Genomic DNA, 287511 nt, shown 5'->3' with positions numbered 1-287511 from the left:
TGCTTTGTTTTTGCTCCACCTCAAGGCGTTCCTTGCCTTCTGTGTTTCTAGAAAAATAAAAATTAAAAGTGACAGCCACATCTGTTCCATGAGTTTCCCGGAGAGCTATCAGATCGGCGGCTGCATTGGACCAGGCAGCATTCAGAGGAAAGCATCTCTTTTCTATGCAGGTGGTCTTGAAGCAAATCAAAATGCTGGTGGTTCCCAGCTCATAATCTTGAAAGAGCTTTATAAATACCAATTAGCTTGGCTGCAACGCACGCCTTGCATGTGTTTAGGGGGGAAACGACTGTTAATGTGTAATGTAAATAATGCCTATAAGAAATTTAGTAAAAGAACCTCTGGCTGTTTGCACAGCTTTATCTGAGGCTCTTGTGAGTTAGCCAGGTGCACTGAGGGTTTCTGATTTCAGGAGGAGCATTCCCAAGGCTTCTATTACCTTATTGTAGGTGCACAGGGTATGGAAATAACAGTCAAAATGGCAGCCATGGCAGTGCAGGTAAAGCTCAACCTGGTGACACCTGTGCATCTCTGTGTTATCCCATTGTTGGAAGTAAAATCTGGTTCTGTTCCAAGCCAGGAGAAGGACACTGTAGAAATGAACTGGAGGCAGGCTGCATTTTGTTTGGAAAGAAGGTCTCTGTTTATTTGGTAGCCAGAAACTATAGCAACAGCAGCCTGTTTGTGAGGTGGCTGACAAAATGGGTTGAGAGTAGGTGGGCTTTTATACATTCTTTGGGGCTTAGTGATTGAGATGCCTGTTCCTGTGCAAGAATATGTCCTTTAATATTTTAATGGCTGTTGACAGATTCCTATGGGGTCATGTAGGGGTCCCGACTGGCTCTACAGGCAAAAGGGGAAATGCAAATCATAGGTGTTTTGTTTGTCTGAGCTAATTTTATCAATTTCGGCTCCTTGCCTATTGTGTTGCTTATTCAGAGTTTCTGGCTGCTTATGAATGGAGCGGCCCAGCTTTCTGAATGTATACAAAATATCCATTCCTAAAAACTAGCCTCCTCAGGCTTCTGCTTGAGGCTATTTTCCTATGGCAGGAAGACGGAGGCTGCTTTCTGCCTTTAAGAAGATATTTCTCCTCTTCCCCTGTAGGGGAAATAATCATATTCTGCCTCTTTTTAATATTAAGAATAAAGAGTATTTTATTCGGGGGGGGGGAGCTTTCCTACACCGTTATCTATTCTTTCGCTGCAGTTTAATCACATTGTTTGAAAAATGGAAAAAGGTATAGAAAGTGTTGCATGTTACTATATTTATTTTTCTTTCACCTTTTCCTTCTCCCTCTTTTTATGGATTTCACAGCAATTAGTTGCAATACCAGTAGTCAATATAAGATAAAAGAACAGTTGAGAGATTTTTGTCAGCTCCTGACATTCTTCAATACAGGTAGAGGGACAAGATGACATTTTAGTGTTTGAAACATATAATGTTCTCCTGAGAAGAAAACAAGAGGATACAACTTTGTCAATCTTGCTAAAAAAACAACATGGGTGCATATTGACTCAAAGAAGATTGTTTTTCCTGAAATGCATCCCATTTCTATTCCAGAGACATCATCTCCAAGTCAGTGATTTTTTAAGACTTGGAGAGGGCTTAGAACAGAGTAATTTCTACGCACATTCTTTCACTTTCTTTGTAGTATTTCTTATGTGATTGTAATTTTTCTCCATTGTCCATTGTAGTCAGTGGCTAGTAAAAATAGGGGTTAAGTTGGGTTTGATTTGATTGGCTCTGTTGGAGAAAAAAATATTATCCATCTGATGATTCTAAATAATCAAGCCTACAGTACTCAGTAAGCCTGTTCCCCCATTGTTACCATTAATAGATCTCAGTGCTGCTTCCCTGAAAAAGGCCTTGAGAAAGCATATTATGGCCTTAAAGTCATAATCACACTTGCAAGCCTGAGTCACATATGACACTGAGTCTTGCAAGAAGACTTTCTTGGAAATCTGCATAATATTATATTTCTGCATGTCTGCATTCATTCAAACACGTAACCTACTTATTGAAAAAATATTGATAACTTATTATATTATTATTTATTATTAATATAATGGTCTAGTGCTTAAGGCACTAGGCTAGACACCAGATTGTGAATTCTAGTTCTGCTTTAGACATGAAAGTTGGCTGGGTAACTTTGGGTTAATAACTCTCCCAACTCACCTCACGTTGTTGTTGTTGTGGGAGAAATAAGCAGAGGAAAGAGTAGTAGGTATGTTCGCTACCTGAGTTATCTATAAGAATAATAAAAATCTGATAAAAATGTAAAACAAGTAACTTTATTTAATTAGCATTATATTGAATCATAAAGAAAGCCTATGCCCGTGGTGGCGAACCTATGGCACGCGTGCCACAGGTGGCATGCAGAGCCCTCTCTGTGGGCACGCATGTCATCGCCCCAGTCCTAGGCCTTCAGATGGGTTTTATAAAACCTTTTCGCTCTAGGCCTCCGCCACCGTGTGCAAAAAAAAAAAAAATTAATCAATTTCAACTTCTTGCGGGGAAAAAAAAGATCTCGCAAAGTTGGAATTGATTGATTGAACTTTTTAGTCCCACCCAGTCTGCTGTTACCACCACAGCCACGCCCACCCAATGGGCCACGCCAACCCGGCACCCGAAGATACATAAGTGGGTTTTGGGTTGCAGTTTGGGCACTTGGTCTCTAAAAGGTTTGCCATCACTGGCCTATGCTATTCCATGGAAAACTAACCAAACATTGCATATTGTATGAATGTAGTCTCTGAGTCTATAAATGACTCTGGTCATTGTGTTAGGTGAAGGCAATCATGGTTATATTTCTTTTGATCTCATTGTAAGCAGGAGCTGGAATTTGCTCTTAAACACAGAATAAATACTTGACTAGGTAACCAACTAGAATTTAGGTGACTTAGTGCTCAAAAGACTTACAGCACTGTGTTTAGATGTCTCCTTTCTTTAAAAATGTCTGCAAACAGGGGATTGATCTGATATTTGAACATGAAATATAAAATTGGATCTTGAGCAAGTACGTAAAATGTTGTTGCGGTAGCTTAAAATATGATGGTGTCATCAACATCACCAAATGTGTGAAGTGACCCAATTATTATCTTGAATAATAATTTCAGACAATTGTTGCAGTCCAAATCTGGACCATTAGCAACAGCCAAATTATTCTGTGCCATCAACAGAGATTAAGAGCTAGCATCATAGTAAATGGCAATGGCAGAACATCTATTTATTATGTTTGTCAAGCATCAAAGTGGATAAAAAATTGCAGATGCCTACATACTAATCCTAAATTATGTTACAGTATTTCAGTATCAAATTAAATGAATCACACAAAATTATACAATGGAAGCAGATCTCTTGCTGCAATTATCATATTTCAACTAAGAAATTTGTCCTCTATTCTTCCATCACCTAGTAATTGGATAGACAAGACATATGCATTCTCCAACCAGATCATGTTTCTTACTGCCTGAGTATTGCACATTTCAAATCCCAAAGAGGGGCAAATGTCAGAATTGGAATGTATATGTGAAAAACTATCGGGAGAAACTTTCACTGTCTCAGTAGATTATTGTCACTCACGTACTGACTCATTTTCACAGCAATGTTAGAACACTTATCTTGATTCTCAGTTCTCTCAAAGCAAGTTTACAGCAGTTTCAAGAGTTCTGCTTTCTTGGGAGATCTAGTTGAGGCAGGTCCTTACAGGAGGTGCATCATCTTTCATATAGAGTAGAATTCCAGTTCCTGCTACTATAGTTTTTCCTAACATGGCCAGTGGAGCCAGATGAAGGACACTACTGTTTACACAATGGTTCCCCCTGATTTGTAGGATTAGGACTAAACATTGCAGTAGAATTCCCAAATCTATAACAGTAACAACAACAACATATCTCTCTTAACCTAAAAGGAAATTTAGAAGGAAGAACTGGAACATCTACTTTAATCAGAATAATGTAAGATTGAATTGTGCAAGTAAAGTTTCATCCTCCTGAATAAATATAAAAACAATCTTGCTGTAAAAACTCTAGTTGGAAGTTGTTTTTATTTCTCTGTAACCACAGGTTTACTTCAATAGGTGAATACAAATGGGATATTTATATAGATGGGATGAGATGTTTTCAAAGAATTATTATTGAACCTGTTGCCCAAGTTTAAAGGTTGAGATAATGCATCTTAAATAACCCAGTGGTTATTGCTCTACTCTTAACTGGAGGCAGGGCTGCAGCCTGGTTGCAAATTTAAGAGATGCTGAGACTTGAGTCCTCAAAGATCTTTTTATCAAGCAGCAGAATGAGAATTACCATATGGAAACAAAGAATGAAAAGATATAGTTGAAGAAATCCTGGAAGGTTACAATTAAGCTACTTACATTTTATAACCTTCTTAAAATATTAAGATCATTTTCTGCCTGGGGACTTGAGTCATATACTTGGCATCTTGCACCAGCCTAAGCAAATTATAAAGCAAAATATTGCATTTTAGAATTGATTCTTTTTAACACTGGATAATATTTAATTTTCATGGGAGCCAGTGTAGGTGATTCATACATTTTACTAAGTCCAATAAGTTGGTTAATTGATCCATTTAGCTAATTCTAACTAAGTATGTTGTGTGAATCCAGCCATAATATAGTAGTTTACAACCATAGCGGATGATTAACTAGCTTATGTGGATCAATTGTGATTTATGCAGTAAAGCATGGTTAAACAAATCATGATTTGGTAGATTCATTTGTTCTATTAAATGACAGTCAAATTAAGTTGCATTAGATTTCAATCTTAATATAAAAATGAACGCTAAAAAATGTGTCCCAAAAGTTGCTAAAAAGGAGGTCATAAATTCTGTGAGAATGTTGAAAAATGATAATGCTACAGTATGACACGTGATCCTCAAAATTACAAAAAGATTAATTTGTTAAGTGAGGATTATTATATGGATGTGGTGGAAGCAAGCATGGTTTGCAAGCATAGAAACATTTTGAAAGATTTGCAAAGATAATGCGTTTTCCACTATTTTCCTAGTCCTGGTCAAAAAAATGCAACCCTGTATCCACAATCAACTCTGGTTGATTCATCATCTCCATTGACTGGGGAGTAACATGCACCTATCACTAGCCCATGGATTCCTGTGTGGAATCATAAGTATAATAGTTACATAAAGCGATCCTATTTTGGATGCATTCCTGGATCCAGGAAAGGTGGAAACCCCATTCATAGAGAGTAGTGAATAGGAAGCAAGGGTGAGAAGGAAGAACATTTTATATTACCATTGATGGATTTTAGCAGTTGAGCTCCAATATATTGGGCAGTATTTGGGAAGTCTGTCCTAAAAATAAAACAATAAAAATTACTGTAATTCTCACTTTAAGCCAGTGAATAACTTAAAAATATCTATATATTCCCTTTTAAAAATAGTTTTTTAAACATCAAAAAGTTTTCTAGACCTAAGATGAGGAAAACTATATTACTTGTTTTTTGTGCCTTTTCTAGAAAGATTTCCTTACCTTTGCAAAAGTTTCCTTTGCAAAATTTATTGTCACTGTCCTCTTTTTTTAATTTCAGGGGTAAGTTTGAAGTGTTTTTTCACACTAGATTTGGTCAGAAATCTTCATTGTCTATGGACAACGAGTAACTTCTACACATTTTTGAAACTGCCTATTAGAAATCAGACTCCAAAAAAACTGCAGATCTAAACTGCATCCCTTAAATTGCACGTTTTCACTGCTAAAACAAGACAAAACAAACAACATTGTTGACAAGAATTCTGATCTAAAAGGTCTTGCAGATTAAAAGCCAGGGATATGAGGACAGGAAGATGCGAATAAAAAAAATGTGACAAAGGTTAAAATTTGCTTTTCACCTCAAGAAGTGTGTGAGTTTAAGCAAAGTACAGATGCTTTTAAAGAGATTAAAGTATATAACAACTGGAGAAACTTTATAAACTCTGAGCATCCCATTCTTAACACAGCAAACAGTAACTTAGAAACATATGTGGTGAGCAATAACAGTCATAAATCTTATGAGATTATATGTTCCTAATGTAAGATTTCAGACTGATCCATTCAGCTCACAGTGCCAAACTTCAGCAGGGTTCAATCAAGTTTGGTTTAATCTGAATTTATTTACTCTGGGTGAAGATGATGATTCATTGGATATGTCTGTAGTCCAGACTGTTGAACTAATTTATCAGGCATTTTGATGGACTGGTGATTTGTTTTCTCTGAATATTTCTTTGTTTATTTATATCATCATCATTGGATAAGAGCTGAGTTGCGCAGGGCAAGAGCTGTGTGTTCTGCTATGAATTAAACATTCCAAGCAGCCATTCCATCTGTTAGCAACAGTAAACACCTTGCATTCAGGCATTCAGCTGTGGCTGAACTGGAAACAAATAAACTCACAGAATACGCATTGCTTTCTGAAGATGGGAGACACCATTTTAATTTCTCTCTCTCCCTCTCCCTCTCTCTCTCTCTCCTCCCTCCCTTCCTTCCTCTCTTCCACAACCACTACCAACACCAACACCACTTGTTTTAATCTCCAAGTTAAAGAAAACTAGATCTCTTTCCAAACAAAATGCGGAACAAGCAATTTAGTGTTGTATTTCACCCGCTGTCATCCTGAATGAAGACTAGCAACGATAAGAGAGTTATTCATTTATTTAAAACATTTCTATAGCCACTCATCTTGGAAACAACTTTGAATGGCTTACATCAAACAAAACAGTGTAAAACCAACAACAATAAAAGTAGAAATAGAAAAACAAGAGATGTAGTTAAAACTTCAGACAGACACCAAGTTGCCTTTTAAGAAAATACTGGGGACCATAATCAGGTTTGGAATTTAAAAATAGGCCGAAAACTGGAAATCGTGTTTGTTGTATCCCAGGCTTCCCATTTTTTAATGTTAAAATATTTATATTTATATATTGAATGCTAAAAACGTATCTAGATTTGCACAAAAAAAAAAAAGTCAGGTGGATCATAACATCTGGCATAACATCTGGCATGAGAATATCTGCAGCCAACCAGGGATCCAAGCCATAAATATTTTGAAGGAAATGAAAAAGTGAAGAATTGTAATGCTAACCATGATTATATTTAGCAGCATCTAATTTCATCATGGCTGTTTTATTTTAAGCAAGAGCATAGATTCTACTCTCCCTGAATCCTTGGGGAAGAACATAAAAAAAAGCATTTATCATCTAAACTTAATCCCCCACAAAGGAAGAAAAGAACCCAGCTCTTATAACTAAATTTCCATGGAACATCCTGGCCGGTTTACATATACAATGTATACCATTCACATGTATTCATTTATTGCCCTTAAAATATGCTTCTCTGTCACTAAAGAAGCCTATGTATTTTGTTTATGTATTTTGTTTATGTATTTTGAAGGAAATAAAAATGGCTCTACAGGCACTAAAACTCAGTGCTTTGGAAATATGTCTATTTGCCAAGAAAATAAGTCAAAGTAAAAGGATATTCTAGGAATTAGAGGCCATGAAGATACTTAATATCCCCAAACCTGAAATCCTTTCCATCCAATATGCAAAGACAAATTTGGGAAAACCACAGGATGTCTCACATTGTCCACTGAAAGGAACCCTATGGAAGTCATACCTAATGTAAAGTAAACAACAGCTTAACTTGGTTGGCAAGCAGTTATCATGACCACTATTTGCAAATTATACCTGCCTGACAGGTAAAGTATGGGAAATGGCAATAGGTGGCTTGTTATTCAATAACTGCAATTCAAAAAATACTTTCTCTATGGTTGTGATTGGTCATTTTTTCTATTTGAGTGGAATCTGAAAATATATCAATGCATCCTTGGCAGCTGGCCCTCCTATCTGGGCATTATATGAGGTGTGGAATATCAAGAACTTGAAATCCAGACAATGTTCTGCACTACAGGACTTGCCAAACATCTATTGTTTTATTGTTTCACCCCACTTTATTGTTTCACCCCACATACACTCTGTTACACAGTGGTAATGGAACATGTTCATAAGCAAAGTTTCCTTAATTATTATTAGAAATTTTTGCATCTGAATGTTGTCATCTGGGTAACAACAGTTAACAAACTGAACTCATGCTGTGGATTTGGAGTTTGGTAGCTTATTCTCTCAGGGCACTGATGGCTACTGTCCATGACCAATGAGATTGGAGTGAAATATTCTCCTGTTAAGGGACCAAAGCAACCAGCAATGATCTTTACAAGAAGACTCAGTTCCAATTTTTCCCCATTTTTCCTCTTCCTTTCAACAGGCAATCAACATTCTCTCTGTTATGATGTCTATGGATTGAGCCATGGGCAATTGGGGGGGGGGATCTCTTTATTGTTTTGGAGTAGTGAATTGAAGGAGCCACAGTGAATTCAAGAGTGAATCTCTTGAAATTAAAACACTGTTTCCACACTTAAATCCTTCCCACCCAGTGTCAAAATTGTGCCAGCAAAACTCAACTGAAATTTGGGCAAACTTTATACAGTAGTTACAATTTCAAGTAGCACATAGAAACAAGGAGGGGGGTTGCTGTGATTAAGGGTGCAAATAATGTGTGTCTCAATCTTATTTTTAACAAGAAACCCTGAAAAATCTTTCCCCTGATAATTAGCCATTTTACCACTAGATTTTAACACTGTGAATTCTGGGCTGCAAATGGAGTTATGGATCCTCACCCAGCTACTCTTGCAATAAACTAATCATTGGAGAGTTTTAAGAAGAGGCTAGACAGTCACTTGTCTGAGATGGTATAGGTTCTCCTGCTTAAGCGGGGTGCTGGACTAGAAGACCTCCAAGGTCCCTTCCAGCTTCTATTCTATTCTATTCTATTCTATTCTATTCTATTCTATTCTATTCTATTCTATTCTATTCTAATTCCCAGCCTAGGAGAGAAAGGATGTAGGTAGGCTATTCCCTTCATATCCACCTTTGGCTTCCTGCATAGAGATGTTGACCATATTTGTTGATTCTTGTACATGTCTGAAACTATATAAGAACTCAACAGCAGGACTTTCAATATACATGCATTACGTCAGACATCATTCTCTTGGCAGTCATTCCCTACCAGTTTTTCAGGGCTCACAGAGCAAAAGGGAAGAATATAACCCTTGGGATCTCTCTGCTGCTGCTCTATTGCCAAATAAACCATCCATGATCTCATTTATTCCTCATCAATACTCTGACATTAATCAATTCATTTGGTTTATTTGCCCAATATCTTCCCTCTGTGATCTTTCATACATTCTCGTGGCTCATCACATTGGGACTGGGGCTTTCTGAATAGCTGCATTCTAAAATCTCTCCTTTCCAAAGAGCATTTAAAAACACCCCTGTTTCCAGGATCATTTGCATTTTGTCATTTTCAAACCAGAGTCTTGCCAGCTGTTAGATATTGATTGTCCACCCTGTGTGAGTTTCTTTCAATTCTCCTTTTTTTCTCGGGATCTGGCAGCAGTTTGCAACACCTCCAATTTGTTATAATTTACTACAATGAATATAAACTAAGTTAACATGCTGTTTATTCCTTCCTTCCAGATCATTAATATAGATGCTAAATAAAACCAGATCTAACGCAGGGCCCTTTAGTATCACACTGGATACTTCCTGATGAACTCTGCGCCTGGCTGTTTATCATTTAGTACTCTTTGTTTATAGGACTCAATCTGTTTCTAATCTATATGACGGTACTTGTATTTCAGCCAATTTACATTAAAAAAAAAATTTAAAGTGAATATTGCTGACCCAGAAGCTCCATTTTTGTCTTCCTATGTTGTATTTACTTAGCTGCTATTACCCACCATTTCTGTTAATTCAGTGGGTCCTAGCAATAGGCCTGCTTCAACACATGGCATCCATGGACATTACACCTTCCCCTTCCTACACTACCACTCAGCTGGGCCTTTGTTTGGCTTCTCAAAGCCACCATTTTACATCAAGCAGATTGAAGGCAATTAAAATGCCAGCTCCAAGGCACCTGGCCTCGATCACAGCCATATTGCTGCTACTTCTTGCTGCTGCCTAAATTTAGGCAAGGCTGTCAAGCTATGTTTGCAAAGTCTTAAGAATTAATCAGTAATTATATAGAGCTAGATCCTATATTAAACAATCCAATTTCCAATCCTTCTATTTGTAGAGTGGGTGTTTCCTCCATAAAGTTATAATGTATATTGAGCAGAAGAAAAATGTGGTGTTGGAATATTTTTTTTATTTGTTTAAAGTAACATAAGAATTGATGAATAGCAAGGAGATTGTAATGAGCAACAGTGAGGCCATTTTGCAGGCAGAACGTGGTCTGTCATTAAGGGTAAGTGAGGCATCACCCTAGATGTGCATGGGGAGGAAATGCTCCATATGGTTCTCCTGAATGAAAAGCAAGATAAAATGTAGCAAACAAAATATATAAATAAAGAAATATGTAGACCTGGGAGGCTATACAGCAGCTACATCTAAATGAGTACTTAGGTGCAGAAAATTTGACTTTGATTGGATTAAGAAATGAACTAATTTATAGAATATTAAATGTTCTATCTTTTCATTTAGTGTGAAAAGTATGAAAAGTGCAATTCTATTAGCAGACTTTTTCCAGTTGCAGAGCAGATATGGCCCAAAACTGTACAGGTAGTCCTCGATTTATAACCAAAGTAGAGCCCAAAATTTCCATTGCTAAGTGAGGCAGTTGTTAAATGAGTTGCACTTATTTTATGACCTTTTTGCCACAGTTGTTAAGCAAATCATTGCAACTGTTAAGTGAATCATGCAGTCATTAAACAAATCTGGCTTTCCCCATTAATATTGCACATGGAAGCAGGTTGAGAAGGTTACAAATGGTAATCACATGATCTTGGGATAGTGCAACTGTCATAAATACATGCCAGTTGCCAAGTGCTTGAATTTTTTTTATAATATTTTATTGATTTTCTCATTTTACAATCGGATGTTTAAAAAGCAACGTGAGACTGGGTTAAGCAATAGTTCAATAGTGTACATAAATCTTTACTATAAATCTCATGTTACAACGTCAAATATTTCCTCTCTTTTTCCATTAATATCTATTATCTCATATTGGGCTAGTACAATTCTTATTTTTATCAACTAAATAAAAACATCTTTGTTACAGTTATCAATAATTTTTAGCTTATAAATATCTTAATTGTGTTTGCACTTAATCCTTGTATACAATCAATGTCCTGTTATTGCTCCCCCCCAAGCTTTAATTTCCCATCAATATTCAAAGTAATACTATTATTTATGATTTTCAAGTATTTTATGTTTAGTTGACCAAAAGTTTCCCTTATCTCAACTTCTCTCTTTTTCTCTTTTCATACCAAAGTCTAATATTCTGGTTACACATCTTATCTATTTGATTATAATATTGCTCTGTTTTCTAAAAGTTATCTATTTTCCACCATGTTCAACCATCTAACTGATAATACATTATTCCCTCTAATAAATCAAAACCATATAGGTGTTGTCTGGGTTAACCAATAATTCAGTAACATACATAAATTTTTAGTTTAAGTCTAATATTAGAACATCAAATACTTCCTCTCTCTTTCCAATAATATCTGTTATCTCATATTGGGCAAACACAATTCTTATTTTCAACTAAGTAGAAACATCTTTGTTTATCGATAATTTTTAGCCTATACATATCTGAATTGTGTTTGCACTTAATATCCTTGTATGAACAATGTCCTGTTATTGCTCCCCCCGCCCAAACTTTAATTTCCCATCAATATTCAAGAAAACATTATTATTTATAATTTCCAAATACTTTATGTTTAGGTGACCAAAAGCTTCCCTTATCTCAACTTCTCCCTTTTTCCCTTTTCATACCAAAGTCTAATGTTCTAGTTACACATCTTATCTATTTAATTATAATGTTACTCTATTTTCTAAAAGTTATCTATTTTCCACCATATTCAACCATCTAATTGGTAATATAATATCCCCTCAAATAAGTCAAAGCCATTATTTTCTTCAGCCTTACTCTGGCTATCCCCATTAATTTTGCACATGGAAGCAGGTTGAGAAGGTTACAAATGGTAATCACATGACCTTGGGATAGTGCAGGGGTAGGCAACCTTGGCTCTTTTATGACTCGTGGACTTCAACTCCCAGAATTCCTGAGCCAACAGCTGGCTCAGGAATTCTGGGAGTTGAAGTCCACGAGTCATAAAAGAGCCAAGGTTGCCTACCCCTGGGATAGTGCAACTGTCATAAATACATGCCAGTTGCCAAGCGCCTGAATTTTGATCATATGACCACGGGAAGCTACAATGGTCATAAGTGTGAAAACTGGTCATAAGTCACTTTTTTCAGTGTCATTGTAACTTCAAACTGTCACTAAACAAATGGCTGTAAGCTGAGGATAACCTATACATCCTTTCTGCCTATTTGGGAGAATTTGAGGGAATAAAAGTCAAAATGGATGCCTTAAGCTTTGCGGGGATTTAAAGAACTTTTTTCAGCTTGTTACAAAAAACCCAAACGCTCCTCTCTTCCACATCAAATCTTTGTCCTTCTCTCTTTTGGTCCTGACAGAACTTGCCTTCTCTTTGCTTTACTCCATTAACCTGTTAAAACTTGTAAGGGGTTAGGTGCCAGTTTGATTTAGGAGAGAGGGATCCATAACTGGAATTAGCAATAACAATAGCACTTAGATATATACTATTCCATACTGCTTTACAGTGGTTTACTTTGAGTGGTTTACAAATATCAGCATATTGCCCCCAACAATCTGGATCCTCATTTTATCGATTTCGAAAGAATGGAAGGTTGATGGGATCAGGCAGAGTTAGCCTGCAATACTGCATTCTAATTACCCAAACAAGTAACACTAAGCAATCCTCAGAGGTCACACAGGCTGGAAGGTGAAGTAATTGACAATAATAGAACAAACTAAAATATGTAGACCAAGATTAGAATCCAGATGTGCACAAGATGAAGAAAGGAGAAGAGAAAAAAGTGCAATGGGAAGGGAATGGTGTTCAGAAACAATCCCTGTCTAGATAAGACAACTCTCAGGGAGCATCAAAAGACAACCACAGCCAAGTGTGATTTTTCCACTGAATCCACTGTATTTCTATGGCTTGGTGAGCAGACGACAGGGATGGACCCTACTAGTATTACCATACTAATTTTGACTCAGAAACTTTCTTTCTATCACCAAATCAAAAGTGTTCACTGTCAGCTGCTCCTGCTTCCAGCAGGGCAGATTTGACCCACAGCTGCTTCTAGGACCAGGAAACGTAAGGTGACCCTCAGAGGAACAGCTCTTGGGTGGCTTGCAGATCTAAATCCCAACAGAGCATACAGTATTGTGTTTTATCCTGCTGTGACAGACTTGCTTCTGCCAGATTTTAACTTGGAAAACAGTGCTGAAAAAAAAGAAAAGTAAGAAAAGGTTATTACTCCCATTCCATTCTCCTTCTGTTTTTGGCTGTATTTATGCTACCTTGTTATTCCAAGATTTCAGCTGGATCTCTGTGGGGAATAGTTTCGACATATCAGGTTTAAGGCCATTTCTCCTGTAGCTACGTGGCAGAAGGCAAACAAGAATATAACTAGCTGACAGTTTTTCTTTCAAGCTGCTGTTTGACTTGAGAAAATGTCAACTGAGGAATGTTAAACCTTTAAGGAAGCCAGTCTAGACCAACAGAATAGTTCCAAGTCAAAGAACTAATCAATATAGTGTAGTTTGTATATTTTAAATTTTATAGCATTTTTTTTCATTTTTAATAATGACTTTTATACTTTTTATAATGCTGTTTTATTGATTGTTCTATGTCATCCACTGTCAATTTTTGTGAGATGAGTGGCCATATAAATTTATATGGTATTATAAATTATATTATACACGTTTCAGTAGAAAGAGGTTCCGTGTGCTCCAGCATGAGTCCAAAAGTTCAGAAGGTTAAATTTCTGGTTCCTGTGACTGACCCAGACTGGATCCTATAAAATTATATGCCTCTCATTGTCATGGGTTATTTATGGATTCAGAATCTGCTTCTTCTCCCAAAACATGTCAGGTTGACATTGAAAATGAGGCACAAAATAACTGTAGAAACCATTTATGCTTTCCCTCTTTCTATTTGTAAGCAGGGTACAAATATTTATTTATTGAAGTTGTATAATGCTGGCTTTAACCAATACAGTCAAGTATATCAGTTGTAAAACAACCATAAAATTAGGCTTATAATCAAAAAGGTATGACCCATAAACAAACGGGCAGGAGATTTGTAGAAGGACATAGCAAAAAGCAGACTCCACCCCTTAAGTGAATATTCCATAAATGTGGTGGTACCATAAGAAAAAGAAAAAAAGAAATTCATACTTTGAAGTCTCCTTGTCTATGCGGCCCAAACTGTCCCACAGAAGACAGCTTTGAAAATTCAAGGAAACAGAAGTGTGACTAAACATTTGCAGTAAAGTTAAAGTTTCCTCCAGGCAATATGGGTTTGCAAGTAAGCCCATGGACACTTACCTGGGCATCTGCCAGATTTTCTGTTTTACCTGAATTGTTTGTTGTTGTTGTTTTAAAAAAACTGACTTAAAAATAGGAAGTTGTCAGTCTTTCTGTGTGTGTAGCTTTCAGTCAGTGTTGATTCCTGGTGACTGCTTGGAGTAGTCTCTGCAGGTTTTTTTAAACAAAATTTTAGAAGTGGTTTACCATTGATCCTTCCCAGGGCTGAGAAAGAGCGACTGGCCCAAGGTCCCTCAGCTGGCTTTGGGCCTAAAATGCTACTAGAATTCAGTCTCCCAGTTTCTAGCCTGCTGCTATATCAAGCTGGCTCTCTTGCAACACCTTAATTTTTATGAATGCCTCCCAGTTTCCAAATGGGTACCAGAAGCCAGAAGGCAAAAAAGGTTACAGACAATTGGAAAGGAGGACAAAAAAGAAAGACATATTGTTTAAGTTTCTCAGTCTTTCAATTACAATGGTAAACTGCAAAAACAAGAAAAAAAAATACTTAGGCCCATATGTATGTTAAATTAATTTTTTTCCAGCATCAGAAAGACTGGTTTTCAATCCCATTTTTTCCAACAAATCTGTATTTTCAAGAACATATGCTACCAATAATGTAAAATCAATGACAATGCACTTTTTAAATTTCATCATAGAAACTTATGAGGAGTCCAGTGATCTACAAAGCACACAGACAGATTTGAATGTAATTGCTGGAATCAGGAAATAAATTAAATAATGTAAATCTAGGTCCTTGAGTGTGTCAATAGACGAGGAAAAGAAACAGACAATTTACATTGTCACAATACACAAAGTCTGAATGACTGCTGATGTGAAAACAATGCAAAATTTAAACAAACAAAAACAAAAAAAAAGACACTCAAAAAGTTGATTTGAAGACTATGTCTGCCAGATGAAAGACATTAGAACATGTTCTCCTTTTACTGAACTCAATAACCTGGAGAGCAAAGAAAATAAAAAGCATTTAACTGCATGGATTTTTCACAGGTAGTCCTCAATTTACAATAGTTCATTTAGTGACTGCTTGAAGTTACAGTGGCGCTGAAAAAAGTGTCTTAAGATTGTTTTTCACACTTATGACCATTGCAGCATCCCCATGGTCATATGATCAAAATTCAGACCCTTCGCACTTGACTTATATTTATGACGGTTGCAGTGTCCCAGGGTCATGTGATCACCTTTTGAGACCTTCTGACAAGCAAAGTCAATGGGGAAGCCAGATTCACTTAACAACCAGGTTACTAACTTAATAATTGCAGTGATTCATTTAACAACTATGCCAAGAAAGGTTGTAAAACGGGGCAAAATTCACATAACAACTGTCTCACTTAGCAACAGAGATTTTGGGCTTAATTGTGGTCATAAATTGAGGACTATCTGTACTTTGGATAAGCTTTGCCTGAGGATGTTTCAGAACTTGCATTGAGAAAAGGACTGGAATATGCCATTTCTCAGTAACCCAAGTCTTAAAATCTATGATACTATCAGTTGGTAAGTATTCTTCCATTTCACATGTCAAAGGTATCACATTAGACAAGTAGCCTAGAGCTGGGAATTGTGCACCCTGGATTTCACAATATAGTGTCAGATACAAGAGCCAGTATGGTGTACTGTAGTGATTAAGGTATCCAGTTAGAAATTGGTAGACTGGGAATTCTAGTGCCACCTTAGATACAAAGTCAGCTGGGTGACCTTGGGCCAGTCATTTTCTCTCAGCCCTAGGAAGAAGGCAATGGCAAATCATTTCTGAAAAACCTTGCCAAGAAAACTACAAGGATTTGTCCAGGCAGGTCTCCAATTGGACACGACAGAATGGAAGAAAAGAAAAAGGAAGAGCTATCTTTTCAAAAGGGAAGTTCAACAAATAAGAGGGCCCAAGGATTTGCTATAGAAAATGGATTCCATTTCCCTTCCACCCAGCCTCAAGCTCTCTTCCCCCTCCCTCTCTAATGAGAGCCTGTTTTTGACACAAGGGCTCAGTCAGCCTGGGCAAGGAATTAAGGGGCTGTAACCAGATCATTGACAGACCCAATGGGAAATTAGCTACAGCGGACTTACCAACCCCTTGGGCTTAGAAATAAGACTAGGCTTACCCAGCCAGATTTATGAAGTATCCAAGAGCCAGCTCACAAAAGATCAAATTGTTGTCATTTTCATCTTAAAAAGTGTAAAATTATCCAACTGTTAAGAACTGTTGACCAAATCTGGACTGCAAATGCTATTATGAAGCTCATGTTCAGGCCAGTCTCGGTGATTTTATCCTCTTAGAGAGTTGGAGCATCAGCTTCTGCCTTTAAAAATGCACAGTATTCCTCATAAAAACTTCTAGTTGTGATGTAAGCACAACTGCAGGCCTTTCATCCAAACTGTTTGCTTTTTTTTCTTCTTCCCCTCACTTGTAAAGACAAGCTTTAGAATAACTTTGCACTTACACTTACTGACAGGCCTTGCATAGAACAGCATTTGGTTGAGGCAAACTGGGGCAGAAGTTTTGATTTCTTTCTGCAACAGTTTAAAATGATTGTGTAGATAAAAAAGAGGCTTATATTAAAGATTTCTGAATGAGGGTGGATGAGCAGGAATATCAACAACTTGGCACAGTATCTAGAAAATAAGGCTATGGCAAATGTCAGATGACAAAGATTCGATTTGACCTGTAATTCTGGAAAAAATCTGCACGAAACTCTTCCATATGGTCTCATTAATGCGTTTTCCTTCAGTCTCTGAGGATACACAAAAGTACGTTAGCTTGCACTGTTGTCATTACAACCAGTGCTGTCACCATAGATTTCAGGTAGAACAACACAAGAGAAGTGATTGGTGGATTCAAAACCTTAGAAGAGAATAGAATGACAGAGTTGGAAGAGATCTTGGAGGTCATCTAGTCCAACCCCTGCTCAGATAGGAATACCATTTCAGAAAAGTGGTTGTCTAATCTCTTCTTAAAAACTTCCAGGGTTGGAGCATTCACAGCTTCTGGAGGCAAGGTGTTCCACCAATTAATTGTTCTAAATGTCAGGAAATTTCTCCTTAGTTCTAGGTTGCTTCTCTCCTTGCTTAGTTTCCCTCCGTTGCTTCTTCTTCTGCCTTCAGGCACTTGACTCCCTCTTGTTTGTGGCAGCCCCTGAGATATTGGAACACTGCTATCATATCACCCCTCGTCCTTCTCTTCATTAAACTAGACATGCCCAATTCCAGCAATCATTCTCTATATGTTTTAGCTTCCAGTCCCCTGATCATCTTTGTTGCTCTTCTCTGCACTCTGCACTAGAGTCTCAATATCTTTTTTACATCACAGTGACCAAAACTGGATACCGTTGCCTAAGTCTCTCTCTCTCTCTCTCTCTCTCTCTCTCTCTCTCTCAATAAAGTAGGCGATGTTCTCTGCTTTACAATTAATAATCTATCAACCACACAGATGTTGCCAGACAGTGGCAGAGATTTTCAATGAACTTCCAGAGTATGTTAGATACGTATAAAAACATCTTCCTTTCTCTTGGATATCTCCAGGCCCCTCTAATATTCTGTAAGATTGAAGGTCTGGAAGCTAAAGTGTATCTCGTCCCTCAGATTTTCTCCCCCCCCCCCGCACACACATACACACGTAACTGATGGGTCTGCTTTCAAGGGTGCAAGAGTGGCTGGAGCTGCGTTGAAGGCTTCTCAAGTTTTAATCTTTTTTTATAAGTTTTGCTCTATGTTTTCAGATTGTTTGGAGAAGATAAAGGTCCAAAAGGTGATTTCAGAAGCATTTTTAGGCAGGACTATCAGATGTTGGCTGCAGAAATCTAGATGGCCACTAGAAGCAAAGTTTTCTGTATTACTTTTTTTGCCATCTGATGAGCCTCTGGAGCATTGGTAGTGTAGTCCTCCTACGGTATATATGTGAATTCTTATATTTCCTTATAAAAATAAAAATTTTAAGATATCATACTTTTTTGGAACTCAAAGGAATGCCTTTACTCTTAAAGCAGGAGCATATTTTTTTAGGCTTGCATGGAAATTCAACAAAGTTGGGCTGAATTAACGAATAGCAGAGAGCTGCTGGTTTATCCTGCCATAATGCTAATACTTGCCATTGACTACAAGATTCACATGCTTGTGTAATTATATAATATAGGTTTGGATTCAGAGTTAATATCATTTAAAGTAAGCCCATTGAAATGAAAGCAGTTTAATTAAACCCAGGATTTTAAAAGTGACTGAATATGGATCCATTATCCTTCTGCATTCCTGAAGATGAGAGTGCTTTTTCACTTCTGCCCATGAATTTAGCATCCACATCTCACATTGCATTTATTTATAAAATGTTTTATTCACGGCCATTATGTGAAGTATTCGTATTGTTATGGTTCCAGAAAAATCAAACCCTTTCCAGAATAAACAGAACACTTAGGCATCTTGCCCTATGGGGGTGGGGTGGGGTGGGGTTGAATTCTCCAGATGATGTGACAAAATAGAAAAGAGGCAGATCTTAACTGAGTTTCCAGATATCTCCTCCACTCGCACATCTTAGCACAAACCCCTCAAAAATGTACTTCAAACAACCACTTCCATAGTTACTAATGAATACATTTGTTGTGTACTATAAAATGTTGTAAGAGTCTAAAATCTAGTTGATGCAATAATCTTTCTCATTGTGAGCAATTTATTTTAATATGTCTTGTAAACTAGGATTAAGCTGTGAACCTATGCCAACAAGTATTTCTGTTTCTCCTTCCAGACTAATAGCCCTTTTTATTTTGACTGAGTCATAGCTTCAGTGACACTATGAAAAAACCCACAAACTACTGATTTCATCTCTGAAAACAAAAAACTACTTTTAAAAAACTCTGGCAACAACCTATTATTTAGGGTACTGACATATTATAACTTTGTCAATTAGAATGCTTAGTTATTCTCTTGCCCTACAATTCCATACATTTCCCCAATGGTTTTTCCCTGGTCCTAGTCTGTACGTGTTCAGCATTTTTGGTGCAGTTGACCTATGACTCATCCCAGCTGATTCCTGCTGCTTTATGTTTTTTTTCTAAATATTTTTGGAGGTTTACAAGATTTCCCATTATCCCTGCAAAATATTACCAGGCACTGAGATGATGGCATAATGCTGGCAGTGTAAAACACACACAGGTTCTTTTTTTGGGTGGTGTTGATCTAAGGACCCTGACTGAATGAGGCACTGTCAGTACCTCTTCTTTTCTTGACTATCTGCAACAGGGAACATAAGTATTAACCTGCCCAGAGAAGAAAAGTTTAGCCTAAGTTCTATTGTTATGGAAAAGTAATTTGTCTTGCATAGTTCTCTACGTAGCTTATGGAGTATGCTAACAGTCAACAAGTGTGAATGGCCCACCTAAAACCTGAAGCTGCAGCTTCTTTGGCCAAAGATAATAATTAATGATAATTAGTAGGAACTGTTTATTTTTTTCCTGATGTCTCCTCATCCAATGTTATTACTGTGTTTTTAAAATTAGAAATAAAATAAATCAAATGTTAGAATGCAAAGCAAAGTGTCAGCTACTTGCATCATCTTCATTGATAGGAATGCCTTTGCCCCTCACATGACTTTAAGTATTCTTATGATATAAATATGGTGGGTGGCTGCAGGCTAATACTTGTATAGAACTGTGGGTATCTGCTTAAAAAGAAAAACTACAGAAAGTGAGGAGTAGTGAGTCTCCTGGAAGGTTAGACAATAAACTTATCAGTTTGCCTTTTAGAAAAAGGTGTGGTGGTGGATGATCACTGTATCAATATGGCAGCCATTTTGTGACAATGCAGATCAAGCTGTCAAAATTTTAAATATGCTTCCCAGCCCCCAAGCTCTCTGGGCCTGCTGTAAATAAAATAACTGCTTAAATACATTCAGCTCCTAATATCCAACACTCAAAGAGAAGTAGCTAATTCATAGGGAGTTGCCTGACAGCATTTGCTGTTCTTTGATTGTTGTATACAGTACTTATTTTTGCATAACGTGCATAAACAAAAGAAATACATTTGCTGAAAACTAGAACTAAATAGTACTTTCTTTTGAAGCTGAATTAACTTCCATTGAAATAAGTACACCATCTAAGGATGACATCACTTAAGCTACAACACTTCCTTAATCTCTCTTCTCTTGGGATACTGGTCTCTTTGAGGTCTTAAACTACTTTTTATTTGTAGCAAATATTTATATCCTGCTGTTCTGAATAAGGTTCCTCCCTAAGTATCCTGTAAGCAATATGAACAACAATAAAAATGCAATTAAATCACTCTAAGGATCCATCCTCCCACAAGGCTATTGTGGATAATAGCCCTGGGGAGGGAAGAGAAAGACTCTGCTCTGAATGAACATGGCTGGCTCAAGAATTCTGGGAGTTACAGGTTGTAAAGTTCCCATAGTTGCCCACCCTGTCGTAGAATGTTTTATCCTGCTGAACAGACTTCTGAACTAGTTCACAGTGCCTGCCTTCCAGAATAATATTGACCCTGCTTAAAGACCTTGCTTTTTCTCCAAGCAATAGGTTAGGAATTATGTGCTGCTATAGGAATTATATGAATGGGATTGTTATTGTAATCCCAGTTTGTGCACACTTCCTGCTTGCATTGTTTTGGTTTGGTTTGAACTATAGGCCACCCAAGGTTGCTAAAAGAAGGGTAGCCTATGAATTTGACATATAAATAAATAAACAAACAAGCAAACAAACAAATATGTGGTTTTTTTGCCAGCTTCCTTTTCCCCCTATCATTTTGATGTCAGAGGAGGTGGACAGGTGTCTAATCACCCATTGTGGACCTGGCCAAGCAATCTTCCTATTCTGTCGCCATAAACAGCTGTAATGCCACATCAATTGGATTTTTAAAATTCTGTTGCTATTTCAATTTATACCCTGCCTTTTTACACAGAGGGAATTGAAAGCCATAATAGAAAACAGAAAGTCAAAAAATAAACCAATTAAATCTGAGTAAAAGTAATAAAGCCTAACAAAAACAAAAATTAAAATCACAAATGAAGGTGAATGTATGTGTCTCAGGATAATGTTGAAGGTTCCAATCTGGGTTGGTCATCAGGACCAGAGATTTTGGACTTGTGCTGGAGCCCATCCTCAGGGAACTTCTCTCTAGCAGAGTATGTGCTTTTTATATATGTGGTATTTATATGGTGCCTGGTTGTGTGTGGCTTTTTAATTGTTTACTAGGGTGTGGATGGCAAGCTATTATGTCATTGGCTGTTGTTTCCTTGTGCAGCCAAGCCCTCGCTTCCTAAGTACTTGATAAGCTGATAGTAAATCAACACTCCGGTTGACTGATGTGGGGACCATTTTTCAGGCTTCAATCACTTCCCTGTTCATCCAACAATCTTAGTACCATGTTTCCCTGAAAATAAGACCTATCCTGAAAATAAGCCATAGCTTGATTTTTACATGTGTGCCTAATATAAGCCCTACCCCTCCAAAATAAGCCCTAGTTAAGGCCCTGCCTACTCTGTCCCACTGTCTGGTTGCACAAGGTGGGGCGAGGTGCACATGTAAAAATCAAGATAGGGTGAGGGTGGGGGCGTGGAGCTGGCCCACGTGCCCCGCACCTGCTTACCTCAAGACTGCTGCAGCCAGGCCTCCCTTGCCCCGACACTTGCCTCACCTCATGGTGGCAGCACCAACAGCCCCATCCAGAAGGGGCCCATGTGGCAGCTGCCGGCCCACTTCTTTTGTGGCTGCTCGCTGCAGGAAAAGGCCTTTGCCAGCAAAATGGAAGATGGGGGCGACACACGTGAGTGGCGACGAGAAGCCACAGAAGAAGTGAGCCAACAGTGGCCACGCAGGCTCCTTCTGATGGGGCTGTTGATGCCGCTGCCGTAAGGCGACACAGTAGAAAAATAAGGTGACCAACTTTTTTACAATGAGAAGGAGGACACAAATAAATTGAAGAAAAAAATATCATAAATAAAACATTTTATTCATTGCAACAATACAGAATACACTATAATATGATAAATGCATAATAAAAAATATTTGTAACAATAACATTTTATATTGTAATTATGCTTACATGCCTATTAATTATAATTTAAATGAGTACAAAAGAAGGACTGTCCTCCCTAAGGAGGACAATTGGTCACCTTAAGAAAAGACATCCCCCCAAAAATAAGACCTAATGGCTCTTTTTGGAGGCAAAAAAATATATAAGACCAGGTCTTATTTTTGGGGAAACACGGTAGCTGCAAAATTGAATGTATGTTCTTGTTCACTGCATACATTGCTCAAAGCACACATTCTGGTGAGAGAGAAGTTCCCTGAGGATGGGCTCCAGCACGAGTCCGAAAGCTCAGAAGACTCAACCTCTGGTCCTGGTGATAGACCCAGATTGGAACATGCAACAATTAAAACCATTAATCCAAGAATTCTTATTTCAAAGACTTCTACTGCATGCAGAACTCTTTGTTTAGCTTAAACATGAAAAAAGAAAGAAACTTAGCAGTCTTCCAAAAGGTCACAAATCTTTTCTAAATTTCTGATTGTTGTGGTGCACAACAGAATCTGTTTCATCACTTCTAAGTTCAGAATGTATGAAATCCTGTTGTATGAAATCTCAGAATGCAGTGAGGATAACAGTAAATAGATATCAAGCTCTGTTGAAAGACTCAATCTCTTTGGCTATCTGGTGGACAAGTGATATTAATAAAACAAATGTGTAAACATCACAATCTATGCCATTGAGATTGGAAACACTTTCATTCAAAGGTGAAGTTCAAATAACATGCCAAGACCAAACCAAGTGTAAGAACAACCCCCTAGTTCTGTTATAATATAAAAAGTACCAGTCAAAGCAACTGGTAACTCAACCTCGTGTTGAGAGCCTGCATAACTGGAATTCATTTTTTATCTTAAAAAAAATCTCTCCTATATTATTTTTTTAATACAGAGCCAAAGTGGTGGAAAGTAGACTGTTTTGTTGTTCCAATATAATTTTTAAGAAGGTATTCAGCCACATAGTAAAGTCTGATTTGCTGGATATCAGAGATGGAGTATTTGATGGAGATGAAGGAAGGAAGGGAAGGCCTAATAACATCTAAAGTAAAGACATAACAACGGTCATAAATATGAGTCAATTGCCAAGCATCAGAATTTTGATCACATGATCATGGGGATGCTGCAAAGGTCATAATTGTGAAAAACCAGTCATAAGTGACATTTTTCAGTGCTGTTATAACTTAGAATGGTCATTAAACGAACTATTGTAAGTTGAGGACTATTTTGGCAGTCAACCCACTGATGACTCTGACTTATATTATGAAAAAAGAAGGGCAATGCCCCTATTCTCACTTTTTGCACACCAATCACAATTCCATCACCTCTGTTCGTCCTTATATTTCTTTCCTTCAAAATGCCACCTTCTTGAAAATGCTGCTTGCTTCTTTTTTCTACCCTTCTCAGCAAGGCAATCAGATCTGTGCACAATATTTGAAAAGCAGCTAAATGATTTTGATTTTTTTTAAAGCAGTTTTATTTCCACTACTGGTTTTAACCATCCCTGACATGGAGTTTGTCACAAGGCTACCCATCAAAATCTCAAATAGCTCTCCATTTTACCAATCTCGGAAGGATGGAAGGCTGAGTCAACCTTGAGCTGGTCAGGATCGAACTCCTGACAGTGGGCAGAGTCAGCCTACAATACCACATTCTAACCACTGCACCACCACGGCTCCTAGATTTAATGGAAGAACCTAGTAAAGTTGAAAGGAACAGTTGGAACTGGCTCAAAGTCACCCTTTGAGTTTCTACGGTTGATGGTGAGCTTAAACATCAGGCTTCCCAAACCACTGTTTTAACCACTACACTACACCATGTAAAAAGTGTTTATTAGCAGGAATTGTATCCTGAACTGGTGGATTCTGGATTCCAGTGCACACATCCAAGGTTAGATGTTCAGATGCTCCCCTTCCCCTGCCAAATGCAACTTCCATCCATTGCAATCTCATTAGTCCTGGTTGGTGGTAAATTTGTTATGGCTATGTTCTCTGTATTCTATTCCTATGGATGGGATAGGTAGCATAGCATCCTAGAGATCAGATCCCAACCCAGCTACATGGGAAAGAACCAGGTGTTTGAGTTTATCATCATAAAATATCAAACAACTTTCATTAAATGTTGTTTAAATATTAGTTAACTATAAAATCATTGCAGAACCAAGATGACTTATATTCTTGTATGTCCTAGCTATGGCTTGTAGCTGTTTTCCTATTATGAACATCTGTTCAAAAGATTTCCTTGTGGTTATTTTAGATAAACGACACCTTGGAATCCAGAAACATACATCTGACTGCTAGCTGGCTGAATAGTGATATTAACATCAGAAATGCATTTTTCTGATGTGCTGTTTTTCACAGATGAAAGGATTCCCCCTTCCTTTCCCCCCACTCACCCTGGGGTAAGGTGGTAAAGGAAAATCAGCTAATCTAATTGTTATGGGTTCTACTCTGTAAAGTGGAACTGAAAGCAAAAAAGAAAGTCAGACTTTTTACTGTGTGTAACTCTCTTTTACGTGAAACCTGTTGCCCTTTTGTAGATCAATGAGCCCCCGGATATCTTGTAAGAGAGGATTATTGCTTATAGCAAAGTAATATGGAACAGCCACTTTCTGGAAAGCAAGTAAGATAGTTTGCCTATTCATGCATGTTTCTCTTTAAATATTTTAAATTGATTGCACTCCTTGAGCAACTTCTCTTATACCAATTATAACGCTCAGGGCAGCCATACCTAACAGTGGGCTTCCAAGCCAAATAAGCCAATAAGTGCATACACATTTATGTTTTTCTCTGGGTAATCATGACCCTTCCATGCCATAGTATAGTTAATACCATAGCTGTCAGTGATATAATACAGACCCATGCCCCTCCAATCAAACAAAGCTGTGCAGTGAATATGCAATCATATTGGTCTTGAAATAAAGTCAACATACTCACACACACACACACACACACACACACAAACTTTAAGAAATATAACAAGAAAATGATAGCTGACCATAACCTTCAAGCAAATAGAATGGTATGCATTTCAGTATCAAATACATTACCTTTTACCACCAATGTGGTTTCCATCAATTTTGCAGGCAAGTTTTTTCCACCACCACCACCCCCCTTCCTCTAGCATGCTGGCTGGGGAATTCTGGGAGTTTAAGTCCAGGCATCTTAAAGATGCCAAGGTTGAGAAACACTGTTCTAAATATTGATGGATCCTATTTTTATCAGCTCTAGATAGCAGAGCCACAATCTGGGATAATGGGGACAGAAATAAAAAACACCCTAAGGATTATATATTCTCGGTCCCTGGCCAATGGAATGTGGCAATGTCAAGAAATATCTAAACATGTAAACATGTAAAATATTACAGCAAAAATACATACGGGGATCATTGCCACTTCTCATTTTTCGTAAGTGTACATGTCTTATACTGACAGGAGAAGAAAAAAAGAGTCCTCTTTTCCCTTTTTCAGATAAGCACCCCAAAATTTAAGTCTTTTTACAATTGCAACAAATTTTATAGGGATGTCCAGGCAGGTGGATGAGTGAAAAACAGGCTGCCAGGCATGGTGAGTTTATGCCAGAAAACAGTGCTCATCGATTTTTTATTTTTCTGGTGAAACATTGTGACATTTTAATTGCACCAAGTGACTATTGATATACCTATGGATCATGGGGGAATGGTGCTCTTGAAAGAGAATTCTTATTCAAGAGAAAGATTCTGAGTTAAAAACTCTTTTCAGTACCACAGGATTTAGGACAGCAATAATCCAAACAACCACTAGATGACCCAGAGATACAGAAAACTAACTCTTTGCCACCACCTAGTGGTTATTTAGATTTTGCAACAGTCCTTCATAATACTTTATGTCTATGAGAGAGAGAGATTTAGAAATACAGTACTTTTCCACCACCACCTCAATATTATTTTTGTTTTTTATCCTGTGGTCTGGGGATATAAATTCTCGTCTTGGACACAACAACTTTCAGAATGTCTGGCCTAGTTCAGTGCCACACTTGCTTTGCAGCTGTCTTTCGCAGTACCCTTTTCAAACTTGGAAACTGTCCTATCTGTAAACAAATCACTAGTCTACAAGGACAGATTATTTCTCTAGGGTCTGTAATCTCTGCTCTTCAGGTAGAAATTAGGTGTCCAGTTCAGCCCCTCTACTCTAGTAAGCCTCCGTGCTATCAGTCCCTTCTACCACAAAGATCCTGCAGGAGAAGGGCAGTGTGGACAACCGTGGGATCTGGCAGGGTGAGAGCTGTGAACCATAAACACAAAGCTTTCGCAGTGTCCCTGCACAACAGTTACAGTGCCCTTGCTGACTCAATAGGGACATTAAGGAGACAGGTAAAGGTATTTGTGAAGATAACTCAAATAAGCAGGGGATTGTGGTCCAAGACGAAGAACTAGATTTCAACAGGGAGAAGTGTGAATGAAGTATTACACATCAGTCATGCAAGAACAGAAAGGCATCCAAAAAGAGAAGCTACCTTCTGGTAGGTGATTCATTTATAAGGAATGTAAATTTAGGAAAGGACACAGAGGCTTCGAAAGAGGTCAGGTGTCTTCCAGGTGCTACTGCCAGTAGGGACAAGAAGCGTATTTCTAAAATAATCAAGAATGGCAGCAAGTACTGTGATATGCATGCAGAACATGAGGTGAAGCCTGACCAGCAGGACAAAATGAAACTGATGCACCCTAAAATGATTGCCCTTTTTTGCCCATTTCAGTTATTCTGAATCCTTCTTAAGGCTGGTGTGTGTGTAAGAGAGTATGGCAGAACAATGGCATTGATTAAAACAAATGATTTTAAAGTAGTCTTGCTCTATGTCCTATTGGTTTCAATGGGGCCATTCTATTTATGGCCCAATATCCATTTGTTCAGAATAAAACCAAAAGCACACTTTAGATTCAAGAATTCCTGCTACTTTTTGGGCTTTTTTAATGGATTAAAAAACTCATACGTTTGAAAGACATGTCATTCTTTTTATTGCTTGCGTGCTACAGTGATATTAAAAGTAAACCAGCCTGTTGTTGCATTGAAAGAAAATATATATAAATGAAAAGCAGACAAGTGAACAATAACTCAAAGAATCCACATCATGAAAAACTTAAAAGGACACTGTTAAGTTGATTTAGGTTAAAATTTTTAGGTTTTGTGAAATGGGAACAATGCAAAAGTCTCCATTAAACAGGTTTTTTTTTCCACTTCTAAAATTTCAAGGGAGAAAAAACAATTTCCTATATCCATGCATGCTTTCTTTTTCCAAGGATACTTTTCTTATGATTGGGTATACAGTACCACAGGATTTAATTTTGCAGTGTGCAAAATAGTGACTGTTAGTAAACCAAATAGACCAGCTTTATCTAAACTTCCCTTTCAGATAAGTTAGGTTTCAACTACTGTAATCACCCAGCATCGGAACTGGAATTCAACACATCTGTTGGACACTGGTTTGGGAAAGCCGAATTAGACCATCATTAAAGAGAGATTACTGGAGTCATCTGCAATACTTGTAATAGTAGTAAAGTTGGAAGGGACCTTGGAGGTCATCTAGTCCAACCCCCTGCTCAGGCAGGAAACCCTACACCATTTCGGACAAATGGCTGTCCAGTCTCTTCTTAAAAACTTCCATTGTTGGAGCATTTACTGCTTCTGGAGGCAGGCTGTTCCACTGATTAATTGTTCTCACTGTCAGGAAGTTTCTCCTTAGTTCTAGGTTGCTTCTCTCCTTGATTAGTTTCCACCCGTTGCTTCTTGTCCTGCCTTCAGGTGCTTTGGAAAATAGCTTGATTCCCTCTTCTTTATGGCAGCCCCTGAGATATTGGAATACTGCTATTATGTCCCCCCTTGTCCTTCTCTTCGCTAAACTAGACATACCCAATTCTAGTTCCTTATATGTTTTAGCCTCCAGTCCCCTAATCATCTTTGTTGCTCTTCTCTATACTCTTTCTAGAGTCTCAACATCTTTTTTACATCATGGTGACCAAAACTGTATGCAGTATTCCAAGTGTGGCCTTACCAAGGCATTGTAGAGTGGTATTAATACTTCACGTGATCTTGATTCTATCCCTCTGTTAACACAGCCTAGCACTGTGTTGGCCTTTTTGGCAGCTGCAGCACATTGCTGGCTCATATTTAGGTGATTGTCTACTAGGACTCCGAGGTCCCTCTCACAGTTACTACTATTGAGCATGGTGCCACCTATGCTGTAATTGTGCATTTGGTTTTTCTTGCCTAAATGTAGAACCTTGCTTTTTTCACCATTGAATTTCATTTTGTTAGTTAGTGCCCAGTGTTCAAGTCTGTCCAGATCCTTCTGTATCTGAAGCCTGTCTTCTGGAGTGTTGGCTATTCCTGCCAGCTTGGTGTCGTCTGCAAATTTGATGAGTTCCCCATCTATCCCTTCATCCCAATCGTTGATGAAGATGTTGAAGAGTACTCGGCCCAGAACAGAGCCCTGGGGCACCCCACTACACACTTCCCTCCATATAGATGCAGTTCCATTGAGGACCACTCGCTGAGTACGGCCGGTCAGCCAGCTACGGATCCATCTGGTGGTGATTCTGTCTACCCCACATTTTTCTATCTTATCAAGTAGTAGGTTGTGATCTACTTTATCAATGTAGTACAAATGCAAATTGATGATGTAAATGCAAATTGACAACATCTTATTTCTTTTATTAAAATATGAATTTATTTGTTTACTCTATCTTTCAACAAATCAATGTGGTATAGTGATTAAGATACCACGCTAGAAACTGAGGGACTCCAAATTTTAGTCCTGCTTGAGATACAAAGCCGGCTGCATGACCGTGGGCCAGTCATTCTCTCTCAGCCCTAGGAAAGAGGCAATGTTAAGCCACTTCTGAAAATCTTGACAAAAAAAATCTTTAGGAATTAGTCCAGGTAGTTAGCAGGGGTCAAGACTTATTCAATAAAGCACATGTGAACTATAACACCCCTTTGTCTTTCAGTGCAAGATTGCTAAAGGGGAGTTATAGTATTGTGTTTTTAATGTTACATACATTCTAAAACAGGGGTGTCAAACTGCCAGCCCGTAGGCTGGACATATCATCCCAAAACCGCGCCCACCCCATTGCCAGCAACGTGATGTTGCGAGTTTGACATGCCTGTTCTAAAGTATTAATGCAAAGCTATAACATTCTGCAATAAATGAAATGGGTAATTCAAAGAATAAGAGTATGATTAAAGATTAAAAATGAGAAAATATATATAGATGGTTTTTATCAATTGTTTCAAAAAGATACTTTGTAGTGTCATAAATAAAGCACTAAAAGGCAGGACTTTATTAATAGAAGTGCCATTACCAAGAAGGTCCTGTTCCTAGAAACTACCCACTTCAGAAATCACCCAGTCTATATATATATATATATATATATATATATATATATATATATATATATATATATATATATATATGTAGGTCTTTGGTTGTTCGGGTTTTCTCCCGCGTAAAATTGGAAGTGTCTTGGCGACGTTTCGACGAAGTCCCATTCATCATCTTCAGGCTGGTGTTTTCAGCTTCGTGCTTCGAGGAGCATGAAGCTGAAAACACCAGCCTGAAGATGACGAATGGGACTTCATCGAAATGTCACCAAGACACTTCCAATTTTACGCGGGAGAAAACCCGAACAACCAAAGACCTACATACAAATACCCGCGAAAACCTCAGAAAACATATATATGTACGTACGTACATATATATATATATGAATCTGTTGAATCATCATTAATATGGCCTTCCAAATATTCCAGCATTTCTGCTTGACAGCTTTTAAACTGAAGGCAAAAAACTAATCCAGGGAATATATATGTATCTTTCTGATCAATGTCATTTTCATGTAGGTTTGTTCTTGTTCATTACATCCCATTGTTCCTTTAAACAAGTATGATTAAAGTCACCATTATTCATAATATTTTAAGACATTCAGATCAGGTTAGTAAAGTTGTCAAAGAGATGGATGTGGAGCAGAGATAACTATTACAGCTATAACAAAATCTAGCATAATGGAATAAGCGTAACTAAAATGAGAGTGAAGAGAAAGTGTGAAGAGCTGAGCTTCTCCTCCTATTAAGCAGATATCTCACTGATGAAGATGGTGGAGGATATCTGCATGCTTTCTAAGCTATACACCCTAGCAGACATTTTAGACTCAAAATCAAGTTAACCATTAGCCAAGGAAAGGGAGAAAAGGTTAAATATCATTCTTCTTCATTCCCTGCGTCTCTTTTAAGGAAATCTTTCTGGATGGAGGGAGGCAAATTGACCAAAAAGGACAGGAGGAAAACAGTTGCAGCATGACTCAGTGTTTGCACTGCAAAAAAAGATTGTCTAAAGACAACTTGTGTAAATAGTAATTGAAATGGATTTTTTTAAAAAAAGAATGGCCATGGAGCAGCTGGGGCAGGACCTATTCCTATTTGTCTCTTTAAAATGCCAGTTCCCCCCCCCCCCACTCCAAACTCAATAATTTACTCAGTTGAGATCCCCAGGTGGGTGGATAACATCATATACTTTGGTCACTAGGTAGCATAGGACTTAGGGCACACTCAGAAGGAATCTCTCTCTTTTTTTTTTTGTCAGAAAGAGTCAAAAGCACAACCCTTTGAAATACAAATCCAGGTTAATAAAACACAATCCCTAAGTTCACAGTGCAGGCAATCCCTCCCCCAAAATAAACTTGGTTGGTTTGATGGCCTGGATAAGAAAACAGGATAAGAGGATAACAGGATAAGAAGAAGGTTGAACTCCCACTGCATGCTAAGCCATAAATTCCCCAACTTGGTTTTAGCACAGTACATTTTGTGCTATCCAAGACTCGCCAAGGCTTGTTTAACTCTTTTGTCCATTAAGCCTACTGTGATGGTGGGCAAATGGTGAATGTCTAGGCTAGTCCAGCTGATATTACAAAAGTGGAGAATGGTCCCAAACCATACAGAATAAGACAAAAGACAATTTAATGAGAGCTACTAGATTTTGTCATGGGAGATACAAAGGAATAAAGATCACAAACAAAACTCAAATTCATCAGATCACGGTGACAATCAGTGAAGAGTCCAATCAGCATGACATTGGCAATGGTAGGAAAATAATATGGTCATCTTCCACGCTGATAGGTTATTCCCAGTGACATGTGGTTCTGTGATCAAAGAAGCACAAGGGTGGTAACAATCTCACCCTAACTAGGCAAAGCAACTGGCAATTGTGTATATTTTGCCTTTGAACAAGATACATTATGAAATACAGATAACCGTATGGGAAAATGTAATGGGGAAAAGCCAATCTCCCAATCTCATGTTTCTTTCAGACATTCAGTCACTTCCATTTGTTCAAGACCCAGCCTCATAGATGTTAATAAAACCAGTATTCTAGGAATCTCTGTTACCTCTGCCCCAAGGCTTGTCAAAATAACTCGGATAATGAACTCCCAGCAAGCTATCCAGCTTTAGACAGGGAAACATATGTAAATATCTTAGTTTGCATAATACGCACCAGCTGAACAATTCTGGGGATTCTGTGGTTTTTCTAAAAGAAATAAATGCATAATCTCCCATCAGAATCTCACAAAATTCACTTCTCTTAACTTGTATCACTATGCCTTTTCTTAAGGCAGGGGTTCTCAACCTTGGCAACTTTAAGACTTGTGGACTTCAACTCCCAGAATTCCTCAGCCAGCAAAGCTAAAGTTAAAGTCCACAAGTCTTAAAGTTGCCAAGGTTGAGAACCCCTGTTTTAAGGCAACTGACAAGGAGCCTATATATCTTTGGAAAGGGGCCAAAGACAGTAGACTTACAGCACAACAGATTTGGAAGGGTCCTTGGAGGTCTTCTAGTCCAACCCCCCTCTTCAAGCAGGAGACCCTCTACCATTACAGCAAATGACTGTCTGATCTCTTCTATGTTCTACATTCTATGAAGGTTAAGAACCTCCAGTGATGGACCACCCACAACTTTCTACCTGTAGAAACTTTTCCTGTGATTGTCCGAAGGATTTGCACTCTTGAAATATACATGTTAGAGAAGATGTGGGGCTAGAGGATTCCAAATTCATGCACATAAACCCTTTGCAACATTTTTGCATCCTTATGCTAATAGAAAATGGCAATAAATAGGAAATGAACAGTCACATTTCTGAGATGCTGTATGTACCTTTCCTGCATTGAAATGAGCAGATAGACTAAGTCAGTGATAGCAAACTTTTTAGAGACCGAGTGCCCAAAAACTGGCCCTGCCCCCATTCTATCCCTTGCCCCTGCCCCGCCCCTGCCCCATCCCCCGCCCTGCCTGCCGCAGGGCCGCTGCAGATCATCCAGGCAGTCAAGCAGCACCATGGCGGCCACACCCTCTGCCTGCCCCCACAGCATCAACTGTGCACGATGGGGCATGAGAGCAGAGTCTTGTCTACACTGCCTGGATCAGTTAATACAGAACTGAAATGCTATAGGTATTATACAGTGCTGTAAAAAGGAGTAAGATTTGTGTATCACAGAACTGAGATGCTCTGGTTTCCAAACTGAGATTTCCAAGGTCTTATTAGCAGGAATTACTTGATCAAAATGCATATCTTTCTCATGCTAAAAAATGTTTATGTTGCAATTCACTGAATCAGGATAGAGCAGCTGATTTTTAAGAATCTGATGCACATTAAAATGTGATCCACAATATAACCTCTATCTTGAATGTAAGCCAAAATTCTTAGTCTGAATATTTCTTGTAAATCCATCACTGACTTCTCATACATATAATTCATTTGCTTAAAACTGTTCCTCCCACCCATGGAGTCCTTGATATTCTCTGAACTTGGTTGTTTGCTTGGGATGTCTTTTACTCAATGCAATAACTATATTTCTCACTATTAAAGTACTAAACTATGGGAAAAATCAAAGTTTCTTACAGAAAAAAAACAAAACTAAAACAAAACTTGTTTTCAGAACTAGTTTGGTCTAGTGCAGTGATGGCGAACCTTTTAGAGACCAAGTGCCCAAAACACAGCCCCACCCACTGCCCCTGTCCCACCCAGCCCGTCCCCGCCCACCCGTAGGGCTACTCACCACCTCCATGGCCTGCCGCAGATTGCTCAGGCTGCCCAGCAGTGCCATGGCGGCCACATCGTCCACCCATGCCCCACAGCATCAACTGTGCATGATGGGGTGCGAGGGCAGAGTCTTGTCCCCACTGCCCAGCTGCCATGTCCTTGGCTGCACTGCTCCACCTGGGCTGTGATCGGGGGCGACTCTCCTCTGGGGAGCTGGTGGTAAGGAGGGGGCCATGGGGGAAGTGGGGCTGGGGCAATGGTGTGCGTGCCCACAGAGAGGGCTCTAGTGCCGCCTCTGGCATGTGTGCCATAGGTTCGCCACCACTGGTCTAGTGGTTAAGGCACCAGGCTAAAAAGCGGGAAACCAGGAGTTCTGTTCCTGCCTTAACCATGAAAGCAAGCTGGGTGATCTTGGGCTAGTCACTCTCTTTCAAAGGTATGTTGGATATATTCACCATCTTCAGTTATTTGTAAAAAGAATAAAGATGGGATACAAATCAATAAATCACTAGTTTAATTTCAAGAGAAAATGAACATGTTAATCAGAAAGAAGGAGGCATTTTAGATTTGTTTTTAATTCAGGAGATACATCAGGCAAACCAACACAGATATAATCACTTGCTGCCTTACTGGACCTCAGTGGAAACTAGCCCGGACTTGAAAATGCAGATCCCATCCCCTCCCCCCATACACACACACTCTGGACTAAATATACATTAAAATGGCTTTTTCTTCTTGGAAATGAAAGTGGATTTTGGGCTAACTCTGACCTATACTGGAGAGAACATAAAGTTTCCTTGTAATACAAGCAGTCCTCAACATACAGTCATAATAGAACTTACCTGTTATGATCATAAATCATGTCATAAAATGGATCTATCACATAATCAGCATGCTTGTAGGATTTTTTTTGGGTGGCGGTTGTTAAGCAAAGTTTTGCCGAAAACTGGAAGTACGTTCTAGTTTTCAGCCAAACCATAATAAAACAAGGTCACGTGACCATGTGACACTACAAATGGCCATAAAGGTATCCATGTTCCGCCCAAAGTTGTCATGTGACCACAGAGAGGGGTTCAACTGTCATAACTTTGATTCTGAGTCATAAATACTCTGAAGGTAGGTCTCTTGTAATTTTGAATGGTCACTAAGCAACCAGTCATAAGTCAAGGACTACCTGTATAACATAGCTACAATTTCTGATAATTTTACTTTATGATTTCATCTTGGGAACAATCAGGACAGAACAACTTCTTTCTTGTTCTATTGTCTAGTACAGTGGTTCTCAACCTTTTTAATGCCGCGACCCCCAACCGGTCGTAAGTCAAGGACTGCTCAACCGGTCGTAAGTCAAGGACTACTCAACTGGTGCAGCACCGTTTGCAGAATGGGACTTTTGGCTGGCTCAGCAGGGCAGAGACAGCCTGGACAATTCCTATTGGCTTTTGAAAGCCAATAGAATTAGACTCTATTCAAGAGAGTCTATTCTATTGGCTTTCAAAAGCCAATAGAATAAAAGGGAATAGACCAGCTAAGGAAAAGGGGAAAAAAATGGCGGACTGCATTGTTTGGCAACCCCTGTGAAATGGTCGTTTGACCCCAAATGGGGTCCCGACCCACAGGTTGAGAACCACTGGTCTAGCACAATCAGGAACAATCCAACACAGCTTAGCACAGCTGTCACGGATGTGTCTGGCAATTGTTTTCAAAGCCAAGGATTAAGCCAAGGATGACAGAGACTGGGGGCAAAATCAAGACCCTCTTGAACTGTCTTCCACTGAGGGAAAGAATGGCTTTCCGTGGCTCCCTCCTGCTTGAGCAAGATATATGTATGGGCAATGCTGGGCTTCATTTGGTATCCATTTTGACTCCACTGGGGGGGAGATAATATAAAAACTAGAAAAGGAAAAGGGAAAAGAGAAAAAAGAAAAACTCCAATCAGCATTACCAAATAGGAGCCTTCTCCTTCGTCTTTGTAATTCTGACATATGGTGTATGTTAAAGAATAAAGCCGTGTTGGTAAACACACCCATGGCAGCCTTTCGAGGAACTGGTGCCAATCACCAGCAGAACAATAGAGCTCTGAGACTGAAATTGGCCATGAAGTGTGATATGCCATGCAAAGGCACATGCCTTTGTTTTTCCAAGTGTGTTCATGTTTCCATATGCAGTTTACTAAAACACGGAGCATCTCCGCAGAGCTGGAAGTGGCTGTCATCTGGCATGAGTCTTGTACCAAACAGAGCATCAGGCTGGGAAAAGAGGAAGCCTGAGAAAGATGGTGATGTTTCTCGACTTCCTCGCCTGGTATTATCTCTATGACAGTAATAAGTAATAGTCTGTCCCTCCATCAGAGGGTTTGCAAGGCTTCCTTTGGAGATGAGAATCCCTTCATGCCTAGGGGCCACCTGTTGTTTTGATTGTGAGAGGCTGCAGGAGCACGCAAAGCAGTCAGCCAGTTTGGTCTAGTGCAGGGGTAGGCAACCCAAAACACTCAAAGAGCCACTTGGACCAGTTTCCCACCCAAAACAAAACACCGGGAGCCGCAAAACCCTTTTGATATCTAAAATGAAGATAACACTGCATATATCCTTTTTTACCTTTATTATAGGGGTGTGTGTGTGTGTGTGTGTGTGTGTGTGTGTGTGTGTGTGTGTATGTATATGTACACATTAAAAATAAAAGTAAAAATATGACTCTTGGGAATATCCATACTATTAAAACAATGATCACCAAGAGAATGCTTTAAGAGAATAAAATTACATACACACACAGGTAAAAAAAAGATATATGCAGTGTTATCTTCATTTTAGATGTCAAAAGGGTCTCTCTCTCTGTGTGTCTCTCTCCCTCCCTCCCTCTCTATCCGCCCTTGGTCTGCCACTCCTCTTCCCCCACTCTCTTTTTTTCTCTCTCTCTTTCCTCTCTCTCTCTCTCCCCCTCCCTCTCTTTCTCTCTCTCTCTTTCTCCCCCCCTCCTATCTGCTGCTCACCTGGCAAGCTTCAAGCTGTTCTCCAACAAGCTCAGGGTAGGCAACCTCGTCTCTTTTATGACTCATGGACTTCAACTCCCAGAATTCCTGAGTCAGCCTAGCTGGGCTAGCTAGCTCTCTCCTGCCCGTCCTGCTTCCTGCTTCCTGCAGAGATGCAGCAAAGGGAGGAGCTCTGCCCAGTAAGCTTTTCAGTTCCTCGGAGAACACTGTGAGTGCACTCTCTTTTACACACCCAGACACATCCAGAGAGAGAGAAGCAGGGAAGTGCAATTGCCTCTCACTGTCTTTGTCTCTCTCTGCAAAGGCAGAGGAGGCTGGGAGCCACAGGGGAAGGCTCAAAGAGCCGCATGCGGCTCTGGAGCCGCAGGTTGCCAACCTGTGGTCTAGTGGTTAAACAAACTTGCCCATTAGGAGATGGACTAATTTACAGTGAGTTCTAGTCTCTCCTTAGGCATGAAAGCCAGCTGTGTGACTTTGGGCTAATCACCAGGAGATGGTGAGTTCTAGTCCCACATTAGGAATGAATGCTGGCTGGGTGACTTCGGGCCAATCACCAGGAGACAGTGAGTTCTAGTCCCAACTTTGACATGAAAGTCAGCTGGTTTGAGTAGTAAGCTGAAGGGGATAAAACCCCCAGTTCCCTACATGTTGTGTGTTGTTGCAAAGGGGATGAATTCAAATTGGAAAGACGAAACTCTCCAAAGTGGCATCATTGAAGGCCTAGCTCAAGCATGGATCAGCAACTTGCAGGGTGGGGGGGGCATTTCAGCAAAAGTTCAAAACAAAAAATAGATTACACATAATGTGGTTAAAATGTCATTTAATTATTGAACGCATTTCATATGATTCCTGCTTCTTTATTTTCATGTACTCTTCTGTCACATTAAAAATGGCAATTGCAGTTTTAGGATGGGTTCTGTTAAGGTGACCAACCGTCCTCCTTTAGGGAGCACAGTCCTCCTTTTCTAAGTTCTGTCCTCCCTCGAAAACTGTCCTCCTTCATGTCTTCCTTTCGATATTTGAAGACCAATCTGCAGGGCTTTTTTTTCTTCTCATAGAACGCTCAGAACGGCGTTCCGGCACCTTTTTTTGATGGTTTTTTTTTCAACTTTTGCATGAGCTGTGCTACTCCCCCTATTGGCTTTCAAAAGCCAATAGGAATTGCTGCTGAGTGCGCCAAAACACCCGGCTGGCAAACTTTGCACATGCAAGTTGTCTGTATTATTGTTGCAATGAATAAAATGTTTCTTTTATTTACGATATTTTTTTCTTCAATTTATTTGTGTCCTCCTTTTCATTGTAAAAAAGTTGGTCACCTTAGTTCTGTCAACCATAATCCTAACCCTTGTGGCCCAACCTGCACATTTTATATTTAAGTCCTGATCTGAACAAAAGCTGGATGCAGCAACAGTGTTGGATGTGTCATTAATATTGCAAGTGAAGTATGTCAGCATTGTGTTGAAAAAGCACCCCTCCCTTCATATAATGTTCAGTACTTCTAAGGAAATTTTCTAAATTAGTCCATCCCCTACTGAGCAAGTTGGTTAAATGCAAGGAAAGTATTGTTTTAATTGAAAGAGGAAAGAGAAAATGAATCCCCTTTCTTTTTTTTTAAATCTTTACAGAAAGACAGGAAAACAGCCTCATCTATCACTAGGGGAAGCTATCACTCACAGTCTGTTTTATCTGCTGCATGTACAAACAAGGATTCAGAGACAAGGTCTGGAAGGATAAATCTGTGCATGAGATGAAGATGCCACTTGTTTCTTTTAGGCGAGTGACTCGTCGCTTGAAAATTAGTGAGAGGAGCCTAGCTAGCAGCTCAGTATCTCCTTGAGGGAAGTCTACTGCGAATGAAGTCAGGCTGCAGCAGACAAAATATGTGGTCAAATACTTTCAGCCCAGGAGATGGTTTCACACATCTTACACTCATAATGGGGTTTGTCAGTGTGACATATAAACCTATCTTTTACAGCTTAATATTATATGTGAGCTAGACCAATGTGGCTTGTTCAATAAATTATGATCTCAAAATTTGGCTTAAACCCAGCCAACAGATTTATAGAAACATGTGTGAAGGTGGTCACATTTATCTGGATTTCTCCAACTGACTGACGCATGCTGGTTTGAAAAAAACTTGCTTATAAGTCATGGAGCTGAGCACCCTGATCAGTTTGCCCATAGAGAATAACCTGTCCTTATTGGAATCCAGCAGTATATATCTTACAAAGTATAAAAATAAAATAAATTAGTAGTTTGCTATTTGGCTGGCTGGGGAATTCTGGGAGTAGACGTCTATCCATCTTAAAGTGGTCAAGGTTGGGAAACACTGGCGTAGGGTATACCTTCCTCATACCTTTTCTATCCAATCAGAATGCATGTAACAGACACTTATGAAGAAAAAAAATGTCTGTCAGGAATGCTGACATTGCGTTGAGCAAAGGGTTGGACTAACTAAATGACTTCAAAATTCACATTCTTTATTTCTATGGCTTTAAGTTGTCATCTGCCTGGATATAGAAATTTAAACAAAAGAAAATGCCTTCTCCCACAGTGTGTTATTTGTCAGTGGTATGATCACAAGTACACTTAAACAATAAATTGGTTTGGAATTGAAAAGTGAAGAGAGTGATCTAGACTAAATAGTAAAGGATGCCCATACAAGTCAATGCCTAGTTCTCAAATTGATCTTGAATGCTTCTAAAAGCAGCTGGAAATAAACTGCCAAAGACAGATTCTTTCTTTTATTTTGATTGCAAGATGTGCCTTGAGGTTGGGTCTCTTTCTCAGTGGGGCCGTTACACTGTTTGCATCTTCTGGCTAAGCAAATAAAATTGAAGGCCATTGGAAAAGTTTCTTGTCGTACAATGTTGTAGCAATTGCCCTAATTGTGTGTGATTCAGGACTGATATAAATCAGCAATGCCACCTCTCTCTTTCTCTTTTAATCTATTTCCTTGGCATTTGTTCAGTCAACTGCTGAGTTTTAAACACAGTTCATTGTACCACACTTAGTGTATTTAGGGGTTGCCCCAGAAAGGACAAGAAACAAAGACAAATGTATCTGATAGATGTTCCTTATTGGAAAAAGGGGAAAAAATAATGCCATAGTGACATCCTGATGCTGAAGAAGTTATGGACCTCGGATCATAGAAGGTGCAGTCTCATCAGTCGAGCCCTGATTATAATATAAGTTCTTCTTCCTCCAGAGAAGCATTCAGGATTCAATTCTAAACAGTAATGTTTGGGAAAGGCACAATCTAAAACAGACAAATCTGTATGTGTTTAGGTTTTGCTTTCTTTCCACTTTTAAATATTAAAAATTGACTCCAGCTGTGGGGTAAAGTAACGCCCAGCCTATAAAGACTTTGACAAATAAATCACAGTGCAATTTGCTGTGCATTTTTGTGAGGTCTAAACACCAATTCTTGAAGAGAATTTTCCATTATTGAATCTTGGGAAGTGGTCTTTGCCACTACCAGCTCATCTTATTTTTTTACTCCTAAAATATATGTCCCTGAATACCAGTAAGGACAGGTTCTGCCATAACTCTCCTGGAAAATTGATCACAGCATTTAATTCCATGACTGATAAAGAAGTCTGTCTCAATGCAGCATGCTGGTTAGGGCCATTACCTCAACCCATCTTGGGGGTGACTTGAAATCTGTTCTAAAACAGGCAACCATGTGATTCCATTTTAACGAATCCAATAAATAGTGTAACACAATGTTTTTCAAACTTGGCAACTTTAAGATCTGTGGATTTCAACTCCCAGGATTCTCCAACCAGCCATATTTCTGGGAACTGAAGTCTATGTATCTTAAAGCTGCCAAGTTTGAAAAACACTGATCTAACAGTAGCTGGAAGGGAAGCACAATTGTACATAAGCCTCTGTAGATCAAAGCATATTTATTTCAAAAGGACAGTTTTTACTACTAAGTCTTCTTCTGGACAAGGCCATATTTACTACCCATGTTAATTATGATTATATTTTGGGGTTATTCAGTGAAGTTACACTGAAGGCAAGATATAGAGTTGCCCATAAATGCCCATAGCCATTGCCACATACCTATGCTGTGAAGGGGTGGATGGGTAAATGTAGGTTGCAAATGGCTCCAGATGGGCTGACACTCACAATTCCCAAATTCCAATTGTGTGTTGTGCAGAGGTGTGCACCCTGTTGCTGATTGGTTGATCTGACTTCCTGTTCTGTGCTTTGCTGTTTGAGTGCCAGAACATTACATTTGCAGAAATATAAACGGAACACCTATGCAACCATTCCTGAATCACAGACACATACATTCCCTAATATGCACTGCTGGAGAGGTCTGCTCAAACCTTGGGTCTTTCATTGCTGCTCAAAGAGATAATAGATGTGGGCTTGCTATGGTTATGTTTATTATTTGCCTAGAAACGAAAGCAAAGTTCTTGCTAGCCCTCTGCTTTCTTCTTCTCTTTCCAGGAGTTTAATCCCTTGTTTATCCTTAGGCAAGAATTTTCCAAATATTATGAAAGTATCTATCCCTGAATCAATGTTAACAGCAGTAGAAACTACTAAAAGAAATATTCGCTTAAAATATCCTAGAAATAAAACCATTGATTAGGAGAAACTGTTGAGTTTTCTTTGCTGATAACACAGAAGCTTTTAATTGAGGTGGATAACTTATTATGCAAGAAGCATGATATTATGTAGATCCCAGCCTACATAATGCCATAGTGGTATCCTGATGCTGAAGAGATTATGGATCTCAGATCATAGAAGGTGCAGTTCAAGAGACCTTTTGGCCTCATTGCTCCAACCCTGATTATAATACAAGTTGCCTTTCCTCCAGAGAAACATTCAGGAATCAGTTCTAAAGTTTGGGAAAGGCACAATCTAAAACAGACAGTATGTTAAATCTGTATGATCATTCATTGAACAATTCATTTATTACTAGACGTGGGGGGAGTAGTGAAAAAAGTTTTCATTCAGATCTTTATTAAAATATAGCTTCCCTCTTCATTACGGAAAGTAATTGCACCAATGTAGGCAAAAAGTTTGCATTGTCCATCAGTCCTGGACTGAATAGTCATTGCATTGTCTTTACATTCTGAGATTTTTCTAAAAATTCCACTGCAGCTGTAACTGTGGTTCGGTGCTTACTAAAAATTGGAAGATGTCCCATTGTCAGGTGACCATACCTCAATGTGTTGTGACCAAAAAATTCATAAGATTTTTTAAAAATTGTACATAATATTTTTCAGTGAACTTTCAATCAACAGTTTTTATATATTGGCTACAAAAGTATAGGCTAAGAAAGTATTCTTAGGCAATGTTTGAACAAGGTGTGGGTTGTTTTTTTTTTGACAACGTTAAAATGATTTTCAAGCTGCCCATGGATCTCTGCTATGTGAATGTCCTTTATGCCTCCACAAGAGATTTCTAAAGGAGAATTGAGTTAATTACAATGGAATGAAGCTGTGATTTAAATATGACTCTTTAATGAATGTCTAATGAGAAAACATCTTTCTCTGCCTATTTTGAAATCGTGACCATTAGAGTAGATTCACCAACACTGACAGGGCAAGCCTCTGTAGATAAATAGAGAGCAAACCCTGCTCTCTTCTAGTACTGATGATGTTATTGGGTTGAGTTAGGGCTTTTTTCTCATAGAACGCCCAGAACGGAGTTCCGGCACCTTTTTGGGATGGAACCTTGTAGGGTAGGCAAGGCGGGTTGTATGACATGTGTGAGTTCGGCACCTTTTTTTTTTTTTTAGAAAAAAAGCAGTGGGTTGGGTAATGAAACATTTGCAAGAAAACAATCAAGCTCTGAGAGCGCCAAGGGCCGCAAAGACCAGATTCTTCTTCTCCAATAGCTTTAACACTGATCGATAGTCTTGGTCCTATTCTCCACATTATTGCTTGCAGCACAGTTCAAATCACAAAGGGGAAGAAATCTTGAGCAGATATTTATTCTGCACAGTCAAGATTTTTTTAAAAAATGTATATTAGAGGCAAGCTCTGTTTCAATGCCTCCACATTTCTGGTTGTCCTGTCAATCTTCACTTGCTGAAGATGAAGGACTGCAAAAGCGTTGAAAGGGAATATCTTCAGATAAACCATTTATTGTATTATTTGAACAAGTTGCACTGGCAGCATCTGAAAGTCTTATGGTTTTGAAGGTACTTGATCAAATTCTCCAGGATACAATTAAATTTTATTGATAATTTATAAACTTTACTAAAATAAATACTGGTAATTCACAAGAACTTTGAAATAAAAATTAGAGACTCTCAGTTTACAAAACCGATGGTCTCATCTTTTAAGCATCATCAATATCTCTTATGATCTTAATTTGAGTTTAATTTTAAAAAATGAGTTAACAGAACCTCTCAATGGATAATGAAAAACCATCATTTGTCTGCCTGATAATGATGCAATCAACTGAAGAGACTTTAATAAACATTTGGCAGTTTTGTGTTGGTTGGATATTTCTATTATTGCAAACAATATTTGTGGAAGAAATTTAAGTTTTAAAGATATTACTGCTAAAGTATATTCCAAAATTTGAAATTAATCTACCTACGAAGAAATCAAGATTTACAGTTCATGGATTGTTGCTAAAAATATTATGTTTTCATAAAAAAAGTCTTGTATGTGAGATTTCAAAGCTTGGCTTACTAAAATATGTCAGCTTGCAGCCTTTGAATTCACTTTTTATTGGCATAAAAAACTGAACAATACCATTTCATATGGTTAAGGTTCAAATTGCTGTTTAAAAACTGGCTTGTAGTAATTTTCACTTAGCTGTAATTATTGAACTTTTAAGTTTTGTTTGTTTCCCTCTTTTATTTATCCTTACATCTTTGCTTATTTGAAAAGCATTTGTTTTTCTTCTCTTTTGTAGTTGTATAAAAATGATAATAATAAAAAGGCCCGCAAAAGAGTTGCAATGAAGCATTTCAACTGAGATTAGCTACAGACTTCACCTCAATCAGGGATGTTATTCATTCATTTATTCAGTGAATATCTTCCTTTTGTTTCATATAGTAATTAAGGGGGTTAACAAAAGAAATATCAAAGCAAACTAAACAGTTTAAAATAAAGGACAAATGGAAGACATCTTACACCAGATTAAAATTGTATATTAATGTTACCATTCTCAATGGAGATTTTAGCACTGAAAGTGTAAGAGTGCCAGGAGATGGAAAATGTAACCTCTGACATTTTTCCATGCTTTTAACCCGGGGTCTTCGAACTTGGCCCTTTTATGACTTGTGTATTTCAACTCATAGAATTCCTCATCCAGCATTGCTGGCTGAGGAATTCTGGGAGTTGAAGTCCACAAGTCATAAAAAGGCCAAGTTTGAAGACCCCTGCTTTTAACTAAGAGAGTTGGGATATGCCAATAACTATATTTTGAAAGCACCTGGTCTCCCTGAAGATTCAACAAAAGTGTTGCTGCTGAAGTAAATGAGATTGGGCTGATTTTAACAAATGTTGCTGCTGCTAATGAATACAGGGCAAAATCCTTTCCTTCAGAAACCCACAGGGAGAGAAAAGAGTAGCACAAAGAATGCTTCTTCAGCCTGCTGAGAATACTGTAGTGAGAACTGGGCTGAATTCTACAACAGGAAAACAGAAGACTTAAACAAAACCTAAAGAAGATAATGCCAATCAGCCCTAAGAAAACATTAAAACAGCAACAAATGTGCTGGCACTGTGGACATTAGAACATATTTGTGAATGAGCCAAAGGAAGCTTGATACCTATACAGATGTTTTAAAATGCTTCATCATGGCCAGATGTTGATTCTCAAGAGAAATGCCTCCAAGCAGAATTCACTGGCTTCTTTCCCCAAAAGACAATGTCCGGCCTGCTGTAGCGCTATATTCATTGCAAAGTCAATGTTTTTCTGGGCTGCTGTACTGTAGTATTACCATGCATGCTTCATTCACATGTATATTATATTTGTATTCCTGTACAGGCACATCAACTGAAGAATCTTCTGCAAAAGTGTAACATGCATATAACATAGTTAAGCACTGTGTGTCAACAAAGAAGAACTACTTTGGAATTGGGGAGCATTTGATGATATACCCATTTAAATTCAAACTTAACATATTTTAATCGGTTTTTAATATGCATAAGCAGGAATGTAAATTATAAAAAGAAAAATATTTATACAATATTGGACTATAATATTCTCTTCCAAATTCCTCTACAGAGAGTAATGGAAAAAGGTGAATTTTTGAGAAGCTAACATTTGCAAAATAAATGTAAAGAAGTTCTGGAAATGGCAAAACAAGAATTTATTTTATTTTTATTTTATTTTTAAAATTTATAAGCCGCCCCACTCCCGGAGGACTCTGGGTGGCTAACAATAAAAAACACATAAAACATAACAAAACAAACAGTACAAAAACAGTCATCCAGGGTCAGATTTTATAAACCCCAGGCCTGCCAGAAAAGCCAGGTCTTAAGCAGCTTATGGAAAACCAACAGGGTGGGAGCAGTCCTAATTTCCGGGGGGAGCTGGTTCCAAAATGTGGGCGCCATCACAGAGAAAGCCCTCCTCCGCGGCCCCGCCAAATGGCACTGCTTGGCCGACGGGACCTGAAGGAGGCCCAGCCTGTGGGATCTAAGTGGACGTAGGGAACTATGAGGTAGTAGGCGGTCTCGCAAATAGCCTGGCCCTGAGCCATATAGGGCTTTAAAGGTAATGACCAACACCTTGAATTGGACCCGGAGACCAATAGGCAACCAGTGCAGCCCATGGAGGATAGGTGTAACGTGGGTGTATCGAGGAGCACCCACTATCACTCGCGCGGCTGCATTCTGGACCAACTGTAGTCTCCGAATACTTTTCAAGGGTAGCCCCATGTAGAGCGCGTTGCAGTAGTCCAGACGTGAGGTGACAAGGGCATGAGTGACTGTAAGGAGAGCCTTCCGGTCCAGGTAGGGTTGCAACTGGTGCAACAGGCGAACTTGTGCAAAGGTCCTCCCAGCCACAGCCGTCAAATGATGTTCCAAATTCAGCTGTGGATCAAGGAGGACACCCAAGTTGCGAACCCGTTCCGAAGGGGGTATATTTTCCCCCGCAAGAGTCAACACTGGACAGTCGACATGAGTTGCCATAAATGAGAAAATTTTGAGTGCTGGTGAACATACAGTAAGGGCAAAATGAATACAAATTAGAGAGATGAGGAGAACTAATGTGTGTGCACTTATCATTAACCTTTGAAGACCAAGGGCAATGCAAAGCACATCTGTTCTAGTTTAAGCACAGACAGATCATGTGAAAGTAGAATATAAAAAAGGCAAAGACATTTCAAGTCATCTTGAAAGCATAGAGCATAAAACAATAGGATCAGAAAGGACCTTGGGGGTCTTCTAGTCCATACCCTATCTCAAGCAGGAGACTTTATACTATTCTGGACAAATAATTGCCCCGTCTCTTCTTGAAAATCTCCAGCAATGGAACACCCACAGCTCCAAGAGGCAAGTCATCTCACTGATTAATTGTTCTTATAGTCAGGAAATTCTCCTTAATTCTAGGTTGGATGTTCCATCCATTACTTCTTGTCCCATCTTTGACTGCTTTCGAGAATAAATTGACTCCCTCTTCTCTGTGACAGCAGCTCACGTACTGGAATTAATCTGACTTGGTCATTATTATATATTAAATAGAATTGCATCATATATTCTTCTGATGTTCACAGGAAGACCAAAAAGAGGCTTATTTGCTCTTAGAATGGCAGGGTTTGATAAATCCTGGGGCTGCTCAAAGTCTGTCTGACCATTCCAACCACTGACCTAAAAAGTAGCAACTGACATGTACCATGTACTTCAGTATTAAAAATGCAAGAAGGAAGATCATACCAGCTGTAGAGCCAGATTTGGATTCAGCTATCGCTGTACTCTGTCTAAAAACCTTCATTCTGTGTATTCAACATAAACTGGTCTCACAAAGCAAGTTCCAAAAAAAATATTCAAGGAAAGAAAGTTAGGAGGGAAAAATCATGAGAAACAGCTTTGGGAACCAGGTGAATATTGAGTTCATCTTGCACCTGAGCACAACACTCACAAACATGGAAGCTGAACTAAAAACAAAATGACCAGAAGTCCTTCAGATCACAAGTTTAAAAATAAAGAATAGAAAAAACTTGATTATTTTGATGCTGGATTCCAAACTAAGCAAAGTTGATAGATCATACAGTAATGATGGTGTGCAATGCAAGAAAATCTCTGATAAATTCTTGGCTACAAACTGCTTGTCTAAAATGCAACTAAATCCAAACCAAGAAGGGACAAATAGGTACAAATAATTATGATGGAAATAAACATTATAAGGAACAAATATTACAAGTAATAAAAATAGATATCATGACCTGAACTATCCTGTCAGTTGTAGAGCAGGGCAGGGTTTATTTTTTTCCCACCAGGACATTGAATTTGTAAATTCCCTTGTGAGCCCCTGCATTAAATACATATTTGTGCAGTATTACTACATTTGATCTAACCAAGAAGACATATAATCCACTTTGGAGCTAATCATTGGTGGACACTGATTATTCTCAAAGCTCTGCTTCTCTATGATATTTAAGGCTGTGTTTATTGTTCCTTTTTCTTAGGACAAAAATGGCTTCCCAAGCCAAAGTGTCAGGAAAATGTCAGTAGAAACTATAAGGGGAAATTACACACCAAGAGTGCATTGGCACAACTCCTTGGTAACAGTAGTCTTGGCTGTTTGCTTTCTCTTTGAAATGTTGTTTGAATCAATGAGGCAAATGTAAAGAAAGCAACCCAATGCTGGAACTGCTTTGGCAGAAGCTGGGCCAGTGATTAAAACAAGGAGGCAGGGGTCTCCAGGTGATGGTTGTTTTAGCTCTGGGATCCGAGAGGTAGCTGGCCCTTTATTCAAGGATAAAATGCATGCCCTCACATAAAACTGAAAGCAAAATTTTTCCTTTTAGGTTTGATGGATAAAGAGCTTAAAAGAAAATTTGGAACGTTGTTACTATATTTGTTGACAGCAGCAAGAATCTTATATGCACAAAGGTGGAAGGACACACTAATTCTCACCAGGGAAGAATGGATGGTAAAGGTGATGGAGCTGGTGAAGATGGCAAAATGGACTGTTTTAGTTCAAGTCAACCTATCTACCTATTGCTTCTGGACTTTGTATTGAAACTGCAAAACAATGAAACTTTGATTTTAGGTTTTGATGAGTAGAATGACTTTGTTATTATAGAAATGGCTTGAAATGTTTAGAAATGTAAAGCAAAAGATTGAGGCTGTAACTTTTTTCTTGTATCCTTCTGCACTGAAAAAATCAGTAGTCACTACTTTCTCTTCCTTTCCTTTTTGTTGCACCGCTCATCCTTTTTCCTTCACTTTCCTGATTTTTGTTTCTGTTTGTATTTTATTTTACAATGAACTTTAATAAAATCTTTTTAAAAGGATAAAAGGCATGCTCTATGTGGCAGGAAGAGGACACTGAGCTAAGCTGTTTAAAATTCAGTCCCTCTTTAGTAGCAAAAAAATCATCTGCTCCACACCATCTGGCTTCTGTGAAAAGAAATAATATTGCATATATAAGGGTATATAGAAGGGCTGTCAATTTACAGTTTAAATAGGGCTCTTATGCATGGTCAAAATTGGGTAATGAGAGATTTCTTTTATGTGTTCTGAATTATGTCTAACTCATACCAAGGGAGGCTAATCATATTCCTTTGCTCCCACCAGCTTTCTTGGGGGAAACGAGAAAACTATTCAGAGTTTTAAACAAATGTAGTCAAGTAGGTTGTTTGCAAAATTAGACTTAAAATTGAAAGTATATGTAAAATAAAATGTACAATGACTAGGATATTTATTTGGGCGACACTGTTGTTGTTCATCACTTCAGTGCTATCAATATGTAGGCTTCCATAGAAAATACAAACAAAAATTTTATCCCACCCTGTAGGGTAAGACAAGAAGCTCATTAAAGAGAGAAGCAACCTGGAACTAAGGAGAAATTTCCCGACAGTGAGAACAATTAATGGAACAGCCTTCCAAAGTTGTGGGTGCTCCATCACTGGAGATTTTAAAGAAAGAATTGACCAACTGTTTGTTTGGGGTGTGGGTTGGACTAGAAGACCTCCAAGGTCATTTCCAGCTCTATGATTCTATTCTATTCTATTCTATTCTATTCTATTCTATTCTATTCTATTCCATTCCATTCCATTCCATTCCATCTATCCTACCCTACCCTACCCTACTCTAAATCCTACATAGATTAGAGTTTTGACAGGGGATAGAAATAGATAGAGAAAAAAATTATGGAGATTGGCTTCAAAGTAAATAATATTAATTAATTTTTAAAACCATTAGTATGCAGGTATCCAATTAACATTAGCAAATGATTGCAAAGTATTTTTATTTTCACACACTAGCAAAATAATGCTTAAGATCATCCAATGTAGATTACAGTTCTCTGTGAAAGGAAGATGCCAGGTATTCAAGATGGATTTAGAAAAGGCCAAGAAATAAGAGGAAGGATTGCTGATGCTTGCTGGGTAATTGAGAAAGCAAAGAATACCAACAAGAAGTCAATATGTGCTTCATTAACTATAGCATGGCCCTTGATTGTGCTCATTATGACAAGCTATGGAATGTCTTAGAAAAATGGGGCTCCCAGAACATCTCAATGGCCTCATGGGAAACATACAGGACAGAAAAACACAGTCCAGATGGAAACATGCCCCATTCCAGATTAATAATAATAATAATGATAAAGTTGGAAGGGACCTTGGAGGTCATCTAGTCCAACCCCCTGCTCAGGCAGGAAACCCTATAGCATTTCGGACAAATGGCTGTCCAGATTGGCAAAGGAGTAAAATAAGACTGTACACTCTCTCTTTATTTATTCAACCTATATGCAGAATGCATATTGACAGAGGCTAGATTGGAAGAAGATGAGTTTGTTTTTAAAATTGAGGACACATAAGAGGATCAATAGTTAAATAAGTTAATTTTTTAAATTAAAAAATGATAAGACACGTTTGCTTTCAAGAGGGTGGACTGGGGGGGGGAGGTTGAATTGATGTTTTCCCTAAATAATTCTAAACCACTTGAATCACAGAGCAAAAGCCTTTATTCTGCTTGCACTTGGACTAGCACTTCAAGTTTTTAATGACATCTTTCTGTTCCTGCTGCTGCTTCTGACTTAAAACTACTCTCTCTGCTCAATAAAGAGTTTAGTTTTCCTTTGTGGTTAGCGTCATGCACAATCTCATCAAGCAGAATCTCATCAAAAGCCACTTCAAAGACTATCACCCTTCCTTTTTCTTACAGCTGTAACATCATCTCTTATGCTCTGGCAGTGCTAGGATGCCATGGAAAATATTTATGGATGGTGGGAGGGAACAATGCATTACAGAAGGAGAGGCATACAGTAACATTCAAGCCAATTATCTGTAACTGCAAAGCATTTCAAGGCCTGGGATTGGTGGACAGGACTCCAGGGGAGCAGCCAGAAGCCAGGAGCATTTATGCTCTGACTAGTAAAATTATGGCACAGGGAGCCCTGGGCTTTTATAAAGTCAAGATTACCATATTTGGCATTGGAGCAACTGTTATGAAGTGGCAGCTGTTTCTTAGTTTACATTTAAACACATACATGTACAAAGAGAGTACAGTCGCAAAAAATACATGGATTCCATTTTAGTTCAGCTAACTCTTGTTTAGGCTTTAGCATGGAATTTGCCTTCTGCTGAAATTAATGGAGCAAATAGCTTCTTTCAGTATATAACCCTTGAGTTCCCCAAGATCCCTTCTGATGTTTACCATTCTAGAAAACTTACAAAATCTTTTTTTCCCCTATAATAGGCAAGGATGAACATCCTTCAGAAAATGTTTGTTTTAATTGTTGATAGGTTCTGCCAACACAAGGGGCATAGACCCCTATTCTTTGTAGTAGCATCCACCCCCCACAGTCCTTGACTCCCCAACATGTCTTCCTTCTCCTCTGCCATCCAAAAGTTGCAATCGCCTGATTTAACAGAAGCATTTTTCTAAGCGGTTCAGAAGAGTAATTCCTGCCACATGAATCAATCCTTGTCCCTATAGGGAATAGGCTAAGTCAGTGGTGGTGAACCTTTTAGAGAACGAGTGCCCAAACTACAACCCAAAACCCACTTATGCATCACCGGGTGCTGGGTGGGCATGGCCACTGGGTGGGTGTGGCCACTGAGCTGTTGGCTCATGCTCGCTCGCTCACTGTCCGCTCCGACTTGTGCTTGCTGTCTGCAACAAATGCTGCTTCTGCCGAAAGTTGCTCCTTTTATAACCTCTGGCCTATTTGCAGACTGCGTATGCGCGGAGAGCTGCACATGCGTGGAGAGGAGGAGGGAACAGCTTGGCCCAGCAATGGCTCGCGTGCCACCAGAGATGGCTCCATGAGCTGCCTGTGGCATGCGTGCCATAGGTTCACCACCAAGGGGCTAAGTCTAAACATACCCTTCAACCAAGAGGTTTTCAAGGACTACCACTGTGGTTGCTACAGCACACTTGCTCTTCACCTCTCTGAACTACAATATTTTGCAGCAGAACAAGCCATGTAGAAAAAACTAATTGAAAACCCCCCAAATAGCTTTCATTTTGTTTCAAATTCTCCTCCGCACAAAAATATTTTAAAAACATCTGATAATTTGGATACAGCTCTGCCTATTTTGCATCACTACACAACTCAAGATGGCCCAAAGACTCTCTCCAAATGTGAAATGTGGCCTCTAGCCACCCAAAAATGGCCCACCTCTGCTTTCAGTAATGTAATCCATTTCTAGTACTGGTAATCCATTTCTAGTACTGGTGTTGGGGTAGAAGAAAGTTGCATAACAAAATAATAACTTTTCTCATGTAAAGACCCTCCCCCAGTCTTATTTAGACTACAGGTAGACACTGATTTACAACCATATTTGAGCCCAAAACTTTCATTGCTAAGCAAGACAATTGTTAAATGATTTTTTTTTTACTTTTACTTTCTTGTCACACTTATTAAGTGAATCACTGCAGCTGTTAAATTAGTAGCATGGTTGTTAAATGAATCTGGCTCCCCACAGACTTTGTCAGATGGTCACAAAAGGTGGTCATATGACTCTGGGAAACTATAATTGTCATAAATACATGCTAGTTGCCAAGCATCCGAATTTTGATCATGTGACCATGAGGATGTTGCAACAATCATGTGAAAAATGGTCATAATGCCCTTTTTTCAGTGCTATTGTAACTTCAAATGGTCATTAAATGAATGGCTGTAAGTTGAAGACCATCTGTATGGCTCTTAACCAGCATGGGAAGGCACCAAGGTGAAAAAAGACTGATAGGGTAATTCTATAATCAAATGAAATGAAAAAGGAATTTGGAGACAGATTCTAGCATGATATATCAGCAGATCTTAAACAGTAATATTCATTACTTTTGAGCTGGATTTATGGGAATTTATCATGTACAGTATTACTGCATGTAGTTCAGACATCCCAAACTATTTTCAATCAGTTGGAAAATGGCATTGCCTAACCCCCACATCATACATATGCGGTGGGATTATAGTCCCTTAGAAACAAGAATCTTGTAAGAGTAAATTACAAAGTAGAAGAAAGCCTGGGGGAGTTTAAATGGGGTGGATTCCATTTATTCCATATGTGTGAAAACTGGACATGGAACAAGATTATCCAAACCACCAAGTCAAGTCCTCTTCATGTGTTACACCCATAAGCCTCCCTGACTGAAATCCCCATAAATCTCTTCCATCATTAATCAGCTTCTTTGTCTAGTACAGCTTGATTTCAAGCTGGGGTGCTATTTTTTCTTTCCAGCACAGTTGATCCCTACAGGAAAAGAAACAGAAGACAATCTTTAAATACTGTATATAAAATAACCTTTAATACACATGGCAAAAATGTTATTTTCAAAAAGAAAGATCAGTTCCTGATGACAAGGCACTGACCTTTCAACTTTCAAATTGCTAGAGTATGTTGAAAACATAATAAATATGATAAGGAATGTCCCGTATATTCTAAACATAGAATCGAATTCACAACACAAAAAAAATTGACCTCCCCACGGAAAGCAGGCAAATTTCACATGACATTTCTGGAAAATATATTTTATATATTGATCATTTTCAAAACTGCTTCAGTAACATTTTTAACCAAAACCTTGTGTGAGATACGTGTGTGTTTGTGCTCTGCATGTGTCCTTTTGAATTAAGCAAAGTGTGTTTCTATTCAGGTAGTGTCTCCCTTTAGAAAACAGACTTTTATTTTAATGTTTCTCAATGTTGGTGACTTCCATATGTGCACACCAACTTCAAATCCCAGGATGTTCAGCAACTGCCATGTTTGATAATGTGTACAGGATTGTGTAAAAAGAGTGATGTTGTAGAGGACACCAAGCCTTTGGCCTTTCCAAAAGATTAGGGGTCCTTGGTGCTCTCTAAGCTTAACTGTTTTCTTGCAGATGTTTCATTACCCAAACTAGTGCTTGTGAGGGAGATACAAATATTCTCCTTTATTGGTTCCAAAAGATTCTTCACCAAAGGTTCTTCTGAAAGTTGAAAAGTCATAGATGAAGAGGTCACTCGCCAAGGAACAGGAAACAGAGCATAAGAAGGAGCTTCCTGAAATACCATGTTTAAAAGCAGGGAGTGGATTTTATTGTTCTGCTTTGTAAAAGAGAAGTTGAGAGGCAATTGTGACAGCAGTTTTGCAGAACTGTAAAAAGCAGAAAGCAAGGAAAACAATTTCAAAAATAAACTATTTTCTTGTTACTCTTTCTCTCTCTCTAAAGAAGAAAAATGTATTTTTTTAATTAGAAGTTCTAAAATTTTATCCCCAATATGTCTCTTCCAGCTATGTCTTTAAATTCTAGTTCAGACTCTGTGGGTATTCCATTTTGATTCCATAATTTTAATCTCTTGTTTGGCTGGAATCCATCTGCAATGTTACTCTAAAGCTGAGTATGATGGTGGGATAAGATGAGTTGTTTTCCAAACCATCTGTTGCTTTGGACCCCAAATTCTTAAACTGGCCCTGATCTCAACTAGTTAGGATTTGCACAATTAACAACATATGTACCCGCTACAATCATTGATGACAATTACACACGTACCATCCTTACATCCCAGCTTGACTATTACAACAAGCTGTTTGGAGGGACTATGGAACTGGCGAATGCAATCCTTTCTAAAATTCTTTTGTTAAATATGACTTCATTCGGTTTTCTTTTCTTCCCCTGGACTTCTAGCTTGGCAACCAAGTTGTTATTCTCTTGAATACTAACCCAGTGTCACACCTAGTTTTTCTTCCACCCAGCTTCTTGCATTTATGTAAAATCCAGTTGCAGGTTTGTGTTTCAAAGATATGGACACAACATGGCTGTTCTTTGCACTGTGCAAATTGAGATTCATTGTAGAGGACATCTGAGAATCCCCACAGCACACAGGAATTCAGTGGCAAATGTATGGGTGGTGACTTAGTAAAAGGAAAAAAATCAATGCAGGAAAGGTCCCTGAGGGAAGTTTGTTGGAAAACCACCAGGGTAGATAATATGGCTTATATTTGCATGCTTGGCATCTGGCTTTCTTCTGCAAAAACTAAGCTATTTTTAGCATCCCAGTATTCTGCATGCAGGGATTCTGTTTAGGGAGATATGCTTTGTAGACTACATGTTTGAAATAGAAGATGCAGGCCTTGTCTAGGAACCTTGGGAGATTGCAATAACAACGGCAGAGGATCACACCAAGGAGCAAATTTAATTGTTTTTAGAATCATAACAACAAAAAGCTAAAACTGTAATTAGAAATGTGTGTGGATATGACCTGACTGGTGAAGTAAAATAGGTTTTTTGAGCACTATGTCTCAATAATTTGCTGCATAGATAATCTCCAGCTGCATTATTTTCTGATTTTTCTTGATTGATCTCCCAAGGGTTTGGTCTGAAAAACCTCTTAAGTGTACAGATTCTAAATTCATTGGATTCAACTTGTTTATCTCATTCTTCAGTTTAAAAAAGGAAAAAACAGTGCAGTTGCACCCGCCAAGCTGACATTAATTTGAGGTGGAGGTAATCCTGACTATGGGGCAGGAAGCAGCAGTGGGGAATGGAAACAGCTGCCCATGCCCACTTCCAAAAATGTACCTCATAGGGAGATTCTTAGAAGATTAATGTTATTGCTTTAAATCTCACTGTCAACTTTTATGATTTTAGTCATGTACGCAAGCTTGCATCAATTGGCATTTGGGAATTAGATTTATTGAAATGTTTGGATAGGTTTCAAATGCTCCTGTTATTTACTCTAGCATCTATTATTTCATGATTTTTTAAATTCAAAATACATGCAGGAATGACTAAAAATTCCCCAGCCACCATTTTAAGGTTGCCAATGTTGAGAAACACTACTCTGGTGATTCCTGTGTTGAGTAGTAGGTTGATCTAAATGACCTTTAAGACCTCTTTCAACTCGGAGTCTTTGTCTATTATTACTACAAGTACAATTTAGTTGACCTTAATGTATTTTGATTTTTAAAAAAACAGCGAAATGATAGATAATTTAGAATACCTTGTGGAACAGATTAGGGTTGAAACATAAATTTCCCAAAAATAGCTTGTCCATCACTATCTTCTTCAAGATGCTTCTGCAGAATATATACCCTCTAAATGGCAGCACCTAGTCAAATCTTCTCTGAATTCAAATGTTAGCTCCCAGTCCTTGGATGGAAAACCACTAGGAAATACCATAATAGTATATTAGCTGGAGAAACTTTAAAATTTCCCAGAAAAAGACAACGGCAAACTATTTCTCAATTATGTCCAAGGATATTTACATGAAGCGTTATACTACAAAGTTCAGATCTAACCATGTTTTCTTTTTCAATACATCTGAATGTAATATATCTTTGATAAACTGATTAGGGCAGGAAAATGCTCTTTAGGTGTGGCTGAATGGGAGTTTTTCAATATAGTTTACATGGTGAATTACCCCAAAAGCTATTGAATATCACATGCACAGTTTATATTATTTTCAAGGATTGGCTTAAAGAGCATAAGATATACAGTATTCATACCAAGTTTCTACATGTAGTATTCAACTTAAAACCATTCATTTAGCCACTGCCTGAAATTACAACAGCTCTGAAAAGGGTGACTTATGACTAGTCTTTGCACTTACAATGTTACAGCACCCCCACAATCAAAATTCAGGTACTTGGCATGTATTTATGATGGTTGCAGCATCCTGGAATCATGTGTGCCATCTGAGATCTTCTCTGCCAGCTCCTGACAAGCAAAATCAATGGGGGAAGCCAGATTTGCTTAACGAGGGCATGATTCATTAAACAACTGCAGTGATTCACTTAACGACTGTGGCAAAAAGGTCATAATATTGGGCATGATTCACTTAACAACTGCTTTGTTTAACAACCAAAATTCTGGTCCCAGTTGTTGTTGTAAGTTAAAGACTACATGTATATCTCTGCAATGAGATATTGCTAAGCATTGCTAAATGCTTCAGCTATAATCATGACCATCATTTGCCATGATCAACAATTCTTCCCTTTATAAAAATGCCATTTACTGCATTTGTTGGTACGGAAAGTCAAGGGACAAATTATACAGTGGATTTATTTTTCTGAAAGCAAACACAGGGATTACTGCACCGAACAAGGATGTCAAATTATCTGGAGCTGAATGCCAGCCTTTCCAAACCTGGGGCCAATCTATATCATTTCAGATTACTGCTGAAACGAACTCATATGATTTGTATAAAAAACAAACATTGTACTTGTCCACAGAACTTTCATGGGAACATGCAACTAAAATGATAAAACGAATAATAAGTAACAAAGTTAAGTAGAATTTGTTATGCAAGGCTTATGTTCAACATATTTAAAAATGACTTGGATGTGGATTTAGAAAATACGATATGCAAACGTGCAGATGACAGGAACATTGGGAGATGGCAAAGACTTCAGAAGGCAGCATCAGGGTCAGGAGAATCTTGACAAGCTGAAACATTGGCAGAAATCAGGAAGATGGATTTCAACAGCAACAAATGCTAAATGCTACTTTGGATAGGAAAAAGGCAACAGATGTGGGATGGAACCTTCCTGCACATGCAAATAGGATGTGAGTGTATCACAAGTTGAACATGAGCCAAGAATTTGATGCAGCCTAGGACAGCATCCACTTTTTTTTTTTTTACAGCTGCAGTCAAGATCAATAAACATTACTATTCCTCTCTGTACTGCAAAATTTAAACTCCACCTAGAGTATTGTGTCCAATTCTGGGCACTGTATTTTAGAAAGAACATTAGCAAAGTGGACCATGTCCAGAGAAGAAGAACGAGGAGGGTAAGGGACCTGGAAGGAATGCTTTGAGACTCTGGTATATTTAGCTTGAATAAAACTGTGGGAGACATGATAGCGTGTTCAAGTAACTGAAGTGATGTCATGGAGAATTGTAGAGTTGTTCCAGAAAAGAAATAGGATTTCAATTACAAGGAGGTAGATTTTGTTTGGATATCAGGATGAACTTCTAACAATTGAGAGTTGTTCATAGAATAGCATAGACTATCAGAGCTGGAAGGGACCTTGGAAGCCTTCTAGTCCAACCCCCTGCTCAAGCAGGAGACCCTACAATTTCAGACAGGTCGCTGTCCAGACTCTTTTTAAAAGCGTCCAATGATGGAGCACCCACGACCTCTGAAGGCAAACCATTCTACTGGTTGATTGTTCTCACTATCAGGAAATTTCTCCTTCGTTCTAGTTCAATAATGGATCAGCCTGCCTCAGGAAATGGTCAATCTCCCTCACTGAAGGAATTTAAACTATGTCTTGGATGCTGTAATAGTGGGATCCCACTCTGGGCAGAAAGTTGAACTAAGTATCATCCAGATCCCTTACAATGTTTATTTTATGTGATTTACAACTTCAATTTGGGATTGAATGAATAGTCCTGGATCCCATACACACTTGACCAATAATAAGATAAAATACAAAACAGATCAGGTAGGTCTGCTCCAATGGATTTTTTTTTCCTGAATATTTCATGGTTACAAGATAGTGCCTATTTAAAATGAATCAGAATAAAGAAAATAAAATTGCACCAAATTGTATTAAATGTGTTTCAAATCTCTCTTCTGCCATGGATGCTTATTAAACAGATATCTTAACAAAATTCAGGAACCAGTGACTCCATTCATACATAATGCTATTCCACATAATGCTATTTTAATCACTTTGTTGAGCAAATCAGTATTGCCTGGTGGGTCCATAACCTTAAACCATATGAATTTGAACATAATGCTAAGTCCAGTACAAACAAATCACATTAAGGCTTCATGTTACATGTGAACAAGAGGCAAACAGAAGAAATTATGATGTTGTCCTGTGACATCATCAAGCAAATGGCATGAATTACGCAATTTGTGCCAGCTGCATCATAATGATATACATTATGTAAAGACAGAGTTTAGGATTGGCATAATTTCAGATCAGATCAAAGCCCCAGAATTTGTTTATTAATAAACATGTCTATCACATAGAGAAGTCAATGAGAAAAATCTTCCTTTAAGTCTAATCTTTTTTCTGACATCTAGTTTCAGTGTTCAGACTTGTTTAGTATATAATTTATATTCCTCTACTTGTAGTATGAGATACAGCATAGCCAAGCAAAATGACAGTGGCTTTGTAGTTACAGATCAATTAGCCCTTGATTTTTCATAGATGAAAAAGACCAAAGACAATATTCCAGCTTATATGTAATTGGTAGCTTTCTCCACATATATATACAAACAAACAAACAAGAACCCAATCTCACATCACCAGATAAGGAGATCAAAAGTTTGGGGATATGTTAATATTATCACAACTGACATTCTAAAGACATTGTTTGAATAAGAAAAGAGTTAGCCATTTAACAAAAGAGCTTGTTTGACAGTCAGCTGTCAAGGTTTAAAAGAGGTCCATTATATGATTGTTCTTTGCATTAAATTCTGGATTAAAATTACATTTAAATTTTACTTCCTTTACTCCGTCCTGTTTTTGATTATCTTTAAGAATTGTTGATGGTCTTGTGACTTAGACCTTTTAAAAACTGTAATATTTTGTGTACATGGACTGGAATTTTATATGAAATTGTGGGTTTGATCTTTGACCTCTGTTTACTATAATACTGATTTCTCTCTAATTTGATAGCATGGTGTCCCTACTAGTACAGTGGTTCATTGTAAACAAGCTGCTCACTTTACATAGCTATGTTTGGCCAGCTCTTAAGTGAAGAAGTATGCATGGTGTATACTTTGGATGCTGTAGTATACTATAGGAATAATAAAACCCACATAATAACTGTTCAGCTTCACAGGTAACATACACATTTGAAAAAAGTGATTGCATGCCTATTATGGGAAAAAAAACCCACAGTTCAGTGGGAGGTTGCCTCCATGCAATTCTACACAGAGCTGCAATTTTACCCAGGAGAATTTTATATTTTATTTTAGAGCCAGCTTGGTCTAGACCAGGGGTAGGTAACCTTGGCTCTTTTATGACTCATGGACTTCAACTCCCAGAATTCCTGAGCCAGCGAGTCATAAAAGAGCCAAGGTTGCCTACCCCTGGTCTAAAGCACCAGGCTAGAAACTGTTAGTTCTAGTCGCGCCTGAGGCCTGAAAATTGGCTGAGTGACTTTGGACCAGTCACTGTCTCTCTGTCCAATTCAATCCACAGGGTTGTTGTTGGGGGGGAAATAGGAGGAGGAAGGAATATTAGGTATCTTCACCATCTTGAGTTATTCATAAAAATAATAAATAAAAATATATAAATGTAACCCAATGAACTTGATGGGGGGAGTGTCCCCCAGATAAATATATATAGCATTACAGCTTTAATCACTTGATGTTTTATTGCTTTGCATTATTCAGAATGTGAAAAATCTACAATAGCTTCATTTTATTACCAACCCTAATCTCTGTCACAATAGCTTCATCATTCAAGACATGAAGAGAATGTGTTTCAAATATACTGGACAAATGCAGAGAACACAAACATGGAAAGAAGTAGCTGTTGTGATACTAGTGTGGATTTTTACTGTCTCTTCTCATTTATTGATTGTCAACCTTTTTGTAAGGTAATGTAAAATATATTCCATTTACAAATGAGGCTGTCTCGATTGGTTTGCAATTTGACACAGATTTGCACAGTTTAGACAGCAAATAGCTATAATATTTGTGTGCAGAGTTTTCCTACTTGTAACCTCTGCAGTGGTAATACAATATGAACCATGAAGAATCTGACCAAACAGGTATTTCAAGTTGATATATATTGACATAGTCTAAATGAGTCTCTTTTTGGTTTGCTTTGAATCATCTTTCACTTAAAAACATTTATTCAACTTTCTTTTAGAAGTTTACTCCAGTTCCCATTCTGCTCTCCAGCCATCACAATTTTTTTGCACTTATTACATGCATTCAAGTATTCATGGGAGAAAGACCTTGCTACCCCGCGCATAGCTCAACTGCTTAAATCATACCACATTGATGCATTTCCTTGCATTTGCTCTCTTTCCTCATGCTTCCCCTTCTAATTATGGTTATAAATATTTCTCAGTAGTAATACAAGTGTTTCCTGCCAAAGGAGCCATGAGTTTTTTTCTCACAGTCAATGAGCTGAGATGCATTAAAAGAGACTGTTGCTATTATGGCTGGATGGCTTGTGTTTCTGGGACTCTTGCCCAGTAATAATAACCAAGCCTGTAGGAGAGCAGAGATTGGCTGCCAATCTCATTATTCAATCAAAGAGTTTTGCCTGACAATATGGTCTCCCTGTGTCCCAATGTAAGCAAAGGGCAGCCACTTTGTAGTCATGGGAGATTGGCAATATTAAAGCATCAGGCCCTAAGAAATGGCATTCTTTTCTAAATGTTACTGGCATTCTTTTCTCAAACAAATCCTTGTTTCCTAATTATAGCTAATTTCCTAATGACAGAACTACCTCTTTCATTCTGCAGGCCCACAGCTATTTATTAAGCATCTGCTTCTATCCTCCTTGACCACAGGCCAGTGGACAACACTGTGTGAAGAAATTCCATATATAGCCATTCAGGAATCACCATCATGTGTCTGCAGTGATTCCTACTATATCAAGCCTTCTTGGATTGGATGGCACCAAGACACAATTTAATCATAGTTTCATAAATTGTGAGCTGGGTTTGAATAACTTGCCCAATCTTCCCTGTGTTCAGCATAGCATACTAAACCAAGACCAGTCAAACCACATGATGGTTTAGGTCAGATTCTCTGACACAGTCTGAGCAGAAACCCTGGAATTCAATTCAGTTCTACTCTATTCTAAATAGCTGTACCATGCACTGCAGCAAGAGGCAAGGCTGGCTGTTGCATTTCCATATCCTGAGATGTCAATGGCCATGTGTGAGGTCACCATTCACCAGCACAAGATAAACTTTATTGTCACTACTCTGTGTACACAATGGCACACATTAAAATGAAATTCTAATGCCCTCTCAAAAGAATACACACACATACACACATATTTACACACACACACACATATATATATTCCCATATATACACTCATACATATATACATGTACTCTGTGTGTGTGTGTGTGTGTGTGTGTGTGTGTGTGTGTGTGTGTGTGTGATATGTTCATTTTGAATACATAGCAGGGGGGGGGAAGTGTTGAGAATTAAATATTATCCGGTACAAAGCTATTAGTTGTTCTGCTACGGATACCACAAAGCCTCCTCCCAGAAGGTAACAAAGAAAACTGGTCATGGAGAGGATGTGTAGCATCTCTGACAATACTGCAGATCCTGGTCACATTGAACTAATTTGTATGGGAAGGTGTCCCCATTTTTCCAACCTGTGTTTGAATCATTGCTTCCCTTCTAAAGGGCTTTTGGCAGAAAGCAATATAATCCTTTAGGACTACCACACCTTCCTATGGCCATCTGTAATGAGTTCATTTTCTCAGCATCTTGCTTTCAACAGTGGCCAAACCAGGAAAGAGTTATTATTAGGGTCTTTTTGGCGTGGATATTTTTAAGACACACTTTCTGGCGTGGATAGTTTTAAGGACATTTACCGATATTTATCAGAATCAGATAGTTTCATCCTGTGCAGCTATTCAAAGATTAGTAAAGTTCAGCTGCCAAAACAAACATTTTCTGCTGCAGCAAACCGTCTTGTCTCGCTTTGCTGGCATTCTGCTTTCTTCCCGATTTACGCCCCTTCTAGTCCCCGATTCTCTTTTCGGTCAACTCCACCCCATATACAAACACTTGCTGTGAAAGCATCCGGTCCCATCGCCCAAGCGCTCCGGCCCCAGGAAGTTCACCTGGGCTTGAAAACCGGTTTCTTCGGCTCCCAGCGTCACTTGGGGCGTTGGTGCAGCTAAAGAGACCGGAAAAGCGGGGACGAAGTAGAGACTATGGGGTCGTCTCACTTACTCCAAAACACCACCTTGGGAGGGAGGGCGAGCAGGCGTGAGTTTCTTTCCCCAGGCTGGTATTTTGCAAATGAACAGGTAAGGAGAAGAGAGGCTGATACCGAGGGCTTCTTCCCGCCCCCTCAAGGGGCTAATTTAACGCAGCATTTCTCACCCTCAGCAACTTTAAGACGGATGGACTTCAACTCCCAGAATTCTTTAGGCAGCATACTGGAGAACCTGCTGGCTGAGGAATTCTGGGAGTTGAAACCCACCCGTCTTACAGTAGCTAAGGTTAGAAACATTGCTTAGCGATCTGCTCTGAAGTAAGATCCATTAAAGTCTTCCGGGGTTTCTTCAAGTAAGGTGAGAACAGCCTAACCAGAAGGCAGTGTCTAACCCAGATGGGCTCCGCTGGGAACAGGTATAGTCGCCCTGGTTCCAAAAAGTCAAGGCAAGCTGTAAAGCAGCTGGAAACTGCATGGATGCGGACATCAAGAATCTGCTCCCTTGAAGGATTCGCCGTTTCTGAGTATAAATAAGGTTCCTACTCATTGCTGCACTGGGGGTTAAAATGGGGTAACTTTATACTGTGCTCTTTAGTGATGATGGGCCCAGTTCACATTTCTTCTCTTGTGATTTAGGACCATTGCTATATGCTCAAATAAACACAGTATAGTTTATCAATCAGATCCTCTTCTTCGCCCCACTTCCCCATCCCATATTTTGAACATGTCTGGGTTCTTATTTTAAATCCAGGCACCATTATAATTAAAGGAACAGAAAAGAGTTTGCTTCTGTTGCTATGCATATCTATTGGGGATTAAGCATCACCCTTTGTAGAAAAACAACAAGCATACATTAATAAAAAAAATTAAAATGTTACATAAAATGACAATTTACCAACAGGCTTTTTAATCCCACATTTGCTGAAAATCTTAAAGGTTAACAGGGAGGAGTCCTTTTGGGAGCTCCTGAACTGGAAAATGTCCATTTTTAATCAACGTCTGGGTAAATTATCATAGGGAAAATCTATCTGTTGTTTGTTGTTTTAATATTCTAGTTTAAGCATGTTTTTAAAAATTACTTTTTAGTATGAGCTTTGGTGTTAATGAACAATTGCCATTTTGAATGAGGAATAAGACATATGTTTATAATGCTTTCCTACTATAACTGGATTTAAATTTGCCAGATGTGTTCCATAGCAAAGTATAGTCTTCCATAGAGCTGGAAAAGACCTTTTACGGAACTGAGTGTAACCTTTTGTTGTTTATTGTTTTAACATTCCAGTTTAAGCATGGTTTTAAAAAATACTTTTATTACATTCCATTGTAATTATTATCTTTAAGCGGGGAGTGGAGGGAGGTGGGTTTGTTACTGCATCTGTTGAGATGAGATTCAGTCATTTCTGATGGTCTAAAGAAGGCTGTTAAATGTCTACTGAATGTTTCTGCTGCTAAGAGAATCTAATGATTATGGTTCATATTCATTATCCGATTCATATTTCTGTTTTGCATCATGGAAATGCAACAGACACCCACATCCACCCACCCATTCACACCCACCCACCATATATTTTATAGTCTAAGAGCTCTGGATATTTTAGTACCAACCCAGAGCATGTTTAAAACTTGATGTCATTTATTAGTCCTCCCAAGCCAATTTATAGAATAATGTGATCTAAGAAAGATTTAAAAATCAAATGGTTTTATAAAAGAATATAAGTATAGGAATATATGCTGGAAATTTTGAAAATTTTATCTGACAGTACATAGATTATACTTATTTTTCAGACTTTGCTCTTTGGCATCCTATTGGCAATCACAGGAAACATTTTTATCAGTATCTCCTTGAATATGCAGGTATGAAAAACTTCATTGTATTGCAAGCTGTGGAACTATACTGTATGTAGACTGGGAGGCATTAGATAAAATTGGAATTTAATCACACTTAAAGCAGACATTTTAAAATAATAGATAAAGTTGGTGTGACACCTTAATGTAACTAATTTCACTAAGATAAAGTAGTATTGAATGAAATTGTAGTTGCTATGTGGTTACAGTATAATATATGTATTCATATATTATTTATAAATTTTTAAAACATGGCCCATATTTCTTTCTGATTTATGCATATATGCATAAGTGCAATGCAAAACATATGTGGACAATACATGGGCAAAAACATCTTAATGTAGAATTATACCATAAGAATAAGAACTGCTTATAAAAATCATTTGTAATAAAATTAAACTCATGTATTAGAATGCTGTGTTATACTGTACATATCCTTCAGAATTAATGTGTCTATTCTATAGCGTTACACCCTCTATTAATATCAGCTTTTGGATTGGGAAGTTATACTTTAATTAATTTAATAAAATAAATATATCAAAGGAACAACTCTATGTTAAAGCAAAGCTAAATTATTTGTATTCTGAGAATCAATGAAAGGTAGTCAATTCTTATAAAAGGTCTTGATGGTATTTTTCATTTCCACCATGTATGAATAATTTGGTCAACTTATCTTGCCAATTAATCCATTTAACAATTGATAGACACTTCTGTATTATGTGTATGCCACCAGTCTTGTGAAACTTGAAGGACATATTATATCACCTTTAAGATACAAATCTTAGGAATGAAATGACTTACAGGATCAAAAAAGTTGAAAACCTAGAAGTGGCTTTGGGAGAGAGAGAGAGAAAAAAAAAAGACGAACAGCTCTGTTCTTGCTAATGAAAATTTCTACTGGCTCAAGATCATTTCTCAGTTGACAGTCATAGGCATACACAACCAATATTCCCTTTAAATTTTTTGATAAACCATTTTGTTTATATTCTCCAGCTCCATGGTTATATTCTCCATGTTCCCCTTATTCAAGCGACAAACACACGATTGAAGCTTCCTTTCTGATTTCTGGAAACAAAATGCTTATCTTGGAATTGATGTGAGACTATCTTAAATATTCAAAGTTTCTAAAATATTTTTGCTTAAAAGTCCAAAATATCCAAGCATTACAAATTACCTACACAGAATACTAATTCTTGACGCCTGATGTTTTTTTTTCTATAAATTCTTATTTAGGGACCAAAGATTCATATAATAGCCCCAATGTTGTATTATTTCATAAAGGTGGAAAAAATATGTGTACTACCATATTAATGTTCACTTACCATTAATCTATTAATCCATATCTTTCATTCTCATATCTGACTTTCAGAAATATACTTTTTTAAATAACCACAGTGTTGTATTATTTCATAAAGGTGGAAAAATATTTGTAGTACCATATTAATGCTCATTTACCATTAATCTTTTAATCCATATCTTTCATTCTCATATCTGACTTTCAGAAATATTCTCATCTTCGGTTGACCCAACAAGTCATTCAGAAACCTTGTTACAGAAGCAAACTCTGGTGGTGTGGAATTATATTTATGGGAATTGGAGAAATTGGGAACTTCGCAGCCTATGGATTTGCTCCAGTTATGGTTGTTGCTCCTTTAGGAAGCGTGGCTGTCATTGGTGAGACTTTCCATCCTTCACTTTATGTGTGTTAGTTGGGATGAACCCAAATAATATTGTGGGGCCCTTGCTGCCTTCTGAGCTTGGTTGTTTTCTCGAAGACATTTCATTACCCAGCTAGGTAACATCATCAGTTCTAGAAGGGAATGGGATTTTCTAGCATCGATAACATTTCATAATTGTGTAATGAAATATTTACAAGAAAACAGCCAAGCTCAGACAGAACCAGGGACCCCTAGTTCAACCCTATAAATATTCTCTTCCATTGGTACCAAAAAGTATTATTTTAAGGTTCTTTAAAAAGCATGTGGCTATATCATAGAACTGCCCTGCTCAGACATCACAGTCTCCTCCTCTGGATGCTAATTGGTCTCATTTTATCTGGCACTGAAAATTGCTATTAATGTACTTAGACAGATAACAGTTCTCAGAACTTTTCAGACAAATGACAGTCCTAGAAAAAACAATTCCATGCAGATATCTTATTGTTGTCAACTTGTTCCTGTCAAGCTGAATAATGTCTTTGTTCTGAAACATAAAAGCAGAAGCAGTGCATGGTTGGTATATGTGACTGGTTACATGCAAGCTGAAACAACTTAGGATGCTACTGAAATAAGAATTGATGCTAGTTAAACTCCAGGTCTTAAATTTCAAAATACATTATTACAATCGAAGTGCAGAATTAAAATGAAATAAAACATTGGATGACATTGTTGAAAGAAAAATCTTCATCAGGGTCCAGTCCAAGCTGGGAATAAACAAAATGGAGACTGCTTTAGAAAGAAGGTTGTAGTTTATTGAAGGGCAGAGACAGTGTGGCTCTGGGAAAACTAACCACATGTAGCTAAGAGTGTGGGTTTTTATATCTTTTTGGGCTTTTGAGGTTGTTTCCTGTCCCTGTTTGAGGCTTTGTATTTTCTGTGTCATGTACTTTGACCTGAGTCTGAGTAAGCCCTTTTGGTATTGGTGGGTTAATCCTATTATGTCCCCAAAGATCATGTCTTTAAGAGTTTGGGTGGGGTATGTAGATTTTAGGGGTCTTTGTCTTCCTAATCTCATCAGTTTCTATCTTCCTGGCTCCAACCTTCCTGAATGGATTATTATATCTGCATTTCTAAAAGCTGGTTTCTGCTGAGTTTTCTGGCTGGGGGGAGGGAGAAGTTTCTGCCTTTTTTAAAGTTCTTCTCCATTATTCCTTTGGAGAAATATATTCTGCCTTTTTAATATTCCCGCAAATATTTCTTTCTCTGGATTCAAGATGGTCAACAAACTGAGTTTTAACTATGGGAGATCTAATTTTCACTGCCACCACACAGTATTTTGCTATGATCTAGGTTGTATTGTTTAAGTTTATTGTTTATTGATTAATTAAATGGCCATATCAAATCATAATATGTCATCAAACTAGAGTAAAATTAACATAACATATCTAATATAAAAACATATTCAGTAAAATAATCCAATAAGATCATCTCCTTGGCAGTTCACCCCAAGGATCTAGGTAAGAAGTTCTCAGTTGGATGATTTTAGTTATAAACTTGCCAGTCTTTCTGTCTCTCCAGATGTTTGTATCTTGAAGGAGGTAAGATAATTTATTGATGGATTGTCTGGTCAATTTGAATTATGGATTTAGAATTTTGTGAAAAGTTAAATCATATAAAAGTTATTTGTTCTTCCAAATGAAGAAGGGATTACATGTAAGCAGGGTGAATATCCCTATAAATGCTACAGTGAATGACACATTGATTGGTTTCATTATCCCTTAGTTCCATAGGGACAAACATATTTTCTTATATGGGAACTTAGAATACGTATGTCCTTTGTAATAATGCCAAAGGCAAAATATTATGCCTTGCCCAGAAAAAAAAAAATCTTTGCCTAGTTTGGGAAATGTGAGGAGAGATACTGTAACTGATTGCTTTGTTGTAGTAGATTCTTATTTCATCTGGAATTTGATATTCAGTCACTGCAGATGTGTGTATGTTTCATATAGTCATATCCTAAGGATCATATAAGCCCTGCTAATAACTCTTTAATTTTTATTCTATAATATTAATGTTAAACTTGAGGAGACATCTTTAGAAACATGTCGTCTTTAGAGAAGATTTGGGTCTAGTTCAGGGATGGGCAACTTTGGCTCTTTTATGACTCGTGGACTTCAGCTCCCAGAATTCCTGAGCCAGCCACGCTGGCTCAGGAATTCTGGGAGCTGAAGTCCACAAGTCATAAAAGAGCCAAGGTTGCCTACTCCCTGGTCTAGTTGATAAGATACATCAAAACTGTACCACTGTATATTGCTAAGGCATTTTCGCATTGTAAACCACTCTCCAAAAGCAGAATACAAATTCTTCCACATAGATTGCTCATGTTTCAGGAAAAAGCTCATCATAGCTTCTTCCCCACTACATAGTTTTCAATATGGAGGCAATTTGAGACTCTGCCCATTCTCCAACTCCTGCAGGCTAAGGGGGTCTATTTGAGATGCAAGTCTGCAATTGTGATGTGAAGTAGATCTTGGAGGAACAGTGATTTATATTCTGGAGTGTTTTCCCTCCACATTCACTCCTTTCCGATCATTCTGCTGTAGTTTAACGTTGCTTGGATACCAGTACTTTTTGCTTGCAAAAGCTGTCAGCCTAAATGTTTCACATGAAGTGATGGTCTAAATAGATATATATTTTAAGTGCATCTCCAAAAGGATCACATTTTTTAATCTGCATATAGAACTCGATAGCTTTTTACAGCAACTACATTTAAACTACTTAAAAGTTGGGGGAATTATATTTCCTGGGGAGGGAGAATTCCTATTAAAAACATACATTTTTGCAGGTTGCTATTTCTCTTTTTAATCCCTTGAGAGCAGGTCAGTTTTCAATTTTTATGGATCATTGGCAAAATAAAATATGCTAGATATATTTTTTCAGAAAGGAACAGTTGACGTAAGCAGATTGCCTAAATTTAAAGCCTTCTTGCTAGAAATCATGAGAAATTATCTCCCAAAGCTTGGCAAAGAGTTAATATAAAGCCTGATGAGAGTTTGTAGCAGATTGAAATAGGAATTAGGTAGTAGAATCCTAGGATGATGCAAATGATAATATTTGAGAGTTTGGCTGCTGTACAGTATACAAATAAAATACAGCAGTTCATTATAATGGTGTGGTATTATTTTTTTCTATGTGTGCTAAATATGGGGAACTGTTACATAATAAGCTTGTCTCTCCTGTGCTTATTAGAATTACATTAAGTATTTACCCAACACATATAAATACAAATGCTGTAAGTTGCCCTCATCAAGAGATATCTAATACACTCACTGGTGGTTGTCACCAACTGCAGGACGTTTAAAAGGGAGCTGAATTTCAGTAGCTGGAATAATTTGCAAGAAGTAGGGTAGAAGAGGAAGGTAAGTCACAGAGTTAGGCAGGTCATATTATTGCAACACTATAATCTGTGGCCTGGTATGAGCCCAATAGTGATATGCAACTGATGAAAAGAAAGAAGCTGCGATGGGTCCTGAACAGATTAATGTGTAAGAGAAGGAATAAGCTATGTAAATGTTGCCTTGGCAAGCACAGTCAGTTAACTTTCATCCAGCACTCTCAGCATGACTCACTTTAAATTATAGATGCGAAGATGAGCAATGCATCAAAATAGGAGCTTGATAAAGGGCGGGGGTTTTTCTGAAGAAGCCATCTGAAGGACATAATTAATTTTTTTCACGGTTTTTGAGTTGATTATTGCTTTGTACAGGCAAAACCTTTGCACTGGTTATTCATTTTTACTCTCTTTAATTTAACTGTGTCAGATTTACAAATGGACTGAATACCTAACTGTGGTTATCTTCTACCTCCTAGCTCAGCAACACAGTGTGCACAGACCCCCAAAGCTAAACTGAAGAAGAATTAAAATGCTTATTAGAAATGGCCAACATTTTACAAGATTGCCAAGATTTTGTCATTGTTTTCCCATGGGATATGGATGCCAAAATATTGTGAATTTCTAGGCATTAAGAAAAAGTTAATTAAAATTTTTATGCATTGACGGCCATACCAATATGCAAAATTGCACAGTGGTTTCCACTCCCCAGAAGGCCTTGGCTTAAATCACAAGTATTCAGTGAACTAATAGGGTAGTAGTTGGAACACTTCAGAGGCTACAGTTAAGTTTTCTTTCTTTAATTTACAATTTGTACACCACCAGCTACAATGGGGCTTTTGGCAATTTACAGCCATAAAAATTCCTAACTAAAACTACCTTCGTAACCTACCAAACAATAGCATCTGCAGGGTAGAGGTGACTTTTTTAAATAATGCATTGACACACAAGTGTACAGAATGGCAAGGTCTTGATTATGATTCCCATTGCACTGCTCCTAAACAATGGAGGAGACCTATTTCCTAAGAAACTTTATAGACATAGTCCTATTTTTTCAAACTTAAAAGTTGTGAATAGTAAGCAATTGACCATGCTAAGACAGACTAGAATGCCTGTTGCCTTAGCCAAATGCTGAAAGGATTTAGTTGATAGAGTCTTACAATTTCAAAATTTCCCCTAGGCAAGCTATACTAGGTATTTATTTTAGGTGTCCCAAATTTCTCCATTAATCTGCTTAGCTTTACCTATTACACTCTCCAAATGATTTATCAAGACTGGCTACATTTTTAAAAATATATTATCTTATGTAACATTAATATTTCTTCCCCAGGTAGTGCTGTTATAGCTGTCTTATTCTTAAAAGAGAATTTTAGATCTCAAAGTATATTGGGTAAGTACTGTAAACAATCATTGCCAAATTATTAGTTGATGTATTGTTTATTCTGAAAACATTAACTTTGCAAACGCATCGCCTTCACTGTAATTCAACACAATTTAAAAAATAATATAAATGGACATTTCCCCCACTTTTTATACTAACTTGGTCACTTACAAAAGTATTTTAATAAAATTTTGCTGGTGAATATTTGCAATAAATTGAACTTTTCTTACCATCTCAAACAATTTTATATTAATTAATGTATAATTAATTTAATAATTATTCCCTTCAAATATCTTTATTCTTTTAGATAAGTTAACAGTCCAATGTTATTTTTGGCCCTGAGATTATAGCAGTTATTTGCAAACATAACATATTAAAGATGACTTCTGGTCTCAAATTTTATTACAATAATCCTTTTTGTAGCATCTGTTTATATTTCTAAGTGGGATACTCTGATTGATTTGCCTTCTTAGGCAAATTCCAGGAGCAGATTTAGAAGCTAATTGTACAAAAAAATTATCCTGTTTTCATTTGATTGTGGTCTCCATAATGAATGGAGATTTTTCTGTCTGGTATATGTGAAATATATACAGTATGTGATTTATTCATAAGTTTTACATCTTCATTACTTTGCTGATAAGTGAACTAATTATTTTAAAAGGAATGGCTCATGTGGCTTGGGAAGTATGTATATGTGCAATATTTTTTGCACAATAAATAATACAGAGGCACAGGGCTTTTTTTGTCATAGAACACCCAGAACGGAGTTCCAGCACCTTTTTTGGATGGAACCTTGTAGGGTAGGCAAGGCAGATTATATGACGTGTGTGAGTTCCAGCACTTTTTTTTTTTTTTTTTACAAAAAAAGCACTGCAGAGGCATGTCTATGAGAATTGAGCAAAACCAAGAAATAGTTTATTTTACACCTACCATGATTACTTGATGCCTAATGAGTATGAGTCATAATGGCTGCCTGTCAAATTCTCCAGATTCACTGTAAGAAAATAACTGATATTAGGATGCTTGCAAAGAAAGCATTGATAGTACAATTCCTCTGCTGCTTCCTTTGAATGTCCCATTATGCTAGATAAAATCATCTCCCTTTTGTGTTTCCCAATTGGTAGCTGAGTCTTTTTCCTTTTCAACAAAAGTTGTTAAGAAGAACATGATGAAAATAGCACAAGGGGTATTCTGATTGATAACGCTAACCCCAAAGAACACCGTGAACATGCCCCTCAAAGCCTCTCCAAAAAGTTGGTGTCAAATAGTAACTTGTCAGACAGAAGGGGCAAACTGCTAAACATAGAGGGAGTGACATCTTCACTTATTTAGTGTTTGATAAGATAGATTTAATTTAGATTTAAATTTTGTCCAATTCTACCTACTTCCTTGTTGTACTGAGGTCCCCAGGAGAGCCTTCTGCTCCAGGTCCCCTATTTTAGACACCTTCTACAGTAACTTATTGCTTCCTAGTTCTGATTATGACCATGTTGGGAATGTCTGCTTGACTAGGGTGGAAAGCAGGATCCCTGGAGAAACTTTTCATTAAATTCAACAAGGTTGGTCATAACTAAATGTTACTAGTCCTGGCAGTAGTAGTTCTGTTTATTATGCAGGTGTAATTAAGCATTACACAGACATAGAATAAAATGACAATTAATGCAATAACATATTACAATTGATGATCGCTTCATATAGTATTATAAAATCAGGAGCATCTACATAAAAAAGTCCATGACATATATTAAAATCCGTACATTTAAAATAATAGGCAAGAATTTATATATTCATTGATTTTAAAGAAACTTGTTAGAGGAAGCTGGTTTTTGAGTCCCTATGCGAATAAGCAAGCAGATAATGCAGCCTATAGAATAGTCTCTGTAAATGTTTGCACTAATCCTGGAATATGTAGTTGATTCATGAGATGTACAGAGAATTTATTTTTCAGCTGATCAAGTTCCTCTTATGTGCTTCTCATAGTTTGAAGTAGCATTCTGTGCTGATTTATTTCTGTGAGTGTCTCTACCACAGAGGCTTGTAAAAACCTCTGCATTCCATTAACATTAGCAATATCACGACAAAGAGAATGATTATTAGGAGGATTTGCATAAGCACATAAAATACTGTTTGGAATTCTGCCACAACACTGCATGTTTCTCCCCCTTTAAGCAATCCATTAATATTCTGTGCAGTCTTTTGTACCCCAGATATTCTGCATTGATTGATTATGGAAGCAAAGGATTTTAAACTCAAAGGAAAGAAGATATGTGTGTTTCAGTTTAAAGAAACCTTATTTGATGTTTACATATTGTTTACAAATAAAATCCTGAAAAAAATAAACATTAAACATTTAAATGCACACACACACACACACACACACACACACACACACACACACACATTTTGATGGGACATTTTAACCAGAGAAATCACCAGAGATAGGCAGACATGCAGAATGATGACTCCTTAGTTTCTCCTTAGTTGTAGGTTGCCTCTCTCTTTGGATGGAAACTAATAAAAGAGAGAAGCAACTTAAAACTAAGGAGAAATTTCCTAACAATGAGAATAATTAACCAGTACAACAGCTTGCCTTCAGAAGTTGTGGGTGCTCCATCATTGGAGGCTTTTAAGAAGAGACTGGACAGCCACTTGTCTCAAATTGCATAGGGTCTCCTGTTTGAGCAGGGGATTGGATCAGAAGACCTTCAAGGTCACTTCCAACTTTGTTATTCTGCTATTCTGTTACACTCAAAATTTGCACCACTCTGCACGCCCATGAATAACCCAGGGATATTTTTCGAATATTGATTTGAGGGTTACAAATAAATGTTAACAAAAAGAGAATTTGCAAACATGCAACCTGTAAATAAGGAGGATTGTCTGTATTTATATTGAGAAGAGCAAGGAAATAGTTTGTGGTTGCCTTCTTCCAGAGTTGTTTCAGCATTCCAGTCTAGCCTACAGCCCTAGATTATACAATAAATTCCCATCCACAGCTGTTGGATCAACATGTAAGCAGAGAAAGTGGAGAGAAAAACTATTGCTCAGTGCCAGGTAATGTCTTCCTACCCATGGAGGAGGATGAGAGATATTATAGAAAGTAAAGATTGAGTTGGCGTGCTGGCTCCTATTTTCATTCCTATCCACTTTTTAAATATTCCTCCTACAAGAAGATCTCACATAAGTTGATTGAAATTATTTAAGCAGCTGAAATTCTCCTCCTCCAGTGAAATACTGAATATTTTATTTACTCAGAAATTGAAAGACTTCTGTATAAAAACAAGCTATCTTTCTGTACATGTAATAACTTTTTTTAACATTTTAGGTCCTTTCTATTAACATTTAAAAAGTTGCTACATAATAATGATTTCCCCATTTTTTTAAAATCAAGATTACTTGAAGGAAGGGTCTTCTAGTTATGTATTGCATAGAAATAAAATGTTGATCTAAGTGGATTTCCCCTTTGGCATAGATTTCTTCATAGTTTACCAGCAAATATAACAAGGTTAGATATAACTATAAAATAAAAATAAGATATAAATAAATAAAAATAAATATTAAAAAGTTGTTAATATATACGTGATATATTGAAGTTGCTTGTCTCAATATATGTTGCTTGTCTCAATATGTTTAACTTTTGGGGGGGTTGGAAATACAATTAGTAATTCAATGTTCTGTTGGACCGGTGTGTATTATCATTTTTAAAAATCTGTTCATTTTTTGTGCATTTTTTTAAATGCAGTAAAAGAAAAAAATGTTTATTTAAATGTGTTTCAAGGTGGAACAGTGATGCTTGTGGGAATGTTCCTGTTGGTGACTTTTGCACCTCACGTTATCCAAAAAGTCACAGCAAGGACGATACAGGACGATTTAGTTAGTTGGCAGTTCTTGGTTTATATGGTGAGTAGAACATTCTTAATTCAGTATATAGAAGCATGACCTGCAACCAATTTTTACACCGTACAGTAGTCTGTTCCTGTTCAGGCTTCTAGTCTGTATTGTCTTTTTTCTTGATTATTCCACCCTGTTTCCTCTCCCCTCCCATTTCTGTCTCTCCCACCTGTGGGCCTTTGATTGTGGATGGTGCCATTTTGGATGCGTAAGGATTTCTATTCTCAAATGATATATGAAGGATAATTTGAGCATTCTGGTCAAAAGTTGTTTTTCTTAATAACACATTCTATAGAATATGGATGTTGATACAGGTAGTCCTCAACTTACAACAGTTCATTTAGTGACTGTTCAAAGTTTCAACATCACTGAAAAAGGAAACTTGTGACCATTTTTCACACTTGCGATCATTGCAGCATCTCCATAGTCACATGATCAAAATTCAGATGCTTAGCAACTGACTCGTATTTATGACGGTTGCAGTATCCTGGGATCATGTGATCATCTTTTGCGACCTTCTGACAAGCAAAGTCAATGAGGAACCCAGACTCACTTAACAACTGTGTTACTAACAATTGCCATGATTTATTTAAAACTGTGGCAAGAAAGGTCATAAAAGGGGGCAAAACTCACTTAACAAATGTCTCACTTAGCAACATACATTTTGGGCTCAATTGTGGCCGTTAAGTTGAGGACTATCTGTATTTACTTACTTCAGCAGCTGTTCTATGCATATTCCTTGGGTGAGATGGAAAGAATTTTTGAGCGCTTCTCCATGAGAAACAATGCAGTATAAAAAAAAGCTACCGGTAATCTATATTCACCAAGATGGAAAAAAAGATAAAGGTTAGTGTAACAAAAATGATATTTATGTCTTTGTGTAGGTTGGGGTTTCATATACCATATTTTACAGTTTGCTAAACTAGTGTCAATTCATGTGACTAGGTATTTGAAATCCTCAAGTATTGAGAATAGTGGAAGACTCTTCAGACAATCCGATGAATTCCCAAATATAAGTTTTTTTTAATTTGCATTTTGCTGAGAAGTATAGTTTTTTTTAGAAAAAAAAAACCCAAACTTATTTTATCACTCATGCTATAACTACCATGTGTTTCCAATCTCAAAATGGGGTGCAAGCTCTCCTGCTGATTTTCGGTAAGCTCAAGTATGATAACAGGTCCACAAGAAGTGAACAAAAAAGCAAGTTTCAGGAGCTCTGTGTAAGTGCAAGTATGAAGTGGATAAAGACATTTGCAACACTTTTACAAATGCCAACTGTAGGTTCTGGTTTGATGATCTCTATGAATTACATTAATGTGAGTGAAAATGTACCATGGTGAGTAGCATGATGGTTAAATCTGGAAAGGAGAAAGAGCATTTGCACAGGAGAGAGGAAGCAAGAAAGCCCTAAGTCTAATCTTTATTAAATATGATCAAAATATTTAATGCAACACGGAGCCAAAGTGTTCAGTTCTCTTTTTTTTTCTTCAGAATTGTAAGTGAAAATTTGCCTTGCCAAAAAGTTTCACCTTTTAGTCTTTACACCAACCCAGGAAAGTTTAGACTTAGAGTTGGGAATCGCAAACTCCCAAGTGTTGAAGCTGAAATAGCCAAAGATTGTCTATACCAAATTATATTGGTCCAATTAATGCCACTTATTTATTTATACCATATATATCTAATGTATGAACCAAAATTATTTTAAGGCACTTATCGTAAGATCTGTTGTGTAAATGTTCTCAGTCCTTCTGCAGAAAAGTAAAAGAGGGAACTTTTTTAACCATTGTTACTTGCAGAAGAGAAAAGCTTTCAAAGCTGTTGAGCAAAATGAAAATTAGGAGAGAGGATTTGGGAGGCTGATAAGAGAATCTCCCTCGTCTCCTTATATTGAAACATGGGAATGAATAATTAGGGATGTAGTTTCTGCAGTGCAAGTTTCTGTCCTCTATAGTATAGAAGATGGAGAGCAATATTTATCTCTCTCTTTATCTCTCTATCCAGCCATCCGTCATTTATTGTCTGTCTGTTTGTCTATCTATCTATCTATCTATCTATCTATCTATCTATCTATCTATCTATCTATCTATCTATCTATCTATCTATCTGCAATCTTTATCTATGTGTCTATCTACCCATCCATTTATCATCAGATATCTATGATCTGTCTGTCTACCTATGTATCTATTTATCTATCAGCAATTTTTATCTTTATGTATCCATTCATCATCTATTCTCTCTCCCTCCTTCCCTCCCCCCCTTCTCTCTCATATATCATCTATCTAATTTATATGGCCATCCATGTAATAAAAAACAATTGGACCTTGTACAACAATCTTCATTGTCTATAACTTGTGATGGTGACAGCATGATTTGTTTAGAAAAAATGGTTCTGAGAAGAAATAACTGGGAGAATGGTGCCTTTCATATCTAAGAGCTGAAAGGTGAAATCAGTCTTTGTTTAAAAAAATAAAAAAAAGCTTTCCCTCCATGTCTATTATCTTGCTATGGGGGAAATTGCTTTGCAAGTATAATTTATATTTCTGTTGCCTCTGGGACAAACTGTATGAAGTTCAGCTGAAAAATTACTTGAGACCGGGGAGGTGAAAGAAAAATAGGGATTGCTTACCCACTCATTTGTCATACTACAAATGGATTTTTGTATTAAAATGGCACCAAATGTATATAAATGAATCACTCTCACATAGAGAGATTCAGTTGTAAATGAAGTAAATTTATTTAATTGGAAGGTAAGGACAAGAAGGGAGAAGCAACAGTTCTTTTATGAAAACTAGGACAGTGAATGATTATAGCTCTTGAGTTGATTCAGATTTTTCCTTTCTAAACACCAGTATTAAAATACATGTTGAAAACCCTAAAGTAAGAAGTGTTTCAGGATGCTGATAAAGCTAATCAATTTTTTTTAAAAGAAAAGAGTACATGGTTTTCTGACAGAGGAGAACTGTGGGATCCTTGGTGCTGTCTGAGTGTGGCTGTTTTCTTGCAGACATTTCATTACCAAACTAGGTAATACCATTAGTGCACTAATAACGATTTCATCACTTAGTTTGTTAATGAAATGTCTGCAAGAAAACAGCCACACTCAGAAAGCACCAAAGATCCCAAACTGCTTGAGTTGTATTTCACATGTTAATATGTAGTTCAAAAGCAAGTTATCTTTGAATTATGTACTTCTCTGATTTTCTCAATGCAGTTTTTGGCTCAAAAGACACATACAAATAAATACATACTTTAGCAGAAAATGCATATAGTTTAAATTTTAATGAATATTTTTAATCTGGAAAATGAAATGGAACAGATTTATGACAGATTTATAAGAACGCATGTGAAACTCATTTGAATAAAAAGTAAACAAGTTGTCCATTAGAAGAAGTGGCAAGTAGTTTATTAGCTATGGTTTGGAGCCACAGGTAAGGGCATGGAGAAGCTGGACATTTAATAAATACTCATATATTCTTCTTGCTTTGCACAATGCTCAAGAACAAAGAATCTTAACTTGGAGCACTGGTTTAGATACAGATATTTCCAGCTTTATTTCTAGGCATCTCCAGGTAAAAGAATCATGTGGCAAGAGACATAAAAATATGCTTCTGAGATCTTAAAAGGGTTGCTTACCCAACTGCTCAGATTTATGCTAAATGTGCAAGCCTGAATTAGCCAGTTTTCTAATCAAGGACTCCACAAGATAGTTTTATAAGTGTATAGCCTTGTTACTCCAGAATTCCAGCACTAATACTCTAAAGATCTTCTGTAGAACCATCTTCCCAAATCTGGTGCCCTCTGGATATGTACATCATCCAATACCATAAGTTTCAGCCAGGATGGCCATGCATGTGGGAGCTATAGACCAACATAGCTGGAGGATATCAAATTGGTGAAGGCTGTAATTCAGTAGCTAATTCCAGAGCAATCTATAGCCCAGATGAAAACTACTTTGAATAGGAAAGTCACACAGGTTGGGGTATTGCTGTTAGCTCTGAGACTGCAGGTCTAGGTTATATGTAATATTAAGGCAGTCCCATCTGTGAAACGTCTTTCAAAGCAGCCTCTCTTTAGCATGCGATTAAACCCTGCTGGTATATTTTTCTTTTATGCAACCTTTTGACAAGTAGTTGGCTAGGCAATGATTGAAAGCCAGCATATGGTTACAAATGCATTGCAGGTGTGTTGAACTGAACTATAAATTTATTCTATGTTTTTTTAGAGCTTAAGAAGAAGGTAGCTGAATAATATGAATGATGAATAACATAGGCCATAGTTTAAGAATCAGAATCTACAGCTTGCTTATACAGGAGTACTCTCATTGCACTTAGATTAGCTGGCCTTCTTTATTTCCTTTCCTAACCAAGATGATTGTGTACATTTATGGCTCAGTATTATTAAAGTTGGATGCCTTTGTTTGCCAGATTACTACAGCAAAACTCCCCTTCCCCCAGTTCTCCCTCCTTTGTTTAAAACTTTTGAGGCATGTGAAAGAGTAAGAAAACATAGGAAAAATGGGAATTTATGTTTGCCTTTGGAAATGTTTATGGAGATAATTACTTGATAAATGTGATGATGTTGCTCTTCTTACTCATCTTAGATTGTGTTAAAGACTTTGTTGAAAACTTTTCCTTTTTAAACAATTTAAGCTTGCTATTTTTTCTATTTTCAGATCATGGAAATAGTAGCTTTCTGCATTCTTTTGTATTTCTACAAGAGAAAGGAAGCAAAGCACATTGTGGTTTTGTTAACAATGGTAGCACTACTAGGTAAGAATGTGGTTCAGCTTGTGTTTTTTTTGTTAAGTATAAGCACACTGGTATTTTCTCCACACATTTTGGTGGCTGGTGATAAATTAGTATGGAACCAGAAATAAAGTCCTGTGCTGTTTCTCTTCCATGCTAGGAGAGAGGTTCTTATATAAGAACATTTAGAAATTCACATAGTCCTCAAATTATCACCATTTGTTTAGCAATCTTTCAAAGTTACAATGGCACTGAAAAGAGTATCTTATGGCCAGTGTTCGCACTTACAAATATCACAGCATCCCTGGGGTCACATGATCAACATTTCACCGCTTGTCAATCAGCATGTATTTATGACAGTTGCAGCACCGTGGGGTCAGGGGGTTGCCATTTATAACTTTCCCAGCCAGATACCAATAAGCAAAGTGAATGGGGGAAGCTTAATGATTACTTGATTTGCTTAGCAACTGCAGTGATTCACTTAAAAATCATGGCAAAAAGGTCATAAAATGGGGCATGATCCACTTAACAACCATCTTGCTTAGTTACAGAAATTCTGGTCCCTAACCCGAGCCCTTTAGTGGCCATAAGTCAACAAGTACCTATGCTCAGAGCTGGCATAATGTAGTGGTTAAGATTGAAACTGGGGAGAGGGTTCAAATCCTCCTTGATCATAGAAATTTGCTCGGTGTCTTTTGACCGGTCCCTCTCCTCGGAGCCCCAAGGCCAGTAGGCAAATAGTAGCATTGACCACTTGCTGTCTGAAGTGAATCTGTCTATTCTACTGGCTCAGAGAGCTATGCTCACTGCCTCGGAAATCACAATCTTCACATTTTTCTCTACAGCCGGTGAGAGATTGTATACAGAGTGAACGAGCAGTTCACTGGAGGTTTTTAAAGAAGAAATTGGACAGCCATTTGTCTGAAATGGTATAGGGTCTCTTGCTTAAACAGGGAATTGAACTAGAAGACCTCTAAGATCCTATTATACCTAGCTATCAACCATAGTGCTTATTCAAAGATAATACTGGCTGCTAAAGGCAGCTTTCTAATAAGAAGCTTTACCCTACCCTTCAGTTTTGCTATTTTCGTGAGCATTTCCTACCACACTGGTTTCACCAGTTTTCTGTATTATGAAAAGCTGGCATACAGATACAACTTAAACAGTATTTATCTATTATATCTTGCACACTTGTGGATCAGTGTTGGAGGACATTTCTGTTTACGTGGGATTCGTGAGCCTTACATTTGCTTATCTTTGATGCTGTGGAATCAGAATTTCCAGGTGTTTGTTGCAGATGTAGTATTACCTGTGTATAGCTAGGCATTGTGGATTTGCTTTGGACTAGGTTCTCAGGTTTATACCTTTTCCATTTGCTCTTAGGAAGAGTGAATGAGAGTTTTCGTAACATTTTGTTAAAGCAAAAAGAAATTCTGACCAGCACTGGCTGAAACAAACCACAAATCACAAAAAAACTTGCGTCTGTTAAGCAACTTTGAGCAAAAGCATGTAGAGGCCATATGGTTGTATGAGCACTACATAGTGTGCTGTCATATGCACGTGTATTTTCCATTCAGAGTAAAAGTAAACTTAAAATTGAAGATTGTGCAATTGTTTGTATTCTTTATGACACACCCAAGGTAAAACATTATTTTGTTGGTTATATTTCCTAGAAAATTCACTAGATCCCCGGAAGGTTCTTATGACATACCCTATCAAGTTCACTGATTTGAGCTAAAAATGATGCACTGACTGGGACTCGGGAACCTAGATGCACACACGGTGTGTCTTGAGATAAAGTTGTTTTTCACATATTGGGTCCAAGTAGATAACGGTTCTAATGGGCTGTTGCAGCTTTCCCCACCCTGGTGCCAGATGTATTGCCATTCAGCTTCCAGTATTCATGGGTCAGTATGATATTGGTACCCAGAAACTACTAAAACTGTAGTTCAATACATTAGGAAAACAGAACTTTGGAGAAAATTGCTAAAGCCCATAAGAGTACTTGTTTTGGCTCAGTATGCTATGGCCAATAATGGGCAACAATTTTACATCATTTACTTTTGCATTTTACAGTCATCTGCTTGCATTTAGTTTAATCCATGGGTTATGTTTCACACAACATTCCAATATGTTTTGTAGGAGATCACAAGTTGTTCTGCTGGTAGATTTGGATTCTTTGAATTTGGTTTTAAGATATCATACAAATGCTATATTACAAGCATTTCCAAATGTATCTGGAGACATTTAAATCTCTTACAACTGCATGTCTTGCAATAGGAAATTTTGCTGACTGAGAATAATAAGAGTTACAATCCTGTCCTGTTCTAGGAATAAAGTCAGGCACAAAACAGGTACACCTGTGAAGGTCCAATTAAACAAATATATTGCTAAACAGCCTATGCACAGGAATCTTCTCAATTAATAGCTAGCATTGTTTGGAGTTAGATAAGAATCCATGGAATTCAAGGGTGGTGGTTGTGACTACATAAGGATTCTATCTAGACCAGAGGTTCCCAACCTTTTGGGCAGCAGGGACCGGTTTTGTGGAGAGAGGTTTTTCCGCGGACTGGAGGGTGTGTGGTTTTGTGTGCTGCCTGCATCTCGTGGATGGGACTTTGCTTGTTTGTATGGACCGGTTGCTGGCAAGCCACGGACCGGTACTGGTCCACGGACCGCTGATCTAGACTGATCCCTCTTTTATCTCTATTGCCAGGTTTTGCCCCTCCTCCTACAGGTTACCACTCTGGAAAAAGCTGATACTGTTTACCTGGCCTCAAAACTGCTATGAATTCATATGTACAACTTTATTTAATTATTTTTTTAAAAAACCATTTCAGATCAGCTATTTTTCCAGCCCATCCAAAATGACATTAAACCAGCAAATGACTTTGGAAAGATAGCTTGTAACAAAACTATTTTCGGAAAGCCTATGAAAGGGTTTTCTATTTCTGTTCTCTTCCATGCTCCAAGCGTACTGATTTGCATGGGTAAGGAGAATGGGAGAAAATCAGAATGCTTTTTGGAGCTGACCCACTTGCCTTAATAAGGTCTGTAAGTCTGTACTACATAGGCATGAAAAAAAAAATATTTTTCCTAGAATGAAACTAGAAAAGAAGTTGGATCAATCTATAGATGGTTTGAGCAATGCAGTTCTGCAAAATGACTCATCGCACAGCACCTTGCTTCACGCTTAATCTGGGATTCATATGGTTAGAGTCAAGAAGCAAAATAGGGCGAATTCTGTGTTTTTTGCTTTCAAATTGATAATAATCTTTTTTTCCAACTGCTGCCATTGTAGCTAAGTAAAGTTGTTCTCAAGAGCGCACAACCCAATTCATCCTATTTTGGTTCTATATTAATTAAAAAAAATAATTGCTGCATTTAAATAATTGATGCTTTTAGGGGCTCCCTAGGCCTGATAACAGTGGAAATGTTCTCATCATCTCTGATAATACCATCATTTTTAATATCTTCACTTCTAGCAATATATCTGTCAGCAAGCAGAATGGAAGCGGCAAGTTTTATTGGGAAAAAATTACATCAGTTGACTCTCTGGTTCCACAAAGCCACATGCCAACATTTTAACTTGCTGAGGTCTACCCTCTGTTATTTTACCTTGGTTCTCATGTTGGACAAAGGAGTTGCAGAACAGTGCCAAACATCTGAAATTGCCCCTGTGAATAAAAGCGCAACCACAAATTATATACACACATAGAACGGTTGTACTGTATTATGGAAAAATACCATTTTTCAGTTAATATCTAAGTAGGCTTAACAAAGAGGCACATATTGCATATATTAGTGGTGCAATTTATGGCTGTGGGAAGGCTGGATAAGTTTGTCACCACAAGCAGAGAATTAGGAATGAACAAGATTATGTTTTCTTTTATGTGTCCTGACAAAAAATCATTTTGTTCTTCAAATGAATTCAGTGGTGTGATTAGATGAATTATATTATTTAGACGAATGAGGTGGAATTAGATGAAAAAGAAAGACTGGTGTTGATATGCTGATCATACAAAGAAAACCTATTTATTCGATAGATACAAAATCCAAAGATTTATTGATCCAGACACTGTAATCAGAGTGTATCAACCCGATGCTTTTTATAAGTTCAATTGACCCACTTCTCAAAATTGGCAATATCTATTGGAGTTCTACATATTAATTTTACTGCAACCCTATAATAAGTTTTCTTCTACCTTAGATAAAAGAGGCTGCTCATAAATAATTAACTACCATCTCCATGTTGTCAATTCTTAAAATTTTTCAGTAGAAGGCCATTGGTAGTAGTTATTATGTTTTGGAACTATATAAGCATACTTACCAATTTCTCATAATTGGTTGATAAAATTATGTTTACTAATATTTAACAGGCTTCTTTTTATTTTTCTTCAGCATCTCTGACCATCATTTCAGTGAAAGCAGTGGCAACCATGTTGACATTTTCTGTGACAGGAAACATGCAGCTAACCTACCCTATTTTCTATCTTATGCTCATTCTAATGACGTCAACGTGTATATTTCAAGTCAAGTAAGTTTTTAGAAAATTTATATTAATATACAGTACCGTTTTCTCCACTTTTCTGTTTTCTTTTAATGCTTAAATTGTAACTTAAAAGAACAGTCAAGTCCTGCCAAACCTGGACACAAAAGCATTTATGAGTTTCTCTTCTAGTTTTGTTTTCTGACTCATGCTTTATCTTGCTGTTAACTAAACAGGCAGGTTTTCTTGAACATACTTTTATGTTTCCCATGGACTTCAAGCCAGCTACATCTTATGGCTTTTTACCACTTCGTTGAATCAACAAGGTAGCTTTTAGCTCTATGGTCATTCATTAACACTCACCTTTCTGTTCACTTTAATCTCTTTCCTCCCTCTCTGCTTGGTATTTGCAAGTTTGTTCCTTACTTTCCTGTCGAGAAACAGCTCTCCGTTGTCAACAAAGTTTGTTTACTAAATGTGGATTGGGAATGTTAAATCCATTTTCTAACACACGGAGTTTTCAAACTTTTCCTAACTTACTTCACTTCAGTTGGGTAAGATTGCTGGTTGGGAATTCTGGGACTAATGATTCCAACACTTCTAGAAGACTTTAGCTAGACAAGGCTGCTCTGGATTATTCCTCATTTTTTCCTAGATTAAACTCCACCCTGATGATGGCAAGAAAGCATACTAATTCTTAAAGCTGAATTAGATGTTATATAGGACAGAAATAGATATATCTTAGCAAATAGTTATATCATTTCTATGTCTGGCTCTTTCTCCAACCTAATATTCATCCGATGTATTGGACTTCTGATCCCATGTCCTCCAGTGAAGTTGGCAATGGCATAAGGCTAGAGAAAACAGTCATATCCATTCTAATCAAGAACAATAAACCTTAAATTTATTCCCATCAGTTGTGTTCACCCAGAGCAAAGGTCGGCAACCTGCGGCTCCGGAGCCGCATGCGGCTCTTCAAGCCTTCCCCTGTGGCTCCCAGCCTCCTCTGCCATTTGCAGAGAGAGACAGAGAGAGGCAATTGCGATTCCCTGCTTCTTTCTCTGTCTGTATGTGTGTGCGCGCGCGCGTGTGTGTGTGTATGTAAAAGAAAGTGCACTCACAGTGTTCTCTGAGGACCTGAAAAGCTTATTGGGCAGAGCTCCTCCCTTTGCTGTGTCTCTGCAGGAAGCAGAAAGCAGGACGGGCAGGAGAGAGCTAGCTAGCCCATCTATGCTGACTCAGGAGTTCTGGGAGTTGAAGTCCATGAGTCATAAAAGAGCCGAGGTTGCCTACCCCTGAGCTTGTTGGAGAACAGCTTGAAGCCAGCTTGCCAGGTGAGCAGCAGATAGGGGAGAGAAAGAGGGAGGGAGAGAGAGAGAGAGAGGAAAGAGAGAGAGAGAAAGAAAGAGAATGGGGGAAGAGGACTGGCAGACCAAGGGCAGATAGAAAGAGAGGGAGGGAGAGAGAGAGAGAGAGAGAGAGAGAGAGAGACCCTTTTGACATCTAAAATGAAGATAACACTGCATATATCCTTTTTTACCTGTGTGTATGTATATTTATATACATAAACACATACACACACACACAGACACACACACACATACCTATAATAAAGGTAAAAAAGGATATATGCAGTGTTATCTTCATTTTAAATATCAAAAGGGTTTTGCGGCTCCCGGTGTTTTGTTTTCGGTGGGAAACGGGTCCAAGTGGCTCTTTGAGTGTTTTGGGTTGCCTACCCCTGACCTAGAGGTAGGAGTGTTTAAACAGAACTTGGTGATCAGAGAAGAAATAATTATTAATGTGTTTCAAGGCCCAGATCCATACTTCCCTCTGCTATGAAGCTCACTAGGTACCTGAAGATTGTCACTCCTTATTTATATAGCTAATTTCTCCATCACTTAGTCTTATTAATGGGTCTTGCTAAAGACTGAGCTTGGGTCCTTCTGTGTGCAAAGTCTGCTATCTGGAGCACCCTCTGACAGATGGATAAAATGGAGTGACATAGGTGCTTATCTTTAGATTGTGAGGAGAACCTATTTAAGTTGAGTCTTCCCTACATAAAAAGATAAATTGTGAGGCTTTCAAAGAGGTAAATGAAGGGAAGATATAAATGTAGATTATGAATTCCTATAAGTATGTAAAATTTAGATCAGGTTTTTATTCTTCATAAATACTAGAACTCAGGATCATTTGATGAAACTGCCAGGGAGGAAATTTAGGACTGAAATAAAGATGTGAATCTTTAATTGCCCTAAGATATAAAAGTGTGGGTCAATTAGCTCAGACTATTTTAGAAGGGAATTAGATATGGTCAAAGAAGTCAGCCTTCCCCAATCTGGTGCCCTTCTGTCAACTTTGAGCGGTAGTCCAGACAAGAAGTACATTCAGAAGAACTAGTTCTACTTTATTGTAAGGTTGCATTAACAGAATCTTGCAAATCTGGAAATTACAAAAAATAGCTTGCAGAAAAAACTTGATGCAAGGCTTATTTTGGTGGACCATCTGTTTTTGCTTTTTGCAACATCTTCACACATTTGTGTTGGATTTTCTCAGACTGATATTAGAACAAATATCTAAAATCAGAGGAATTTGCAATGACTTTGAAATCTTGACTATTCCATAAATATGCAGGTTTTAAAAAATATTTTGGATCCATGGAGAACTGCTCCATTATTGCTAAAAAGCCACAATAATTCCTAATGGTTAAAACAGATTAGAAACTGGACTTTAACATGATATCAAAAGGCTATTTTGGTATATCATATCAATCCATGGCACACTGTCTTCTGCAGGATGAAGACTTTTGCATTCAAATTATGATGAAATTTTCTTCAGACATACAGTGGTAGATTTCCACCAGTTTTAATGTATAGTATTTTAACAACTCAGAAGCCTAAAAATTGAAATGCCTGGTGGTCAGAAAAGAGGTGCCATTGCTTATAAAATGAAATATCCTATGTTTCATTGTCTTTAAATATCTAATAAACATTGACTCTAATAAAATTAGAATATAATGTACAGTGGCATGCAAAGGTTTAGCCAATCTTCCCATGTCAAATTGTATTTCTCAATGAAACCTTATGTGATAAGGTGACCCAACCTTTACACGTTACACAAGGTTACTGCAAATTTTAATATATAGCATAAGTGTGTAGTGGAGTATAGATTAAAAACAACAAAAACAGTGAATATGATGCAGAGAATTGAACACCTTTGAGGTCTGGACTTTGTAATACCTTTGGCAGAAATAACAGCTTTAATGTGTTTTCTGTAAGTAGGTAAGAATGCTTTTTAGTTATTCGATAGATAATAATCTATCCTATTTTTCAGATGTTTTCTCACTCTTTCTTGCAGAGTCCTTCTATCTCAGAAATATTTTTACTCTGTCAGCAAGCTCTAAATGTTCTGAAGTTTCTTTACAGATATTCAGTAATATTCAGATCTAAGGACTGTGAAGACCATTCCAAAATGTTATCCTTTCTTGTAACTAAATGCTTCATGATTGATTTCTCTTACTGCAGTGTCCAATTTCATTCCAGCTCAATTTCTTCACTGAGGATATCTTAGCTTCTAGGATATGTTAATATTTAGTTTTATCCCTTTTTCCCTCCATCTGCACAATATTGCCTGTGCCACTGATTCCAAAGCATAAATGGAACCATCCTCAAAGTTAACTGCTGTTAAGGGTTTTTTTTCCCCCTTCAATTTCATCTCCTTGTTTTTTTCCAAATTTATCTTGTATAGTTGTGGCTGAACATTTCAGTGTTTGTTTCATCAGCCCAAAGCCCTTTCTTCCAAAATATTTAATGCTTATTACACTTTTCTTTTGTGATGAGGTTGGAGGAAAAGTTTCCTTTTGCAAGTCAATACAGGTAATTTTAAAAGCAATATTGTGTGGTGAGCAGCTTTTTTAGGATCAGCAAGTCATTTGCAGTGATCTGTGAGTTGTTTTGTAGATCTGACCCATTTTCAGGCAGTGGTAGCAAATGTTTTCTTCCAGATCTTGCTTTGACATCAACTATTTCATGTAGAGTAACTTTGTTTCTCACAGTTGAAATTGCTAGCTGGAAACATTTAGAGATTTTTTTTAACAGCCTTCCCATGCTTTGTAAGAGTGAATTATCTTTATTTTCAAATATGCAAACAGCTGCTTGGAAGACCCTGTAACTTTTAAATAGATAGAAAAATAACCATAGTCAAAGAGGTTAGAAGCTTCAAAATATGTTGATCTAGGGAATTGTCTGCTCTGGGTCAGCTGTAAGTCTGTCAAGTCAATCTCTTTGGGCCTTATTAATGACTTTGTGTATAGTGGAACAGAATCAGCTGGAAAGATGTCCAACTTCTGCACTTGATCTTTTCACTGTTTTCTTATTTTAAATCTATAAATGATGGCATGTATTTATGACAGTTGCAATATCCTGGAGTCATATGATCCCCTTTTGCAACCTTCTGACAAGCAAAGCCAGATTCATTTAATAACTGTGTTACTAACTTAATAACTGCAGTGATTCACTTAACAACTATGGCAAGAAAGATTGTAAAATGAGGCAAAACTCACTGTCATCTGCCATGTTGTTATTGTTTTTAATTAAATATGTGTAGTACAGGATGAGTTTATTTCAAATATAATGTTTTTGCTAGGGAAGAAGTGTTGAAATTCCTAAAAATGTAGGAATTATATCTTGGGCTTTAAATTCGTATTTATGTTACATTGACATTCTTCTTACAGGTTCTTGAATCAAGCAATGGAGATCTACGGTTCAGCAGAAGTCATCCCACTGAACTATGTGCTCTCTACTCTTAGTTCTGTCCTTGCAGGTAGGTGCTGATCAGTTAAAAGCATCAATCTTCCCCCCCCCCTTCTCCACCAAATGTGGGACTAAGAGGGGAGACTCCTTGTGCTTGGGTTTTCTGAAATCATGGAATCCGATATAGCATCCTTTCCCACAATCTCAAGTCCTCCAGATACTTTGGGATTATATCTCCTAGATTCCTAAGCATCATATCTATTGCTTAGTGGGAATAGAAGCTATAAACCAATTAATATCAAGGGCAAAAGTTGGAGAAGCTTGTCCAAGCAGTGGAAAGCAGAGGCACAGAATTGATGAAAGCAGGCACAAATTCCAGGGTTGCCCATTAACTATGATGAAAGCAAATTAATGAATAGTAATTTTTTTAAAAAAAGTAATAAGGGAAGATGGAAAACCTCATGTTACAAAAGATGATGGGCTCTTACTTACCATAAGGTTTTGCCCAAAGTGATTGGCTGATATCTAATTAGGACACTGGGGGTACTGTTGCACTAGACATAAAAATTATCTTCATCACTATCCCTAGGCTAGCTAAGGATGGCTTGTTTCAATAGAGAACCCAGGCAGGTAAAAATAAAAGTAAGTTTTGCAAGGGGATGCTCCAGTATGTCCCCTTGTGCATTGTCACGGTGTTCATGGCTAGGGTTCCCACAAAGACCTGAGATCTCGATCTCTTTACCACCTATCTTAATGATAAACAATTTTCCTTGTGGATGTGTGCAATCAAACATAAGCATTTCTTAAATTCCACTCATCATTATCATCATCATCATTATCATCCATTAAAGACTATGCTTATCTCTGTCATTTTTGATGCCTTAAGATAGGGGACCCCAACCCCTGGTCTGTGGACCGGCACCAGGCCGCAGCATTCCAGAAACTGGGCCGCACAAACAAGCAAAGTCCCATCCACAGGATGCAGGCAGTACATGAAACCACACCCCCTCCGGTTCGCAGAAAAACCTCTCTCCATGGAACCGGTCCCTGGTGCTCAAAAGGTTGGGGAGCTCTGCCTTAAGACATATTTCTGGAACGTGTCTAATGTCTGAAGATCCATTTTGAATAAGACAATTGATTCATAGGGCACAAATTTTCTTAGCACCCATTATCTCCTTCTGTGTTGCTTTATTGGTTTATTACAAGAATTTGCATTGAGTCACAATGGATTTTTTTCTAATACACATTGCAGTCTCCCATTCCCATAACTGCTGAAGTAATTTCAGCACTAAAGCAGTTGCCAGCCAACCATGTACTGAAGCAATCCTATTCTGTTTCAACATGCTATACTTGTAAGGCCAAGGTGAAAAAAATAGAATTAATCCAAGGTCATTTTAAGTTACTTACATTTACCCTGAGTGATGTGAAGTGGATATGATTGAAAAGAGACTCTAGTTCCCAAGCACTGTGTGCTGAGGTAAGACAGAAGCGAGCAAAATGGGACCAATATACTATATTTTCAGTGAGCCAAAAAGTTATTCTTACACTAAATTTTATGATCACTTTAACACACACCGGGGTTTGTTCAGTCATTGGTTTGTTCAAAATAGTTCCATTCAGGAATTCCATTATTTTATATGGATTACATATTTGGAGCTCACAAAGTTTGAAAATACAGATTGATTCAGCAGCTGGGTTAAAATTGGTCTCTGTTATTTGATCCAGAGGAAAGATTTACCCCAAACAGCTGTAATGATGTAACCAAATGGAGAATTTGATTCTGTGTGCTTCTGGGCCAACTCCTAAATATCCTTATTCACACTGAATTTGACTTGCATAAAGTGCCATTAAAAAAATTTAAAAAGCAATTTACCTATAGTGTATGCATGCCATATTTGTTATTGGGAAACTGTTATCATTACTGTCAAGGAATGGCTGACACAAGATGTCTTCCGCAGAAGAGCTAACACTTGGAGAGTCTTCCAGTTTGCTCCATGTGTTCTTGCTAGCTACATGCAACTATTGGTCCCTTGTAAATAGCAGTAGCATGGTGGCATTGCGGGTGGGGGCACGGAGAATAAAACCCAGAGGTCCCTTGTGGCCACAAAAGCAAGGACACCCTGCTGTGACCATATTTTTTTTGACGCCCTACTTAAGGGATGCTACTGATAAACAGCCCCCCCCCAAAAAAAAACCATAAGTCACAAAAGCAGACATGTGTTCTCACTTAACCATAGTTGGCTCGGGCATTCTTCCATCTGCATTCATACTGGTCATCTGAAATTTAGCATTGGTACTGCATTACCAAATTGAGGCAGAATGTCAAATGATTTTAAATGGGGTGTCAAGTATCAAGTAATCTGTGAACAAGGCAGAGAAATTGTATGATTATACACTCATTAGGAAGTTCCTGATTTGTGTAATCAGCAGAAAATGTATCATAGCAATTAAAACTTTTTAATTTGTTGAATTTGACTTTTGATTTTAGGATAAAACTTATTCCTCTGGCTGAGAAAGTTTCTTTTAATTTTGTCTTTTTTTAAAAAAAATCAGTTTATTAAATTTATTGTCTATTTCATATTTTTAAAATCAGTTCAAAATGCTATTGTATGGGAATTTTTTTAAATATACAGCATTCTGTGTACATTCTACTTGAGTAAAGTGTGAATGATTGATTCATCAGTTGGAAGTTCTTAATGATTTGGTCCAGAGATCTAGATCTAACTCCTTTGCTGCCATCTTGTTTTGGTAGGGGAGGAAGTTAGATGATTGCCAAGTGTGGCTCTAATGAATAAGAGCCCTTGGGAGTTTCTGGCATATTTGAAACTCTTTCTTGTTATTTTGTTTTTTTAACTGTATTTAACTTATTTCAGTAGTTACAGATCTGTAAAAAATAAGTTTGTGCTTTTGACTAATATTTAAAATGATAGTTTTACCAATTGTGTGATACAGTTTACTAATTGTGATAGTACACAGTGATAGATTTTTATGACCTAATCTGTATTGTTCAATTTGTGTCCTGCATTAGCCAAAATGGAGAACTAGGGTCAGTCTAAAATATTTTTTTTCAAATTACATTTCTTGCTCAGACTCAATTTTCTTTTATGTGACTGTTGTCTTTTTTTTTTTTTTTTTTTTGGCTCTTTCGTCTATTCCTTAAACTTATTCTGAATACCCATTATAGAAGATGATGTGTATTCTTCACGTGCTGTGAAAATTTTTGAGCTGGGCATTCTTGCTACTACCTCTTCTATGGTAGAAAACACCATTCTCCAGATGATATTCCCATAATTTTTATTTCCAGCTGGATAGGAAAGTTAACACATTTGCTACATGAATAAAGAAGTATAGTAGTAATAGAAAATATCTTTGGGCACAGGTGTCAAACTCAATCGCATCACATGACATATTGTGATGTATCGGGACATTTTTTGCCTTTGCGGAGCTGGGGTGGGCGTGGCCTGCACCTGACACATCCGGCCTGCAGGCCGCCAGTTTGACACCCCTGCCTTTTGGGATCTGAAAGAGATACGGGTAGTTCTCATTTAGTGATCACAATTGGGACTGGCAACAGAGTCCTTAAGCAAAATGGTTGTTAAATAAAAATGACATGACCACAGCTTTATGTTTATGATTTTGCTTCAGCCTTTGTTTTACATCCAAAGGATACAATTCCAAACAGTTGATTAAGAAGAAAGTTTCTGGATCTCAGCTAACGGAGAAACTGAGTAAAATGGCAAATCTTATAGTCTTTATGGACTTCCCCCCCCCCCTTTGGGAATGTTCACCTAGATGCTGGGATAATTATCAAGAAGGGAATTGATGTTTGTATTTACATTAATTGGATAAGAATGGATTATAAGAGAGTAAGAAGTGACACAGTGGGGAATGCATATCAAAAGCAATGTATTCATGTGTGCCATTTGCTTAGGAACCAAAATAAACCATTTATTCTGAAACTGATTAGGGTCTAGTCAGTGTCAGGTAGCAGCACAGTCCACCACAGAGTTCTAATCAGATGACAGAGCTTAACTCGCAGTTAGCACTTTTTAGAGACCTGCAATTCTGTGGAGAGAAGTTTCCTGCCCGAGCAGGGGGTTGGACTAGATGACCTCCAAGGTCCCTTCCAACTTTACTTTACTACTACTAACTCAGGAAGAGATAGCTTGAAAGGAAATAAAAATGGGTCAGGCACAGAACAGTGGTTGCTAACCGATTGTAGAATGACAGACATGTGACAGGGGCACTGCAAAAGTTGTAAAAGTGTGCATTCTTTGCAAAGTTATTTTTTCATCACCATCATAACTGATGGTGATAGACAGATGGACAGACAGGCAGACAGATGGATAGAAGAGAGAGAGATTTGTTTTGTTGATTAAGGCTAGAAGAAATGTCATTGCTTTCAAATGTAACTGATTGCATTCAAGCAATGTTGTTTTGGATTTTGTCTTGATCCAAGGAGCCATGTTTTATCATGAATTCCAAGGTGCAGGCTTCCTGAGTGGTTTTATGTCTCTGTTTGGGTAAGTAATTTACTTCCAAAATTACACTCAAGTTCTTAACTATGGTAAGAGGAAGAACAAAGATGCAACAAATTCCACATAATGGCTCAAGTCAGTCTATAGTTACAGAGGGTAATCTGGGATTGCCTGTCTGACTACAGCTTCTCACGCTAGAGGATAGCTTTAATAAGGATCACATGTTGGTTTTATTTTATTCAGTTTTAAATCCATGTGTGAATGGGAGTTTTCATCCATCAATTAAACAAGGCAGGCTAAGCATTACAAACAATTTAGGATACATTAATAAATAACACAGGAAAGATAAATGAAAATAAAATATATTAAAACCACTAATACCGACACATAAAGCAAAAACAAATTATTGAACTATGAGGATGAATACTTTTTAAGCTTAGCATTCCTAAAGATATTGCTGTAGAACTAGGAAGGCTTCATTCCAGAAGATTTTCTCAAAAGGAACTCTGGCTACTTGCCCCTTGTAGTTACTTATTTCACTGCAAAGGGCAGGGGCTGAAAAATAATATCCAGCAAAGTATGTTTCTCAAATCCAGAACAATTCAGCAATTATAGTTTTTTTAAAAAACATAGTAAATAAAACCAAAAATCACATAAAAGCTATTAAAAACAACATTTCCACCTCTGAGCAGCTTCTTACATCATCCAGTGTTCCTCAGAGGTGAAACTCCAGTAGTTATTAGCAGCTCAACCAATTGCAGGTAGTCCTCGATTTATGACTATAATTGAGCCCAGAATTATGGTAGTAAGTCTTCATGGTTGTTAAGCAGATTGCCACGTAACTGCACCCAGTGTTGTGATCTTTTTTGTGGTGGTCAAGTGAATGCCATGGTCTTGAAGCAAACTTATTATATCTGAGGGGTGTTTTTTTGGGGGGGGAAACCAGAAGCAAATCCCAGTTCCCAGCAAAAAATGTGGTCACATGACTGCAGGACATTACAGATGCTGTAAATGCAGGCTGGTTGCCAAGCACCCAAAATGTGATCACATGTTCATGATGGGACAGTTGTCAGAACTTCAAAACATTATCACAAGTAGCTCTGAGAAGGTTTGTTGTAACTGAACAGTTGCTAAGTTATTGGTCATAAATCAAGGACTACCGTAGTTCACTTTTTAAAAGTGCATCTTTGAGATAAGAAGGTTCAAGGCTCTTTTGAGCTTACCAGCAACAGCAAGTATACTTCAGTTAAACAAAACAACCTTACCGTTTTTTGGTGGTATGAGAAGTCTAATAGGTATGACTTGAGATGTATTATAAATTAATTGCATTCAACCCATCATTATTCAAAGGCTTCCTGAGGTAATATTAGCTTTATCTACATGGTCTAGATAAACTTGGCTTCCAAATTTTTCAGCAACAGAGAGAAGCCCTCAATAAGCTCCACTGGTTTGGAGCTTCATGTCCGATCTCTCCCAGCCAGCATGGCCAATAGACTTTTTGGAGATGTAGACCAAAACATCTGGAAGACAGCCGGTGGTTGTAGCATGAAAGTCACAAGTTTGACAACTCTTCTGCAGGTGTTCTCTGACATTTATTGGCGTTTCTATAATAACCCAGAACAGAAGCAAGGAACATTTGACAACATTTTATATAGACTGTGGACACATTCCTGGTAAGTCAAGAGTCTGGAAATATTTTGTCTGTCATTTCTATTCGCACAGCTGAAAAACAACCATTAGCGGGATGGCTGAAGAGAAAAACCACATCAGATACCTCTTCAAATCATCTTTAATAAAAATTACTTTGCACTTAATTTCTTTTCCTATTGCCAATACACTTTTTTAAAACAAAATCTTGAATTATTTCCATCCCGTTGCCATAGTCTATTACAGCAAAACAAAGTGAAGCCTGTAGCGAGAAGCTTTTTAGAAGGAATATAATTAAACATGTTGGATTTGATTTATTGTATTTGCTCCAAGCATTTTTATTGTTATTTTAATCCCGTAGGGAAGAAGAAGAGCAGCACAATACAGCCACATTCAAATAGCCCATCCTATGGTTCTTTATATGAAGAAAGTATCTCTCTCAATAGTCCAACCAAAGAATAAAAAGACTTTTTTTAAAAAAAAATCTTCCATTTATGTGTTTTGCATTTACTACACTTCTTTCTCCTGCTAATTATATATCAGATCCTCACAGCTCCTGGAGTTTTTTCATAATCTTCCAGAACCCCTTGACTATCATAAATATACTGCAGTGCAAGCTAGCAATGGTGCTTGAAGACCAGCGAGAAGCCCGTTAAACTTGAGTTGGGTGTATCCCTTTAGGCCATTAATTGTGCTATTATTCCTTATTGTTTGCAATTCTTGGGCTTAGATAGATGTACCACAGGGCTTCTAGTCGGTAGAATTGTGCTAAAGGTCTTGTGGACTGCCATTTCATGAAAATAATGGGAAAAGAGTAAGTCAAAATCACGCCTGAGCTTATGTTGGCAAGAATACATGTTTGTGCTGCTCTTGTTTACTTTACAGAAGTGTTCCCTAACTTTGGCCACTTGAAGGTGTGTGGACTTCAACTCCCAGAATTCTCCAGCCAGTTGAAGTCCACATATCTTCAAGTGGCCAAGGTCGGGGAACTCTGCCTTATTTAGAATTTAGTATTTAGAAGAAAGACTTTCAGCACCCTTTTTTGCATGCTACATTATTTAACTGTATCATGCAATTTGCAAAACTATTTGCAGCTCCTCCTGGTAGTGATTTTTGTTCCAGTTATGTGCTCATCAATAGCAGTGGACAAACACTATAGCAGCAAGTAGATTCAACTCAAGCAACTGATGCTTGTTCCAGAAACTGAACTTTGTAACTTCAAAATTGGCAAGTAAATATACAGATGTTGGAAACTAAGCCCAATACACTCAGGTTTTTTCCCCCTAATGGGACTAAAAGGAATTTAGGCCTTGGCTTAATCACTGAAGCAGAGGCCATGTGCCACTTCCCACAAGTGTTAAAACTGCAGCAAGCCACATTCACCGTCAAGCCAACTATTCGTTTTTTCAGTCCTTTTCCAGTTTGCAAATATGTTATCATCTTTTAGCACCAATAGATTGTCATTTACAAAGCTGACCAATTCTGTATATACACCTGGGCCATGGACTTGTCCTGGTCCTGGTCCTGTTAGGAATTGGGCTTCATAGCTGGAGGTGAACAGCAAGCGAGCAAAACTGCACATGTGCAAGATCTAGGTTGTGCGCTCCTCCTCCCCCTGCCCTGTGGGAAAATTGTCTTCCACAAAACCAGTCCCTGGTGTCCAAAAGGTTGGGGGGACCCCTGGTGTATATAACTGCATGTATGTACACATACACATACAATAAATTGGGAATATAGCTTATATAGCTGAGTAAGTTATTCTCCAAGTCTGGATATTATCTCTAATTCTGTTTGTGTGCTTTGCTCAAAGTGGTGCCTTCAGATGTGTTGGATTTCAATAACTAGAATTTGGGCTGGGAATTGATCCAGAATTCAAGCACATCTGAAGGGCACCAGATTGGCTTCAGCTGTGCTCCTCTGTTGCAACACCAATTTAATGATACTGACTCACCTCTTTGCACTGATGTCATACAATAAATCTGTCAGATAATGAGGGAGGCCATGGCTATGTCAAATAGCTTGCTCTGCAAAAATTAGAAGTTGAACATTATTGGCTGTAATAGCCTGCAATCAAATTATTTTCACAAGGAACAGAAGAATTGACAATCACTAATTTACAGGCATAATTTCTCTGTGGCTGATTATTCTTCTTACCTTTTTGATAGTTAAACTTCTCCCAAAGGAGAAAGTTACATGGTAGATTATCCAGATATGTAAGATTCTTTCCTGTGTTAAAATAACAACAATAACAATAATAATAATAATAATAATAATAAAATAGGAAGGGTTCTTGGAGGTCTTCTAGTCCAACCCCCTGCTCAGGCAGGAAACCCTATACCAGTGATGGCGAACCTTTTAGAGACCGAGTGCCCAAACTATAACCTAAAATCCACTTATGTATTGTTGGGTGCTGGGTGGGCGTGGCCCATTGGGTGGGTGTGGCCAGTTGGGTGGGCGTGGCTGCGGTGGTAACAGGGTGGGACTAAAAAATTCAATCAATCAATTCCAACTTGGCAAGATTATTTTTCCCACGAGAAGTTGAAATTGATTGATTGATTGAACCTTTTTTTTTTGCACACGGCAGCGGAGGCCTAAAGCGAAAACGTTTTATAAAACCCAGCTGAAGGCCTAGTACTGGGGTGATGGCGCACGTGCCCACAGAGAGGGCTCTGCGTGCCACCTGTGGCATGCGTGTCATAGGTTCGCCACCACGACTCTATACCATTTTAGACAAATGGTGTCCTGTCTCTTAAAAACTTCCAGTATTGGAACATTCACAACTTCTGGAGGCAGGTTGTTCCACTGATTAATTGTATATAGCTATAAATTGTATATAGCTAACATATAGCTATAGAGTTCTGATGCCATTTACTGCTGTGTATAAGGTCTCATTTTTGATCCAAATTACCTTTGTTCAAAAACAGCTAAAGGATAACCTAGTACAGTGATGGCGAACCTTTTGGAGACCGAGTGCCCAAACTGCAACCCAAAACCTACCTATATATAGTCGGGTGCTGGGTGCCGAGTGGGCATGGCCCATTAGTGGGGTATGGCCCATTGGGGTGTGGCCAATTGGGAAGACGTGGCCCATTGGGTGGGAATGTCTGCGGTGGTAACGGCAGACTGGGTGGGACTAAAAAGTTCAATCAATCAATTCCAACTTTGCGAGAACTTTTTTTTTCCGCGAGAAGCTGAAATTGCTTGATTAATTGAACTTTTTTTTCCACACGGCGGTGGAAGCCTAAAGCAAAAAGGTTTTATAAAACCCAGCTGAAGGCCTAGGACTGGGGCGACGGCGCACAAGCCCACATAGAGGGTTCTGTGTGCCACCTGTGGCACCCCTGCCATAGGTTTGCCACCACGGACCTAGTACCTTGACTAATTTTGACAAATAAGCATCCCTAAATTTTTATCTTTGTATTGCATGCTTTTTTTCTGTGATTATTTTCTTCTTTTTAATTCATGCATAATTAATTGTATTTATGGGTACAGGTTTGTTTAGTTAGATTTATCAGTTTGGATGCAGCACACAGATGACACATGTTGCTTCAAGCCACTCATGCAGCATAGATGGGCACAAGATTGAACAGATCTGTTTCAAATATCTGAGAGTCGTCCTTCATTCTGCAGGCAGTAGAAAAGCCTATGGGGACAGCATTGCTCCTCCTGAAACAAAGGAGCTCACCAGGCATCCTTAAATTCCTTAAGACAAGAGGTGGCCACTGTATACCTGCAGCATTCAAATTATTCAAGGCCAAGCCAATACGGGTAGTTCTTCTTTAGGGTCTTCAGCTGGGGCTCTTCTCCAATTGCATAATTAAAACTTGTAGAATCCAGATTTCTAAGATTGGCCAGTTAAGACCCCAAATGTGTCTCTAATGCTACTATGAGACTAGAAATAAACCTCATGAAAGTGGAAGGTATTATTAGCTCAGATTATCCTTTTTGCCCCTTTAGCCCAGCCCCATTAAGTATGAGTGATGATTTTCTGTCACATGGAAACAACAGGCCATGACAACTAAAATCTTGTTCTTGGGCTTTTCTCCAGCCTTCTACTCAGAATGGGATATAATCAGGCCAAAGTACTCATTAACAAGGTGTAGCAGACACAGAGTGTCCATCAGATCTAGCCAGATCCCCAACCTTAATTGCCAGTGAATCCAATAGTATTCTGCCCCCTCCTCCCCTCCCCATGGCATACTTAAGTAATCTCAAAGTATCTAAACACCAGAGGGCCTTTACTCTGGCACAATGTTATGCTCTCCCCTCAGCTGTCCTTGAAGGCTGATATAGGAAGATTCCCTATCCCGAGAGACAAGGCTCTTGAGACTACAGAGCATGTGTTTTTCCAGTGCCTGTGTTGCAGAAACATCTGTACTAGCTTCACTTCACCATTACTGCACCAATACAGCAATTCTATACCTCCCAGTTGCTTTCAGATGCTAATCCTGCTATAACATGGAACGTCGCTAGGTTCTGCACAGCAGCCTTTAGAATCTGTCAGATGGCAACCTGTGCCATAAACCAGGCTAAATGAGCACCTAGTTTGTCATAAGAGAATGCTCTATAATTTGATAGATACTCCACATACTAACCTTTATGGTCCCCTACGTCCATTTAATGCTGCTACCCCTCTTTTTAGAGTATTTTACTTTTGTTTCTATATATACTTTTTACTATATTTTTGTTTTATATTTTTCAGTTTTAAAATTATTTTAGATTATGATGTACCTTTTAATTTTTTAATTGACTGTACCTCACCATTTTAAGACCTGTGACCGTAAAAAAAGATTGATTTTGATTTGATGTTGCTTCAACCGATGTCCTTCTATATCCTCCCCAACCTATCGATCAACTTTGTTCATTTACTTTCAACCCAGATAGGCATGGATATGTGCGTCAGTGTTTGCATGCCCATAGTCCTTCCATGGCCATAGAAACATCAAAGCTTCACAAGCCAGGTATCCAGGCTCTCTAGCAACCCTGAGCTCATCATCATCTCAGCCTGGAGTGTGGTTTGCCAGCTTTGTCATCAAGGGGAGCAGAACCTTTTTCTGGCTCACGTTCACACTTGGCATTTCATGAAATGAATAAAAAGTAAAAAAAAAAAAAAAAAACCAGCTGTGGGGAGCCAGTGATGTAGGGATTAAAGTATAGGATGGGAACCTGGGACATGCCAAAGCATATCCTCATTTGTCCATGGAGCACATCAGGGTTGACCTGGGCCCTCACAAGTTTATTGTGGGGGATAAAATAAGTAGGAAACTAATGAGTTCTCAGCAGAAGGGTGGGATATAAAAATAATGCAAATTAATAACAGGTTATGATATTACAGGCTTATTAATACCAGGAGTACCACCACCAAGGGAACGGATGCGGGAAGATAGCTAGCCTCCCCATCTCCAAGTGGATTAGGAGCCTCTGTCTTCAGTTCCAAACACACATCACTGAAAGTTCAGCGAAATCAACAGGATTACCATGCAAATAATTTAAATCAGCAATTGGTTCTCCCCCTCCTATAATGCTTGCTCTGATTAAGTTCCCAACTGCTCTCATGTGCATGAAGCCTAGTTTAGCATATGTTCCAGGAGGAGCCTAGATGATTTGTACTCTGATTGGGATGACTCATTAGCTAATGGCTATTTTTGTGACCAAGACCTCTTCCAGTGAACCAGGGTTACTGCTCTTTTCCACACATAACATGAAAAATATCCTTCCACGGAGCCGAGTGAGCAAGAGCCCATCTGCTGGAACTTGGCTCTTGTTCACTTAAGCATTACACATGCCCTTTGGTAAAGCAAACCACCTGTTGCCTGTGCACAATTTAGCCCCAAGCATTCAAAATGTTTCTCAGAGGAGGAAATACATCCAAACCACTGATGGGGAGTGACAACCTTGGCATTCTTTTCAACTCCATTTGCTGGTGTGCCATTTATTGTTCTCTCCACAAAGGCTTGTGGTCTCTGGTGGAGTTTTTGCCCCCGCTAACAAAAACAGAAGAGGGGGTCTGAATAATGCTAAAAGCAAACAGCTTTTGCATTTCCCCGCTTTTCTCCTTCTCCTTTTCCCCAAGTCACCATTCTAGAACCTAAGAAAATATATATGGAAAATAAAAACAGACTAGTGGGAGAACGAATATCCCACACTTTGCAGCATGAGGTAGTGAACCAAGCTGTTAAATCAATCTATCTTGTATTTGGTTTCTGGCATGGGACCAAAAATTGAATTTTACTTCAATGTTTTATTTTTAGAAATGCAAGCTAATCAGTAAGTAAGTGCCAAATGTCCCTTTCAGGCCAGCTCCCTTAAAAAAAAATTTCAATATGGGTTTTGCTACCTTTGTGAGGCCACAGGTGCTGCCCTTTGAGTGTACCCCTTGTGTGGGAACAGAATGGAAAGGGGTATCCCACCTGCAAAAAGCCTGCACAGCGGCTTTGCATAAGATAGCTTACTATTTTATGTAGGATGATAATAGTCGAGGTGGTGCAGTCGTTAGAGTGCAGTATTGCAGACTAATTCTATTGACTGCCAACTGCCAGCAGTTCGGCAGTTTGATTCTCAACAGCTTAAGGCTGACTCCTCCTTCCATCCTTCCAAGGTCGGTAAAATGAGGATCCAGGTTGTTGGGGGCAATATGCTGACTCTGTAAAGAGCTTAGAGAGGGCTGTAAAGCACGATGTAAAAAAGATGTTGAGACTCTAGAAAGAGTACAGAGAAGAGCAACAAAGATGATTAGGGGACTGGAGGCTAATAAGGAACGGTTGCTAGAATGGGGTATGTCTAGTTTAACGAAGAGAAGGACAAGGGGGGACATGATAGCAGTATTCTAATATCTCAGGGGCTGCCATAAAGAAGAGGGAATCAAGCTATTTTCCAAAGCACCTGAAGGCAGGACAAGAAGCAACGGGTGGAAACTAATCAAGGAGAGAAGCAACCTAGAACTAAGGAGAAACTTCCTGACAGTGAGAACAATTAATCAGTGGAACAGCCTGCCCCCAGAAGCAGTAAATGCTCCAACACTGGAAGTTTTTAAGAAGAGACTGGACAGCCATTTGTCCGAAATGGTGTAGGGTTTCCTGCCTGAGCAGGGGGTTGGACTAGATGACCTCCAAGGTCCCTTCCAACTTTACTACTACTACTACTGTGAAATGGTATATAAGTGCTATTGCTATTACTTCTCAGCATGAAAGGCAGGGGTGGAACAAAATTAGATGTCCCCAATGGTGGCAAAGAGGAAGTCCCAGTTTTGGTTGAACTTAGATGAAAAGCAATCCAAATTTAATGTTAGGTTTCTTTAGAAGAGAAGGAACTACTACTTGTAATCCTAACATAGTACCCATTATATCAGTATATTCTTAGAATACTCGTTTGCTCCGTTTCATTGAATTCCTTAGGCTATTGTAATTGCAAATAAATAAATAAACAGGAGAACACAGAACACAGAACAACAGTGTTCGAAGGGACCTTGGAGGTCTTCTAGTCCAACCCCCCTGCTCAAGCAGGAGACCCTATACTAGTGATGGCAAACCTTTTAGAGACCAAGTGCCCAAACTGCAACCCAAAACCCACTTATGTATCATCGGGTTCTGGGTAGGCATGGCCAATTGGGTGGGTGTGGCCAGTTGGGTGGGCATGGCTTCGGTGGTAGGGCAGACTGGGTGGGACTAAAAAGCTCAATCAATCAATTCCAACTTTGCGAGATCTTTTTTTTCCCCATGAAAAATTGAAATTGATTGATTGAACCTTTTTTTTTTATTTTGCACATGGCGGTGGAGGCCTAAAGTGAAAACGTTTTATAAAACCTAGCTGAAGGCCTAGGACTGGGGCGCATGCCCACAGAGAGCGCTCTGTGTGCCACTTGTGACATGCGTGCCATAGGTTTGCCACCCGGCTCTATACCATTTCAGACAAATGGCTGTCCGGTCTCTTCTTAAAAGCCTCCACTCACAACTTCTGAAGGCAAGCCAATCCACCGGTTAATTGTTCTCACTGTTGGGAATTTCTCCTTAGTTCTGGGTTGCTTCTCTCTTCATTAGTTTCCATCTATTGAAACAACCTTGTAAAACAAAATTTCAGCCCCTGATTTTCAGGTTTCCCATTAAGCTTCACATATACTGCAGAGACATTCCTGGAGAAGAAAAAATGATGGGTGTTGGCAACCTGGTGCCAGAGGTAAGCTGAGCTGATAAAGAATCTCTTAGAACAGGGGTCCTCAACTTGGCATCTTTAAGACTTGTGGACTTCAACTCCCAGAATTCCTCAGCTGGCTGAGGAATTCTGGGAGTTGAAGTCCACAAGTCTTAAAGTTGCCAAGGTTGAGGACCCCTGTCTTAGTTAGAAGGCCAGCAGGATAGGCTGAGTAGCAGAGCCCCCTGCTGGCCTTCTGGAAGACCAGCAGGACTTTCAGATCTTGGCTGCAAAATTATTAATGAAACATTTATGCCAAGATAACATCCTTCTGAAGTCTGCTAATATGTTGAGTATCACAAATAGAAATGTTAACTCTATTACCTAATTCTCAAATAATTTGTATTAATTATGGAACATATACTCTATGCCACTTTACCAAAGCTAATTACCCTTAATATAAATATTACAAATATGCAAACCAGATCTGCATGTCAATGACTTTATAATGTTGGGGGGAGGAAGTCCTATAAGCTCCAGCCATGTTACCGATGACAAGGTTATAGTATCCAAAATAACTCTGCTATTATCATGGAACAATATACAGTTGCCATATATTTTATTATGAATGTCATAACTTCAGATAATTCTAACAGAAGAATTGAATTGTGGAGCTCTTAGTGAGCTTAGTTGTTTGCTTGCAGACATTTCATTACTGAACTAGATAACACCATCAAAATAGACATGATGTTAGCTAGCTGGGTGATGAAATATCTACAAGCAAACAATTAAGCTCAGAGAGAACCAAGGACGCCACACTTTAAGATAATTACTGCATTTACAAACTTAGTTACTGAGAATGAGAAAATTCTTGCTGCAAGCTAGTAACATTCTCAAGATTAAGAAAGAGCAGACTGGTGCCTCATGCTCTGAAGGAGAATGAAACTAAAACCAACCATCAGTTTAGAAGAATGTGATGAATTAGAAAAGAGATCCCCAACCTTTTGGGCACCAAGGACCAATTCTGTGGAGAAAGGTTTTTGTGTGCTGCCTGCATCCCACGGATGGGGCTTTGCTAGTTTGTGTGGACCAGTTGCTGGCATGCTGCAGCCCAGTACAAGTCCACGGACCAGGGGTTGGGGACCCCTGAATTAGAACATAGGTCTTTTTGTTTGGGTACACGGATTTCTTTTTTGATCAACACAAGACACTCCATTTACACAGAGTGCCAGGCTGGCACTCCTAATTCTACCAGTCAAAAATACTTTGCTGGAAAGAAAAGATAGAAATAGCAGAGAGAAAACACCAGAAATTCACTGTTATGGACAGCAATATTTTATTTTCTTTCCCTATTTTCCTTTCCCTTGCAGTTCTTTGTGCACACAGGGCAATTTTATTAAAATGCTTTTTGGAACTCTTTTAGTACAACAAATATTTTAATGCCGATTCTATGAAGATACTTACTGCACTATTTTGAAAAGGAAGGGATAGTGGAAATCATTAAGAAACCTTTCTAATCAGCAGTAGAACAACTTTAATTAGTATATAAATACAATCAAGAAAAGCAATTATTCTTGTATTACATAAGGCAAACAGGTTGGATTTTTATACCCAACCTAGTATTATGGTTAATTTCCTTGAATGTTAACATAATAATTATAGATAAATCAGTATGTCAGAGATGGTTTACTGATGGTGTTTTTCACCATTTCGGAAGCTGATTTATAACAATCTAGAGAGAGCCCTTTTGGAAACCAGATGGTTTTGTAATTAATCTAGTCCATTGACCATTTGTGTACTAAAAATGAATAAATGCTTTGATTCAGGCAAAATGTCTGGTTACAGCCATGTACCAACAATATATGCACAGATCCTGGTCTTGATATTCATCCCAAGCAGTAGCTTAACCTATTTAATATCTTCAAAATCACAGCTACTCAAAAATATATATGAAAGCTTCTGAAAAAACTCCAGTTTCTTGGCCATTCACAAACTGAGAACATTTATCATGCTCTCTATTACATACAGTAGGTTTTAACAAGTATTCCCAGCTCTCTGTAAAATACATTCCCAGAACGGAAAAATAGAATTTTAAAAAAATGATCAGCAGGGGATAAACTACCCAGTCTTCAAAAACTCTATGCAAGACTAAATAATGGGAGCCACATTGTTTCTCTCTGCCACTGAAAGCTTGAGCAGGCGTTCTGCTCTTCAAAAGCCTGATAGGGAGTGTCAAATATAGATGCCAAGTTTAATTACGACAACCTCTCAAAGGAAATCTCATGAAAAGGAGTCAAAGCAGACTCAAATGTGAACCATAGCATTGTCTCATGATGGGGCAAAATGAGTAAACTGATCAGTACAGCAAGCAACTCACTGTGCAATTTCATTCACTTCTTGAAAAGAGGGACAGGGAAAGAACCAGTAACTAACAATGCGAAGTGAAACAAGATTTTATCCCCTTCTCTCGGTGTTCAAGATTAAAAGGGCCTTTTTTTAAAAAAAAAAACAAAACCTCAAGCTATAATAGGTGGCTAGCAGAGCTTTTTCGCAATGCTAAGGTAAGAGAATTCAAGGCTGCCACAGATTATAATCCAGCCAGCAGCCTTAAGAAGTCCTTTTTTTTCCCCTCCCTCACTGAAGAGACCAGGACCTAAAATCTGCTTTTGCTTATTAGTTCTGGAAGGACATTTGAGACAATATTACATGCTTCACATTTTTTGGGTTGGAAAGGGAGATCCATAGCAGCAACCATAACATCTGGAGTTACTGTTCTCCTCTATTGATATTCTGAAGGTGCTTGAAGTCAAATTGAATGTACTGGGGGCCTTCACTTTCCCCAGCGTGTCTCCAGCTTCTGTGGTACATTAGTGAGACAAGTATAAGAATACTTATTTGCAATACGGTAGTGAGAAGGGAAAACGAATCTCCCCACTGATCTCCAGGACTTGGAACACGGTGGCTTCTACCTCCAGGGATCTCCATCCTTCCCAATTTTCTCTGGAAAAGGAGATGTTAACTATCATTCATCTGTTTTAAATACAGTTGATTAAAAGGAGATGAGGAAATATAAGAAACAAATAATTGCCTTGAAAGGGATGTATTTGGGCTTGGCCCAGATTAATAAGGCTGTAATAACACCAGCATGTCCAAATACAAGCAACTAGTAATATGCACAGTTCTTTCTTGATGCTACTCTACACATCATAGTATTTCAGAAGTTACAGAATAATAGAGCTGGAAGGGACCTTGGAAGTCTTCTAGTCCAACCCCAGTTCAAGCAGGAGATCTGTGCCATTCCAGACAAAAGGCTGCCCAATCTCTTCGTAAAAAAATACTCCACTGATGGGGCATCCACAATTTCTGGAGGTAAGCTGTTCCCATGGTTAACTGTTCTCACCGATAGAAAATTTCTCCTTAATTCTGGGAGAATCTACAATCTCTTTTTGTTAAGCTGCCATCTCTTACTTCTTGTCTTGCCCGCAGGTGCTTTGGAGAACAGCCCCTCAAATATTAGAAGATTGCTCTCAAGAGGAAGACATGCTAGTCTTCCTCTTTCTTAGGCTAGTCATTCCCAGTTCCTGCAACCATTCATCATATGGTTTAGTCTACAATCCCTAATCATCTTTGTGGCTGTTCTTAGAACTTTCTAGAGTCTCAAAGGCTTTTTTGTATTGTGGTAAACAGAACTTGACACATATTCAAGTGCGGCCTTACAAGTGCGTTATAGAGGGGTACTATCATTTTTCGTGATCTTGATGCTATCCCTCTGTTGATGCAGAGGGAACTGCATTGGCTTTTTTGGCAGCTGCAGCACATTGCTGGCTCATACTTAAGTCGTGTTCCACTAGAACAGGGCTTTTCAACCAGTGATACGGGTAGCAACTGTGGTACATTGGCAGCTGGCAGGTGGTAAGCGACCATCCTAGAAAAGTGGCAGTGGGGGAGGGGAATGAGCTGAACCGGTGGCAGCACTGCACAAGCCTGAGCGAGAGACGGCTGGAGCTCCGTGCTGATCCTGGTACTTCTGCTGAGCCCAGAAGAAGCACTGATCAGCTGGAATGTTGCAGCATCTCCAGGGTCTTGTGATTTACATTCAGATGCTTGGCAACTGATTCATATTTATGATGGTCACAGTGTCCCAGACTCACGTGAAGTGACCAAACCTGCTGCAACCACCCAGCAGATGGGGAGAATAAAAACCAAACACCTCCACCCCACCCCCGCTGCCAATCCTCAATAGAAATGCTCACAACAATGAAGAACTTGGACAAGAGGAAGAGCATCACCAGGTGGGCAGGCAGGTGTCTTGCTCAGCTGTGCCTTGGGGGGCACTTTTTTCAGTGCCATTGTAACTTCGAACAGTCACTAAGCGAACTGTTGTAAATCGAGGACTACCTTATCACTTTTTTCCTTTTTTGAGGGGGGTCATCAGGTTTTTGACACCTTGCTAGGCGACTGGTGGTATTCGGATGTTGCCATATCCTAAAAGTGGTACAATGGGTGAAAAGGTTGAAAAGCCCTGCACTAGAACATCTAGATCCCTCTCAATTACTGCTGTTGATATATATGTTGTTCATATGCCTTTTGTTCTTTTATTGTTATTATGATGTACATACTTTCTGGAGAACAGGTTGAGGCATCTTTTATTCTTTGAAACCATAATTTATAGTCCTTTTGAGGTGATGTGCTCTTTACGTCCTAGGAAAAGTCCCAGATGAAGAATCTATAACATGTACTGGACTTTCCATTAGCTTTAGAAACCTGAAGGGAAAGCAGCTGTAGAATGCCTACCATATAAGCCTTTGTTGGTAATAAAAACCTTTTGCTGTATTTCATTGCCTCATTTTCAAGACAGACCTATCTACATATGCTAACATTGCCCTTCTCCAGAGTTCTAAGGCACAACTGGGACAAGTAAGTATTTTAATGCTTTTGCTTTAAAATTTATGATAGAAGTGCTTGAGTGCAGCTTTTCCCTGGCTGCTTCTAGCAATAAAAATGGCTCTGATGTGCTCTGTTTGTCTGTTTGCTTCATCTACAATATTATTCAGCAATGTAGCCACGGGCGGTATTGATGCATTTGTGTTAATAAAAAAGAGAACCAAATGGAGATATTTTTACAAGATAAAATATAGCACACAATTAAAATTCCACTTTTAAATTTTAAAAAAAGCCTGTTTTCCTAATAGAAGGCTTATATCAAATCTATCCTTTCAAAAGTAAACCATTCCTGTCCTTCAGGGAATTTAAAATCTACATGTTTTTGAGGCTTATGCAATAATAAAGAAGTACTTTGCATATTCCCCAGCAGATGTAGATAAACCATCTGTATGAGCAAGCAGCAGATTTCCTCGTATGTAGATCTCTAAACTGGTGCCAAGATTCAACCATGGCTATTTATTCATTTATTTAAATTGAGGTGCCGTCCAACTCTGGATGCTTATAATATAATGAACAAAACTACAGTACAAAACAAAACAAGATGAGATCTGGTCAAAGGCCTTGGAGAAAACTCAGGTCCTTAGGGCTCTACAGAATGCCAGCAGGATGGGAGCCACACAGATTTTATGGGGATCTCATTCCAGAGGGCAGGCATTGCAACAGATGAGGTCGGCCCAATAGATAGCACTGCCAGCCTGGCCAAGCTTCTGAGAGATAGGCGGTTCCTCAAATAACCCTGCCCTATGCCTATGGCCAATACCTTCCACTGCACCCAGAAGTATATTGGCAGCCAAGGTAGTTCATGAAGCAAAGGTGTCACACAGATATAGGTGGTCCTTGACGTATGACCACAATTGAGCCCAAAGTTTATGTTGCTAAGTGAGACATTTGTTAAGAGTTTTGCCCCATTTTTGACTTTTCTTGCCAATGTTATTAAGTGAATCCTTTGTAATTGTTAAGTTACTAACAAGGTTGTTAAGTGAATCTGGCTTCCCCATTGACTTTGCTTGTCAAAAGGTCGCAAAAGATGATCACATGACCCTGGGACCTGCAACCGTCATAAATATGTACCAGTTGCCAATCATCTGAATTTTGATCACGTGACCATGGGGATGCTGCAACGGTTTTAAGTGTGAAAAATGGTCATGAGTCACTTTTTTTCAGTGCTGTTATAACTTTGAACAGTCACTAAATATACTGTTGTAAGTTGAGGACTATCTGTATACAGGCATGCCCATTAATGCTTGCACTGCTGCATTCTGGATGGGTTGAGACTTCTGGGTATTTTCCAAAAGCAGCCCCGTGTACAGCACATTATAATAATCAAACTGTGATTAGGGAATGGATGACTATCTGAAGAACTACCCAATCCAGGAAAGGGTGGAACTTTAAAGATCCCCTTGACCATAGCTGTCACCTGTTCTTCAAGCAGAATTATGAGTTTGACAGAACCACTGGAATGCACACCAATCTTGAATGGGGAAATGCTACCACATCCAAGGGTGTATCTGTGATTTCTACATAGGAAGATACAATATCTTGGCATAGTCTGGCACACTTGTTTTGCTTTGGAAGCTGCTTAAAAGAAAAATTGTAATGTTCATCCTCTTCTCTATCAATGCTTTGTTTCTGCAGTATACAGGTGGCCTTCAACATACATTTGTTTAGCAATCATTCAAAGTTACACTGGCACTGATAAAAGTAACTTTTATGACTTGTCCTTGCACTTATGGCCATCACAGCATTCCCCACTATCACATGTTCAACTTCGGGCTCTTGGCAATAAGTATTTATGATGATTGCAGCATCCCAGAGCTACATGATCACCATTTGGGTCTTCCCAAATGGCTTCCAACAAGCAAAGTCAATGGGGGGGGGGAAGAGCCATATTCACTTAACAACCATATGATTCATTTAACAAGTACACTGATTGCTTACCATGGTAGAAAAGGTAGTGGGGGCAACTCACTTAACATATGCTTTGCTTATCAATGGAAATTTTAGTCCCAACTGTGACTGTAAATTGAGGATGATCTGTACTCTTCTTATGGTTTTGTCATTCAGTCACTTTTGACTCTTGACCCAATGGTGTCATTTTTCGTGCCTGATAATCTCCTTTGGTGCCAGCATATCTGTGAGTCTGATATGAAAGTTGGGCTATTTTCATATTCTTAATGCGCCTCTTCTTCCCTTCAAGGTTAGAGCTAGAACAAGTTGTTTTGTTTGTATTGCCCATTGTAAGAAGCCAAATATATGTGGCCTATTTCTGTCTAAGGCTCTTTTGCAGCTTGTTGGAAGAGGAAAAAAATGCATATTATTATTGCCAAACCCAAGATTGGATATGGTGTGCAAACAGAGGAAAAATGCAAAGGAAATAAATGGACCAGAGGCAAGATTATTTAGGGGGAGGGAGGAGGAAGAGAAAGAGTTCAGCCACTGGAATGGAGGTAGTTGTAGGGCGCTGAACTGGACAAGTTGGTATGTAAGAATCCTAATAATTATCTCAACAAAGCTCTGCTATGTGAAGACATTTTGGGGATGATGTTCCTTCTTAGATAACAATGGACAGATAGGAAACATGAAATCATTCTTTAAATGATGTTACATACATGAATTGTCACCTTTATGTACTGCTCCACCCCAATTCCCAATTTCTGGTATTCTAATTCTCTTTGGACATAATTATTCTTTGCCTGAGTTCATGAGTCAATGCTATCACTAACCCATTGGTTCATTACTCTCAATGCTACTACCATTTCCCCCTGAAAATAAGACCCAGTCTTATATTTTTTTGCCTTCAAAAGAGGCACTAGGTCTTATTTTGGGGGGATTCTTACCCACTTACCTCAGCGCTGCCGCAGCCAGGCCTCACACGCCCACCATCTGTCGCACCGCCACCTAACTTCTTCTGTGGCCACTTGAAGAAGCTGCTTGCAGCAGAATGTGATGCATTGTGCCGGTGCCACAGGTCGTGGCAGGAGGCCATGTGGCACATCACCCCAGTGCCGCTGATTGTGTCAGGATGTCACATGGTACGTTTTGCTGGTGCTGCCGCTTGCGACAAGATGCCATGCACAAGTGGCAGCGCCAGTGTGAAACGCCATATGGCGTCCTGCCGTGAGCAGCTGCGAGCAACCAGAAGTGCACCAGTGGCCATGCAGGCTCCTGCTGGACAGGGCTCCTGTTGCTGAGAGGCAAGGCAGGTATCCGGTCGTGGGCCCAGCTGTGGGGGCCCTGAGGTAAATGAAGGGCAGTTCCATCTCCCCACCCCCACCCTAGCATGATTTTTACACCTCATACAATCAGACGGTGGGATGGAGTGGGCAGGGTCTTAACTAGGGCTTATTTTTGGGATAGGGCTTATATTAGGCGCACACATAAAAATCAAGCCAGGGCTTATTTTCCAGATAGGTCTTGTTTTCGGGGAAACACAGTATTAACTTATTGCTTACTATTTTATTGGAATATAAACTCAGTCTATCAACTTCACAGTTGTATTTCTCTTTTAAGGGAAGACCTGGTAAAGAAATATGGGAATTGAGAAAGAGATATACTTTAGTCCATGAACCTGATCCCTTGAGTTCCCTCTAATGAGTTAAACCAGAGTCATTAACTATTTATATCTGTCCTTCTGGTACATCAGAGAATGGCAGCCCATGGATGGAAAGCAATGGATGGATGCACTTCCAGTCCCTTGTTCCCATTAATGTACAAAGTTACCTCGAACAAATAGATTTCATACAGACAACTCAGCTAATCAGATTCCACATGCATTTGACATTAGTAGTCAAGTCCCCCTGGATAATGGGCCAACAAACGGGTTTAAAAGGTTGCTTATAGCTACAATCAGCATACTTCCTGTAGGATTAAAAGTAGATTTAAAAAATCTGATTGCAGAATATGTTGAATTGCTTCCCTGGGCTTTCCTCAATGTTCCCATGCCTTTTTTCATCTGCTTTCTTTTGGAAAGATCTGGTTATAGTTCTTAGCTAATTTGATACATTTTTTGAGATACAATTTTGAGACCCTTGATATATTTGCCAACTGACTTACAAGAGCTATTGCACTCTGAAAGTATTTAGAAAGCCTGGATACAATTAATATGCTGACAAAATGGCTTGCAGAAAGAAGTTATAGCTTTTGTTAACTCTTTAATCTAGCAACCGACTAGAACGCCACAAGCTGCAATACTACAGAAGGCAGTCGTGTCTTTAGAAAGTCACAATATGTTTGAAAATACTAACACGGGTCCTGGTCTTAGCACACCTCCAGAAAACTACTTCCAAATAAAGAAAGCATAAGTTCAGATCAGATAAACCGATCTGATTAAGCTGAGTTGAAATCAGTGTGTGCATGATAGGCAACATGAAGTCTAAACTGTGCATTGCAATCATATTCTGGCCTTAAAGTCCATTGTGGCATCATGCAGAATGCCTCACTTTAAAGGAACCAGTGTGAAAGAGGTGCCAGTTTTTAAAAATAGTTCTTTGAAGACTTAGCCATCAGCTGTGCCAATGATAAAAGACAAAAAAGAAATCATAATACTTTATTGGGACTGGAAGCTAATCCAGGATAGTTTCTTTTAATCTGGTGCAAATATGTTGGAATGGTCCCAAAGGTGCTTTTTCCAAAATGCAACTGGTCTTTCTTTTTCTTCTTTTTTAAAAAATGTTTCTCTTTTCATCCAAGAAGCTTCTTCAGTTCTATTTTCAATTTATTTCATCCAGAAATAATAGGCGTAGTAGCTTTCTGTTTGTTTGTTCTGTTTATTTAGTTGTTTTTTTTTAAAAGACTACTTTAGATTGTTGATTTTTTTTCCAAGTTTCATTTTAAAGGTTCAGATACTTAACTGGGCAAATTAAAGCATGAAAATCTTGGATTTTTTATTTTTAACAGGAAATTCATATGCTTCTGCACAAAAAACAATTTTGGCTAGCAGCTGAATTCATTACCTATATATTAGCTGAAAATCACTTTGCCAGGGATATAGTAATTTTGATTAACAAGTCTTAAAATTTATAGTAAAACAATAAAGGGCCTAGAAGGGCATATTTTACTATTGATTATTGAATGTTCTAATAACCATACTCCCATGTTTGAATTACTGTGACTAAAGGAGCACTGAGATGTTTTAACATAGGTATTTTGAATGTTTTTCTTCATTTCACTTGAAGATTTTAATCAAGTGATGATTAAATGTTTAATAAGATATGAGACTTTTAAATCCTTCACCGTGAGGAAATTTTTTTCTCAGCTCCAAATCGAAGTTCTTCCTAGTTGGATTATTTTTTAAGTATTTTAATCTTTAATTGAATGCACGCATATATCTGATAATGTTCCAATAATGTTATCTGTTATTATGTTAAAAAATCCTCTTTTTGTAAGAGGGTTTTAAATACATCATTCAAGGATTTACTTTTTATAAGACCGATTAAACAAGACTTAGAATATTTTTTTTAAAAAAAATAATATGAACTCAATGGTTGTTTGGAAACTTTACAGCGTTTGTAGTTATCTTATTGCATATACTTTATGGAGAAAGAAAATAAACTTCTGAACAGCTTCCAAAGAACATTTGGAAAATAAAGTTAAAGAAATTTAAATACATTTATATTTACTTCAAACATATACTTTTCTGGGATCAGAGCTAATGCTCATGCCCAGAAAAAGATACCTTTTAAAAGAAATGTCAACAGTTAACCTATAACCACTCTGAACCATCTTGCTACGTTGTCTGAAAGAATGGGAATCCTTAAGAGACTTTACAATTAAGGTGCACAAGGGAGGGGGCAAAATAATCATTACTCCTAGCATACTTTTTTCCTTAAATGTATAGATTTAGGTTTCCTTGGCGTAAATCTATAAATCGTGACTGGCCCATATTAGTCCTCATATATTTATATTTTACCCATTTTGGAATCAACATTTTGAAATCAAACAGATAGGACTATCATTATCTGGGTTGCAAAAATATGATTAACCACTAAATTGCAACAAAAATGCAGAGAACATTTGGAAAAAAAACTTACATGAATTAACTTATTTATGTATATCTTTAACCAGTCTTTCCAATTAAGAAAAAGTATAAAGCAGGCTGCAGGATCACTTGAGATGATATAAATTGTAATAACATACCTGAAAAATAGCAGTTTTTGAAAAAGCAAGCTAACGGAATAAATGCAATGAATAGGAAAGATACAAGAAATGGGGAAAACAACCTTATTCTTTATCTCACCTTCACTGTTTTCCTTTACTTCAAGTCATCCATTCCTGTACCGAGAATTGGCCATGGAAAAAGGGAAAAACTTAGCAGTAGGCCTTCGAAAATTATTTTAATGCCTCTTTAAGGTAGTAAATTGAAAAATCTAATAACTGACTGACTGCTCTTGATTTATTATCTCAGTGTATTCTGAGTACATGTCAGTGAAAAAAAGTGTCCTAAGCTGAAGAAAGGAAGGAAAGAACCATCAACAAATAAAATGAAATATGAAAGATTAATTGAATGCAATCGTTACTATAAGAAACACACTTTTAAAGTATTTTAAAAAAGATTTATTTGCATACATCTTTTTGATGTATTTGCCTGCAAACTTATGAGAGCCAAAATACTGTAGGGCATTGTTTTTCCTATGGGGACATCTTGTGGCCTATTTCAATATTGGAAAAATTAACTATATATGCATGAAAGTGCACTAAACATCTTCTTGCCACTTTTGTAAAAGGAAAAAAAAAGATGTTAGTTTTTACCAAATACCACCTTGCAACTATCTATGATATTGTTAATTCAGAGCATAAATGAGTATAATTAATGTTCTCATTTATATTGTTGTCTATACTGTAGATCAGGGGTATCAAACTGCTGGCCCGCAGGCTGGATGCGACACGACGAAACTGCGCCCACACCATTGCCAGGACTGGGAAAAAAGTTCTGATATGTAGCGCGACATCATGAGTTTGACATGTCTGCTGTAGATGAATTGTGACAGGTTTATCACAAGGAGAAATATCCTTTAATGAACTAAATAGAAAATCTGGCTACTTAGAAAAACAAAACTTTTTCTTAAAAATAAAGCAGCTAATTAGTAGATAATAATTGTACTAAGAAGCTTATCGAAAATTGCAAAGACTATTAGTAATTTCTTCCAGAATGCATTTATTTGATTACAAGCTTTGGCCTAAAGTCTATAGCACAGTTTGAAATTATACAAATGATTTAAAATATCTGCACATCTTTCAAAACTGCAATTAAAATATGAAGAAGCAATACCTTTAGCTCAAACAGTAAAAACTCTGATTCAGCTTATGGAATAGGCATGCTTACAGCAGTCTTCCTCAAGCTGATTCTCTTGGGATGTGAGGGATTTAAATTAAGCTAATTCTCAAACGGCATGAAAATTGGAAAAATTGGAATCCAATTTCAGACCAATCTGAAGTCTGGGAAAAATGTTCAAAATGCAATTTAGCCAGTGTTTCTCCTTGAACCAATAGTCCATCACTCAATGGTTCACATGTTGGACATGTTATGCTTTCTAAACTATGGTTCATTGATCACTGTACAACTGGCTATGTTCACACACTAAAATTAGCAATGTACCACAATTTATAGAGCCCAGAAGTCAAAACCAAGCAAAGCTGGTATGGCTTAGCAGAATACTGGAATCCAGCCAATCTCCTCTTATAACAAATTGTTGCTGCACAGAAAAAAGGAGAGGGCCATATAAATCACTACAAACTCTTGGAGAAAACATCAGTAAGTCTGCTTTTTTCAAGCTCAAAGATTGAAAGCTTATCTTGTATATTTTTTTAAAAAAAAATTGAACTTTTTACAAAAGGTGCTAGCTATTTAAACAAAAATTATGCTATTTACATAATAAAAATTTAACAGAATCTTTAAAAAAGAGAACAAGATACATCTGTTTCATGTACTGTCTTAGCATACATTTGTGTTGTCAATGAAAAAAAAACATGTCCTTACAGAATTATACTAAAAAATAGCTGAACGTTGTTTGAAAAAGTAGTTCTTTCATCAAAGGAACATCAAGGCCAAAAAAGTTAAATCCATCAAAATGAATGTAAATATTTAAAACCAAGAGTCCACGCATATGTGTTGTTATCCATCTTAATATAAAATAAAGCTTATGATTCAAGTAAGACTTAAATTCCCAACATCATAGAAAGGTTCATTTCATTCTTTTTGGCCGTTAAAATGTGACAGTGCCCCTACTATATATTTTCCATTATGGTTTGATTCAAATCTTCAAACACACATATATGTTATTAGTAATTCTTCTACATCTTAAACAAAACCTCAAATATTATTTAAGATCAGAATTCAACAACTTGAAATCATGTAAGGAATTCAACCATTTCTATACCAAGTAATAGAGCCATCCTGGGAACGAGGACAAAAACTTCACAATTTAGCTTCCCATGAAAATTCAAATACATATAGACACAGACATAAACACAAACACTGATCTTCTGTTGTAAGAATGTTTATTGCCTTTAAAACATTCTAATATGCTGACTGGTGAATGGTACTTATCATTCCAGACAAAGTAGTTTGCCTTTAAAGTCAAGTAATGCAATTTCACTTTCCAATCATGAAAAATGGCACAGTTTGAAAGAAAAGCCAAGTTATCTTCTCTTGAACATTGTGAAGACTTCTCCAGAATAGAAGATAACTACATAAGTATAATTTGTTCAGAACAGCTAAGGTAAAATCCTTCCTGCAGTTAGCAGTCCATAAGCTTTATTGATTTTGGTTTCATTCAATATTGTCAGATTCAGACAAATATGAAAAGTAATATTGTACCATCGTGCTATTTTCAGGTAGAACTCTCCTACATGGATTTCATAATTCAATGCCAGCTCTAGCAATATATTCAAAAGAATATTATTTAAAGTGTCAATGCTAGCAGTTTCAGGCAATGGGGAGGTATCCCTTGTTTAAACATACAGTGAATGCCAGTTGCTTTTAAAGCAACTTTTAAACACATGTATACATTTTCAGAAAATTTATATCCCCCTAAATAATGGAAATGGGTACTTGAATCAAACATGGACACGGGTTTTTAAAGCCTGTTTCATGTTACATATAAACAAAGGTGGCATTCATTTTTGGAAGGCTTGAGTCTAAATGAGGAAAACTTTGTGTGTTTACTGCACATTGTCTTTAGTACTCTTAAATGTTATATTGAAGTTCAAGGCAGATTAAACTTCAACACTAAGCCTAGCAAATCTGTACTGTAATGAAGCTGGATTTCTCAACAGTACAAGCCCCTTCTTGTCTGCCGGCTGATCAATCAACATTTGCAGCAAACCTGTCAGACTTACAAAGCCAAGAGCTTCACCACAGCCAGAGGCTAATGAGAAGTCCCCTTGAGTGACAAAGCCTAAGAGAACTCTGGAACAGTGAGATACAACATCTGGTAGAGGATGAGGCCATAACCCCAAAACTAGATTTTCCTGTTTATCTGCTGTTCCATTCATGGGTTTCAAGGCACTCTTTTCTGTTACCTTCCCATCATTTACTTTCTTTCTTTTTCCCTTTCGTTTCAACAGCTTGCTTTTAAATTGGTCCTTGTGCTTAGGTTCCTGAGGGCCACAAAAGTGCTGGTCTCTGTTGAGCTGAAGCAAGTCATCCTTTGCTGGAATGCAAATCATTGTGTGCAATTCAGGATTACCTTTTCTGAGAAGGGACAAGCTCACCCACACTAGGGCCCTGGGATAATGTTGATTAATAGACATTAGGGTATCTTCACCCAGTTCTTTCTCATTCAACTTGGAAGCATGATGCTGTCGGTACCATCTTTTGCCAGATGTAGGATGACACCAAAATGATATTTGCCTTAATAATTTTCTGGTCCTGTTGAAAGGATATAATAGATTATATTTTTCTAGTTTAAGAAAAAAAAAATTAAGAACTTGGGAGAATATGAAATGCTCTCAGTTCAGACTCTAACCAACTACTCAGTCATGTTTTTCTAGAATAATTTATTCCATGTTTCCACCTTCTCATTTCATTGTATTTTTCTTCTTCATGTACTCTCATGTACAGCATTTATATCCAAATATATTAAACTATGTAAAAACCTTTTGGGAGATGGAGTGGTACATAAACTGCACTTAAAAATAATAAAATGTAAAGTGTTTTTCTCTTTCTGGAAAACCTGGGTGCTCTATAGTCCATTAACACTTCTTTTGGCTATAAAATAATAAATAAAGAGGATGAGCACTCAAGATAATTTAATTCATTGTATGTGATATTAATAAGAGCCATGGTGGTGCAATGGTTAGAATGCAATATTGCAGGCTAACTCTGCCCACACACCAGGAGTTTGATTCTGACAGGCTCAAGCTTGACTCAGCCTTCCATCCTTCTGAGGTCGGAAAAATGAGGACCCAGATTGCTGGGGACTCTGTAAACTGCTCAGAGAATGCTGTAAAGCCCCGTGAAGCAGTATATAAGTCTAAGTGCTATTGCTATTCATAAAAGATTGTTACAGCATTACTTCCAAACTTTCTAAGTATGCATATGTGTAGACTGACTTCATGGAGCAGAATTTGTTCAAAGTTTAAAATATTTCATTGATTTCTTTATCTTGCTGAGCCCCACTGTTAACTAAACCAAGACTTATGAATTATTCTAATTTTTTGGGTTCACTCAACAGACCAGGACCAGGGAGAGTAGGTTCAAGTCCACCCTCAGGGACAGAAGCTCACTAGAAGATTTTGGGCCAATTACTCTTAATCCAACTACCTCATAAGATGGTTGTTGTGTGGAAAATGGAGGAAAGGATGCTAGGTACACCGTTTTGAACTCTTAAAGGAGACGTAAAATATAACTACCACTGTATTATGATTGGTTGTACAGTCAGCCAGATTTTAGATTGGATTTGACATTTTTATCCACCTATCGAGTTCTTCCCAAGGACCTAGGATAGGCAGATGTTCTGTTTTGATGGTATTATTGCAAATTATTATTAATTACTATTATTCAACAGATAAACATATAATCTGGATTCACACAATATGCTGGGCAAAATATCATTAATTTCTAGATCAATGTGCAGAGCAAATCCTTTGGCATGCTGGGCCCTTCCTCCATCAACCTCAACTGCATCACCCTAAGGGGCCTGGAGGTGGCAAATGTGGGAAGGGCAGAGCTCCCTGTGACGTGCATGTTGCTTTCCTCTGTACTATACTAACATACATGGTAAATAATAAAATAATATTATATGCTCTATGCACAAATAAAGTTCATATTTCTAAGTACGTGTTTGAATTTATAAAATGGATGGGTGCAAGTTCAGCATGCTCAACCTTTAAAATATCTGAAGCAGAGGCCTCCAACCTTCTGGGCACCAGGGACTGATTCCATGGAGAGACCGGAGGGGGCGTGGTTTCGTGTGCTTCGTGCATCCTGTGGATGGGGCTTTGCTTGTTTGCGTGGACCAGTTTCTAGCATGCCATGGACCAGTGCTGATCCACGGACCAGGGGTTGGGGACCCTGATCTAAAGAGTAGCAAAGAGTATGTAGTTCTCGCTATTGACATTCCATCCTAAGGTATTTCTTTATGTGCATAAGGAATGGCAGGGAAAAGATGAAGAAACTCAACAATTGTGCTGTACTGACAACGTTTTACAACAGTTCCTGTAACTGAGACAACTGAAGAAAAGTTAGTAAGCAGAAAGATCTACCTTGGCTAAAGTGAAAATTTTGTATCCTGAAGATGATGATTTGCTCTACATTTGCTCTGCATTGTAGGGATTCACACTTCATGTAAGTTAATTACTTGAGAATGATTGACATGGCACACATTTGTTTGACATACCTGAGAATACAGAAGGCCGGATTTGAAATGACTTCTTCTGTTTTGCATGGATCTATTGCCTTTTCCTCATTTTCCATTTGCATGATTTGACAGGATGTATCTATTTGCTGGTCTGCTTTGCTTGTTGGAGCATCTACCATACTTGTAGAGCTGGGACCACCAAGGACCTGTTCTTCAGACACACAATCTTCCCTATCCACAGCTGATATCTGCATAGTCTTCGTAGGGACTTTGTATCTAGTCTCCCAATCCTGTGCGAGTTTATCCCATGGACAGAGGAATGGAGCCAAGGTCCCATGTTTAATATAATTGGCTCTTTTTGCAGGAGGTCGCCTATGATTAAAAAAAAAAAACTTTCTATTTCGCAACAAAGCCCTTAATATAATATGAAATTATCTATTCCTACAAGAACATAAATATATTTTTAAATTTGTTTTCCTCTTCAGAGCTGCAAGATACATGTTTGCATGTATAACAGACCATAAAAATGATATTTTATGTCCATGCAGATAACTGATAAAATCAGAAGCTTAATTAACACTGGAAGTTTTTCATTGTATCTTAGTTATGTCATGAATGGCGAGATTTCATTTTCTTAACACTGAGCTGGCTTTCATATTAAGATACTTCCAAATATGCCAGAATGAATTCACTCCTTACTACTATGGCTCATTCTAAATCATCTCTGATCCCAACAGCTGCTGAATCTAGATATTATGGCACACTAATACGTGTGGCTCCATCATAAAAACACAATTGGTAATCTCAAAATGGCTACTTTATACACTCAAATAAATTCTGCAAATATAAAAGGAATTATCTCCGCCCCCACGTGATACCCAACAGACTACTTCTAAAAATCCCCAAATAGCTTCAAAAATGGGGTTCCATGCATTTCCAAACTAGGAAGAAATTAACTTGTAGCTACTTATTGCAAATGAGCACATTTTAGAGACTAATTTCCAAATAAATATGATCATGATACCATCCATAATATGGCTGTCTACATTTATTTTATCTTTACCCCCTTTATGAATCTTTATTTGGAAAGGAAAAACGTATAAACATTATCATCACCATCATCCCTCTAGTGCAGGGCTTTTCAACCTTTCCACCCATTGTACCACTTTTAGGATATGCCAATATCCGAGTACCACCAGTCGCCTAGCAAAGTGTTAAAAACTTGATGACCCAAAAAAAAAAGGAAAAAGAAAAAAGTGATGAAGTACAGGTAGTCCTTGACTTACAACAGTTCGCTTAGTGACTGTTCGAAGTTACAATGGCACTGAAAAACGTGCCCCCCCAAGGCACAGCCGAGCAAGACACCTGCCTGCCCACCCGGCGGTGCACTTCCTCCTGTCCAAGGTTTTCATTGTTGTGAGCATTTCTGTTGAGGATTGGCAGCAGGGGGTGGGGTGGGGGTGTTTGATTTTTATTCCCCCCATCTGCTGGGTGGTTGCAGCAGGTTTTGGTCATTTCACATGACCCAGGGACACTGACCGTCATAAATATGAATCAGTTGCCAAGCATCTGAATGTAAATCACAAGACCCTGGAGATGCTGCAACATTCCAGCTGATCGGCGCTTCTTCTGGGCTCAACAGAAGCACCGGGATCAGTGCCGAGCTCCAGCTTGATCCTGGCGCTGATCCTGATGCTTTCGCTAAGCCCTGACAGCCCTGCAGCTCCAGCCATCTCTCGCTCAGGCTTGTGCGGTGCTGCCACCAGTTCAGCTCATTCTCCTCCCCCACTACCACTTTTCTGGGATGGTCGTGTACCATCTGCCAGGTGTCAATGTACCACAGGTGGTACCCATACCACTGGTTGAAAAGCCCTGCTCTAGTGCACACAACAGGGTAATAAAATGCTACTGCATGTTGCAGGACCAGGTTTCTTGATCGCAACCCCTCAGTGAGATGTTTACCTTTTAAACTTCTCAAGGAGATTCTCCTCTTGTTCTTTTGCAAACTGGCTACCAGCAGGACAGTCTGGATAATCATGAGGAACATGGGGTGTCCCCTTATACAAGGAGTGCTTCAAAGCTTCTTGTAAGCCACCGACTCTTGCACCTTGATATATCTACAAGGCAAGACAATGACTTGGTCTTGGATGCTGGTAAGATAAAAATTATTCTCATTCAGTTTAATATGGAATCAACAAACTGCCTTCACTTTTGGTTTTCTTATCTATGTTCCAGGGGCAAAGGTTAAAAATGTGGTGAAAAAGTATGTTACTTTTTTCACATGTTCAGTTTACTTACATTCTTGAGTACAATTATTTAAATTTAAAATACTGCATTTAAATTAAAAACAGTTATTCTAGATTTATATCTGTTGCTACTTTGGAGTTGTATTTTTGCACTTTTAGATTTTCTTCACGAACTTACACTATAATATCTATATGCAAGCATGGGTTAGATAAAGAAATACAGAAGCTCTTTTATATCTTATGGGGGAAATCTCTATTGTTACTTATTAACATATTTGCAAGAGAAATAGCTTGCCAATAAATGTTTGCATTGTGTATATGCTGTATATTATAAAAATAACTTTTGAATTAACTTACAACTTTATGAATGTAAATACTTTTTACAAGATATCTGTAACTTAAGGTTACCCTATATTTTTCTGTGGAAAAAGGAGCACACCTGATTTAAGGAAATAAATACATGCATGCATGCATGTTACACTGTTCTTCCCTTTGTTTCCACAATAAAATTGGAAAAGAAGTTACAGGCATCCTGAGGTTATATAATACATAATTTATGTTAATTTCTCTTTATTTCACTTTGAAACATACTTACAAAAGGCAGCCAGAAGGCCATGCCCCAGCCTTTGGGCAGATAAATATCCCAGCCACTTCCCCATCCCAATCGATCATCTCCAAGCATTTTTCCAGGCTGTTGAACCAGAAGTATAGGAATCTTGGATTCTCGCAGGCCCAAATCAAGATGTGATCCTGGTACCAAAAGTTTACTTCTCAGATTATTCAAATCCTGGGAGGAAAAAGGAGGACAAAGTGCTGTGAAGTTTGGATTAAAAGATATTTCAAAAATAAATCAGAGCTTGTTAAGTGCACTGTATATTAGGTGTCCCCAACCCTGGGGCTGTAGACCGCTAGAGGTAGGCAAGAGTGCGAAGCTTCATTTGCCTCTGGCCTCCATGCAAATTCTTAAGAGACACTGAATATCACAGATATCCCTATGAGATGCTGAGGTTAAAGCAAAGCCAATTTCAGAAGCTGGGGCACAAAGATAAAGCAGACATCCTGAATGTATTTTCTGGGAACCGATATTGATTAGCAGCTACATTATATGAAAATAAAACACTCAGCAGGTTTTATTATAACATTAGTATGTGGGCAAAAAACAGGGCAGTCACAAATGTTTCTAGGTTGGATTGGCTGGAGCAGCCTTGCCCAATCTTCTTGTGATACGTTGAGAACTGCAACTCCCAGAATTACCCAAACAGTGTAGTTAGTACAGATAGTCCTCAACCTAAAACCTTTCATTTAATGACCATTCAAAGTTACAATGACACTGAAAGAAGTGACTTATGATCATTTGTCACACTTACAACCATTGCAGCATCTCATGATCACATCATCAAAATTCAAGGAATTACAGGAAGAATGTAATGTTTAAATCAGCAGAAATAGTTCTTGTTGATGGAGGTTAACCAACTGATTAGAGGGGCAGCACAATTCATGAAGGGACATCATACTATAACTTAGTCAACACCTTCAGTGACATGTAAAATGTAACAGAAACTTTTAATTTATAAGCATATTAATTGACATTGCAGGTCTCAATCACTACTTTAATGTTGTGGAAGATACAAAAGATCCACAGAAAGTGGGATAACATGCAAGTTGAACAGAACCATGTCAAACATGAATGGTGTTATAACAACTTTTGTGTAGACACAAAAATTTGTGTAAACACAAGTTCATTCACCCAAGGAAAGCTTGCGGACCAGACAAGATTCTTACTGTAATTTTTTTCAATCTAAGTTCACTGATCTATTACAGCAAACCCACTAGACAGAAATGAAAATTACCTAGGGAAAAAAATCAGCTTATATTTTTTTGCATAAACATGGAGATTTAGGAATGGGGATTGTTAATATAGTGTAAGCTACCTGTTCTGACATTTTATGGTCTGTAACGCTCTTACGGACATTGGAGTCCCAAAGAAAGCTCTGAGCACATTCTTCAGATACACCTTCTAACATCAGTTGTTTAACTTTATCTTCTAAAAGAAAAGAAAAAAAGAGAATCTTGTCATCATGGAAAGGTTACCATTATATTGTACAAGTAGAAAAGTATGCAAATTAGCAGCTAGGAGAAATAATTCTGATAATATATGTATCTCTAGTAGATTCCTCATTAATTCCACAAAAACTTTACAAGATGCTGTAGAACTGACATCTTAATTACAATGCATTCTGAAGTTAGAATATATTCTACGTAACACTTTTAATTGCAGCTATTAAAAATGGAAATCTGTGACTTCAATTTTAGCTTTATCCAGTAAAATAGTGCCTCTCTGACCTTCAGTATTTAAGATATGAAGACTATATGCATTCCTTCCTAATTACATAGCCAAATGTGTTGGCCCATTAAGAGAATTTTTAAACATTTCAACTGTGATTTATAGATACTCAGAAGCTGTGTGCAAAATCCAATCTTGCATTTATTCTTTAGATAAGAACAATGATTCTAAAGCTGTTTGGCCCAATTAGCAACAGCATTTAGGTCTATACACCACCCCATAGTGCTTTTACAATCTAGATCAGGGGTCTTCAAACTTGGCCCTTTTATGATTTGTGGACTTCAACTCCCAGAATTCCTCAGCCAGCATGCCTGGCTGAGGAATTCTGGGAGTTGGTCCACAAGTTATAAAAGGGCCAAGTTTGAAGACCCCTGATCTAGAGCATTAGTTGAATATTGCCCCCAACAATCTGGGTTCTCATTTTACCGACCTCGGAAGGATGGAAGGCTGAGTCAACCTTGAGCCCCATCAGGATCGAGCACCAAGCTGTGGGCAGAGTTTACCTGCCATACTGCACTTTAACTATTGCACCACCAGGGCTTCCAATAATCTCCTTTCCCACTCTAGAATAAAAATATTGTCTCACCAACCCATAAAAAACTGGATCCTCAACTCAAGCAATTACAAATGGCTCCATTACCCAAAGATATATCCAAATTACCTTCTTGGGGACAATTCATCTCAGGTTAAGAATCATTGCATTAGAGAAATGTGTGCATTTAAGACTTTATTTTTCTCACCTTTGTTCTTCTACCATAAAGCACAGATTGAATGGTTGTCTGCTAGTATATACTAATTATACATTCTCCCAAAACAGAATATAGGTTAAATTTTTAAATGCAGCCAGGCTGAGTCACACCAGTCTTGCAAAAAAACCTGATCTGTTCACGTTGTCTCATAGTCAGTTGAGGTATAGACATTTTGACATTAAACATGCAACAGTGCATTTAGAGACTAGGGAATTAGACCAGGTGTAGGTCCTAGATCAATCCCTAGTTAATTATCAGACTACAGAAAAATGAATGAAACACACTTTATTGGGCAACACTGAAAGTTAGAAAGTAAGGTTTCATAATGCAAGCTGCTTCTAGCCAGTGCTGATGGAAGCAAGAGTTGCTTGCTATAGAAAAACCAAGCGTTCATCCTTGTTTTTCTAGTTGAAGGATCTCAGATGAGAAAGCTAAGAAAGCTTCTGTGCAAAAAGATGGAGAGTGAATGAAATGCCAGATGACTGGAGGACAGCAAATGTTGTCCCTATCTTAAAAAAGAGAAAACATCTGAAAACCACAGACCAATCAGTCTGACAGTATATCTCAGGAAATTCTAAGATAATAAAGGAATCAATCAGCACATAGTTTTTAATAAAAAGCTGCATGACTCATCAAAAACAAGTCTTGTTGCATTTGTTTAATTTTTGGTTAGGTACGTTCTTCCGGGATGCTGCAATACCTTAATTTCAGCAAATCATTTGACAAGATGCTGTACAAAATTAGGATGCGCAAACTAATTAAATATGGGCTTGGATGCGTGACAATTAAGGAGATACACAGAAGAGTCAAAAATTACGCTCAAAAAGAGTTCAGTGCAATACGACTCTGAGTCAGGTTCCTGTATTTTTATTAATTATTTTGGAGAGGAAGATGGACCAGATTTAGAGGTGACACAAAATAAAGTGGGATAGCTAGTATTCCAGAAAGAACATATAAAATTAAAAATAATCTTGCTGATTGGAGAAACAGACTGAAATACAGGTAGTCCTTGACTTACAACCGATCACTAATTATGAAGTTATGACCTACCTGAAAAGGGGGACTTGCAACCTGGATCCGAATATCAGATGGCTGGAATCTTACCCATGGTAATTTGAGCACAGTTCAAACACATGGCAACACAGCCACATTTACAGCTGTTTACAGTATCCCATGGTCATGCAACCATGTTTTACAACAGTTTTGCCAGAAACTGTGACTTTCAGTTTTTGGCAAAACCATACCATAGCAAATCATGGGTTCGTTTAACGAACCCATAAAATGATTGTTACAACTATAATCGGCAAGCCCCATTATGGTCGTAACTTGAGGACTACCTGTAATGGATGATAGAGCCAAATGCCAAGTCTTTTACTTAAGAAAGAGAAATCAAATACGCAAGTCTGAATTGAGGATACATGGCCTAATAATGTCGCTTGTGAAAATGAATTTGCAAAAGTGGTTAATGAGTGATGATTGAATAACAAAATAAATTGCAAAAAGAACAAATTCAAATTTAGGCCACAGTAATAGAAGTACAATTTCCATATCTTGAAAGTGAAATTCATAATTTATTCGGCATTAGTTAGAACCCACCTCAAGTTCTGTGTCCAGTTCTGGGCACCATATTTTAAAACAGATGCAGACAAACTGGAACAGATTCAAAGAATAGTAATTCAGATGATCTGGAGACTAGAAACTAAGTGCTCCAAATCAGGGGTCCCCAAACTTCGGGCCGTGGACAGGCACCGAGTCACACAAACAAGGGAAGGCCCATCTGTGGGACGCAGGCAGCATGTGAAACCACGCCCCCTCTGGTCTGCGGAAAAACCTCTCTCCACAGAACTGGTCCCTGGTGCCCAAAAGACTGTAGGTCATTGCTCTAAATCAGTGTTTCCCAAACTTGACAATTTTAAGGCATGTGGACTTCAACTCCCAGAATTCCACAGCCAGCACTGCTCTAAATAAAAGATTGAAGGAACCAGAAAAGAGAAAATTGAAGAGGGCTCTACTTGCATTTCTAATATCTAAAATGGTATAATGAAGATGCCAAAGTCTATCATTTTACAGGAAAGAAAATGGAATAATAGTTTAAGATCAACCGAACTGTACAACACAGGGCCTGCTGCAGCCTGGCTGAGGTCTCAAATCACACAGCTAATATGTGGTAGCAAAAGGCAAGATTTCACTAATGCTTTTGTTCTGAACAATAAATGGGCAACCAAGCCACTCCAATTTATACCCTCAAAATTCCTTTCACCCAGGGATGAAAAACACCATTAGAATTTGACCGTTTTGATAGTCTGATTTGGGAGAATTTTTTAAAAGAGTAGAAATTATAGTTGTTTGCCTTCCAGAGGATTCCACTCCTTTTCATATTTAAAACCTTGAAAACCCCTAAAACAGATGAAAATATTCTGCCAATCTAGCTGAATGGGGGAACAAATTGCAGGTTCCAAGTCTAAAAAGTTTGTCATGTAAGATGTAAGGAAACTGATTCAAGTAGAATGTTAGAGAAAAAACTTCCGAACTATTAAGAGCAATTTGACATCGTAAAACAATATTTCTCAAGCTTGTGGACGTCAACTTCCAGAATCCCCCTGCCAGCATGCTGATGCATTGCTGGAAAGGTAGGGTAGCCTCTTCATTGCATGACTTTTAACACAACCTAAAGCAGGGCTTTTCAACCTTTTCACCCATTGTACCACTTTTAGGATATGGCAGTATCCAAGTACCACCAATCACCTAGCAAGGTGTCAAAAACTTGATGACCCAAAAAAAAGGAAAAAAATGATGAAGTACAGGTAGTCCTCGACTTACAACAGTTCGCTTAGTGATTGTTCGAAGTTACAATGGCACTGAAAAAAGTGCCCCCCAAGCCACAGCTGAGCAAGACACCTGCCTGCCCACCCGGTGACGCTCTTCCTCTTGTCTGAAGTTTTCATTGTTGTGAGCATTTCTGTGGAGGATTGGCAGCGGGGGTGCGGTAGGGGTCTTTGGTTTTTATTCCCCCCGTCTGCTGGGTGGTTGCAGCACATTTTGGTTACTTCACATGACCCTCGGACACTGTGACCATCATAAATATGAATCAATTGCCAAGCATCTGAATGTAAATCATAAGACCCTGGAGATGCTGCAACTTTCCAGATGATCGGCACTTCTTCTGGGCTCAGCAGAAGCATCAGGATCAGCACCCAGCTCCAGCTGGAGCCTGGCGGTGATCCTGGTGCTTCCATTGAGCCCTGACAGCTCTGAAGAAGCGCTGACCCTGGCGCTTCTGCTGAGCCCTGACAGCCCTGCAGCTCCAGCCATCTCTTGCTCAGGCTTGTGCGGTGCTGCCACCACTTCAGCTCATTCCCCTCCCCCGTTACCACTTTTCTAGGATGGTCGCATACCACCTGCCAGGTGCCAATGTACCACAGGTGGTACCCGTACCACTGGTTGAAAAGCCTTGACCTAGAGGACCATAAAGTTGGGATTCTCAGCTATTCCTGCACTGAGCAGAGGCCTGGATATGGTAGCCTTAATGGTTCCTTCAATCTTTATGATTACACTGCAAATTTCACTGTATTATTGTGTTTGATTATCAATTACCTATAACAAGTAATGTAGAGATACCTTTAGGAAGACAGATGGCAAAATACAAAAGGGTAAACAGATTGTTAAAATTGCACTGCTAAATAAACCATGAGCTACTGTGAGCAAATAAATGTTAAAAGTGAAACCATAATCTTAAGAATCTAATTCCGAGCTGCAGCTTTCAATTATCAGCCTATGATTATTACTCTAATTATAGAAAGAAAAAGTTTCTACAGTGAAGCAAGCATTATCTGCCAGGAACTCTTAAGACTTCTCTTAAAATATCTATTCCTGGAATAATTTAAACAGATAGAGTTATTATCTTGGGTGATGGCACCTGTTGGCCTCGCCAGGATTCGAACCTGGATCATCTGTATCATTTAACAGAGGCTTCCATTGAGCACGAGACCAGTTTGGTGCCACGTCCCTTCCTCACCACTCTGTTCTCTAGATAATGCCTTCTGACCTGGACACATCTATTTGAATTCGAGGTCTTAAGATGTCCCATGGCAATTTTAAAAACACATCAACTTAACCTGATATGATATAGGTTATGTTTTGTTACATTGTGGACACGATACGTTACCTTGGTATTTTGCTGGATTTGGCATGGATTTCGATCTCTTCTTTGGTAAATTCACTCGAGGGTCACCAACAGTCAAACCCAGTACGGTGCCTGATGGAACGTCTGAGGAAGCTAAACCTTAAAATATACAAAACAGATGAAAATTTAAAAATAAATGTTTCTTAACTTTACATTACATAGATTGCACCTAGCAAAAGATGAAGAACAGATAAATAACTTTCCTTGCTGTGACATTAAAGACTTTTTCCAAAATTAATCCCAATTGGCTCATTCTGCCATTCAATTGTTTCAAAAGAGAGGCTCTATCCCAGCAATAGAGTGGCTTAAAGTGTGGAAGGGTTTTGATTCCAGGATCAGTTCATAATCTAGGAATCCTTCTGAATTCACAGTTCCTGCCTTCAATCGCAGATGTAGCTAGGATGGCCTTTGCATAGCTTTATCTTGGGTCTCAGTTACACATTTTTCTCAATTATGCTCCTTGTCACTTATGTTTTAGCCATCTCGCATAGACTGCTATAATGCCTTCTACATGGAGCTATCCTAAAAATATTAGGAATCCACTAATGGCCTCACCTATAGAAAGAAAATATAAGGAATATCATTAGACTTACCTTGCATCATTTCAAAGATAGTCTCTTGATGATGATGGAGAGATACCCAATCAGAACTTCTGCAATTTTCTACCCACCAACTGTTAACTTCAGGATCTGTAGGATCCAGGTCCTGGTGATCAGAGCAATAAACAGAAAATATAATCAGCTAATAAAGTTAGTTCCTCTCTCTGATACAGAAAGAGAGGAAAAATATGAGAACATGAGCAGAAGTATTGGTTTAGCCATATGGCATTACAAAATCCATGGGCTTCCATGCTCTTGATAAGGAAAGCAATAGATAATTTCTGAGTTATCATTCATTATGTAACCCTGAAAAAAAGTTATTTAAATCTGAAACTCAGGTTTTAAATGGAAATGCTAGCAGCTAAAGCACTTTTCCTCAATCCTAGCAGCTTGATGATGTGTAGGCTTCAACTCCTAGATTTCCCCAGCCAGCAATTCCCCAGCTAGGGAATTCTGGGAGTTGAAGTCATTTTCAAGCTGCCAAGGTCAAAAAACAATGGTCTAGAGCAGTGTTTCTCAACCTTGACAATTTTAAGGCATGTGGACTTCAACTCCTAGAATTCCACAGCCAGCATGCTGGCTGTGGAATTCTGGGGGTTGAAGTCCACATGCCTTAAAATTGTCAAGGTTGAGAAACACTGCTCTAGAGTTCAACATTATCCTGTATTCCTTCAAAAGCCAATAGCATGATAATTTGAAATAAGCTAGAGCTCCTTATACAATTTGTAAAGGTGTATGTTTCTGTAATACAACAATTATAACTAGGAATATGCAATGTTGAATTTTAGCACCTGACTATCGTAACCGAATATTATCTTGAACATGAAAGGAAAAAATACTGAAATCACTGATTTACTTACAGTATGAACAAATGCAGCTTTGAGTGCCTCTGTAAGGACGCAATGTGAGAGGGGACCTATCAAACGATATCGGAGAATCTCCATCGTCAAATCACTGAAAGAGGTAAGAAATCTATGTACCTATTCAGACAGTTTAAATAGCTTAAATTTGCAAACAGTCAAGAAAAGTTAGCCATGTTCTATATCTACCTTATGGTAATTCCAGTAGCTTGTGATGACCAGCAATATGGTTGGTGTGGATCTCTGGTTCCATCGCCAATAATCTTTTTCACTGGGACAACTGTTTCTCCCAATTTATCCTTCCTTTTTCGTTTGTGGCCAACACGTTCAGGAATGTTCAGTTTGTCTTCCTCTTGTGAAAATGGAACCACACGTTCAGGTTCACATGTTTCCACAGGCTCAGAACACTGGAAGACTGATTTTAATTCTGCAAGGATACCCTACAGAGAAGTAGGGGGAAAGATCTTATAAATCTGAGAACCATCTTTAATGTATCTCTGCCAGGATAACAGTATTGTCCTATGAATTGGAAGGAATGGAATGGTTGAAAGTGAAGACCTATAGTACATAAGAACTTCATTCTCAGAATTCTTATTTAGCCTACCAACGCTGTTCCAAACTAAGCCATGTTTCCAAAAGGTATTAGTTGGTACTTGACAATAAAACACTTTTTTAAAAATCTGCGGCAGTATACTGCACACGAAGGGAAAGTGGCTTTGCATTTGTTTTTCTGCCTGATTATTTCAGAAGAGACTATAAATCAGGAAGGGAATATTTGCTCTGTAGCTTGAAGACTATGATTTTTTTCAGCTGTGCCATGTTTTTCTGGACTTACTCTTCATATTTATCCCTGAAAGAACAGCTTGTTTTGGTATGTAATTATCTATCACACATAGTTATATATGAATATCACATATTTCAGGCTCAAAGCGCACACCACGTTTTGAGTCCTCACTACTTCCTTATCAGGGATCTAGTAATTTATTTATTCATTTATGAGACTTATATACCGCTTTAAATGCAAGCACTCTCTAAGCGGTGTACACCAGTAAGCAATGTATATATATATTTACATTGCCCCCAACAATCCGGGTCCTCATTTTACCTACCCCGGAAGGATGGAAGGCTGAGTCAACCTTGAGCCGGTGAGATTTGAACCGCTGACCTGCTGAACACAGTCAGCTCAAGTGGCCTGCAGTACTGCACTCTAACTGCTGCGCCACCTCAGCTCTTTAATTGCACCTCAGCTAATTAATTGCAGAATTAATCCATGTTTTTAAGACATTTATTTATTTATTTATTTTCAAATATTTATATGCCGCCCAATCCCAAAGGACTCAGGGCGGCGTACAAAGTTAAAACAATGATAAAACAATAAAATAAAACAGTCATACCGCGAGTCCGATCATATCCCGGCCCCCCGGGGACATCAGCCCCAGGCCTGCCGGAACAGGAGAGTTTTAACGGCCTTCTTAAAGGCCGGCAGGGTGGGAGTAGTTCGAACCTCGGGGGGAAGTTGATTCCACCAGGTCGGAGCCACCACAGAAAAGGCCCTTCCCCGAGGGCCCGCCAGCCGACATTGTCTGGCCGACGGGACCTGAAGGAGGCCCAATCTATGGGACCTCACCGGTCTCTGGGAGCTGTGCGGCAGAATGCATGCAGACAGGGAATCAAGGCGGGGGGCAACACAGACAAATATCATATCTGTCTTCGTATTTCTGAGACAACAAACTCCTTTGAGTGACCTCCAAAAACATCTATCAGCTGCAGCATGAGGCCATGTTCAGCTATTTGTAATGACATTTATCCAAATGACTTCTAAAAGGCCTTTTGATAGGATTCCATCAGGAATATCCAAGCTAATCAAGGATGGTCAGCCAGCCAATAGCTGAAATGTAGGACTACCTACCCTCTTGGGTTTTTTTTACCAATCAAAAGAGATATTAGTGGGCTGGATCCTCAATACCCTGACCTGGTATAAGTGAAACTATCCAAATGGCAGAGTAGAGAGTGAAAGTGTTCCCTTCACAATATATGTATATAACATTTTCTGCGTTGGTTATTAAGATGATCCTTTAAGTCTGGAAGTTGAGTCACGACAAATGGTTTGAAATTTTCACTCCTTGTCTAAGTAGCTTCTTCAGTCCAGTTGCCATGACACAACTTCCAGACAACTCTACCTGGATGACTGAAAATTTTCATCGACATTATCTTTTGAGGAAAAAAAAAAATAATCTGAATCAGTCTTCCACTCAGAGGAAGGGCTAATAACAAATTAATTAAATGAACCAACCCAAAGCATTTATAATATGCATAATATTTCACCCAAGAATAACATGGTACCTGTTTAAAAGCTGGGTGTGTCCATATCCACAGTTGCCTGTTTTCAGAAGTCTCACCAGACCCGTGCCTGGGTTTCCAAAGGAAAGTAACTGTACCAAGCATATCCAGAGGATATCGATCCTTTCGGTATAACACAAGGGAACCTTGACGCTTTCCAGATAGGTAAGAAATAGCTGCAAATGTTGGCCCTGACAAGGGAGACATCAAGCACACTTCGAAATAATGTTCTAAGTACTGCAAACTGTGTCTATCTAGATACAAATGATTATCCCAAACTATCGCTTGAAAGTTCAAATGCAGGGTAAAGGAGGGCCAAGGGAGAACAGGAATATAACATGTGGGATTGTTTTTTACCCATCCACCCATCACAAATCTTTTTTTTTAAATAGACTCCACTTCTGTTCAAATTATTTTTGAGGAGAGGAAGGAGCCATGGGGAATGGGAAATAAAGTGCTTAAGAGGTTTTTTTTTCTTTTTCTAAAGTTATATTAGTAAATAGTTATTTTATTAGCCAGCTTGTACTAAAAATTTGGAATAAGGATACATATCAGAATACAAAGGGCTATAGAAAATATGCTGAGTTCTTCCTTATGAACAATATTCAGAAAATAGGCTGCTAAATTCTTGTAGATATCCTTTATGATAGGTTATTAATAGTTTGAAGAAACATTACCTGTGTCTACATTACACATTTGAGCAAGGGCTGTTACAAGTGTCTCCTCTTTTCCAGTCAACTCCAGACAACAATAGTATGATAAATCCTAATATAAAAGAAAACTACTGAATTTCACTTGATAAAAAATAAAATTTGGCTTGCTAGAGCAGCATAATAAAACTAGCTCGTTTACAAAAATCATACTTTTCCAGTTTAATTTAGAACTCTAAGAATAAAGAAAAACAAAACAAACCACCATAAGAAAAGCAGTGATATGTACATATTCCAGAGAAAAAACAGCTGCTAATTCTCAGTAGCTTCCAACAGAGAATGTTTTAACTGGCTACAGAAAACATACAGTGGAAGGGAATGAATTGCATTCCGAGGTGAGACGTCCCAGTAAAATTATTCCAGTCTCCTACTGCACACACTCGAGTCTATTTCCTTTGTTAATTTATTATTGATCAATCTGAAGAAATACAGCTTAATGTCCTTATCAGGAAACTGGATTGGTGAGATTCAGATAAAATGATTAAGTCTGAAGAATTGTTACAAATAAACATCAAGCTATTTTACAACATTCTGCTTTTTAATACAGGTACGTATGACTGCAATTGAGCCCAGAATTATAGTCATACGTCATGCCAATCGTTAAGGGGGCCACAACATGACCAACCCGACTTTAAGGTTTTTTTACAGTCTTTGTTAAGCAAATCACCATGGTCATGAAGCAAACCCATTGTCTGGAATGGACATTTTTTTTGCCAGAAACCAGAAGTAAATGTTGGTTTCCAGCAAAAGAACATCATAAACTGTGGTCATGTGACCGCAGGAGCCTGCAAACAGTCATAAATGCCGGCTGATTGCAGAGTGCCCAAAATATGACGATTGCAGGTGGGGAGAGGAGGCTGTCGTAACTTCGAATCCAGACTGTATTTTGAGTCCATTTTAATTTAAACGTGACCAGTCGTAACTTGAGGATTACCTGTATTGAGAACTCTATAGCCCAGTGTATCTCAACCTTGACAATTTTAAGGCATGTGGACTTCAACTCCCAGAATTCCACAGCCAGCAATGCTGGCTGTGGAATTCTGGGAGTTGAAGTCCACATGCCTTAAAATTGTCAAGGTTAAGAAACACTGCTTATAGCCAATATGATTGAAGAGCTGAAAAAACAGCAGTACATAGAATTTCTCAGATACAGGCCAGCCTACTTCAGGTTTTTTCTTGTCCAGCAGGTACAGCTGAATATGGCAAAGAAAGAACCCATGGAATGCAATTTTCTGTAAGAGCAAATTGATTAGCTAACTAAGAAGGATACACTCTTAGTACCTGAAGGAGGCAGTGTTCTGTCATGGCTCGGTAGCAGGCTCTATAACTCTTCATTGTGGGCTTGTCTCCTAAGCAGTATCCCCATTTCTTCACCATGTGAAACCGCTTGGCATGCCAGATATGTGTTTCCAGCCAAATGTTTTTCTTCTGCCTGCGATTGAACTCCAGCACCAGGTTTATATGACGGCGCCTGGCTTTGCGGCACTTGCTCTTTGGAAGTGCTTTTTTCTGATGTTCAGGTTTCTCTGCCTGCGTTGTTGAAGCAAGGAATAATAGCATTCACTGCACTGTTTATTAAATTCAGATAGCCTGTGAATTGTGATCAGGGGAGGAACGGGAAGAAGACATAATGACCCAAAAATCAAAAAGGGTTATCTTGAAAAAAACTCTCAAGAATCACCAGCAAAAAATAAGGGGTGGGAGATGGGGGGGGGATATCTGAATATTCACAGAGGCTGCCTGGACACTTTATTGTAATTAATTTTTTTTTAAAAAAGAAATCTCATATTTTCTTCTAGACACAAACTTTGCAAACCTGGGTGACTCTATATATCAAGGAATCAACTTCCAAAATTCTAAACATGGCCACATTGGCTGGAGAATGTTAAAGATTGAAGTCCTGTATATGTGAAGGGTATCTAGATCAGTGGTTCTCAACCTGTGGGTCGGGACCCCATTTGGGGTCAAACGACCATTTCACAGGGGTCGTCAAACAAGGCTGTCCGCCATTTTTTCCCCCTTTTCTTTGGCTACGCCCCTGGCACCTGGTGATGTATAAGTGGTTGGGGGTCACCACAACATGGGGAACTGTATTATGGGGTCGCGGCATTAGAAAGGTTGAGAACCACTGATCTAGATCAATGCTTATAACACTTGGCAGCTTTAAGCTATGTGGACTTCAATTCCCTAGCCATCTAGATAGTGTGCAAAAATTACCTAGTGTGCAAGGTATTATGAAAGCTAAAATAGGTAAAAAAAGAAAAGAAAAAAACTCACTTCTATTCTGGCAAGTTCACGGAGACGTCGTGGCAAACGTTTAACATTATGACTCATAGCTCGCCTCCTCATATGTCTAGGCAAGGACTGAAACACCAAAGTATTGGACGACTTCTGTTTAACAGCCTTTAACATAGCCTTAATTTCAGCAGCTCGGGCTTGCACAAAAGGAGACACTGGAAAAGGATATTTTGCTTTAAAAAGCAGTTTGACAAAGAGACAATATTCTGTATTCTGAAGCAGATTTCCCCAAGAAAAAAGATCCTCTGACCTATCTATTCCTTCATTTTTATTTCTCTTTTTGCTTATTTACAATTTAGCAACATTGATTTAAGCAGCTGCTAATTCAATGCCAATGTCTGCTTAAGTTTTGGGAAAACAATTGCTATTTACATAATCTAAGAATCAGCTTACTGAAGAATATAGAATCCAGCAAACTATGTTGCTTGATTAAAACTAGAAACAAAACGTCCAGTATTTTTCTTGTGGCCATCCTAAGGATGAGCTCAAGGTTTGCTCTGGATAATTTTACAGTTCAACACAAAGGAAGGTCTACAGATAAAATACAGTAGGAGAGTGGAGACAAACTGCACAGCAAAGTATAAGATCAGATCAGATTAAAAGTGGTTGTTCTTGCCACTGTTCTTGTATTTAAATCAGGGGTGTCAAACTCACATCAGGTGACGTGTCACGATGTATCGCGACTTTTTTTCCTTTGCCTGCTATGGGTGGGCGCAGTTTTGGCATGATGCATCCGGCTTGCAGGCCAGCAGTTTGACAACCCTGATCTAAATGTAGATTTCACAGATGGATGGCTATTGTTGGATACTCACCTGTAATGCATTTTGGCATTTCATGAGAAACTTTTTGACTGAAGCCCTGCTTTGAGGTTTCAAAATGCAACTCTGTTGATAAATCGGGGGAAAGTTTTATATTATAAAATAAGGAGTGTACATAAAAATTTAGCGGCAAATGTCTATATGATAAATTAAGTATATATATTCTGTCATTTTCTAAAAAGGTTTGAAATGATTTATACTTCAGCATGTTGCCACACTACAGAATATATTGGCATGTTAGTACCCTTTATAAGTAAGTTATGTTTATCAGCACTGATCAAACAGATTCTGTAAACATTATTCGTATCAAGAATAACTATTAGGCCCAGGTATGGTATAGTAACTATTAAAACCAGTTTGGAATAATAGTTGAGATACCAGTCTAGAAACTGGGGGACCATGAGTTCTAGTTCTACTTTAGGCCCAGAGCCATCTGGAGGACCTTGGACCAGTCACTTTCTCTAGCCTTCAGGCAATGGCAAACCACTCCTGAAAAACTTTGTCAAGAAAACTACAGGGAGTCAAGGGAGGGAGGGAGAGAAGGGGGAAGGAAACCTAACCTTGACTGATTTAAAAAGCTAAGCAGGGATAGATTGAATAAGTACTTGGGTGGGAGACCCCTAAAGTGCTCCAGTAGACTGAAAAAATATCCTGGAAGGAGACAGTAGCAAACCACTAGAAACCAGGAGATCATGAGTTCTAGTCTTCCCTTAGACTCAGAAGCTGGCTGGGTGACTTTGGGCCAGTAACTCTCTTTCAGCTCTGCCCAACTCATACTGGTAGGATTCTTGTTATGGGAAACAGGTAGGAGCATTAGGTATGCCATCCTGAATTGTACAAAATAAAGGTGGAACATAAATCAAATCAAACTAATCAATCAATAAACTGCCAGGAAGTGTATATAAACTTGGGAAAAGCATTGTTTGTTCTTACAGTTTTAAAAATAATTTGAAAATGGGAAGAATGTTAAGTGCTAACGCCGCAGTCTTCATGTTTTACCTGTGATTCCAAGATTATAAGACAGTGAAGTTGAACAAGCAATAATAATATTCTCTAATGACCACTAACAGACCTCTTGACAAATTTCTTAAATTTATTTTAAGAAGTTTAACATTATTCAAAGATTTAGCTACTAAACCTAATAAATACCTTGTTTCTTCCGCTGAGTTTTTTCACCTACATTCCAAAAATACGCTTCATTGTGACTTGGCCCAGCATCAAAGGGATAGGTCACACTAGCAGGTTGATTTTTCATTTTCTTGCCCCTTCTTTTTTGTTTTGCATTTGACATTTCTGCAGTAGAAAATGTCGCATAATAAAAGCCTTTATTTTCAGTGGTTTGAAAAACACAATAGAAGTTATAACACACATGCAGTATTTTAAAGCTGCTTATTATTTACATTTTTTTCAACATTCTTTACTAAAAGAGCAAATTTAAAAAAATTATAGAATTAACAGTAACAACCTATCCCCAAAACTGAATGCCGTCATAACGCTAATGTACAAACATAATAAAATTCATTATCACATACTATATGTATGTAAAGTGCACACACTGCTTCCTTTTCACATCTCTGGAAGCAGTTAGAAATATTTACACAAAAATATAAAATTAAAAAATGAACTGTAGTGACTGATAACTCTTGCAGTTATGTGCACTGAAAAATCTTTTGCATTTACATGCATTACCCTCAAGCTGCAAGGAAATATATCAGCATCTGTCTTCTTAGTGATGCTGCACAAATACTGTAAAAAGGTGCTGCTAAATCTTTTGCTGCTTTGGTACAGGAATAGCATAGTAATGCTAACAAAGAAGCAACAACGGAAAGGATTTTGCTAATCAGCAGAACTGGTGCTGAAAAACCGGGACCATAGCATCCTTTCACTAACATTTAAATTTCTGCAGCCTCACTGGGTACCCAAGAGAACATCAGCAGGATTCTAATGAAGGTATTTTCTACCACCCAAAAACCATCCATCCGGAAGAAAATGGACTCGCCCCAAAGAACATTATTGCACAGGATAATCACACAACTGAAACTAGGCAATCACTCAAAAACACTGCTGCACCCACTTCTCCCGTCCTCACTCGCAAAGGGACAGCCTCCTACAGGGCAGTCCACAGGGAAAGGGCAATGCGCCTCTCCAGCCACAGTGTTTTTCGGTCGCAGACATTCAGCCGGTGATAAGCAACCAAGCCTCCATTCCCTTCCTTCGACCGCGGTCTCAGGGCGCCCTACCTTTTGCTCATTCAGGAGCCAAAGAGTCACTCACCTTCCGCGCCCTCCTCGCACGAGGCTTCCAGCTCGGACGGAAGAAGACGGGGCGTTTCTCCCCTAGGATCCGCTTCTCTCCTTCCACCAATTGCGTGGTAGCCGCTTCTCCGAAAAGCAGCCCCCTTCGCCACCAGCTCCTGCAACGCCTCCTACCTTGAAGACCACATGCCCCAGAATCCTTCGCGGCACCTATGGTGGGCGGCGAAGGTCCTAAATATGGCTCTTGGGAAAAACCGCGCGCGCTTCTTGGATCTGTCTGCCGAGGGGGCGGTGCCGCCGAGGGAGGCGGGGCAGGGGTGGGTTTCGGGTGAGGGTAAAAGTTCGGGAGCAGCAAAGCGGCGGCTTTGTTGGCTTGGAAGTTGCCGAGGGAGGTGCTGTTCCGCTGCTTCTGCCGCTATGGCTGCGTTAGTGAAGAGAATCATCAATACTACAAGGGCTCCCGCTGCTATGGGTCCCTACAGGTCAGGGGGGCGAGTGAAAAGTGCTTTTTGGCACAGCTTAGCCTATGGAAGTCGCTGCCACCAGATGTGACCTTTGCCCAATTGGTTCTTCCCGGATCGGTTCCAGCGGGGAGAGCACGGATTACCGCAGCTTCTACACGGGGAGGAATGTCAAATGAGCTGTTTATTCCCCAGCGTAGGAAGAAACTGAACATGTTGTAATATACAATAACTTGATACACTATACAATAATATACAATTTTAGCTGCTTTATTGAAATGCAATAATGAAAGACATTTAAAAATATGTAGCCCTAAAACTGGTGCCTTGATGCTGCTTCTCAAAAAAGCATTGCAGCGTCTGAAATATGTCCACGTTTAATATAGTTTTAAGAATGGGGTTGCTGTTGCATAGGTATAAAGCATATAAGTAATGGATAAGATACCTATTAAGCATATATCTATCAAACAAGGTTAACAAAATGAACAACCAACCACACGGCCACACTGGCACACAAGACTTTTATAAGTTAAGGAGAATAGGACAAGAAAATTCTGCTGATGTTTACCGCTGCCAAAATGTTTACAAAAGCATCTTGAAGACTTTCCAGGAATCTGCTTTCTGTTTTGTCTGAGGGACAATACCAAATTGTTTGGAGTAAAGCCTCCTGGAGTTAATGAAATTTACATTTGAATAAGTTTCTGTATCCCTGACTGTTCTTTGGAAGGATAGATACTGAAGCCGAAGCTCAAATACTTCGACCACTTAATGAGAAAAGAAAATCCATTTGAAAAAACCCTGAAGTTGGGAAAGATTGAAGGCAAAAGGAGAAGGGGACAGCCGAGGAGAGATGTTTAAGATAGTTCATTTACGCAATGAACATGAATTTGGGCAAACTCCGGGAGTCAGTGGATGACAGAGAGGCCTGGTGTGCTATGGTCGATGGTGTTGTTGAAAAGTTGGGCATGACTTAATGACTGAACAAGACCAGCCTTGCACTTATTTCAAGCACATCATCACTAAGATTGCAATCTATATCTGAAGGAAGTTGGTCTGATTGTAGTAATTTTTTATTTTTGAGCAGAGTTATAAGAATGCTCTATCAGTGTTCCTAGGAATGCCACAAAACATAATAAAAATTGTTAAATTTTAAATTGTGATATATTTTTTTCTATAACCTCAATGTAGCATTGTGGATTTTTTTAAGGTATCTCTGCTGACGGGCTACAGGGGTTTTGGAAGCTTTGCTGCATTTTTATTGCTCTTGTTAAATGGTTGAATCAACAAAATAGACTATTATCTAGGTCCTAAAATTAGAAAAAAATGTATAACCTATAATTCATTTTTCTTAATTTACATTTTCATTATCTCTTACTTTGTATTTTTACGAAATAATCCTTGAGTTGCTCAACTGACATAGTTAATGAATACTATAAGGTTAAAGATTGCTACTCCTGTTTGCTTGAATTCAGGTTCCTCAGCGTCTTCTTTTTGCAAGTGTGCAGATTAAAACTTGTAAAACAATACTGTACCAATCTTGTTTTCATATTCACTAAAATAATTCTAATAACTATATTACTATTTTTCTGTTTTTTTAGGCTCTGTCCTCCAAATCAATGTATTGTGGAAGGTCACTCTATGCTTAGTTCAAAGGAAATTTTTAATTCATTTCATATTTAAAAAATTACAGAACTCTGATTAGCAGTATCCTCTTTTATGCAAAACTAAAGATTTGCACAACAGCAGTGAATGAGTTTAAATGCTTGGAGGGTGACACTGCCAGTTGGGCAATAGGATTCAGAAACTACTCAGATTGGTAGGAACCAGCTTTGCAAATTCACTGTGCTCATCTGACAGGACACTTGATTTTAATTCAGAGTATTCACTAGTGACTAAGGGTTCACTTTAGTCTTTTCAAAGAGACTTGGATGAAACTCATAATTATTTTCTCTAAACATGAATCAGTTATGCAGTAATTATAAATGCTAGTCTGAAATATAGTAGAGATAGTTATAGCCTTTTGCCACTTCCAATGTTTTTAGTTCAGGTTAAAATGTTGTAAATATTTGTTCAAATAGCTAATAAAAATGCATGTTCATAGCATTTCCAACCTTCTGCACTATTTGATTTGGGATGAGATTCAAAATTGGCTCTCATCCCCCCAAAAATTTTCTCTGATCAAGGATGCCCAAATTCATGCTTGGCTTATTTCTAACCTTTCCAGTAACAATGTGTGAATTTTAATCACTACTGATGAAGTTTCTTAAATTTGTAGAATGGAAAATTGTACAAGCAGCTAAATTGTGCTAGTAATTGATTCGCTATGTAAAAGGACTGGCCTGCTGTTGTTGCACTTTTCAGTCATTTGTATAGATGCTGTCCACACTTCAAAAGACTAATTAATGTGTAAATGTGTATAATGTGTAAAAAAGAGCTAATCCTTTCTCAAGGCACAGCCTTGTGAATCATTAAATCTCTGGGATTTAATAGTTTTTAAAATTTGTTTGAAGTTGCTTGTATGGCAAAAACTTTTTCTCACCAACAATTCGTGGACATTGGAAGAGAGCCATACTAGTCTATCATGACCAAAAATCAGGAATCTGGTAGTAGCCTTTCCAAGTAACAGATTTTATTAAAAGACATTAATGATTATTGGATATAATTTACTTGGACTTCAGTAAGGCATTTGACAAAGTAGATCACAACCTACTACTTGATAAGATAGAAAAATGCGGGTTAGACAGCATCATCACCAGATGGATCCGTAGCTGGCTGACCGACCATACTCAGCATGTGGTCCTCAATGGAGGGAAGTGTGTAGTGGGGTGCCCCAGGGCTCTGTTCCTAGTGGACAATCATTTAAATATGAGCCAGCAGTGTGCTGCAGTTGCCAGAAAAACCAACACAGTGCTAGGCTGCATTAACGGGGATAGAATCAAAATCATGTGAAGTATTAATACCACTTACCACTTGGTAAGGCCACACTTGGAATACTGCATCCAGTTTTGGTCACCATGATGTAAAAAAGATATTGAGATTTTAGAAAGAGTACAGAGAAGAGCAACAAAGATGATTAGGGGACTGGAGGCTAAAACATATAAGGAACGGTTGCTGGAATTGGGTATGTCTAGTTTAATGAAGAGAAGGACGAGGGGGGACATGATAGCAGTGTTCCAATATCTCAGGGGCTGCCACAAAGAAGAGGGAGTCAAGCTATTTTCCAAAGAGAGAAGCAACCTAGAACTAAGGAGAAACTTCCTGACAGTTAGAACAATTAGCCAGTGGAACACCCTGCCTCCAGAAGCGGTGAGTGCTCCAACACTGGAAGTTTTTAAGAAGAAACTGGACAGCCATTTTTCCGAAATGGTATAGGGTTACCTGCCTAAGCAAGGGGTTGGACTTGATGACCTCCAAGATCCCTTCCAACTTTATTATTGTTGTTGTTGTTGTTGTTGTTGTTGTTATGAACTGCATCTCACTTCATCAGATCTGTACGATAGTAGAAAGTTGGGGTCTTAACTCCACCCTTAGTACGTTCTGGCCCAGATGGGAAATAATATGAGATGACTGGAGTTTCAGTTAAGCTATCCTGATTTAGTAGAATGTGACATACTATAGAGCAAGCATGTCCAACTTTATGGGCTACATTAAAAATGAAATCTTGGGCCACATATAAAATATATAATATAGTTAATTTATATAAATACATTTTTATTACGATTGTATGGGGCCACATTACTAGTTGTAAAGGGTCGTGGTTTGAACAGACTTGCTACAGAGGAAAAACACAAAGATGATATATTTTTCAGTGAGGGTTCAGTAGCCAGAGACTATTCATAACTTAGAAAAAAATGAAGAATCACAAGGTGTATTGATTGATAAATCAGAAATAAAGATGATTGAAATATGGATATTCCACACAGGCACGTTTTGTTGAAGATCCCATTTGTAGGAATGGATAAGAAAAATGATAATGGGAAAACAACAGGCTTAATATAAAAAACAAAAACATGTTTTGAATGTTATTAGAAGGTAAGCTCAGCCCCATTATTTTTCCCATACAAAACTGACTTTGTGTATTTTGTAAAATTATTTTAAACTTTCAGCATGCGGTCATGTAAACAGAAATGTTGGTCCCAGTCTATATTTATTTCATTTAAATTGACTTGAAAGCTTCTCTATATGAGCATTGCAAAATGCTGCTCCAAATTAATTGGTTAATGCTCTAAAGCATTTAAGAGATACCTGCTGAGCTGGCATGCGAGTTAATGCCAAAGGTGTGTTATTGAATAGCCAGAAATCAGGTCAGAAGAACCATAAGAAGGCTTGGGAATTTACTTCCCAAATAGCCATTTATTTAATTTCTATTATTTTATAATATTTTAAACCCATTCCAATCCTGTTAACATCAATTTTACAGATAATTGATTAATTGACATCATTTATTTATCTCTAGTAGCATTAACATCAATACGAAAAACTTCAACAGAACTTAGATTAGGTCTTATTCAACCAAGCCCTCCCCCCATAAATAACGGGGGGGGGGAATGGTTCCATTGTATTTTTAATGAAAAGATATACAGAGACTACTCAAACTATGACCATAGTTGGGACTACAATTTTCATTGCTACGCAAGGTGATTGGTGAGTTATGCCCAATTATATGATGTTTATTCTATGGTTGTTAAGTGAATCATTAAAGTTGTTAAGTGAATAACATAGTTGTTAAGCAAATCCATTTTCCCCATTGACTTTGCTTTTCAGAAGGTAGCAAATGATGATCATAAGATTCTAGGATGTTGCAATCAAAAATACAGACCAAGTGTCAAATTTTGATTGTGTGACCATGCTGCAATGGTCTTAAGTGTGGGGGCCGGTTGTAAAATCACTTTATTCAGTGCCATTGTAACTTTAAACAGTTACTAAATGAATGGTTGTAAGTCAAGGACTACCTGTAAGTAACTTGCCATGTTAGCCTTGCAATATGACTAATCTTCTTCTTGTGCCATATCCATTATCGGACGTTGGCGATCATGTTGGCGATCCTGTTTTTATCAGCAGCCGCACAAATAAGTCTGAGTTTTGTCCAGACCAGTCCCTTAGATTTTGAAGCCATGATGTTCTTCTTCTGCCTGGACCTCATTTGCCTTCGATCTTTCCCTGGAGGATTAAATGGAGTATGCCGTATTTTTCTGGGTGTCGCATCACATTTCCGAAATATTCTATCTTTCATTTTTTAATTGTTTTGATGATTTCCCTTGGCTTTCCCAGGCGGCTTATCACCTCCTCATTTCTGATCTTGTCAACCCAGCTTATACATAACAGCCGCCTGTAAATCCACATTTCCAATGCTGCTAGTCTCTACAGGTGGCCTTCTGTCAGAAACCAATTCTCTACTCTATAGAGCAGGATAGAAAAAATATAACATCTCACAAGCCCTTATTTTCAGTCTTAGGCTTATGTCGTGACTGCAGAAGACTTTTTTCATTTTGAAGAATGCTGTTCGAGCTTTCTCTATCATTGTCTTTACCTCAGTGGTCATGTCCCAGCTTTCATGTAAATTAGAACCAAAGTGCATGATCCTTTCAACTTTTTCTAATGGTATTCCTTCCGAATTTATTGGTGGTAAATTAATGGGGTGGTTTGCTGACAACCATGATCTTGATTTTTGAAGTGTTAAGCTTCAAGCCGTATTTTTCAGATATTTCTGTGACTCTGTTGATGAAGAGCTGAAGGTCTTCATGCTTCCTGGCAAGCAGAACTGTATCGTTAGCATATCTTAAATTGTTGATCCAAACACCGTTTACTTTGATGCCGTTTACTTATATGACTAATGCTATATTTAAAATAATATTTATCCTATAATTGTTCCACTTTGAGAGGAGGTTATTAACATCTATTAACTAATAACTTTGATGCAAGATTTATTGTTCTCTGATTCATATTCTTTTGAATTAAATTCTTGCTGTGTAGAACAAACATGCCTGAAAGTTCTTTGAAGTGCTTCATTAGTCGGAACCTCTGACACATTGACAGAAAGTGGTGAAAATAAACCAGGTTTCTAAAGGTGGCCCAGCAAAGCTTTTGTTACTACTAATAATTATATATTCAAATAGCAAATCAATCAGTCTCCCTTGTTCTCTTCCCTGATTCCTGTTTTTCCTTTTTTTTATTCTCTTAGCCAAGCAGTGTTGGTAGATCGGACCATGTATATTGCAGGGCAGCTTGGTATGGATCCCTCCAGTGGGCAACTCGTTCCAGGAGGTGCAAAAGAACAAACTTACCAGGTGAAATCTGACCTCACTTATTCTACTAACAAGTCTAATATTACTTTTATGGTTGGTCATATAGTTAGCAAGATGTTTAGATTGGATTTAGGAAATGAGATAGGTAGATGCTGTTGCTTGATGATGAGGATGATATTATTATTAACAACAACAACAATAATAATAATAATAATAATATAGTAGTAAAAAATTGGAAGGGACCTTGGAGGTCATCTAATCCAACCCCCTGCTCAGGCAGGAAACCCTATACCATTTCAGACAAATGGCTGCCCAATCTTTTCTTAAAAACTTCCAGTGTTGGAGCATTCACCGTTTTTGGAGGCAGGTTGTTCCACTGAATAATTGTTCTAACTGTCAGGAAGTTTCTCCTTAGTTCTAGGTTGCTTCTCTCCTTGATTAGTTTCCATCTGTTGCTTCTTGTCCTGCCTTCAGGCGCTTTAGAAAAGAGCTTGACTCCCTCTTCACTGTGGCAACCCCTGAGATATTGGAACATATAACATTTGTTGTATGAAAAGAACACATCCACAAAGTTCAAAATAGAGGATCTGGTATTTTATTTCATTGTAGACATAGACATTATTATTTGAGCTCAACAGAGCTGAAATAAAACAAATCCCTACTTGTAATTTCAGAGAAGAAGAATTCTGTCAGCAAAACAAAGAGTGACTGAATTAAATCCTGCCATCCCCTAGTGCCAAATATTTAATTGCTTCTGCCTTTTGACTTCCATTGACAAAATCATCAACTTTTATCTGCCAACAAATGTTTGAATTAAAACTGAATGACCTTCAGTTTTGTGGTTGTGAAAGGGCAATTATGCCAGCTGAGTTCAGCTTAAAAGGCACAGGGCAGAAGCATCATATACTGTGGGGTTTTTTTTTTTTAATGAATAAACCTTCAGAGGCAAGAAAGTATTCATATAACTTTTTTAAAGTTTTTGAGCATTAAATGGTAAACACTTCATGATATCTGTGTATATGTTGGTTGCTACAATAGTCTGTTAAATGAAAAGGTTACATATAAAATGCATACAGGAGCATGCTAAGCAAACAAACAGTTGAACTGGGTATATAAAATATGTTAAGTATGTTAAAAAATGTTAATTATATATCTTCCAGGAACCACTGCAAACTCTAGCCACGGGGTAAAATACCTGCCCTTTTCCATACTATTTCTATATATCAAATTGTATTCCCTCTAGGATTGCCCTATGGATGGCAGTCTAGCACAAGGAAAAGAATGCAGCTGCTACTATATATAATTTCCATTTGTTGTACACTTACTTTCCTATCTTGAGAAAGTTAAATTCAATCAACTAATTGAATCTCTGAGGGGTCCTTGGTGGTTCCTTAACTTGGTTGTTCTCTTGCGGATGTTTCATTACCCAGATTGAATCAGTCTGGTGATCTTACTTAGTTTGGGAAATGAAACATCTGCAAGAGAACAACTAAGCTGAGAGAGCACCAAGGACCCTCTCAGTTCAATCCTAAACTACACATAGTTTTGTTTATTGGTAACTGAACCTCTCTGCACTCGGACTTCCATCATTTAATGTTTTCTTAGATAGCATGTTTTCATTATCATAGGCTGTTTTCCATGTATTTCATGATGTTCTAGTGCAGTGGTTCTCAACCTGTGGGTCGGGACCCCATTTGGGGTCGAACGACCATTTCACGGGGTTCGCCAAACAATGCAGTCCGCCATTTTTTCTCCCTTTTCCTTAGCTGTGCTACTCCCTTTTATTCTATTGGCTTTTGAAAGCCAATAGAATAGACTCTCTTGAATAGAGTCTAATTCTATTGGCTTTCAAAGCCAATAGGAATTGTCCAGGCTGTCTCTGCCCTGCTGAGCCCGCCAAAAGTCCCATTCTGCAAACGGTGCTGCACCAGTTGAGTAGTCCTTGACTTACGACCGGTTGAGTAGTCCTCGACTTACGACCGGTTGGGGGTCGCGGCATTAAAAGGGTTGAGAATCACTGTTCTAGTGTTTGCATATGATTGCATTGTATCCTGTTCTGAGTCCAAGGGATGATGTTGTCATCTTCAAATAAATTAAACTGTGTCTTCCTTAGGCCCTCCAAAACATTGGGGAAATTCTGAAAGCTGTCGGCTGTGACTCCTCCAATGGTATGTTTACACTGAAATAAATTAGTGAACTTATCTATAAATTTATAGAGAGAAAAAAATATTTTCTGCCTAATGAGAAAGAACAGCTATTCATTGATTGTTCAGGATAACTGTTGCAATGGTACCCAGCATAACAGGATAATGAAGTAAAATTTCACTTCATTAACATTGAAAGATAATTAAAATTTGTTTCTGGGAACATTTTCCAATCCAGTATCATTGTTCCCTGCATGATGATGATGATGATGATATTTATCCTACTTTTTTATGGAAAACTCAAGGCGACAAGCCTCCTTCTAATTCCCCTACAATAACAAACCTATTAGGTGAGGGGGGCTGAGAGAGAGAGAGACTAACTCAAAGTCACCCATCTGGCTTTCAGGCCTAAGGGAGATCTAGAACTGACAGTCTCCTGGTTTCTAGGCCGATAACCTTAGCCATTGCACCAAACTCAGAGGACTCAGTTTGATTAAATGATACTATTTGGTATCAACTCTTTGGGGGTCTCTAGGGGCCAGATCCAAGTTTTGGGGAGAATATGTGCATTCTTGGGATCATTGGCTTTACATCTCTATTGTAGAGTAAGTGTTCACAAACTGTCACTCTCCAGAGATAAGATAGATAACATTTAATAATATCTAGACATCTTGATCCATAACCATTCAAACTGAAGAATTACAGGAAATGAAATCTAACACTTTTAGAAACTACCAAGAATAACTGATCCCATTTTGTCAACCCCCATCCCAAGTGGATTAGCCTGCTCATAAATCAATTCCAAATCAATTCCCATGTGCAACACACTTCTATGCAGGTTTGTTCAGAATAAAGACTGACCTTTTCTGAAACATATGTATATATATTAGGTTGCTAACAAAGAATAAAGAGAGAACTGGGATAGCTATTTCGAGTTTCTTTAACTCTCTTCAGCCAGACTTACTCTTCTGAGATTCGAACCTGGGCAATATGCATGTTAGGCAGTTGTATTAACCTCTAGGCCACAGGCTCTTTCTCACTTTGTCAGCTGTATCAGGAGAGAGACAGGGGGAGGAGATTTTACCTTGAATGTGCACCCTGTCAGCCCAAATATGGGAGAAAGAAATCTTCTTTCTTTTCTTTTGCAAAAGAAAAAAGAAATAAGATTTCTTTCTCCCATATTTGGGCTGACAGGGTGCACATTCAAGGTAATATATATATATGTGTATATATATATATATATATGTGTGTGTGTGTGTGTGTGTGTGTGTAATTTTATATAATTTGTTTGCTGCCCATCTCACCATAAGGCAACTCTATGCACAAAAGTTCACTCTTAATTTGATCAATTTCTTAAATGTATATAGCTAGGTGATATGAAGCATAATTGAAAACAAGTTTCTTCATTTTTAGTGGTAAAGGCTACTGTACTGATGACTGACATGAAGGATTTTAATGATATTAACGAAGTCTACAAGCAGTGTAAGTATGGTTAGTGGCTGCATATTTAATTTCTTCACCATATTTTTTGTTTGGATGAAGATATATTCAAATATGTCTTTAGGCTTCTGTTAGAACTATAGAAGTTTATGAATTATATTATATCAAAGTACAAAGCAGTACTTGACTGGAGACTGTAAAGGAACATTGGAGGTGTGTAATCTGTTAAAAAGCATGCAAATAGCAATAGCACTTACCAGTGCTTTTTTTATATATATATAAAAAAAAGGTGCCGGAACTCATGCACAGCTCCGGCTCCAGTCAAAAACCCTTTACGGAGCGGCGGGGGGGAGGAGGGGGGGAAACCGCTTTAGGGAGCATCTGAGGTGCAGATCATGTGAGCAGCGTCAGCTGATGGACGCCATTGCCGCGGCTTTTGAGAGGGCGCTTGTTTGGAGCTGGCATGTCTTCTGCCATCTCGTCCTCCTCCGCCGCTGATGACACAGAGGCTTCCTTCGGAGCCAGAGTAACCAAGGTGACGGCAGCACTGCTGCTTTGGGAGTGCGCCTAGTCTCTCGAAGAGATTCGGTCCAGAAATTAGTCCTGGTCCCTGGTGACCAACACGGGGGTGAGGACAGGCGGCGGCAGGGGGAGCCCCATGAACCAAGGCAGAGAAGAGGGTCTGCTTTCAGGGCCGTGGAAGTGTTTCCAGGTCTACCTTCGGACCTTCGATGCCCCTGATTTCCCCGGGCAGCTTCCTTTCACCGAGCCAGAGTTTTACTCGCGCTGGCAGCTTAGAAGGAGCCAGTTCTTCCCTTCAAAAAAAGGTGCCAGAACGCCATTCCATGCATTCTATGACAAAAAAAAAGCACTGGCACCTAGACATATATACTGCTTCATAGTGCTTTACAGTCCTCTCTAAGCAGTTTACAGCATCAGCATATTGCCCCCAACAGTCTGGGTTCTCATATTACCAACTTCAGAAGGATGAAAGGCTGAGTCAACCTTGAGCCGGTTAGAATCGAACTCCTGGCTTTGGGCAAAATTAGCCTGCAATACTGCATTCTAACCACTGCCCTATCACAGCTCTCTGCATTGATTTGATTACAAAGTGCTTTATATAGGACTAAAACTAGAAAGTGCTTTATATGGGACTGAAACTCTATTGCTTGGTTCTACAAATCCTTCTGGTTTGTAAGACCTCACTTGGCATTGTTCATACCTTGTAAACACATTTGCAAGGGATTTAAATTCTTAAGATTGCTGATTTATCTACTTGCATTCTGTATGAATCTATATAGAACCAGGAGGCTTTGTCCTTACCTAACTTTATAACTTGCTATTTAATATAGTTCAGGTAAACACAGTTCTCTACTTGTGCAGTCATTTATTAATTGAAGCTCTTTATCTACTCCATATAGTTTTCAAGTGCAACTTTCCAGCCAGAGCTGCTTATCAGGTTGTAGCTCTTCCAAAGGTAAGTATCAATTCTTATTTCTTTAAAAATCTGGGAATTTAATGTTTTCCAGATTAGAAAAAAGGCAAGCCTTTTTCTGCATTTTTGTTATGTTCTTAACCATAACTTGGAAGTTAAGAAACCAGCTACTTCTATTATCAGTGCAGTCTTGTCCGTGTTTATTCAGAGATCGCTTGCTGTCTTTCTGTATCCTCTCATTTGAATTAACAGAGTTCCTGTAATTTGCACAAGACATAATATTTTCTGTTATTACAATACCACCATGGGATAACACATGGATTTTCACCAGCAAAGAGGGGATTAAATCCATATAAACTTGGGTCGGGGAAGAGATAGAAAAATGGGGAGGAAACCAAATTGGTGCACTCAGATGGATCACTATGCCCTCTGCTCTTTGGATAAGCTGTGTTGGGGTCTGACATGCAGTGTCATCAATATGTTGATGATATTTAGCCTTATCTTGCTATCCCAAATCTGGCTATAAATGCTAAATTTATGTCCCAGGACCTGGAAACTGGAGGGTCAAAACAAGTTAAAATTGAACCCAAGAAAGATGAAGTTGCTGTTGTTCATCTTCCTTTGTTAGCTCTGAGGTTTTTGAAGGTGGTGGCACTGCTCCTTAGCAAGCAGGTCTTCAACCCTGATTCATAGTTCTGCTGGATGTGTAGCTGGTATGCCAGCTATGTACGTGACTGGAATGGAAGGACTTGGCTACAGTGACTCATGCCCTTATTTACCACTATCTGATTGAACTTCTGTAATAAACTTATAGGTTACCTTTGAAGTCCATAGAGAAGCTGCATTTGGTTCAACTTATTATTTGGTTCAACTTATTAATAGCACTTATTAAGTAGTCCTTGTTATTTTGAAATTATTATTATGTTTTGCAGACCCTCAATAGTTGCCAGTAAAATTTGAAGTGTAGCTTGAAATGCTAGTTTTGACAATAATAATAATAATAATAATAGTAATAATAATAATAGTAATAATAATAATAATAAGTTGGAAGGGACCTTGGAGGTCATTGAGTCCAACCCCCTGCTCAGGCAGGAAACCCTACACCATTTCGGACAGATGGCTGTCCAGTCTCTTCTTAAAAACTTCCGGTGTTGGAGCATTCACAGCTTCTGGAGGCAGGTTGTTCCTATATGGCTTGGTACCAAGATATGTTCAGAACGCTTGTTCCATGTAGTGCCAGTCTGAGATGTCTTCTAGGAGAAACTAGTAGCGATGTCCCATTTTCATGAACTAAGGGGACCTGAGGCCAGAAAATGTTACATTTTGGTGATGGTAGAGCCTCTCCCAGAAGGGAGATTGATTCTTTTATAACAGCCTTCAGAAACTGATGCAACCAAGCTTTTCTGGAGGGCTTCTGGAGCATAATTGTCACCATTTATGTTTTACTGATTTGGTTTGCATATTACTGTGATTTTGTGAGAGGAGAGATTGATTAATTTAGGGTTTACTGTCCTTGTAAACTCATATTAAATGAATTCGAATTAAATACATTAAACCAGGGTTCTTCAAAGTAGTCAATAATGACCCCCAAACGTTGATGGGACTGTCCAAGGGATCAACTGTTCGTAGGAGATGACGAGGCTGAGGCCGAGGGGTGGATCAAATGCACCAACTTTCTTTAGTCCCTTCCCGGCCACAAGAGAACTAAGTCCAACTCATCTTGAATTCCATTTCAATCTTATCTTCTGCCAATTTGCTTTGACCATTAGTAGTTCAGGTTCTTGTTTAGAGCTTAAGCTTGCAATAATCGTTTATATTCATTTGAACTGTTTGGATTTCCTGATTTCTCCAGTGCTTGACAATGTTCTTCATATTATTACTATTTATAGTAAAATAGCATTTATTGTTTTCATATTTTAAATCTCTGCGGTGGTCAATGAATAATCTAAAAAACTGTTTCTGAACTTTGGCAACTTGAACAGGTATGGACTTTAACTCCCAGAATTCCCCACCCAGTGAGGCTGGTTGGAGAATTCTGGGAGCTGACATCCACACCTCTTCAAATCACTAAGGCTGAGAAACGCTGATCTAAAACATAATGAGCTGAAGAGTTTGAGGAGCCCTACATTAAACAAACCGACTCTGCCCTGATTTTATATGTTATATTTCTTCCTTTCAGGGTGCCTGTGTGGAGATTGAAGCTATTGCCATTTTGGGGCCCCTTCAAGATGCCTCACAAGCTAAAATCTAGCAGTTCTGATTTCTTTTTGCCATGGTCATTCTCACTATCTATAGGATTCAGTTTTTCTACTAATTTTTCAAATCATGTTCATTCCTGAATTGTGAATCTGACTCATTTAGGTGTATTTGGGTGAGCAGGTTGACTCATAGGCACCACTGTACCATTAAGACTGTCTGTTTATTCGTGGTATGGCAATGTCCTCAGTCTCAGTGTCTTTAAGATGTGTGCTGGCTGGGAAATTTTTGGAGTTGAAGTTCATACATCTTAAAGTCACTGAGGTTGAGAAACATTGGAGTATAGTATGAGTGAAGGAGACTACCAGACTAAATACTGCAAGCTGCTTAAAAGCATATTTTGAGAGAAAAAGCAATAGAACTCTTCAGATAAACTTGACATATTTTCATAGAGTAGATTTTTTAAAATTTGGGAGTCAGATTAACCTCTAGCTGTGTATTACATTAAGCAGAATTGTGCATTTTAAAAACATTAGAAGAAAAATGTATGAAGAATAAATCAAATTGCTGTAACACTGATCAGTGTTGATAACATCAGTTTTGGCTTTTTTTTTTGAGAAAATTAGCTGTTAAAATTACCAGTTATATAATTTGTGTAGTATTTATATAATTGGCTTTTGAAGGAAAACGGTTAATTACATAACATTTTTTTTTCTCTGTTGTAAAAGTGTGTTTGGGCTTTCTGAGTAAATCTTCTAATAGTCAGGTTTAGGGCTCAGTTAAAAAGTTTCAGTTTGGATCCTAATTCAGTACAGTGGAAAACAGCTGGCCTGTCCAAATTGGAATGTCAATTCAGAAATATTCAAATGTTTTTTTCCTCAGCAACAAATTGGTATAATTCTTTGTGTGATTGGTTGATCTTATGGGATAGTTTCTACAAATACTTTTGCACCAAATTCCAGATAAATAGGCATTTTAAACAGAGCGCTAGTATTTTGCTAAGCACCCTATTTTTTTTAATGATCAATTATTTTTGCAATATTAAGATAAGATTTTTTTAGACACTCCCTAGTACAGGGGTAGGCAACCTCGGCTCTTTTATGACTCATGGACTTCAACTCCCAGAATTCCTGAGTCAGTTGAAGTCCATGAGTCATAAAAGAGCCGAGGTTGCCTGCCCCTGCCCTAGGAGAACCATTTTATCAGTTTTCATGACTAAAATCTGGGTTTGATATTACACAACTTTTCCCGTGATTTTATTGCATCTACCTCATAGTTATTGATACGCAAGCAATAGCATATTGGTTTACAAAATGGTCTCCAAATTTAGAGATTCTAGCTTGTATAGAATAGCGTGAGGGAGAACTGGGCTTTGGTTGCAACTGGGACGTGCTAGCCAAAATGTCAGAAAACTAATACTGTCCTTACATGTAATTTGACCATAAGGCAGGATTAGAATTCACTGTCTCTCAGTTTCCAGCCTAGTGTCTTTAATCAATATACCACACTGTCATATGAACAAATATAGTCCTCACTTGAGACCAACAACTAATTAAATGAAACATCATGGAACAATGCTGGACATGTCAATTCTGCTTTGGTTGTTAAGCAAATTACTTGTGGTCATTAAGTGGAATAGCATGTGATTATGATTTGCAAATTGACTGCCAGCTTCTCAACTGGTCGTTTGTCAGAAGCTGTCTCTTAGATTCAAATAGTGATCTTGTAACTGCAGGAAACTGGAACTGTCTAAAATGTAGGCTGATTGCCAAATGCCTGAATGGTATCCGGTGACTGGAGATGCTGCAATGGAAGTTTGAGGATAAGTTGTAAAGTTATATTTTCAATGCCAATGTAAGTTTCAATGGTCGTTAAACAGGGCAGTCATTAACTGAGGACTACCACAGATCTGGCAGAAAGGGATGCAGAGTGGATTTGTTTGTGACAAATTCCTGGGGAATTCTTGTTCATAAATATTGGAAATTCTATTCAAAGCATACAGGTAAGATGAACAGCATAAGAAACAGAAGTGATATCACTGCCGAAGGTTACTATTAATCTCCCAGAGGTTGTGGACAATATCTTCCTAAATACAGGTAATCCTTGACTTACGACCACAATTGAACCCAAAATTTATGTTAAGTGAGATGTTTTGCCCATTTTACATTTCTTGCCACAGTTAAGTGAATCACTACAGGTATTAAAATGGTAACACAGTTGTTAAGTGAATCTAGCTTCCCCATTAACTTTGCTCGTCAGAAGGTCATAAAAAGTGAGGACATGACCTGGGACACTGCAACAGTCATAAATATGAGTCAGTTTCCAAGCATCTAAATTTTGATCACATAACTATGGAGATGTTGCAACAGTCGTTAAGTGTGAAAAACAGTTGCAAGTCACTTTTTTCAGTGCCACTGTACCTTTGAATGGTCACTAAATGAACTGTTGTAAGTCGAGGACTACCTGTAAAATTATCCAAGTAATCCTAGATTTGCTGGAAAATTAACTAAACTAGTAGTGGGACAAATTTTTGATTTCTCTTTTTTGACAGTTTAATTTTTCAGAAGGTAGGTGAAACAAGGTCAACTCTCCTGACTTAATCCTGATCAACAAGGAATTGGTCAACTGATTGACGCTTTTAAGAATTTTGAAAGAAAACAACCATGTCAAGGAGTTAACGAGGGAGGAAAAGTGAGAGAAAGGGTCTGGATACAATGCTTTTATTAATGCAACCAAGATTGTATTTTATTTAGCTGCTATACCACTATTTGCTCATGTTCAGCTAGTAGGCCTTGTTATTCCTAGATGCATCTCACATGCCTACCCACCAAATCAATTCTGTCCAATCCTGTACCTACAGTATTCATCTGATCTTTCTATTGGATTTGGTCCAGCATTTGAGTGTTTTGAATAGTTGACTTTGTCCATAATGTCAATCCCCTTAATTTTGTATCATTTGATCAGCTTCCCGTCCATTCCATCTTGTGAGTCTTTAAAAAATGTGTTGAACAGCACCAGCCAATAACATCACTCTACTTTCCCTCCTGAAAAATACAGAATAATTTATGAGCATCCTTTGGGGCTTGCAGGTCATCCAGCTATAAGTCCATCTGACTGCAATACCATATTTATTTATCTTAGCTGCACATACATGAGACAACTTCACAGATGCTTTGCAATCACACTGCACACCATCCGTATCGTTCCTTTGGTTTAGCAGCAAGATCATCAGTTCAGAAAAAAAATAATAATTAGCCTAGCTTGATTTGTTCTTTACAACCCCTGGTCCCAGGAGACAATATTGTCTTAATACGTTTTATATAAAACCTGTAGACATTTACCAAATAGACTCCTATATTTGGACAACATTACCATATTCCACAAATATATTATTTATTTTAAAGTTTAAGATTACATTTTAGAGACTTTTGAGAAGGCACGAGACCAGCCATATCACACAAATAGCAGCAAAGAATAAATTTGTTTCTGAAAAAGTGAAGCACAGCTCTGCTCACTTTATTGGTTGCATAGTTTAAGAGAATACTGTAATCAATCATTTATTCCATTTTTAGTCTGACATTTGCAAGGTAATTGTTTTTTAGTAGGTTATATTACATCTCCTCCAATTTTTAAATGTCAACAATTCATACTAGTGCTCATCTAAGTATTTCGAGGACCACAATCACTATTTTCATTAGTTTCAGGAAATGCAATTTGTATTTCCTTTCCTATACCATATTAAAGAAATAAGATTAATACTATAAATCAGCCTAACCCTGTCCCTTTCCAGATAAGAATTACAATTCTAAAATGCTTACAAGAAACTTCACCTAAGAAATGTATTAAATGCAATTAAATAATCCATGACTGCAAAAACGCCACTGGAATTTGGTTATTTTCACCCTATTTTAGACCATATAAATTCTTAGATCTAAGATTAACTATACTTGCATTTACAATTTATATTATTTGTGCTATATTATCCTTCATATTTTCTACCTAAAGCAAGTAAAAGTGTTCTGTAATTTGTAGTTCCAGTGAACCGATAGCAGAAGGCACTTTCTGGCAGGTGTGATGGTTTAACAATGCAGTTCCTCAGTGGTGCCTTGGCAACTTGATTTTTCCATTAAAATTCATTAAAATGGTTTTCACTTAGTATTCAATAGTTGTGATAAGTCTATACAAGCTTTTATAAAAACTAGATTTCTGTCAAACAGGAATATAAATTTTAATCGAACGATCAAGGATAAGGTCTAGCCGGAAGCCATAAAGTTTAGCCATGAAGTCCAGCCAGAAGCCATGGGTCATTCTTCTTCATTAGCTTGTTCTGTAATATAAAGCCAGAATTTAAAAAGTGATAAAGATCTTTAGGTGAAGGATTTTTGAAGTAAAGGTATGTGCACATACCATGAAAATTTGCTAGTGCTCTTTATGTTAAAAAAAAACCCAAAACAATAGAATAAGCTTTTAAAAAGATAAATTTCAGATTGGAAATGGAGATCCTGAACAGAATCCTAAAACAGAATTTAGATCCTAAAACTGAACAGACAGAAGAAATTCTAAAACTGAATAGATAAGCTAGATATCCAACTAGATCAAGGGCAGATAATTTGCAGCACTCCAAACATTTCTAAAAGAGGACCAGTTTGGTGTAAAGGCTAAGGCAACAGACTAAAAATCAAGAGACTGAATTATAGTCCCACCTTAGAAACAAAACTGGCTGGTCATTCTCCCTCATCCCTAGAAAACACTCAATGGCAAACCACTTCTGAAATCTTGTCAAGAAAATGGCAGGGACTTGTTGAGGCAGTTGCTAGGAATCAGCACAGATTTGGAGGTACCCCCCCCCAAAAGCCCCACCCCTACTGTCCCCAGCATTTCTACTCAGCATAACCAGTTTCTACCTTGGACAACTATATGCTTTCACCAGGTAAAGGAGATCACTCCTTCGCTCAGGGCGGAAGTGATAGAAGATAGTCTAGTAGTGAAAACAATTAGTTCATTAAAAAGAAATTTGAAATAAAAATGTATTTTTGTGTGTGTGTATGTCAGCACTGTGGTAACACGTAGCCAACCCTCATGGATCCTAGTTAGTACTTTGATGGGAGACAGTTAAAAAGCATTTTTTCCTCCCTGAAATAATTGTAAAGTGTCTCAGGAAAGAAACCTCTGCTGTCAGGAACAATAAAAAGATATTAAAGGACAGAACTTTTTGCTTATTCTTTTTTGTTTATCTTTACCTGCTTTGACTTCCTGGTAGTCAGATGAATGAAGATGGGAAATCTCAAAGCTGTAGCAATAATCTGATACTTAATAAAACAAGCTTGGCAAATAGTAACTATGGAATTAAGAGTGTTTAATTAAGCATCTTATCTTCCAAGTTCTTCCAGCCTATTATTGTCAGCTAATTGGTTTACATCAGAAGATTTAAGGCTATGTTAAATGCTTTCCCTTTTAGAGCCGAGGTGGCGCAGCAGTTAGAGTGCAGTACTGCAGGCCACTTTAGCTGACTGTGTTCAGCAGGTCAGCGGTTCAAATCTCACCGGCTCAAGGTTGACTCAGCCTTCCATCCTTCCGAGGTAGGTAAAATGAGGACCCAGATTGTTGGGGGCAATGTAATATATATATATACATTGCTTACTGGTGTACACCGCTTAGAGAGTGCTTGCACTTAAAGCGGTATATAAGTCTCATAAATAAATAAATAAATAAATAAATAAAACAGGAACCTGACTGAACAATAAGGTGAGGGTATAGGAACCAAATGCTTAATCTGTCCATCTTGCAGCTTGCTTTGATGAAGCGTGTCCCCTACAACCATTACAGTATTTCTTTTCTGTGGTGCAGAAAGTTATGCTCAACATTTTTTTCAACAATAATCTTTGAAGGGGAGTGACAAGAAGAAGAATTATAGGGGGAAAAAATTCAAGTATAGGAAAGTGGAAATCTGAAAGGGCTAACTAGTCATAAGTCAAACATGAATCAGCAGTGTGTTGCACTGCTTAAAAAAAAATCATGTATTAACAGGAGCATAGACCTTAGATCATGGGATTTAACTGTAGCATTTACTTTACCCTATTCAGACATCATTTAGAATTTTTGTCCAGTTCCAAAAAAACAATGAATTCAGAAAAAGGCTATGAAAATGGTGAGGAATCTTGAAAGCAAGCATTTTGAGGAAGAGTTAAAGGATCTGGGAATGTTTAGATTACAGAAAAAATAAATTAGGAGAAATATGACAGCAATCTTCAAATAAAGACTTGTCACACAGAAGAAGTAGTGGACTTATACAGGTAAACATCAACTTATGAGTGTTACTGAGCATTGAGTGAATTATGATCATTGCATTGTGCTGGTCATTAAGCAGATTGTGACCGTGACTGATTTTATGACTTTTTGTGGCAGTCAAAAAGCAAAAGTAAAGTAGGTTAGAAAGTAAACCTATTTTTTGCAATGGGTGCTTTTGCCAGAAACCTAAATGCCAGTTTCTGATTTAAAAAAAAGTGTAAATTGTGATCACATGACCGCAGGACGCTGCAAATGCCATAAATGTGGACTGGTTACTGAGAACCCACAAAGTTCATGTGGCTGTGGGGTTGGTGGCGTGTATAGCAGCTGCTGGAACTTTGAATCTGGGTTGTTACTAGTCTGGGAGTTGCTCAATTGAATGATCGCTAAGCGAGCAGTCATAAGTTGAGGTTCACCTGTTCTCCATTGCCTGAAAGGGCAGGACCAAAACTAGTAAGTTAAGACTACAAGGGAAAAGATTTAAACCAAATATGAAGAGCTATTTCTGAATATATGTAATCAGTGGAACAGGCTGTCACATAAAGTGGTGTTTTTTATGCTGGAGGTCTTCAAACAGGGCAGAAAGACATCCTTCGGGGATATTGTAGTGCACTGAACAAGAGGTTAGACTATATTAACTTCGAGGTCATCCCATCTATGATTCATCCTATACCTTTAATTCTCTTTTGAATATACATATCATGTCTTCTGAAATACTTCGTCAAAGAAATCCCCACAAATGTACATATCAATTGGCTGGCTGCTACCTGAAATTCTGCTGTAGAACACATAAGAATATCAATGCAACATATTGTGTTCTTAATACATTCCATTATATTACATTTTTATGTATTCCATCAACATACCTATCTCCGTGACCAATGTAGCTTCTCCGGTTTCTTCTTTTGTTTCTAAGGCCCCAGGTATTATCACATGGTGCATCTCAGTTTCCATCTTTTCTCCTGTCTCACCTGGTACAGTAACTATAGAGATCAAGGCAACGAATACTGAAAAGAGCACTGGGTGTCTCAACTAATTATAGATGTTACTTTGTCAGCCATAGATTTTCTTTAAATAGGAAAAAGCACAAGAGATACCTAGTATTGCTGCTGAGATATAGTTACTTGTTTTTTAAAAATTCAGTCACTAAATCAGTGGTTCTCAACCTGTGGGTCGGGACCCCATTTGGGGTCAAACGACCATTTTATGGGGGTCACCAAACAACGCAGTCCGTCATTTTTTCCCCCCTTTTCCTTAGCTGTGCTACTCCCTTTTATTCTATTGGCTTTTGAAAGCCAATAGAATAGACTCTCTTGAATAGAGTCTAATTCTATTGGCTTTCAAAAGCCAATAGGAATTGTCCAGGCTGTCTCTGCCCTGCTGATCCCGCCAAAAGTCCCATTCTGCAAACAGTGCTGCACCAGTTGAGTAGTCCTCAACTTACAACCGGTTGAGTAGTCCTCGACTTACGACTGGTTGGGGGTCGCGGCATTAAAAAGGTTGAGAACCACTGCACTAAATGCTTTTTGTTTATCATTGCAACTGCCCATATCCTTCATATTAGCTTTTTTGTGGCTGACTCTTTTGAAAACAAATTGGTGAAACGATTGAGAAATTAAATTACTAAAGCTATATTAAACCACTTTGATCTATTGACAGTCCAAGTCAAAACATGTACATGCATATAGATGGAATTCCCATTCCCCAAGTATTTATCTACTTTGTTAAAGTAATTCCATAAAATACTATAGGTATTGTTCCAGCAGGACACATTTTCATAGATCTTGTCATCATACTGGTACAGTATAAGAATCTGTATTTGTAGGTCACAATTATCCTAAAAAAGACCTTGTCAGGTCTTATGTAAAAATGCAGGATCACCATTACTTCCTCCTTTCTATTATCTTCTCGATTTCTATGCATCATTAGAGTGAACAAGACGTAACATAAATCAATGCAATATGGCACTTTGGCAAAAACAAAAACATTCCAGTAGTCTGAACCAGACAACACAATACTATATTTTGAGTCAACAATTCATACAAGCATCAGAATAATTTTATCTGATCTGAAATACGATATTATCCTTAGCAATGATCGAGATGGTTTTGTCCTATTTGCATATATTCGCTAAATATACGTTAGATAGACTTTTCCCACTTAAAGTTACTATCTAATTACCACTTTATCTGGTAAGAGTTATTGGAAGCAGGAACAAATAGCATGTGGTTATTTAATCTTGAACAGCTATTATAGTCTTTAATTACTTTTCCAGGATAAATTACTGTTATTACTTTCAAATACTCAAATACTTGCTCACATTCACTGAGCAAACGTTTCTGCTTCCAGGCAGAGGACCCAGTTTGTTAGGGGCGATATGCTGACTCTGTAAACTACTTAGAGAAGGTGGTAAAGCACTGTGAAGCGGTATATACGTGTAAGTGCTATTGCTATTTGCTTGTCAAAATAATTGTTTGAGCATGTGTGGCAGAACTTGTCCCTTGAAATTGCAAGAGAATATTTATTACCCTCTGTTAGATGTTCCTCTTCATCCATAAGCAGTTCCGTCACAATTTCTGTTACAAAACATTGGATTTCCTCTTTTGAAGGCTCAGGGGTGCCACTTTCTGAGGTTTCAGTAGGTTCAGGCTTCTTATCCTGGAGAGGTTCTGAAGGTGAAGAACCAGCAGCTTCTGTAGCAACTTGAGGATTGCTAGCCAACTCTGTTGACTCCACAGCCTGAGGTCCACCAGCTTCAAGGAAGTCTAAAGATAAGCATTGACTTCTGTCAAACGTTTCTTCTGGTGCCATTAGCTGAGGCTCTGTACCCTCGGGATCTACTCTGTGACAGGTAGAAAGGTCACATTTTGTTATTTCCTGAATCAAAGCATCAGGCTCCTCTTTATGGAGATCCTCATCTGTTTTTTTCCAAGATCCAAGCTTCACCTCCTCCAGAGATTCAAGTTTAGTCTGGTCAGATCCTGTGTCATTTTTATCTGTGATAGGCAAGCTGTCATCTGATTTCCCAATGTTCATCAAATGTGTGTTTTAAAGAAGAAAGAGAGAGAAACAGATATAAATATTTGCGCCCACTTTTAATCATGGGCTTATTTTTTATGACTGTTTTGCATTTTATTTCTTTCTGAATTTGCTATTTACTCACCTCTCATCCCACCCATATGATTTATTATAACTTATGAAACAATTATTCTTTAAAGTACTACATGTTGCTTTGCAATAACTAATCACTGAGAAATAATATGGACAGAACTGTATATATTTTAAATACATGTACATCACTGTGCTTACATGTAGGTAAATGAGCTAAGGCCCGCTCCTTCTGTGGAGATCAGGCTGACCCTCTTTCTATGTTCAGAAAAATGCTGAAAGTGTTCCAGAGGGCATTGTACAATATTCAGCCATCTGCACTTTTTATTTTTGATTTCACTGTTATTTACTTTTTATATCTGCTTACAGTTGCTTTTCTTTATATCGTGCTAACTACCAGGAGTCCTTTCACTGTGATGGGATATGATGGAGGAATCTTACGTTTTCCACAATATACACACATATACAAAATCAGGGGGAAAAAATCCTTGAAAGGGAAGGTCAAAAAAGCAACCTAAAAAACATTTTCATACATATAAATTATTACCTGCTGCGGGTAGAAATCCAAATAGTAAAAGAAATAGAATGCAGTATCTTAAGAGAAGAGATGCTTAAAGTATCTGAAAGCTGATCAAAATCACTTCATAATCCAACATTTTATTGCAGGTCCCATGTGAACAGGTTTATTTTCTGCAATATTTGTAAATTATATTATCCTGAATAAATATATATACTACTTCAGATACTATTATTATTGTTATTTATCATTTTAATGATTACTGGCTTGTAAGCTACCCAGAGTCGTTTGTAGCGTAGCCACCATTCTGAGATCAGCATTAAAAAACTGCACCAGATTTTAGCAGATTTTCCTTCACATTTCAATGCTGCTTTCCTGACAGTATAATTATAAAAATATGGTTAGACCTAGCATCATATATTGTATGTAACACTGGCCGGCCTTTCATGTAATATATTATCAAAGCATGTCAAATGGATTGAGAGATAATTCAGAAGAGTTAGAATATCATTTAAAAACTTTTCTAAAATTGTCATATATTAGCAGTAGTATAGTTCCTCAAAAACTGAAATGAGAAAACTGATTTAAGACTTTAAATTACAAAAATAGAGAATGTTTATTTTAAAATACAACCTTAAAATTAGTCAGAAATAAGGTTTACCATATTTAGAATTTATCACATCAAAGGGTACACAAAAATGCAATTGTTATCAACATTTTCTACATGAGTTGATTTTCAAGAAAGCATATCTTTACATAGCTTTCTTTAAAACTTATGCATAATCCTCATTAGTTTCAGTACAATTCATCTCAGAATTTTAGCAGTTCCAGTTCAACCACTGTTTTTCTTAATTTGTCAGAAAATGCTGAAAATAAGCATTAGGGACAAACCAACTTGCCAAGAGAGCAATACATCATTATTTATAATGTATTTATAACATCATTAGTTATAAATAAGGACAACGGTCCTATGTTAATTTGTTAAAATAGAATCATTAAACAAAGTGAGAATTTATTCCCCAGGATCTACTGCCTGTTTCTAGAATAGAATTTTATGACTAGGTCAATCCATAATGAACAATTAAGTGGTTTCCTCTTTTGATTTCTTCTAAGTGCCATAGAGAATGGACAATGGTATGACCTTTGCATACCATTTGTATGACCTAACCTTTGCAGTGAGGGGCTGGAAATGACCTGCCCTCAGATAATGGAATGGGATACACAAAGGGGAAGTCAACTAGGGCAGGGCATAGAATAGAATAGAATAGAATAGAATAGAATAGCTTTGTCACTTTAAATGTACAGTAATCAGCATACATTAAAATGAGATTTGTTGCATACAGCTGTCAAAGTACAGGCTGTCCTAAAGTAATAAAGACAACTTAAGCCGCTCTTCAGATGCAGACGTGAAAAAAGAAAAAGCTGCCTTTCCTAAAATTGTTACTCCTTCTCCGCGTTGATTTAGCTCTCTTATCAGCCAGTTTTTTTCCCCAGCCTTGAATGTCTTACAGCCTTTTTCCCCAAACCCCGTTTATTGAAGTGATACCTCTTGCGAGGGCGAGTCCTCCGCTTTGGCGCACGTTAAAAACCGCCGAGAACTCACCGCACTGGGGCAATCCGTTGGCCTCCGGGGATTTGGGAGTTTGTCGGTCGAACTCCTTGACTTTAGTCTGAGCGCTACTCGAGCACCCCATGGCGTGGTTAGCACCGGCACCGGGGCGCACAGGTCCCAAGGGCGCCAGGCACCCAGGTGAGTCTTCTCGGCTGTGGCCGCAGGTGAGACCCCCGGCGAATCCGCTCTCCTCTTCCTGCTAGAAAGGAATACGCACAGGTGGTTCCTCTTTGGACAGGGAAAAAGCCCAAGCAAAGCACACACCTCCCCTCCCGCGTTGCGCTGGCAGAGAAACTCACCCCTCGGACGCTCGCGCGGGAGAGTGTTTATCGCTCCAGCTCGGTTGCCATAAGAACGGCTCAGTGAGGGGTAGTTTCCAACATGCCTCCTCTCAGACTTTTGGCATGCCTGGTCTTGGTGAGGGGCGCAGGCGCATCTGCAGCGGGCCAGAGCCGGGACAGCAGGAGAGCGAGGGAGTTAATGGCAGCCACCCGCGGCGATTCTGCTAAATGGGCTGAAGGCAGCCTCCCCCCCCCCCGCCAACTTGCCGTCATTGTTGATTCCAGGGATGCACACTCTCCAAATCCTTTTTGACACGATAGTGATCGTTTTCAACAACTCTTCGCCGCTTTTTCACAATGTCGCAAATCATCTGAAGTAACCATCACTTAAGTGTGCTAAAAGCATCCATATTTACAACCAACTTTCCGCCAGATATGTGGGCCTGTATTTCCTCAGCCAGGAAGGGCACATCCCGAAGTGTCAAACGTCTTTCTTAGTATGGCTGCCATGGTGGTGAATGCAATTAAAAAAACAAGGCCTCAGATAATATTTGGGGCTGACCTGCAGGTGGGCAGTGCAGTCCTCAACAAAGGACACTTAGGGAGCCCCTAAAATTTATGTTTGACAAGGCCAATAGTACCTTTTATTATTACTTCTCTTTTGTAATTTTTTTTCCTATAATATTTTGATAACGGGCACTGTGTGTCCGTGGTGGGATGCCATTTGGCCTTGACACAGACAATAGCACTATTGTATTAAACAGTTACTCATTTACTTGGTTGTTTGGTGACTTGATTTGCAGTGCTCGGGTATGGTAACCATTATGATTTATGTTTTGAAAACTAGTTTATTTCCTGGTAAAAGAAAAACAAAACAAATATTGCAGGTTCTTTAATTATCTTAAATAGCTATTGCATCAGGTGGCCCATGTGGGTGATGCAGCTAGTAATTGTTTAATCTTCTAAACATTTGCAACATACCAGCCAGCCAGATGGGAAGTATGGAGCATATAAACTGGAGGCAAGTTTGCAGAAAACAGTTAATCCAAAACAAACAGCTTTTGTGTTTGATTAGAAAATACATGCCATGCAAACATTAGTGAATACTGTACAAAGTACATAGCATGTACTTTCAGATGTAGTCATAAACATAAAAAGTAACAGAAGTTACTGAATATTTATTGGATATCTGTTGGATTCTACAAGTTGACTGATATAATTTGTTATATTTCTATTTTACTTTTTATTACACACACACATTAGAAAGTAATAAAAAGCAATAAATATTTAAAAAAAACACCAAAACCATGTAAAAAAGCAGAAGGATGGTCTAGGTAACAATCTTGCTGCCACTTCCTGCATTACCATCTATTCTTTTAATCTTTTACTCTTGTGTTTCATTAACAAACATATCAAAATGTATGTTTAAAAATTTTATTGTTTCTGTAGAGCTAGAACCAATTACCTAATTTTCCATAGAAATGATCAAACAGATGCTATAAGCATTATTCATATCAAGAATAACTATTAGGCCCAGCTATGGTATAGTAACTATTAGAACCAATTTGAAATAATAGTTAAGGTACCAGTCTAGAAACTGGGAGACCTTGAGTTCTAGTTCTACCTTAGACCCAGAGCCATCTGGGCGACCTTGGACCAGTCACTTTCTCTAACCTTCAGACAAAGGCAGACCACTTCTGAAAGCTAACCATTGAGTAAGTACTTGGATGGGAGACCCTTAAAGTATTCCAGTAGACTAGACTGGAAACTGAAAAAAATATCCTTGAAGGAGACAGTGGTAAACCACTAGTAACCAGGAGATCATGAGTTCTAGTCCTCCCTTAGACTCAGAAATGGCTGGGTGACTTTGGGCCAGTTTCTCTCTTTCAGTTCAGCTCAATTCATACCAGTATGATTCTTGTTGTGGGAAACAGGTAGGAGCATTATGTATGCCACCCTGAATTGTACAAAATAAAGGTGGAATATAAATCAAATCAAACAAATCAATCAACAAAGAGCAACAAAGATGATTAGGGGACTGGAGGCTAAAACATATAAGTCATGGTTGCTGGAATTGGATATGCCTAGTTTAATGAAAAGAAGGACTAGGTTGGGGGTGACATGATAGCAGTGTTCCAATATCCCAAGGGTTGCCACAAAGAAGAGGGAGTCGAGCTATTCTCCAAAGCAACTGAGGGCAGGACAAGAAGCAACGGATGGAAACTAATCAAAGAGAAACAACCTAGAATAGGGAGAAATTTCCTGACAGTTAGAACAATTAATCAGTGGAACAACTTTCCTCCAGAAGATGTGAATGCTCCAGCACTGGAGGTTTTTAAGAAGAGACTGGACAACCATTTGTCTGAAATGGTATAGGGTTTCTTGCCTGAGCAGTGGGTTGGACTATAAGACCTCCAAGGTCCCTTCCAACTCTATTATTATTACAATTATTATTGTTGTTGTTGTTGTTGTTGTTGTTGTATCAGTAGTGTAAATATGAATATGCAGTTATTTTGGGAGAATTCATTATCAGCACTAATTGAGAGTTACTATTGTGAAAAGATAGCTATACTAAATGGATAAAATTGCATCTGCTTTTACAATCACTGTAATTTCCATTGCCAACTAAGACAGTCATTAAGTGAGTCATCACAGCTATTAAGTGATTTGCATGATCGTTAAGCAAATCCAGCTTCCCCTTTGACTTTGGTTGTTGGTAGCCAACTGGGAAAGTTGCAAATGGTGATGACATGATCCCAGGACCCAGCAAACATTGTAAATACTTGCTGTTACCAAGCACTAAAATTGTGATCATGTGACTGCAGGGACCTGTGATATCATAAGTGCGAGGACTGGTCCTTTTTTACTTTTTTAAATGCCACTGTGAGTTTTAACAGCCACTAATCAAATGGTCATAAATTGAGGGCTACCTAATAGAGCATCTGTATGTCACTATATTTAAATAATATATCAAAGTAATGCATTTCTCTTTAATACTTTGTCATATCTTGTTTGCATTTTATTTTAGGAACAAAAAAAATCTGCATCAGGCTTTGGTCCATTTAGTGTAGTGGTGCTGTTTTCATGGTCCACAATTGAATCCAGTTTTATCAAAATCAATGATCTATGCCATGATCAAAATGAAAAATGGACATTTACAAGAATGAAGTCTGGCATATTAGAACATCTTTAAAAAGTTTCTCCTCAAAATTTATGCCACCTGGCAAGAAGGTTTATGGCAGTTTTCAAGGAGGTCTTTCAGCACCAGGAGTTCTACCTCCTTTGTTACAGCTCTATCACCACCAACAGCCTACATTGCATCAGCATACCTTGGATATTTTTGGCACCTGCTCTGAACACCTTTCCAAAGACGGATGGATATTTAGAGGCTCTAGGCTTAGGGCATATAGTATCCCACTCTCTGTTCGCTTTAGATATCCAGCTATCCAAGGGAGCTGGTCTTGGAAGTTACTCCTTTGAGTCTCAGGGAAATGGCTTTCTCTTTTTTACCAGGAAGTGATATGGATATTAGTATAGATAATTAGGCTATTCCTGACCGAAAGCCTAGGACTGCTTGCAGGTCATATTATAAACCATCTCTGGATGAACATTGATGGGAGAAATAAATGAAGTTGGGGCAAAAGCCAGGTAGTATCGTGTACATGACCTGCAAATATACCTATGGACTGTGGATAAATACGCTTGGTTTAGTAGTTCAGTTGAGGTACATATGGATTGGTTTAGTTTGCATCTGGTTTCCCATGTTATTTAACATCGGTATGAAGCCACTGGGAAGGTTGTTATTAATATGCTGATGATGTCAGTTATATTTCTTTCGTACAGGCTCTGGATTAGATGCCACAAGACTTCTGATTGCGTCCAGACAGTAAGGGACTAGATATGGAAAAATAAACTGACACTCAGTGCAGATAAGACAAATTGTTATTGATTGAAAGGGCTAAACTTCAGAATTGAAAAGAAATGCCTATTCTGGATGGGATGCATTCCTTCTTAATGATCAGGTTTACATTTGGTGGGTAGTTTGGGATCCATCTTTAATGCTGGACAGCCTCATAAGTAGCAAGGAGGATCATTTATTAGGTTCTGCTCTTTAACTACATCCATTCTGAAGGAAAGAAACCTAACTTCGGCGGCTTATGCAGTGATAACTTGAAGGTTGGGTTATTATACAGTAGTGTGTTCTTTGTGGGACAGCAACAGCTCTTGAAATTCAGAAATGGCAGCTAACCCAGAATGCAACAGTATGGATTATGAGTGATGCTTCCTGAAGGCCTTCCTATGTTGCTAGTTGAGTGTGAAGCCTATTTCAAGTTGTTCATAATAGGTTTTTCATGGGTACCAGACCACCCAATCTCATAGTGTCCACTCTGCACCTTTAGTTCAATGGAACACATTTTGCTGACCCTTCCCTTGGATACATCTGACATCAGTTGTTAATTCTGCTTGATTCATTATGTAGGTCATACTGTGGAACAAACTGGCATTGGAGTTGGAACAAGTCCCTTCCTTATTAGAGTTTAGTAATTGTCTTGAAACATATGTTAATCCAGGCCTTTTGTTTTAACTGTTTAACTTTCAAAACAATTTAATTATTTGAAAATATACATTGTTTTAGTTCAATAATATTTTAATAATGCTTTAACTGTATTTCTATAAGTCACTACAAGCCATTAAAGTAGGTTTAATATACTCTAAATAAATGAACATATGTATTTGTTAGGTTATATTATCCATCTATTGGCTGTATTTTATTTATTTGATTTGTATTTTACCTTAATTTTTTTTGCAGTGTACATAATGCTGACTCCTTCTATTTTCCTCACAACAATCCTGTTAGATGGGTTGGGCTGAGAGTGACTGATCCAAAGTCACTAGCTGGTTTCAATGCCAAAGGAAGGAACGGAACTCATAATCTGTTAGTTTTGAGTCCAACATTTTAATACTATATCAAATTTTATATTATGTTTTGAGATGTGCAGTAGGAGTTGATTATTATTTTCTAGGTTTTATCTATACTTCTATGCTCTTTGTTTTCCTAGATTTTTAAAATCTGTTTTCTGATTGGTGATAGAATGACAAAAACGTCAATGTTGATTCAGCAGATTGCAACCTTCCAAAATTCTCATTGTGTTCGATTTGGAACAATGAGGTCTATTTGGTTTCTAGACACTAAATGAATAGGACAGTGCATGCATCAGAGGTAATTGAATGAGCATGTTTACACTTCCTTTATACATGATAATTTATCATGAACCTCAGTCTGCCACTTTTAATCCCATAGGAAGAAAACTAATTAGTGTGGTTGCCAAAATGTAATTTTAACAAAGCCCTTTGGCTTGTTTGATGAGAGAAATGCATGAAAGAAATGTCCAATGTCTGCTAATTTTGCAGTGTTTGAGAGGTTCAGAATATGATACTAGGATCAACAATGTTCATAGTGGTAAAGTACCAAACTGAGTTGAAAAGTAGCAGTAGTAAGGTAAACTGTACAGGTAGCCCTCTACTTACAATCACAATTGGAACCAAACTTTCTGTTGCTAAGCAAGGCAATTGTTAAGTGAAGCATGCAGTTGTTAAACAAATTGTTTCTCCCATTGACTTTGCTCGTTGGAAGCTGACGGGAAGGCTGCTAATGGGGTTCACATGACCCCAGGACATTGCAACTATCATAAATATATGACAATTGCCAAGCATCCAAATTCTGATCATATGAATGTGGGGGTGCTGCAGCAACCATAAGTGTGGGTACTGGTCATAGGCCATTTTTTTCAGTGTCACAGTAACCTTGAATGGTACTAAATAAATGATTAAATGTCAAGGACTACCTGTATATCAAATGAATAGACAATACAGCTAACTTAAATGGCCCTTTTTGTCCATTGCAAACCAACAGACTTCAGAGTCTTGTAGACTTGAGAAAAATAACTTGATAGCATCATCCTCTCAGTGCACATGCAATCGTTTTAATAGATGAAGATATGTTGTTGCCTGAAATTAAAAAAAACTAAGATTTTACCCCTTTTATATATAGACTGGATTGCCCATTAAACCTCACTGTCACTATGATGATAAGAGAATATCTACCACACTATTAGATGTAGTAGCCTGTTGTAGGAGTACCAGGATAGGATTTGCATCATATACATTTAGAGGAAGACATTTAGACTGAAGTCCAAACTACCATCCTTGTGCAGGAATCCAAATGAATTTTTTGCTCCTAGTTAGCGTTTTGCCATTTTCACTGAGTAGTTTTCTTTATTTTGAATCAATCATTATATTAGCTTTATTTTTAAAATTCCAATACAATCATTCAACACTTGTATTTATTCTATTCCTCTTGATCAAACTGTATTATTCAGTTACTACATTCAAATCATGGGAGTTATCAATCAGGTCTTTGATGTACTAAGATATTTGTCTTCCTATATTAAGAATTCAGTTCCAGCTAGATGGCAGTCAGTACCTGGCTGGTTAACTGTTTCATCTTTCCCTAGCGAACACATTGCCATCTTTTATGCTTATAGTGTCCACATTTTGGATGTTTTAATTGGTTTACCAATGAAATTATACAGTAATTGTTAATGTCATGATTTTCCAATTGTAATGCTTTAAAACTCATGGCTTAGAACAAATCTATGCACTTGTCCCAGAATCCCAAATGCCCTCTATTTTGCAAATTAAAGATTTTAAAGACATTTAAATTTTGCATGTTAATTGATGCACACAAAAGTTTAAATGAATCCGGTTTGCTGGGACAATAATCCAGTTTGCTGGGACAATAATCCAAGTAAGAACGTACAGTATGGCACTGTAATTTTCATTTGAAAATATTCAGGATTTCAAATATTATCAATTTGGACTTTACTTTTCTCCAGAGACAAATCTCTCTACATGTAGTTGTTACCCTTAAAACTCAGGCACCACGTTGATCCGGAGTTAAAAAAAGAGCCTAGTCTTAGAATCTGAAAAACATCCATTATCTTTGCAAAGTAGTTTTTCCATCACTACTACCACCTACAACACAAACCACAAGTACTTGAGGCAAAGCAAAAGGCATTAAGGGGGTGGTTATGTCTTTGGATGGGCGGGTATAGAAATAAATGATACATATATTAGATGTGTGTAATGTGTCAGAAACAAACTATAAAAGACATTGATGTGCAATACTTTGCTTTGTAAGACTTGAGAAAAGACAGCCATAGTTAAAAATGTTTCACCTCTTTTCCCATCTGGTTTGTTTCTTTAAGCTTGCAACTTTAACGAAGGACTTCAGAATACAGTACAGCCCTATTGCTTCACAGTCCCTGAAAGGGCTAGTTTCTGCTCATTAAAGGAAATTGCTTTTGGCTCAAAGGAGTTGGTTTCCTAAACTTGAAAAAGAGGCATGGATGCTATGCTAAATTGCTAATTTCATCTATATTAAAATGCTAATAATGAACCCTAAAATTTTATGCAGCAATTCTATACAGCCAAACTGACATCCTCCAATTATTTCTAACCTTGGCAATTTTAAAATGTATGGACTTCGACTGAAAGTTGAAGTCCATTCTTCTTAACGTTGCCACGGTTGAGAAACGCTGCTTTACCTTTGCATTGTGAACCTACGAAAAACCGCTAATTTTATGAAGCGCGGTTGCCTCGCGATTGTTGCGTGCGCATCTTCAATGTCAGCGAGAAGGCCGCGAGAGTTTTCGGACGGGGGGGGGGGGGTGGGCGAAGCGTCTGCTCTCGCGAGAGTCGTTGTCGGTCGTGCTGACCCGCGTGGTTCTACGCGTTACGGCGAGGGACTTCCTTCCTTTCCTCGTTGCCCGGCCATCTTGGAGGCGCTCCTCTGGTGAGCGAGTTCTGGGCTTTTGGAGGAGGGGGTAGGCGCCTTGGGTGTGGGCTGCGTTTGGCGGGTGGATAACGGCTGTGCTCGGCCGCAGTGTTGACTATTTTCCTTTTGCGCAGGCAACGGCAGGGCCGACGTGAGCCGGCAAGATGGTGGCCGCCAAGAAGACGGTGAGTGAGCGTGCCAGCCAGTCAGCCGGCTGACCTAACGATAGAGGGGATAACCGGGGATACTGAGTCCGAGGGCAGAGGCGAGAGCTTGTGGAGGGAGATAGGAGCGCTCCAACTATTGCGAAAGGCCTCTGACTCGAGACGACACATTTCTGATCAAACGGGGCGGAGGGTTGCTCATAACACCTAGGCAATCGCGAAGGGCCTCCTTCAACCTCCTAGAAGGCGCGGTCCATTTCGGAGCTTTCTGCCCTAGTTACTGCTTCCATGCCGGTTGCCCTATGGCAGGGATAGGCAACCTCGGCTCTTTTATAACTCATGGACTTCAACTCCCAGAATTCCTGAGCCAGCTCTGGCTCAGGAATTCTGGGAATTGAAGTCCATGAGTCATAAAAGAGCCGAGGTTGCCTACCCCTGCCCTATGGAATCGCAAAGATAGATGCTATAAGATATAGAAGCATGTAAGAGTCAGTTTGTAGCTCTTTGGGTGATGGCCCTAGGTTTTGCTGCATTCTGGTACCATCTGTGCTGTATATGCGCCCATACTGACAGGAATTATATGGAAGATCGAGGCTTTGTTGCAGCTATGAAAAATGTATGTAGCCAAGGCTTTCCCATAGCTGTTTAAATATTACTGAGTTTGGATTGCATAAGTCTCTGGATAATGTAAAATATACATTAAAATGTTTTAAAATATATAGTATTCCATAAATCAACTAGCAAGGGAGTCGCGGTAAGATTGATGATGATATTGATATCCATTCAGTCATATCTGACTCTTGGTGATTCTATGGGCCAGGTCTCTCCATATCTAAGGATCTTGCACTGAGTTTTTTAATGCAAATAAGCTTTATTAAAAAAAAATAGTTCTTCTGAAACTGACATGCTTTTGAATAAATGCATTCAGCTTATAGGAATTTTAAAAGATTGTTTAGTTTTTGAAAGTATTAGGATGAAAAGAAACGCCAGTATTTGGATCTATTTAACACTACTGGTTAACCAATTTATGAATTCTCTCTTTATGACTTTGGTAGAAGATTGAACAAGGACTGTAATAGAATTATACACATGACTAGCTTTTGCTCTCAAACCACTTAGTTTTTAAGAGTGGAAGATAGTTATATTCTAACAATTCTTGATTCAGCTTTTGAGACAGAAAATTAAAAAAATATTGTTATTTAAATAGGATTTTTTAAAGATATTTTGGCTGCATTGCACCATGTTAAGAAAAAGCTTGAAAACTATTAATGTTGAATAAAATGTTACATTTTGTGGTGGGATCAGCGTATAGAGCCAGGCATCTAGAGAAAAAGTAGACAAAGTATTTTAAATGTATTATGTACTATAAAAGAGCTAAGAGAGCCATTGCATAGTTATGTGTTGTGTGTGCCAGTTGCATCCTGTCCTGGAATAGGAGCCCTGCTCTGATCATCTCATGATTGGATTACTGCAACATGCTCTTCATGTGGCTACCTTTGAACAGTGTTCAGATGCTACAATTGGTACAAAATGCAGCACTGTGGACAATTCTGGAGAGCCCTTTAATGGCACATGTGACATTGCTGTTACGAATACTGAACTGGTTGCCAGTTAGATTTTGGGTCCAATTCAAGATGTTGGTCATTATTATATTTATAGCCCTTTATGGCATGGGTCCAGGGTGTCTGATGAGCTATGTCGTCCTGATGGGACTAGCCCACACTGCTTGCTCCAGTAGAAGGGGCCTACTTTGGATCCCATCTGCCAAAGAATTTCAACTGGCGGGGTCCAAGAGAAGAGTCTTTTTTGCTGTGCCCTCCCTAGTCTGGAATATTCTGCTGGAGGTGAGGTCCACCCCAACATTTCTTGCCTTTGGGAAGAGCCTGAAAACTTGGGCTCTGCTGACTTGGGGCCCTAATGGAGTGTGCTGTGTTGACAGTGGCTGATGGGATAAAGAAAATCCCCAACCCCAGGTCACCCATCATCTTGGGTTTTAGCTTTCCCATTTAACTCTCCTAATTTTAATTGCCTTGTATTATCTTTCTTTTTTACTTTTTATTGTAAACTGCTCAGAGTTGCAGTGAGATGGGTGGCATAAAATTTAATACATAAAATGCACAAAACATTTTATACATCCACTCTTTTTTTTTTAACAGAAAAAGTCTTTAGAGTCCATAAACTCTAGACTTCAGCTGGTTATGAAAAGTGGTAAATATGTACTTGGATATAAACAAACTCTGAAAATGATTCGGCAGGGCAAAGCCAAGTTGGTTATTCTAGCGAATAACTGTCCTGCTTTGAGGTATGTGTGCATTTTTTGAATAGTAGTCTCATAGGATCACATAAAAGAGTTGTTTTATAGTATTAATGAAAATGTCTTACCATCAAATGAAAAAGATTTACTTGACATGTAGATAGTTTTGGCTTTTGTACATAGCTTTTCAAATATATTAAGTAGATACCGGCTATCAATTTGTTGTCGAAATTTAATTTCGGCAATGAAGGATGGTTTGATGGGACATTCCAACACTCTAATTTTGTGATCTTGTAGGTTATAATCTTGATTTTCTTTATAAAAAAAAAAGCAGGAAGACTAGTATACGTGATAGGGTAATGTGAAGATAAAAGTTCTCAATAGATATAATAAAAGAAAACTGATGCCTTTATAGGTTGATATGCGCCTGGGAAGTGTATTATATTGGTGTATTAGAATTGATAAAGTATGTTCTGCTTGCGTATAGCAATTATATAAATACAATACAATATTATATTATTGTATAAAGCCTGTATGAGATCTTATTTTGCAAAATTATCTGTGCAGCTCAATAAGCACTACTAATGTATAGAATATTGCCAGCGCCAATTATCATGTTCTTTGGCTAATAGCTGAGAGAAACTAAACTTATTCCTCAAACCTAAGTTCCAACCTATATTGTAGGTTAAAATAGGTTTAATCTAGCCTTCATAATGCATTAGTCCCATAAAAATTAATGCAGTGTAAATTGAGATTGAATTAAATAGTTGTCTTGTGTGTTTATTTTGTTCACTTTACAGAGTTCCATTTGATAAACTGATGACTGTACATTTTAATAAATGAATAAAAATTAGTTGTTAATGTCCTAATAGGAGATTGAGTAAAAGTAAAATGTGACTTAATCTGGAACAAATAAGTACTCTGTGTTTATTTTTGTACCGTTAGAAAATCAGAAATTGAGTACTATGCTATGTTGGCCAAAACTGGTGTGCATCACTACAGTGGCAACAATATTGAACTGGGAACAGCTTGTGGGAAGTACTACAGAGTATGTACACTTGCTATAATTGACCCAGGTATGTATGTTGTACTTAGTATCTTATTGTCTAGATGAAGCTGTTTTTAAAATTTGATTTGCCTTTATCTTGTTCTGTTCACTAGGATTCTCTATCAGTTCAATTGAACTGATAGAGTTCAATTGAGAACTCTGCACTTCAGTATGCTAATACAAAATGATTAGTGTTTGTAAAGCAAAAATCATATAATTTTATTTCATATGTGGTTTAAGAACCACAAATAACATATTGTGATGGTGGGCTTGTTTTGTAAAATGTCAGTACACCTTTCAAGCTTTTAGTAAATATCTATACATATATGTTAATTACATTCATGCTAAATGACGGTTGAATCAGTAAATACATGCAGTGCTCAACTTACAACAGTTCAGTGATTATTCAAAATTATGTCACTGAAAAAAAGGACTTATGACTTTTCACATTTAAAATCATTGCAGCATCCCCATGGTCATGTGATCAAAATTCAGATGCTAGGCAACTGACTCATATTGATGTTGGTTGCAGTGTCCCAGTATCATGTGGTCATCTTTTGCGACCAACGGGGAAGTCAGATTTACTTAACCATATTATTAATAGCTGCAGTCATTCATTTAACAACTGTGGCAAGAAAGATTGTAAAATGGGGCAAAACTCACTTAACTCTCTTACTTAGCAGCAGAAATGTTGAGCTCGATTTTGGACATAAGTGGAGGACTACCTGTACAAAACTTAAGTCTGTTTTTAAAATTAAAAGCAAAACCATAGGCAGTCTTAAAGATAGTGTGGCCTCAGAGTAGTAGTTATACCTGGCATCTCTTCAGCTGTTTCCTAAAAAATGAAAACCTGGAGCAAGTCAAACTATTCTAGGGAGAGAGGTCCATAACTAAAGCATTTTCTGATCTTAAGTTAAGCTGATCTTAACTCATGACTTCGAAGGGAAGCTGATAATTTGTTACTCAAACTTTAATAAACTAATGTCAACATCTTAAAATGCAATAAACAAAAAAGATTTATATTCTTACTAGAGTAACTTTTGTCCTGATTAGAAGAAAATCTGTTTGTCAGAAGGACATTGAAATTGATACTGGGCCTGTAGGTCCAGTGGAGCAAATAATTCTAAAATTAAACATCTGGTAACTAATAAAGTTCATTTTTTTTGTAAGGGCTCTTAAAGCGCATTAGAAAGTAATTTGTCAGAGGCTAAGGATTTAAACTATATGTATCATATAATTGTGAGAAATTAATTTATTTGATGCAAAGTTAAATGCGAATATTCTCGCTGTTCTGGGTTTTCAGTAATCAGGACAGGCTAGACATTCGCTATATTACCACTATGCACTGTGTCCTCAGAACTAGTTGGTCTTTCTAGTTCTGATTTTTACCTGCAAGTTACATTAACTGATTGAACTTTGTAATACAGTAAACTCTGCATGACAAAGGTGTTTCTGAAATTTTGATACTGAAATATGTTTTCCCCAACAGGTGACTCTGACATCATTAGAAGCATGCCAGAACAAACCAGTGAGAAGTAAAATTAATAAACTTTAAATTTTGTGTAATAAAACTGGCTATAAATCTATTGTTGGTATGAGTTTTTATAAGTCAAGACACAACAAGTTATATGCAAAGTTTGATGGAGAAATCAAATAGTAAAGAGAAGGGCTTTTCCGTGGATCGGAGGGTGCGTAGTTTTGTGTGCTACCTGCATCCCACAAATGGGGCTTGTTTTTGCGGACCGCTTGCTGGCATGCCACGGCCCGGTACCAGTCTACGGCCCGGGGGTTGGGTATCCCTGATCTAAATAAAATAATTTGATTAGGAGTTAAAGACCAATGGGATTAAAGAATATAGCCACATTTGGCTCTGCTGATTGAATACTGTATCTGAATGGAAGAGATAACATAAAAAAAATACAAACACAAACTCCTACAATATCCAGCTTTCTCATCAATTAAGGAGCACTACTTCATAAATGTGCATGTACATATGTAAGCATATTCAGATTATACAGAGCATTTAAAAACCAGCAGAGGTTTTTAAATGCATGGTTGATTTTGTGATTAGAAACCATCTATACATGGGTATCAAACTCGCCACTTCACGTGACATGTAACGACATATTGCGACTCTTTTTGCATTGCTAGTAATGGGGTAGGCGTGGCTTTGGTATGATGAAACTGTTTAAATATTGTAGAAAAAGTAAAATTCAACAAGCAAACACTTTATCTAAGCAACCTTTAGGCTTCGGGAATAATTAATTCACCCTTTGCATCAGCCTTTAGTCCTTTGACTCTCATGCTAATTCTGTATTATCAACAAGGGTGACTTTACCTTTCTTTACTTGGGGGAACCTCCACACATTAACAGTAAATTAGGATATAGTTAAGCAAATTCAGCCTGTTAATTTAGAGCAAGAAAGCCAGACAGAATAACTTATGAACTGAAAGAAAAACAATAGTTGGTGGGACAAACATTATTGGACAAAATTTATTTTGAGCATAATTCAGAGCTAAGGCACTAGTTAATTTGTTCTGAACTTTTAATAATACAAATCTTCATTTTGAAATGAATTTTCCCTTTTGATGGCTAGCCATTCCTCCAAGTATCCGTTGGCCAACACTGTTAGAATATTTGTGTGATACATCTGTTTGAGAATATTTGTTTAAAAAGCTAAGGTATTCAAACTTTTGGTATGTATTTCTAGCGATAAAATTACATTTTATACATTGTATCCCCAAACCCTATCCCACATATAGATACTTAGTGGTTAACGTGAACGTAGGGAGTGTGCTTTAAATTGATTACTTCCAAATTTCCCTATCAATCACTTATGGGAAGAAGTGCTGGCTGTAGGAAGAGTATAATCAACTAATATTTGACTGCATCCTTTCAGTACAATATTACAGTGAATAGTGCACAATATTTGGCCTTTCCCGATTTCTAAATAGTAAAAATTGCCTTTTATACCACTATTTTACAATATTATGTAGCTTCTCAATTGAAAAATTAGTTTTTCTAAAAAGTTTGTAATTTTATCTTACATCAATGCAAAAATACAATATTATATGGTACTCTAAATTACTGAAGTTACAATTTCTCCTTTTTGTGCGAAATGTACCTACCTACATAGCTTTGATACATTTTCTTGTATATAAATATCCAACAAAGGTATATTGCTGCTAAGGACATTTCATTAGTATCTTAATTGACTTTCCAATGCTTCTATTCTTTTTGACATTTCTGCCAGTAACTACAAGTTAAGGAAAACAATTTCAGACTGCTTCATTATTTAAGAATATCTACACATATAATTGACAGGCTTGGGAAATCTACAATTACTTCTAAAATTAAAAACCCAGAAATCCTATAAGTCAGAGTTAGATGTGTATCTAGTTTTATTTCAAAAAATCCACTGTTGATTATTTCTTGGACATTTCATTTTGGCAATGGGAAGATGGTGTTATTTTATTGTTACTAATAAATAGCTGAAAGTTACAAATCCTTGCTGAGCTACTGAAGATCAAGAATGGTACAAGTAGAACTTAAAATTTTCTTCTGATCATAAAGCTATTCAAGTAATTGTAAACTATAATAAAATTGTTTAACCATTAGTATATATTATGTGGGAAAGTGCATTGTCGCATCAATAGTATCCTGTTTGTGGTTTTAACGTCCAAGTCCCATTTGTCATCTTCAGGCTGGTGTTTTCAGCTTCGTGCTTCGAGGAGCAATGTGTGGTCTTAGCTGTTTCTTCCTTTTAACTGCCAGTGGGGGTATGAACTGATTGGGTGGGAGCTTGGCTGTGTTCTGATTGGGTGGAGGTGTGTTCTGATTGGTTAGGGGCGTGGCTGTGCTCTGATGTGGCTGGGGGGTTGGCTGTGCTCTGATTGGCTGGGGGAGTGTTCTGTTTGGTTGTGCTCAGGTTAGTCTGAGTTGCAGGGGGGGTTAAGATTTTGGGCTGCCTTGCTATTTTTTGGCTTCGCGTTCGTGGTTGTGCCTCATCTTCATGGAGGGTGTCAGTTTGCTTCATGTATGGATCGGAGGGGTTTAAAGTGGCTAATGATGCAGCTGTGGTCTGGCTTCTGGTTTGTGGGCGTGCCTCATCATCGGTGTGGCTTTGGGTTTGCTTTTTGCGTGGATGTGGTGGTGACATCCTGTGTGGTTTTTGTGAGTGTGGGTCTGGTATCATTTTTTGTGTTAGGGAGTCGTTTGTCAATAAGGGCGGGTTTCCAAATGGCTGGTAGGCAGGAGGTATCATCTCGCTTGTTCATGCTGCGTGGGCGTTTTTCTATCTCGATGGCTTCTCTGATTATTCTGTTATTAAAATGTTCACTTTTGGCAATGGTTCTGGTATTTTTAAAGTCAATTTCATGTCCTGTGGCTTTAAGGTGTTGGACCAGGGAAGATGTTGGTTCCTCTTTTTTGACTGAGTTCTTATGTTCTTCAATGCGTGCACGAAGCACGCATTGAAGAACAAAGCACGAAGCTGAAAACACCAGCCTGAAGATGACAAATGGGACTTCGTCGAAACGTCGCCAAGACACTTCCAATTTTACGTGGGAGAAAACCCGAACAACCAAAGACCTACATACAAACACCTGCGAAAACCTCAGAAAACACACACATACACACACACACACACACACACACACACACACACGAATAAAATCAGGCTTGTGGACTGAATGCTAAAGAATTATCATGATGTCACCCATTGTAATAATCTCTGCAAAACACCTCTTCTCTAAATGCCCATTTCTATGTTGGCAGTTAAATAGTTTAACTGAACCTAGAAAATAACCAGAGCTGGCTTAGACTGAGGCTTCTCTCTAAGAGCATGAGATCATCACTGTGAAAAAGAATCTTGCAGACTCCAATTTTTGCTAATATTCCTTTCCTCTTTGCTATTGCCAGCTCTGTTCCTATTCAGTTCCGAAAGCCAAGACTTGGGAACAGGAGGATTGGTGAAAATAGCTGGTTCAGCCTTTTCTAAAGTTGGTAGAACATTGAAACAATTTATGTAACGATACCACAATTTCACTGTGGAGACAACTAATTAGTCCTTAAAAATGAGTCTTTCAGCCACCTCATCTACCTTTTGAACTATTTTTATAATCGGGGAACAACATCTGAAATGGAACATGGAACAACTAAATACTTCAAATTGGAAGTAAGAGTATGTAGAACATGAAAATTGCTGGGCCAGAAATGAAAGTTGAAATTAAAATTATTGGGCGCAACTAACTTCAGATATCATATTGATGGCTGAAAGCAAGTAAGTTAAACACCATACTGTAAGTTAAAAAAATGCAACACCTGATCCAGTCATTTTTTTAAAATATGCACTGTCAGCGCAAATAGCTGTCTTCCTACACACAAATTTTTAAAGGGATGGTATGAAATAGACATCTACGTGGGAGAAAGACTGGCACATCTAGATGAAATATAAAATGGGTGTCACACGACATCAAAAATATGTATTATCAAAGCTCTTATTTTCACAATTATGACTTTAAAAGCCTGAATTTTCCTTCAGAAAAGATGAACAAAATGCCTTTGAATTTTGGTCTCTGGAGAAAATTGTTGGGAATACCTTGGACATATAATGTTAGGGCAGTGGTGGGATTCAAATACCTGATCATCTAGTTCTCTGCATGGATGCAGGCCTGGGCCTCCGAGGCCTAGAATGGACTTACAGAAGTGACATCCATGCACTTCCTGTTGGTTGTTCTAGGCCTGGGGGGCTCCTCCAGGCTCTGAGGTCTAGAACGGACTTCTAAAAGCAGCATGGGTTCAGCCAGTTCTCTGAACTCAACAAAATTTAGCTACCAAATCGGTGCAAACCAGCTGAATCCCACCACTGTGTTAGGGCCATAGCGAGTCTAAGACACCAAATCCCAGGAGGTGCTAATACTGCATCTTCCTTGCAAATCAATCTAAAAATATAAATCTTCATACTGGTAGGGGGTGGCACCATCGGTCAAAATGGTCAATGGACACTATCTACCCTCAAGCCCAGATTGCAGCAAAAAAAAACATCCTAATGCTTGGAAGACTCAAAGGCTATTGAAACTGACCAACAGAAAACATGTTGGGTAGATACTGCCAATGACAATAATGAGCTTATTTAAAGAAATAATCATCAACAATCAACACATCAGGTTGCATAAGGAACCAACTGAACAATAAACCACATTATATAAACTGCTTTTCTGTATTTTGAAACTGCAGCTAGAGGGGGCTCGTGCTTCATCATCGTCACTAATGTTCTTAACGAGTGATGCATTAACTACAGTGTACTTAGTAAGCAAGATACTTATGGTATTGCTATTCATGACAATCAAGACAGCAAAACCAATCCTGGGCTTTAGCATTATTCATCATCATAATTCTCTCTATGTACTGAAACGCCAACAGATTGAAACAAGAAAAGGATATGAGAAAAAGAATAGTGCATTTCCATGTAAACCATATAAAGTTGTCAGAGGGCAGCAGAATTAATAATGCCAGATTTGGGCAGCAAAAATCCAGAGAATTCCAAATAAGGAAAGCTCTTTGTTGCCATCTAGTGGTCAACTGGACTTTAGCAGCCAAATTCTGCAAGAAATTTTCAAATAACTAAGGGAAAAGTACTGCATTATGGTTTGGCAACAGATGCCTTCAAAACCAATTTCATCTCCACTGAAATTGGCCTGACCAGTCTGATCATGCCAGGAAAAGCAGCTGGTGGTTCCATTTTTCCATTGTTAGCCCAGCCCTCTGGAACAGCCTTCTATGACAAGCATGTTTGGCTTCAATCCTAGCCACCCTCCAGAACATGCTTAAAACAACTTTTGTGGGAAACATTTTAAGATTAAACCTAGATGCTTTTTCTAAAGCAGTTTTGTCTATTTTTTTTTATTCTTGGTTTTACATTTAAATTTAATTCACGTGTTAAGTCCTGTTAATTTTAGGTCTTAGTTCCAAGTGAACTAAATATAGGACTTCAGCCTAAGTGCAATCAACTGTATATCTCTACACAGAAACAGAAATATAATTCATTTTCAAATATATTGACTTGAAAATCTATATGAAAAATTAATAGATATACAGAAAGGATATGTTGCTGAGTTAGTTTCCTAAGTTCAGTAGTTGCAAAATTCTGGAAATTCATAAGATTCTCACAATTGCATAGGTCTTTCTTATCATCTGAAGGATTTGCTGAAAAAAAAATAGGTGGAGTGTATTTAGTTAAATATAAGAAGAAATATATTTTTATTGCAACAAAATCACTACAAAATCTATTTTGTTTTTAACCCACTGCACTCATTGGAAAAGTGGAATTCCTGGAGTGACAAAAGAATTTTAGAAAAGTTCCTTTCTCTCTCTCTTTTAATTGCTAAGGAAAACAGAGACATTTGAGATTAAAATGAGGATTGTTCCATGCAATGCATGAATCTTAATACTGAGTTATGGTAACCACTATAATAAAAGTGCAATTGCCCAAGGTTTAGATAAGAAGACTAATTATAAACAAGGGTTTCAAATTACTAAGTGGAAAATTCAGTGGTTTCATATTTACAAACAAAAAGACACATAATAAGTGGGAAACTGCCTTCTTCTAAAACAGGAACCAAAGTGGATGCATAGCACAATTGTTTGATGTGACAGAAGATAAATTATTATAATTATACAAAGTAATGGATGGTCTAAATGGAAATAAATTTTACCTGAAGCTTTTGTCCATAACTGCTTTTCTTTAAAAAGGTATTTATGATGCACAGCAAAATTGGAACAGGAAAGAACATCTGTGATTGCTAAGGTAGATGTTTCAGGTTCTACAGAGGACAATACAGTGAGACCAGAAGTGAGATTATATTTCATCCCCTTATGAAGTGGTTTCTTTGTATATATGTTTCAAAAAACCTCTGCGTGTTGGTGGATATTAAGCAGTATCAAGATCTGCATGATAATTTCTGGATTAGAAATATTAATCTGAACAGAATATAATTAGAACACTTGGGGTAAATATGGCCTTTGGTTGCATTTTTGCTATATTGACCAAAATGTAGCAAAACTGCTGCTGTTTTTGCTGTAATCAATAACTACTATATGTGGCACAGGTATCATTAAAACTGATAACCTATTCTACACCTCCTGTGTCTTATTAAGAAGTATTATTACGATAAAAATGACACCTTAACTTTTCTTCTGGCAATGGCAGAGTGTAAAAGAATCAAACAATGAAAATGATATGCACACACTGATGATTTCAAACCTTCAGAAAGTAAATTCATTGCATGAAGCTGATTTGTTGTTTCCTGGTAATCCTTTAGATCTAGAAAAAAATATTGACAAAATAAAATAAAATAGGATTTATTGCCACATGCAGTCAAATTGTGATAGTCAACTACAAACAAGCCAGATACTGCAATAGATTTTGTAATTTAAAAATTAAGTTGCTAGAATAACTTTTGAATATAAATAAAATTAGGGATAGTTTCTTTATTACTGATTATATTTAGCGATTCAGATGTGAACTCGGTCATTTATACTGATTTTATGATCTTAGAGATTGGGAAAATGTTTCCAGGATCACAGAGCTTTATGAAAAATATGTAACACAACCTTTTTTAAAAAAAGCTCATAATTCTTTGGAAGCACACAGGAAATAATCTGAAGGACTACAGAGTCCACAGCAGTAATACAGGTAGTCCTCAACTTACGACCACAATTGACCTCAAAATTTCTGTTGCTAAATGAAACATTTGTTAAGTGAGTTTTGCCCCATTTTACAATATAGTCTTGCCATAGTTGTTAAGTGAATCACTGCAGTTGTTAAGTTAGTAACACGGTTGCTAAGTGAATCTGGCTTTCCCATTGACTTTGCTTCTCAGAAGGTCACAAAAAGGGATCACATGTTCCTAGGACATGGCAACCATCATAAATATGAGTCAGTTGCCAAGCATCTGAATTTCGATCACATGACCATGGGGATGCTGCAACGGTCGTAAGTGTGAAAAACGATAAGTCACTTTTTTCAGTGTTGTTGTAACTTCCAAGGGTCACTAAATGAATTGTTGTAAGTCAAGAACTACCTGTATTTATTTAATGAGAAGAGGGACATGGAGTTGGACTGTTTCCCATTAGCTTCAGCCTGAATGACCAAAGATCAGAGCTGATGGATGCTGAAATCTGATAATAAGACAACAAGTGAAAAAGTAAGCAAATGAGTCTTTTTCAATCCAAGGAGGGTGTTGTGAGAACACAGACAGCAGCACAAATGGAGTGTGTGGAAAGTCCCTTTACCTTAATGAATATTCATCCCACATTCTTTTACAAATGGTCCTAGGATTTTTGTGGAGTTTTGACTGTATATGTCATTTTTGTTAAAATGACTGAAGTAGTAGATACTTTATGATTTTGGCCTTAAAATAAAGTTATACAATTCTTAAGTGATAAATTACAGAAATATTATTCTTCCTACTGGTGTACTGCTCATCGTGTTTTACTTATATTCCAGCAGTTATGCAGATGCTCAGAAGGAATGGACAGATTTACTTATTTTAATCTCTTAGTTTCCAATTCCAATGGACTCCCAGATTTCTATCTGTGTTAGTTTTATATTGTTTCTTGTGTAGAATATTATGTGGTGCTTATTTAGTACCTTCACAGATTCTTTTCTGCAGTTTTTCAGTGATCTCTTCCATAGCTTTGAATTCCTGAGCATAAAAAATATGTTTTTCAGCAGGATCAGAAGCAATTGCTTGTAATTCTTTCTCAATTGATTTCCCAATTCCAATAGCATATATAGTGATTCCTAAAAATGAAACAAGTTTAACTTCATAATTCAGTTCAAGATTGAGTATAGCATTAAAGCACTATTAATTAATAGAAAAGAATTATATTCAAAAACTTATCTACAAAGAATATTTCAAAAGCAACCACAATAAAATGCAAGAGTTCTAATTCAGATGAAGCAAGTTACATTTAATATCATAGAAATCAACTGGGCGAATTAATTCTGAATAACCTAAACACTATTATTTTCATGTATCATAATCAGCCAAAATATAGTGCCCTCAAATTTTTTACTAAGTTGGTTACATCTAATTGCTTTGGTGTAAAATATGTACTGTATTTAGTCATTGCCTATTATTGTTACTATGATTGCAGAATCAGTCACGGAAGTCTCAAACATAAATAAATTCATTTAGACTGGCATTCTATTGGCAAATTTATTCATAAGTGCTCCATGCTTATAATTTTTATCTGAATTAGTTGTTATAGATCACTGTATTCTGCAAGTTGATTTCCTCTAGATATATTTGGATTAAAACTGCCAGAATTCCCCAGAAATATTGCTTTGAAAACTGAAAATTTATATTGAGTCCAGTGCAATATTTCCAAACCTTCCTTAACATTAAACAAATAGTGTGCATTTCACTTCTAGAGATTCTCCAAAATCCTTCTTCTAGAACTTAATAAAAAGCTCTAGATTAAAAAAAGATACCGTATATAACAGTGGTGGCGAACCTATGGCACGGGTGCCAGAGGCGGCACTCAGAGCCCTCTCTGTGGGCATGCGCGCCGTCATCCCAGTCCTAGGCCTTCAGCTGGGTTTTATAAAACCTTTTCGTTTTAGGCCTCCGCTGCCGTGTGCAAAAAAAAAAAAAAAAAAAGGTTCAGTCAATTTCAACTTCTCGCGGGAAAAAAAAATCTTGCAAAGTTGGAATTGATTCATTGAACTTTTTAGCCCCACCTAGTCTGCCATTACCACTGCAGCCATGCCCAACCAATGCACCACACCCAATTAGCCACACCCACCTGGCACCTGATGATGCATAAATGGGTTTTGGGTTGCAGTTTGGGCACTCGGTCTCTAAAAAGTTCGCCATCACTGATATATAACTTATAAGAGCAAAAGTAATAGCAATATTACTTTTGCAGCTTTCTTTTGTATTTCTTTTATAGTTTACACTTTTAATAAATATTCATCCTACCACTTTGCTTTGCTTTAACTGCCCATTCAGAAACATCATCTTGGGCCCGTCCATCTGTAAACAAAACTGACACTCTGGGAACATTTGCTGAGATGCGCCTGGCTCCCTCTGCTTCAGTGAAGCTTCTCTCAGTCATTTGCTTCAGTGCAAGCCCAGTCATGGAGCCTTTCCCCATGTATTTAATTTGTGTCACTGCTTTCTTCATATCTTTGGCTGTGTTGAATTGTTTCAGTGTGAATTCTGTGCGAACCTGGCTGGAATATTGCAACAAACCAACACGTGCAGCTCTGGGAGATATTGTAAGAGAGTCCAAAATTCCCAAGACAAATTCCTTGACAATTTCAAAATTATTTTCTCCTAGACTTTTTGATCCATCTATCACAAATACCAGATCAATTGGGCCTTCGTTACATCCTGTTAACATAAAATAAACAAATGAAATAACGGAATATTATCAGCAAAAGAATCTATTTCTCCAACCTAAGGATTTATCATATTCATTATGTTCAATGGAGTTGCAAAGGTATTTACATAAAAATAAATTAAAAGTCATCAATACTTTTAGCTTTTGCTAAAAAAAATGGCGAAACATCAAAACAAGTTCTTGTTTTTAATCTCTGCAACGAGGATCTGATGACTGGAGGAAAAAAATGATAGGGCTGAATTAAAAGCCTTTCTCCTCATTTATACTTACAACAGGAAAACATGTTTAAACAGTATTTTATTCATTTATTAATCCTATTTATATAGCCACCTAAGTCACAAGAAATTATTCTGAGTAGCGTACAATATTTTTTTTACCATATCCTCACAACATTGCTTTACCTGAACCATTTGAAGTCCTCTCAAGTTTTCTGATGTTAAAGTAGTGTTTCCCATTTATCCCAACACTAGTTTCGCCATAGAAACACTTCAATGTATTCTCTAACCACTCTGTGAACGGTATAATCAGGTGACCCCATTCCAATGATTACTTTTTAGAGTGTTGCAAGTACAGCTCCTCCTTCTGGTCAACTTCCAGAATCATTCTGCTTTGGACAATGAGAAAATCTGGCTCTTTGAAGCCAGGCTATCTTCTTATATCGGCCATATACAGGAATCCACTCCCAGGTCAGAGAGATGGCTTTGACAGAGGGTTCAACCCAAGTAGGCCCTAACTTCTGGGGAAGGCTTATCCATGAAATAGCAGAGAGCAATCTCTGATGCTTCCTGATGCGGCCCTCTCACTGCCACATCTCACCAACTGCTATTTGGGCTCCTTTTGGACAAAATGGGTAATACAAACTAATTAAATATAATAACAATAACTATGTTAACTGGTTCTAAGTTAATTGAAATTATCATAACTTAATTCTAATTTCATTAAAAATCACTTTCAGTTTCTAACTGAGTCCAAAGTATTGCTTCCCCCCCCCCTAGCTCTACTTATCTTTGGGACTAGAGTTCTTAGAATATTATTCAAAGATCAAGTGCAGTTCTTTTTCTCCTTAAAAGCTGCACCTGTGTGCACTGAGCTGTAGTTTAATATCATATCTGAACATGGTCAGGATCTCTTTTGAGAGAGACCCCTTCCACTAATAAAATAAACAAACAATAATGGGGGTGATAGATATAAATTACTTACTTTTGCATGTTTTCCCATCATTCCATAATATAAATCCTTCATGGCATTCACAGACATATGAATCATTATTATTAACACAGATATGTTCACATCCATGGTCAATGGACTTGCAGATCTCTTGATCTGGATACAATTAAAGAAATTTCTGGTAAAAACTTTCTAAAGATATGATATACTAAAAGTATTATTTTCTATAATACTTCTTAGCTGTATAAGCAATCTGGATTTCAAGAAGATTTCAATTTCTACAAGTTTAGAGAAATATGAGGTTCAGTACTGGGGACAGAAATTGTCAGATCAAAGAAAGCCAGGGGAGGCTTGGAAATTTCTCAAAAATAAGATATTGAAAGTATAATCATACATCATGTTAATGGGAAAAACGTGCGATGGAAAACATAGGACAGTGATGGCGAACATTTTAGAGACTGAGTGCCCAAACTGCAACCAAAACCCACTTATGTATCGTTGGGTGCCAGGTGGGTGTGGCCCATTGGGTGGGCCTGGCCCATTGGGTGGGCGTGGTTCATTGGGTGAATGTGGCTGCGGTGGTAATGGCAGACTGGGTGGAACTAAAAGTTCAATCAATTCCAACTTTGCGTGATCTTTTTTTCCCTGCGAGAAGTTGAAATTGATTGATTGATTAAACTTTTTTTTTTTTACACACGGCGGCGGAGGCCTAAAGCAAAAAGGTTTTATAAAACCCAGCTGAAGGCCTAGGACTGGGGTGACGGCACGCGTGCCCACAGAGAGGGCTGTGAGTGCTGCCTCAGGCACACGTGCCATAGGTTCGCCACCACTGACATAGGACATAAAGATGGTCAGGAAACTTTTGACCTAGGTAATTCAAAAGAGTCAAGCAAAGAAATGGAAGAGATGTATAATCACCAGGGAAGCAAAACAGCAAGTAGTTTATATCCCCAGAAAAGTTTAAAAGTATAAAAGGAATTTAGGCTTGCAAGCAAAGCTAAAACAAACAAAGGGTGTTTTTTGTCTTTTAGCTATATCTGTGGTAAAAAGAAGAAAAAGGAAGCAATGCAGTCACTTGTAGAGGAGAAAATAATAAAGCTCCTCAACTCTTTGCTTTGTTCCTCTCCCCAAAGTAGAAAAATTGAAACAAGGAGAGAATAAGCAAGGGAAAGCAAATAATGAGATATTTAGGGAGCAATCAACTACCACAAATGAGATTAAACTTCCTAGATCAGATTAAATACATTAACTGTGCTAAATGAGTTTGATGAAGTTATCTTGTAGCCCTTTTCTGTAATCTTTGAGTAATTCCAGAGGTATGTAGTGTCATAGAGAAAGGCAAATCTTGTTGCTTTCTTTAAAAAAAGGGGGAGAGAGTAAACCTGGGTAATTACAGGCAAGTTGGCTTATTGCTGATACTGAACAAAACTTCTGATATCAAATAAATTACTAAGCAATCATTTTGTAAGTGTTTAGAAGAGATAAAAGTAATTTTCCCTTTACATTCTGTATTGATCAGAATACACTTAAAATATTGTATAATAATATGCATCTACAATATTGTATCAAATTCTGGGTATTACAAAGATATTGACAAACTGAAATGTGTCTAGAGGTGACCAACTAAAATGATGAAGGGCCTGGAAGGAAAAAGTCATGAGAAAAACTTGGAAACCCTGGAGTATATTTAATTTGGTGAAGAGAAGTATGGTAACATCTTCAAGTTCCTGAAAGGATGACAAGAATTGTTCAGAGTTAGTCTAGAAGACAGAACAAGAAAAGGTGGATTTTGTGGGTTTGCTTAGAGAAGATGAGAATTTTTTTAAACAAGTAAAAGACCAAAGACAAACTCACATTAAGAGAATTTATGGGGTGTTAGTAGAATTGGATTCAGAAGCAGAATTAGTTAAAGAATGTATGATTAAATGGGCACAAAATTTTGGCGAACCAGTTTTATTAGATACTTGGGAAACTATTTGGGTGAGAAATGTTAAATTCACACAAGCCCAGAATTTAAGGGAGAATTTTTATAAAATGTTTTACAGATGGCACCTTGATCCACAAAAAATGTCTCGTATGTATCCTGACTTACAGCCTAAATGTTGGAGATGTGGATGTTTGGATGCTACTTATTATCATATCTGGTGGTTGTGTAAAAATATAAAAGCCTTTTGGATTAAGATATGGTGGAATATTCAAAGAATTTTTAGAAGGAGGGTAAAATTTACCCCACAATTGTTTTTGTTAGGTATTGTTATTGATTGTGATACTAAGGAGATTACATTGATGTTAAATTTAATTACAGCTGCAAGGTTGTTAGTAGGGCAATGTTGGAAGAAGGAATCTTTGCCTACTTTGCAAGAGTGGTTTCTCAAAGTTTCTTACTTGGCGGAAATGGCAAAGATTTCGGCTTTCTTGAAGGATCAATCGCAAGAGAAGTATGTTGTGGTATGGAAAAAATGGATAGATTTTATACAACATAAGTTGGATATAAAAATATTACTTAGTTTTTTAATAATTTATATTTAAAATGGAATATTTTGTTTCTTTTTTTCCCCTTTTTTCCCTCTATTCTTTTCCTTTTTAAACACTTATTTTTATATATATATATATATATATATATATATATATATACTATTGTTAATTATTTTATAATTTTTCTAATTAATGTATTTAGATTTTTAACTAATGTTAGATTCATTTATGGTTTATATTCTTTTTTTAAGACTTTTTGGTGAAATTTTAATTAAGCCTATATTCAGCTCTGGGAAGGTCGGGGGAGGGAATGGGAGGGTTGGGGAGGTTGGGGGGAAGATTGTTTTGTTTTTGTAAAATTTTAAAAATTTAATAAAAATTATCTTTGAAAAAAAAAGAAAGAAAAGGTGGATTTAAATCCTAAGGAAGTAGATTTTGATTGGACTTTAAGCTTTTTGGTAAAAGTTGTTCAACAGTGAAACAGACTTCTTTAGGGGCACGAAACCTGATCAGTAGTGCTGATTATTCATTCCTTTTTTAGCATGATGAATTCTCTTCAGGGATGCTTGCTTACTTCTGCAGGTTCTCCTATCCTTGTTTAGTATGAATCCTTCATGACATTTGCACACATATGATTCACCATCACTGTCACAAAGATGCTCACATCCATGATCCACCAACTTACAAAGATCTATATCTGAAAACAATTTCCAAAGCAATGTTTTAAATTGACAGACCAACACACATTAAAATAAACATTTACTGCTCTGCTTTCCAACAGATCCTATCTCATAATCCCTATATCTATTCCTTGTTTTATTTCACAAGTCTCAAAAAAATAAAGCAAAGCAAAAACAAAAAACAAAAAAACAACAACCCCGAAATCTTAGCCAAGTCAACATCTATTTCCTGCCAATAAGATACTATTTAATTTGCAAGGGCTGTAGTTATTCAAAATAATAATTGCAGTTTTTATTATGAATGACAGGCAACACTGACATTCACAGTGAACACACTTCACGCCAGACAGGCCCAGAAATTCTATCAACATTTACAAGTACAGATATGTGCTCTTGGTCACATTCAAAATCAAATTTTCCAAGCTATTCCCTCTTTGTTGAATTTAGAAGATTTGAGTCCATTTGAAACAAAGAGAGAAATTGTTCACTAAAGGCAGCAACTGAGTGGGATTTCATATTTCTCCATGGCCTCAGAATCAACTGATTCAAATTTATAGGAAGAAAAAAAAAATTCACATAAAGAAAATTAAGAAAAATACTTGTTCCAAGAATCCTATTTATTTTTATGAAAAAAATGTAAACATTTCAGCCAGGAACCTGTATTAAACATTTTTGCTATTGTTAGCTAACCTTTGTTGTCTTTTGTAATATCTCTGTTCAAGGTCAGGAATTATGTATATTTCAGGTAGTCTTTTATGCACATATTTAGGTTTTAATTTCTTTCAAGTTTCCTATGATTTATAATCATTTCTTACTGTCTCTTTTTTATGCAGTCCATGGGATAGTAAACTAATCTTTAGGGGACCAGTACCATCTAGAGAAAACATGTCAAACACAAGGCCCGGGGGCCGGATGCGGCCCGCGAAGTGGTTTCATGTGGTCCGCAAAGCCATCCTGGGAACAGTGAGGGAACGGCCTCCTCTGCCTTGGCCCTGGCCCAGACCAGCCAGGAGCCAATGTACAATTTTGTGGTGGCCATCTATGCTGAAACGCATTCAGTCTTAGCTCCATAAGCCCCCCCCCGCATGGCCTGAGAGGAATAGTGAGGCTCCTCCAGTGGACCATACCTTGGCACTTGCCCTGGTCCCATCCCCTTCTGCCAGAGACCATCAAATCTATCCCACTTCTGCCCAGGCCCCCACAGGCACCCCTGACGCAAATGGTGTAGAGCTGGCCATGCCCACCCAGTAGGCACACCCACTCCATCCACATCCACCCAGTAGGCTGCACCCACCCGGCCCCCTGAGGGCAACCGCAATGCTGATGCGGCCCTCAATGAAATTGAGTTTGACACCCCTGATCTAGAGGTCTAATGAGAACACTGCATGTCCTTTTAAAGCTTTCTTTTCCTTAGTGATTGGATTTGTAAAAAGACATTTACTTTTTTAAAATAAAGTTTGATTTTGTTTACCTGTGATGAAATTGATCTATCTTCCAAATAAAACTGAAGAGCTGGAATTTCTAATTACTTACCTTCATTTCTTCTTCTTCTTCTTTTTATTTTTTTATTGCCATTATATCAATATGAGAGCCCTTTTTCTCACATACTGGGGATAGCGAGAGGGTGCATCCCCAGAAATAAAGCAGTCCCAGAAGATTTTGTAGATAGCTGCAGTGGTGATTATCAAGCAGCTTCAAAGAACAGAGTAGGAGGTGGGGCAAGGATGAGTATTCTCAGTGGTATTCTGGGAAAGCATGTTTGAAACTTACAGACTTTTACTGTGCAAGTTCAGCCATGCTACAAGTTTATTAATTTGTTTTGTGAAATACACATTTAAGGACTAAAAGATACAGAAGCAATTCAACTAAAATCAAGCTTACGTTTGCAGGTTTTCCCATCACTATAAAGCACATATCCTTCAATGCATTGGCAAGTATAAGATGTTCCAGTGTTCACACATAAATGTTCACAGCCATGGTCATTCAGCAAACAATAGTCCGCTCCTGAGAACATGTTTAAGCATAATCAATTTATTTATATAGGTACATGCTCTATAATATGCTGTTTAAACATTTGTTTGGTTTAATTGTCCCTATCTGTTATGTGAACAACACAGACAATTGATCTCTCTCTGTGTGGAATGGTATTTCTTTATTGTAGCCACAAACAGCCTTGGCTTCTTTGGAGCTAAAGTAATTGTTCTGAAAACTATTTCTCTTAAACTCTTATTGGAGGTTTAATTATCTTTTCCTGGTTCAAACACAGAGACAAATTCTTAGAGAAGCCAAAAGAAAATAAGGGTATTGTCTAGGAAGTCTGTTTTCATCTGTAGTCAAAACCAAGTGGAAAAGGGGCAAACAGTGGAGTTTTTTTTAAACTATTCCAGTCATTGGCAGTGAGACCACTAGATATGGGAGTGCCTGTTCTAATATTATGTTACCATGATGAATGATGGACTGGGTCCTTACCCCACCTCTAAGGAGTTGTATAATTTAAAAAAAATATAAAGAAATTAGGGGGAAAAAAGGAAGAAACTGAAGACAAGATAAATAAAATAAAGATTGAATAATATTTTAAATCCTTATCCTGATTTACTATACAAAATATACTATATTATATATTGGTGCCAAACTCTGATGAGGACAGATAGAGCTCACATATAGATGCCTCATAGCATGTCTGGTATTTTAGAAAAAACTAGCTTTAAGAAATCTTTAACAGTGAAATGGATGGTGTCTTTAAAAAACTGAAATGTTTCTCAATGAGTAGTATGGATGTTTAGAGTCATTGTGCTCTCTGAGTATGGTTGTTTGCTTGTAGACAATTTATTATCTGATTAAGTAAAATCATCCGTGCTAGTGAGTGTGGCATTTACTTCCTGTATATGTACACTAGCTTATCCTACCATTGTTGGAGGGTGTGGTTTTCACCTTGGTAGAACCTTGATTAGGGAACTGTTTTATGCTTCTTTATCTGACATTAATCCTTGCTTATCTAGGTAGGAGTTCCTGGTGAGGATGTGTTTCAGTCTTTGTTTCCTTCTTAGCTTTTTTTAATTGTCTCTTTTGAATGATATATAAATGTGGTTTATCTCTATGTGTCTATGAGTGGTTGATTTGTTTGAATGCTGAACTTCCAGGAATTCTCTAGCGATTTTGAATTTAGCTGTGCATATTTCGTATGGATTACATATGTATAGTATGAGCTACATATGCTTAAACTTCCACACTTCTTTCTATGAAACTTGAAATTTACTGCTGTATTTTCTTAATGGAATCACATTTTGTGGAAAATATCTCTCCCCATGTCTCAGTTCCTTTGCTTTTCTGAGTAGTTTGCCAAAGCACATGCTTTCCTTGACCATTTAATCCAATCACTTCTAATTAACTTGAAATTCTACTTGAATAAAGCTTTGCTAGGAGTTATGGAAACACTGTTTTGTTTAATTTTATAAAATATCTCAGGCAAGAGACTTACGTGCACAAGTTTTCAGATCGTCATTAATGATGAATCCTTCAGAGCACTGACAAATGTAGGATTCTCTGGTATTTAGACAGAGTTGTTCACACCCATGATTGAACTCGGCACAGTAGTCTATTCCTGAATTATTGTATTGAGCAGTAAAAGAGAAAACACTTGAATTTTCAAGCCATAAAATATCCATACACTAACACTTCAGAAACAGAACCATCCATTATAGATTATACCTTTTTGTCCTTGACATTTGCTCCCATTTTAAAAAACTATTTATGAAGTCTATCCCCATATAACAACCAAAATAACACGCAGGGTTCTTCCATGTAGCATCTTTCTGCTGCTGCTGCAGCAGCTTTGGATTGGTGAATTCACATAAGGCTAATAAGTTACAGTCAGTGAATTTCCAGCTCCCTTCAACATTTTGAAATCTGACTGAAGCTAAACCTCCCGTTTGCAGTGTTGCAGGCTAGACAATCTGTCCTGACTCACAAAGCTTGTCACTTTTTCAGTTTATGCTAGAGCCTGCTGATGTTAGCAAAAGGAGAATTGTGCAGTTTGAAAAAGGTGGCAAAAAGACCTTATCCCATGCCATCCATCTCCTTGGTTCTGGAGGTTGTTTTGCACAGTTTTAAATTTTTAATGTGCATAATTTCAAATTTTTGATTGCTTTTTGATTTATCTTCTTATGATCTGTGAGATGCCCAGAGTCGCCCTATTGGGAAAATTGGCAACATATAAATTGAGTAAATAAATAAAAATATACTAAGTGGGTATCAGAAGGACAAAATTGCTGTCCAAGAAAACTGATCAAATCAGCAGAAACAACAGTAGTTGGGAAGTTCAACCCCTTGTGATTCCATGAATAGTTACTTTGTTATGATAGTGGCAATTTTATTATTCTGGTCATTATGCTGGACATTATGCTGGTGCTGCTGTTCTTATCATGTCAAAAATCTGATTGCCATAGTGCTCATTCCGCCTCAAAGAGCATAAAGATTCAGCATCTTTCATTCTGTAATGATGTATTTCCCTGTCACTATTTCTACAGTCTACAATCATAAAATTGGGAACACAATTAGCTGTAAAACATCCTGGAAGATGTCACTTCCTCATGTTCCCTTCATAGGTATCAACAGGATTTTAAAGGCTATTGGAATGGTACTTTGATGTAAGATTTTTCATTGAACAATAGCTCAGATTCATGGGCAATTAATAAGACTAGGAGAGTATGGAAGAAGAATCACATGTCATTCATTTATTTTACCTTTTGCATGTAGCAGAAACAAGGATTTTAAGTAAGGGAAGAGCTGTAACAGTTTAGTTGGTGGCGTATTAATTAGATAACAAGTTATAAATCCTTCTGATTGGTTGTTTGGAGACACCATTGAATAGATGGTGATATCTGCATGCCCTTTACATTTTGAGTTAGCAGCAGTGAAAACAGGGAGGTTTCAAAAAAAAGTTTGGAGGGACCAAAAAGTGCAAATGGTGAATTATGGCATTCATTAAGATGCTGAAAACTGAGCTGATCTGGAGATTTCCCTTGTGGGAATCTGGCAGGAAGAGTCAGAAATCCTCTTCTCTTTCCTTTTCCAACAGGCACATAAATGGCTGCTGCTGGATTTTGGGGGGGGGGGTGGAGGGAGAGGGAAGTGATTATCACAAAATGTTGGAAATGAAGATGACCTGACTGTAACAGCAGTCATTAGCACTGAAGCAGCCACTATTTCCCCAAATTTTATTCCCTCAGAAATCATGGGTCCTGGATTTTGGACACATTAATTAGCCCATTTGAGGTACCTTGATTAAAAAAATGTTGCCCTATGAAGCACCATTTTGTCCAGTTAAAGGCATGACAGTGAGAATATGAGTAGTATATAGCTTGAGTTTGAGCTACAAAATAGTTTTTATATTTTCTCTTCTATGGGTAGTAGCATGTCACTAATGAAAAAGCTTTCTTATCAGTAATTTATAAAATTACAACATGAACCAAGAGTTTTATGTATCAGAGATATCCCCAAAAAAATAAATTACAAAAAAAATGTAGGCATTCTCACTATTTTGGCTACCATCTATTCTTCAAAAATAAAGATCAGGTAACCTAGCATTCATTTGTTCTTTTTTGGGTTTTGTAACAATTCTGTTATTTGTGAAATAAGCAAACATATTAAGTCATTTAATGAATTAATTTTAAAGGCACAATATTGTTATAGCCAACATATTCCTAGGGGACATCTGATATGCTGATTTACTCTTTCGAATAATCTTACTTCTGCATGTTTTGCCATCACGGTTTAGAGTGTATCCAGTCTGACATTTGCACAAATATGATTCTTCAGTGCTAACGCATTCATGCTGGCAGCCATGTTTACCTAAACTGCAGATATTTATTCCTATGGAAAGAGAAAACTAATAAACATGTCAAGTAAAAATGCTGAAAAATAATATAATTTTTAAAACACAGATTAATAATCAACATATATAGCATTAAAAACTTCATCTTTCATTTATGTTCCCAGAAAGCAAAAATGAAATTAAAAATTACCTGAAGCTATTGAAGACAGTTGTGTTTGTGCAAGGATCATCACAAGGACTAGAATTTCCAAAACTTTGGGGACTGGTATTTAAATTTGAGGACTGGTTTACAAATAGAGTTTTATACTGATATTGGCAGGCCTGGCAATGTACAGTAAACTTGAGAAATTGCAGAGACTCACAGCTAGTGATAAGGCCTATTGGCATGATGACAGCCCTGCTTCAGCCCCTTAGCAGCCACAATTGTTTTTTAATTGTCCCAAATACCTTGGCTTGGGAAATCCATTACTCTAATCTATCTTGGATAAACCTATATTGGATTTTGTACAAAAATAGGGTAGCAGTTACCTTGTTTTTGTTTACTTATAAGGCATTAGAACAGTGGAATTTCTGGGACACTTTTTTTTGGAAAAATTAAGATAGATTATGAAAATATTTGGGTATAAAATATTACACAGATTATATGCTTCCGGTGTCCATTCAACACTGAAACCAATTTTTAATTTGGAACACTTTTACATGGTATAGAAAAGGGCAGAGTTTTTTTTTCTATTTAGAGCACTTACTCAGGAGCAATCTGCTTCAAGCAACATTTAAAGATGAGCAGGTCTATAGCAAATAATAAGTGGGGTTTAATCTTTCTAACACTTTCTTCCTCATATCCTTGTTTTTATCTCATTTGAGTTCTTTTTGATATTCAGTTCTCTCCCTCTAAAAAGCAAGTAGGCAAGCAATGAATAGTTAATTCTTCTGAGAGGTTTAATTGGTTATGAAATTAGGCTGAAGGTCACAGATAATCCTAAGACCCCAGTTCCCATCACCCTGCTAGAGTTTTCAATTTAAAATTTAAGTCTGTGACATTTCTGGTAATCTGCTTTATTTACATGGTATTGCATTAGTTTCCTATTTAAGAAATATAAAATCTGTTCTAATCATCCAGACTTTGGCTATCACACTCCCCCCCTCCCAAAAAAAGTGTTTAGATTTGGGCTTGGGTAGAATTCCAAGAGAAATGGGAGTATATAAATATGTACTTGAATGAATAAACAGTTGTCTGTACATAGGAATGACTATTTAAACAAAGCATTATAAAGAAACATAGGAAGGAGGAATTTTCATAGGCATGTTCTAAAGTTATAATTGAAATGAGATTATAAATTATAACAGCAATGTTGATAAATAAAAGCAGGTGAACTTACTATACACTTTAGGGCAACATACTTTTGCAAGTTCTCTTATCCGGATTAAGAGTAAATCCTTGCTTGCATTGGCAAAAGTAGGATTCATCTATACTGACACATTCCTGCTGACAGCCATGATTTTGCAAAGCACAATGGTCTGGTCCTGAAGATTGAGAATAAATTCTTAGAAGAACAGTAGTGGAAAGTACAAATATACAGAATAGAATGAAGATTAGCACCTCAGTTTTAGTGAGCACTTTTTATCTTTGGAGATTTGGAAGTAGAGCATTTTCTTCATATAAATATTACACAATACAAAATTTACAGGCATTCCTAGAAACATAGGAATGTATTGTTTCATTCTCCCCCTCCTGCCATATACTCCAACCATGGCATAAAGATGCCTCAACATTTTTAAGGGGTGTCTAATTCAAATACTGACTCTCCAGCATTTCATGGTGTATTGATCGCAGTGTAAAAGAATGTAGATACGGGGTAATGGATTTACTGCATGTCATCTCATTGACCATCACTCTGCTCTTTGTCTAAGAGATCTTGGGTCAAAGCAAACCTTTTATCTTTTCCTCAAGGCAGCATACACTCTTTGAATGTCCTTCTGATAGGATGTTGTTAGTTGATATTACGTATTTTCCTATCCCTATATTTTTTTCCCTATAATTGAGTCTCCTTTCTGTTACACGTATAAAACTTCTTTAATATTTGCTCAAGTTAAATTCTCACTGTCAGGAACACGCACTCACAACTTCAGCCTCCAAAACTAAAATGGCCATTTCCTTTTTTTTCTGACACAAGTTTTACTGTACGAACAATCTACAACACCTCAGTGACAAATCTGGAGATTAATGTTTTGGGTTAGGGATCTTCCCAGGTCTTATTAGTTGCTTAGGTCTGCTACTGGCATGCCTGTGTCCATCCAGTTGCTGGCATTGTTCTCATAGCCTCTCAGGACTCAGGATTATTAATCTCCTGACACTCGGGCATATCCTCCTGAGGTTTATCCTGAGGATATGCTCCTTAGTGTCAGGAGTATCATTCTTTGTTCTCTTGATGAGCATTGCTCTATACATCTGTTTTGGACACCTGATATTTTTTTTCCTTGTTGCTAAATTAACTGAGAATTAGAAATTACTCTGCAAAAAGTATTTCCTAGGAACGGGTATCTGAAATTCTTTCTGTTAGAGATGTTATGGGATGAATCTTCTGAATGCAAAGGAAATACTGAATAATCTCCTTGCTTTGTATGCAAGATGGTACATATAATCTTTGAAGAATTAAATAGCAGAACTGAGATGTAGATAACTTACGTTTGCAAGTTTTTTTATCTGGATTTAGAACGAACCCCTTATGGCACTGACAATAATAAGAATCTTCAGTATTGATACACTCATGTTGACAGCCTTGGTTATTCAGAGCACAATAGTCCACAACTGAAACACAAGCAAGATCAAATTTAAGACAAGTTACTTTGATACAGAACTTTAAAATGAAATGTATATAATGTTGATAGTACCTAGTTCTTTACCTACTGCTGACATATCAGCTGAGTTCTACATAAATTTCAGTGGCACAATATATTCTTATTCCTATATTATTGTGTTTATTAAGATTTGAAACAGCCTATTCCAAAACATACTCAGGTAAATGCAACTCTTCAATCAAAACTATAGTCTTATCACATTAACAATCTATAATGGATTGTTATAAATCAGATGTTGTAACTAAAATACATCTAAGTGTATGTTTGAAGTCCATACAACCCAATAAGACTACTACTTCTGTTAAATAGATACATGTAACAATTAAAAAATGGAACCATAGATAAGCTCACTACTGGAAATCTATATTGTGTGGTATGAATTCTGATTTAAAATAATCTTATTGAAATTAATGGAACTGAAATTACTCATTCCAAACAAATAAGAATATGACACTACAGAGAAAATAGAATTAAGTATTAAAGTTCCCAACATCATTTCACAAAACAATGTACAGTACAGAGCGTGGTGGCTCAATTAGTTAAAACAGTGCAAGCCTGCGTTCGAGGCTTGAGTGCTGTGTGACGGGGTGAGCTCTCATTTGTTCCCGCTCCTGCCCACCTAGCAGTTCAAAAACATCATCATGAATAGAAAAATAGGTACCATTTTGGTGAGCAATTAACGGGGGCATGAAAGGAGCCCTCAACTGGGCATCCACTGGGCAACAGTGATGTCACCATTTAATCCTTTCAATCCAGAAGTGCTGCGGTGCTTATTTTAGCTTCCTATTTTGATTCCTAGTATCATCTCTTCCAATCCTGCCATTCTTATAAAATATTCATTGTAGAAGTTAAACAATAATCCTTGTCTTGTTCTTTTTCATTATCTGAACTGTGCTATTCCATTTTAAGCTATTCTGAAACTGAGGAAACGTCCAATTCACATTCATATAAACTTTTTATATAATACAAAGAACCTACTATTGTAAAGCAAGAAGTCAACTTTCTCACCAGAAATCTTTGAATACAGAAAATAATTCAGATGATACAGGATTATATTGGAGCAATAACAGAAATCATCAGCTATTTTGTGAATTAGTACAATTGAAAACAAATACATACTGAAACAATTCTTCCCATCTTCTTCAAGCTCATAGCCATCATAACATTGGCAGACATAGGATCCAGGTGTATTCACACATATGTGCTCACATTCATGCTTTTCAGTCTCACATAGATCCTGGACTAGAAACATTTCAAAAATGATAAAATATTATTGTATGAAGCAAGAAATTGTATTCTGCTTTGGCATTCAGATGGCCAGGAGAGTTAAAAAAAATATAATTGTATTTCTTGTATTCTATTTTGGCATTCAGATGGTCAGGAGAGTTGAAGAAAGTATAATTAAAGAATAAATAATATATAATAATATATAAATATAAAGTATAAATATTTTAGCTTCTGGTTTAAATTGGAGCAGTAACATTTTATTCAGGAAATTTGCCACTGGACATAAGCATGTTTTTGTATGTTTTGTTGAACAGAATTCTTCTAAAGTTTGTTGGCATGCCCTTTGAGAATTTCTCTCCATCTGCAGCAAATATTATAATCAGATAATGTCTTTGTATAAGTTTTTGCTCCATAGCAAGAACTTGGAGATGTCATTATTATTTATATCTAAAATTATATTGTATAGTCTACTATGAACATATTCCAAAATCCCTTCACATGACAGCACTTTGGATTTAATTCCCAATTGCTCAGAGAAAGCCAGTGTCGCGGTAGCAATTGTTTTTGTCTTCTGCCTCTGCAGGAATTGCTGATTAGTTAAGTTAATGTAGAGTTGGCTCTTCAAATGCAAAAATCCTAAAAACAACTTCATTACAAGACTGCATATCACCACTGCACTTCAGTCAACTGACAGAGGTTCAGAATTCAAATACAAACATGCAAGGAGCTGTACAATGAAACTGCAAAGGTTAAGCAGAGGTATTGGAGAAAAATCAACTGTAGCAAAACAAGCTTGCCTAAACGTGAAGATTGTCACTGCCTTAAAGTGAAATACCACAAGGGAGGAAACATGGATGAGAAGAGTTTCACAATATAGGTGTTACCACAAAGTGGGATTGGGATTATTTTTTAAAATGGATGGTAGAACCAAGATTATTTAAAATCTTGAATATTCATTATAAAACAAAGCAAAATTATAAAATGCTCAAAGCAAAGATGAATAAAAATTGAATACAATTCTTAGACTTTACATTTGTCAGTCAGCTGCAGATGAAGTTAACTAATTAACTGGAAAGCCATCTCTAATAATATTCATTAGGAAAGTATAAGCTTCTGAACACTACTGTTGGAAGAAACTGCAATACTGTACTTCACTATTTAGCATACTATTCTGTATATAGTTTCAATTATTTATCGCTTTATCTTAAACAATCTACTAAACAGGAAACCATATTGAGTTTGTTTGGATTTCATCATAGTTAACTGGATTGCAGTCTCAGATTTTAGTATGAGTATAGTTTAATTGGATCCAAAAAAGATGAGAGGGAAGAAAACAGCTGTAGTGCTGTTTTACAAATGCAAGTATAGTTATTTAAACTATAAATTTATTATTCAGATATATTTATATTTTATATCTAATCACTGGTGATAGATTTTATATGAAGTTTAGAAGTTTTATATCAAAATAAGTGTGAAATTTAGAGTCTAAAATCAAAGTTTTCTTTTGATTCTGATTATTTTGAAGAAAATAACAAATGCTGAAAGAAGCATGAAAATTGGGGAAGAAAGAGGAAAATAACTGAGTTAAAAGTTTGCTTACAAAAATAACTTAATTCAAGACATAACATAAAAAGAGCCGAGGTGGCGCAGCAGTTAGAGTGCAGTACTGCAGGCCACTTTAGCTGACTGTGTTCAGCAGGTCAGCGGTTCAAATCTCACCGGCTCAAGGTTGACTCAGCCTTCCATCCTTCCGGGGTAGGTAAAATGAGGACCCAGATTGTTGGGGGCAATGTAAATATAGATAGATAGATAGATAGATAGATAGATAGATAGATAGATAGATAGATAGATAGATAGATATAGATATACATTGCTTACTGGTGTACACCGCTTAGAGAGTGCTTGCACTTAAAGCGGTATATAAGTCTCATAAATAAATAAATAAATAAATAAACTTGCACAATGCTCTAGAATTCACACTAGTCAAAGAATACTGTTCTTAAAGCCAACTCTAATACTGTAGCTAGCTAGCTAGCATTAGTGTCAAGCAGTCAGTAATGTGGAGCAAGAAAAAAGACATACATATTTTTCCATGTATAAGATGCACCCTTGTATAAGACGCTTTGGCATTCGAGTTCCAAGCTTACAGCAAATAAAGTCAGCGCTGGGAGCAATCGCCTCCCAGTGCTCTAAATAGACGCCTCCCGGCTGGTCCCATCCCCCCACCCACCTAACCAACATCCAGCACGATGAGCATGCATAGTCAGTTAACAGCAGCAGCCTTCCGACCCTGGTAAACAAACCGGTGTGAGCACTGGCATGACAGCAAGGGAAGGGAAGGCAGGTTTTAAACTCCCCACCGTTTCTCCGTGCCAATCAGCTGTTCAGTGGAGTGCCGAACAGCTGAGCTGGCAAATCCGGAAGGTCAGCCGGCCGCTATTATCGAGCAGGATGGCCTCGCAGCTGCGTTCCACAGGGTCCCCAGCCAGCATACAGGTACCAGGGAGGGAAAAGGCTGTTGGTGCCATCCATGCTGCTGGTCCCATCCGCTGCCTCCAGGCACTACCATCTGACGATCTTGCCCCTCCCCCCTCCCGTTAGTGGCAAACCCACAGGGGCTTGACACCTGCACCAAGCGGCATGGCAGTGGCATGTAAAGAACCCACACAGGCATGCCCTAGACTGCAGAGGTTACCATTATTTTTTCATGTATAAGACGCTGCATTTGTATAAGACGCACCTGATTTTTGAACAGGGTGTTTGCAGGAAAAAATAGTGTTTTATACACGGAAAAATAGGATAAGATATGTTTTATTAGACATTACTGAAGGACAACATTGATGGTTATATCGACTGTATGCCTATGTTTCTGCAATGTGTAATTCTGTCCTGTGAAATTTTGTCAATACTTTGAAATATATAAATTTATTGTAATTTCTAAGAGAAGTAGTGAGAGGGACTTTCTACTCATAAAAAATATCTGTAAAAAAATCTGTGTATAAGTAGGGAAATCTCTGACTCTTCCATTGTTGCTGGATGTCATCTCCCATTAGCCCCAATCCATAGTAATAATAAATTATCTAGTTGTTCAGCATTATTTCAAGAGCCACAGAATGCCCAATCTTCCATGTTCATTTGTGTTAAATACTTTGTCAAAGTAGACATCATATTTTTGATAGTGATAAATATAGTACTACTCCATCAAAAATTATAAAACTGATTAGGAGACAAGATAGAATACTTTCTATTTTCACCCATTAATGTTGCTCAAAATCACAGATTGGAAGCATACTTGTTGGAAAGAGGGAAAATGTGTGTGAATATTGTGTTTATGAACTCTTTTATAGTGTGTGTATTATATATGACTAGATATATTTGCATACCTCTAATCTGCAAGTGATGCAGTCCTTGGGCCAAAATGTTGCACCTCCCTACCGTATAGTCTATTTATAAGATAGTGAGCTATAAAAGAAGTAATACATGAAACTCACTGCTACATCGTCTCTGGTTTGAGTCCAAAATATATCCATGCTTGCATTTACATACATAAGAGCCAGGAATGTTGATGCAGAAATGGTCACAACCATGATGAGTTATACTACACATATGCTGGACTGGGGAAAAAAAGCAATACATAAGTTAACACAAAAAGTGACTAAAAATCCAATTTATGAACACATAAGAGTGTCTCCCCAAAATATCAACAGAACAGAAAATATGCATGTTAAAGTGATAAAACATGCATCAAAACTGATTTTACACTTTGTTAATGTATCTTGTAAGATTCATAAATCTGTACATTTTAGGCATAAATATCAATCAACAACTAAGCACTACACTTTCTTAGTGTAAGGGAACTAAGAACTGGGCTACACTTTCAGGAACACAGCAGGATTTACTTAATTTATTATAAATATGTTTCCCAATTCCACGGACTAAATATGTTTTTTAATTAAGCACCCATTTATGGTTTTCCTTCTATTCATGCTGACTTTTCTTCCTTCCCATCACTATTTTCTTTATAATCCTTTTTCTATAGGTAGTTCTCAACTTATGATCATAATTGAGACCAGAATTTTTGTCATTAAGTGATACAGTTGTAAAGTGGGACATCATATGACCGCATCTTTTAGCAACTGCAATCCTTGCAATCCCCATTGCCATTGTTAACCGAGGATCCATCACAATTCAAGCCATTCCAGGCTTGGTCCCTCCCAGTCCCAAGCCTCAATAAAGTAAGGGACTGCTTCCAACTCTCCTTACCTTCTCCTATCTCCTCCCTGCCTCTTTGTCCGCCTGCACCCTGCCTGGTAGGACAGCAAGCAGCCCTCAAATCAATATTTCTAACACAGTCTTTAAAATATATATTTAATACCTTACCACAAATTTTAGTTTGGAACACAGAAGTCAGTGATTCAATTTGGCTGAAGTTTGCAACCAGAAAAACATGGTCTTCATAAGGTTCACTCCCAATTGACTTTAGTGTGTTCATATCAACTCTTCCCACTCCAATAGCAAATATCAGAATTCCAGAATTTCGGGTTTTTGCTGCAATTTCTGCAACTGGATCCTGTGGTCTCCCATCTGTCACTATCATGATAACTCTAGGTACATTCTCCCTGAGTGGCCGAGCCCCTTCAGATTCTGAAAATGCAATGTTCATTGCATACTGAATAGCTAATCCTGTCATGGTTCCAGTGGCAAGATACATCATCCTTTTCACTGCTCTCTCTATATCCTGTTTCTTCTTAAAAGTCTTCAGTGAAAATTCATTTTTGACTGTGCTGGCATATTGGATTAATCCCACTCTAGTTTTATCAAGACTAATGTCCAAAAATTGCAAGATGGTTAAGATAAATTCTTTCACTTTTTCAAAGTCATAAGGGCGAACGCTACGAGAGCTATCAATGATGAACACAAGGTCAAGACGTTTATTACTGCAAGCATTTTCTGGAATGAGAATTAAACAAGATAAAATTTATATAATCAGCTTTTTCTTCAAAAAAGAAGTGTCTAAAATTGTAAGAAGTTTTATTTACAGGTAGAAAATATTAAAATATAAATATTAGTTCCACACAGGGTTTTTTCCACAAAAGTTTTAACTGGAGTTGAACATTGGAAGCTAGTTTTATTTTAAAAAATAGATCTAACCAGTAGTATCTAAAGTTATAGCCAGTGATACATTGGGGTTTGTTCTTAAAAGCAACATTGCACCATCATTTATGTATTTTATGTATGTGTTGTATTTTTAAGAAATATTAGCTACATATTTCACCAATTTACTGAAAAAAGCCTATAAAAAATTTTCCTAGCCACATCACTAAGAAGCCAGTTATCTTCTATTTCTTATATAGTCTTCATGGCCTATGATATTGACATAATTTTAATTGTTTTTAAATATGATGTAGAAAATCAGTTTCATTCTTATTTCAATTTCAACAATAGATCCATTAAAACTTAACTTGCTTTCAATTACAAAAGCATCATCAGCGTGCCAAAGGTTGTATTTTCCTATCAAGTTTAATTAAAATTTATATTTTCCCTAGATTAGTATTTCTCATAATATATTCTGCATGTAAACTAACAAATGAAGATATAATCTTGATGTCTATAGAAATTCTTAATCATCCAGGTCAGATACAGTCTTCATACACTCTTTTCTTAATTCTGCACCATTTAATTGTTCTGCTCTAACTGTTGCTTCTTGATTGTCATATAACCAAGTGACCCAGTATATTAAGGACCATCATCAATCTGTAGAATTCTGCATTGACAAAAGTAGTACAGGTGGTCCTTAATTTATTACTGTTCCCTTAGCAAAGGTTCAAATTAACAACGATGTTGAAAAGACTGTTTTGCCGCACTTCTGACCATCACAAAGCATCATTCACTGGCTCCCCTGGTGGTCGTGTAATTGTGATCTGGCTGCCTGGCAACTTGCTTGCACTTACAATTGATGGCCAAGCACCTGCAATCATGTGATCACCATTTGCAATCTTCTCTGCTAGCTTCCCAAGGAAGTCCATGGGGATGCCAGCAAGGAAAATGAAAACTGCCACCACCTGCCAGTTCCCTCTCGTCTCTGGGGTTGGCTGAAAGAGCTCCCTACTAAATGACTTCAGCTCTGAAGCAGGCATGGCGCTGAAATCCTTTGGCAGGGAGCTCTTTCAGTCAGTCCCCAGAGATGAGAGGGAGCTGAAATCCAAACAAGATTTTCAGTCCCTCAGTAAAGAGGTAGCATGGTAAGGTAAAGAGCATGGAGTACCTTAAAGAGGTTGGGGAGGTTCTCAGAGGCCTAGCACAAACTGCACACATCTTCTCACCTAGGGGCTGAAAATCCTTTTTAGATTTTGGCAGGAAGGATTTTCATCTCCTGAATGGAGAGGCAGGTAAAGAGCACAAAGTGCCTCAGGGGAGTAGGAGAGCCTTCAGGAGCCCTGGCATAGGCCATGCACCAATGTCTCTCTGTTCAGAGACTGAACATTCTGCTTGAATTTCAGCAGGATTTTCAGCTCCTAAGCAAAGAGATACTCCTGCGTGACCTGTGGCAGATCTCCTCCATCCCCTTGCTTCTTCTTGCATTCTGTACCTGTTACATTCTGCTTTTTTTCATCTATTTTCAATTTTTCATTAAAGCACAATTTCATTTTCTTTTGCTTTTTGTGTGTTTGGATATTTTTGTTCACTCATCTTCTCATGAATTTCAGTTCTCCAGGAATTCATTTCAATTCAGTTTTCCAGTTTTCTATATTTATCAAATCTAATCAATTAAATCTATTATTTACTTTCTATAATCATATGAACCATATTGTTAGTTGTGATGATTTTGCTTTTATTAGTTTTAATTGTAATTCTACAAGAACGAATTGCAACCAACTTATTATTTGCTGGGTGAATATAGTTTCTCCAGCTTTGTTTAGTCATTCTTGGATTGGTTTACTGTTACCCATCTGATGATGTCCATGTCTAGTTACTCTTTAAATAGCTGAAGAAAATATTGACTATAAACACTGCATTTTCTTGGCAGAACTGTTTTAATTTGCTGTCTCTTAATTTCATATATAAGGCCAACATTTCCAACTGTTCATTTTAATACACAAAATGTCTGTATATTTTCTTGATATTTCTGCTCTGACAGCATTAAATTTGCTGTCACATATAAATGATGTGAATTATCACAAATGACATAGTAATGTAAAATTAATAATATCTGCTTCATCCAGATTATTTTAGATACAACATATCTATTAGAGGGACATCTGATAGAATTTTGATCCACTTCATTTGAGATTCACTAAATGGGTTGTATTAAATCTAGATTTCAAAAAGAAAAATTGGGTGAAGCAGGAAAAAATAGCTTTTATTTTGTAATTTGGAGACTAAACCTCTCCTGGGAATGAAGCATTTATTATACATAAGCAATGGAAAGAGAAATTATGCATTATGTCATATAGTTAAGCTTCCAACAGAGATTTGTTATCCTAATTTACTCCAAGATACTATTACATATTTCAAAAATAATACAAATAGATAATTAATCTTACTGAGAATAGTATTTTTCAATATGCATACTTCACTAGAAGCCCAAAAGTATAACTTATATACAGATAAACAAAACATTATCCTAGTATGACTTTTTAAATTATAAAATCTACTTCCGGAAAGAAATTTTGGTTGAAAAGGCAGTGGAAGGAATGGAGGAAATTAAGTATTTTTCTGCCTATACTCCTGCTCTAAATTTTATTGTAAAACTAAGAGGAGAAAAGCTGTTTTGAGATATGGAAAAGAAAAACAGTAAAGAAAATGGTCAAGCACACTTTTTATAAACTCAATGTTTTCTTCAGAAGTAGCTTTTATTTTAGATAAATATTATAGGAATGTATATGCAATATATAGTTTTGCCTTAATTTGATTAATTTAAATCCTAACTCTAATTTTATTATTTGCTATATCTTACTGATTTATTTCAAAACAAGTCACCAGTCCAATAAAATATCTAACTTCCTTTTCATTTGTATTCCTTCTTCCACTGAAATAAGTTATTCCATATATACCCCAAGTTCCTATGCCTCTCATCTGCAACATTTGGAAGATTAAATTATAAACATTTATTTGCTTTACAAACTCATGGCAACTTACCAAGAAAAGTAGCATCATTTCTTTGACTTAAAGGTGTTCTTGGAAGGTGTCGCTCCCTGGCTGAAACAGGAAAAAGTCCAGCCAGCAAAAGGAAATATAAAACCATTCTTTTCATTTTCAAGAATAGGAAAGAATGGAGCAATAGGGATAATCAGGGCAGAAATCTGTAACAAGATAAAGAAATTATGAATTTTCACCAAACCACTGATGCTAAAAGAACAAAATAACCCTTGTTTCTCATTGTCTTTTTAACATATATTCCAACTAATAACGTTAGCAGAAACTTTAGAATGAATTAGAAAAATACTTTTCACAGATATTTGGGTACTCTGATCCTTTCATATCCCATTCATGGATGGGCCCATTTGGATCTCATTAGGGAGATCCAGTCTTGAGCACTAAGTATATTCTGGAGACAATACCTAATATATTTCCAGAAAATATACTAGAAACCACTTTTAGGGACTCTTCACATGTTGGGAGGCTGATTGGTAGCACTGAAAAAAAAGCACTCAGTATCAGGCATTAATTAATTGGGTTTCAATATTAGATAAAGCAGCAACAAATGCCACTGTTTCCATATGAGAGGCAAAAACTTTGTTGGAGAATCATGTCCTTAGGCCTACTATGAAGATTTTTAAGTGAAATAAACCATTCTTCTAAAATGAGATAAGCGATACAAGGCTGTGGGAATGAGTGCTGTAAGTGGAAATATTTGAACGGTGCCGAGATCCCTTGAGGACAGTCTGGCAAGACTATCTGCTGGAGGCTGAGGGAAGACAATTCAAGGCTATAGCTTTAAAGGACATGGCAGCAAAGGAAGAGTTTGAGTTCTTTCCCCAAAATACCACCCACTCTCATTTGTCCCCTCTCCACTTTAAATCTCCTATATTAAGGTTTCATTCAACCAGTTCTACTCTGCTCTGCTTCAGTCATAATATTCCCTGCCACTGCTTTCCTCTTGAACTTTTTCTTCTTCTTGGCATTTCCCCCCTTTCTCCCTTCTCCAAGCAGGTTTGATTTAAGGTATTGCGGGGGGGGGGGAACGGGACTGATCAGCGAGTCCATAAAACCTTTTCCCCTTCAGTGTAGGATTCATTTCGGGGTCTGATTTGCGCCTCCCCTATGCCGGGGTAACTAGCCGGATTTCTTTCTGTCGCAGGCAGCAGACCCCCCCCCCGCTTCAACTTCCAGAAGTTGCCCCTTCAAGCCAGAGGGAATCACATTTGCGGGAAAGCCAAGTCCCAGCCCCAAGCAACGCGCTTAATTCCTTCAGACCGAGAAGGCGCCCGGGTCGAATAGGGCGCGAGTTGGCGCCAAAACGTCTTTTCCGCACCCTTCGCGCGCCTCTCTTACCTGCCGCGCAGGTGGGTCCGGCTCCCGAGGTGAGGCGACGGCGAAACGAAACGCGGCCCGGTTCACTGCGCCCGCAGAGCCGGCGGCGCAATTCCTCCCCCGTCCCATCCGAAGAGAGGCGCTCAGCCCTTGTCTCTTTGCGCGAAGGGGAGGAGAGACGGCCGGAGGTCAAGCCCCGCCGCGCCGGGAGGCTCTGCGGAAGGGTAGCGCAGCTACCTCAGGGAGCTGAAAAACGGGAGGAGAAGCAATTCCAGAATTGCGGCCTGGTATCCCTGCCTCTCTTTTATCTCCCGGCGGAGCAACTAAGCCCTGCTTTTTATTGAGGTTTCTGGATTTCTGCTGAGCCTGTCGGTTGTCGTCGAAAGGACTTTTTCTCCCCTGCTCTTAGGCTGTGATCCCGCGATGCTAAGCCTTCTTTTATTTATTTACTTCGTCTTCTTCAGAAAAATAATATCCAGACTTTTCTTCAAAAGGAAGCCAAGATTACTGGCAACCATGAAATACCAAGTGATATGAGATATAGGATTCTTTTGGGGGGGGGGAGAGGGGGAGGCAAAACTAAATCAGAAATTAAAAGGGGACCTCAGCTGCTCTGGGGATATACCTCAGAGGAAAAAACAGTTTCTCAACTCAAGGCAAAGGCAGTGGAGGGATCCCCTGGACCTTGCATGGAAAAGGGAGGCTGCCACTATAAATATCTTGCTTCTTGATCCTCCTGATATCTGAGGGATCTGGAAGAGGCTTCCAGTTTGGACAGAGAATCTAGGAAGAGCATACTGAAAAGTGATCCTTGAGATGTCAACCTCCCAAGCCTATTATGTTTATTGTAGTTGCCTGTGTTCTATTGTTAGCAAATACTTTGGCTATCTCAAATGAAATACCATGTATTTATTTTAAATGATCTACCATTTTTTTAAAAAAACAAAGCCGATTCTTCATTTTCTACTTTATTTATTCAGGTGCTCATATGATGTGACAGTTCAGTCTCAACGGTGTTTTATAGCAGCAATTTCCCTTTGGGAAATATGTATAAGCACCATAGCTTTCTTTCAACATAATAGTTATAGTCTGAAATATTTCTAGTTTATTTTACGATTAACATTAGGCTTAAATCCATGCAGGATTCTCCTGTTTCTTTACTTTTTTCTTCCCTGCTTCCCAATCTGTTGTCTAGCAAAACAAATGCCTCAATCTTTCTGTCCTCATAACTGCAGGAGGTAAGAAAGATGTCACCATCTATTCCCCTTGATCTCTGTGGTCAATAGCAGTGTAACATATCTCTCATATCTCCACTTCCATTAGGAAAATACTTTATTTAGACACTCCTAGAAGAAAATACTACAAGAGGCACAACTGGCCTAATGGAGCCTCTCAGACTGGATAAGTGGTCACAATTTATTTTCTTGAAGGAGCATTTTCCAAGTGAGAACATGTTATAAGAGTGATGGAGATATCTACATATTTCCTCTTTTCTCCTTTACTTTGCTTCCTTTATCCCCAATAAAGGTTTAGTTCTCACATGCTAGTTCTAGAGTGAAGTTACAGTTTTTGCTAATATTTTTGCACCAAGAAGGATACTTTATCACTGAACTGGGCAGAAGACTCCTGCCTATAGAAACTAATTTTGAAGGTCATCTAGAACATAAGAAATATATTAACTGTATAGTTCCAAATATTTTTCTGGTCAATTATGAAACGTTTACAAGATTGCTAGTTGTCTCTCAAGAGACATTTAAGCATTTCCACAAATGAGGATTATATTGATTTTATTCTTTCTGCTCCAGCCATTCAGATGAAAAATAGTTTATTTTATTACATACATATACTTATTACATTGAAGACTTGTAATGCTTGAGTGTTTTAACAACTAAAATTTTATATATATTGTGTATATACACATACAGACACACAAACATATAATTTTAGTTATTAAAACTCTAAAGCATTACAAGTCTTCAATGATACTGGGTTAACAAAATAATCTTGTTTCGTGGATTTTAATACTACTGTGCATGATAGATTTAGTACCCGTATCTACATTTCTTATTTGTAACCTTGAATTACTAACACGTTAAATATTTTCCAATTTTGAAATGGGTTTGTGCTTTCACATGCATTCAGATATTAATTTTAAACTACAGATTACATATTTGCTCACAGATCCTTGTCAGAAATGTTATAGTTCTGAACTGGTAAAAATATTGTTTAGAAAATAACATAGTCATATATATATATATTAGTTTATTAACTATTTATAACCTATTGTTTGATAAGTTGGATAGCATTGGGGTTACTTTCTACAAATAGCACTTTTGTTTTCAGTAGCATCTTCAAAATACTACCTTGTCCTAAAAAGACAAGTGATTTCACTTTGGTGCACTTGTTTTAATAAATTTAAAATTTGAAAATGGTGATTCATAAATAAAATTGCCTACTTGTGATCCTGAAAAGGAGTTCTGCTAAAGTCTTAACATTTTCCGATGAATAAATGTTGATAATATAAATGATAATGTCTTTCCTGTCTTTTCTTATATTGTATGTAGGTAGAGCTGTGGCTGGAAAAAGCAGGCTGTTTGTATTGAAGCCAAGTAATTCATAATTACTATATCCTACAATAATTATTAGTAGAATTTATCTGTAAGAAAGAAGAAAATAGTAGCAAGTGCATTCATTAAATAAAAGAGAAATGGAATTTATAATATTTATGAAAATACAAATATAAATAAAATTTTGAGACTAAGGAAACATTAAAATAGCTTAATCACAGGTAGCATTTTGTGTAAACTCATGAACTTACTAACCCAGTCAGTATTGGGGCAAGTGAGGATAATTTTGAACCAGAAGTATTGTTCAGTTACTTCCATTTCATGACTTGATGAACATTTTTTTCTCTAGGATTGTTTCTTAGTAACTGCATCTTTGAGTTCAAAGCTTAGTTCATATCATCAGTCACAGTATTAAGTTCACCATATCTTTTGTTAGCCTCTTTTTTTTTAAAAAACATCAGGGTCTCTTCCATTTTAATTATTTTATCTGTACCTTCATTTTCAAGCATGTACAGTAGTCACCTTCACAAGATTTGGACCACTTTTATTCATATTTATTATAAACAATCTCTATTTTTCTTACTTTTCCTTCATTTAATATTCTATCATTTATCCTCCTTTAAATTCCAAGTTACATATGCCATGGCTGTCATCACATGATAGATACTGACCTTCACTTGTATGTATTTAATAAACAAAATCCTTTTTAAGAAGTCGGTGCAAGTCTTTGCTGCATCAATCAGGGTTATATCCCATGTTCCATAACCGGCAAAATGTTGATTTTTGTTTTAGGAAAGTTGAGGTAGAAGTATATTAATCAGCTAGGAAATAATGTTTTCTTTGCTTAATATATTAAACACGTATAGGAAATAAATGGAATTAGTCCATACATACAACCCACAGCTATTTAAAGGAAGGATAGAATTATACAATGAAGTAATTCAGAATAAAACTTCCCAACTTTTAATAGTCTGTGCCAAATATATATATATACATCCAAGGAAAACAATTGTTTAAATGAGAAGGTTGGGTTAGAAATAACAATGCCAAGAATAATCCACAGTAAGGGAAATATGAACTTGTTTACTACAAGGGATAAAAATTAAAGGTGTTAACATTTGTTACAATACTAGATTATAGAACATTAAAAGAATAGTATAAGAGAGCTGGGTAATATGTTGCCTCAGGTTGAACTGGATTATCAAATTCTAATATGTGGCAACAGCGATAGGTTTTACACTGTTCCCTTACATCTGTGAAGGCCAAGTTAGATAATTTACTTTTAAAAAGGGGATTTATCATACATTGCTCTGTGGGTAATAAGCTAAACATCTGAATTGATAATATCTTTACAGTACTAGGTCCACATTAATGACTGTGCTGCAAACTATGCAAGATAATTACAAACTAGCGGTAGTAGCTTTCAAAAAATGCAATGCATCATTGTGTTTAAAACATGATCATGTAGCATATTTTCCTACATAGCATTATTAAATACAGGACAGAGTTTAGAAAGGTTTTTCTTTACCCCAATCTATTGCACTATAATTGCAGGTTTCAATTACTGCCATGTTTTTTAAAATTCTTAACTGTCTGTGAATGTACCATATGTGACCATTGGCTATAACTAATGCTCTGCCTGCAAATTCTTTCCTCTCTCTAGAAGAAAAAAAAAACAATTCATTTGTTCCCTAACTTTGCTTTCAGGAGCAACCTAAGTTGTGAATAGATTGGGAGGGCAGATAACCCCCCCTCAAGGTTATATACAATAGAGGCTGCCATCTTGACTTTTTTTACTTCTCCCTCCTGTGAAGAACATGACTGTCATTCTTGAAACCAATAATGACTGCAATGGAAAAGGGAGAGAAATAATGAAAGAAATAAAAGTATGGTGAAGGGGCATAAATCTACATAAACATAAGAGTTGATTTTACATACACTGGAAGCTAAAACATATAAGGAATGGTTGCTGGAATTGGGTATGTCTAGTTTAATGAAGAGAAGGGCGAGGGGGGACATGATAGCAGTATTCTAATATCTCAGGGGCTGCCCCAAAAAAGAGTGAGTCAAGCTATTCTCCAAAGCGCCTGAAGGCAGGACAAGAAGCAATGGATGGAAACTAATCAAGGAGAGAAGCAATCTAGAACTAAGGAGAAACTTCCTGACAGTTAGAACAATTAACCAGTGGAACAACCTGCCTCCAGAAGCGGTGAATGCTCTAACACTGGTAGTTTTTAAGAAGAGACTAGACAGCCATTTGTCCGAAATGGTATAGGGTTTCCTGCCTGAGCAGGGAGTTGGACTTGATGACCTTCAAGGTCCTTTCCAACTTTATTATTGTTGTTGTTGTTGTTGTTGTTATTTGTATACCATCTTCCCTCTAGGAACCAACTTAATGTAAAGGAGGATTTTACCTCATTTATATTAACCCAACTTTGAGATTGGCCCCAAATCACCATCTCTCAGATCACTCACTCATTGGCTGAGAGTTGAGTAGATGCTAAACTCAAATATTTCTGATCTGATACTTGAACCAATAATGGCATTTATTGAAAAAATGTCGTAGGTCATACGAAGATATGAGCAAATAATCCTTTTATTAGATTTAATTTTACCACAAGTTTTGAATGAAAAGTGTGTATAGCTCATTTCATACAGATAATTAAAAATTTCACAAATTAAAAATAGTAAACCAAACTGAACACTTAGATAATTATCCAGATCAGGTAAACCAAAACTAAAGAAAATATGAATTTAAATTGATTGTAAGGCCTAATCCAGTGCAATAGTGACTAGCATAACAAAAGAAAAACTTCTTATGTGGAAAATTCGTTGTCACTTCATAGCCTGATCAGCAAATTAGTACATAGTAAGAAATAGCCTGTACTGGAAGTAGGGGTGTCTATTAGTTCTTCCTTTTACATCATCCCAGAAGGAGAAATTTGCTTTGTTTTCAGTTCCAATTCCACTTCACTACTTTCATTACCCTCAATCCTGTTTTTCAGTTTTATAAACATTTCAAAAACGTTTGGGGAAAATGGATGTTTATGTGAATATAACCAGGGCTGAACCCTTGAATTACTGCACTTAAGGCATGTGTTGTACCAATAGTAGGCTAATAATCTTCAACAGCTGCACTGAGACTAATATGTAATCTACTTTAAACATTGGCCAAATAGAGAAGTATGGAACAATTGTCCCTAGTTTCTTCATAATCTTTTTTTATTATTATTTTATGCATTGCGGTAACCCACATATAACTTTCTTAATGTTGTCATCTGTACAAACCCAGCCAGCTGTGGTTCATTTAAGCAAACTATGGCTTCATGTAATGCATGACTCATTCAAAAAGTGAGAGAGATTCCATTTTTAAATGAGTGAAGAAGAAACAATAATTTTATTGATTTATAGCTTTGTGATTATATACCAGCTTCTCAAGTAAACCTATACTAAACCTTTAAGAAACATAGGCTTAAAATCAATGGGATTGAAGACAGTCATCCTTATGTTTAACTGATTTAATGGGTCCCAGATAAGAACAGCAAATGTTACTTACTCATTCTTTCAGCCAATTTGTATGCTGTGTCAGTCATGAAGGCAATTGTAGCCAGCTTATTTATAAGAATTAAACTAGACATGGAAATAATGGCCTATCCTCTAGGGTTGTTGTAAGGTTATATGATAATGATTGTAATACATATTGAAAACATTATTATTATTATTTGCCATAGTCCAGACATCATAGACACTGGAGTTATCCAAATGGAACAAATAGGAGTATTAAATTCTTATATTAAAGCAGACAACAGAACACACTCCACTGCAGCGGAGCCTTTTGCCATCATTCCCCCCTGGCTCCGAAATGGCAGAAGGGAACCAGGTCTACCCCACCCATCCTCCATACAGTAGCATGGCAGTCCGGCTCGGGAGGGGAATGAAAGGGAGCAAGGAATGGTCTGCTGGGGGGGCCCTGAAGGAAGCGGGTGCAGGGCACATGGGGCAGCTCCACCCCCTTCCCCACCTGCCTCGCCTCATTGTGGCGGCAGCAGTGTGATGTGCCTCGTGGCCTTCTGCCGCGAGCAGCCGCAGCAGAAGTGGGCCAGCAGCCCTGCAGCTCCTGCTGGATAGGGCTATTAGTGCTGCCACCGTGAGGCGAGGCAGGTGCCACGAAAAATATAAGACACCTCCCAAAAGTAAGACTTAATGCCTCTTTTGGAGGCAAAAATAATATAAGACTGGGTCTTACTTTTGGGGAAATATGGTAAAAATCTTAATCTGTAGTCCCCTGCCTGATACCCTCCCACTGTTTAAACTGCACTATTTTCATATCCTTCAGCCAGTACAGTGGTTGGCTATTCCAGTTAGGGATAATGGGAACTGTGATTACATTTTATGGAAACATCTGGCTGATGAAACATATTATTTCTGGACTAGGAGGATTATAATGTTTTGGGGTTTTTTTATGTTTGGGGATGGGATAGTTAGAGTAAGAAAAGAAACATAAATCCCTATTTGTGGGAGAGGCAGATAGATAACTTTTTTCCTATCCTTTTCTACCCTACAGTCTGAAATTCCTCTGAAATTTGGCTATTTTGCCACCCAGTAGCAACATTGTGATGTAAGATGCTATATTTGACCTATAGTTTGCCTGCATCTGGATTAAAGGAAAGGTAAATCTAAATCCAGTTGAAAGTTGTAAATTAAGACTTCTTAAAATTGATTTGGAAGTTCTGCAAAACTTCCACGTATAGGTATGGTGGAAATAAAAATACATATTACATGAAGAAAAAAACCTACAATGCAATAGTATACTTTGTTAAACTGAGCCAGTTCAGTGATGTTTTAGGCAAAACAAGAAAACACAAACACATTTTGAAAATAATCTATAAATAAATCTAGGTTCTTGCATGTCCATCTTGAAAGAGGAAGGATATATTGCTTGGATGATCTGAAAAATAATATAGTTGTTTTTTTTTAGGTACATATCACACTTATGCAGCTACGTAAGGAGGAGGAGGGGCATCTTTCTCTGGGCTATTTGCAGAGTCATCATATGATGGCAACAGCACCTGAGGAAAATAAAGAAAGATGGTTTGGAAAAATGTAGGATTAAAACAGGTATGTCCAACCTTGCAGCTTTAAGATTTGTGAACTTCAACTCCCAGAATTCCCCAGCCAGCTATAGTCCTTGTCTTCCAACCATTCATTTAGTGACCATTCAAAGTTACAATGGCACTTATAACCAGTCCTCATACTTACGACCACTGCAGCATCCCTATAGTCATTTGCTCAAAATTCGGGTGCTTGGCAACTGGCATGTATTTATGATGGTTGCAGCATCTAGGATCATGGGATCACCATTTGCAGCCTTCCCAAATGGCTTCTAACAAGCAAAATCAGTGAAGATAGCTGGTTTTGTTTAACAACTGCAGTGATTAATTTAACAACTGTGTCAAAAACAATTGCAATATGAAGCATGATTCACTTAATAACTGTCTTGCTTAGCAATAGAAATTCTGGTTCAGTTGTGGTTGTAAGTTAAGGATTGCACATGCTGGGTTAAAAAAATCAGCTTTTACAGAGAGATTTCTTTTAACAGGAAAAATAATAGATATGTTTTTTTAAAAAATCAAAACATTTTAGTCAGTATACCCACAAACCATTTTCCTACAACTCTCTCCTCTTCAGAGTATTTTCCACTATTGTTTACAAACTATTACTTTTTAAAACTCCTTCTAAAACAGAGCTCTTTCAGAAATTTGGAAAGAAATGGAGGAAAAGAAGAGGTATTTTCTACATTGTCAGTGGCAGTTGTGGTTTTAGTTGATACATGTATAACTTTGGAGCCTTGGAACTGAAAACTGATTTGCAGCATCATTCATTAATAAAATAGAACTCAATGGCTCAATTTCAAAATGGAAATAGATCAAGAACAAGCCATTTCAAAATTGGATTACAGCAAACAGCAGTCCCTACAGGCAGTGTCCATATGTTTTAACCAATGAATTTGGCTCAAATAAACCTCTACACATAGGCTGTGGATTTTTTTTTCTTTTGTTAAATCACTGTTGTGTTACAGAAAACATTCTTTTTACACCAGCACATCTGTAACAAGCACTTAGGAGCGGCAGGAAGCAGAATTATTTTTCAGTTAAACATTGTCACAATGCAAACATGGAAAGACAAATCATTGATCTGACTGCCAAGTTAACTTCAGCCTTTCCAGTGCCAATGATTATACTATCTGAGACAGCACACATGCAAGTTAAAGATACCATGACATGTCATCCATATGCTGTTGATATTCAATTATATATCTCCACCCTCAATGAATTAAATAATGCTGTTGACTTCCTGTCTCAGACACATTTGTGTCTGGAGGCTGTTTGGGTCTGGATGAGGGACAGCAGGCTTTGTCTTTGGGTTTTAGGACCTTCTGGAACTGGAACTTTACCATCTTTGATGCTGGGTAGAATTGCACTGCCCCAAACAGACCTGGTATACAATCTTGTGGTCCTTCTGTACTCATGACACCTGTTCAAGAAGCACATGACAGTCATGGATAGAGGGGCCTTTGCACACCTTTGTGTTGAGTGCCAGTTGCACCCTTTCCTGGATCATGAGGCTCTACTCAGTTACTCATGCCCTGGTTACCTCTAGAATGGACTATTGTAATGCATTCTACATGGGGCTACCCTTGAAGAGAATTTGGAAGCTTCAGCTGGTGCAAAATGTGATGGCGAGGGCAGTTGTATATGGCCCTAGAACAGTACATGTTACACCTCTGTCCTGTGAGCTGTATTTGCTTCCAGGTTCAATCCAAGGTATTAGTTTTGATTCTTAAAATCCTATATGGCATGAGACTAGATTATTTGAGGGACCACCTCTCCTGGTTACATCTAGCCATCCCATTAGGTCCAGCAGGAGAAATATGTTATAGGTCCCATCTGCTACACTGTTCCCTTTGATGGAACCCAGGAGATAAGTCTTTTCTGCTGTGACTCCTGTCCTCTGGAACACCATTCTCCCTGAGGTGACATTAGTTCCAATTCTATTAGCCTTCCAAAAATCCATTAAATCAAGGTTTTCCAGCAGCCTTGGGGATGCTATGGAAACAGAGATGGTTATATTGAGTTTAGGATATTGGTCCATTCTTCCATGGACTTAATTATAACTATGTTTAATTTTTAATGGCTTATTCTTATTTTTAATTGTTTGTTGTACGCTGCCAGGAGTCACATTTGTAAGTGACTATATAAATTTGCTAAAGAAATAAATGATTAAGAAACTAAGGCAGAAAAAAAATATGAAAGAGAAGTATTGTTTCTCTGCACTCTGCCATGTATTCAACTATGTCTTTGCTACCCAATAATCATTTGTGTAGTAAAGTCAGATTTGGCTATTCCAATGATATCTGATAGCAAAATATCCCTTCCCACATCTGCCCACTATTGGATTTACGAATAACCAGTTTCTCCATACCTTGCATTTTGCATGATATCAATGTGTGGTGGAAACTTTTCCTTTATTATTATTATTATTATTATTATTATTATTATTATTATTATTATTATTATTATTATTATTATTATTTTTTTAACGTGAACATGTTAGGAAGCAGTAAAATGAGTTTGATGATACAGTGCATGGATGGACGCTTGGCTTAAAATGTTAACCAAGGCAGTTGTGATTCAGAGTGCTGGTCCATTTCATGCTGAGAAATAGCAACATGCTAGAATGTGATTTGTAAAGTATTTGAAAAATATTGCAGACTTCCACCAGCCTGGTCAGTGGGCTACAGCCTGATGCATAGATTTTGAAGTAGAAACCTGAATTATTAACAAGAGGAGAGTCAGGCCTGGACTTCACATCTCCCAGTTTTGTAAGGCCAATTCTAGTGAAAGCAGGGTGGAGGTGATGTCACGCCAGGGATTAGTGTGAGGAGTTAGGTGTCTGAGGGCTTGATTTAATCCTGAAGTTAGTTAACCTAGTTAAGAGCTCTTGTATTGGATAGCAGGACATTTTCTTGGATAGAGGTAGAAGGACCTGGCCAGGAGGAGTGGGTGTCATGTAGTTATAGGAACTGGAATGGGACTCTAGGGAAGTATGGCAGGAGACTGAATCTTTGATTAATCCTTCTTTCAATTTTTCTGCCCTCACATTGGAAGCCATGGTTCCAGATCCTTGGACCCCAGAAGCTCTGGATATGCTATTAAATACCAGGTCTAGCTGTAATGAGACTTTCATAATCTTTTATATTATCTACTCAACCTGATTATGAAATAATGGTGGATTAATATTTCAGATAGTAGTATTGGACATATCTTTTATTTTTTAAGATTAACAACGACCCATGATAATCATGAACCTGATCCTTTCTTTTCTAGGAAAGGTTGCGGAACAATTGATGGTCTTATAATTGCAAAGAACCCTAGAGCAATAGATTATTTGGACTTTTGGCAGTCAGAGTTAAGGTCAAGATACTGCCTTGGTCACATTTGTTAATGACTTTTGGGGAGACCAGGTTTGGAGGAATGCAACCCTTCTGTTCCTCCTTGATCTCTCAGCAGCTTTTAAAACCATCAACTGGGTTAGCCTCCTAGGCCATTTCTGAGCAATTGGAGAGATGGTCATTGGTCTGCAGTGGTTCTGGTCGTTCCTGAAGGGGCACTGACATTCAGGGTTGGTGGTGACAATAGATCTGCCCAGAGACCTCTACACTGTGGAATGCCTTAGAGCAGGGGTTCCCAACCAGGTGTGCGAAAACTTGGGTTTTCAAAATTACAGTCTATATGCATAATTCGTTGCCGTTATTTCGAACTTTTGTAAGGGCTGTGAGAATATATCAGAAGCATTCTAGGGGTGTGGGATATAGAAAAGGTTGGGAACCACTGCCTTAGATCTTTCCTCTCACCACTCCTTTTGAACAGCTATCTAAAATCACATTTTCATCAGCTGCATCCTATTGGCTGAGATTTGGTCAGTTTGTCTTGGGCTTCAGCAAAATTGTGAAGACCTATCCATTCTGTCCTATGCAACAGATTGGTGTGCTGTAATTGAATGTGGTTTTTATCTTTTGTTTTTCTCTTTTTATTTTTATATGTATTTGAGGATTTGGGATAATCATTTTATACATTGACACTGTGAGCCACCCCAGAATCTGGGAAGAGGCACCATACAAGTAAACAACCATCATTGTATATTTCATAGGACGTAGAACAGTTTCAAGAGTCTGCCTGAAACACATATACTAAGCAACAGCTAGAATTATTTCTTAATAAAATATCATCTGTTAAATAGTGGAGCTCAGTTTGTCTCTCTGCTTAACTGAGCAGGAAGCAACCTAAATGTTTGTCTATGAGCATTGCCATTAGAAACCACTCTGGAGCAATTACAAATGGAAATGAACTGCCCAGAGATAATTTATAGCTTTGAAATTCTTTGTGTTGCCAAAGCATTCCTCAGAAGACATTTATTGAGTGAGAGAATATACAGCTGCCCACATATTTGACAGTACTAACTTTTAGAAAATAAAAGAGCTCTCTCTAGACAAAGAACATTCACTTATCAGGGGAAGTGATTTAAAATGTACAGTCTCCTGTGGCAGGATCATCTGGGAGTCATTACAAGACACCTCCAAGAAATGGGCTTTCTGGGTCTAATTCAGAGCAAATATTAACAGAAAAAGTTTATGTTCCTGGACTGTCCAATATCAGGGTGTGGATAGTTATGGGAATTAAAGCAAAAGGATTTAATTGCATTATTGCACATTAATGATACTCTTTTTGTTTAAGATTTCCCAGGCTGAAGGACTGAATCTTTAGGGAGAAGGTGAGCATTACGTACAGAACTAGACCTACTGACAGAGGTCCCGTTCAGATCCATAAGCTAATATCCCCAAACTGGGGGCCAATGTTTCTAGAGAATGCAAGGTTCAGTCTGCCCACTATAAGATTTTAAAGACCTATTTACCATAATATCTATATTAACATCAAGGTTGGAACAAATTAAGATGTGAAATTTTAGTCTGATGTTTTCTTAAGTGTTGGCTTGTTCTTTGGTAATTCTAATTTTCAAAACTTCAGGTTTAGATAAAAGGCATGCAGCAGGTAATTATCTAGGAAATGCTAAATAAGCAGCACAAGGATGGTCAACATAGGGACAAGCCTGGGCACAGGTGAGAATATACATTTATCCCTGAACAATGGAGCTGTAAATATAAGACCACTGAAAGAACCCTGTTAGATCTGGATTTATACACCAATCTAAGCCATAGTATACATTTATTTTTTTTATTTACTGTACCATGAGCCACTGTAGTTTATAACCTAAGATTCATGGCTAAGTGGAGTATTGGAACCACACTAATTTGGGACTATTTACTAAACCATTGTTAAAATCAAACTTTACATACATGAACTTATTGAAAAGATATTTTAATCACTGTTTTGTTACTAGTAATGGCCAACCAGATATCTCTGGGAAGCTCAACAAGAAGACAAAAGCATTCCCTGCTAATGTCCCGAAACGCACATTATCCAAAACCACAAACAGTTTTTCCAGAAATGAATTTAGTTGATTTTTCCTCGGTGAAACCAGAGCATAGAGAAAGTGATATCTGACTTGGGCAACTTGTTGTCTCAGCATAATAGGACTCATCATTGCCTGATAAGTACATAGGAAAGCAACAGCCATGCTGATCAAAGTTGCATCATTGAAGATTCCCATCACTTTGGATTTTGTACCTTCCAAAACAGGTCTTCTCATCTAAACCCAGGAACCTCTCACAGCTCCAGTCAACCCCAATAAACTTACCGCTGTGTCATTAGTGGTAATGTAGATCAGGACATCAGAGTTGTTTCTGTTATTAATGTAACGGTAACAATTCCATACACAACTGATCAAGTAAGCCTAGAAGAAAAGAGGATGGAGAAAAGGGAGAAGACAAGATGTGTTGAATAGTGAACTGAATTGCTTCACCATTGTGCAGGTTTTCCAAACTTTGGTACCTTCAGTTTTTACTGTGCTAGCTGAGGATCTCAGGGAAAGTTCTCAAATTGGAGAAGTTGAATCATATGTTATATGCTTCTTAAGAGATTCCTGTTTTTCCTTTCTGTCTTGTTTCCAAAAGCCAACTCTGCAGAACATTGGTTAGTGTGGGTAACTCCCAAAGCTTCTCTCCTTTCACTGGAACAGTTTTGTACTCATTTAGAATAGTTAAATTTATGAAAAAAGATGTTTAAAATGACAAATTAAAAATAGGGATAGTCTAAGCCTCAAATTTTAGGAGATAAATGGCAAAACACTATTTAAATCATTGTAGACAAGAACCTTTGCTCACAGTAAAAGAAAACTATAGTAAGTTCTCTTTGAAAATTGATCTGGATATTATCCTGCATATTCTACATGCATATCAAGGCTTCAAATATTTCCCTGTCAGTATTAATCTCTTCATAAATTTGCTTGCAAGGTAGATTAATGAGATGCAGTGATATAAGCCAGAGCTAATGGATATACAGACACCTTAAAAAGTTATAAAAATGTGCATAGTCAAATCAGTCCAAATCCACATCTTTCATTCTTTTCTTTGGAAGCCAGGGTCACAAGTGTTTATTATTTTTTTAAAAAAAAACACCAGCAGTTTGCCCACAACTGACACCTGGTAGAGTCATCTGTTAGCACATGTATCTGAATATGATTAACTAAATTCAGCAAGCTGGCAAAAACAAGTGCCTTGGAGTTTTACACACAGAAGCACAATTTATATAAATACTGAAATGAAGATTCTTTTTGTCCACCTCTTTCCTGCAGATTTGTCCTTAAAAGACTTTCATTCTGCTGAAAGAACTTCATGTTGTCATGAACTGATTTTATAGTGCATATTTTTCCTATCCAGGAATAGAGAAGTGAGATGGTCAGGTAAATTTCTTGAGTTTCTACCTCTAAAGACAGCTGGTATAACATAATAACGGAATCCTATTATAGAATTATGAAATCCTTGATACAAATCTCACTTCTGCTATTTACTCATCCAATAGCTTAACGAGCTGTTCTCAATCAGCCAGTCTCCCAGAATGATTTACTTTGTAGTAGAGGAGCACAATTTGGATTTTAAATACATTCCAGGGACCCCATTCATCCCAAAACAGTGTATGAAACCAGGACAAGTGAATTTGATTTCATTTTTAAAATACTTAAAGTAAATCTAGTTACCATAATTATACATTCCAAGCATTTCCTCTTCTGACACTTTTAAAATAATTCAATAATAATTTTTGGAGATTTCATGGTGCTATAGTCAAAGTTTTGGGTTACTCTGTATGGTCTGGGCTCTCAAGATTATTGCAAGTAGGCCTTGCATGTGAAACATACAGAGTATCCCATAGAAAAAGTAGGAATGTCTGAAATATCCTATATTAAAAGGATATTTAGGAGGATTTTTTTGTTGTGTATCAGAGAACAGAAAGCATATGAATTTAGGAGTTGCTGCAGCTCATTGATTTTGGTGCACTTCAGCTACCAGTTTCAAAACATAAAAAATAAGATCTAAATGGCAGCAAAGACATGTAGAAGCTCTTTTAACTGTTTGCTGTCATCTAACAGTGGTCTTCTTCTTTTTTTAACAGCTGAGACCTCTTAGGATGCCTTTAAATCAATCTTGTTTCCTGACAATTGCTTGGACAAGTCCCCGCAATTTTCTTGGTAATATTTCAGAAGTGGTTTGCCATTGCTTCCTTCCTAGAGCTGAGAGAGGTGACTGGCACAAGGCCCCTCAACTGACTTCATGCCCAAGGCAGGATTACAATTCATAGTCTCTCAGTTTCTAGCCTAGTACTTTTAGCTAGTACACCTAACTGGCTCTCCAGTTGAAACCTGGCAGCCCTAATCTGAACAATCCCATTTAACAATATTATTTGAGTAAGAAATTAAGGCAATATCAAACCCTTAGAACTTTTAAAATTCAACTAAGTCTGCTTTCCTTGCTCTTACATTCCATTTGAAACAAATGAACATTCTATTAACACAGTCCAGGAGTCAATTTAAAATGTTAGAGGATTTATTTATAGCTTTTTCCCATTTCTATAACAGAAACTGTTTTCTATCTTGCTAACATTTTGCCTTTACAAATGTTATTATTATTATAGTAATCTCTTAAACATGATAAATATAATATTAATTAGCATATACTACTTCAGTGGAGTCATTTATTTTTGGTTTAAGCAAATGCAGTCTGGTGGATGTTTTAAAAAATGCTGCAAAAGAAGAGTAAGGATGGCCAAACATAAAAGAACTCCATGTACAGGAAACCACAAAACAGTGCTGTGCATTTTGCCAAAGATTAATAAGATCCAACAATTAGTTTTACAAAGCTTTAAAGGCCATTAACACAGCACAAGGCTTTAATAGATAGCTTAAACAATAACAAAATTTAAAAAATATCTTTAATATGAGAAAGTAAAGGAGATAATTTTTGTTGAGGCGGAAAGCAGACACGAGAAGCAGTTGAAGTTCTCAGTTTTCTTTATTCTGCGTTCAGCTTACAAGTAGATGGCTTCAGCAGCTCCCAAAACCTCCCAGCTTCTTATATAGACATTTCCTGGGTAAATGCGATACTTTTCCCGCGCCAGCACCCGCGCATGCGCACGGCGCTGGCGACAGCCTGTCTGGTCCCGGGCAGCTTTGCACCTGCCTGGGACTGCCTGCAAACGCCCGAGCCGTTTGCAAGGCTCGGGACATAACAATTTTCCTTATCTCCATGACTCCCACAATAAACAGGAATCCATTTCATTTTCATTGAAAAGAAAGTATCAATCAAAACTTTCCCTAATTCAAAACTACTTTTCAAGATACTGTACAGATCAAGGGTGTCAACTGCCAGCCTGTGGGCTGGAAGCATCATGGCGAAACCTCACCTACCCCATTGCCGGCAATGGAAAAAAAGTTGCGATATGTCGTGACATGTCATGTGACGTTGCGAGTTTGACAATAGATGGCCAAGAAATCAGCTGATGGCAGATAATTGAATGATACTGAAGCAAATGAAAATTGGAACAAACAACTAAAATAGGAAGTGACTTTAAGAGTGAGTCTGATGAGAACAAGAGTTGAGGTTTATAGAAATAGCAATAGCATTTTGACTTATATATTGCTCCATAGTACTTTATAGCATCCTCTGAGCAGTTTACAATGTCAGCATATTGCCCCGAACAATATGGGTCCTCATTTTACCAACCTCGGAAGGATGAAGAATGAATTAACCTTGTAGTCCCTAAATACCAAATGAGCCATCAACGTATTGCAAAGAAACCTAAACCTTCTGTATCATATCCAGATACATAACAAGTTTTCATTCAATAACATGCACCCAAGAGAAAAGAAATCACAATTTATTGCATTAATAATTTTGTCATGAAAAACAAGAAGAGAAAACAAAAACAAACTGAAGACAAGTGATAAAAATCTTCAAATATCTGCAAAATTACAGTTATACATTGCCTTCATCTGACAGATTCTAGAGCAAAATGTAGAGGCAGAAAATAGCTAATCAGTCTCCTGACAAGCACCTTACTAACCTTATTTTCAAACAAAGCATTTTGCTGTTCTCCCCCATTATTTTGATTTGCTAATTCTGCTTATCAGACTTTTGTAAGCCTGTCATGGGCTGGCATTTCACTGTGCAGCACCTCAACTCCCAATTTTACCTTTATAATTAGAAGAATCTTTAATAATTGAAAAATGAATCGGATGAGACAGGGAGACAAAGGGGCACCAAGGAAGATTCTGTGGGCATATTGGCACATGCTGGCAGCAGAGTCCCTGTGCTTGTCCATACTCAACAAAGAGGACTGGTTTAAGAGGTCTTTCCTTTTTCTCTTGTCCACTTCAGTTTATGGCGGCAACCTAAATTTAGGCATCCTAAAGCCTCCCAGATTCCCTTGCTACTAAACTGAGTAGCAGATAAATTTAATAAACAAACAAACAAACAATAAACATTTTCTATCATTTCCAGTTCATATTGTTAAGGTGGGTAAAAATATGTTATGCTTACCTTGAAAGCCAATGTGATACTTAAACAAAGAAGAAGAATGACAATTAAGCAGATTGAATTCATTGACATAATCTCTTCCTTGTAGGGGAAATTTGCAGGCTGAAAATTAGAAGGAAATTGTTAGCAATCTCATCAAACTTTCTGCTTTCCTTTTTATAATTTTAAACACAAAGTTCATTTAACATGGTTGTGTCGTGTGAAACTGAGGGACATTTTTCAACTTCAGAGTCATCCTGTCAGAGCAAGTTTTTTGATATGCCCGTGTGCCTTCCAGTCAATTTTGACTCCTGATATTTGCCTGGACCAATCCCTGGAGTTTTCTTGGCAAGGTTTTTTGGAAGTGGGTTGCCATTGCCTTCTTCCTAGTATGGGAAATCAGCCCCACAGAGAAGGAAATATTAAAAGGGCAGAAAAATATACGTTCTCAAAGGATCTTAAAGAGGCAGAAAAGCATGCCCAGTTTTCTTAATAGCCCCAAGTCTGCCTCCCCCAAGCAGAAACCAGTTCTATAGAGATGCAGATGTAAATCCGGGGAGCTAGGAGATTAAGAAGACAAAGACCTAAAATCTACATAACCCATCCAAACTCTAAAAGTCATCAGCCCCAGGGAAGCAGGATATGACCTTTGGACATAATAAGATTGACCCATCACCATCAGAATATTAGAAAGGCACACTCAGACTCAGGTCAAAGTTCATGCCACAAGAACAACTCCAAACAAAAGGCTTCAGAGGGTGTAAAAACCTACTTCCTACATGTGCTCAGCCCTTTTCTCTCCTCTTTTTCTGCCAGAGCCATCTTTCTGTCTGGCTCTTCAATAAACTCCAACCTTCTTCCCAAACCGGTTGCCATGTTTATTCCCAGCTTGGATGAACCATGATGAAGACTTTTCTTCCAACACTAGAAAGAAAGTGACTGGTCCAAAGTCACCCAGCAGGCTTCATGCTGAAGGCAAAACTAGAACTCACAATCTGCCAGTTTCTAGCCCAATGCCTTAACCATTATAACAAACTGACTTTCAAGTTCTTTCTCGCTACTCATTAATTCCACAGAGCTTGAAGTGGATTTTATTAAATGACATTCCAAGGGACTCCAATCTCCAGTCTCCAATCTAATACAGGAAGTCCTCAAGTTACGACCATAATGTGGCCTATCCATTACAATCATAAGTTATGACAGTTGTAAAGTGGGCCGGTAACATTATCAGCCTGATTTTACAGCCTTTTTTTTGCAATGGTTTGATAAATGAATGCAGCAGTCATAAAATGACCATTTGGATGCCGTGGTCATTAGGCAAATGGCTTAATGGGTTGGTTTTGCAGAAAACTGGGAGTAAATGCTGATTTTTGGCAAAACCATCGTAATACACAATCATGTGACCACAGGACGCTGCAAATGGCTATAAATGCAGCTTGGTTGCAAAAGCATGAAGTGTGGTCATGTAACTGCAAGAGCATGAAGTGTGGTCATGGGGGGGGGGGCGTCCATTGGAACTTTGAATCTGGGTCGTACATACCCCGAGGTAGGTCTGTTGTAACTTTGAACAGTCACTAAGTGACTGGTCATAAGCCGAGGTCTACTTGTAATCTATTAAAACAAGTAGAAAAGATTAGGAGACAAGCAGATTTAGCAGTCACTATGCAAAGGAGGAAAATAAGTTTTCAGAACCATAAATTAATTTGGAAATATCATTCAACCTTCTCAAATAAAAATATTGACACAAACTGGGTATAGTAAACTCCACAGTCCTATAAGAACCCTGTTTACATAATTGTATGGGATAGATGTGAAGGCAAGAAAAGAAGGTGCCTTTGCAATTGATACTTGCTCAGGACTTTGGGCATCTTGTATACATAGCATTCAATTTCCAGCAAAAATAAGCATCAAACTGCAACAGAGTTTCTGGATGCTACAAAATTCTGTTCCATGTGTTGAATGATGTATGAGTCATAGATTGGATTCACACATTGTATAAATTACACTAAATTATAATTTGTTTGGTTTTGACTTAATCTGTTGCATAAATCCAGGCAGCTGTGATTTATTCACTAAGCTGTGGCTAGAATTCAGCAATTAGGATATTGGGCAGGAATTTACCTCTCCACCCACTAAGACCATGTTGCAATTGTCCTTAATTTGTCCCAAAGATTGTTTTGAGAATTGAATAAAGAAGCAGAGAAAACCATGCATTCTACTCCCAATTCTTTCTATATGCAGTGAAAGTGTAAAACTCATATATAATCTTCATCACACAATTGGAAAAGGCTATTAAGAGCATTAGGTCCAACCACTTCCCCTATGAAGCAATCTAAGTTAAAGCAATCTAAGTTAAAGATTGAACATACCTTCACTTCTTTGTGTCATTAGTCTTACTATTGTTCCTAATATACATGAAAACCAATCAAGGAGAGAAGCAACCTAGAACTAAGGAGAAACTTCCTGACGATTAGAACAATTAACCAGTGGAACAACCTGCCTCCAGAAGCGGTGAATGCTCCAACACTGGAAGTTTTTAAGAAGAGACTGGACAGCCATTTGTCTGAAGTGGTATAGGGTTTCCTGCCTGAGCAGGGCGTTGGACTAGATGACCTCCAAGGTCCCTTCCAACTTTATTATTATTATATTAAGAAACATTCCAAGCCAGTTTTAACTTAAAATCCTTTTTTGCATCTTGCCTCTGATATAAGATTGTTTGTTATCATAAAGTGAAGACAGTGCTCTTGTCTACAGGTTGTCCTCAGCTTATAGCAGGTTGCTTAACAATCATTTGAAGTTACTAGCTAAGGGGGACTTACGACCCAGATCTGAGGTTCCAACGGTTGAATCCCCCCCTGTGGTCATGTGACTGCACTTTAGGTATTCAGCAACATGGCTGCATTTATGGCCGTTTTCAATGTTCCCCCAGTTGTGTGACCACATTTGGTTTTGCTGAAAATTGGCACTTCCATTTTTTGGCAAGACAACTGTGGTGTTTGCATTCACAATTGCCACATTTGCTTAACTGCCACAAAAAAAAGTCATAGAATTGGGTTGGTCACATGAGCAAACCATTTTGCAACCATTACTATTATGACCATAATGGACAGTTTCCTTTACAGTCATAACCAGAGAACTACCCATGTGACATTTTAGAAATTATTAATCACCCCATCTGAACCTTCACGTGATGGCCATATCTGGACCGAACGGTCATGGGGAAGTTTCTACTACAAAGAAGCAACTGCAACTCTTCATTGAATGTATCTGTTTTTGTAGCTTGACAAATCACTCAACAGTGATCTTTTATACTGGCATTTTAAATTACAGAATTCTGGAGGGAAGAAAGAGTTCTTTTTCATTCTCAAAGATTGCAGCCACAAACTATTTGATGTTTTCTGCCAGATTCATTTAAACACAAATATTTCTGCATGCCTTTCTCTTTTGCCAAGTGCTAGCAAGACATTTTCCTCATTTGGAATTTCACTGAAGTGCACCAACTGTTTAATCCCACCAGATGAAGTATAACAGATTGAAGATAAACACTGTACAATCATGCTTTCACTTCTCTATTTAAAGAGAAGCTACTTAAGTGCCAAACTAATATTTTCATCACTCTTCACTTTGTTGGAAATACATGCCTATTTTTGCAGGATAGTAGTTTTGTCTCTCTTCTCTTACAAAGCTTTGCCCAATTCAAACCATGTTCAGCATCTGTCAGACAAAGTCACTCAGATTTGCTCGCCCTGGGACACAGGCCTTGCTGCAGGTCCAGGGGAGGTGACTGGGGGTGGGTGTCTTGTCCGGTTATCCGGGAATTGAAATTGTTGAGCTGAGGAAGTGGACAGGTCATCACTGGAAGTTTTTAAGAAGAGACTGGACAACCATTAGTGTGAAATAGTATAGGGCAGTGGTGGCGAACCTATGGCATGGGTGCCAGAGGCGGCACTCAGAGCCCTCTCTGTGGACACCCGCACTGTCGCCCCAGTCCTAGGCCTTCAGCTGGGTTTTATAAAACATTTTCGCTTTAGGCCTCCACTGCCATGTGCAAAAAAAAGAGGTTCAATCAATCGGTCAATTTCAACTTCTCACGGGAAAAAAAAAGATCTTGCAAAGTTGCAATTGATTGATTGAACTTTTTAGTCCCACCCAGTCTGTTGTTACCACCAAAGCCACGCCCACCCAATGGGTCAGATCCAGCCAATGGGCCACGCCCACCCGGCACCCGACGATGCATAAGTGGGTTTTGGGTTGCACTCAGTCTCTAAAAGGTTCGCCATCACTGGTATAGGGTCTCCTGCTTGAGCAGGGGTTGGACTAGAAGACCTCCCTCCCAACTCTGTTATTCTGGAATAGTTTACCTCCTGGAGTTGTAGGTGCTCCACTTCTGGAGGTTTGCAAAAATAGCCATTTGACAGGAATTTGACAGCTATTTGACAGGGATAGTATAAGGTCTCTCGCCTTGACTCAGAGGTCCCTTCCAGTCCTATGATTCTATGATCACTGCATTTTGTACCAGCTGAGGCTTTCAGATGCTTTTCCATAACAGTCCCCACATAGAGTATGTGATAGTAGTCCAATCAGAAGATGATTAGGATATGAATGATTGTGAGCAGAGCCTTCCAGTCTAAGAATGGATGCAATCGACATTAAAGCTGTACAAAAGGCTTCCTAGTCACGACTGCCACTTGGTCTTAGAGCAGGAGCCGCGAGTCTAGAAAGATCCCCAAATTGCACACTGGATTTGTTTGGGGCTGAGAGTGGATCTCTCTCCCCCAATCGCCACCAACTGTGGCAACGCTGGAGAAGGCAGGTGAAGTATGGTAGATTGTGCTTATGAAGGAAGGCACATATTACACCTCTATTCTGCAAATTGCTTCCGACAGAAGAAAAAGACTGGAATCTAAGATTAGCATACTGCTAAACTCTTTCAGTCTGCTACATTCCCCCCCCTCATTCCTCTCCCTTTTTTTAAAAAAAAATTCCCCTAAGAAGAAATATTGGCACAAAGAGCAATTGAAAGATAAAAGCATTGCAATATTAAACTATTTGCAATAAATTCTATGTGCCTTTGAGTGGGACATATTTTCCAGTCCGACATTGTGTTTTTCAGAATTCTCCCCCCTCCCATTAATCCCATTGCACCCCCCATTCTGGGGAAAAAATGGGGCTTAAATATAGAGGGGGAAATTTATTCCTTCATAGGGGATTAAATAGCACTTTGGCACGGCATATTTTCTTTTGACATAATGTTCTTCCTATTATTTTCCAGAGCAGTGGAAGCTGATTTGGCATTCTTGACATTCTGATCCAAACATATTCACATATGCTAAATAAGTTGGCAATTACTATAATAGCAAAATGAGGGATCAGAGAAATAGAAGTCAATGTTTTTGATACTCTTATCACTTTTAATGCTGATCTGCATTTGCTGTTATCCTTAAAGCCCCACCACCACCACCAAAGTGCCAGTTTCAGCCAAAAGAAAAAACAAAAAACAAACAAACCCCAAAAGATTGATCTCAAATTATAGGAAGAAGTAAATCCTGGCTTTGCTCTCTGTAAGAATGTTTAGGATGCTATAGGTTCTAGAGCAGCGGTTCTCAACCTGTGGGTCGCGACCCCATTTGGGGTCGATCGACCATTTCACGGGGGTCGCCAAACAACGCGATCCGCCATTTTTTTTGTCAGCCAGCGCAGGGGGCGGCGCTGCGCAGGGGCAGCGCATGGGGGCGCCGCCGCACATGCGTGCCGCGCAGGGGCGGCACCGCACATGTGCGCTGCGCATGCGCGCTGCATGGGGCACCGCCGCGCATGCGTGTCGCACAGGGGGCGCCACCACGCATGCATGCTGCGCAGGGGCCGCCGCCGCGCATGCGCGCCGCCTGCTTATGTCCGGGGTCGCCGTATAAAAAGGTTGAGAACCACTGTTCTAGAGTCATCTGACAGAGAACAGGAATGCATGGGGCTAGTAATATTCTTATGTTTAGCCTGCATGTATGGGCAGGTGAATCTTATTCTCATAGTCTGTGAATGAAGTCTACAACAATCATTTACATAAACCGTCTGAATATTCAATAAGAAAGTATTTTACCAGTTGCTGCAGATAATCCCGAACTGTGTTTGGATAAACCAGTACGCTGATAGCAACTAAAGTGTTGAGTGCAAAATCAAAGATTTGGTAACAGAAGAAAGGGATGATCCAGGCTGCATGTTGCTAGACATAAAAAATAAAAAGAGAGGAGGAAATAGTTGCTTATAGAATTTTAATGCAATTTTCAATCATTTTTCTGAACAGGTCAAAGGGATCCATACATTAAAAACAACTACATTATAAAATATTGGAGATCTTCCAATCAAACCAATAGGCAGGCGGAAAAAAAAAGCTTTTCATTCAAGAACTAGCAAATTTCATCCAAACTAACATATATATATTTAATTAGGTTTAAGTTAGTCTTATAAATTAATCTTGATCTACTCCATATATTATTTCTCTTCAAAATACATTAAATGAACATCTCTTTATTAATATTCTTTACAGAACATAATTATATGTGTAAATATTATACAGTAATAGTAATAGCATAGTGCTAAGTAAACTGCTGTAGTACGGCAGGTAAACCTTATAAATAATTTATATGTATTCACTACTTGATATATAAATGATTATCCTTAAAATCAAGTTTTCCTGAAAAGCCCATGGAGATGCTCAATCATTGTTGCCCCAAAAGTGCTTTTTAAAAAGGTAACTAAACTTTCTTGTTTTTTCCTTGAAGACGTTCACCTCTCATCCAAGAAACTTCTTCAGTTTCACTGAATGGTGGGAAATGGAAGGATTTTCAACCAACACAATATACATGCACACTTTAAACACAAGAATACTAAGACAGAAGCTTGTTCATTCCCAGGACAAAACACCGAGACACAAACTGAGCAATGTGATACATGCAGTACAATGCAGTGAGATATGTGCAGATCTGTATGTTGGAAAAACAAAATAGCCATTTCACAAACACATGACACAACATAGGACAGTGATGGAGAACCTTTTAGAGACCGAGTGCCCAAACTACAACCCAAAACCCACTTATGTATCATTGGGTGCTGGGTGGGCATGGCCCATTGGGTGGGTGTGGCCCATTGGGTGGGCATGGCTGCCGTGGTAACGGCAGACTGGGTGGAACTAAAAAGTTCAATCAATCAATTCCAACTTTGCAAGATCTTTTTTTTTCTGCGAGAAGTTGAAATTGTTTTTTTTTTTTTGCACATGGCGACCGAGGCCTAAAGCAAAAAGGTTTTATAAAACCCAGCTGAAGGCCTAAGACTGGGACAATGGCGCACGTGCCCACAGAGAGGGCTCTGCGTGCCACCTGTGGCATGCGTGCCATTGGTTTGCCACCACAGACATAAGAGAACAAACCTATCAGGACAAGATTCAGCAGTCCATCTACATTTGAAAGACAAAGGCCACTCTTTTGAAGACATTCTGGACAGACAGGATTGCTGGTTTGAAAGAGGGGTCAAAGAGGCCACCTATGTTAAAACTGAATAGTCCTCTTTAATTGAGAGGGAGGCCTATGACACCACCTATATCCTGTTTCCAGCACAGTCCTTTCAACAGTTCCAAGAAGGTTCCACATCCATTTGTGCTATTCAGATGACCCTGAAGGTACAAATAAAGCTCCAAGTGGTCTTAATGGCTCTCGGAGAGAGTGCCAACAACCAGATGATTGTATGGAATATAAAACCATCCATTATCCACCATTCAGTCAGAACTGAAGGAGCTTCTTGGATGAGAAGTGAAACGTCTTCAAGGAAAAAACAGGAAAGTCCAGTTGCCTTTTGAAAAAGTACCTTTGGGACATTTTCCTGAAAAGTTTTTCAAAGCAATTTACTGGTCCTGAGAAAAGTTCAGAATGTATATACTTGTTTTTCTAGGAAGCCTTTCCCAACCAGGTGCTCTTTATATTGGGTTATAATTCTCAGAATTGCCAGTTATCATGGCCACAGAAGTTATAATCAAACATAACTGGAGGGCCCTAGATTGGGGAATACACCCTCCCCTATAATTAATCTAGGCTAACTTCTTTAGACATTTCTAAATGTAGCCTCATGCTCCACTGTATGCTTCTCCTAGACAATATGTAATACTTTTCCTCCTTATATTCTGCAAAGTACATCCTTATTCCATCATGTTTTGGACCTAACTGACTGTAGATAATCCTTCTTTATGAATGTCTATCTTTCTTTGTGCTTTTTTTCTGCTTTGTGGTCTGCTGCTCACGAGTGGGGCCATCTGCAAATAAACAGATATGTTTTTCTAGCACCATGCCCCTGGCAACTTTGTATGCTATGAGGTACTAGATCAGGGGTTCTCAACCTTGGCAACTTTAAGACTTGTGGACTTCAACTCCCAGAATTCCTCAGCCAGCAAAGCTGGGAGTTGAAGTCCACAAGTCTTAAAGTTGCCAAGGTTGAGAACCCCTGAACTGGATGCTTTGTGGACCAGTTTCAAAGTGAGTTAATTAAAACAGAATACAACGCTGTACATTATGCCTTACCTTATATGCACCATAGATGGCCATCGCACAAATGAGAATCATGAGAAGAGAAACTGCAGTTGCAATACACATATCTGAAATAAATAAGGAATCGGTCACAGCTCTGTGGAAGCCAGCATTTTTGTTTTATTAAATAAAATGTGTTCATTATGATTGGTCCCCAAGGAAAATATTAAGATATTCAATTGAAACTGTTCTCTTAATAGCATTCCATGTTTTTAACAATACACAATGGTACCAGAGGCCAAAGAAATCAAGATTGCCTTTTTCCTCTTAAACAAGCCTCTCCTTGTTTATGAAACACGAACTGGCCTGAGACAAAACTGAATTTTCCTTGGTATTATTAGAAGGTGTTTCCGGCCTAGTTTCTTCTCCTTTGGCCCAGAGACTACTTTTCTGGTGCAGGAGCATCCTCTGCTGGAGGACTTGGCTTGCTGTGATGTGTCCAAATTATTTCAGACTAAGGTTTGCAGAAGGTACTAATTTTGGACCACACAGCTCTTTGGCCTGAGAAAAACATGCCTGAGCTAAACCCCACTAGCTTAACTTTATATTCTTAGCTCCATCGAGCTGATATTCTTGTCCACATTTATGTGTCAGAAGTATCAGACCAACTTCTGCACTTTTTGCATACTGAAGCTGCTCCATCATCATCATCGTTATCATCATCATCATCACTAGTGTTTTGCTCTTTTATATATATATCTTTTATTACAGTTTTTTTCTTAATATAAAATGCAAATAGAAATAAAGAGAGTGGAAAAATGGGAAAGGAAAGGGAATGAAGGGAATAGAACATAGAATATAGAATAATAGAGTTGGAAGTTGGAATAAAGTGAAGGAAGGGGGAAAAGAAATAAAAAAGAAACAAAAAGCAGTAACTTCCATTTTTTTTTTTTTTGATGCAGTAAGACAGGCAGGGGTCCCCAACACCCAGGCCACAGCCCACTACCGGGCCTTGAGCCATTCAGAACCGGGCCGTGAAAGTGATAGATGAGCGTGCACGCATGTGTGCGCATCCCCACTTGTGCAAGCAGTGGGCAAGTGTATGCATGCATGCTCCATTTCTGTAAGCGGCGTGTGTTCATGTCTGCTGCTAGCACATATGGAGATGCACACGTGCCCTCCACTCACATGGACACATCTCCTCTCCCCCCACCTGCTATTCCACAAAGCCAGAAAGATTGGGTAAGAGAAAGTAAGTAAGAGATATATTAAAGAGTAAGTAAGAGATATAGTAAAGTTATAATATCAAATTTTAATTATATGAAATAACCACATAATATAGTATCAACTTTTTAGTTATGTAAAATAACCAGCAGCCATTTTTATAACAATAACCCATTTAAGGAACTCATCTTTTGCTCATTTAAAGACTAAACTTTCAAAAAAAAAATCCTTTTAAAGCTTTCCCATATCCTACTCTAAGTTTCAGATTTCAGTTGAAAAAAAAAAAACACAGGTAAAAATTGGACAGGATGGGACCATTGATTCAATACCTGATCCTGCAGGAGTTTTATTTTATGTTCTTAGCATGGAACATATAGATTGAATTCACATGCTATATTAAACTATGATTAGTGTAACATGATGTGCTGACTAAATCACAATTGTTTGGATTCATACAGCATACTAAGCCAAATGTAAACAAACCAAATCATAACTTAATATAATGTTTGAATGAACGAGGCACTTCATTTAAAATGCCATAAACATATCCAGGTTCTGACATAGATAATGACTCTGTTCTTAAGACACTAAAAAGGTATTGAACTTCTGAGTAAATATTTTCAGGATTGTGCTGACAATTCTGAACTGATTTATTGTAATTACTTTCTTTTTTCCTATTCAATTTTAGAGTCACTTAGGTGAGAATGGGCAATGTGGAAATTAGACAGACAGACAGACAGACACAGACAGAGACAGATAGATAGATGATAGATAGATAGATGTTCTGGCGTTCTGGCACCTTTTTTTGACGAATTTTCAATTTCTGCTGTCCCCAACAGGGAATGGCACGTGGTTAGTCCCGGGGCATGACTTGTGCACTTGCACAGACTCGGCTGCTGTCCCCTGCACAGGCTGTGCTACTCCCTCTGTTGGCTTTCAAAAGCCAATAGGAATTGCCCGGACCTGGTCGTTAATGGCTGTCTCTGCACTGCTGAGTGTGCCAAAAGACTTGCCCGGCAAACATTGTGCATCCAAGTTGTCTGCAGCGGAGGTGAGTTGCCGGGAACTTTGTATCCCTCCCTGCTGCCCAACCACACCATGCCCTTGTGAGTAAGAGAGGACCGGAGGTGGGAAGTGGGGGGCAGACTTAATTTTGCCCCGCTGAAAAAAGCGGACCATGTGCACACCTGCCTTGCGCTCACCCTGTGTCAGCCAGGCTCTCCCTGGCGTGCTGCAGCTGATTGGAGGTGGCCGGCCAGGCACCAAAGCACCGAAAACAGCGGAGTCTGTGTGCGCGTCTACTACGCGCTCACTTGTCAGACATGCTCTCCATGCCTCAGATCAGCTGCAGTGCACCATGGAGAGCAAGGCTGATGCAGGCTAGGCAGCCATGCACACAGACTCTGCTGTTTTCAGCTGCAGCGCGCCATGGAAGAAGGAAGCTGGTTTTCCTCTGTTAAGAACTGCACGTAAAATACTTAGCTGAAGGAGCAGACAACGCCATAGCTGACCACTGCCTAAGTTTACCCATTGCAACGGTTTGTTTGACCTGGGCCTAACATGCTGTGTGAAGATAGCCACTATGGCTTATTTAACAATCAATATTTAAAATGAACCATTTTATTCCATGGGTGCTGAACTCATGGTCTGCCTACAGCTGCCCAGCAGTCTTTTGTTGCCACCTGATGATAGTGAAGCCATTATTTTGGCCTCTTATTGGGGAACATAAAAAAGATATTAAGGTTTAAGGCACACATTTCACCCTTGGTCCCATTAATCAGGTTGATATTTCCTATTATTTGTGGTTTTGATCAAAATGAATGGGCTTCTTAACATTTTGAAGAAATTGTATCCATTATGTTGCTTAATACCCCACAAACCAAAATGCTGAAAATTATGAACTTGCCAAATTGAAAGCCATTTTTCTTTTCTTTAAGATCTGTCTCCCAACCTCAGCCCCTCTTATGGCACTGGTTTAACTGGGCCTGGGAGATTGAATGCTTCTTACCATTCTTTTCTTATTTGCCCAGCTGTAGGCAAATCCCCTGCAACACTGGTTCTCAATTGTTGACCCCTGGGGGAGCATGATATCGTCACAGGGGGTCCACAAAGTCTTGAAAAAATGTTATGATTTAAATCTTGAGTTAAGTCTTGGTGGTCCATGACCATGGTCCATGGCCACAAAAGGTATTTAAAGAGGAATCAATGGTGAAGAAAAGGTTGAGAACCACCTGCCCTACCACATCTTCCATAGTATTATTTTAAACAAACATCTAAACATCCCTTTCTTATCTCTCTGCTCCATGACGAAGAAGTCAGGAACATCAGGAGTAGGGTTAAGCTACTACGAAGGTATAAGGGGCAGTTCATCCCTCTGAGCCCTAATATACCCAAGCAAATGCCAAAATACATCTTTGTAGTCACAACTCCTGGTAACTGAAAATGGGAAATACAGTCTGAGAAGCATTGGCATGAACACAGAGCTGGGGCATGAGAGTGCAGTGCTAAACTGTAATTAAATAATAGCTTTAGATCAGTTCACTCTATTACTACTCCAGGTATTTATTTAATACAATCCTTTGATGTAATTAAGTAAAACTCATTTAAAAAAAGATAAAGGTTTTTCCTTGTCCAGTCATTTCTGACTCTATGGTGCTCATCTCCATTCCTTAGCCAAGGGAGCCAGCCTTGTCCAAAGACACTTCTGTAGTCATTTGGCCAGCATGACTATATGCTGAGGTGCATGAAACTATTACCTTCCATTGAAGTGATGATTATTTATCTACTTGCATTTGCATGCTTTCGAACTGCAAATTTGGCAGGAGCTGGGATAAGAACAGGCACTAACTCCATCATGTGGTGCTCGGATCTATAACTGACAACCTTCTGGTTAATAAGCCCAACATCTTAACCACTAGGCCATTGCGCCCCCTATACCTATCTTTATGTGGGGATGCAGTGGCTCAGTAGTTTAATGACATTGAAACTGCCGGACAGAAATGGTCTGCACCCCGGTGGTTCGAGCCTTGCATCGTAAGATAGAGTGAGCTCTTGTCACTCGATCCCCAGCTCCTGCCCACCCAGCAGTTCAAAAGCATGCAATATTGCAAATAGATAAATGGGTACCACTTTACATAGCACACGTGTGTGTGGAGAATAGAAGCCAGCGCTGGACCTGGCCGGATGCAAGGCAACAAAACACGAGGTGAGGTGAGACTGGCGGAGGAGCCCAAAAGACTTACAAACCTGAGCACCCTAGTCATCTGGTATAAGCTAGTTTTCCCCCTGGGGTGCACCACGGACAGGCCTGCAAGTGCCAAGCAGAATGAACTAGCAATTTTGGCTGTCAGAACTGCATTATGCCTAGCATTTGTAGATTTCCCTGGCATTGTATGCCATATGCTAAATAAATAATACTTATCTTTATTGAGGCTGCAAAATGCTGCTGACCATTAGATGTCAGCCAAGTGTTAGATTTTTCTCTATTTCTTTGCTTCTATCTACTCATCTTCTATTTTTTTGGAGTCCAAACTTTTTCCAAGGTGAATCTCAGTGGGCAAGGCAGCCTGTTTTAATAAATCACTTTCAATTAAAGTCTTCTTTATAAATATCATCTTTTGTCTCAAGAATTTTCAGAGAAGGTTCAGCACACACACACACACACACACACACACACACACACACACACATATACACACATCAATTTTATGCCAGCTATGAAAGTGCTGCCCTGGCACAGTATCAGGTCAGTTTAACAGGAGCCAGATTGTAAATTACTAATGAAATGATATATACTTACTGGCATCATCCATAAATTCAAAGTCATTGCTTAATTCAGTACCCGCTAAGTGGTACTGGCCAGGATCTGTCAAAGCGCTCAATATAATCAGCAGAACCACTGCATTGAGGATCTGGGTAAAAAAAGAAGAAGAAAAAAGGTGGGTAGGGAGAATCAGAAGATCAGAATACAAATTCTGAAGTTTTGTTCTATAATGGAAATCACTAGAAGAGAGCATACTTCGTATTTTTATTTCAGGTGATATTTCTGATATGCTTAATGACAGCATATTTTCATTCTGCCAGATATAAAAATACAGGTGGCACTTTGAGACAGAATATCCAGACAGCATAAATATGAACATCATGACCTTTCTTTAGAGATTTTATTTGAAAATGTGTTTCCTTTTCAAATATGCATAAGCATACTAGATTGTTAGATGCATGATAATTCCATTTCGCAAGACAAATAAATACAATCTAATTGGATTAATGTTACAAAGGATTTTTCTATCTCTTGTTTGCGTCATTATTGGACTGGCCCAGTGATAGCTTACCTCAAGATAAACTCTAAAGAGCAGACAGTTAAAGCAAGTCTTAAGATTTTATGTTGTTTATAATTTAGGGTAACTTTTAATGATAACCAAGCTTTAATATATATTCCTGTGCCATATGCCAATTGTATACAAGTTACACTCATTGTAAGAAGCAATTGTTTTAATTTTCAGGTCAGGAGATAAATTCTAATTGATAGAGAATGCTTTGATTTTTAGGCTGATGGATAAGAAAAATATTCTGCAATGAAAACAAGTGGCAGCAGAGAGGAAGGATTAGGTGCCTTACCAGGAAACATAGATCAAAATTTGGAAAATTTCCATGCAGTAAAATCTCTCTTGACCAGATACTTTGCATTTGCAGCTGAACACAATACAACAGCACACTTCATTCTCTTTCTTCTACTGGCTTTTAAACTTTATCTTGTTGTCCAGTATCCCCATTTTTATTGAAATGGAGTTAAATTGTATTTATTTAAACCATTCTTAAATAAATTGCCCACCCTATTGTTGTGACTCTGGGTGGTGAATTGGAAATAACAAGGTGTAGTTTCAGCTATAGAACTGTGCAGTTTTGTACATGGTTTATAATGAAAAAATTCCCTGATTAGATCAATGAAGCCAAATTTCTCTTGGTTATTGGGAAAACAGAAATATGAAACAAAAGGAAGGCAACGGTCAAATATATAGACCTGTAAATGAAATCAATACACTCTAGCAAAATTATTTATTTACTACCTCTTTGAATACAGTATGTTCTTGAGTTTCAGTTCAAGGTCAGGGCTCACTCCAGACATGATACCTATTCTTCTTCCCCACTTCTTTTCTTTATCCTAAGTTTTACAGACTATCCAGGATAATTGGAAGCCATTCTCTTCAGGGATGGAGTAGAAACTGAATCTTGCTTTGCACCATCAGGAAAAATGTTCTACCACTGATATTCTGGATCTAGCCAGTGAATCTAGCCTCACCTTCCCAATGATTCTTAGGAAATGTTAAAACTACCTTCCATTTTTACCAGTTCTGCCATCATAATAAACATGATTAAAGGGGAAATATTTTTTTTTAAAAAAAATATATATCAGGACTGTCTGAGTGGTGATAATTTTTCAGATTCTTTGAGGGGCTCACAACAGCTTCCCATCTGCTTATAATTGGTCAGATGAGAAAGAGGAGGCAGAACTAGGAAAGGCTTTGGACTAATTCAAAAGAGTACTTTGGTGTTTTACAATAATGTGGCCAGCTGTCCTTAGCTCACAACTAAAAGCCATGATTTTCTGCTTCATGTGTTGTGTAAGTCCAGGCAAAATATCACGATTTACCTGGGTCCTGGGAAATAGCTATAAATATACCCTTTAAAGATTCCAGAAACTGGAAACAGGTCAGAATAGAATAGGAAGAGGAGGGGAAAAGCAAAAGAAGTCCAGAGGCAAACAAGCATGCAGACAGTATTAGCGCATAAGGGATTAAAGGAGGGTGACTGAGCTACAGCATGCTGAGTAATCTGTTTGCCCACTGTGCAAAATGAAGTTCTGGTTATATAAAGGATAAAGCTTGGGCAAATCACTTAGCATGTAGCTCAGCAGTTCTATTCAGTTGATGCAAAATGCTTATGTTTGAAATCATCATTTCATAAGTCTCCCGAGCCATGAAAGATACAAAGAAATAAGGCATTTCAGAGAACACTGTCCCAGTTTACATACTGCACTTAAGCTAGTGTTTTAACATGGTCAGAAGAAGACACATTTAATTATATACAGTAGCTTGGCCTATCAGTGTTGGTGCAGATGTTTTTTCTGATTTTTTTGTGCCTCCAGAAAATCAAAGACTCTAGAGATAGCAACTTTCAGCTCCTGAGTTTCCTTTTATTGCCTCTGGAGATTTTGAAATGATTGCTTAAAACTAACAGCACAGTCTCCTGCCGTTCTTGGAAGGAGTTACCTTTAGGCCTTGGAAGATCTAAGTGAGATTTCTCATTCTGTTCCTCATTTCTTTCAATAAAGTCAGAGAAAGTTTCATGAGCCTAATACAGTGCTGGCGAACCTGTGGCATGTGTGCCAGAGGCAGCACGCGGAGCCCTCTCTGTGGGCATGCGCCATCATCCCAGCACAAGTGGTCTCTAAAATTTCACCATCACTGGCCTAAAGCCAGCCAGCCTGGAGCCATTGGGAAGTCCACCATCCCACCCGCCAGAGACCCCCTGGATCTTCCCCAACCCTGCCCTGCCCAGCTCCCACAGGTGTCCCTCCTCATAAGCAACATCGAGGTGGCCACGCCCCCCGGCCATGCCCACTCAGTCTGCCATGACTACTGCAGCCACACCCGCCAAGTGGGCCACACCCACCCAGCACCCGGCGATACATAAGTGGGTTTTGGGTTGCAGTTTGGGCACTCGGTCTCTAAAAGGTTCGCCATCACTGGCCTAATGCCTCACTTTTACAACAGACCATTACCTTGTCCTCATCTTAGAGGACGAAAGCAGGGTATGGCCAGAAATGGCTACTCCCCAACTAGGTATAACCTGTGTATCTATCGGAACTATGACAGGTAAACAGAAAAAGTGAGCCGTTGTTCCAGTGGTTAAAAAAAGTTATTCTAGGCAAGCTCAAAGGTCTTTCCCCCACTTATTCTTGGAGACAGGGAAGTCTTAACACTGAGTGATTTAATTCTAAAATGTGAAAGGAAAGTGAGCAACTCTTTATCTGCTATTTTGGCAGAGGAATTTCCAATTCATTAATCTGATCTTTGGTATGTGGTGGGCTGTTGATATTAGCTTTCCAAAGCTGCACAACAGGCCAGCATTTTCTAAGGTTACTGTGCCATCATGCATTATACTGCGAAGGGCACCTTACTTTTCCCAGAAATAAAAGTTACCAAATAAGTGCCTAAGTTTGGTTACTAGTGATATTTTATCATGAATAAGTTTTAAAATATTCAAGCTGAGCATAGGTGGAATAAGATTATGCATGCAGGGCAGTACAGTAGAAAATCCACTGCTCATCATCAAATCCTCAAAAAAGGATTTCTGTTCTCCTCAAGCCCATTGCCTCTGGTTCTCTGAGCAAAACATATCTTGCATATATTATCTTTAGCCTGAGGGGCAGGAGGAAAAAGGAAGAAGAAACCTTTATCAAAATAGTTCTCACTTCCAAATATTTTCTCCTCCCTATTTGTAATTTCCTTTCAAAAGATAAGCCTAGCAAATTTATCCCTAGTTTTTAAGTTTTGTAAATTATGTTTATTTAACTTGCCTTCCCCACCCTCACCTTTCCCCAATATCTCGTTCAAAACTCCTGCTTACTTAAATTCCAGGGCTTAAAATTTATATTTCTACTATTGCAAGTTTCTGTTATGGACTTGCAGATATTTTTTTAAGTTTTTCTGAGCTATTATGGCATGCCATAGAGTATTCTGAGCTATTCATTCGTCTCTCCAAGCTATCTCATTCAGTAGACAGTTTTATTTTTCTCTTTGCAATATATGAACACAGCCAAGTCATGAAAACACAAAGGCAGGTTTGGCTTTGATTTCTGGTTTGTTTTCCCATTATTTTGTGAAGGACTTTTGTGAAGCCTTATAGCCTACAGTATAATACTCAGCCATCCTTGTCTAATCTTAGAAGCTACTTGGCCCCAGGACTGTACTTGAATGGCAGGTTACCAGATATTCCACAAACATTGGCTGATTGGGAAGTTTAAAAAAACATGACAGAAGTCAGTGACAGCCCACTTCCATAACAAAATTAAGAAAATGGTTTAGGACCTAAACCATTGCTGGCTGTGGAATTCTGAGAGTTGAAGTCCACATGCCTTAAAATTGTCAAGGTTGAGAAACACTGGTTTAGGCTTTTACTATGCACTATATAGCCTGTTAGCTGTAGTGGGTAAAGCATCACATTAGAAACAGGGAGTCTGAGTTTGATTCCCACTTTAGGCAAAAAGCTAGGAGGATGACCTTAGGCCAGGGGTAAGGAACCTTGGCTCTTTTATGATTTGTGGATTTCAACTCCCAGAATTCCTGAGCCAGCCAGGCAATCTCTGAGAGTCAGGCATGACTGAAAAGGGGGAAAACACTTAGATTTGTCTGTACAAGCCAATATGGTAACAACTGAAGACCCTGTTCTCTTGAGGTCTACAGTGCTCAGAAAGGTAGACAGAAGGATATGAAGTGACCAGCAGCAAGGAAGATGAATCAATTATAACAGTAATAGATATAAAACTTGAAGGGACTGGTTTAGGGACAGATCATCCTGGATAAGGACTATCTATATAGTCTCTTGAGGTTGGAGAAGACTCCTCAGAATATTGTGGACAGCCAAGAAAACAAATAAATTGATCATTAAACAAAGCAACCCAGAATTCTCAATGGAGGCCCAAATGAGGTTCAAACTTCATATACATTACGTAAAGATCTAACTCTCTGCAGAAAGCTCTAGTGCTGGCAATGGTAGAAGGTAAGAGGATGAAAAATAGCAAAGTTTATGGATTCCTTGTTAGAGTATGAGCTCCTGAACACATGAAGTGTGCTGAAAGAATACAGAGAAACAAAATAGCAGCAGGATCCATTCTAAAGGAAAAATGTTCATAATATAGCTGCTTCAAATGCAAAGGGTTGATTTAGCCCAGTTATTAATGAATGCTAACAAGTTTTTGTGATGTAAATGGCAGCTTTATTAAAAAATACATAGGATAGGAAAGCTGACTTCTATTTAAATCACACGTTGGAGAGAAAGACAGGAGAGAGACAGGAAGTCCCCTTGTCCCTTAACTCAGCCACTCATTTTACTGACAATTGTTCAGATGAGGAACAAAACACATGGACAGACTTTTCCTCCTCTCTCCCCCTCAGATAGGGTCATTGGTGCAAAAAGACATTAAATCTTGTTGTGGTTGTCAGTCAGTAGAGAAAATTAAATATGTAGTTCGGCTCATAAGAGTATACTGTATTCTTTCAATCAGAGCTTTTCATTCAAACAATTTATAGTGGTATAATGATGATGATGATGTTGGAAGGGATCTTGGAGGTCATCTAGTCCAACCTCCTGCTCAGGCAGGAAACCCTATACCATTTCAGACAAATAGCTGTCCAGTCTCTTCTTAAAACTTCCAGTGTTGGAGCATTCATAGCTTCTGGAGGCAGGTTGTTCCACTGATTAATTGTTCTGTCAGGAAATTTCTCCTTAGTTCTAGGTTGCTTCTCTCTTTGGTTAGCTTCCATCCATTGCTTCTTGTCCTGCCTTCAGGCACTTTGGAGAATAGCTTGATGCTCTCTTCCTTGTGGCAGCACTTGAGATATTGGAACACTGCTATCATGTCCCCCCTCGTCCTTCTCTTCATTAAACTAGACATACCCAATTCCAGCAACCGTTCCTTATATGTTTTAGCTTCCAGTCCCCTGATCATCTTTGTTGCTCTTCTCTATACTCTTTCTAGAGTCTCAACATCTTTTTTAAATCGTGGTGACCAAAACTGGATACAGTATTCCAAGTGTGGCCTTACCAAGGCATTGTAAAGTGGTATTAACTACAAATGTTGAGAGGCAAATGAAATATAAGGAATAGGAAAGATATAGTTTGTAGTATTCATTAATAATGTATTTATAGTTTTAAAAATGCTTTCTCAAGCAAAGCTTGACTTCTAGCAACTACATGCACATGACCATGTTGTTTTGTCAAATGAGGTCAAGGTCAGTTGAGGCATAGATTTATCTGCAAGTAATAGTTGTTTTCACATATAAGACACTTCTTTTCTAGGGCGGTTTCCATGCATTGATGTAATAGATTGTGAGCCATAAAAATCTTACAATTAATTGTTGCATTTACCACAAAAGACTGTTATCAAAATGCAGACTGGAAGCAGATTATAATTTCCCATCTGATAAAAACAACCTCTTTGCCTTCTTCAAATCATCTGTTATGATCCAGAACAGGCATGTAGTAACCTCATTAGTTCAGTAATCATTACATTGATTGCTCCATACAGGGGATGATCAATTGGTGGGAAGACTGTGATATATATGCGGGCTCAGCTAACCCTTGGGCTTTAGAGGGTCCTATAACAATACTGCTGTGCTTTGGAGACTTTAGAATCTCAATTATCTCTTTCTTCCCTCTGGATTGTTCTCTTTAATTTTAGCTGGCAGGTTTACTACCAAATGGAAAACATCTATTGCATAAAAAAATTGAATGTTTATAGGTATTTACAACTTTGGTGTTTAAGTGGGAGAAGTTAGAGCTATTGCCGAAAATTGCACACATAGAAAGGAGAGATGTGTAAACATGGCTGCCAAGAGTAAGTCTTTTAAATAGCCAGTAGGCTAGTTGCAGTGCAGCTAGATACAAGTCAAATTGAAATATGCAAAAGTTATGACATTAGCATACTTTAATATGTTATCAACATCAATACTGGATGGAAAATATATGAAACACCTATCTGAAGACTATGTATGTGGGGTGGGCCTTATTGAATCCACAACCCATTTTCTTTTACACAATCATTAATTACATTTTTAAACTATAAATTTAAACTTTAAGAATTGTTTTAATTATACTTTTTCAGGATACTTAGACTTGTTCTATCTCCTGCACCTATTGTCAGATCAGAATGTCTCTAAATGTGTCTAAATTCTGCCACATTGCCAGCAGAATTGTACTCATTGTACAAAGACCACGCAGATTAGAATGGATTGTTTTTTTCAGCTTTTTCAGAAATGATCTGAATGGTTTGTGAGGTGGCTTTGTTAAGTTTGTTGAACCAACTCATTTGAACTGAGTATGTCTAATGGTATGCAAAAAAAACAACTCCTGAATATGAGACATTTCAATTTTGAAACATCTATTTTGAGATTGAAACAGATGTTCTGACCTTCCTGAAAGTGTTTTGATGCAGTTTCAATTGTTCCAGAAATATTCTGAGCCTAAAACTGACATGCTATACTCAGAATACCCCTGGAATGTCCAGGACAGATTCTGAGCAATTTTATAAGGTCAACATAACCTGTGTTGAGCTTGAAAAGTTTTATCCATCTCTAATTAATACACAGAGAAACAGCTTCAAAAAAAATCTCTGCAAAAGGACACTGAATTGGCAACTGTAAGTCGAAGTGAATAAATGTAAAGCAACAAGCTGGGGTCAAAAAGCCCTAAATTTATATATTCATTAGTTCCAATCTGTGGAATGAAAATATTGATCCAGTCAGTAGTGCTGTAAATAAGTAGTGCCATAAATAAGTGGGAAATGTTTTGTTGGAAATTGTTCAGAAAGGAAACAAAAGTAAAATTGCTTTTACAGAAATGGATGGTATGACCATATGTTCAGGCACTTCAAGAAAAATATTGCAGAGATGGAAGAGTCTCCAACATAAAGCAAATTCTTCTGCAGAGCCAACCTTTCAAAATATTTTGACACAACATTCACCCGTTTTGAAAATACTGAAGCCTATTTCTAGCTTTTGTCTTCAAAAGGGGGCTTGAATTGTGACAGTGAAGAAACTATTTTTAAAATTAATGACAAATTAATTTGTGGCAATTGTCTGCACACCAAGGAAGTGGCCTGCAGGATTGTAAGCAGTTTTGTTTAGTGTTTGCCTCACTTAATGACCAAGTTGCCGGTCCCAATTGTGGTTGCTGAATGAGGATTACCTAAATATGGTAGCAAATCAATGAAGCCATTTCAAAAGATGTACTGCCCCCTGTCCCACCCTGTCCCCTGCCCCGTCCACCCGCAGGGCCACCCACCACCTCCACAGCCTACCGCAGATCGCCCAGGTGGCCTTGCAATGCCATGTTGGCCACGCCCTCCACCCACGCCCCAATGCATCATCTGCACGCGACGGGGCATGAGGGTGGAGTCTTGTCCCTGCTACCCAGCTGCCATGTGCTTGGCTGCACTGCTCTGCGCGGGCTGCGCCCAGGGGCAACTCTCCTCTGGGGGGACTGCTGGTGAAGAGGCAGGCGATGGCATGCGTGCCCACAGAGAGGGCTCTGAGTGCCACCTCTGACACGCGTGCCATAGGTTCGCCACCACTGGATAGAAGAATTCTCTTTTGGGCAAGAGATAAAGTTTCCATCCATTCTTGGTTTTTGTAATGGCCAGGTTTTTACTTTTGATGACCAAGAACTGACTTTCACAATATCCAAGAACAAGGATAAAGCTATCTGATTTCTCTGAGAAAAGAGATAGTGTTTGTTGCTGGTTAACACAAAACTACAAACAACAGATAGTATTACCAGCCAGGCTGCATTAGTAGATTAATACTTTTAGGTGGAGAACTGCAGGATTATTTTGGATTACATGACTGGATTGGGGAGAAGAACATGTTGCCAGATATGGGTTAAATGCTGTGTAGTCCTCATGGAGATACTGGGCTTTGGTTGTTTAAATAAAAAAAGTGTTTGTAGGGGGCAGCAAAAAAAAAAAACACGCTTATCAAGACATCATCGTGCAAACTATGTCAGATGTCATTATGATACATATATCCTCATTTTGATGTCATTGTGACTTATTACAGACACTTCTATTAACGAAGTCTCTCCCTGATCAGTTTTAGATAGATACATACTTGCGAATCCAGAGCATGTTACTTTATTTTTACAGAAGAAAGAAAAAAAGAGTTGAGATACAATAAATATAGGATTTAAAGAACCTTTTAGAGGACTGTGAGTTATCCTGTTTGGTACCTAAATGGACTCCAGAAGATAGTAGAGGACAGGAAGGCCTGGAGGAACGTTGTCCATGGGGTCGCGATGGGTCGGACACAACTTCGCAACTAACAACAACAATTAAACTTAGTACTAAAGATGAACTAATTCCAGCTTTCTCCGGTCTATTACAGGTTGTCCTCATCTTATGTCCACAGTTGAGCCCCAAATTACTGTTGCTAAGTGAGATAGTTCTTAAATGGGTAAAAATTGCCCTATTTTACATCCTTTCTTGCACAGTTGTTAAGTGAATTGACTTTGCTTGTCAGAAGGCCGGAAAAGGTGATCCTATGACCCTGGGACACTGCAACCGTCATAAATATGAGTCAGTTGTCAACGGTCACTAAAAGAATGGTTGTTAGACTATCTGTGCCATCTCTGAATGTGCTAGAATTATGATTCTTAGAAATCTTAGCCAGGCTGGCTGGGACCTCTTGAGACTCAAAGTCCCAACACACTTGGTAACAACAACTAACTGGTGGAGCATTCCTACTCAAGCCATTCTAAGCTGTTCCAGCCCCTCTCTCTGATTTTGGGTGTCTCTTGAACATCCTTCATTAATTGTTATTTTGAACACTATAATAAATCCTTAGAGAACTGAGGTCAAAGGAAAGTCATTTATTCAATAGTAGGCAGCCTAATTATCTCAGGAGATTAGGTTAAATCAATTTACTACTCAGCATTTTTATAGATTCTTTTCATTTACCATCTCTCTTCCTATTGACAGTACAGTCTTTTGGAGAAGTGGCTGTATAAAATGATAAGCAAACAAATAATTTAAGGCAAGCTATTTTGAGATACCGCTGCCAATTTTCCAAGTATTACTATTGTCAATATATTACACTATAATAGCTTTGAAAATTTTCCATAACTGTTTCTTATCCCTATAGTGTATTAACAGATGTATCCTTTTTAGCTTTTTAGAATGGCTAAGGTCAATCCAAATGTTTACCTATTGTTCACTTTACTGTGCCCTTTTTTATTTTTGTAAGCTACTCATAATCATGTTGTTTGAGTTGGGCAGCTATATAAATGCAGTACATAAATAAATCCTACCATTTGGCTACAAGCTTACAAATAAGTCACTTGAATTCAGAAAATAAATAATGCATTTTAATATAGTGATTGTGGAAAAAATAAAATTTCCTGGCAGAGTGTCAGGTTTAATCCGTTGCATTCCGCTTGTTTTCTTTTCTTTCTAATAAGATGAGGCAGCAAGTAAAAAGCATTTTCTTATCCTTTTTAAATAAGTGCATCTATAAGTTGAATTAACATCAACTTATATTGCATTTCAGAATGGCTCACATCCATTTCCTATCCTGAATAAATATTCACAGGAGATGATGTCCAGACGGAAAGTATTCTTAATAGCACTCATAATATCAGAATAGCCATCATCTAGCCATTTCATATCTGAACAGCTCATTCATAAACATTTGTAAAAGCTTTTTTTAAAGATAGGTCTGGAGACCAATTATTCTTAGGCCAGAGATTTGATCCGACTGCCAAGTTATAATACATGCAATTCTAGAAAAAGCTTCCGGAAATTTACAGGAGAAAATTAAGGTTTTACTACAAGATCAGATATCTACTGAAGGTGAAACAGGATGTGGAAGGGAATTTTATTCTAGCCTTCTGAATATTCCAAATCTGACTGCACACGCCTTTAATAATTTTAATGTAGCTCTAGTAAGCCAATTAACTTTCAGAAAAAAATAAATCAGTTTCTTGCTTATTCTATGGTACAGAGCCTGGTGTAATAGCTATGTAATGGTTCTACAAGATTCCTAAAATATATGCAGGTCTGTATATTTAACCAAAATTTTGTACTGAAACCTATCCAATTTTAACCTCTTCAGACGTGTTGTAATTCAACGAATTATTAGAAGACTCTGATTAGGGAAGGTTGCAGTATAGCCAAAATTTGCCTTTTAAACTCCCCCCTCAAATGTCAATAAATATATCAAGCATTAACCCATGATACATCATTCCTGGCTTGAAAATGATTTGATCTACACAAAGTGAAAAACAAAATTGTTGGCTCTCAAATAAATCTTAGAAAAATGTCATAGCTGATTAATTCTTTTCCTCTAAATATATGCAAGATGCTAACAAGATGTGATCTCACATGGACTGACTTTTAATCTGTTGGACTTCCAGTTTATATAGATCCCTGAAGAAAGCAGGATGTAATGACTTTGGCTGTTAAAAAGAAGAACCAGAGTCCTTCAGGATATAAGGACAGGTTGTGACATCAAAAGAAGCTCTAGAAGAAGGCACTGACAGACTATTTCTATGCTATTGTTCAGAGACATGGAGATGGACAACATGTCTACAGTATTGGAATTCCTCATTCATCTCCACCTTTTATTCTAATAAAAATATATATTTCTTATATACACTAGCTCCACAGATACCAAAGATAAGACAGTTACAAAAAGACCAAACATTGCTGCATTAAAATTTACATGCAACCCAACCTTATACACTGAGAGTGAGATGCCCTATAGTGCATATAGAAAATTAAACTTCATCTATTGAGATCCATATTCAAATGCTGACTTAGCTGGGTACTCGTTGGATGATCATGGGCCACATGATTCTTGTAACAAGAAGGGATAATAGCAATAAATGTTTAACAGATAATACAGATGGAACAGCCTAATTAATTGAATGAACTCAGTCTCAGAAAAAGAGGGCAGGGAACAGCTGCTCTAAGGATGTACCTTCTTAAGTCTCCTACTGGGGAGCCCTGGAACCTGGAAGGAGCTGCTTTTGATTGGATCATGTGTACCATGAGGATAAGTAAATCCACAATTACATTGCCATGACCTTCTGCTGCAAGGCATAGAGCCTCCTCCATCCACCTGCAACCAAGGGTCTTCTAAAAAGTGGCACTTAAATTTTGATAGGTTGGTTTTCCAGAGGATCATCATCTCTGCTGTTCTTTAAATGAATATCAGATATGTGGCTCTTTCCAGGGGTTTGAAGCTCAGATCTGGATCATTTTTGTGACCTTTTCAACATCTGCTGCTAATTTTATACACACCTGCTTTGGAAGGTGGGGATAATAGTTTTAGCATGATTTACAATTAATTATTGATTGATTTATTGGTTTTATTTCCTGCCTTTCACCCAGAATAGCTATTACATTTAACACACGCATATATATTAGCAATACACTTATTCAGAACTTATTCATTGGGGGGGCGGGAAACCCAACCTTATTCACTGCTTTCAAATCATTACTTGCTAAGTCAGGTAACTTATGGATTTTATTCGGCCTATTTTTCTGACATGCTCCCTAAATGCCTCACCTAGAATATTTTATGGCCTTCCTATAAAGAGAGGAAGGAAACTGCTTGTGGGGTTAGCAGCAGGAAGGGCATTACTGTATCTCAAAAAGAATTATGTTGCTAATGACTCTTTAGAGGGCTAAGCTCTCCAGAAATAACTCCTCTTTTGAAAAGCAGCCTTAGCCGCTGAAGTCAGCATCCCACAGAAGTCTTGCTGAAAAGATGCAAGTGTCTGCTAGAAAGGGCAAGGTGCCAATTTGCAAGGCAAGGAGCCAAGATATCAGAAACCAGCAGGAGTAGACAGGGAGAAGACGGACAGTAATAAAGGAAGGATGGAATCTGCCAAGCATCCTGGAGAAAGATGGAAGGATGGGGAAACCTGCATCAAAGTAAAAGCTGCTAAGTAAAAGCTTAAAATTTACTTATGCATGAGTGAGGCTTGCCAAATGGAAGTAGGCTGTTTGGCCATCTTTTTCCCACTCTGCTTTATTTGAGGTCTTCTGGCTGCACCATAGATTTGTTTGAATAAACACAGCAAGATATTTAAATAGAGTGGATTCATTTCTTCAGATCCCTCAGGAAGAATCAGAATCCCTTTTCCAAAGCAAAAACAGGACAAACAGGCATACTCACTACCTGGCTTTCTCTGTGCTCTGCTTCTAATGAACTGGGGTCAGATGTGCAGACTGAGACCTCCCCCCCCCCCTATAGTTAATTGAACCAGGCATAATTCAGTGTAGCACACTGAATAAAAGGAGGCTATACTTTAACAAAGACAAAGGCATTACTCAGCTCACAACAAACTGAATACATTAGTCTAAAATGCTTGGCTAGCTTGGGGCTGATTATCCTGGAATTTCATCCCTGAGCTTGTGTATTTGTAGGTTAGGCACAGGGCTAACAGATCTGGGATGCACAAAGAGCTTTTGGCTACCAATGAAGGGTGGTCCTGATATTTATAGTCCAAAGTAGCAGCAGCTTTTTCCGAGATGGGAGGGAAGTCTTTTTTTCTTGGGCAGCGCATCAAAGAGGATCAGGTGCAAGAAAAAAAAAAAAAGAGTCCAAGAGAAAAGAGATGGGATTCAACAGAAGATGAGGTAGGATTCACTGGGTCCAATTCACAACTGTCCTGCTGCCCAGAGGAAGAGCAGAGGCAGCTGGTGAGGGTGTCCATTTGTGGGCAACACAACAGAGGCTCGGGTTCAATGATGGGTGATGGTAGAAGTGGTGTCCCGGCCTCTGGTTTCCTCAGGATGGGACCAGTTTAACCCAGTTCACCAGAAGAAGAGCAGAGAGGAAGGCAGAGAGAAGGAACCCCCATGCACTCCGCTTTGCAAAAGTCGGATTCTGAGAAGAGGAATCCAATCATCCCGAACATCTCACTGTATTCAATCAAATCTACAGCGCAGCCTCAGAACTACAGAGCAATTCGTCTCTTCCCCCCTCTCCGGGCTTCATCAAGGGACAGCGACTTAGAGGCTGCGGCCATGCCCGTCGTTTGTCCTTCCTCCTTTGTCACCAGTCCCCAACCTCGGGAGAACGAGACCGCTTGCGTTGCGCCACTTCTCTGGTTTGGGGAGACCGGCGAAATGGGAGGGGAACCGCAAGGGGAAGGGGGCACCCGAGGGCCTGCGCTTCGGTGTCTCCCCCCCCTCCGCCCAAGAAAAGAAGCGAGAACCAGCTCTGCAATTCGCCTCCTTCGCCACCGCCACTCTCTTCTAGCCCCCGCCGGCCCTTACCAAATACCAGATTCCCAGGATGATGGTCCCAGTGCGGACATGGCAGCACAAACAGCAGCTGTTGGAGTAGAACCGAGTCCAAGGCGAGCCCAGCATCTTCATCGCGTCCTGCCGAGCTGCCTCCCGGGCCCTTTCACAGCGACTCCCAAGCGGCAGGTTCCTTCCTAAGGACGCCGGAGAAAGAAGAGCCGCTGGGGGTCCCTGCCGGGATTCAGGAGCAGAGGAAGAGGCGAGGATGCAGCGAGCAGCGCCTTCTATCAGCTGGAGAGGCGGGTGGAGGTGAGGAACCCTCTGCTCCATTACGTCATCGGGCTTCCAGCCTGCCAAAGATGAGGGGCGGAGTCTTGAAACCCCAAGACCGCTCGGCGAAAGGCTGGCAAGCGCTACAGGCGGAAGGATGAAGAGGCCGCGGGGTCAGGCGGCGTCAGGAAGCATCTAGGTGGGGGCGGAAAGCTCCAGAAAGGCTGCAAGCCTGGCTCAAGACCCATCTCGCGGCCTGGCAAGTGGGAATTGCTTCCAAATGAATTGTGCGATTTCTAAGTAGGTTATGTTGCCCGCGTCGGCCTCTTCCTACCTTCTCCTTAACAATCTGAAGGTTTTTTTACGTTCCAGGGGTAGGCAACCTTGGCTCTTTTATGACTTGTGGACTTCAACTCCCAGAATTCCTGAGCCAGCTATCCTATGCTGGCTCAGGAATTCTGGGAGTTGAAGTCCACGAGTCATAAAAGAGCCAAGGTTGCCTACCCCTGTAAATGACAGCCTCCATCTTCTGTACAGGTAGTCCTCAACTTACAATAATTCATTTAGTGACCAAAGTTACAATGGCACTGAAAAACGTGACTTATGACCGTTTTTCACACTTATGACCCTTGCAGCATCCACCTAGTCAGATGATCAAAATTCAGATGCTTGACAACTGGTTCATATCCATGATGGTTGCCGTACCCTGGGGTCATGTGATCACCTTTTGCGACCTTCCGACAAGCAAAGTCAATGGGAAGGCAGATTCACTTAATAGCCTTTTTACTAACTTCACAATTGCAGTGATTTGCTTAACAACTGTGGCAAGAAAAATCGTAAAATGGGGCAAAACACACTTAACAAATGTCTCACTGAACAACAGAAATTTTGGGCTCAATTGTCGTCGTAACTCGAGGACTACCTGTGCTTCACTAATTCTTATTTCCAGGATTAAGCTCTTTTTTTCAAACCATAATTAAAGTCAACTTTAACTGGTGTTGGGTTGTCAGAAGACAAAGTAACTACAGATTAACGGATCACATTTTAGCCCAGTGTCTTGTGTGAACATTTCCATCTCTCTGCTTAAAAGTTGGGCTATTAATATTATAAGCGGAAGTCTGCCCTTGTTGAAATGTGCTGGATTTCTTCCTTTTTGTTGTACATGTAGCCTCCTTGCCAAAGGAGAGATTCAAACCTTCAGTGCACAATTACACAAGTGAGTGATGGCTATTCTTGAATAGAATCCAGATTAGCCCCTTCCCTGCCTGTTTTGGTTGTAGGAAAGATTGCCCCCCTGCTTCATTTTCAATGAGGCTTCCTCTTTCCCAACAAGAGAGCAAGGGCCCTCTGAGTATTTTGATTTGTGAACAAAGGGTGGGAAAAGTGTTGACTGTACCTTAATCTCAAAGTCTGGAATTTCCAGGAACCAGTTGAGTGGAACACAGGAAAGTGGCCATTTTGGTAAAAACAGGTAAAATATCTAGACAAGAATTTGTGTTGAGATGTTTATTTCTGTTTGCTATCTTGTCTTGCGTTAAATTCTGTCTTTGATCAATTGCTTAGCTTAATGATCAATTTACTTAGTTAAAGTGCTAAACCATATTTTGTCTGGCATCCAGTTTATCATTGGAGCAATTGCTCCCCAGCCCTTTTTCCTTCCAACTTCCTGAACATGTTCCATTATATGAATAGATCAAAATACTGGCAATATAAGTGCAAACAAAAAAAACTTAACTTTTCCCAATCTAGCTTTGTCCAGATGTATTTTTATGACGTCTTCCACCATCCTTTATGTAAAACCGTATAGATCAGGGTGTCAAACTTAATTTCATTGAGGACCACATCAGCATTGCAGTTGCCCTTGGAGGGCCGGGTGGGTGTGGCCAGAGTGGGTGCAGCCTACTGGGTGGGTGTGGATGGAGTGGGTGTGGCCTACTGGGTGGGCATGGCCAGCTCTACATCGTTCGTGTCAAGGTTGCCTGTGGAGGCCTGGGCAGGAGTGGGACAGATCTGAGTGTCTCTGGCAGAAGGAGGTGGGACCGGGGAAAGCGCCAAGGCATGGTGCATTTCTTCAATCCTCACAAAGGGTGATGCCTCCCCAGCATGCACCCAGGGGGCGGGGCCAACATGGCAGGGGCTGGTTCTTTGCTGTTTCTGGACGGCCTTGTGGAGCTAAGACTGAATGCATTTCAGCATAGATGGCCACCACAAAATTGTACATTGGCTCCCGGCCGGCCTGGGCCAGGGCCAAGGCAGCGGGGGCCGTTCCCTCACTGTTTCCAGGATGGCTTCGCGGGTCACGTGAAACCACTTCACGGCCACATCCGACCCCTGGGCCTTGTGTTTGACATGTCTGGTATAGATAATCCTGGGCTTACAATCATTTGTTTAGAGACAGTCCAGAATTACAATGGCACTGAAAAAAAAACTGACTTATGACAGGTCCTCTCACTTACAACTGTTGCAGCATCCTCTTAGTCACCTGATCAAAATTCAGACACTTGGCAACTGGCATATTTATGGTTTCAGTGTTCTGGGGTCATGTGATCACCATTTGCAACTTTCCCTACTGGCTTCTGATGAGCAAAATCAGTGGGGGAAGCCTGATTTATTTAATGATCATATGATTCACTTAACAACTGTAATGATTTGCTTAACAATGGTGGCAAAAAAGGTTATAAAATCAGGCATGACTCACTTAACAACTGCCTTGTCAAAATTTCGATCCCAACTGTGGTCATAAGTTTGAGACTACATAAGTTTGTAGTCTACACTCTGATAGCCAACTAGCTGGGAAATAAAACTGCACTAAACCATACTAGATCATACTAGATCATCTGCTCTAATCTGAAATGTAATACCCAAATGTATATTAAATATGTGTTTCCTAAATAAATATATTTAGAAAAAAAGTATTTTCCATGTGAAATGATCAATTCCACCAATGTAACTATTTTTGTCACTTGCCCATGATGTGAACTCATTTAGCATTATTCCCATCCCTGGTTTTGTTTCTATGTGAAGCAAGCTCTCTTCACTGAGAGCCTTGAGTAGCAAACATCAAATAACCTTAGTGATCTTTCTGAGCAATATTTCATGCAATCATGCAAATAAAATTAATTAATTGGTAATTAGTCAGCTAAAACATAAGTCAGCTAAAAAGAAAGGGCATAATATTATTTACAATAGTATAGAGTATAAGCCATTATTTCAATTGTGATGGAGCCCCACAGGCTGTCTACTTCTATTTTCCTTGGGAGACACTCAATGAAATGCATTAAAATGTGCTAACATTATTCTACAATAATTGGCACTGGGAACTGATTTATATATGTAGCTGGCCTTTTCTGCTATATCTCCATACCTAAACAGATTCTTCTTACGAATGAAGGCAAATATACGTGTCCCAGGATAATGATGCGAGATTGAATTTGGGTCAGTCATCGGGAGCAGAGATTAAGTCTTCCGAGCTTTTGGATTCATGCTGGAGCCCATCTTCAGGGAATTTCTCTCTACTGGAATACATTCTTTGGACTGTTCTGTGAGTTGTGTTTATGTGATGCCTTCCTATTGGCTGATTGGTGTATTGATAGCTGGTGATTGGCTGTTGTTTTCTTCTAATGCCAAGCCCTTGGCTCCTAAGTATTTGATAAGCTGGCGGTAAATCTGCATATAATAAGATATAAGATTCTTCTTATATCCTGCTCTAATCAGATTGATTATGTGTGAACTCCATTTTAGCATGATTTTAAGTCACTATGCTTATAGGATCTAAAGAAAAGCCATATTGGGGTCATTTTTTTCTTTAACGTGTCTCCCAAAAAATTATTCATTTGTTGCAGTTGTTTATTGACAATCTCATGGCTCTGGATGGTTTATGATATAAATAAATATAAATATATAAATAAATATAAATATACAAGACAACTGCCAATTGTGAATTTTAACCCCAAACAACAACTCAGATCACTACTATCCTGCAAAGTCTAAATGAAATAATTTTGACAGCCTTGTGGAAATCCAACAAAGGAGGGGGGCAGCAGTACTTCTGGGAACAAAATAATCCTAAGTTTCAGGGCTATGATGCAGAAGTCTGTGAGAGTGGAAGAATCATTTTGAAGATGAGAGACCCTAAAACAGCTTGATGTTATGCCATATTTATAGTAATAACCAGCATTTTGAACTGGGCTCAGAAACATATAGATAACTAGTGCAAGTACTGAAGAATAAATTATATTGTGCAATAGGATAATAGGTCTCATCTCTGCAGTTTGTATAAATTGTGGCTTCTGAGTCATCTTCATAACCATCCCCAGGTAGTGTATGTTGCAATACTGTAATTGTAAGATAATGAAGGCATGAGTCACTGTTGCCAGGAAGATTTATAATTGATGTAAAGCTGAAGATGGGAAAAAGCTCTTTTTGCTATGTTCTCTTCCTGTTGCTCTAGCTGCCTAGAAGCAAAGAGTCCCAAGAGGATCTCAAATTCCTGCTCTTTCAGAGGAGTGCTGTCCCATCCAAAAGTGTCAATGGAATTGAATTAGAACACAGACGTTTTTGAAAAACAATGTCTTGCTAGAATTACATTTTAGATTATTTTGTCTCATTCAGTCTCTCATAACTTCTGTAGACAAGAGCAGTGTTTCTCAATCTTGGCAGATTGAAGATGTGTGGACTTCAATTCCAGATTTCCCTCCTTCAACTCAAGTGAAGCTGCCTGCGGCATTCTGAGAGTTGAAGTCCACACATTTTCAAGGTACCAGGGCAGAGAAACACTAGAACAGAAGATTTCCACATCATTTTTGGCCTGGTTTGAGATAGCAATGTTAAATCAAGAATCATTGACATTCTGATGACACCTGATCACAAACCAAAAGCTAAGATCTCCTAGTGGTTTTATTTAGCCATTAAACAATATAGGGGAGATGTGTGAGGTTTGTGGTATTCTACATTAGGGCAACCAAAGGTTTAACTGCTCTACCCCAGTGGGTACCAGTTAGAGCTGCCCACTCATAAAATATGTTCCATGCTCCCAGTTTTGAGGTTAATCCAACCTGCCACTTATCCAAGAAAGTTTTCTAGAAGAGTCACTAATGCTGTCTCAAATCCATGTCCAGGTCTCACTGGAATGGATCTAGATAATCTGCTTTATCTGGAGTTTTCTTTACCTGACATCCCACCAACCTCTCCAGAATCTTTTTGCAAAAAGGGAGATCAAAGACTTGGAAGTAGATCAAGTAGATCAAGAGATGTCTTTAAGAGACAAAGTACTTAAGGTAGTCCTTAACTCATAACTATTCATTTTGCGATTGTTTGAAGTTACAATGGTGCTGAATAAAAGTTATTTACATCCAGTCTTCATGCATAAACTACTGCAGTGTTCCTGCAGTTCTATGATCAAAATTGGAGCGTTTAGAAATTGTACAGTATTTATGATGGTTGCAGTGTCCTGGGTTCAGATGATCACCATTTGTGACTTCCCAGGTAGCTTTTGACAAGCAAAATCAAGGGAAAGCTGTTGCTTAATGACTATATAATTCAATTAACAACCATAGTGATTCGTTCAATAACCACAGCGAAAAAGGTAAAAAAAAATCTGGCATGACTCATTTAAAAGACCATGTTCCCTACCAATGGAAGTTTCAGTCCCAATTGTGACCTTAAGTTGGGCACTATCTGTGCCTGACCTCTTTCAAGTTGTTGGCATCTCACCTCCCCAATCCACCTGAATTATCCTCCCACCCTCTTCCTGAGAAAATCAGAGGGCCCTAGCTGGGCATGGGTCCAGCCTAATGATGTCAGGATTTATTCCTAGAAAACCATATTCATTCCCTCAGGCTTCACAAGTTTGCAAAAATCCAACTCATATAGCAAGACACAGCCTCTACTATATTAACCCTTGCAATTGGCATGGAATCTTAAGCCAATAGGAAAGACGTTATTTGTAAATACGCATACAAACTTGTCACAACTGTCTGAAGATATATTATTCTACCTTTCCTCCCCTAACAGGACCCAAGTAATTCTGAACAGGGTACCTGAATGGAAACTGACAAATGCAATAAGAGCGAATATACATGCTTCATTGCTTTTATTGCCACAATCTAAGTCTGAACATGGGCTTGGTTATATTCATTCATGCACATGTAAACACTGCTTAACCAGCCTAGTCAAATATGATCTTAGTTTACATTGCTCATTTCAGAAATAGAATTCAGACATTTTATCTGCCAGATTCAAGTGGATGCAAAAAAGAGATACTTTTTTGAATCATATTAAATTGAATAGCATTCATTTTCTTATGTGCCATTACTAGTGAAATAATTCCTTTTACATTAAAACTTAAATTTTCTTGAGGCTGCTGAATGATGTCTTCATCATTCTGAAACTACCACGAAGATCTGTCCTCAACAGAATCAGCCTTACAACAAGTTGAAATAAGAAATTGTGTGCAGAATTTGGCATCTTGAGAATCTGTTTTCATCTGTTTTTACACACTGTTGGTCAAAAACCTCAATAAGATTTTCAACAATTGGGATGAGGTTCTTTGTGCCCTATAGAGATCCTGTTCTATGACTAGAAAACTCCAAAATGGTAAAAAGAACGCATTATTTAAAAAGAAATATGCAATGACATATACTGCACAACTAAATAATTGTACTTGTTATTGGTATTTCTTCTATTTTGTTTAATATATATCACACCCTGCACTTTGCATAATCATGTATCTTGAAACTACAGGCACTTTAGACACTTTAGACTTTAGATCTGTATTTTTATCTTCTCCTTATGCAGCAAGAACACTGTTTAAATCCTAAGTGCTGGCCATACAGTTTAGTTCAAATTATTAAGGACTAGTATAATACTCTTTAAAGTATAAATCAATTTATAATTAAATTGAAAATGGCTTACTGAAGCCAAGAGAAAAGCATTGCCTGTTTGCTAACTGGTTGTGAGATTTTTTGCAGTGTTTGAACATTTGGTTCTGTGCAATCTAAATTGGTAGTGAGTGAAACCACTATGCTGTATTCACATTGGATTGTGTTCTTACATCAGAATACACTCTACAGGAAAATACAGTTTTCCCATTCATACATGTTGCTTCAGAGTAATAATCTCTAGGCCAAATTTGGGCTGTCTAAGGATATTACAATTATTGCTGAAAAAGTCAAAGAATATGCAAAAGAACTCAATATATGCTTCATGGATTAAGTTGCATTAATGTCAAAAGTTTTAGAATATTCTTAGAAATATGGGAATTTCTGGCACACAGTCCAGATGCCCTTGTCTCGGCTTGGCACGCTCATGTGATGGGGCTTGGACTGAATTGCACCTGTGTGGGCTCTATGCATGCACATCTCATAGAGCACCATGGTTTACTGACAAGTTACCAGAGAAGAAATAGCAAAAGAGGTATCTATAGAGTATTGCTGCAGAAAGGCAAAAAGTGGCTGATTGATCACAGGTAAGAACTTTTACTTATGACCGGTCACTAAGCAACCGGTGGAAATTACAACATACCATACTTATGATCCATTTTCAGTGGCATTTTCAACTGAACGCAAGTTACGACAGTGCTGAAAAAGATGTCTGCATTTACAACCCTATCTACATTTTTTAAAAAAAAATCACATTATCTAAAACACTTTTGTTATAAAAATGAATTATATGTACCACTTATGCCAAGTTCCAAAATGCTTAGTATATTACAGAATTAGGTTCAGATCTAATACAAGATGATTGAATTTAGAGTGACAGCTGACATTTTCTTTGTCACTGTTGCTTAAAAAAACAGAATCTTAACACGTAAAGTCAAGACAAACATGTCAAACCAACCTGTTATGTCATGTTAACAGAAGGTTTGGGGCAGGCGCCTTGTAGATAATGTTGGCTCTGACTTTCCAATCTAAGAACAATTCTGTACAGGGACACTAAGAAAAAGTAAACTTCCGTATAAATTCATACCTGCAGCTTATTGGCACTGATATCAGGAAGTCTGGTCTGATTTAAATCTGGAACAGTTGAAGACTGACCTGAAACTTAGATCTCATATAAGGAAATGAAAAGGCATATAACTTTAAAAAAGATTAAAGAGCAAAACTAAAAAGACATTTCTGTATAGATGTGAAATCTTCACGTACTATTTATTAAATATATATTGTAATTTTTAATATTAAAAAATAGTATGTTTTCATCCAACTTCACAAATTTCTTACTCCAATATACTTACTATTAGTACTGCATAGCCTAAAAGAAAGAAAAATTAAATATGCATTGATTATCCTATCACATATAATTTGTGTAAAGTTGTATATATAAATAAAATTATATGGAAAACATTTCATGGACTTCATTATGTTTAGCTGGTTTGTTCTGTTTGTATCATAAAAAGATATCAGATCTATCTGGTTATAAAGACTATTATTAACAATGCAAAAGTGGATGCACACTTTTATTGTTTGCCTTCTATACCGATACAACTCTATTCTGGGAAACTGTTGTCATTGCGCAACTTGGTAGCTTAAGTACATGAATAAAATAATTTATGGCATTGCCATTTTCACTACTTAACATCTTCACATTTTGTGAATATCCCATTCTTAGGTGACAAAAAGATCATTTTCACCTTAATTGACTGCATATTCTAAAGTTTCAGGAAAAATCTGTCATCTACAGGTATAAATCCTAATTGGGGTCAGATTAAATATAAACATCCACATAACTAAACATTTAAATTAAAAGCTGGATCAGACAATTTAGGATGGTGGTAGACATAATAAAAAAATGACATTCTTCAGTTCAGATGGACTGCAGAGATAGATCACTTATAATTTTTAGTTTTATTAGGTATTATGCATTTAGGTATTAAGAATGGTATTCATGGCAAAGCAATGCTATAAGCATTGAAAAGACCTTTTTGCAAAAAATATTCCACAATGACTAAGAACAAATGAATTTTGCAAACTCCCACTTTTTAGTGAACAACTATCCAACTCTTCACAACCATTTCTAAAACAATATAAACTATTCAAAGTTGGTTGAATATAAGAGACATATATTCATAAAAATACCATCAAACTGTCCCAAAACAGATCTGTTTTTAGCCGAATGGCTAATTTTGCTATTGTTATGAATATCATTTTGAAAGAATCATAGCATGATTTAGGACAAGCTTAAACATTTCTTTTCAGTCTCAAAAGCTGTTCTTAAAATGGGATAACAGGCAGTATTTTATCTGGTCAAGTGAAGAAGAGTGTCTTAACTGGGAAATTAATTATGTGACATACTTAAGATACATATGAAGAACTTTAAAAATCACATTAAAGAGTAGACACAACTAGCATATTCAATACCCTTTTCAAATTAGTTGTTGTACAGTCTATTTGGCTACCAAGAATTTTCAGAGATACCATTTTATTGTGATAAAATATTATCCACAAGTTCCCTTCCCATAAATAACACAATGCTATCAATTTGCTCAATTTATTTTAACAAAATTGATGTAGAAATATCACTGAATTAAACAAACATCTGAACATATAAACATCTGCCATGTTCCTGAAACAGGAGTTAATACCTGTGCACATTAAAATTCATTAGGAACACTATCAATTAATAAGGCTTGTCTTCAAAACAACTAAATCCAGTTTGTTGCTTTAATTATTCTTGCATTGCAAGTTAATTTTACGAAAATTTTCAAATGTACACAATTAGACATTATGGGAGAGTTAATAGTACCATTGGTTACAGCTGTTACAAGTTTTCTGCCACATGAAAAAAAAACTAAGCCAATCACATCAAATAATCATGGCTTTTCTTTAATAGTTGTTCACCAAGTTATGTTAATTATGGTCCTTTAAACACACACAAACATTTCATAAAGGCTATATACAGTTGTACATGGCTGAGCATGCACTATTCATAGATACCTGCCTGTTTAACATGATGTCATTATAATGCTTGAAAATGATGCAATTCAACTTCCATTTTAATCAATAATTACAAGTGGAAAGATGGTTCGTCTCCCATTTTAATCCATAATTACAAGTGGAAAGATGGTTTGTTTTACAATTGCTGTTGTTGCATGATTTTTTTAAAAAAATACAAAACAAAAAACAAAATGCTAATCCCATTTAAGAACTCTAGATACAGATTCTACATAGGTTAAGGCAGTAAAAAAGCACTTCCTGATAAAGGTGGTCTCAACATCAATTAAATCTGTTTTGAAGCCATCATTACTCTTTTCATTTTCTACCACATCTCTGAATTTTTAAAAATCCAATTAAAAAAAAGAAAAGCAATAGTGGCAGAGAAATGAATCATGGCTTTCAAAATGACTGGGAACAAAGATTATAGGGCATCAACTAAACTCCTACTTTAGATAAGAAAAAACCATGAGGCTTGCTTGAACATACTGCCTCAACAACTTAAAATTATCTGAGAATTTAAGTAAGAAACTATTAGAAGCAACTTTAGGGACCTTGTTGTAGTTCTGATAAAGTTTTTTAGTTTCTTGATACAGAAGTTTTTGAAGTTTAATTTAATCCACTTTTTTGCTGGAAAAATATTTTTATTGATTAGTTCTAACACAATTTGAGTGCACACTTACTCTGAAATCAACTATTATTCAGGTTGAGAGGTTATTCAAGAATAAAGTCTTCAATGATACCAGCTTTTCTGTAATTATAATTAATTTCATGGTTAGCAGATTTTATTAAATATTAGAAACATATGGCAAATTTGAATAAAGTTCTTTGATTTAGGCATTAAACAGATTCAAGATAGACACCACCATTCAGTGACATGTATCAGTTTTAAAGATGATTAGAGATATTTAAGACAAATCCTCTTTCTCCAGTGAACAGGAAATAGAAATATGTTGTAAACAGGGCACTGTTTTAAAGCCAAGGTTTTAAAAATTACTTTTTCCATAGCTTGAAAATACATTCTTCAATGAGTCTTCCAGTAATGCCATTATTTCCTGTGAAATTAGGTCACCAGCTTTTTCATTCAGTTCCTATTCTTAAAGATGGTTGTGTTCAAAGCAGTTTTTTTTTTAAAAAAAAAATCTGTTGAAAGTTATATAAAATTCTGTACAGGTTCACAAATTATTGCATAAACAGCATAATCTCCACGACAAGTGTTTCTGCAACACACGTCCATTTCAGAAAATTCACGTTTCCCTTCTGGCTTTTTTCTTCTTTTTGATTTGCTTGGGGGATTCCCAGCTCTCTTCAGACTTAGCTAAAAGAGTAAGAGAAACCAAGGAGTGCTTTTAAATTGTATTTATTACAGTCATTTATACATTGCATTCTACTCAATCTAGTAAAGCATATTATCAGAAGTCAGCATTATTTTGTCTTTCTCTTTGGCTATAAAACTTCCTTGTGTTTTCAATATTATATTACTTGATAATATACTTTCACATGGATATAATTTCCATTTAGAAGTTATTCATCATTACCAACACATTATAAAATACTAGAAGAGGAAATACTGAACATCTGTAAGTGGAACACCAGATTTGCACCTGAAGTAAGATCAATTCGATTTTAAATACAATTTTAATAACTATGCAAATATCTTTTTATAAACCTTATATGCATTTGATATAAACAATCACTTACTTTGAGGTGGAGGCACACTGTTTTGCTTAACATTAGAAATAACTTCTGCCTCCTGCAGCATCTGTGGCACTTGGGAAATTATCTTTTCAGAGTCACTCTCTGATACAGGTACAGACAGTTCAGTAGAAACAGCTAATGAGGGCATCTCCTTCGGCTACAATAGACATTGTAGATCAGAATATTGAGCTTTTGACATCTTCTAATATCCAATCCCAAAATATGTGGATAGGTTATCTTTAGAAATCTTTGCTTAACCATAAAGAATTCCAAGACCCATGATTAACATTCTCAAGCAAAAGCTCCACATGCATCAAACTAGAATCATATAAAGCATATGCACCAAGTTATAACTCTCTTTTATAAGTAACGGCTTCTGAGGTTTACACCAGAAATATTTTATAGAACTAATCTGCTTTTCAGATGCTGTTGTGATTAGAATCATTTCTGGTCTTATTAGATGGAAATTCCCGTGAATCTAACTAAAATCTATTATTCCTATCCAAATGCTGAAAACATCAATTTAAGCATATCTAACAGTGTGCCTATTTCAAGCTATTAATGCAGCAGGCTTTCACTAAGCTTGCACCTTATCTTAAAGAAGGAAAGATTTACAATAAACAGACATTAGCAAGCCCTTTTAATATATACCTCAGCTTGTTCACTAGTGCTGACGGTCTTTAAAGAGAAAGTTATCTCCACTTGTTGAACTTTTGAGGTATCTTCTGGAAATTCTTCTCTAGCATGTTTCTCCAGATCATCAGAATCCTAGATAGGGGAGAAAGATGACCTCATTAAAAAGAATGAGGTTTGGGGGCATTATTAAAATAACATGAATTAATGAATGAATGTGGAACCTAGTGAGAAGCTATCAATGATACAACATTTTCATGCAATATTAAAACAGAAACTTTTTTCAAACGGTATAGTCACATTCATATATTTTTATTTCAATTAGCTTCAGAGATAAATCATGTAAATACGAAGCAAAAGAGAAAAACTCTATTTTGTCCAGATTTAATCATGCTTTGAATAGACTTAATGGGTTCAAAGTAGTCTCATATTTCTGGGTATATTCCATAAGCAGGCAACATACATTTCTTTTTAAGGAGGGAAGAGGGCTTCCGAGTGCATGACAATGAGTGGACAGAATCAGTATTTGCAATTTTGTCAAAGGACTCTCTTTCATAATTTAGGTTTGACTTAAGCTGACAGTATAATTTTCACATATTTCCTGTCTTAGAACAGAAGGAAATCAAAGTTAAAGAATGTCAGATGAAGATCAAGTTTTGCAAGCTGTCGGTTGCCCATCCCAATTATTCAAAGCATGACTATGGAAACTCAGTTTGTAGTAAATCCATTTAAAGGAAAAAACCCATATAAGTTATGCATAGATATCAAGCAAATCATGGCTTAATATGAACCATAAGAAAAACAGATGCAATCCAGTTAAGGTTTAATCCACCCAGGGCTCATCTTAAATTGCCTTCAAAAGGCTAATCTTTATTGTTTCTTGCCTGTATAGGAGAGTTAGCCTCTTCTCCCTGCTTTTTCTTTTTCTTCTTTTTCTTTTTTGATTTGCCACTTGCAGTACTTTGTTGAGCTGCTTCAGGCTTTTCTTTCTCTTCATCCGATACCTAATACAAAACCAGAGAGATCCATCAATATCACATTTGTACCTTAACCCTAATCAAATATATCATTAATGTAAGTTTTAGTTTCAATCTTTCTCCAATTATAATGTAACAATAAATTACAACATGCATAGGGTAGTGTCATGATGCAAAACCCACTTTTACATAATTACACACACACACACACACACACACACACACATATATATATATATATATATATATATATATATATATATATATATATATATATATATACACACACATACAAGTCATATTTTTGATGACATGACTTATAGGACCACTTGTCCCTCTAGCCAATCCTATGGACACCTTTGAATGTTCTAGTTCTTTCTACAAAATGAGAACCATCAAGCTCAAACAGTACACATCTTACTAACAATTATTGCAGCAACTGTTAATCTGATACCTTTTGAGTTTCAGATAATACTTCTTCAAGTTGTGGAATGGAAGGAGGGTTTTCTTCTTCAACCCAGTTCCCCCATTCCTCTGCTGGGGCATTCCAGTCAGAAGTCGGATCAGCAGAAGAAAGCCCATCTGTGAGAAATAAAGAAGTTTCAAGTGGATGAACAAGACAATAAAGCAAGAATACATTATTTTGCAATATATATTTAATTTCATACCAGATATTTTAATAACAAAAGCTTGGGGATAGGAATTTGAAATATTCCTTCCCAAAATAAATTTAAAATCATTAAAGATAAATATCAAGCACAATGATAAAACAACTCAGTTCTCTGATCTTGCCCTGATGCTAAAGGCAACCTTCTACACAGATACAAATAGAAAAGCCTTAAATTCAAAATAGAATGACAAAAATAAAGGATAGTGGATCAGTACTTTAGAGGAATCAATTTTAGTCGTCTATAGAAGAAAAAGTAGAAATTTAGAAGGAACATTGCAGTCTAATACTGATCAAATTATTTTTGAAATTTGCCTTTCAAATCTTTCATTATTGATACAATATTGAAATAAATTTTAAAAGTAGAACATGGCTGAATAAACAATTTAGAAAAAGCCAAGTAGATGTTGCATTGATAAAGAAAATAATACATTTTTTGGTTTGAAAATTTTGGTTTATTTTTTAGATTAAATTTACTTGGATGAACATTTCAAGCATTAATTGTTGATCAAAGAATCTATACTTGTTTTTTGCAAAACTATTTTGAAAGCATATAGATAAATATTTGGTATTGTTTACCAGAACAGCTATGAATAGGAATATGAATGCAAAAAAGTAAATGCAACTTAAGCAAAACCAGGTAAGATTTTAAAAAGGAACATACTTAATCCAGACCATTCGTCATCAACAGGTGCCTGATTACGATTTAAATCCCACTGAAAATCTGTAGTACTAGGTTGAGAAACAGATTCGCTATTGGATCCTAAAAAGGGCAAAATATATACCCAGTCACTCCATGAGAATGATATGTAGGCCCATTATTCCAATTAACTTTTATCAGATAAAGACAGTCCTCAAATTACAACCATTCATTCACCATTCATTCATTCACCAGTGCAACACCCCATAAGCATATGATCAGAATTTGGGCAATTGGCAGTCCATCTGGATTTAAAATCAGCACTTCAACCTCCTCCCATGCCTATTTCCTACTTGCCCTTTGGCTGCCCTGCACAGTGGCACTCTTCAGCAGTGGCTAAAGTAGAGGCCTGGGGCCTTCAGCAGTCTCAGCTGATCACCACTATGCCTCTACTTTAGCCCCATAGAGTATCACCTCAAGCCCCACGTTACAGCCTATGGAACAAAGCCCTAGCTGCCCTAAATAATCTTTGCTCTACTATCTTGCTACCCTTGCATCCTGCACTCACTGGCCTTGCCACTGCCAGCTAACCTTTATTTTCTTCCCACCATTGTGGAGGTTTGCTCAGCCTAGCCTTAGGTGAAGCAGCTGTTCTTGTGCTACTTTGGAAGATTTCTGAGGCTTTCTAAAACTTCACAAGAAGGCTGCGCTTGCCATTCTCAAAACTGTGGCAAAGGGCAGCAAGGCTGGCAGGGCAAACAGAGTGCAGGGTGGTGTGGCAGGCCAGCCCAGCACAGCCAGTGTAGTGCAGGGCAACAGAGTTGGAATGCAAGATGGCCAAAAGGGCAGAAATAGTGGGGAAGACAGGTAGGGTAGAACTGAAGAGAAGACAGTCTCTTATCATACTGAGGCTTGGGATTGGAATGGAGCATATCGAGAGTGGTTTGGATTAGAGTGGGACCTCGCCTCACAGTGAGATATTCAGCTGACAATGGCAATAGGGATATTGAGACTTGTCGCTAGGTGATTTGGTCATATGACATCGTGCTTTACAACCGTATTGCTTAGCAACAAGATTCCACTCCCAACTTGGAAATGTAAACAACAACCAGGCACTTATTACCATCTCTGATGGATATGCCCAAATGCTAAGAAATTTTGGTTTAAGATTCATATGTGGCTAGAAAAGAAAGATAGAATTTAAACCTAGAACTCTGTTTGATAGGAATATTAGGCTTGAATTATGGAAAAGAGAATGAGTATTTAATATTACATGTGTTAACAGCCGCGAGGATAATATTTGCCCAATTTTGGAAAAATGAAAATTTACCATCTGATCAGATTATAATAACAAAAATACTTGAATGTGCAGAAATGGATAGATTAACTTTAGAAATGAAAGAGAAAGAAGACACAATTTATTTTAAAACATGGGAAAAATTTTACCAATGGTTACCAACACGATAGGATGAGAAAAGGTTATAAAACTTAAAGAGATAATTGATAATTTGTATTTATATTTTATGATTATTTGTATGAACTTGTCTTTTTTTCTTTTTTTTCATATTTGTGATTTTAATAATATAGTAAATTATAACCAGTAAGTAATATATTATTATTTGAAAATTATTACAACTAATTAGTATTAAGCATTGTTAATTAGTAAAATGAATGAGATATATTGACTAACTTGTTATTTACATGACTATATTGAAAGCTGTTTAATACTAGAGTAATTATTAAGATTTAATATGTATACCCGGACGGATTTACTTGCTGAAGCGATGTTATTTTGTGGGATTAATTCCACTTTTAATTAATTAATTAAATTAATTAATCCCTTTCCTTTAGTTTAACCCTTTTGTATGTCCCCCTTTGTTTTACCTTTGTTGACCTTATTCCCTTGTTACCCTTATAAAATTCAATAAAATATTTGTTTAAAAAAAAAAAAAGAATTCCACTCCTAACTAGCATAATAATCTAAGGACTACTTATATAGGATATATGCATCAGATTTGCTTCTTTGTTGTCACTGACACTAATGATTCAGCTTCACTGACCTAGGCAACACATTATTTTCATAAAAAGAACAAGCACAATCCTTCCCTTTTCCATATGTTGAAAATATACTGAGTTGAACTTGGTGAGGCAAAAATACTTCAAATTTTGGATTTTACCAGAGTAGAACATGCTATGCCATAAACAGGACACACATGTAGTTCTTTTATAAGATGTCTGTTAAAAGCATACCAGAGACTGTAGGATTTAGTCCCAAGGGAGTAAATGAAGCAGAACTTTGTTCAGGAGTATTAATTCTTCCATCCACTCCAGACCAAGCTGTTAACAACAACAACAAAAATAATATGTGTGTGCTCATATCATATATTTTCCCCCACTGGCAATTAGGAACATATTCCTAAGAGAGGCTCCCACATATCAAAGCAAATCAGCATGCTTTTGCACTTGCACAAAATCTCATTCCTATTTTAAAGAAATATAATATGCATATATTATGCATGTGTAAAACCTTATTATAATTTAGTAGATATTCTGCTTTAACTGACACCCTGCCCTCCTTTCTAGACTGAGGTTATTGTGCTTTGAAAAGTAAGGGATAAACAAAATTCCAGGATAAGGAAATTAAGGAAACATTCTCGTGTTTTTCTAAGTTTTAATTTTAGTCCTTTCACAAAACCAAAACCAAACAAGCTAGGAGAAACAAGCACTTAATCTTACCTATACCAGAGAATAAAGTACGTTCACCCCAGGTTCTGCCAACCAGAGATACTCCCCAATCCTTCCCATTTCCATTATCTCCAGCATCTTTTCCCCAGGCTGATGTCTCATTCTTCCTCTTGCTACTTGCAGAGGACCCTGTGGTCCATTTCTCTTCACTTGCACCAATCTGAGGAGAAATCTTAACGGGTTTTTCATTCCAGTTGCCTCCGTTTACTGTGGGGCCTTCACTCATTCCTGAAATAAATTTTAAATAGGGAACTTTGTTTGCTGTTAAATACGGTAGTAAAATAAACATAGGTTACTGCAATTATAATCTGAATATTTTCCAATATTATATCATTGCTACTATGTTTTTAAGAACCAACTCGTTTCTGGCTTCATACTTCAATATTCCTTTTAATCCACATTTCTCTTCTAATAACAGTTGGCTGCTCACTATTTCATGAAGATCAAAGTTGATAACACGATTGTTGCATTTGAATTACCAAATGTCAATAAGTAGTTTTGTAGTTCAGACAAACAGAAAAGTATAGCTTATGTGATTTTTTTTTTTTTTTGGTTTCTGTAAAAAGGGAAGAATTGTTGCTAACTTCCATTTAGAATTTTTCAATTGTTGGGCATATTGTTATCCAAAGCCATCACTGCAGAGCAGCCTTTGATTTCCTTATAGCTATCGTTACTGTGCTGGAGAAAATGAGTGGAGGAGTTATCAAACAGCATCCAGAGAACAAATACATTTGACCATCCTTAGATTTGTACTGTTTCATATTGTGCACATTTCAAAACAATTATCACAGAATTACTTATGTAAGATTTATTTCTAAGTAAGCATACAAAAGATCAATCTAGAAACTTCATATTCATTTAAACCTGAAGCTCCTGTAAACTTCAACTTTGTTTGAATTATTTGCATATGCATATTTCATTCATATTCATACTTATCGAGAGATAATTAAGGCTACAATATACATAAAGTAAAAATATACAGTGTAAATTAGAAAAGAACTGTATAGCCTTAATGGTAGATATCAATATTAAACATTAATCATCTGAATAATTGGGTAAAAGCTGGGAAGTCTGGCACTCTCACTGTATGTTGTACCCATCCTGCTACTACATCTGATGGTATACCTCACAATTTGTCAGGATAGAGATTAGAAATTCTTTATTAATATACAGCATGAATCTGACTTTTTACCTTGGATATAAATCAATGCCCAAAATGCAAGTGATCTTAGAAGAACCACATTGTGAAATAAATAAATAAATAATAATAAAAAAAATAAAAAAATTACATACCTTGCTGGAGTGTAGCATCACCTTTTCCAGATTTAGAATTGCTAATTTGGGCATTCAAAACTGGATCACCTTATTTAAAAACAAAGGAGATAATTTAATTATCAAATATCTTCAGTCTGTTATTTACTGCAGATGAATATGCAGCACAAAGCCTAAACCAAAGAAATCAAGAGATTTTATACTTTATTCCCAAAAATATCTAGCCATGAATTTTTGGAACACAAATTTATTTCATTAAAAATGGATTTTCTTGCTTAAGAATAAATCAGAAATCATATTTATAACAACTGCAACATGCTGTGAGATACTGCAGATATTGTTTCCTTCGTTGATATGATTTGTCCAAAACTAGTGAATTTTATTCTGTTATTTAAGTTACAAACAGTATTAGTCTTTTTGGCCAACACTGTCAGCAACTGACACTTAGCACTTGTTTGAGATGGTGACCATAGAAATTAAATCTACAATTCAGCCAAAATATACATTAATATTTTCTTGATAATATAATATTAGTATTTTTTTCTTACGGAACAAACCTCAGTTATAGAGAATATAAAATTTATTCATACAGCGATTGTGTTGTCATGCCATAAATATCACAGCTAGAGATTTATTCCATATTTTAAAAACTGTAATATATAATTTTAAATACTGCATTTTTAATGGCCTGAGCTTATTTATATCTCCTTTTCAAACTTAATATAAACAATACTACTATGAAAATATAATTCTTTTTTCTTATTTACTATTCTTGCCTAAATTGATTTATCTGGCATAAACAATACAAATGATCAGCTTGCTAATATGTGTGTTTACTACAAAACGGCTAGATTGATATATCCATAGCGTCAGACTATAAACTGCAGGTCACAATCCAGAATGGACTAATATATGAACCTAGGCAATATATGGGAAAAAGAGCACATAAATAGGCAAATAAATGAAACAATCATCCTCTAAACCAGGGGTGTTAAACTGCCGACCCGTGGGCCGGTTGCATCATGCAGAAGCCGTGCCCACCCCAGCTCCGGCAATGCGAAAAAAGTCGCGATACGTTGCAACATGTCATATGACGTGGCGAGTTTGACACCCGTGCTCTTAACCATTCAAGTAACAATAAAAAATTGAATATAATTCATCATGTTTAGGAGATGATCAGGATATTTCGAAAAGTGTCCATAAAGACAATTTAATATGTGTGTGTCTGCAAACTTCATGTGTCCTTCAACTAAATCTCTAAAAGGTCTGAATAAATCTTATAAGAAGCTCATGGTCTTCTCTAAAAGAAAAGCTACTGCAGCAGTTATAAAGATTTAATTTATCTGCAGAACATAACTATGTGATTTATTATTTTTAAACTACATATTTTAGTCAGAAATAAATTACACAATATGTGATATTTGTATAAGGATTAATTTACTTGCATCAACTAAACACAGTTCCAAAACTAACAAAAGGGAAAGTACTGGGGGAATACACACACATTATCTATAGATATTTATACTCAATGTTTTAATCAATAATAGGGGTTTTAGAACATATTTAATTATACACAAAGAAGAACTTTCTTTATACCATGGTACTTTCTTTTTCATACAGCCCTATCCTTAAAGATGAGAAATAAGAAATACAAGAAAAATCATAGTTTACCTTTATTTTTTCTAGGACCAACTGAAAATGATATTGCAGATGTTATCTGTTCAGAAGATACTGTTACTGGGATTTCCATGGATGATAAATTTGATTCTGACCCAGCATCAGTCAGTACCTTGTCACGTTTACGTTGTTGCCGTTTTTCTCTGTTGCTGATTTTTGTTTCCCATGCACCTGAAACAGTCATAAGAATGCATTAGTTACATTCAGTAACGTATTTTTCAAAATGTGTACAAGAAAACTTAAGGTCTTACTCAGGAACATATCAGGAATTATTAAATGAGGAAATCAGATCCTGATCAACATATGATTTTCCAGCAATCTTTCATATTATATTAAAATTGGATGCTAACAAACCTTTACACTCACATGGCTTACAACAACATACTAAAATATATATACAGTAGCTTCCAGTCCTCACTTTTGAATATCTTTATTGCAAATATAGCTCTGGCTGCCCTGAACTCTGTAGATGAAGTTTTTATGATGATTAAAGAAGACTGATTAAGCTAAACTGATATGTAATGTGTAATGATGCAAGTTTAATTCTGCTTTCTATATACTGGACAACTTTTAATATTCAAAAATGATTCTTAAAGTAAACAGGCAAACTTCCAAAATTCAATGAAAAAGATTAAGCTGTTAATATGAAGAATATCAGCCTATTAAATGGTTAGAAACATTACTCCTTTTAAGATTCGAATAGGAACTATGGATTTTTAAATGATGGCTTACATCCTGAATTTCTGTGGACATAAAGGTTCCTTTCATCTGCAAAAAGCTCAGGGTCTAAAGGAACCCTTTTGGTAAAATGGAAGTAATGCTCGTAATCTATTTCCTCCCACTGCAATTTCCTCCCAAAATTTGCACTGGACACTGGGAGACATTTTGAAGTCATAGGGAAATGTAAAGAATGTGTTTTTCAGTACCTTCATCAGCTTCCTTTCCATCACCACGTGACTGATCCTGAGCTGTTTTAGCATCTCCTTTTGTTTTTTTCCTATTTTTCTTTGACTAAAGTAGAAGGAAAATATTTTCTCTCAGAATAAATTAATGCTATCAAAATGTCTGAAGTTCAGCAACAGGAATGACCCTGGAAACATGATGAAGTTATAAACTTTTTATATTTTTATTTTTTTCCCCAAAAAACTATAGAATGCAGACAACAAAACCAACAGTACTTTGATTCATATTACTTACAGAAGATGCACACTTATATGACAAAGTATCTTAAAGACACAATTTTAGATACACTTAAGCCTCTTTCAACTCACTGGGTCTTATTTCTGAAAAAGCTTGTAATATGGCACAAAAACATATATGCATCAAGAAAATCAAGATGCTGCTTGTGGGAAGCTGGTGGGGAGCTCAGAAATCACTCCTCTTTCTTAGCTGACCCACAGTATTTTTTTCAACTTTACTGAGGAGTGGATGAATAAATGGAGCTATGGACCACAAGGAAAACTGCACCCCTGCTCCCCATCCTTGTGTGTTCTCAAGGGCTTGGGAGGCGTCCGTGATCAATGGGCGAGCACTCTTCTCTTTGGAGGAAGGAGCCCTTTAAGGTTTTGCCCTTTACGGGGGAGGCTACTTTACACTGCATCCTTTAACAAGCGACTACAGAGTGTTTCAACAACCATAACTGAAGGCACGAGTTGCAATTCCTTTTGTTCAGTGCCATAATTTTGATTGCTGAACGAACTGTTGTAAGTTGGGGAGACTGCATTATGCACTTTTGAAGACAGAAAAGACCGTTTCTCTAGGCTTAGAGTTGACCCACTCTGACACAAGACTCCCAAGACCACGACATAGAAAATTCATTCTTGGAGGGAATTATTATTATTATTATTTGTAATTAAAGTAAAGTATCATTCATTAACCATTAACTAACCTTTTCTGTTTTCTTTTCCATATCCAATGTCTGCTTCAGGTTCTCTTTTCGTGTTGTTTGTATTATTTCTTCAGACACATCATGAGCTGGTTGACCATTAAGCTGAATATATATATATATGATAAATTTTATGCAATAGAAACAAGCCTATCTATATTAAATAATTAATTACAGTACAACATAAATATTTATTGGTATTTTATCAATTTAAATGAAATGTACCAAGGATATAGTGACTTTAATTGCTTAGGTGCGGGATAATAATATTATAACTAATATATCATTATGCTATTCACAATTTTTTATACTGCCTCCTCTGACTCTATGCAATCAATAATAAAATCATGAAATAATCCATAAAAATTTAAACTGGCCGAATGTGATTAAAAATGGTTATCCAATCACCATCAACTCAAATCTAATGTCTGTTTAAAAACGATTCTTCAGGACTTTCCAGAATGCCAGGAGTTAAAGGTAGCCTTATCTTTGGGAGAAGCAAGTTATATAATGTCAGGGCAATAGGGGGGAGGACTATGATCTAACTGATACCCCTTTCTCCACTCCCTTATACTCTTAACATCTAAGAATGAAGTAATTTAAACTCTAACCTCTCCAGAGAAAGCTAAAATAGATGCAAACAGTGCCACTTCATTACCAGTTAATGTTAAGTTAAAACGGTTAATTTAAAACTTGCTTTCAGTTAAGTATAGACCAAGCCTACAAAAGTACCATCTGAGATTGCATTTTCTATTTGGTTTCTCAAGAATGATACTACAATAGAAGCAAAACCCTGTAACAAAGCGTTGCAGTTTAAAGTTGTCCTATTCAGGAAAACAATAGACAGAATTTTCACTGCTTTGTTCACAATTTCCCTGATAGAAAACTACAGTCCTAAATAAGTTTTACATAATTTACATTATTTGCTTGACTCGTTACACATTTTTTCAAGGCTGTAAAATATGTTAAAATGTGTTTTAATAGAATCCTACCCAGTCTTTGATTCAAATTGTTGAGCTGTTGTAGTTTAAACTGATCTTTTTAAAAATTGAATATTAATGTTCAATTTCACTACTTTTAGCATTTTGGGCACACTTATAAGCAGTGTATAAATCCTTAAATGACATTTCTAAAAATGTATACATTTATCAGGGTAGATTTGTACCATATATATTACATCTTCTGCTTCATGTTATTTTATAGAAAAGAAACAGATTTCTGAAAAACCTATGCATGATTTTCTATTTCATATGGATTAAGTGGGCAGTCCTTAAGATAACCAGCATAATCTGGAATATTCCAATTTCATGCCCAAAAAGTCAATCAAGGTGTAGGATTCCAATAGTTTGAGCAGGATCAGTAAGAAGAAAAAATTTTTTTCTCCTGGCTTTGAAAATAATTGGCATAACTATTAGCTATGCTGCTGATAACATGTCACTGAGAAAGACTGCAGTGCAAGTGCAGTGACTAAGGAAGTTTTTAGTTCAATGCAAGTTTTGAAGACAGCTGGAAATGTATTCAAGTAATCAGACTGTAGTAATTCAGTTTTGCTGGAGGTATATCATACATTGTAAATCTTCTCTAGAACAGAAAGTATGAAATGACAGGTAAATTGAAAGCTCACCTTGATCTGAGAAAAACTTATTAAGAGTAGCACACTACCTCTTTCAGGTAGGTTACAGACTATGCATTCTCATATGATTTATTCTAACCAAATATTAGTTGTACCATGGAACAGTATAAAACTTAATATAGGGTCCAACCAAATCCTTATATTATGCAACCATCCTAAAAATAAATAGTACATTAAGATAAACTTTTAAAGTCCTATAAAGAGGAAAAACAGATTCACAGAATGCAAGAGAGAATCCATACAATGGAAAACTAAAATAAAAAGCTGTCCTCTAAGAAGTACCATTTTCCGCTTTTTAGTCACGTGGTAGGCAACATGAGAGCTGTTAAAAATGCAGTAAATTTATGCTACACTGAAATTTTTTTTTAAATATATTGTTTTAAAGTTAAGCTTTCAGTAACAATTTCTGTTTGTTGATGTTTTGGTACCAGATTAAATACAATTATGCTCCAGCTATGGTTTTGAAAATGTACATTGATGCAATCAAATGTGGAGCACAAGGAATAGGAAGAAATTTAAATTTTGTGTTAACTAAACTGTTTTCAGTACTTTTTTGAACAAAGATACTTATAGAAGTCTATTAAATACTATAAGCAAGAAAATGATATGCAATAAGGAGACTGCACACTTTAAATACCATATATAGGGTCTATAAATATTTCATTTAGGTTAATAAACAGAATTCTGGTAATAGAATGTAAGAAATGGATAGCTTGCTTCATAACCCTAATGCATAGTCAGAAACTCTACAAATTAGGTCTTGGGGATCCAGGTCCAAACACTACAACTTAATGTTGCTGGGCAGAAAACTCATAGTTAAAATAGTAATACCTTGACAGAATAATTTCTATCACAAATCTTTTTCCTTCCCCACATATGTGAACCTATCTTCTCTGACTCTATTGTTCAATACTCTCTCTCAGAAGAAATATTGCTTCACATACCGCAAGGAGGAACATCTCCACATGCAGGCAAGCTCTGCTGGTGAAGACCAGGCTCTCCACTTCAACTATTAACACTAAATTTGTGCAGTTCTCTGGATTTGAGTGGGTAAAGATGCATATAGGTACTCAGATTAGACCTCTCAGCAACTCTTTAAAACAGAGGTCCCCAACCTTGGCAACTTTAAGACTTGTGGACTCCAACTCCCAGAATTCCTGGCTGAGGAATTCTGGGAGTTGAAGTCCACAAATCTTAAAGTTACCAAGGTTGGAGACCCCACCTTAAAACATCCATGTCGTTCCTTAGACTAAAGTAGCTGTCCTCTGTAGCTACTATATAACCCCAGGACAAGATACAGAATAGAACAGAACTGGAAGGGACCTTGGAGGTCTTCTAGTCCAGCCCCTGATCAAGCAGGAGAACCTACACCATATGTTTAAGGAGTTGACACTAGGTGCAACAAGTACTCTAAAGCATTTTCTTCCTTCAAATTCAGAGCACTGCATAGTCCAAATATCACTGCTAGCCAAATATGATCGGTTTTGTCTTGCAGAGTTATAACTTGAATGAACAGAGCAGAATAGTAATTGCATACAAAAAATTCCACTGTACACATAACAGGAGAAAGAATATACAGTACAATCATGGCAATTCAATGGGATGGGGAAAAGCACTCAGCAGTTATCACTCTTCTGTCATTCCCTCATCTCTTTTGTATCCAAATTTCTCTTATACATTTTTGGGACCCATTCTGCATCCATTTCTTCTTTCTCTGTGGGGCCCAAGGAAAGCCAATTCCCATAATCACTACTCTGCATCAGGATGCAGTTTCTTCACTAGATATTTCTTCATGGAGATGGTTATCTCCTTGGACTAAAGGACTTGCTTCCTCCAGTTCTGTACATATCAAGCAGATATGCAAGATAGAAGCTGGGGCAATGCACCTTGGCATCTACCGAATCAGTGACTAAGACCCACAAGATCTGCTAATTGAATGATGCCCCTCCTTTTTATCCTAGCAATTTGGGGCTTTAAGAGCAACAATAGCAACCTAAATTGTGCACAGTTTCTGAAGGGCATAAAAGCAGTTTATCAGAATATATGAAATTGCCAACTGACAGAGCTTTTGAAAGAATTAATGTGAGCAAACTACTGTACTTTTAAATGTCTGCTTTAACAAGGGAAGCGCTTCATTTGCAATAATGGATATTGTAAACACCACTTTCAAATGCTTTGCAAAGCCTTACCAAAAAGTAGGTTTCCAGAAGAAAAAGCAATTGTAAAAGGTTGGCAAATTCCTCTGGAATATTAAGATGCAAAGGTGGATACATACACACTAACTGGCATTTCTCTTTCAGCCCATGATGAACTCCAGGACAAGCAATCTAATTCTTTTAAGATAGTAATAATTCCATTCATTGGCTTAAATCAAGTGTAAACAAGCTGATACTTCTGAGATAAATTTAGATTTCAATGAACAATTACTATTATCAATCTCAAATAATTATGAAAGTCATTATCTAAAATATCTGAAGACAATCAAGTTACCAAGCACTGATTCAGAAATTACTTCACTATATTAGACTATAAAAAATACTTGAGCTTATCCAAATATAACCAAGAGCATACAATTCTGAATACAATGTCTTTTAATGGATTTTCCACTTCCATATTAATGCTTCCAATATCATGCCCACAAAATAATTTATTTCAAATTCATACTGCATTGCTATTAATGCACTGAAATCAATAAACAAGATATGCATCAGAATCTGTAGTATTATAAACTTTGGAAATCTAAGTTTACCATTCTTTATACATAATTTTAGGCCTATAAATAGCCTTTCAAATATGCCAGTACACCTGATAATGTGGACATGTATATTTTGTTTTTGCACATAATCCTGAACAAAATTTAGAGGTCTTAAGCAAACAGCAGGACAAAGAAATGTTAAAATCTGTGTAACTACTATATTTTTATTATAGCTATTGTGAATATTCATTATTTAAATATTTCTCTCGATTCAGAATGATCAAGCAATTAATATTTATGTTGAAAAAGGTTTAACTGAATCAAACCCACTGAATTCTATATCTAACATTAGTATTAGTCAATTAAGAAACATTTTGTCAACACCAAGTGAGCAAATGTTAAAATCGGACCTTGTAATCCCAGTCAAGGGTTATTGCTTCACAGATTTTCTGTGCAGCAAAGTTACGAAACGCACGTATGCATCCTCAGATTTTGTGATATATGCATAAGCATTTTGATAGATGCACACTGCCTCTTACTAAAAACCTGACCAAATAGTTAATTACTATGATATTACTTATAAAGGAAAACCAACTGTAGAATACCAGTAATATTGCAATAAGCAACCCCCCACGAGAGCAATCACATGAGCACTGCAATGTTAAAAGGCTCTTAGAAGATTGCAGATTGCAGTGAAATGAAAAATCACACATTACATTTTCTGGGGAGCCCATTATCTGACATTAATTTGAGAATACGGAGGAGGCACGACAGGGTACACGTAAAGGTACCTACGAACAACTTTTCAAAGCAGAGGCATATAGAAAACTAAAAATCTCAGCGAGATTAAAGTGTATTGAACCCTGGCCCTTGTAACACCCACATCTCCTTCATAGCCACTTTGACACCCGTCGCTCTGGCACCCACCCTGCCGGTTTTCTCCGCTGCCTTCTTTTTATTGCGCTTCTTCTGCTCTTCCCCCTTCAGCAACAGCGTCGCGGCAGTCCCAGGAGCCCCCTTGTTCGAGGCCCCGCCACCGCCTCCTCCCGTCAAGCCCGGGGTCGTCGCCGTCTCCTCTTCTTCGTCCTCCTCCTCCTCCTCCTCCTCGTCGTCGTCGTCATCCTCCTCCCCCACCTCGGTCGCCCTCCTGGAAGGCTTTCTGCGAGCATCCCCTCCACGGGCGCAGGCCGCGGCCCTCAGGAGCCCCAGCAGCAGCAGCAGCGCCAGAAGTGACGTGGAGAGCAGGACGAGCCAGGTGGGCAGATGCTGCGGCTCCAGGCTGGCAGGCAGCGACAGGCCGAGCTCAGTACGCAGCAAAGCCACCCCAGATGACAACACGTCCCGTAGCCGGGCCGACACCTCCTCGGCCTGCTGGGCCACGGCCTCCAACCAGTTCGGTGCAGCCATGGCTCCAGTGGGCACAGAGCAGGCGCTCACGTCACTGCCAACACATCGCCTTGGTACCAATTTCGGAGGCCCTTGGCGGTTCCGCCGCCCTTCCGCTCCGTCGACAGGCAGAAAAAGACAGCGACTGGCGCCTCGCTTCGGCAGGGGGAAGCGCCGCCTCGGCCTCCCGCGACCTAACAGAGCAACGTCACCCTCCGCCGCCGAATGTCGGCGGCCGCAGCGTCCAAGCGCGCAAGCGCGCCTGGAAATGCCTTGCACGGGGCGACGAAGACAGTCACGTGGGGCTTAGGGAGCCGTCGGTTGGGGAGCGCGGACGGCGCGCGGACGCGTCGGCTGTCTCCTCCATCTTCATTGGTGGCGGCTCCCCCGCCCCGCTTTTCTTTTATGGCCGGAACCGAAGACATGCTCCTAGCGAGCCTGACAGGGCACGTCATGCCTTGCCTGGGATTGGTAGGCGGCGAAGTTGTAAGGAATCTCGACGTGGCAGCGATTTCCTCACGGAGGCAAACGAGAGGAGGAGCTATTGCCCTCGGTCTCACCAATCAGAGCTTTCGAAGGAATAAGATTGACACAGTGCCTGATAGGGGAAGTGCATCTTTTTTCTAAAAAATAAAATAAAACATTTAATATAATATTATTAACAGAAGGATATTATAATTGTATTTGATGTCCCTGCTGATATTTAATATCTTCAATATTTTCTCATTATAGGTACATTGGATCTTTAATCATACAAGATAACAATGTATATACAGTCTCCAATGTATATTTCCCTTACTAACAGGAAAAAGAAAACATGGAGCAAGGATAAGATTGCAGTCTCACTGTACAGGTAGTCCTCAACTTACAACAATTGAGCCCAAATTTTCTGCTGTTAAGTGAGATATTTGTTAAATGATTTTTGTCCCATTTTACTATCTTTCTTGCCATGGTTGTTAAGAGAATCACTGCAGTTGATAAAGTTAGTAACCTGGCTGTTAAGTGAATCTGGCTTTGATATTGTCTTTGCTTGTCAGAAGGTCGCAAATGTGATCACATGATCTTGGGGTACAGCAACTAATGTGGAATAATGAACAATCACTAGAAAAATGATGTGTCTGCATAATTACTGAAATAGTGCTGTGTTAGTAGTATGTGACTAACCTAATGCGCATTATACTTGGATACAATGTATATAGCAAACTCTCCATTGTATACCCGTGAGAAACGAACCTAATGTATTACAATGTGTATTTTAATGTGTATTCCTTTGTTCCTGAGAAAAGGAAAGTATAAAACTGAAGTCTGAACCCGCCCTCGGGGTTCAGAATTGCTTGCTGCTATGGCTTCTGAACCTGCGCAATAAATCTCTCTGCTAAGACCCTCTGGAATTCGTAAGAGTCCTTTCGTTTTCCACAAGACAACGGTCATAAATATGAACCAGTTGCCAAGCATCTGCATTTTGATCACATCATGGGACTGCTGCGAAGGTCCTAACTTTGAAAAACAGCCATAAATCACTTTTTTCAGTGCTGTTGTAACTTTGAACGGTTACTAAACTAAGTGTTGTAAGTCAGGGACTACTTGTACAATGGATGATTTGAAAACACATATGCAGACACACTTTCAGATGCCCACTAGATGACAACAAAGAGCTCTGGAGCAGGCTTACTTATTTCCCTCCATTTGGTGGCCAGGGTCTGTAGCCCAGATATGGTAACCCTATACAATACTATATCCTTAAACTCCTAGTTAAATGAATATTTTTTAATGTTTCTGTGTTTTAATATATTCAGGGGTAGCTGAGCCTGGCAGGCAACTTAATGTCCCAAGAGGGGACACTAAGAAGGTTTTTGAGCTCACTAACCTTAACTTGCACATATCTTGAAAAGGTTTTTCAGAAGTGGTTAGCCTTTGCCTGCTTACTAGGGCTGAGGGAGAGTAATTGGCCCAAGGTCACCCAGATGTCCTAGTGTCTAAGGTGAGACTAGAACTGAGACTCTCCCAGTTTCTAACCTGGTGCCTTAACCACTACACCAAATTGGCTGTCAGTTTCAAAGTTTGGCAGCCAGAAATTGCCTAAAATGATAGGAGAGAACAGGAGATAACAGATGAGGCAAGGTAGTGTGCCTGCATCAGCCTGAACTGTCAGTAAACACCCAGCTGATCCCATTTGCTCCCAGTCACCTAACATTACCACTTTTTGAATAAATGGATATTGAACTGCATCAGATTTTATATATTTTGCTGCTGCTACTGGATGATGTTGGCCAGGATGTGTGTATGTGTGTCTTATCTACACTACTTTGATACAGATGCATCTTTAATAATTTAAAGCTGCCCAGTTTTGGGGTTAAGAAAATACTGAGGGCAATATCATGGGGGCATTGCAATATCGTGTTACTAGGTTGTACTGTAGTAAGTGAAAGTGAGGCAGGTGAGAAAATTTAAAAAAAAACATAATTGGGAACAGTACGTATGAATTCAATTTAGGTATGTAGCAATGCAGCCAGGCATTGTAAAAACAGTTAATGCCACAATTTTGAGAAATAGTAGCTGCAGTTAATTTTTTGCTGATTGGATTACTATATATGGATTACTATATTTACTTTTTGGTGCTGCTTTTAAGAATGAGATTAACATATGGTAGCCTACAGTATTCTAAAATAGCATGACAAAGATGGTGAAAGCTCTTGAAACTACAACGAGTGAGGCAATGGATCTAAAGAAGGAATGATTTATAAAATACAATAGTAATCCAGTTATCTGAAGGCTTGTGATTGAATGGTGGAGGGTGCTTGTTATGTATTGCTCTAGAAGCAAGGTTGATTGATGATTATGTACTACCAATACTTTTTTAACTTCTAGCAACCACATAGATTTTCTTCATGATGACCTATTCCTAACCTAATCTTTCAAGTCTCCCAATGATGCATCATCATCACTGTAACTGTGTCCAGCCGCCTTGCTGCTGTTGTCTTTTTCTCTTTCCTTCCACCATTCCCAGCATTAAAGTCTTTTTCAGAGAGCTGGATCTTTGCATATGATGTCCAAAGTAAGATGATTTGAGCCTGGTCACTTGTGCCCCTACTGACAACTCTGGATTCATTTGGTCTATGAGCCATCCATGTGTTTTTTTGGCTGTCCATGGTATTCTCAGGAAGCTTCTCCAATTAGAAGCAAGACTAGAACTAAATGTCGAAATACCTACCGTAAGCAGTTTTCCACTAAATATTAGGAGAAGAGTTGCCAAATAGAGCATTTTTTACTCTATTGGAAGTACATAAACAGAAAGTAAATAATTATCCT

At 37.8% G+C, this 287511-nt stretch overlaps 8 protein-coding genes, 1 long non-coding RNA gene and 1 other non-coding gene across 19 annotated transcripts; 5 read left to right on the top strand and 5 right to left on the bottom strand.

Annotated features, from left to right (window-relative positions):
• The first annotated feature begins 61923 nt into the window (after positions 1–61923).
• NIPAL2 (NIPA like domain containing 2) lies at positions 61924–94796 on the top strand. Of its 2 annotated transcripts, XM_039328863.1 has the most exons (11): positions 61928–62127; positions 63822–63890; positions 65384–65555; positions 70261–70320; positions 74090–74211; positions 78875–78971; positions 83349–83484; positions 88169–88257; positions 92647–92710; positions 94244–94338; positions 94674–94796. In XM_039328863.1, the coding sequence occupies exons 1-11, from the start codon at positions 62032–62034 to the stop codon at positions 94772–94774; spliced, it is 1101 nt and encodes a 366-aa protein (XP_039184797.1). In that variant the 5' UTR covers positions 61928–62031; the 3' UTR covers positions 94775–94796. The 2 variants fall into 2 exon arrangements, with proteins under 2 accessions (XP_039184798.1, XP_039184797.1); XM_039328864.1 differs by lacking the exon at positions 63822–63890 and having other exon boundaries at positions 61924–62127.
• A 21066-nt stretch (positions 94797–115862) lies between these two features.
• On the bottom strand, positions 115863–138785 carry POP1 (POP1 homolog, ribonuclease P/MRP subunit). Its single transcript, XM_039328906.1, has 16 exons — positions 138603–138785; positions 137478–137621; positions 136323–136394; positions 135490–135665; positions 134494–134742; positions 133180–133267; positions 132506–132693; positions 130352–130602; positions 130163–130256; positions 129297–129408; positions 128686–128802; positions 123359–123471; positions 122023–122214; positions 121144–121298; positions 119221–119553; positions 115863–117251 (listed from the first exon to the last, which is right to left on the bottom strand). The coding sequence occupies exons 2-16, from the start codon at positions 137617–137619 to the stop codon at positions 116597–116599; spliced, it is 2937 nt and encodes a 978-aa protein (XP_039184840.1). The 5' UTR covers positions 137620–137621; positions 138603–138785; the 3' UTR covers positions 115863–116596.
• Positions 138786–138905: 120 nt separating this feature from the next.
• On the top strand, positions 138906–153101 carry RIDA (reactive intermediate imine deaminase A homolog). Its single transcript, XM_039328905.1, has 6 exons — positions 138906–139065; positions 145226–145331; positions 147403–147457; positions 148847–148915; positions 150295–150350; positions 152488–153101. The coding sequence occupies exons 1-6, from the start codon at positions 139001–139003 to the stop codon at positions 152557–152559; spliced, it is 423 nt and encodes a 140-aa protein (XP_039184839.1). The 5' UTR covers positions 138906–139000; the 3' UTR covers positions 152560–153101.
• A 2107-nt stretch (positions 153102–155208) lies between these two features.
• Positions 155209–172010, bottom strand: LOC120301472. Of its 5 annotated transcripts, none has more exons than XM_039328796.1 (6): positions 171918–172010; positions 164329–164813; positions 163964–164228; positions 161321–161809; positions 159659–159775; positions 155209–156831 (listed from the first exon to the last, which is right to left on the bottom strand). In XM_039328796.1, the coding sequence occupies exons 3-6, from the start codon at positions 164109–164111 to the stop codon at positions 156809–156811; spliced, it is 777 nt and encodes a 258-aa protein (XP_039184730.1). In that variant the 5' UTR covers positions 164112–164228; positions 164329–164813; positions 171918–172010; the 3' UTR covers positions 155209–156808. The 5 variants fall into 5 exon arrangements, with proteins under 5 accessions (XP_039184730.1, XP_039184729.1, XP_039184728.1 ...); XM_039328795.1 differs by having other exon boundaries at positions 164329–165165; positions 171918–172002; XM_039328794.1 differs by lacking the exon at positions 171918–172010 and having other exon boundaries at positions 164329–166370.
• Positions 172011–172059: 49 nt separating this feature from the next.
• Positions 172060–177199, top strand: RPL30 (ribosomal protein L30). The gene is made up of 5 exons (XM_039328793.1): positions 172060–172165; positions 172282–172332; positions 174468–174613; positions 175511–175641; positions 177103–177199. Exons 2-5 carry the CDS (start codon positions 172312–172314, stop codon positions 177150–177152), a joined length of 348 nt encoding a protein of 115 aa, XP_039184727.1. The 5' UTR covers positions 172060–172165; positions 172282–172311; the 3' UTR covers positions 177153–177199.
• LOC120301538 lies at positions 176885–177017 on the top strand. Its single transcript, XR_005554936.1, has one exon. It is a non-coding gene; the product is annotated as a small nucleolar RNA SNORA72 (small nucleolar RNA).
• An 893-nt stretch (positions 177200–178092) lies between the features above and the next one.
• On the bottom strand, positions 178093–215373 carry MATN2 (matrilin 2). Of its 4 annotated transcripts, XM_039328789.1 has the most exons (20): positions 213980–215373; positions 213198–213397; positions 210763–210987; positions 209407–209570; positions 205648–206217; positions 204759–204881; positions 201160–201282; positions 199868–199990; positions 198583–198705; positions 197097–197219; positions 194827–194949; positions 193230–193352; positions 191243–191365; positions 188227–188349; positions 186603–187016; positions 185267–185419; positions 183878–183937; positions 183330–183437; positions 182722–182820; positions 178093–178866 (listed from the first exon to the last, which is right to left on the bottom strand). In XM_039328789.1, the coding sequence occupies exons 4-20, from the start codon at positions 209519–209521 to the stop codon at positions 178814–178816; spliced, it is 2679 nt and encodes an 892-aa protein (XP_039184723.1). In that variant the 5' UTR covers positions 209522–209570; positions 210763–210987; positions 213198–213397; positions 213980–215373; the 3' UTR covers positions 178093–178813. The 4 variants fall into 4 exon arrangements, with proteins under 4 accessions (XP_039184723.1, XP_039184722.1, XP_039184724.1 ...); XM_039328788.1 differs by having other exon boundaries at positions 210763–213397; XM_039328790.1 differs by lacking the exon at positions 213198–213397.
• Positions 215374–215886: 513 nt separating this feature from the next.
• On the bottom strand, positions 215887–256469 carry LAPTM4B (lysosomal protein transmembrane 4 beta). Its single transcript, XM_039328932.1, has 7 exons — positions 256129–256469; positions 241864–241975; positions 236895–236968; positions 234428–234550; positions 228358–228456; positions 224124–224219; positions 215887–218377 (listed from the first exon to the last, which is right to left on the bottom strand). Exons 1-7 carry the CDS (start codon positions 256426–256428, stop codon positions 218300–218302), a joined length of 882 nt encoding a protein of 293 aa, XP_039184866.1. The 5' UTR covers positions 256429–256469; the 3' UTR covers positions 215887–218299.
• Positions 256470–256483: 14 nt separating this feature from the next.
• On the top strand, positions 256484–266484 carry LOC120301529. The gene is made up of 2 exons (XR_005554928.1): positions 256484–256668; positions 259741–266484. It is a non-coding gene; the product is annotated as an uncharacterized LOC120301529 (long non-coding RNA).
• MTDH (metadherin) lies at positions 266166–284479 on the bottom strand. 2 transcript variants are annotated; one of them, XM_039328930.1, is made up of 13 exons: positions 283744–284473; positions 278492–278593; positions 277530–277614; positions 276598–276774; positions 274948–275016; positions 273646–273882; positions 273160–273246; positions 270934–271032; positions 270057–270184; positions 269510–269629; positions 268644–268760; positions 267996–268149; positions 266166–267612 (listed from the first exon to the last, which is right to left on the bottom strand). In XM_039328930.1, the coding sequence occupies exons 1-13, from the start codon at positions 284221–284223 to the stop codon at positions 267542–267544; spliced, it is 1926 nt and encodes a 641-aa protein (XP_039184864.1). In that variant the 5' UTR covers positions 284224–284473; the 3' UTR covers positions 266166–267541. The 2 variants fall into 2 exon arrangements, with proteins under 2 accessions (XP_039184864.1, XP_039184865.1); XM_039328931.1 differs by lacking the exon at positions 267996–268149 and having other exon boundaries at positions 283744–284479.
• Between the last annotated feature and the right edge of the window lie 3032 nt (positions 284480–287511).

Source organism: Crotalus tigris, unplaced genomic scaffold (genome assembly GCF_016545835.1).
Source record: "Crotalus tigris isolate CLP2741 ecotype Arizona unplaced genomic scaffold, ASM1654583v1 scf7180000024384.25900115:4084858, whole genome shotgun sequence".
In the NCBI taxonomy this organism is placed as follows: Eukaryota; Metazoa; Chordata; class Lepidosauria; order Squamata; family Viperidae; genus Crotalus; species Crotalus tigris.
The sequence above is the reverse complement of the archived record's forward strand: the minus strand, read 5'-3'. Positions and strand labels throughout refer to the sequence as shown.

Coding starts and splice junctions, on each gene's coding strand:
- MATN2 (XM_039328788.1), bottom strand. CDS start 209,521: ATGAAAAGAATGGTTTTATATTTCCTTTTGCTGGCTGGACTTTTTCCT. Junction 197,220..198,582: donor GGATAAGAGAACTTGCAAAA/GTATGTTGCCCT, acceptor CTCTTTCCATAG/GAATAAATATCTGCAGTTTA. Junction 185,420..186,602: donor AGTTAAAGCAAAGCAAAGTG/GTAGGATGAATA, acceptor TTTCATTTTTAG/GAATCACTATATATGCTATT.
- RPL30 (XM_039328793.1), top strand. CDS start 172,312: ATGGTGGCCGCCAAGAAGACG. Junction 172,333..174,467: donor TGGTGGCCGCCAAGAAGACG/GTGAGTGAGCGT, acceptor TTTTTTTAACAG/AAAAAGTCTTTAGAGTCCAT. Junction 175,642..177,102: donor ACTTGCTATAATTGACCCAG/GTATGTATGTTG, acceptor TTTCCCCAACAG/GTGACTCTGACATCATTAGA.
- POP1 (XM_039328906.1), bottom strand. CDS start 137,619: ATGTCAAATGCAAAACAAAAAAGAAGGGGCAAGAAAATGAAAAATCAA. Junction 130,257..130,351: donor GCTACTGGAATTACCATAAG/GTAGATATAGAA, acceptor TACCTCTTTCAG/TGATTTGACGATGGAGATTC. Junction 123,472..128,685: donor AAATCCAGCAAAATACCAAG/GTAACGTATCGT, acceptor CTTTTCTTTTAG/AAGATAAAGTTAAACAACTG.
- NIPAL2 (XM_039328863.1), top strand. CDS start 62,032: ATGGGGTCGTCTCACTTACTCCAAAACACCACCTTGGGAGGGAGGGCG. Junction 63,891..65,383: donor GTATCTCCTTGAATATGCAG/GTATGAAAAACT, acceptor TCTGACTTTCAG/AAATATTCTCATCTTCGGTT. Junction 70,321..74,089: donor TAGATCTCAAAGTATATTGG/GTAAGTACTGTA, acceptor ATGTGTTTCAAG/GTGGAACAGTGATGCTTGTG.
- RIDA (XM_039328905.1), top strand. CDS start 139,001: ATGGCTGCGTTAGTGAAGAGAATCATCAATACTACAAGGGCTCCCGCT. Junction 145,332..147,402: donor CAAAAGAACAAACTTACCAG/GTGAAATCTGAC, acceptor TGTCTTCCTTAG/GCCCTCCAAAACATTGGGGA. Junction 147,458..148,846: donor CGGCTGTGACTCCTCCAATG/GTATGTTTACAC, acceptor CTTCATTTTTAG/TGGTAAAGGCTACTGTACTG.
- LOC120301472 (XM_039328796.1), bottom strand. CDS start 164,111: ATGGGGTGCTCGAGTAGCGCTCAGACTAAAGTCAAGGAGTTCGACCGA. Junction 161,810..163,963: donor AGGACTCGCCCTCGCAAGAG/GTATCACTTCAA, acceptor TTGGGAAATCAG/ATGACAGCTTGCCTATCACA. Junction 156,832..159,658: donor TACATTGGTCACGGAGATAG/GTATGTTGATGG, acceptor TTTATATTACAG/AACAAGCTAATGAAGAAGAA.
- MTDH (XM_039328930.1), bottom strand. CDS start 284,223: ATGGCTGCACCGAACTGGTTGGAGGCCGTGGCCCAGCAGGCCGAGGAG. Junction 278,594..283,743: donor CAGCGGAGAAAACCGGCAGG/GTGGGTGCCAGA, acceptor ATATATATTCAG/CTTAATGGTCAACCAGCTCA. Junction 273,883..274,947: donor TGATGCTACACTCCAGCAAG/GTATGTAATTTT, acceptor AATTTATTTCAG/GAATGAGTGAAGGCCCCACA.
- LAPTM4B (XM_039328932.1), bottom strand. CDS start 256,428: ATGGAGCAGAGGGTTCCTCACCTCCACCCGCCTCTCCAGCTGATAGAA. Junction 236,969..241,863: donor TGAATTTATGGATGATGCCA/GTAAGTATATAT, acceptor TATTTATTTCAG/ATATGTGTATTGCAACTGCA. Junction 218,378..224,123: donor TTACCACTAATGACACAGCG/GTAAGTTTATTG, acceptor TATTTTCCTCAG/GTGCTGTTGCCATCATATGA.